Genomic DNA, 265951 nt, shown 5'->3' with positions numbered 1-265951 from the left:
TGATTACGGCCCAATTTGCTCTCAGAAATAAAGATGGCACTGATTGGTGAAATTAGACGTTAAAAGGGGACTAATTAGAGTGTGGAGGAGGCTTTTTCTATCAGTTAGAGTTTAATTAGCGTCAAGGCCAACAAGGACCGGGCCTCTGCTGATCCGTCTCGTCTCTGCGCCGCTCTGACCCTCTCCTGGCTCGACTGGAACACTTGGAACACACGCTCGATGGCGCGAATGCACCCATCAAGGCACAAGCTATCCGAGTAACGCGATAAACAAACGCTCATAATAAGATTTCTCTTGATATAGTCCTTTTCAAAACGGCGTCGCAAAGCAGAAATGGACCCGAGCTGGGTAAACAATGGAAGGAAAAAGCACAGCAGCCGTCTGCTGATCATCCTGTGATGACTAAATGTCTCGCTAACGCGTTGAGTTAATCAAGCCCAGTGTGTTCTCACACTCGTGAAGCGTCCTCGTACATCGGCAGTCACATGTGCTGTTGCCTAACCGTTACCAAAGGCTTTGCCGCGGCGTGATAATGGCAATGAGCGACGGTAAACATGGAACGTTTCGAAAAAAAGCTCCCTTTGGTGGGCCGTTCAAAGACGTTCCAGGGTCTAAAGTTTTGAGTGTCAGCTGATGAAAACATTATGGGCTGTTTTGTTGGGCAATAAAAGCCAGAAGACGAACAATGACATGGCCTTCTAACACACCAACAGAGAGATTTCTTTGAAACCAGCTCACAGCAACATACATTTGATCCCAGCAAATGTGTTTAATGATATGCCCCCTTTAGATTCCACCACTGTGGAAGTGTTTACGTGTCTGATCTCATTCTCGCTGAGGGCAAAACAACTCGCAGCACTTAAGTTGGCCTCGCTGGCTATTCACTGTGCTTTAAAGAATAGCCACGCAGTAAACGGCCTCCTTCAAGTGCTTGTGGTCAGTTCGCTGCCAAAGACGATAAACAACAGCAACGGAAAACATCCCAGCATTAACTGCATTTAACGGCCATTAAACAAAAGGGAGTGCTCGCCTGTAACACACATCTTCTGTAATCAGTTACCCTGTGCGTGTGTCTTGTGAGCGTCTAGAAGAGATGCGAAGAAATTCGCTTTCTTTTCCTTTTGACGTGAATTGATTTGACACCTCATAAGCCCGCATTCCTGCCACAGTTCCTAAAAAAAGTAAAAAAATGCAGAAGCACGGGCTGTTCCCCGGCCGATTGTCATGAACCAGGGGTTGTGGGAGAATTCCCCGGTTATGTTCTCTTAGCATTACCTATTCTGCCTGCGCCCCTTGTCGAACACCTTAGCTTGTTAGCATGTGTCAATCACAGGCCGCGCTCTGGGGAGGGCCAAGCGGAGGAGCCGAAACGGTTATCGCTCTCGCACACATGCTCCCAAAAAGAGGAGAGCCGGGAGATAGATGGAGGGGGGGGGGGGGGGGGGGATATGGTGGAAGGACGTCACCCTCGTAGGGAGTAAAAGGAGCGGGTGAGTGCCCGCGGTGACCTCGGGCCTGCTCTCTCTCCCCCCCCCGCCCTCACACCACTCTCCCGCTTTCGTCCTCTTCATTAAAGGCACATTCCACCGCATTAGCCCGCTGTCCTTCTGTCCTTCACCCGCTGCCATTCATTTCAATTCAGCCCTCGTTAAGGCATCGTGGTCTCGGAATCGAGAGCAGTCGGAGCGGGCCGAGCAGAGATTCTCATTTAATTATACAGTTCATTAGAAAGCCGGCACTCCTCCCCCCCCCCCCCCCTCCTCCCAGGTCTGACAGGCCATGGGAATAGCTGGTGGCTAATGTGCAGTTTAAACGGCCTGAATATGGAGATTGGTGGAGTTATGGATTACCGTTACCCGTTAGCCTGCCCTTCACCCACCTCATTCGCTCTTATGTCTGCCGTGTAGCCTTTTGATACAGTATCACTCAGGTTGGAGTGTGCTCTTTCAGCCGGCGTGTTTGTTTGATATTGTTCATGAGCTGTGAAATTGAATTTCCACAGTTGGGCTGATATTGGAAATAATTTCATATCCTGTGCAATATTCTTGCTTGGTTTCCCCTTGTGCTGTGTTTAAGACATCCATTTTTACTTAATGTGTTTTTCCTCCTTTAGTCGACACAGCAACGCTGTTCATTTCGACCGTATTTGCCCCTAAAAGCAGCGCCGGCTCGCCGGCATGCCTCTCGTTTGGCCACACGCCGCAGCCGCGCCACCCGGCCACCATCTATCTACGCACGACTGTCGCCACGGCAACGGGGCCTCCGCTCCCGGCACAGCAGCCCACAGAGCTGATGACATCGTCGTGGCAACAATGAAAGGTTCATATATATCCCTTGATGGAGAAGGATTTTTTTATGTTTTTTTTGGGGGGCCGGATCACTGAGCCCTTGGAACCTCATGTACTGTCAAACCCTCCATCAAACGAAGGCCCTTTGTTCTTTGGGGGGGGGGGGTCATCTGCATTACATTCAGCTCAGTGTGGTAAGCGCTTGTGGGTTCAGCCAGTCAGCTGAGCCCCGTGGGCTCCCACCTGAATTGAACAGGCTGCATTGTGTATTTACTTCCTGGTCAGATTCCGGCATCCAAACACCCTCCGAAATCCCTCTCTTCGCACGTCTCCCCAGAGGAAAAAGTGCCGTGCACTCTGGCGCGAACCCCGAGGCTAGAGCAGCACGGTTCAGTGGGTTGCGATGTGGCCGGCAACAGCTGAAGTCCGTGACCCCTGGACCCCATCCATCAGGCTTTCAGCACCAGCCCTGGCCTCTGACACACACAAGACTTCAGCCAAGGACTGGAAGCACGCAACGGGGGGACTGCATCAATGTCAGGGAGAAAGTCTACAAAAAAATCAGATGTAGACACTTTGTCCAACACTTGACATGCATACAGTACAAACCGGCAGTACAGCCGTGTGGTTGTGCGTGTGAGTATATATAGTTATAAATGTTCCCAGAGTTCAGAAGCTGCCAAACTGCGGTCTAGTGTCTGTCATGCACACACTCATATCCTTGCATTTGAAGTTCTTACTCCAACACACTTGGACGCTGTCTCTCCTGACACACACACGCACACACACGTTACCAATGTGTGTGCGTGGCAGAGGCTCAGCTGACCGGCTGGCAGCCACTGTGAAATTGGCGCCCTTCTCATGCAGATGCCAGGTGTTTTGCTTGGCAGTGCAGGGGCTGCTGGGGGGGGGGGGGGGGAGCTTGTGTCAGGGGTGTTGGGTTGCCGTGAACGGCAGGGGAAAGGATGGGGGTAATATGTCGCGTGTCCCTGATAGCCCGGACGCTTGGCCGAGGGCGAGCCCCGCCGGGTCCGAGAGGAATTAAGAGGCCGCTTAGTTTTTCCGTACGAGCTTGAAAAAAAAAAAAAAAAAAAACGCCGCGCGATAGATTGTCTTCTCGTAACTCACAGAAAAACTTTGTTTGGTTTACAGTCTGGCTTTGACTGCTGCGAGATTTTGAGTCCTGAGCGGTCAGAAGGTCAAAGGTGAAGATATCTCGTGGTGTTTTTGTTTGGCGGGCCGACACAATAGCTCGACATTTTTGGAACTGTGCACTTTGTTGCTGAGAGTTAGAAGAGGAAACTGATACCACTTAAATATACACGTGTCTAATACATATGAAGCTACTTCCAGCAGGCCGCTTAGCTTAGCTTAGCTTAGCACAAAGACTGGAAACAGTAGGAAGCAGCTAACTTGGCTCCAAAATCCGTCTACCAGCACCTTTCATGCTCCCTTATCAACACATTATATCTTCTTAGTTTTAATCCATACAAAAATGAAGTTGTGTTTTTTTTAGGGAGCTATGTGGTGGACTACTTCTTGGTCGGGTGCAGTCACTTCCTGTAGTCTAAGCTCAGCTTCCTGGTTCATAACAAACTAAAGTAAATAGACTTTGACAAGGAAAATCTGTATAGTGACCCTGTAATGCTCATGGAGTCTGCTCGTTGCGTCTATATGTTTTGGTGATGTATTTTTATTTAACTCCTTAATTAAATCGCACTTCCGTCCGTCCGTGCAAGGCCGGTCATTTGACTTCCGGGCCTCGTTTTCATCTCGCGGAGGTGGTTCGTTCCAGCGTGGACCAGACGAGGGCGAAGACAAAGTGGAGCCTCATTGGAAAGTCGCTGTCGCAGCCAGCAGTGTAACCCATCCACGCATTCCTTCCAGAGAATGCCAAACAGCTCGCTGAAAATGAGCTGCGGACCCGACTCCATTAGATCTCCGCTCTGTCTCCAGGCTTTCTATCTTTCAAACACACACACACACACCTCACACTGTAGTTGCGAGCGACACACACACACACAAACACTCTGCGGCTGCCACCAGCTTCATTAGTGCTAAGAAATGTCCTGCTCGTTAAGGCGAGGCAATTAGTGGCTAATTGAGAAGCTCTCTGCAGTGAAGACAAACTTGTGCTTCTCTTATTCCAGCTCTCCCCCCCACACACACACACCACAAACGTGAGCATTTTCACCCGTTTTTTTTCCGACCTCGAGCTCATTTGCTCGAGTCGATCGAGGGAGACGAGGAGACAGGGAGAAGTTCGTCCTCTTTCTCTTTTTGTGCTGCAAGACTCTTTTAGTGCATTAGAGGGTTTTCCGGCGGATGAGCCTTAAAGAACCCGCATTATTTCCATTTTGCATAATAGTTTTATTTATTATAAATGTTTCGGCGTTTGCTGAGACAGCTCGGAGCTTCTTCTTTTTTTCTGCAGACACATTTGTGAGACACAAAGAAAAAGGCATAATAGGGAGTTTCTCTTGAGTCACTTCAGTGCGCCTTGCCCCGTCATTATGCCTCCTTTCTAGACATAACAGTCAAACTGCCACAACTACACACACAAGTTACCAACTGCCTGCCCTTCTCACTCGGCGGCTTGACTTTCCATCCCTCCGTCTGTGTGCTTCTCTCCGCCACACTCCTCTGTCTCCTCTTTCCATTCTGTCGCTCCTCTCTCCCCCCCATAATTCTTTGCAGTCCACAGATAAGCTCCATGATAGGGAGGAAATGAGATTGACACACACACACAGCCTGATTAATCTCCTTCACAAGTTGCTTTTGGGGGGAAAAAAACTGCAGATAAGACTAATAAAACATTCAAAGGAAGGGTTTAATTAAAGCTTTTATTTTGGTTATTCATGCAGCGATGCTGATCCTGACTTTGTCCTACAGGGGGCAGAGTCCTCGTCGCCCCCGCTGCACTTGTGTGACCTCTTCCCTGATTTATAAGCACATTCCCTGGCAACGGCCTCGCACTCACAGTGTACCGTCGCCTTGAGTGATCAACAATCTTTCCCTCACAAAAAAAACAAGTTCAGCAAATAAACCACACACACACACACACACACACACGCACGCTTCATGGATTTCCCCTGTAAACATCAGAGATATGTGACCTGCTCGCTCTGACCACCCTCTGAGGGAGAGTGTTTTTATAACACGCCTTATCTCAGCCCACCCCACTTCAGAGGGAGAAGGGCGGGAGGCGAGGGGGGGGGGGGGGGTCTGAGCCGGGGATTCCCTGTGTGGTTTGCTTAATTCTCCAAGCTAGCACACACACACACATTCACAAACCATTTATCATGCGCTATAGCAGAATAAAGTTGCTGTGCGCGGGGCATTTGCACGGACTACCATTAGAGGTGAGGGTCTGGCCTCGTGACAGACAAAGGGGCTGCCTTGACTTGATAAGTGACTTACTTACACACACACACACACACACACACACACACACACACACACACACGTATGGAGATGCCCTGTAGGGGTGAAGGCCTATGGATGTCCGTGAGGGCGAGTCACATCCTATTCCTCCTCTCGAGTGGAGAGCAAAATGAGCAACAGCCCTATAGAAGTCTTCTCCTTGTGTGTGCGTGTGTGTGTGTGTGTGTGCGTGTGTGTGTTCATAGGAGAGTGGCAGGAGATATGCGAGTCAGTTAAGCAGGATTGACAGTGGGGAGTGTGTGGACCGGCTGCGTTTCCTCGGACACGTGACAGATCTTATCTGGCGCCGGATTCCCGTATTTCTATATGAATAACTTCATACTGTTGGGTTCGTTTTAAAAAAAAAAAAAGCTTAATATGGAACGAGGTGACTTGTTGGCCCAGTTCAAATGTCCACCATTATGGACTCACTGACACGCGCTCAAGGGCTCAGGGCTGTCCCGTTGTGAATTGGCAAGTGTTTGAGCCCTTTATGCCGCGGACTAGTTCTTAAGATAGCAACTCTACAGACAGGAGCTCAGGGGGAGCAACCCCACAGCGCACGAGAGTAAAAGAGCGGAATTTAGTTTTGCTTAAGGAGTCGGCGAGAAGAAATATCACACAGGCGCGTTTAAGGATTCATCACATCACTAGAACAGTGAACGGTTTCCCAAGCGGCCTGCTCTCTAACACGACACATACTTTAAAGCAGCTGTTTGAGGGGGGGGGGGGGGCTGTGATAACGCTTTTAGCTCACACTTCCTCTCTGCTTGCTGCTGCTGGACTCCTAATATTCCAGACGAGCCTCTCGCCAAACAAAACATTGATATTTGGACGATTGCGCTGAAGCCCGGATTAAGGGCCGGTGTCAATGTCGTTGAAGGCGGGGTCAGCGTTGACGGGGCCATTTTCGGGAAACAGCGGAACAAAAGGATTTAATTGCATCGCTTAGAAGAAAAAAAGCATCCACATTATTTTTCTCAGCGCAGTTAATTGTATTGATGTGAATATTACTGATAACCAAAAAGGTTACAATGACCCGGACCGAACAACCTGTTCGACCTGTCAATCACAAGGTGGCCCCGCCCTAAAGCGTACCCTGCTTTATTGTCTATTTGACTCTAAATGGGACCATCGTTTACTAAATGGACATCATGCTGTATGGAAGAAGACTTGAAACTAGGCGAGCTAATACATTTAAGAGGCTCATGTTCTCATAGAACTGCTCTCTGCAACCACAGGAGCAGCTTTCTGGCTTTCCCCTCTTCAGACCCGGATGTTGGCGCCCGGTCAGGTTCCATTGCAGTGTGACTATTACGGGGGAAAGTTTTAATTGCTTCCTGGCAATGACACAGTGTGTGTGCGTGTGCGTGCGTGCGTGCGTGTGTGTGTGTGTGTGCGTGCGTTCCCAGGCTTCGTGCAGCAACTACGTCAACTTCGTCAGTGAGGTAAGTGATGAAATTTTGACACCAAACAGAAAGCGATTTCTTGGCAAACACTCGGGGAATGAAGTCCAGTTTGAAATGAAATCAGATGAACTTCAACTTTCCTCTATTGTGTGGTCTAGAACCATAAGGACACATACGCATATTTGACTGATGAGAATGCCGCGACATGCACATGCTCCCAGTCTCCAGCAGCATCCAGGCCCCCCTCCTCCTCCTCCTCCTCCTCCTCCTCCTCCTCCTCTCTCCGGTGAGGCATATTGATGCAGTGTGAGGAGGTTAAGCCGCCGGTTTAGTGTCCGGGCGGCCGTGACATTCTGCCTCGCCGGCCTGTAATTGACTCGTCGGCGTGTGTATCAGTTAAACCTCGGCTCACCTGCTCCGTGCGTGTCGAGGGGGGGGGGGGGGGGGGGGGGATCCGTGATTGACAAGCTACTCTAATGCCCTGCAATTTGGAGTACACCGGGGTTTCTTCCACTCTGTTTTCTCTGGCAGCTACTATTCCCCCCCCCCCCACATTTGATTTGTTTTGTTTCTCTCTTCTCGAGTCTTGCTCTTGGCATTTCTCACACTTGTTTTGTTTTCATCTGTCTTGCCGCTGTGTTCCTTCTCAGTCTGTTCGGCTGTCAGCCCGTCCGTCCCGCTCCCGCTCTCCATCACTATCTGTGTTTTCATCTTCCGCTGGGGGGGGGGGGGGGGGGGGTGCTACCCGGGCCTTCCCTCCTCTTGGATCCGGAGTGTCAGCTCATGTTAGCGGAGCGGAGCGGCGTTAAAGTTACACCGCTCCGTGGAGACCGGCTGGGGGTCTCAGTTACTCTGGAAAGTTCTGCTGCTCATGCTACAGGCATGCCGTTCTGCCTTTGGCTTGGTTTCAGCTGTCTACTCCTGTATGTGTACACACACACACACACATGCACCCACACACTCTCACACACACACACACGTACTGTATGTCCAGCCTCCCCAGTGAGACTGGACCCCAGTACAGAAGCATTATCTATTTAAGGCCACTAACTCTGCGGATTAGATCTAGATTCAGCCCCATAATGGCGAGTCTGGCACAGCACCCTGCTTCAATTAAGGCCCGACATGTCACACACACACACACACACACACGCGCTCCCTGCGGAATAATGTGATCTCACTCACACCCGGATGTGATCACGCGTACAGTACAAATGGAGCACACTTCTTTTTTTTTTTTTAAATCTCGCATTGAATTTAATTATATTTTTACAGGTTTTTCCTTCCACAGCGACATTTACATCATTTGGAAAAATCGACGCCTACTCGTATAAGATGACTGCTTGCAGGAAAGTAAAGCAGATTATAGGTCATTATTAGCATTATGAGACATATTAACACCTTCCAAAGAACTAATGGTACAGAGAATGGTGGCGTCTTAATACCTGTCCAAGTCATAAAGCCGGTTAACACATCTATTCCTCTCTGTTTTGGCCTTTTATTCCAGTTTTTTTTCCCCCACTAAGCTTCTTGGAAAGCGTCGCCATTGCATTTCGATGTCGATGACGATAACGGAGCTTTAGGAAAACGATGACGTGAGCCCGCTCGGTCGCATTCAGGGGCTATGACACACAGTGGGAATCTATAAAACCAGCTTAACAATTCAGGTCAACCCGGAACATTAAAACCAACTGTCTTCACATTCTGTTGCACTTTCCCACTTTCTCTCACAAAATTATTCAAACCCCACTTCCACTTCCCAAACACGCACAACCAGGAAGTTGGGCCATTTGCTATTCTGTGCTCCTGTTTGTATTTGCTTCCGTCGTGGAAGCAGCTCTGCGGAGTACTTAGAGTTGCGAACGTTAGAATAATGAGGCGAGCCTGTAAATAATGGAACAAAAGGATGTCGTGCATCAATTAAGAGCCATTTACCGCCTCGCATCCATCTCCTCTCCAATGCGCGTGTGATTTCAGATGTGTGTTTTTTTTCTTCCGTGCGCGCGTTCGCCCGCGCACTGCGCGCGTCCTTCTGAAAACACATTAATCAACTTGTGAAACATCGCAGGCCTCCTCTGATATGAAAATGAGCCGTCCGGAACCACATTGAGGACATTGTCACCGTAATTGCTCTTTGACAGCTACACACACACACACATACACACGTACGCTTTAATTGCCTTCAAAATGTTTATGTCAAGATGGCGTTGCTAAGATAATGGCTGGGGACTGCCTGGCCCACACTAATGGCATCTCCGTATTTAGCGCTGCACATCAGCAGAGAAATCGGCAGAGCCCATCAGATATTTAGTGGCATGCAAAGGCTTCTATTGTCGGGGTAATATTGTGCTGCTGGATGCTGGCCAATTCATTAAAAACCTTATCGCACCAGAAGGAAATCTAGAGCACAGCGAGGCATAGCGGGAAGATTTTTAATAAATACAGCTAATGTGACATTTTCAATACCCTGCTTCTCTGTTTACATGCTGGAATTCGAGTCTTCATGTTGCTTAAGCTCCAAAACGGTTTGGTCCTGTGCAGCCATTTCCCCATCAAGCACGCCTATAGTTGTTGCTCACGCTCCAGACTTCATTAAATCCAGACTTCTTCTTTTACGCTCGTCCACAAAGATGATGAAAAATCTTTAAAAAAAAAGGATAACGTCCAAGATGTGTCAACGCATGAGACGGACAGAAACACCACAGCCAACGATCACACATTAGGCACCATAGAGCGTCATATAGTTTGAAGCATAGGGCCACTGACCAACCAATTTGAAGAGTTGGGAGTGAGAATGTGTTGGGACTGCTGCATCACTGCAGCAAGGTGAGAAGTCAAGCCAGTGGAGGTGGTGTTAGTTGCTTATCACACACCTATGTTCCCCCCCCCACACAGGTGTTTTTCCTATTTTTGTAGGATTAGACCTATTTCTAGTGTTGGTTACCACTCATGATTATTAGGACTGAACGTACGCCTCGTGTCTTTCTTTCTAGTACATGAGATTTGCAGACGTCACCCTGAGCAGAGGTCTAATCAGCCCCGATAAATGAAAACACCTGTGCTTGCGTGCGAGGCCTTTCGATTGGCAGCGTATCTCTACTGTGACAGCCAACGTGATGACGGCTCAGTTTTGCTTGCGTTTCGTCTGATTTCGGAGTTGACTTGCGTGGAGGAGGGGGGGGGGGGGCGGGTCAGAGTCCATCACTGAGGAAGGAAACACCCGAATAACAGCAGCTTCACTATCTGCTCACAGGTACAGCCTGTTCCTCTGTTTGTGCACACGTCTCTCTTCTGCACATCATGAAGTGTCACGTTAGAAAAATCGGACGCAGTAAAAAAATATTTGATGCTCACTCAGAGCCTGGGCTTTTTTTTTATTTTTTTTTTATCACTGAGGAGTTTATGCTTTCAATGGACAACGAAACAGACATGAAACATGACTGATGAGCTGTTTTGGCTGTGATCCCGGACAGTCTCCAGACAACATGAATATGGCAACATGAAAAGCAATTCAACATCTCTGCTTTGATCCGTTTCTCTCTGTGTGGCTTTGTGTTATCCGACTCCTCCGATTAGACAGTTAAATGTGAAACTATGCATCAACCCAGGACACCTGTCATACATTCTGCTTAAGATATTTGATACGCTCTAATAAAGTAGATGGAAATGCACTTCATTTGCATTTCATTCGGAAACTTATGAAAGTCCTCTTAACAACCTTTTACAAAGGGATGGAAATATAGCTGCACTCTATCACACACACTTGCCAACTTTCTCCTCTCTCTCCCAGACTCTCCATCACACACACTCTCACACACACAGTCCTGATCGAGCGGCTGCAGTAGTGATGACCTTGCTATCGTTTACAGCAGCTGCCAGTCCATTGTGTACCGTGGATCAGCTCAGTTACCGTCCCCGCCGCCACCAACGCGTGCACTCACACACACACGCACGCGCGCGCAAACGCTGCAAATGGCGTCCCAGTTTTAGCCTGCCTCTCCAACCTCTGCCTAATTATCATGGCACTGAAGCTGTCAAAGCCCATTGTGTCCGCATTGGAAGCAAGTCTCCTCACAAGCCTCCGAGAGATTGACATTCGCTAAGTCGGGAAAACTTGCGCCGGGATTTTCTATCACAGTCGCAGAGAGCAGAAAAGAGGGATATAATGTGGAATCGGAGGCTGGCGGACTGCGATGCATTCGTCTCCTCCATATCTGGGTTGCAGAATAACAAGTGAATGATTTATGAACTGGAGCCCTTTTTCCCCCCACAGCGGCGGAGGATTTGAAGTGGAAGTGAAATGACAACAGGCTCAGGCAGATTGTTGTATTTGCTCAGCGGGAAGTGCAAACTGAAACTGGCCCGCTGTAATGACAGGTCGGCTGCTGTCATTTATTCCTTCATAGCAGGGGTATTAATAATTATGTAATCACAATCAGTCGCAAGAATTATGCAGGGATTTGTCTCGGCGAGGCAGCAGCAGAAAGCTTTGGCAGCTTACTTAGAATAACAACACTGATAGTTGAGATGCATCTGTGATTGCAGAGTACAGCCCAATAAGAAAGATCATCGGAAAAGTTCCAGCAGGCTCCATCCCTGGTCCTCCATCCCTGGTCCTCCATCCCTGGTCCTCCATCCCTGGTCCTCCATCCCTGGTCCTCCGTCCCTGGTCCTCCATCCCTGGTCCTTTGGCCAAATAAATCCATCGGCTAATATGCAGATGACATCCAATTTTACCGGAGTGCATTGAACAAATCACTCTAATGCATTCCTGCACTCTGCTGACTGTTTTCCGGGTCCAAACTGAGACCACGGAGAAGCTGCAGTTTGTGATCACGCTCGAAATCTAGAACAAACCTCTATACGACATAGCAGACTTGCTCTAGTACGGCCACCATTGAATACATGATGGAACTGCGTATGTTCTCCATTCCATTTGACTGAATCACTCAAAATGATCTTCTTGCGTCTTAACATCTCATGCTGAGTATTTTAATGAATGCTGCCTTATAAAAAAGCACTTTTAATTGCCTTTGTGTATGACATGAAGCTTTATAAATAAAACCTCGCCTATAAATACATGTTCATTATGCACCTGTCTATCACAGATTAGTGGCTCAGCCTATAGCCTTGTTAATACCCAGCGTCTGGTGGCTATTTCCACGGGAAAACCTTTTTTGGCGCACAGCAAGAGACGCATTTTATATGAACTAGAAGAACTGGGTTGTTAGCATGAGCAGCAATAGCTGGAAAAATACTAGAAAAAGTTGAAAAATTCAAAGTTTGTCAACAGAAAATCCAACAAAACTGCTGCCCACACAGCAGAAACACATCCATGAATCCCCCCCCAAAAAAAACTGAATGTCAAAGATTAATCCTATTAGAGGCACTGCAGAAGACACAGCCTGGTTACCGTGTGGGCTTCAGCAGCATGGCATCCAGCCTGCTTCGCTTACCATCTCCAGTTTTGAAGTTGGTCTTGCCTCGGATTGAAAGCATATTGACCCGGAGCGGGGCGTGAGACGCCCACAGCACTGTGGCCCATTATTAATAATGAGCGTGAGACGCGAGGTGCTGGCTTTAGACGATTCGACAAACAGGTTTGTGACCCCTCCGAAAAACAATTAGAGGCTATTGTCCTGACCTTTTCGGCGGTAACCACCCTGAAACCTGGGATTGAAAATAATGAGTCTGGCTGTAGTCATTACCTGTAGGCGAGGAGTGTGGGCTGTGTATTGCTGTCAGAGAGCAATTGGATTACAAATGCACTCAATATGGTTCATTTTTTAGTATTTGTGTGTGTGTGTTGCTGTCAAAAAGTTGCGCCGACAGCCCACACAGTGTTGTTCAGAAGATGTTCTACGTTTACCGTTCTGTTCTTTGTGTTGCGATGCCGGAGAGTCATTTCCTGTGCAGTTTATACGCCTTCACATGCAAATTTGAGTCGGGACTGTGTGTGTGTTTCCACGATTCTCTGCATGTTAAGTTCCTCTCTGACTTGGCGAATGTCAGCTAGACGTTTTGGCAGGAAGAAGCTCGCACTCAAGCAGGCAACTGTGTCGCTGTCTAAAGATTTGGACAAACATTTGTTCTCACATGTCGACATCCAAGCCTTCTTTGTCTCTGGCGCTCGTCTTCCTCTGCCTCTTTCTATCCGACCAAAGATTCAATCACTTCGACGTGCGGAGCTGCGTGAAAGTGGAGGACAGTGTTACCGTTAGTGTAAAAGATCGACGTCTCTCTCTCTCTCTCTCACACACACACACACACACACACACACACACACACACTCTCTCATCTATCTGCCTCCTGGTTGTGTGTTTACAGTGTGTTTGCCATCCACAGAGCCGGCTAGTAGCGCTTTGTTGTGCCTCTCTGGTCCCCTGCCTCATTTGCCTTTGACAACACTGATAATCCCCCAACAAGATCCCCCATTCAAACCCCCACCTCCACACACACACACACACACACACACACACACACTAACAAACATTTCCAGATACTCACAAGCACATTCATATACACAAAACCAGGCACACACAAATACAATCATGCACAGACACACACACACACACACACACACACACACACAAGGTGCCAACCATTGCCATGGCAACTCCAATCAGCAAAGGCTCCTTTTCCCCTATTACAGCAGAGATATGACAGTTTCTCTCTCCTTCTTCCTGCCCTCCTTGCATTATGATCATTTCTTTCCTCTCTCTCTTCCCTCCTCCTTCCTTCCCCGTGTCTTTTTCTTTACTTCTTATCACCTCTCCTTTTTTTTTGGTATTTTTCTATTATTCCAGCTCCCTTCTCGTTCACACCCGGCGGTACAAAAATCCTCACCATAAGTCCGGAGAACAATAAGGCTACTCATCCATCCGGTATCCACATACCTGCCGGTGCTGTGGAGGGGCTCAGAGCCAACGCAGGAAGTAGCCCCAACATGTGGCAAAGGCCCAACCTCTCCAGTCAGATAGCTCATGAGATCCCACTCAGTGATAATATAAATCCCCGTATACTGGATTGCACTTCTGTCTGCCATGTTTGATGGGCTATGCAGCCAACATGATTGACAACTTACTCGGTTTCTATTGAGAGCTCTTTGCTTGTTGGCGGGTGACTTGGGGGCAAGCTTGACATGGTTTGATAAGATACAGGAGATGGATCTGCACCGGGGAAATGATACTTAATGGGGAGACAAGGGGGGAGGGGGGAGTGAAGTTAGGGTATTTATATCAATCAAAAGGATTGTAAAATTACGGCATAGAGCAGATGATTCCTTTCGACTTCTGCGAACCCCTGGTTTGACTTTTTCATTAATGATATACATTATTAAATCGATTTAACATATACTGCATTGAAGCAAGGTTACCCTTACAGCTACTTGACCCCCCCTCCCCCTGACTGGCTAGTGAAAGGGCCATTTAGGGTCCATTCACATCAAAGACCCCCGCGGACACTTAATGGAGCCATTGTTGTTTCCTCTTCAGAAGAAACAGCAGCGAGAGGCGGAGGAAGAGAATGAAAGGGAAAGGAAGATAATCACTGTCTCCTTCGCACACATACACACATAGATACACACGGACACACTGCGAGAGAGAGAAAGTTCATTTAGTCCACTGTTGACTCTTACAGTCCTGGTTTTTAAAGCAGTTGGAATATTCAGCTAATTAGTTGATACGTCCTCTTTTTTCCAAATCAACTTTCTTCACACGACTGACATTATCTCCTTCAAAGATGGCCGCTGGGTTAGCAGCTACTGAACCACATCTGACTTTCAACTGTCACTGTGAAACCACACACTTACAGATGGTGCGCACGCACGCACGCACACACACACACACACACACGCACGCACACACACACACACAAATTGAAACCCAGCCAAACCCACACAGCGACGCTTCCGACTCATAACTCTGCAACAGAATGAATCTCATGAGTATCCAAAGTGAACACTGACACAAATCAGACTCCTCGCGGGGTTTATATTTAGCAGCTTTTTTTTTGCAAATGAGAAAGTTATGTTTCAGGCAACTGTGGCGATGGAGCATCACAGGAAGTGTTGAGGAAAATACGGATGATTTACAGCTCTTTTTTTTAAATAAATGATCGAGATTAAACACCCGTTTTGAACAAGCGTCTTGAATTGAGCTGCATGTTTCAAAAAGTCTGCTTTAAAGATCAGCAAACAGGATACTAGGTCAGCCTATCAGTGCAAGCCGCCTGAGGAGACGCAATCATTTACTAATTAATTGGTAATTCATTAAGTAATAAATACTATTACTGCGCTAGACTTTTGACCTCAGGGTAGATTCCCATTGTGTCAATTTCGGCACCACAGGAGCTTCGTTTCAATGTCTCCCTCGTCGAATTCAGCTCAAAGTTCATTAAGCTCAACTGGCACGAGACACACGTGTGTATAACAAGCCGAAGCAGAACGCTCATAATGTGACATTCAACACAGATATGCACCGATGACAGCAAAGAATTGGTTGTTTTACAGTCTGTTTTTTTTTTTTGCAGCTGTGGTGATGAAAGAATGTCCATCATTAGGTGGACGGCAATAATGATCTGATATCAGATTGAGCTATCCCTGACGTGTGCAACAATAAAAACATCTCTCGTTCTTCTTCTCGTGTCCTTCTATTAAGTGGGATTCATACATCGTTTAAAGAAAGAATAACAAGTCAGAAAGTTGAGCTCTCATAATTATATTCTATAATTAAAGGCTGTGGAGACACAGAGGATTCTGCTAATCTGGTTACAAAAGAAGTTCTTTTCACTTAACAAAGCCCCACTTAAGAAAGTCGTTTGACACTTTCCGCCAATTCAAGCAAATAAAAAAGGAATAATGCTATTAAATCTGGAGTTTAAAAGAGTTTTTAAAAACACATTCCCAATCCCCCCGTACTCGGGATTTCAATGTCGGGTCACCGAGCCTCTGTTTCCTCTCAGGAAGGTAAAAGGCAAAAGCTCCTCATTGTAAAAAACAAACTCTGGGCCATATATTAATGTCAAACGCTTCAGACAGAAATTCAAAACACACAACACCGAGCTTATCTAGGTCAAACATGAGTCAATTCTGCTTTGGCAGTGACAGCAGCTCCATGTTTCAGTCATCATCATGGCGGTAAACCCTCGACAGTTTCGCCCTCGCGCTAATTAATGCGGTACAACACCTGGTCCGGTTTGTCTTCTTCCATCCGTGTCATGTATCAAGAGATCTGACGACTTATACTCCGGTGTAATGGCATTAAACCTGAAGTGGGCGGTGAGTTCGGAAAAGATAATGTTTGCAGTAAAGCCGTCTTCGCGAGGCCATGAAGGGCGACAAATAGTGCGGGTGGGCCGCAGACACAGGTGTGTTTAATTAAGCAGCTGATTAGATAGGATATTTGCTGTCTGTCAATACTTTTAGTCTGGAATTCGGCAGCGAGTGCAGCCCCGAGGACGACACCTGGCTCTTATCTGGGACTTTGGTTCGGTTTTGCGGCTGAGTTTTGGGGCTTCGGATCCAGAAACGTCTTCTTATGCTCTCTCCAACCACGGTAAGGCGATTAATCAATCTGACCGGCTTGTTTTTTGGCAAATATTCTGTTTGCTAATTCGTGACAATGCAATTTAAATGCAGAAATGCCCACAGTGTCTTTTAGCGCCTGGCTGCCGATAGCATCGGAGGGCATGCGAGCTAACAGAGCTTTGCTGACGACCCGAAATGTGACTTTAGCAATGGAAATCTGCCATAACTAAATTGTTAAAGCCACTAAGTACAGCTTCCTGCTTTCTATTTATCCTGATCCTGGCTTTAGGTAATTCCAAGTGAAGATCATTCCGCAGAACCAGTTCTCAACCACTTCAGACATGTGGGAAGTCAGCGCCGAGCGAGGTCTGTGTTTGCATGTTCTGTGATGTGTAGCGGCGTGAGCCTCATTGATTGAACATGATATTTGCATGCACTGTCCTGGGACCATGCAGGAAGCATTGGAGGGTATATATCTCGTGTGCTATGAAGGTGCGAGATGACCTATTCCCCCTCCCCCTGATAAACGTGTTTGTTGTGTTTGCCCTGTCAGTCATACATCATCATCCATCTTTACTTTGGTCGAGCTTGGCTTCACCTGAGGTCAGGGCCCGTTTGATAACGCCTCGCAATCTCCATCTTATCGCGATCTAAATTACAAGCAGCTGCATACCAAACATACCCGTGTTCGCCCCCCCGCTGCCGCGGCGAGAAGCCCGAGACTCCGGGCTTGATAAACACTGACGGTTGAGCCGAGGTATTTCCGTGACTGACGGTTATTGACTCGGCGATATGGTGATTTGTTTCTGCGCGGCGGCACAATTGATTAGCCATAAGGAAACTCAGGAGACGTTATTGGATTACTACTCAGAAAGATTGAGTGTCAGCCTCCATCGGATTCCAAATCTCATCCATCTCTCTTTCTCTCTTCAGAATATATTAGTCATTTTCAATAATAGCGGGCTGAGATGGAGGCGTCTCCTGTCCTCCATTTGATATTCTATACCCATGGCTAAATAATGATGGATCCTCGGGCTCGTCTTGTTCACCTGTCGCCTTATTCCTGCTTTCTAAATCTGTCTGTCTGCCGGTTTGAGTCTCTCCATCCTCGATGCACTGAAATGAAGGGAGCTGCTCACTCCTGAGGAGTACTGCCCCGCTTGTGAAGATGGTCGCATCGTGTCCTGTGTGGTTTCTTCAACATTCTTGCTCAAATGTGTCTCCTGCAAGTCCCCCAACATTGTGGAACTGCAATGCTAAAATGCCGAATTACCCTCAGTTGCACATATAATAAACGATAGAATAAATGTGACGCATTTTAAAGACAAATAGACAACAAAATGTAATGATGTCAGTCTTTGATTGGGAGCATTTTGATTGTGCTGACAGAGCTAACAGTATTAACCTTAAAGGGGAACCGGCGAGTGGGTGCTATAGGCATCACACTGGTATCATAACTTCATCAAATATATCATGGAATACCATTAAATTGATCAGATTTCTAAACAGGAAGTGCATATTCAATGGCAATATTTAGCTTTTTTTAGAATTCATTATTGGTCTGCTTGGTAGAGCATGATTTAAAAATATATATCACAAAGTCATTCTGTTCAGTAAGCCCTCTAACACTAAGCTACATCCAAAAATACATACGATCATCCAAAACCCACCACAAACAGCCCACATGCCAAGATTGATTCATCTGCTGCTAACTTCCTGGAGGGCCGCCATCCAAAAAGGATACAGAAAACTGCAGTGCACCCTGGGTATTTTTCAAATTTTACAACATGATATACTACAGCTCCAAATGTGCTCTCTCCTTAAGATCCTAAAGATTCAAAAGGACCACATGTGTCAGATAAGTAAAGATTAGAGCGTGCAATTATGCAAACGGAGAATTTAGCTTCTCCTAAATGGATTTGACTATTTCACTAAGAAGATGGTTTCAACCTGAAGGCTACTAGAGTTAAAAAAAGGGGAAACTCTCTGTTCAAAGGGGTTAAATGGCAGATTTGTGTCTCCGCGTCTCTCTTTTGGCTCCATTTCCCACTCCATCTCGTCTCAAGGAGACAAAGATACGGTCCATTTTGCATCCGCTGGTGCGTGTCAAGGTCAATCAGTGGCAAAGGGATGCACGATGAAGCAAATGTCATTTAAACCTGTGTGTGTGTGTGTGTGTGTGTGTGTGTGTGTGTGTGTGTGTGTGTGTGTGTGTGTGTGTGTGTGTGTGTGTGTGTGTGTGTGTGTGTGTGTGTGTGTGTGTGTGTGTGTGTGTGTGTGTGTGTGTGTGTGTGTGTGTGAGGTGACACGGGGCACTCACTTACATGACTGACACAGATGTTACCTTTGTGGTCCGAAGGCTGTAAGTCAATTAGGTTTTGCTAATGGGGCCGAGTGCTTAGCCGTCTCCAACGCAAACAAACACACACACACACATGTGCGATATTGATAAGATTACCATGGTAATGCGAATGCACCAGGGTTAAACCACATTAAGGGAGCCGCCTTTCTCAAAGATCCTTGCTTCTTTTAAATTGTCGGCCATCTTATCCTGAGTGCCCTCCTCTGCCGCTCCGTCTGCCTCTTTGTGTTGATGTGACTTTTCCTCTTTTGTGCGCTCCCCTCTTCCCTCACCCTCTCTAGCAGACGCACAGCAAATCTCCTCTTCACATCTCGAACTTCCTCCGCCCATCTGTCTCCCCGTTTCTGTCGCTGGCATCTGACTCAGTGGCACGGTTCTTCTTCAGAAACGCATACACATGTTGCTTTCCTCCTCTTCCCATCCCGCCGTTTCATCATGTTTGACACATGTCATGACAAAAAAAAACGAAATCAACAATAAATCAGCTCTGCTAATATTTCCTGTGTAGGCGTGATGCATCTCTCCTTCCTCGTTGCCATAGAGCTCCATCGTTGTCTAAAAACTCTTTAAAAAACACTGTTGCACTGTGACATGTTCCTTTATTAAAATGAACACAGACAGTTTGTTATGAGTCTGTCTAACATACACCACCCTGCCCCAAATGTGTATTAATCCGCAGCTGAAAATAGTCCCCAACAAACGCACTCTATTGTCCCGTTTGAGTAACGTTTGCTATGAAAAATATATTTAAAAAATGAAAAGATGTATGTGTGACACGTTTGTAAAGCTCCATAATGTATGTATGTGGCAAACAAAACACAAATCTATAACGAAACGATGCACACGGCATGGCTGAAGTTACTCAAGCAAAAGAAGGATATTCTTCTATTTGATTGTAATAACAAAATTAATTTCAATATAGGCCATTTTAATTGATACCGTCGCAAACTTTCTGTATAATTTATTCTATTTACATTCCTCATCACAAAGGTTCCTGATCCTAACCCTTCATATCCTCCAATGGCCTCATAACTCTGCTGTTGTTAACTCTAACGTTAGAAATGGGCTGCCTGCACTTTGGCTTTTCATACAACAGGTACTTTTCCAATTGAAGCTCTTGTTTAAATTCTACATAAGTATACATGTTCAGTACAAACCTTTGGGTTTAAATACACATACGGGGTATGATCATTTTTGTTTGTTCACAATAAGGAACATAGAATCAAAAGGTTTAGCCTGTGCAGAGTATAAATGGGTATATTTATACAAGAGCAACCCATGGATGATGTAACATTACAATATGTCTCTAGTCACAGTTAAAGTGCCTGACTTCATACGAGAGACATGAGTCGTCTTCTTCTGGTAGCAGCAGAGCAAACTGTAGCTCAACAACGTGCAACACTTTAACCCCCACTCCCCAAATGTTTTCTCTCTCTCTCTCGCTCTCGCTCTCGCTCTCGCTCTCGCTCTCTCGCTCTCGCTCTCGCTCTCTCACACACACATATGAATATATATTAGCATGCACTTGTCCTCCAGTGTTTTCTCTCCCCGGTTTGTCAAGCGCTGATCTTTCCTTCGGAGGCCGAGTGATAAAGGCCCTGCAGAGTAAACAAGCCGTGGAGAATGGCCTCTTGTCTTTTTATTATTGCCTCCTAATGCAGCACTCATTCCTGCCGTGATGGACTGCGGTTGGAACCGACAAAGGCCGGGGGGGGGGGGGGGGCTCTGTCACAGAAATGAGTGCACAAAAAGAAACACACTCAAATGTACAAATATATATATTTATGTGCACAAATACCCACTGGAGTGGATTCTCTCACTTTTTTCTCTCACAAACAGCGTTTTAATGTCAGGCAGAAGAGAGACTGCGTGAACGGATTAGCTGTAACATCTGCAGTGTTTTTATGCAATTGTATTTCCATTGTTCACTGAAAATTGCTCATCATGTCAGGTATTGTATTGCTGTCTGGATAAGCCCCCTCCCCTCTCTCTCTGGTCTCCAGACTAAAAGGAGGAGTGTGTGTGTGTGTGTGTGTGTGGGGGGGGTTTTGGAGGGAAAAGGGTGGTGAAGGTCACTTTGATGTGACTATAAAGACACACAGCAGGCCGGTGGAAGGAGATGAAAGAGACGGAGCAGGAGTAAAATAGATCCTGGTGGAACGGCCGAGGAGAAGCATTCTCTCCTCTCCCCTGCAACACACAGAGGATAATGATGCTGTATCATAAACAAGAGGCGGCCGGGGAATAGAGCCGGCGTCTTGCAATTAAAGTGAGCAAACAACATTTTTTTTTAACCGAGCTGACAGCAGCTGTATACGCCGTGGAATGTGAAGCGAGCACAGCTCACATATCTGGATCAGAAACGGCGAAACTTACGAAGCAGGTTAATGCATTCATCAAAATAGGGCATTTGGCACACGCTGATCATCCTCTGTGACTTATTTACTGAATGATTAACGCATTACGCCTGATTTTTAAGTGCACTCCGTATTATGCCAGGAAGCAAATTAGATGTGTAGATGGCTGTCAAGTGCACGTTGACGTTAATAATCTTAATCGTTTTAATGTATGCATAATCTAACTTCACGTTTGATCATATTTACACCATGTTCCGAAAGATTGCCTGGAGTCTGGTCTTCTTAAACGCTTGGCTTGATGCAGTTGCCTGCCCCCATTAGGCTCAGCCGTGTACTGCAAATGAATCATCCTGGACTGAAACAAGCTCTGTGCACAGGCCGCCATCTCCATCGCCTGAATGGGCGAAAAAAAAAATGATTAAGTGCGATATGTTCGAGCTTACGACAACAGCGACGGACGGAAACCTGCGGAGCAAGAAAAGCACGACATCTTCAATCCGAGCACTTTCATTTCAAACGGAGCTCGGCTTTTGAGGTTTCCTCTCTGCGTCTGCCGTGCTGTTTCTAACTGCAGCTGAAAGTGTTTCCATGATTGAGCTGTTTTTGGTATTGAAGGTAGCACATACAGAAGGGAGGAAGAGGAGGAGGAGGAGGAGTGAGGGTGAGACAGCAGCCAGACGTTTCCATACAATCCAGCCAGCACAGCAGAAGCAAGATTAGTATATGGTGGGTTGAAGTGTGTGTGTGTGTGTGTGTGTGTGTGTGTGTGTAATTATTACCCTGGCCAGGGCATGCCCATAGCCTGGGTGGCCCATCAGGAATTTGACGGTGGCAGTAAGTCTAGAAATAGCACAAGATGTGAGAGCTCCGGGCCCTCCTGGTGAGAGCAGAGACATTCTTCCTCGCTGGAGGAATCGGCGTATTTGTAAGGATACCACAGGGCGGACGAGGGTGCGCGCACGTCGTCGTGCCTACGAGATAAAGATCAGATGCAACTTTTAATGATCCCATGGGGAAATTAGGTCACCGCGGCAGCAAAGGAAAGTGTGAAGATAAAAAAAAAAAAATACAACAAACGGAACAGTTTGGAGATTAAAGATGCAGCATTTTGACACGGGGCTCCTGTAGGCTTTGAAAGAGATCTGCCTCTAACCTGTGCACTAGTGTGTGTGTGTGTGTGTGTGTGTGTGTGTGTAACATGTCCTTACAAATGCATGGAAAGCTCTGTATTTGCTAGCTGAGGTGTCACAGTGAATACCAAAGGGGATCACAAAACTCCTTCCTTGACCCTTGATGTGCTCTCATGCCCTCCCACACACACACACACACACACACACTCGAGATGTTGAAAGGGTCAAGTCGAGGCTATCTCTAGCTTATCTCCCCCACCGTTAGATCTGAAACCACGTCCGTCGGTGATGAAGAGAGGAAAGCCGAAGGCCTCGACTGGGGATCACTCGGCCTCTCCAAGAGACGACGAGACTGTCGCACAGTTTCCTCCTTGAACCTGCAGCCGGCTGACCGGCGAAGCGGGGGAGGAGAGGTGCTGAGAGAGTGAAAGAGGTAGAGAGATGTGTGAGAGACTGGGGGAGAGAAAGAGAGGGAGAGTTATCAGTCATGCTGTCAGTCTCCGGGGCAGGTTGTGATAAGAGAGGCAGTATGGCAGCGGTTGCTATCTATCGCTCCCTCTCTGTCTCTCTCTCTGTCTCTCTCTCTCACACACACGCACAAAACAGGGGAGAAAGACCCTGTTGTGTTCCCCTCCACCGCCCACGAGTGAACGCAGCCCAGGTGTGCTGGACTGTATGGCAGCCATTTGTCGACTGTATTTCCAGGGCAGGGGGAGACGACAGAGGGAATACAGATGATAAGACCTGAGACACGACGAGAGGAAGAGGCTGCGAGGGTTTGATTCCACTGCCGTGGCGCTCGCACAGCCTCCGACTCTGAGGCACGCCGTGTCCGAGCTGGGGCTCGTACCATATGGTATGGCGTGTGCTCGAAAGGATATGAGTGAATGTGTTCCACTGCATGTAAGTAAAGCAAAAATGTTATCGCCCAATTGGGGATATGAAGGCGACAGTGTTCCCTCGTGGGATCAATACAACATTTCCTCTCTATCTCTCTCTCTTTCCCTGGTTCTCCAGTGGACTGTTGCCCTCCATTAGCCATGCGTTGACCCAATATTATGGGGGGAGTTGAGGGCCGACGGTGGGGGCAGAGATGTTGTCAAATGGGGGAGAGGAGTATCAAATGACCCCTGGGGACATGGGAGGGAGGGGCCGAGCAGAGTAAGAAGTGGCCCAGTGTTGCTTGAAGGTCTCATAGTGGCTGTATTCTCTCTCTCTCTCTTTCTCTCTATCTCTCTCTTTTTATCTCTCTTTATCTCGCTCTGTCTCATGTGAAAGGGTCATCGCGGGGGGGGGGTTAGTGAAGATCATCAAAAAGAGTTTAATCAATGCCCACTCGTCGATACACACATACAGTAAAAACAACACAAAGTATCACATGGCAAACTGGTATACACCAGTGCCGAACCCCCCCACCCCCCACACCCCCCCGCTTCCCCAGAGGCTCAGATTAGCCAATCACAGTGACGCCTGACAGCCGCCGCCGCCGCACCCTCGGGCGAGAGGTGGGCTTGAAGAAAAGACTGACAGGCCGCAAGAAAGCTGCAAGTTGATGGCATCTAGTCAACCTGTGGGGGGTGCAGAGCAGCAGGGGATGACAGTTGACGGAGGTGACAGGCAGACGGTGACACCCGGGCTTGTCACACAACCTTCTGTCAAGGGCATTGGGGGTCTTTTGTCGACTTTGTTTACGGCTCACGGCTGTCATGGGAGAACAAGATGACGGAGACTCTGAAAGCGGATTATTTTCTGCTCACCGTTAAGTCAAAAAAGCTGGTATAAGAGGTAAAAAGTTCATGCAGCAAGGTGCGCCGGGGGGGGGTTGCATTACCCCCCTGAAGTTTCCCCGTGTGCCCTGACCTGCAGGAATGCGCCTAGCCGCTCCAAATAAAGACGCCAGCGAGGCTACATACTGTACCTCGCTGCACAGCCAGGCCTCGGCCAGGCCCTTACATTGCACGGTAACACAAGCCAGAGGCAGGGCACATGGGCTGGACGCCGGAGAGGCCCTTCTCAGCAGATTATTTTGGGCTCACTAGCTGTGTCATTATACGGCCTCCCGCTCTGTATTTAGGCCGGCTGATTGCAGGGCAGAGATTGGGGCAGGGCTGAGGTGGTGGTCTCCCTCCGTTGAGTTGAGGGCTCTGACATTGGCTGGGGCGTTTGATGTGTTTAGCGGTGAAAGGCGGCCTTGTGCCATGTTTACTGCGCTGCCACCCCTTACCCCAGTGAGACACTCCTCCCTGCTTCTCTCTCAGTCTTGGGTTTTTCTCCCCCCCCTCTGTGTTCCTTTTGAAGGCAGCCTCAGGAGAAGCTCTGCATCCTGGTTTACCATTACAATGTGTCTTATCTGTGGAAGAGCTCATATCTGTGGGATCTTCTGAAAGAGAGAGGGGGGGGCACGTGCCTCCCCCCCTTCTCCCTCCCTCTCTCTCTCCCCCTCTCTCTCTCTCCCTCCCTATGATCAGCGACCTACGGGAGGGGGCGGAGCCTAGGCGCCGTGACTGTAACGCGATAGCTGCTCGGCTCTCAAGCGCGATCACTCCAGCACACACACACACACACACACACTCACTACGCACGCCTCCCAGACGCGTCCACAGGACACACGCCGGTCCGGTGTCAGGCTATACGGAGCTGCTACCAGAAAGAAGAAAGACACACAGGAGAGACGAGCGGTGCCGCAGGAGGTTGCACGGTCTCTTTTGTTTTTTTTGGAGAGCAAAAGCGCAACACCTTTTCCTTACGTCTTATTCTGTGAGCATTAAGAAAAGCAGCTACTGACACTCGGACTCATGCTTCCTTGAGAGCTGCGACTGTGGACTTGCTACTGCCAAGCCTCTACAGGAGGACCGACCCTCGTGTGCGCAAAATACGCGGGGACGCAGAGAGGGTTGATACGGGGGACTGAGAGGCTCTCAGTCGGAACTTGACGCACCCTGGAGCCGCTGTCTCTGGAGCGCAGATATCGCCCGAAGCCTCCCAGCCGCGGAGCGCACGCCGTATTGATCAAGGAGTTTGTTTGTTTGTTCACTATATTTTTGGATGAGGTTGAGTGGCATCGCTCCACCAAATGGACAGACTTAAAAGGCAAATAGAATTCCATCAATGACATGTAGTTGGCACACAATTTCCTCCATCAATGGTTCGATAAACGCCGTGGGATTATTCCTGAAGTGGTCTCGATTTGAGTGCTGCCAGCGGTTTCTGGTCCTACAGGGGTGTGGATTTTTTTTTTGGAGGAACAGCAGCATTTATATTGTACGAGGTGGAAACGTTCTAAACTTAAAGCTCGCCGCGAGTTTCTGCATCATCCAAGATGGATTTTGAGTCATCGCTGATTGGATTTTTAATTGCAATGTGTCATCTGGCATTGAGAGTCAGAGGCGAAGATGGTGAGTTTTGGTCACTTCTTTGATTTTTGACGCACGCGTGGTCTGTCTTCACCAAAACACGCCAAAAGGAAAACAAATACTATTGATAATCACAGTCTAAACGTGACATTTGGTTTAATCTGCTGGGCAGATACTGTTAGTTTATCTATGTATTTTTCAGGAGGTCCCTATCATGTGTTTCATATTATTTCAATAATAGCCTGCATTGTAAAGGCATTGTGTGATAACCAATAACCCGTAAATATGGGGGTAAGGTTTTTATTTATTTATATATATATAGTGTGTGTGTGTGTGTGTGTGTGTGTGTGTGTGTTTGTGAACCAAAACCAAGATGACTTTTTAAATTAAAGTCTGACTAATTCAGCCCCGTGCCAGGCCAGCTGTTACACGTTTAAAACTAAAGAACATGAAATATTTAGAGGATCGGAAACAGTTATCTGTCCCAGCTCGTCTCGGGGAGCTGCTCGCTGGACTGTGAATGAGCTGATTATATGCATATATCACATTGTTTACCCCGAGTTTTCCCCTTGTTTTTCTGCGATTTAATTATTCATCAAGGGAAATAAACAAACCTGTGCCTGATTAAAGTGCTTTCTCACATCCGGATGAGAACAGGTTTTTTTTAGGCGTAGGCTGCACTATCACCTGCTGCTTTATGAATTCGCCGGTGTCCAAGGAACCGTGCGTAAAAGCTACACTGTCATCGTCGGATTCCACTAATAAGACTGTAATCGTCACCGTTATAATCATTATCTTCATCAGCCACCACAAGTCCCCCTCCTTCATTATCTCGTCCTGCTCCTCGGGGTTGTCTGTGCAGGGTGAAGTCAGGGTTGCGGGGGCTGAGCGCCCCGGCAGCTCCAGGCGGCGGGCGCACTGTCACCTCCTCCGTGCGCTCTCAGCAATCAAATAACAATAAGTAGGGAGATTATAGTGCAGGATGAGCCGCCCTGCAGCTGGTGGGGATTCAGAGCCTTGCTTTAAGGCACTTAAACAGGGCTAATTTTTTCCGTAACGCGCGGAAACGGCACTGAGCGAGAGCGACGCTCAAGTCTGAAACAGCGCCAAATTTATTTAGAAGCCTCATTAAATGTGGATTTAACACCAGGGAGCACAGTAGTCCAACTGGTGTCAGGATCCCATAATCTCAACAATGACATTTTGCTTCATTATGTCACCAGAAATGTGCGGGATGGTGGTGGGTAATGGTCGTACGTCGGGGGGCCACCACACGGAAAAGTGCCGCCACCGGTGCGGATGACACATGGCCTTTAGCTCACGCGCTTAGCTGCTCTAGCGCTCTTGTTGCTTTTTTTACAGCGGTTTTACTATGTGTCACCATTTATATTTATTTAATGTGGATGCGCGTTTTCGCAGCTTGTGGATCCGTGCGCACAAAGGAAAGTAAAAAATAATGCTTCAGCATGTTGTGTGTCAGTGGTACTCCATCATGCTTATTCACTCAGTTTAATTCACAACAGAGTCATCTTTTCCTATAATAATACATTGAACGTTGAGAATAAGATGTGTGGCGTCTGCATGTGGCTGGAGTGTTCCTCTCCACCAGGAGTATAGGCGGGGTGACGAGCTGTTCCTGATCCCTTCAGGACTGCTGAGTCTTTGCAACACCGAGCTCTGTCCCCTTCACATGGGCTCTTCCTCTTGTTTAGGCTACTTGTTGTAAATAGGACAGTCAGCCCAGCCGTCCCTCTCAATGTCGGTGTGTGTTTGTGTTTCATGGCTGCCTGTGCACCCCTTGATCAGAGACAGATGTGGGCCTCTTGGCAGCCATCAGGCAAGCAAGAAGCTAGTCCCCCTTTCTCCCTCCCTCCCGCCCTCAACTCCCTCTCTCTCTCCCGCTCTCTCTCTCTCTCTCTTTCCCCTGCCAAGACACTGCACCACATGTCCCTGCCTCTATGCTCCCCTCAAGAGCCACATTACACACAGATGCCAGAGGGAAGAGAGACTGAAGGGGAACAGAACGGAGACAGAACGCGGAGGTTCAGAGAGGAGGAGGGTGCAGCCGAGGCAGAGAGAGAGAAAGAGAGAGAGGGAGAGATGTGAGGGGACAGAGAGCCAGTGATTGCAGAGAAGAATGGAAGCAAAGCTATAGGCACAGAGAATCCACCGGGTCCTAATGTGAAGAAACAGAAGGGAACAAGGAGGCGGAGGACTTTGGGGGAGGTGGGTTGTGCATCAGAGGAAAAGGGCGACATCAAAGAGTGCAGGGGTCACACAGTTAAAAGGGCACTGGATTTAGAGGGAACACATCGGTTCATGAAGCGACACTTCTGGTGTGACACAGCTTAAGTGTGGTTAGAAGTGAAGTGTATCTGCCATTTAGAAAAAACAGGCTGTTACAAAATGGAATTCAAGCACATTGGCATGACATTAAAGGTTCCTGCTTTTGATGATCAACTCCATCTGGTATTGAGATGGAGTCGCCAGTAGCAAAGACAGCACAATGTTGTGGAACAAAAATGATGCACGCCTGAGGTGTAAACCTTACACAGTCTGAAAGCTTGATGACCCATGAGAGATGTTTTGGTGCTTGGACATTTCCAGCTGTGGCCTGCTGTTCCCTGCTGGTGGCGTCCTCACGTGGCATGAAAAAAAGGTCCCTTTTCGCTGCAATCTTTCTCTCCGAAGCAGAAGGACTTCCGATCCACTCGTACTGTAATCACAATAGTTTGCCTCAGTGACATGTGCATCAATTACTCCCTACCACAAGCATTAATATTCAGGCCATTAAGCATCTCATTTGCATGTTTATTGAGTGGGCTGCTGTGCATCCTCTCCACCTATGGTATCGACTTCCTCCAGAGTTGGATTTCTATTCATTTAATCATTTCTTTTCCAAATGTTAGGTCCTGGCTGAATGGACTTTGTCGTTTTTTGATCTTCTCTGTTGGTCTTTCTTTAAACGGTTCTCTATTTGTTTTGCGCCTTCGACCTTTTTCTCCCCCCCCCCCCCTCTCCTCTGCAACCACGCCGTTCAATTCTTTGCATTTCTCCCGTGTTTTAATCTGCCCCAGTCTCAGAGGTATCAGCTGCGAAAACAAGGTCACCTATTAGCATTCAAGACCGACCGAGCGGGCCCGTTCAATACCAGTCAGGTATGAGAGTCACAGGCTCGCGCTAAGCTCTGGAGCAGCCCGCCGCACTTGGGGTGAAATTAAAAACAAGACCCCCATAAATAAAACAGAGCCGGGTCTTTCACTATGGCGCGTTAGCCGCAGAGGCAGGGGGGTCTTAACGGGTGCTCAGGGACGGGTTTAGATGGGAGCTGGAGGGGGGGGGGGGTTAGCATTGTCAAGAGGCAAAGCGTTTTAAATTCACTGTAATTCACATGCGGGGGTTAAAGAGGAAAGGGCACGAGGAAAGAGTTGAGAGTGTGAATTAAAAGGAACCGCTTTTGTGAGAACTGCAATTCTCCCCAGAAAGGCTTTCTCTTAGCAGTCAGTTCCACTGAGAGGTAACATTCTGTTAGGTGCTGGTGGTGGTGGGGGGGGGGGGGGGGGCAACAAATCACCAAGACTCTTGCAGCAGAGCTCAATTCTTCACAGCTCCCCCCCTCGCGGATGTAGGCTCAGCCGTTTTCCACTCTTTAGGCAGGGAAAGCTTTTGTGAGACGCGCTTTCGGCTGTGCAGGTTCGAGACAAAAGAGCGGCTCGCCGAGGGAGAAGAGAGACATGATACTGTCGTCAGTCAGTCAGGTAGCGTTTAGGATTAGGCCCACACCACTACACCCCCCCCCCACCCCCCCGCCCCGACCTGCACCAGCAACCATCTGTTTACGCGATTGATCCATTGGACCATTGATCACCATGGCCAGCGCTGTGCATTTAGCTGATTAGCACGGGGCACTTATCCTGTTAGGGAGGGAGGAGGAGAAAGGGAGAAAGGAAAAGGAGACAGAGAGGGGGGGGGGAAGAGGATTTGGGGATATTTACCAGCCTTTCATGTAGCTTCAAACACATTTAACACTGTTAAACAAAAAGCTTTTGTCTGGGCTGACTGTTGTTTGGGCAATTTTCATGTATTCTGGTAGATAACTATCTGCGGAAAATATTGAATCCATCAAAAAAGCTCAATACACAACGTTGTTATGTCTTTGAATTAAGTCTTTTTAAATTGGACATTTTGTGCAAGGGGTAAATCTTGTACACATAATGCACGAACGAATGCCACAAGTACGTAAATTTAAAAAGAAAAGGCTCCCAGAAAAGGGCATCTTGATGATATTTAATCAGGGAGGATTTTTCATTGCTATCGATGCAGCTCCTATACCACAGCCTCTATTCCCCAGAGCACCGTCATCCTACCGCCGCATAAAGGTGTCGGAGCTCAGGGCGACAAAAGTGAATCTCTCTTCTTCCTCGCCCTCCCTCCTCATCCTCCTCTCCCTCTGCTTGGGTCCAGTCTAGTGTGGAATGGGTGAGATTAAAAGCAGTCAGAGAGACAACCCCTGCTCTTGACTGAATGGATGAGTGCGGCCCACTCTCCCCTCTCATTCCCTCACTCTGGGCGATAGCACTTTTTAATTAAGGTGGGTGGGGGGGGGGGGGGGGGGGGGGGGGGGGGGGGCACTAGGAATGATGGAGGGATTTATCAGCGCCTCTCTCCTCACACTCGCAGCTTATCCCAGAGCATGACGCCATACTTCTCCCGATAAGGCGGATAATAGAAATGAGAGCGCGGGGCGTGCACACGCACACACACACACACACACGAGCTAAGACATGCAGACATATGCACATTTTCCAAGATAATGAAGATAAAGACACTCGCTGCTCGTACAAAGACGTCTTCTGGGTTTGACTTGATCAGGAGTGACTAGAAAATGTGCATGCACAGATCTCACTTAACATTCACTTCATTGACAGAATCTGTGCTGCAAACAAACGATGTGGCTGCATGTAGAGACACACACACACACACACACACACACACACATTCGGAATATTATTTTGCATTTCAATTTCATCCAGAATAATAATGAAAAACACACGTTTGCAAATGCACGCTCGCTCTTACATACAGTGTGCACACACATAGTGCTGACATTGTTCTCATGTACCCTAATAGAAGTTTGGTCCCCGCATGGTAGAAACATATGAGGGGCTTGTGTGTGTGTGTGTGTGTGTGTGTGTGTGTGTGTGTGTGTGTATGTAGACAGATTGGCTCCTCTAGTAGAAGAGACAGTGTAATTCATGAAGCCCGCTGGCAGCTCCTGAGTGCTTCCTCTGTGTTACTCATCCAACACCACAAGTTCTGTTCTCACCAAGACATTCTGCTTAGCAATGAAACACACACACACACACACACACACACATACACACACACACACACACACGTCGTGTATATATATCCAACTAATTACCGCGGACATCCAAGCAATTAGGGAAAAATACACACATCTGTCATCAGAAAATCTTCTCATTCATTTAGATCAGACATATTGCTGCTGCATCCCCATCATATATTATTTTTATTTCTTAGCAGAAGCAGCAAACAAACACCCTCAACCCACGCACACACACACATGTTGCCAGTGCTAATGTGTGTGTGTGTGAGAGCTGACTGACAGAGGTTTCCCAGTGGGGTCAGTGTCTACAGGGAGCTGCTGGATAGCAGGCATGTCTTAATGAGGCTCGTCAGGCTCTCTGCACACACACACACGCGCACACACATGCACACACACACACACTCGCTCCCTCTCTTCACTCACTCACTGCATCCTTCTATCTCTTCCTCACCCTCTGTATTTCTCCTTCCTCGTCACCTTTTGTCGCCTCCCTCCCTCCCTCCCTTGCTCACTCTCCGCCTGTCACCCGTCCTCCCTCCTCCTCACTCTTCCCACCTAGGTCCTCGCACCCGCCCGTCGTACATCAACCCCACCCACCGCCTTCACCCTCGTCCCCGTCCGATCAATCTTCCCCCTTCTTCCTCAATCCGTCTTTTATCCATCGCCTCACTGTCTCTCCTCCTCGTTCCAATCCCCCTCTCCCTCTCTCCCTTTCATCCTCTCCTTCGCCTCTTCCATTTTCCTTCCCGCTGTAATCCCCCACCCCCCCCCTCCCCCTTCCCCCACACACTTCAACCCTCTCGCCTCCACCTCCTCCACTTCATCCTTCCCGGAGGCCATTGAATGGGCAGCTCAGAGAAAAAAAAAAAGTGTTGAGGCTGCAGGATTCCCCCCAAACGGCTTAATCTGCCGCGGCTCTGCGTTCTGATAGCCTCCTGCACACCGTTCCCTCCATAGGCTTCCCAACAATGGCTGTTTGTCAGCACAGCCGCAGCAGATGAAGAGGTGTGTGTGTGTGTGTGTGTGTGTGTGTGTGTGTGTGTGTGTGTGTGTGTGTGTGTGTGTGTGTGTGTGTGTGTGTGTGTGTGTGTGTGTGTGTCTATCTCTGTCATTCTTTGCCATCCCAGCTATCTTTTTGAAATGTTTCAGTTTGCTGTTTTCCCCACCTCTGTCGGCCCCTGTGATTGACAGGCCCTCTGTATGTATTTAGATGTGTGTGTGTGTGTGCGTGGGAGGCCGTTTGAACACGGAGCTGTGTGTGTGTGTGTGTGTGTGTGTGTAAAAGCGTGGGTGTGTGTTTAAGCACACATGCGTGTGTATCTGCGTGCATGCTCGTGGGCGGCTGGAGTCGCGCTCTCGCACGAAAATCACCGGCAGCTGTGTGCGCCCGGTGTGTGTGTGTGTGTGTGTGTGTGTGTGTGTGTGTGTGTGTGTGTGTGTGAGCGTGGGCATCGCTCCTCTCCAGCAACAAAGTGAGGAAGCCATCGCCGCTCTATCAAATGTCAGAGAATCTTAAGTGTGCCTTTTAAGCACAATAGGCGGTGGAAATGTCAACACTTGAAGGGTCTATTACACTTCAAGCCTTTGGTGCTGTTTTTTTTTCCTCCTTTCTTTCTTTTCCGCTTCCTTTATTGATGCTTTCACAGAAATTTGAAAGAAACAGGCAGGAATATCAACCCATTTCTGTCAAGAATAGATGCATCTCAGCGGCTGAGTGGTTAAGCCCACCATTTGGCGGCACATTGTTAATGACAGCATACCATAAGCTTTAGTTTGTTGCCTGATATAGCCGCTATCCTTCCTCTGGATGTTGTTTTCCTTACTCGGCCGACGCACGCCAGCCACAATATTAAGAAAACATTTCTCGCTTTGAGTTCAATATCACAAAGTTCATTACATTTAGAGATCCCCCCCCGGCGCATCAGCAACCACACACACACACAGAGGTAGAACCACCCCCCTGCTGTTGTCATGGAGAACACGTTGCTCCTTTGCCTCCGTAGAGAATAATAATGCCTGCAAATCTATTGCAATGCAAGAGTAATAAAAGAGCCATTGTGCACTGTGTGTGTGTGTGTGTGTGTGCGCACATGCAGAATACATGTTTCTTTTGTATGTGCATGTGAGTTTATGTGTTTAGCGTGTTTATGGGAGATAACGCGGAGCGCGAGAGCTGCCTTAGCTGTCGGGGCGCGAGCAGAGAATAGGGCCCTTTGTTGCCGCGCGAGCTTCTCATTACAGAGTCGGGGTGACCCCCCAGAACCCCGCTAGACAGGCCGTCTGCGTGTCACTTCCTGCCGAAGCCTGCCCGAGCGATGCCATTGGCAGGCTATTGTTCCTGGGAGAGCGTGATAGGATCGGGGAATGTGTCCTAATGTTTGCAGATTGGCTTGCCGGAGCAACAATTACACTTGGTGAACGCTCCCGACGGGGGAACGAGAGAGAGAGATAAGAGCCTGGGTGTGGAAGAGGGTGAAAAAAGGCTCTGTGTGTTGCTCTCCGTGTGTGTGTGTGTGTGTGTGTGTGTGTGTGTGTGAGTGCACTGCCCAACAAATGCAGCATTGATGATCTTTTATTGTTTTAATAGCTTGCCCATGTGGTCCCACTCACATTGACAACGCACAATGGAGAACTTTTTCCAATTTCCTCCAAACTGACGGCCTAAATTGCTTTCTTTGTTTTACTGCTCATTTGTTGCTCATCACATCTTCATGCAGAGAAACGAGATAAGTCACGGCGCGTCCTCTGAGCCGCTGTCGTTTACCGGGGGGATTTATTTGGCGTGACGCCGGGCCTGCCATGCAAATGCCAGATGTAGGAATGTATGTTTAGAATGGAAATGTACTCCGTTCGCTGAATTTAACAATCATTAACTGTACCCCACCCTTGCGTCTCTCTCCCACAGCGCCAGAGTGCGGAGGCGTCTTCGATGCCAGCGAGGCCGGTTACATCACCTCCCCCGGTTATCCTCTGGAGTACCCGCCTCACCAGAACTGTCACTGGATCATCACGGCGCCGGAGCCGTCGCAGCGCATCGTCCTCAACTTCAACCCACACTTTGAGATAGAGAGGCTGGACTGCAAGTAAGAACGGGGGGAGGTGGAGGGGGGGGGTGGAAATGGGAGAATGGTGGCAGAGATGGAGTCATATCTGAAACAAATAAGTCCTCATGGTGTATAATTATTCTGGATGAATGATGATTTGTGTTGACATTTTGATTGGTATGCTGCAAAGGCATTTGCATCTCAAATAAGCAATTTCCTGTTAAAGCACTTTTTTTTATTATTATTCACTGCTGGCGGTTTGGCTTGAACCCAAGTCGTTGAAACATTTTCCACATTTTGACCACAACAGGTCAGTTGCAAAGGAAATTTTAATTGTCGGTACAAGCTTTCTGCAAAACGCAGACCATTAAGTGGACTGTGGTTTTTCTTTTTTTTTTTGGGGGGCGGGGGGTAAATTGTTATTTATGGAGAGAATGGCGAGCACACAAGCTCTTTTCACATTCACACCATCACACACATCGAGTCCTGGATGCTGCCCAGTGCAGCCGCAGACCTTCGTTATCGGCCCTTTTGAAGGCTTCTTTGGAGCAACTTCTGGCTTTAAATTCCTTGCTCAAGGGCACATCAGCTGCACGTTACCTCAACAGTTCAGAGGGCAGAACATTTTCTCCGGTCTTTCCACATCTCATTCGCACGATGGTGAATGCAGACGAGCAGAGCGGCTCACAATAAAGGCTGCCTGGAAAGAATGATTCAAAATGTCTCGATAATTCGTCCATGTGTTTCTTCCACTGGTTAAACTGATGATGTCATACGTTTTTTGCCAGAAGATATTTAGTTTTGATTCTTCTCATGCTGAAGGAGAATTATTTTTGTTTAACAACCTATTAGATTTGATCAGGGTTATCTTGTCTGAGCGTGGGGGCAGATGGAGACAGACCAGATCGGATGAAAGGATTGTGAATAAACAGGGAAGAAGAAGAAGAGAATGAAGCCCAGCTGTTTGTCTGGATATGACTGCGTTGGTCAGTTTCCTTTCTCAGAGAGATGAATAATCCAAATCACATGGTCTTCTATTGTCTTTGACCTCAGAGGAACCTCACGATCTCCGCTGTTTAATCCACTTTTATACAACAGAGTAAGGGAGAATGTTGCACAATTCACCCACTTCCAGACTTCCTCATTGTCTGCTTAAAGTGAACACAGACGGATGTATCAGTGCAGTCTCTGCCGTTATTCCTCCAGCCCTCCTTTCCCTCTGCAAATTGAAGAATTATTAACCCTACAAGGGTGTTTTTTTTATTTATCTATTTTGTATTGTTCGCTGACAAAGCAATTTGTCTGGCCAGGAGACCCCCTCCCCCCCGCCGTGTCACTTCGCGCGGCGTTATTTTGATGTCTCGGGCTTTGTGTCTCCGGGTTTCTGTCGCCTTTGTCGAAAGGCAAAATGTTGCATAATTGTCTCCCCGGCAGTATGTTTCTCAGTAATACCGCTTTTACACCAGCGTCAACACAGTCGCACACTGGACTCCGGCTCAGCTGTTGATAAGCAGCGTGTCAAGCAGTTTCTCACAGCCCAAGGCGAGCAGGGCAGCAGGAGGCCGAGGGAGGAGGAAAGAAAACTGAAATTGCCTCCTCGTTTCTCCTCTCCGCAGAAGGTTTTATTGGGATGAGTTTTTTTACTTCTTATTTTTTTTTTTTTACACTCGCCTGAAGGGACTGAGGCCTTTGCCTGCCCTCTGACACACACTCCCACTCAACCTCCCTTCATCCTGTATGAGTGTGAGCATGTGTGTGTGAGAGCACAGTCAGCGAGCGTGGGTGGGAAAGAAAGGCGTCTCCGAGTGAGTAACTCTGCAAGCATGTAAGCGAGTATTAGTTTGTCGGACTCGCCGCTCCGCTTCCCTCTTCCCTCCATTCAACCATCCAGCCTCCTTGTGATAGCCCCGTTTTAAAAGGAGGATCACGCCTTTCAACATTTATTTATGCATAACCTCTAACACTAATGTGTTTGCCCTTCTGTGCTCAAGGAGGATGCGTTTTCCCTTTGGGGCGCACAAATAGCAGCAGAAATAAGTGGAAAAAGCCAAAGCACGGCTCGATATCCGCGCTCTCTCGGCTCCGTGCTATGCCTTTTACCCGGGATGATCCGAGCCCTGTAGCGCTTTTACAGGCAAGCTTCCCTTTTTTCTTTTTTTTTTGCCCTGTATGATTCGGCACGGCAGTGTGAGGGAGCAGAGAGTAGATGTCTGCATGCTTTCACGGTCCTCCGCAGAGGTTTCGGGGCGAGGGGAGCCGGAAGGGGCTGCAGAGGTGGCGGGCCCGCCATCTTGGTCAAGGCTGTAACATCGGCGTGACAGCTGGGATTACAGAGGCGGCGGCGGGGAAAAACCAGAGCTGTGTGCTACCTGAAAGACGCAGAGCGACGTGGTCCAGACTGCTGATCGCGGGAATCACTCAAAGGACCAAAACAAATATATATATATACAAGATAACATGGTCATAGAGATGGTAAATGGACGCATGTTTTCAGTGGATACGCTTAGAAACACATGCACGTACGCACTTAAGCATGCAATCTGTCAGCGTAAGAGCGCTCATGAGCCATCATACACCCCCCTTTGGGCACTTTAAGCCCTTATAAAACTGAGAAAAGTGCCTGGTCAGCACAGGCAAGGGGTCTGAACTCTGGCTAATATCCCCGGCCAACTGGTGATTTTCCCTCAGTGGGTTCAAACAGTCAGTACTCTGACGATGCAACGTGGCCAAACCGCGGCTCCACTGCAGCAATCAAATCCGCAGCCCTATGCAGGCGCTCCGTGTCTGAGGTGGCACTTTAATTCAGGATTTCATTTCAGGGGGAGCCCGGCCGCGTGCCAAATAGCTCTTACCTCCAGGTTGCCAGCCGATTGATGTGAACTAAATGTAATAAAGGCGAGATGAAATATCAGGCCCATATCTCTAATGCAATCTGCCATCGCCGAGCCCCAGGATGCTGCCTAGTGATATACCAGCTGAACGATTCGCCCTCCCTCTCTCCAGCCCTCTTTCTTTCGCTTCGTCTTCCTCCCATTCTTGATCTCTTTTCCTCCCTTTTTGTTCCTCCATTCTCCCCCGTCACCTCCAGCCTGAGGAGGAGGTGTTTTATTTTTACACACTCGAATTAAATATTGAAACAGAATCCCATATCATACACGCACGCGCCATAAAACTGTAGTCATTCCAGAAGATCCATTTCTTCCCCCTTTGTGGTTTTTATTTCCTCACTTATTTATTTGGTTATTTGGTATTGACTGCAGCCCGAGGTGGGAAGATTTGATGATATAACTTTACAACTTTACACACACACACCGCTGTAAATCCCTTTGGACCGTGACATGCCTGTTCGCAGTGAGATGTAGCAACAACTCTCCTGTGTGCATGATATCACCCTTATTACTAATACCCAAAGGGGAGGCAGAGAGGTGTGGGATCAATGTCGGTATTCCGCTTGTAATGGGAAATCCATAGATGATCACCAATGGCCCCGGGGGCACCGAGAGAGACGTGGAGGAAGACGACCAGGAGGGTGATGGTTGAGGATGAAAGGAGAGACAGATGAGCTGCCAGAGGTCGCGACTGAAGGGAGTTGTTCAGGTTCTGATCCGTCAATATCTGGCACTTGGCCGGCGTTTAGGACAAGATCATGGTCATCAGCGTCCAGCGGTCACGACTGTTGCAGTTGTCAGCAATGATGATGATATGATAAGTAATGATTAAACGTACAGTCATTTCAAATGCGTTCTTCAATCACATGCGTTTGATGCGCTTAGTCAAGGCACGGTCCAAATAATGAGTCAGCCAAGTGGACTGGCAGATCTGCATTCGGTCGGGATGAATTGCAACGATGTCAATCGCTGCAACGCGTTGATGGAGGATTTAAAATGCATCCAGCAGGGGCGGCAGGGTCACGACTTCAGCCCAGACAGCAGTTATAGTCTGATGTTTCAGATCGATGGCGCTCTAGAAGGTCCGGGGCCGAGCCCAGACGGCCTGTGGTCAGCGGTTTGGCCTCAGCCTTGTGTAAGTATGACTCTGTGATGGACAGGAGAAGGTGGGGGGGTGGGGGGAGGGAGGGGGGGGGGGGGGGGCATGAGGAGACGAGGAAGAAAGGAGTGCCATTTGTTTTGGGGGCTAGATTGAAGATGGCAGGCCCCGTGGACCTGCAGGGATTTCGCTCGCAGCATCTAGTTAATATTTCAGAGGCACTTATGGTTTATTAGAGTCCCGATTGAGGGCGGGAGGAGTGGGTGGTAGTGTGTGTGTGTGTGTGTGTGTGTGTGTATGTGAAAGCTTGTGTGTCTACTGTACACCCTCCGCCTTACTTACTTTCTGCTTCTGTATCCATCACCGAGAGGGAGACGAAAGAAGCGACAGACGTTCCTTCATTGTTTACCGGTTCGGGATCTTGTGCTCCTAGAGTGGAAAACACACAGGGAGGGGGAAAACACACACACACACACACACACACACACACACACACACACACACACACACACACACACACACACACATGATGGAGCAGAGAGGGACATCATTTCTACTGAAGGCCTCAAGTGTGTGAGCACAGCCAAGTTTGGTTTGCTGATGTTCGCGAGCAGCTGTTGCTCTTTTATGGGCACAAACAAAATAAATCAGACGACCGTGACGCCCCCCGCAGCAAAATTACGAGTTAATCTTTTGTGTAATTTCGACGCTCCTGCTGAACGCTTTGTGCACGTGTGTGTCGGCGTTTCGACGCCACTAAATAAAACACAAGCTCGTTCTTTTTGCAGACAGACGTCCTGTGCTGATTTCACAAAGATAAAGAGTTATAAACTAGTGCTTAGCAGAGAGAGTGACCGCTAGTCTAGACCCGTAAATAAACAAACATACAGGAGTATACATACTGCAGGTGTGTTTCTCTGTGGCGAGGTGCCAATGCCTGCGGGGGACGTCCCTAGTCTCTGACAAACAGCAAAGGTGCGAAAGGCAATTAGTTGTTTTGGCGGAGGGGCGGAGTGATATATGAGAGCAGAGGAAGAGAAGACATGTCTGGACTGGTGCAGAATTACTGGCCCTTAAGGGTTTTTAGTTTCCTCAACCCCTCTCCCTCTGCTCCAGCTATTCTCTACGGGCAGCATGAGGGAGGTGGGGGCCCGGCCATGCAGACCCAGACAGACCGCCAGACAGAAAGCAGGGAACGGAGGGTGTCAGACATAGGTGGGGTGTGGATCACGAGGTCTACGTGTGTGCAAATAATTTATGTGTGTGTGTGTCATGGAATGCGTCGAAGTGTGTGTTTTCGAGAGAGGCAGACAGCGGGGCTCTCACACGTCAGGCCCTCATGCATGTATTCATCAGAGCCCGGGGAGAGGCTGAGCGAACAGGTCAATAATCACATCTGAGGAACACTCACTCACTGACGCTAATCCACGACAGGAGAGAGCGAGGCAGAGAGAGGGAGACGGAGAGGGATAGAGACCCACTCCAAAATCAATTAAAACCTAATTAGGCTCTCAGCTCTTTTATCCTCGGCGTTGGCGATACGACGCTGGAGTGTGTACGCCGGCGTCTGTCCGTGCCCACACGTCTGTCTATCTGCACGCGTGGGTTTGTTGGCACATGTTTGAGTGTGTGTTTTCCCCCCCAAAGCATGTGTCAGTTACAGCCCTAAGCAGGCGTACTTAGGGAGAGCGGCGGTGGCTCTTACAGTCTCACCGTGGGAGCTCGCAGCTAAAGCCTTTACGATCGCCCCTGTAATGCAGGATTACAACCAAGACACGTATAAGAGAATTGGACAACGGCTTCTGTGCTCACTAGCACAAAGTGCTCTGCAGGCCCACTTTCGTGCAGATTTGCTTCAGCCCCCATCCATCGCGGACTTTAACTGCTGGTGGGACACGGGACACTTGTCTCCGTTGGCGGCGCAAACACACACGCGGCTCGCTTTAGAGGGAGGAATGACAGCTGTCTTTGAATAATTCACATTTGTTCTTCCGTGCCGGCGCACAGATATAATGTGAATTGGTGAAAGAGCACTCCAGCAATTTAGTGTTGCACTTCCCGTTCAGTTGGCGGCCTCCAGAGAGAGAGAGAGAAAGAACAGCCATCATCACTACAGCAGAGGCAGATGGATCCGGACTTTAAGTCAAAAATGATGGATCCTCCAATTCCCAAAATCCAATCTAATACCACCGTTCATTGAACCCTCCATCTCTGATAACACTCGTGACTACTAAACTAATCTTGAGGGGGAAAATCTTTTTCCTAAATATCTTTCTGATGCCAAATCAGAACTGTTTCCAAACTGCCTTTATTCCAATTGCACTTGGCTGTTTTGATCATTCTATACTTTTGCACTTTTATGAAAAAGACCACTTTCATGGGGGTGGCAATGTTGTGGTGACATTACAGGCTCATTGCTGCATTTTCGCACTTTGATCCTCACCTGTACATGTGCCACTTTGACCCAGATTAATGTGGCTGGGATTATCCCTCCATCAGCAGTCTTAGTTTGAATGCTCTGTGTAGGAATCTAAACACTGCAGGAATGAGATAACCCAAAATAAAGAGGCTTAGTGACTTTACTTAATCCAGTTTTTATTCTGAGACGCAACACAAAAGCAGTCTTAGTGCTTAGATGCCATAAAGGAACACAGCCTCGTGCTGATTGGTAGCCCTCAGCTTCACTGACTACGTCTCAGTTTGATGAAGTAGTGAGAGGAAAACAAAACAGTTTCCTGTTTAGAATATCAGCGAGATGCTGCGTTTAAGAAGTGGATGAATACCCGGAGACGTCGGTGAAGCTTTTCTCCCACATCAAAGAAGCCATCGCAGTAATTAGTGAGACGACGGCGGCCCTGTTGTCTTTTTGGAGGCGTCGTCATGTGATCTAATTGAGACGAGTGTGTTTGCATTCGAGTATGATGGGAGGGCGTCCTCCGTGGAGCTGCAGGGCTCCTGTGGCGATGCAGTTAGTTGCGCAGGGAATCACAATATGGGGGGGGGGACTATTATGAAGACTAAAATTACAAGGGAATTTGTCACCGCTGCGCAACTTGAAATACAACATGCAGATGTAGCCGAAAATGCGGATCCACACACACACACACACACACACACACTCAAACACATGCTTACAAAAAGAGGAAGAAAAGTGAAGGTTGCTTTTGGTATGATTGCCCGTTTAGGAAGAACATTACTGAAGTAAAATGCTGTGTAACTCACTTAAAACAGTACTTAGGCACTGAGATGATAGTTTTTTTTCCGCACCTTCCAATATTGTCACAACCCTAAATGATTACCATTCAAACCTGGGCCGGTCATATCAACAAAGCTATGCTATCGCATTCTTGGAGGTAATGCACACTGTGTTTTACAGTAAATGATGTTTTCATTGCGCAGCACTCGCCCGTCTGAGGCCTAAATACGTTGTCGAGGAGGTCGAGGAGGTCGAGGAATGGGAGCTTTCTCTGGAAGCGGCGCAGGGAGAGTGTGACGGAGAGCGCGAGCACCATTTAAACTCGCTGATAGTGACGCAAGGGGTACTTTGACTTCAGAATAAGATTGTCATTCATTTGGCCTTCATTATAAATGCCTATATCTGACCTGGCAGCAGTGTCATGTTATGCATATTCTGTCTGTGACTGTGCTGCTGGATGTTTCTAATAATGTTGTGGAATGACACACAGGGCTACGAGCTAATTCTGGATCAGCCAGGTGGACTCTCTCTCTCTCTCTCTCTCTCTCTCTCTCTCTCTCTCTCTCTCTCTCTCTGTCTCTGTCTCTGTCTCTGTCTCTGTCTCTGTCTCTCTCTGTGTCTCTGTCTGTCTCTGTGTGTGTGTTTTCATCTCATAAAAACACACACACTGACCTGACAGTTAAGAATTTGCTTTTATCGTTCAGGGTCAGTTGGCTAGTCAGAGGTTACAATGAGCTGAGAGCGCAAGCATGTGGAAGCTAAGAAGCGAGGCCTCTTGACATTTATTTATCCTAATTCCTCTCTCCCAACCCCCATCTCACGCAGCGTGCGGCTAGTGTCCTCACCTTTCCTCTCTCCGAGCCCTCGCCTCTTTATTTTTTCATAAGCTCCTCCGTCTATTTTTACGCCTCTTATTAATGAATCCGTCCAGCTCAGCTGTCCCATTTGCCTGCATCTTCGCCCTCAGATTGTGCGCTCGGTTTTCTGTTATTTGGGGGTCGCTTGCCCCGAGCTGACGTTAAAGGGATCTGAGTTTGTCGTCCCGAGCAGCAACGGGCTGTAAGAGCTGAATGTGTTGAATGCAGCTGAGAGGAAAGAGCACAAGAACGGTGGAGAAGCTTTGACTGAGAGCCAAGCCTGTGGCAGATATATTTACTTGTGTCTTAATGTTGTGTTCAAATGCTTTTCTTGGACACTGTGTCTTCTGTCCTGAGGCTGAACTCTAATTTTTTATTAGCTTAGCTTGTTGCATAACCCCATAACTATCCATCTATGTTTATCTACCCTCCATGCTCCCCTTTTATCTCGTCAGTCCTTCCTGCTGCGTTAAGCTCAATGTATAATTCTTTTAAAGCAACAGGAAATAATCTCTTTTCTTTTGTTATCCCATCAGGTATGACTTCATCGAGATCCGCGATGGGACTTCGGAAAATGCTGATGTTCTGGGTCGGCACTGCAGCAACATCGCCCCGGCGCCAATCATCTCGTCGGGATCCTCCCTCCAGATCCGGTTTGTGTCGGACTACGCCCACCAGGGAGCGGGCTTCTCTCTGCGCTACGAGATCTTCAAAACGGGTGAGGGACCCGACACGTGATCTGGAGTTTAGAAGAAGACACGCGTGCGATCGGTCCAGAAACAATCGTACAAATAAATACTAAGCTAGCTAGAAATGAAAATTCTTGACTGATCTTCTTACGCTTTGATTTATTATAACCTTATTTCAATTCTACATTATTCTGATGTGCACTTTGGAATACAAAGGGATAGCTAATTCATTTTGCTTATTTTCAAGATGAAATCAGCTGCTCTGTCTGTTTCCAGTGTTGGGTCCACTGCTCACTGCATGTGTTTATCTCAGCGATTATTCAAAGGCCTTTGTGGGAAACGCGAGTTTCGACTTTTCCACGGACCAAACATTAGGCTCCGCTGTGCATTAATACTTAAGTTAATGATTTTGTCGCATGTTAATGGCCCGAAACCTGTGATCATTCACCCCAACACTCTTACAATAATTAACATCAGCAGAGGCAGCCCTGCATATAAACAAAAGTTAAGAGAGAGGAGGGGGGGAAAAAGTACTTTCAAGCCGCCTGAAAGCATGCGAGGAATGCTTGCTTAATTGGAGTAGGATCCGCTTCTTCGGGGGATGAGGGGGGGTGGGGGGGGGGGATGACGGAGAGAGCTCCAAGGCAACTTGGAGTTGGACTTAAGGTTAAAGGTTTATGGGAAGAGGCGGTGGCGAGGAGATTGATGGGGATGAGTGTGTGCCGAAATGGAATTTTCTCGAGGTCGTCGAAGTGCACGAGGTGAAGCGCACAATGAAGGTGAGATTGTAGCGGCAAGTGTGTTTGTATTTGCCGGTGGTGGTGATAAGGTGTGTGTGTGTGTGTGTGTGTGTAGTAGGAGAGGCGAAATAGCCTTGAGGCAGCTGAAAGATTTATGTTCAAGCGACTTAACAGCTAATTGGCGAGCCGCCATTTAATTTAATTCAGATATTTAGGACTCAAAATGCAACTTGATTGATAAACAAGTAACTAAACGAGTGTTTCATTGAATAGCCATTGAAGAAAAGTAACAGTCGGGGTTCATGGAGCACAAAAAAAAACGAGCGTTCATCCTGCAGAGAGCGCTCTGAGTCGTCACCTCCTACCTTTGAGAAATATCTCCGTCAAATGATTGTGACCCAGATTTGACTGTTCAGATCCGTTACCAAGGCCACCAGCAAGAACCCAGATGATTGCATCTATATCACACACACACACATATACATATACAGGGATGGATTGAAGAATGGTGGATGGGGGATGCGGTTGCCATGGCTTTAACAAGATCCTGGTGTAAATTCAGGGGGCATGAGAGATTGTGTCACTGTGTGAGCACATGTAGGTGTCTGCTCGATGCGTGTGTGGGTGGTTCCACTCTGCTCGTCGGGTGAGATTCTGTCCGTCTGTATGTATGTGGAGGCAGAATTATAGATGCACATGTGTGTGTGTGTGAGAGAGAGAGACAAACATAGATAGAGAGGGGGGCGGGGGGGGGTGAGCAGGAGTGAGTCAGAGAGTGAAAATGTATTCAGGATGCGTGATTGAGGCCATGTGTTAATTACGGCGTTTCCAGCGCCTGCACGCTCTCTCATCATAGCTGTTTGTGTTGCCGCGGCGGGCCTGGGCCACGAGGCTCCACTAAACGCGGCCTACAACTTGTGACGGGGACGCAGATCCCGTCTGAGTTGTGCTTATTCCACCAGAGTGGAAGTAATTGCGCCGCCGCTACTTTTACCCTCGTTAATGGGTTTTAGCTGCGTTGCCGTGTACCTGTAATTGCCGAGCAGCTTTTCGGAAAGACTTTTACTGGCGTGCGAGTTGATGGAACTGCATTTTGGCTCGTGTCGAAGCAGCAAAAGTGTGAGACAAATCCTAGATTGCACATGTTTTTGGTACAGTGTGCAGAGGGTTCTGTGTTTATGTGTTTTTAAAGGGTGCGACCGAGCAGAGATAGAAATCTCAGCACGCAGCTAGGGGACGTGTTCAGCTTCCTTCCTGTATTTAACAGACAGTAGGCTGACCCCACCACACTGTGTCTAGAAGTCAGACAGTGTGTGTCTGGTTTTGGCTGTGTGTGTGTGTGTGTGTGTGTGTGTGTGTGTGTGTGTGTGTGTGTGTGTGTGTGTGTGTGTGTGTGTGTGTGTGTGTGTGTGTGTGTGTGTGTGTGTGTGTCTGAGAGAAAGAGAGCGAGCGGCATATCTTGGCCTGTTTTCCGTACTATGAACTAATGATACTGCGGCTTGTTTTTGTTCTGTTCATTCAACCCTATTACATAAACGGTGACTGTAACACCTCCAGGGGGTTTTGAATTGGACAAGCAATCTGTATGTGTCAACATGTGTGTATGTGCGTCAGTGTGTGTGTGTGTGTGTGTGTGTGTGTGTGTAATGGGGTACAGTACAGAGAAATCTAATTATTTCCAGCGAGGAGGAGCAAGAGTCGACCTTTGACTCGACTTCCATGCTGAGACCCCTCCACCCTTCAGTGCACCTCCTGAGGGGGAACCGGGGTGAGCGTCTGCCCCAAAACAACATCCACCCAGGCACACACACACACACACACACACGCACACACACACATACAGTACACGTATGCCTTAATCCTGCCATAGCTACAGTGCAAGGCCACGCCTCCCCTCCTCCCTATTATTGTTGTGGCCTACTTTGCTCCTACCCATGCATGCTTAACCCTTTATTCAGCCCCGACTACCGCCCCATCCATCCCTCATACACACAGTCATGTGCCGCTGACGCTGTTACCACGGCTACAGGGGGAAGACTTGCCAGGAAAGCCCCCTTTTCCCCAGTTCCACAAAACCCACCACTAGCGCGGCGGGGGGCAGATAACGTCGCAGCCAATCCAGAGTTAAGGCGGGGGGGGGGGGGGGGGGGGGGGCCGAGATCACCCCAGGGCGTTGGGTCTCCTCCGTGACCGCTGTCGAGGCATCTGCGGGGTCACGGCGGGAGCGCAGCCATAGGCGGGACCCCCAACCAAGTGCCAGTCACAACATTGGCCCCGTGTGTATTTCTGATGCTGTGGCGTTGATTGGATGCCAACCCCTTGCGCCAGTGACGGCTGTTGCTACATGGCTAACTGCCACGCGGTGTTTATTCCTGAAACACGAGCAATTAACGAGCACAGGTGAATTAAATTCACGAGTGAACAACATGGATGAGCGCGACGAGTGTTTAAAACTGAGATGAAGGGAATTAAATAATAAGGCACGAATAAGGAAATCAAAATGCTTTTTGCCGTTTTCACGCACGGTTTAAAATAACGTGTGCATTCCACTACACATAACAGAGTCATCAGTGTGACTTAGGAGGAGCATTCCTATCTATATAAAGCCTCAGACTGATGTCTCTCTGGGTCCATAAAAGTGTCGAGCCGTGGCACGCCAACAACATTGTTTCTCTTCTTCTTGTTCGCGATGTTGTTTGTGTTGTTGTTGTTGTTGTTATTGAGGGTTTTCCACCCCAACCCCACTGTGTAGCACGCCCCCTACCACTACACATTAACGCACACATGCACACACACACACACACACACACACACACACACTCCCCACATCCCCTCAGGGAAGAGTTTCTTCAGTGAAATCCGGAACTGCGCTCCAGCAGGGCTACGCGAGAGATCTGCGTGTGTCGGAGGAGCGGATGCATGTCAGACGGAGAGAGACAGGCAGGTAGAGAGTGGAGGGGCGAGGCGAGGTCTTTGATGTGCGGCAGACGCCGGTGCTCTCGCAGAGGTGAGCCCAAGAGTCGGCAGGAGCTGCGCGCCGAAGAACGGGTCGAGCGAGACGACGCCGGGGCGAGACATGAGAGTTAAAAGAGTGAATGAACAGAGACTCGGCGTGTCACTGCTGAGAAGACAGGGAACGGAGGAGAGGAGGAGGAGGAGGAGGAAGGAAGGAAGGGGGTTGCCCTGACACAACATGTGGAGCTGCTACTACATCAAGCACTCATGTGTAAGAGTCGAGTGGTTTTTCTACCCAGCAACTCGTCCTCTCGCCCCCCCTGCGTCACGCTCACATACACGCTCACACCATGACCTCCCCCTCTTTGCCAGCAGACAGCTCTCGCCAAATGGCAGCTCATGGTGCGACGCAAGCACCAACCGGGGCCCTGCACACGGCAGGCATGTGCGAGTGTGTGTGTGTGTGTGTGTGTGTAAGACACGGGCCTAGGGTTGACGGAGGGAGGCAGTGACGGGCACTTGTTTTTGTCGTGTTCACGTACTGTGAACTAATGAACGAAAAGAGAAGGTACCCATGCATGCGCAAAACCGCAAATATGTGAACGCACTCACGCACACAAGTGATGGCACGTGGCGGCGCCGAGTGTGTGTGTGTGAAGCGACTGCTTTTGTGTGTGCGTGTGTCTAAAACTCATAAGAGCGGTGTGTTTGCAGGCGATGGAGTCAAGCTGTGCTCAGACCGCTGCACCGTGACCCAGTAAGAAACAAGGCCAGTGTGTTACTGGGTCTGACGCTCGCTGTGAAGCCACCACACACGCTGTCAGACACACACACACACGCTGACACTCATACGGAGGGACAAACATGCCAGCAGCAAAAGATGAAAGACATGCGAGGAGCTTAATAAAAGGCATAGACAAAAAAAGACACACATTCACTAACGCATGCACGGTAAGTTTCATTATGAGCACATTATATACACATCTTGCTCATGATTACTCCAGTTTATTTTGTTCACTCATACACAGCTTTAGATACAAAAACACAGAGAGCCGAGATCAGTGGTTGAGAGTATGGGGAGATATCGCTGGTAGCTTTCTGGAAATTACCGTCATATGTCAACATGCCTAGTTCTACGTGTGTGTGTGTGTGTGTGTGTGTAGGCAGCCAGGCTACGAGCATGAAGGCAGATGATCCACGGTTGTGTTTTTGATGTTGCAGGGTGTGTGGGAGTCGACACACAAGAGGTTGAGTGCCGCTTTTAACAGGCGTGGGCAGATCTCGTGCGTTTGTGAACAACATCTTCAGCCTGACATGTGCTCATGCGTGCAAAAACAGATCGATCGGCAGACAGGTACACGGGCGGTGTGGATGCAATCCATGCGCGCAGGAGTCAAGGAAGACATGTGAGGCAATTGGCATGAATGTAGAATTTAGGAAAACAAAGCGAGAGAGATATTTTACAGGCAGTCTCCTGAGTTTTTCCCCCGTCTCTCTTCGGCCTGATTGGGGTCAGCTCTCTGCCGTTAACCAAGTGCAGACAGGGAGGGCCAGTCGACCCCTCAGCTTTTATAAGGCTGCCTGATAATAAGGGCTGGTGCCTTGGAGGAATGCAGAGGAAGGAATGCGCTGTTGACATGTCTGCACTCCTTTAAACGCTGCGTTTATGAATATTTATCTGCTTATCAAACGCAGCCTGGCACTTCTCTGAGACAATGCAGCGCTGCCGGATGCAACCCCACTTTCCCAGTTTTGAAATCCACCAGAAGCGTCTCCCCCGAGTCTCTTCAACCTGGCCTCCCTCTCTGCTTTTCTAACGCACTCAACGATGGGAAAGTACAAGAGCAGACTCTTCTCCTTCTGCTAGTTGTACGCTTGCCAGTTGTGAGCGTCTTGGCAAAGTAATGAGTTGTTGCCCTCTATCAGTTGTAATTTGAACTGGGGAGAAGTTTGGAAAACCATGCAAGTGTGCTTATAATTAGCCACAAGAAGAGCAGCGATTTCAGTGGCATCAGTTGGTTTGGAAAGGACACAACCGCAGGCATTTCTGACACGCAGCTAAACAAAGACCTAATGAGAGTCCTGCAGTCTCTATAGCACCATTATCACACGATGTTTGCCCTCGTGCCAAGTATGAAAATAGATGGAGACACTGAAAGAGATACAACTAAACAGACCTCGGTGTTTATAGCCTACGTATAAAGATGGAAACATTCGAGGTGAGAGCGAATGGGCAGAAAATAGCCGGTGTTTGTGAATGAGACTGTGTGTGCCGGACCGTCGGCTCTCTGCCACCCTCATTGATGTGCCGGTCCATAAACACTCGGCCGTGACTCAGGCTCCCCAGTGGGCCCGCGGAGCAGTGGCTGATGGGTAGATGATCTGAGCCACACAGCTGCCGCAGCTCAAGGTGAGCCGCCCTGGGCGCATAAATCTGCATGGATAATGAGGAGCCGCCGCAAAGGGCCCACTTAGAGCCATTACACAGCGTTTGTGGTGTGTGTGATAGAGAGACTGTGCAAAAAAGAATGGTTGTGAGGTGAAGAGAGAGTGTTGGAGAATATTTGTTTTGACGATATAAAGTGCCGGGGTCATTCTACTCTCGTCTTTAGCCTCGCATAAGAGTGCATCATTGAGTCCTATTGTGTAACGTATGAGGAAGGGCTCTTTTGAGGGAGCAATAAAGCTGTCAAACATAATATTACTACTTTTTTTGAAAGTATAATAGATTTTAGTTCACCGTCTCAGACACGGTGGCGGAGCTGATTGGTGGCATCGCACAGACAGAAAGAGCTGCTCGTAGCGTTGGCTACACCCACTTGAGCATTTACTCACTTTGTGTTTTTTCTCCCCCATCGGTGATCGTAAGCGGCGTGTGTTTGTGCGTCCCAACCACCACAGCTACTGTATATTCCAACACGCTGTCAGTGATGAACGACTCTCCGAAACACCCTCTGCAAGTCAGATTGGCTATCCGAGTGTGATCGATTGCTCACTCTTGCGTCCCCTCCTAATATGACCGATTGCTTATTCCGTTCTAAATACCCTCTCATCCTTTTATCCGCTCAGGATCGGAATTCTGCTTCCGCAACTTCACCAGCTCCTCCGGCATGATCGAGTCCCCGGGCTTCCCGGATAAATACCCCCATAATCTGGAGTGCTCCTACATGATCATCGCCCCGCCCCTCATGGACATCACCCTCACGTTCCTGACCTTCGACCTCGAGAACGACCCCCTGCTGGTGGGAGAGGGCGACTGCAAGTACGACTGGCTGGACGTGTGGGACGGCCTGCCGCAAGGTAAGGGCGCGCACACACTGGCTCATGTTCCTGGGGATAACACACACACACATTAAACTCACATTCAGGACCCACACAGACTATCCCCCTGACATTCCCACGCAGACATTTGCAAACCAGTCTTCAATTTCCTGAGCAGCCGTCGCTCCCTTTGATGTAAGCAGCCTGGCCTCACATTCCTCCACATTACATAGAGGAAACATTATTTCACACGGGGAGCTGAAAGTGCCTCGACACCCCTAAGGAGCAGACCTTTCCCATGCCCCTCTTCCCGCTCCATAATAACACCCTTCATCACCCCCTTGCTATCCTCCCTGTCCTCCCTCCGTATCACCTAGCGCTTCCTTCCTCCCCCGGGCGAGTGAGAGTGATGGCCACGATGAATATCTGCTTGTGTCCAATAGGAGGTGCCGAGCGTTTGCGAAAGTGGCCTATCGGCCGAGATCAGGAAGTGGCGAGGAAAAAACATTTGAAGTGCTTTGATAGTGACCGCCACAGGGTAATGTTAGTTTCTGTAGCGCTGATACAAATCTCATTAGCAGTGGTGAGTGGTTCACTTCCCACCTCTCTCTTGCTGACTTTCTTTTCCCCCTTTTTCTTTTTTTTGGAATCATGGAGCCGAGTACTGAGGATTTGTTCTAATTATCCTATTTCCAGTTGCTAAAAAGGGATCCAAGTGGATTTAAAATTCCAATTATAGCCTTGAATTTGGGAGCTTTGATAGCTGAAAACAATTTGTGGCATTCAAAGTTGAGAATTAGGAGGAAATTAAAGTGTAACCCAGTTCCAGTGAGCCGAGTCCTCTGGCACGAAAGAGGGACAGGAGACAAGACGGAAGGGGGAAGAATTTGGTGTCTGGTGAGGGAGCTACTCTTGAGACTATTGTAATCCTCACGAGTGTGTGTTTTTGTGTGTGACCATGTGTGTGTCTGCAGCTGATCCCAGTGCAGCTTGCATTAAGGCAGGGATTCCAATCCCCCTGCTGGGCCCTGGCTGAGACATACATGGCAGATGGAGGGATGGACAGGAGAGAGAAGGGAGAGAGAGGAACGATGGGAGGGAGAAATGGGGGGGGAAGCGTGCTGCGACTCATTAGACAGCGCTTACTGAAGCAGCCTTTGCAGGGCTGGATCGCTTTTACTATTTTACATGGAAAGGACACACTGTAGCGTCACAAAGCAAAATCAGATACGACTCACTTTTTCAAAATAAAAGCACAATCTGTTCTTGTCTTGGTGTTTTAAGAACTTTTAATGCAATATCACCCTGAAAATGACTGAAAATGTGTGCGTGTGTGTCTGCAGTGTCTCCTCTGATCGGCCGGTACTGCGGGACAAAGATCCCTCCGGAGATCCAGTCGTCCTCCGGCCTGCTGTCCCTCTCCTTCCACACCGACATGGCCGTGGCCAAAGACGGCTTCTCCGCCCGCTACAACATGACCCACAAAGAAGTCAGCGACTGTGAGTGCGAGATAACTTATAAAGCGCGCGTGTGTTGGCACGTGCGAATGCTCTCTTGTGTCGGTTTGTTTACCTGTTTTCATCGCCACCTCTATTTCCTCCCTTTCAACAGTGTCTTCTCCGTCATCTCTGCTGACACTCATCTTTCCCTCTTCATCTTCCACTCCTCTTACCCTCTCGATCTTTTCAGCTTTGCCAACTTTAATGCTATTTAAATCTCGGCGCTCTCTCTCACCCCCCTCTCAGTCTATTTCGCTCCCTCCTAAGAGAGCGCCGTTTCTCAGAAGCAGACTCCGACTATTTTCTTTCAGAATATAAATTAACTTCACCTCAATTTACCTCTGCTCACCTGTTGGGCTGCTTTCCGTCTCCCTTTGCCCTTTCTCTGTCTGGATTTACCTCTTCCTCTCTGTCTTCAAGCTCTATAATATGTTGCTTAGATCGTCCCTGTCAGTCTCTTTAAAACTGTTCTCGCACCTGTCATCCATTTGATTCAGCTTCCCTTCCTTCCTCTTTTTATTTTTTAAAGCTGCTTTTTCATCTCCACTGTAAAGCCGCGTCAACAAATATACAGTTAACGCTCTGCTTTCTCCACCCCCCCCCCCCCCCCCCTCTCTTTGTCCCACCAGCGTTCCACTGCAGCATGGCGCTCGGCATGGAGTCGGGGAAGATCAGCGACGATCAGATCACCGCCTCGACGACCTTCTACGACAACCGCTGGCTGCCGCGGCAGGCCCGCCTCAACAACGACGACAACGCCTGGACGCCTTCAGAGGACAGCAACAAGGAGTACATACAGGTCAGGCACAAGTTCCAGCTGTGGTGTGACCATAAAGACCACACAAAGAGAAATCGGAATCAGCATTGCTTTCACTTCCTGCGAACAAAGATGTCTCAGTGATGCTGGAGGAGAGGAGAGGATGCACCTCTCGTATGCGGTGAAGACATACAGCAGGACCGCTGAGAGGAAATAGAGGAACTGCGAACTGATGATAAGGAAGTGCTTCTGCGCTCTCAATCTTTCCTGTCTCGAACACACACTGGCCCCAACGCGCATGCATGCATACGTAGACACACACACACACACACACACACACACACAGGAGAATGCACCGTGATTGATGAAGGCGCTCTCCAGGAATACATCCGAACACTACGCCATTGATCTTTGCCTGCAGCCTTCCTCCCCTTGCACACGACAATCCGAAGATTTGCACACACACACACACCACCTAAGCTCCCTCAGCAGTAGGCCACAGTCGGTGTCCATCCCCTGCTGTCTGTGTGACAGATAGACACAGCAGCTGGTCTCTCTCTGTTATCTACATCAGCCCTGAGCCCCACGAATCCCTTCAGCAATCTACACAGTCGCCCTATTACTGCGTTCTATTCTCCTGTTCGAGTTTGAAATGATTTCTCCCCTTTTTCCAGGTTGACCTCCACTTCCTGAAGGTTTTGACGGGAATCGCAACACAGGGGGCCGTTTCAAAAGAGACGCAGAAGTCCTACTACGTCACTACCTTCAAACTGGAGGTCAGCACCAACGGGGAGGACTGGATGGTCTACCGGCACGGCAAGAACCACAAGGTAGGAACTACCACTAGAGATAAAAGCAGACCTCCTTATCCAGGACATGGACCTGTGGTTTCAGGAGCCTGTTTCTCTAACCTTTGCTCCACCATCGTGATATGTTCTCCAACAACAGAGGCTGTAGTGTTCGTCCCAGAGCCGTATCAATAGATGGACTGTTTATGAACCTGAGTCATGGCCCCAGTCATGAGGCAGAGAAAGAGGGAATGGGAGGGAGGAAGAGATAGAGATAGAGAGAGGAGGGGAAGCTGACAAACAAGAACAATGGAGTCCTCTATGTGCCCTTATCTAGGCTTGCTATATATCATCTCTCGCTCACATCAACGTGCAAATAAATACACGCCGGGGGGTTGTGGACTCACACCAGGTGTGGACTGAGCAGGTTTGGGTGTTTCATAGCAACATTATTTTACGTTTAGTGCTTTGTGTGTAAGGTGTGGGGGTGGGGGGGCTTGTGTATGAACGTATATACAGTGTAGGTTGTTGTTGCTGTGTCCTACAGTAAGCCTGTCTCCAGGGGATTTGAACTCCGTCCCCTCATATCTGGGCTAAGGTCACTGTGGATTGCAAGCAGCCAAATACAGAGTGGCAGCGGTGGGTGTGTGTGTGTGTGTGTGTGTGTGTGTGTGTGTGTGTGTGTGTGTGTGTGTGTGTGTGGAGGGTTAATCCACACTCACTTACCCACACAGACCAGGGGCCCCCTTCTGTGTGTGCCAGTGATTGGTTTGGGTGGGTCCAGTGGGGGGTATTTGATGTGGAGATTATTGCGCGGAACGTGGATTTGACTTTAAAAGTCAACATCTGTGCGAGATATTAGAACCCCCCCCGCCCCCCCCTACTCCTTGCACATACACACACACACAAAATCAACAGACCCCCCCTTTGAATAACCTCTGGCTGATCTCTCTCTGTCTGGAGATCTGTGCGTGTATGCGCATATGTATGCGTGTAATCTGAGTCCACTAATCTGTCCGAGGCAAAAAAATGAAAACTGCTCAGACGCTTTCAGACTGATGCATCAACATGCAATTTGGGAGCGCTACTGCTTGTACGATCGCTTTTGAAAATTTGAAAATTGGTTTTGCTTTCAGCTTTCAGAATGTCCAGCAGGAGAATGAAAGATCAATAAAAGATAGCAGACACGTTCGACTCAGTATCAGCTAACCAGAGAGAATATTCTTCACTGTATATATATATATATATATATATATATATATATTCTATATGAAATGTAGATGTGATTAAATATACCATCTGTTTGTGATGATCATAAAGAACAGATGACGTTTACTCCATGCGAGATGGGGGCTATCGCATTATGCGTAAAGGATTTATTGTTCATTCTCTGATGTGTCACACAGATCTCAGATTACAACTTTCTCTTTGTATCTTTGCAGACAGTGACGGATGGATTTGGATTCAGGGTCGACACTTTTGATTTATCGCGGACAGTTTTCAGTCACGATTGAGCCCGACTTTTTAATTAAACAGTTCACTGTGCGGACAGGTTCTCCTCCGGTCCCCGCAGGTTTTGCGGTTGAATCTTCCGTGACTGCTAATCCACCAGTCCTGTCGTACAAACTCCCAGTTAGCTCGTCCTAAGCCCCCCAAAGAGCCCTTAAGTGGGTGAAACTCAAATCTCGTCAGGGGGTCTGTAATGACTGGGATTTGGCTCTTCTAATTGTCATTTAACAGTGAGCTCGAAAGCTAATGTGGCTTTGGAAGAGTGCGTGCGTCGGTGCTGTTTGTGGAAGGTTGAGCCGTGAGTGTGTCTGTGCATCAGATATGAATCACCCGTGAATAAAAAAAGGATCGGCCCTGGCCGTTCTTGCCCCGCTGTGTCGTGTTATTTGGGGCCCATTTATTGTCGAGATTCATGATCTTATTTGCCGTGTTAACAAAGAGCGAAGGATTTAATGCCAATAAAGATTATTTGACAGAAAGAGAGGCAGAGGCTGAGAGGCTGAAAAAGGAAAGGCATTGTGGGAAATGGGCTTTTTTCTTTTTTTTTGTAAAGAAATGAAAGTGCTGTCGGAAGAGAAAAACACCAGCGCTGCAGATTGCTATCACCTCAGTCACACCAGCACACAGGCGTTGTGCACGTCCGTGTGTGTGTGCATGTGTGATATATATATATATATATATATATATATTTTTTTTTACTCATTTTTTGCACGCCAACACGTTTTCAGTTTGACACCCATGTGATTTGTTAATTCCAAATCACACTACTCACATGTGCACCTCATTACTTGATGAGACGTGTGCACACTAAGGAATTGCATATCTCTCTCACACACGCACACACACACACATATATTTTTTTAGCGATTCACACACACACACACACACACGCAAACAGATTTACATTAAAGGCACACACTGTCATCCGTCTGTGAGGAAAATCCCATCAGCCCCAGCGCTAACCAAGCATTGTGTTACTAAAAAGCATTGTGAGGCTGTGCTAAATCTGTCCAACACACACACCTGGGAGAAAAAAACCCGCCTACACAGCATTTCAGCCCGCTCCTCTATCACACTGTGTCACACACCCTTATACAGATATGTTTTAAGGTAATACATTAAACAAACTTTGACAGACTTGGACATAAGGTGGTGCAAGACAATTTCTAAGGATCACTGCGTCAACCACACACAAACACACACACACACACACACATACATACACACCGTTAGCAAGTCTTAGGGCCAGTAGTGGAGAGCGGCCAGCTGGAACCAGTTCCTACTGTCAACATCTTCATACCGAGAGTGAGGGAAAGAGAAAATGTCTGGAGCAAGAAGGAGGGGGGGGGGGGTAGAAAGAGAAAGACAGAGGGAATAACTAGAGCAAGAAGACAGGGATGAAGAGTGTAATGGACAGAGAAGGAGTCTGGGAATCGAGGGAACAACGCGGCCGGGAGACGAATAATGTCTTGTGCAGAGCTCGCCGCGTCTCCCCGCGGTGCCATCAGCTTGAAGGAAAACACTAGCAGAGGATGGAGACATGTGCCAAAAACACAGTGTTGAGAGAGAGAGAGAGAAAAGAGAGAGATGGAAAATGAATCAAGCTCTGATGTATACATCTATCCACACCTCGTTTAACACATTTTCTTCCCACCAACAGTGACATTCAGTCTGTTTTTGACTCGTCCACAGCTGTGGATATGTCGAGGGTGTGTGCTACGCACCTTTCACGGTGACCTCCTTCTCCGGAGAGGTTATCAATAGTTAAATACCCAGGGTGCCTGTGTCCCGCCAATGTCCACACAAATGAGTCTGTCCGCGGCATGCTGCTGTGTGTGTGTGTGTGTGTGTGTGTGTGCGGGGCTTCGTTATATTTTCATGACTCTCCACACCAGGAGACACAACATGACAACGTTAATTATTCAGCCCAGCTCGCCGGCCTGTCACGTGACGGCTCACGCAGACGCACATGTACAAAACAACATGCCAGTCGTCAGGCAGATTGTAGAGAGGGGGGCCCAGGCAACAGGCTGGGAGCTTTGCCCGCCTACAATACCGGCATTCATTTCAAGTCACGTCCGACTGCGAGCTCGGCAAAGAGTAACCACGTTATCCGCAAGTTGGTCAATGAGCAACCATCTGCATCCTCAGGCCATTGACCTTTAACCTTTGAAGGAATGAGTCAGGGGTCAAATGAGCGACCTCTCAGGTGCCCTGATAATAGACGGGAGGAAGTGGAGGAGACAGAAGAAGCTGAGAGCCGACTGACAACAGCTCATTGGCTTCTCACATGCAAAAGAAAAATGGAAAGAGCCTCCTGTGAGTCGATTCTCATTGAACAAACTGTTCTTTTTGTGTCAGTAATGTTGGCCAGATTCTCTGCTTTTATCCAAAGATGAAAATAAAGCGAAGCAGCAATATTGTAATGCACCAGCTAATGGCCTTTTAGTGATGACAGGCATCTTTACGACTGGAACATTGGACATTTCTGGGAAATAGTGGACCGATTTTTTTTACAGACTTTTTCCGAACTTTATACTTTTGAAACTGGCCCTGATCGTGCCACGTTTACAACGTTTATTTACTTGATAGTTTTTATTGTTCATTGGAGGTTGAATAATGATGTTTGTCAGATTCTAAACTTTGAATTATGACCACAATTGAGTTAAGAATGGGGGAAATTCCCTTGAATTTAGCCCTATTAAGAGATAAATACTTGGATGGAGTATTTCCTGTTTCGGTGATGAATCTGTTCGTTGTTCTTTCCTCCTTACTCGCCACCACTCCCTGCCTCCTCTTCCACATTCCTCCGCTCATATTCAGTTATATCTGCTGCCCTCTGTTCAACCTCATCTTTGTTTCCGCCTCTCTCTCTCTCACCCGCCTCACCCCTCTCTTCATCTGTTTTCAACTATTCTTCTGAGGACTCTTCCTCCCCGCAGTCGTTTTCTTGTTTTTCCCGTCCTCTCCGTCTGTCCTCCGTGCCGCTCTTTGTTCCACGGACCGAAAATATCTGGGAGCAGTAGAGATGGGCTCGGTTGTATGCGAGGCAAAACCCTCCATCATACGCTCGCCTTTGTGTGTGCATGCGTGGGTGTTTACATAACCCCCATAAGAGCCCGCATCCACTGTTTGGCCTCTTAGGTAAACACAACGGCTGTCTATCCTCAAATCCAGCAGCAGATCCAGCCGAGATAGACCCGCTTATCTGTTCAAACACTCTCGCTGCTTTGTATTACCAGTGTCAGCTCCACTTGATTAAATCAGGCCATGCCCAAAATCAAATAAAACCCCTCGAGTAGGATTTTGAAGCTCTATCACTCATATTCCCACTGGTTATGGAATTTCTGGAATATAATATCTTTTTTTTTTTTTTTTTTTTTTTGGGTGGCATGTGCCAGACAGGGAATTTCATAAATGGGTCACTTTACACCGATATAATATCTTTAAACGCGAACGGAAAATCTCACTGTTTATCACTTAAACTGACAAACAACAGCATCAAAATAAGAGGGAATTGTTTTCGGCTAAGGGAACGTGCTTTGGTTTGATCATCCTGTGCTTGGATGAGAGTAAAAGAAAAGTCATGTAGGGATCTTTTTTAAGAAGTGATGCCTTTAATCTTTAATTCCGCTGCTTGTAGCAGTTGTCTCTCCGTCTCTCCGTTGTGCGTAGTGGCTCTGACGTTAGCCACTGTGGTTTTTTTGCGAATAACTGTTGGTCTCCTATCAGCCGACCCGGTCGACCACAGACAGATAATGTGAATGACACTTAACAGTCAGTCAGTGAAAACACACTTCCCCTGCTGGGTGTGTAGGATGTGTGTGTGTGTGTGTGTGTGTTTGTGTGGGTTCCTGTGGTTTCCTGTGCCTTTGTGTGTGTGGTTTCAGTTTGTAGCCACCAACAAGAGGAAGAAAGGTAATATGGGTCAGAGAGGATGTGTGCAGAGATATCAGGCAATTTAAGAGAAAAAAATGGATGGAGGTGTTGAGATGCAGAGGGAGGAGCTGGTAGGAAGAGGAAGTTATTCACAAACTTGTGTGACACAAAAAGGAAAGATAGGAAGACTCGTGTCCGTCATTGAATGTCCCCATCCAACGCCCTCAAGCATCATGGGAAGCTTTTTCTGCCCAAAGCAGGAAGTAACCTGACCACCCTGGTTACATTTGCCCTCCGACCCCCCGCTGCCCCGCCCCGCCGCTTAAGAGCAAATGGAAGGAAGGGAGTGTTCGCGGAGAAGAAGTGAATGTTGATGCTTTGGGAAGTTAATTTCACTCACATCCTGCCCACCTGGTGAGACTTCCTGCGTCTGACGGCCAATCATGTTTGGTCGTGTCAGGTCATGTCTCCCGCAGCCTCCTATTCGGCAACCAGCACGGAGGTGTGTGGAGGTTGGTGTATGAGTGAGCAGTGTGTGTGTGTGTGTGTGTGAGAGAAACCCTCCATCCATCGCCGGGCTTTCCCAGCCTTCCAGCGCCGAACCTTTGACCCCAAAACACATCGACAGCTGGGCTGGTGACATTGGATCCGTGTTTGGGTTGTCTCTGCTTTGTCCGGCCTGCCACTGTGTGTGTGTATGTGTGTAGCCAAGCGAAACCGTGCACTGTGGGTGGGTGTAGAGCGAGAGTGTGTGTGTGTGTGTGTGTGTGTGTGTGTGTGTGTGAGAAAGGGAGAGATAAGACTCATGCCGGCATGAGCAGTACACCTCCTTCTGACAGTAACCTTTGTTTGCCTTCTGTTTGTCTCTGTGTTCCCAGATTTTCCACGCCAACACAGACCCAGCCGAGGTGGTTCTGAACCGCGTCCCACAGCCAGTTCTGGCCCGGTTTGTCCGTATCCGACCACAGACCTGGAGGAACGGCATCGCCCTGCGATTCGAGCTCTACGGATGCCAGATCACAGGTGTGTGTGTGTGTGTGTGGGCGTGTGCGAGCCTTTATTTTGCCTGAAGAAAGTTGACTTTGCCAGAATCCCCCGGCTTTGCGCTCCTACAGCTCGACTGAACAGAAACAACAGTTTTCTGCTGCACATTTGGTTCTTGTTCAAAGAGCCTTTTCAGATCATTGAACATCTGCAAAAAATAACCTCCTAAACTGGAAAAAAACAGGAACGTACACACACACACGTGTATTTCCACTCTTTCCCACACTCCCACTGCTATCTTTTAAACATAGAAAGCCTCCGGCTAATTAAAGGAAACTCTATTCTTCCTTCCAAAGGCACCACCAGTGTCATTTCTTCTTCACCGCGCTCGCTTTCTGTCTCCGTCTCCCCCAGCGACGCCTCTTTTCCCTCTCATGGCTTCAGATACTTTTGTTGCAGTGTCCTCTTTGCTCTGTGAGCTCCTCTATATTGAGAAATGAGTTCCGATCAATCATTCATGGCTCCCTGTTCACTCTTACATCAGAAACTGTGATTCGCCTCAGCCTCAACAGCTGCTATTGAAATAACTATTAGCTCTTACGGTACAGGTACACACACACACACACACACACGCACACACACACACAGGCGGGCTTCTAAATATAGCAGATGACCTCAAAAGCATGCACACCCTTTGAAATGTACACAGACACCACCCACCGGCACGCACGCACACACACATAAACACTTCCTGTGCCTTTTATTCATTATTTACATCTCCTGCCTTCGCAGTGACATAACAGCATGAAACTTTGATCTGTGTTCTCTTAAACCGTCAGCACAACTAACATCTCCCTTCCTCCTGTCCTTTCTCTCTTCCTCAAGCTCTCGCTACCTCTCCACGCTCACCCGCCACCCTCAGTTTCCTGCTCCTCCTCCCTCGATCCTTCCCTCTCCCACTGTTTGTCTCCGTAGGAGTCTCATCTTGCTCTCCTCCCAGCTTCCCCCGAGCCGTCATCCTCGGCTCTGACTCTTTTTCTCCCCCCGCGCGCTTTCCGCACTCTACTTCTCTGCCACCCTACTCCTCGTATTATACCCCTCTTATCCCCTTAATCCTCATTTCTCCCTCTCACCAACTCCCTCTGCAAGTTACTGTCAATGCTACCCGCTCATCCATATCCGAATGAGCTTCATTTCCAAGAGCTTTTGCATGTACGTGGAACCTTCCCTCCGTCAGTGAGTGTTCAGAAAATGTGCGTAGCGCAGTGGACAGAAAAGCTATTGTAGAGGAGAGACAATAACATATTTAGGATGTTTGTGTGAGATTGTGAAGGGCATGAACGCAAAGCAGGGGGGTTAAAGTATGCTTTTATCTCACTAATGGCCGTCTAATTGCGTATATTGAACATGAAGCAATAGTGCTGTGCTACACATCTCTTTTCCTCCAGTCCCTCACCTCAGCCTCTCCTGTTCGCTCCAGTCTACACTCCTAATGCTCAGTGGCCAGTAGTGCAATCCTGTGGTGAAGCTTAACTGCTCCCAGGCGGGAATATGTGTAACAGAGTGTATGTTAGGTCATCGCTGAAACTTCTCCATCAACCTTGCGCCCCCCCCCCCCCCCCACGAGGTGAAGGTTAAAGTTATCTCTGCCCTCTCCGCTTTCCACTCCAGATGCTCCGTGCTCAGACCTGCAGGGCCTGCTGTCCGGCCTGCTCCCCGACGCCCAGATCTCCGCCTCCTCCAGCCGGGACATGGTGTGGAACCCTGGGACCGCCCGCCTGGTGGCCAGTCGCTCCGGCTGGTTCCCGGCCCCAGCACAGCCCCTGGCTGGAGAGGAGTGGCTTCAGGTACGAAGGGGTTTTAAATGCACTTCTTCAACATTTTGGCCGCGTGTTTCCGGGGCCATTGGGTCACATTTAGTGCTAAATATGCAAGACTAAAGTCTGGTTGTGGTGTCGTTTCGTCAGGGTAATTGTTACTTTCACGGTTCAAATGTCATGTTGTTTCAATAAGAAGTACTTTTAAATTCTGGCTTCCACCTAGAGTCATTCGAGGCAGAAGCACACGGCTGCAATAAAACTTAACCATGTGTTGTTTTGTGTAAAGCACCGTGCGTTAATCTAAATCTGATCTCTGCAGGTGGACCTCGGCGTGCCTAAGACGGTGCGCGGTGTGATCACGCAGGGCGCAAGGGGAGGGGACGCAGGAAGTGGGGCGACCACGGATAACCGGGCGTTTGTCAGGAAGTACAAAGTGGCACACAGCCTGAATGGGAAAGAGTGGAATTTCATCATGGACAGCAAGACCAGCCTGCCAAAGGTGGGTTAAGGAAGGAAGATAGTGACGTGTTTGCGTCTGCAAAAAAACCCTCCCCGACAAACAGACAAAACCAACAAGATGACATTTGTTTTTGTGTGTTTCTTGGACAGATTTTTGAGGGGAACACGCACTACGACACCCCGGAGCTGCGCCATTTTGAGGAGATAGTGTCCCAGTACATCAGGCTTTATCCAGAGAGGTGGTCTCCAGCAGGAATCGGGATGAGAGTGGAGATACTTGGCTGTGACCTTCCAGGTAGGACATTCTGCAGTTGCTTATGTGACAGGGGATCATTTTATATATGATCATTTCTACACTATTCCAGGCTGAATTATTTGCCCCCGAGCCCTAATAAACTGATCCAAACAGAACTCAATGGACCTTGAGGAAGGTGGAAAAGTGAGGTTTGCATTAGATATGCATGAGAGTCATTAGAGTCTGTCAGAAGTGAAGAGACTGAAGAAGGGGGAAAGTGATAGCACAATGAAAGCTTGACCCTCAAAGGTTAAGATTTTGAGAGATTGTTTCACCTGGAAAATACGAGTTGGTTACAACCAAGTGCTAGCGTCGGCTGGGAGTGGACAGGGTTCGGTTTGAAGGAATGCGTCCCTAGAGAGAGAGAGAGAGAGAGAGAGAGAGAGAGGGATCATTTGGTTTGTTCACTTTCCAGCGTGGTCTGTTATCCAGATGTGAGGTAGCGCTGGAGAAACACACACACGTTCAGCCGATCTCGCACACATCTGGACTCCTTACAACTCCCTCTGTGCCTGAACAGGATGACTATCTGTCTATACAGCACAACATGTTCAGCACTTACATACACAGACACACGTTCACTCTCCTGACATTCACACACACACACACACACACACACCGCGGTACTGTAATCACACCACTATAAATGCAATTTAGCCGTCGTTGAGGTGATTTGTGTGTGTGTGTGTGTGTTTGTGTGCTTGTAGAAGTGCTGATGAAGTGCTCTGCTCTCTAATCGAAGAGAGACGACTTATAAACGCAACTACAAGGAACTTTAACTTTGCTTAGACGTTGGCGGTCCCTGTGGACAAAAGGGGTAGTGTCTCCCAGCGCCAGGTCCACGGCCACCGATGACAAGCATTAAGAATAACCACATAGAAATAGCCAATCTTCTCACTGATGGTCTCGCTTTCTTATGTAGGTCGTATAGACACATCAGTGTTGGAGTCAGTCAAAAATAAGGTGATGATAGAGCACAATTGTGCTTCAATTCACGTGCTCATGAAAGTATTCACTGCCTAACACTGTGGGAAGGGCAAAAACAGGAACAGAAATCGCCAAATATGGAAACAGAACAACAGAAACAAAAAAAACCCCATGGTGAAGGATTACCACTTTTTGCACAGGAGGGGGGGGGGTGATTTTTATCAGATGGTGTGGGGGGTTAGAGGAAAACGCGTCAAAGAGAAGAACTGCTGCTGAGGGTCACACATTGTTCACAGGCCTCCAGAACTCAGCAGGAATAGTGAATTACTGCTGACATCCTGCAAATCATTCACTTCCTGTAACACTAAAACTATTCGCTTCTTTCTGTTCTGCCCTCTGTTGAATTGCTTCTCCTTTATATGAATTGAGAAGCATTTATTCTTGCTTAGTGTGAAATAGCAACAGTGAGGCTGGTGTCTCTCTCCTCGTTCCTACACATGGTTGCAGTTCTTTCTTTTCCCACCCTGAGGCCCAGTGCGTGGGTCTGTAAATGTTTCTTTTCTCTTTTTTTTTCGATACCATGCCTCCTCTCCTTTCCTCCTCCGTTACTCATCTGCTGGTCTTGACTCCTTCTGTTTCCCCATATAGACGCACAACTATCTCTCTCACTCACACACACACATTCACAGCCTCGACAGTGACTATTTTTTCTAGTGTACGTGCTCCAAAAATGCAAAATGTATGAGCTCAGGAAGGATATTTTAGAGACTGATCTGTAAAAAAGAAATTTAAAAAAACGTAAAGAAAAATATCATTCCTCCCTTTTTCCAGGACGGATCATTTCAGTCTTAGGAGCGCTGAGTTGTAGCTCACACATGCACATACACACCTGTGGTGTAAATCTCAGGTGTCTCAGCTTCACCGCAGCTTCCTAGTTCCTTCAAAACATAAGTAAATATGGTGGAGCTCACTATAAAATGATGACAGACTTTTCTCAGTTTAGTCCTATACTTATTTTGGCTTGTCGAATAAGTTCTTTATATAATGTCGTAATATCCCGTCCGTTGTGTGTGTGTGTGTGTGTGTGTGTGTATGAACGTTGATCTGAGCACTTAACCCCACCCACCAGAGTATAAAACAATGGCTACTTATCTTTCCCATCATGTTCTTTTGGGTTTTATGTGTGTGAGTGTGCGTGCATGTGCATCCATTTCTTGGTGTGTGTGTGTGTGTGTGTGTGTGTGTGTGTGTGTGTGTGTGTGTGTGTGTGTGTGTGTGTGTGTGTGTGTGTGTGTCTAGGACTGCCAAGCAGAGATTTACTGAAAAGCTTTCTACATAATTGAAGATTTTTTTCTCTCTCTTCTCTGACATATCGCTGAGTCAGATTCTTTTGGAGGGAGCAATATCTTTTAGCAGAGAGCTCTTTCCACCCCATGTGTACGTGTGTGTGTTTTGGGTGTGCCTGCGTGTCGAAAAAAATAAGCAGGCCTGTGTGTGTGTGTGTGTGTGTGTTTCTGCGAGCATGTGTGCATGCACGTGCCGCTGCAGTGTGTGTTTGTACGTGGGAGTGTGCGCCTCCATTATCTATGCCAGCAGCTCCCCTGGGTCCAGTTTTCAAGTGTCGGTGTCTCATCCCGTGCATGATGATGACTTGCATCATCACCTGCAGCAGTAGACACATTATGTAAGGCAACACTCCGCTGCAGAGGGACTTCTCCTGCACTGCAAGGCCTCCTCTGCTGCGCATGTACAGCAGGCCTGCTTGTGCACACACCGGGCCTCTTCACGCAGCTCCGTGCCGTCGCACACGTCAAGGGCAGCGCTTGGGGCAGGGTAGGCAGGTCGCATACGCTCGTTCTCACTTCGTCTCGCACAAACATACGCACACGTACGAGTCGGTCCCATTCCCATTGCCCCCCGACACCCCTGTCACACCCTGGAAAGGTCAGTGCATTTAAACTGTGACAAGGCCTGACCTTTGAAAAGCATAGAGTGCGCAGGAGCTGGGTAGAATCTTAATGGACTCGACCGTGTGTTTTGGGTTCATGTGTGTTTCGTGGTACGCCTACGTGGGCGCCCAGGTAATGTATAGGCACTCTGTTTATTTTCACGCCCGGTCCCAAGGCTTGGGCGAAAAGGTTAGGCGGAAAAGCAAAAACAAAAGGGAAGAGATATAATTATAAGAGAGGGCGAACAAGAGATGGAGCCCTAGATTTGAGGAAGAGGATCGCATTCGTTGCCTTTGGTTCCCGGTGGGCCGGCAGCGATAAGAGTCTCATTAGGCAGTTAATGACAGGAATAAAGGACATGACATTAACGCTGGGTTAATGTCAGAAGCCCTCGCCAGCTGTGGCCGGCCCTTTCATGTCTGCCATTTCTCCAGCTAGGGCGCCGTAGCGCTCATTTCCACAGGAAGTTCCTTTAAGCGGATCAATTGTATATCACGCGGCGTTTGTGTCCCGTAGTGCCTTTAATGATAATGGTTGTCATGTAGAAAGACCAGTGGGAGGCTCTAGTATCGCCACTAACAGTCGTCCAGCAGAGGAAAGCATCGTGATGAATCTGTGTGGCTTTTTATTTTTTATGTTTGCATGCTTGTTTTTCCTTTTCCAACTGATCAGCTCTGTCTCGCAGGACATTTCCAGCCGTTTAAGCCCTGGACAGACTTAAATGGGACATATCAGGGCCAGCTAACAAAGCAATGTGAAATACAATATGCTTAAGAAGCCATTTCAGTGGTCCCTAATGTTGGTTAAATCAGAAAGCAAGGGCCATGTGTCTGTAGCTGCTCATACAGATGTTTATACAGACAGAAACATCTTACACAGTTAATTCACGTGATAAATTTGGATCTTTAGTTCAGTCGTGACCCAAAACCTCAGCGTAAACTTCCATAAAACACCAGCATTAACTCATCTGCTCCTAATAACACAGCACTTTCTCCCACTTCACATTCCAACTGCTCAACACGTGTCGGTTTCTGCACATGCGCCGCCTTTTAATGAGCAAATTGTTGTGCCTTGGTGTGTTCTATGTCTTCCCTTCTGATTTACGGTTGCTTAAATAGATGTTAAGGGCAGAGAGCGAAATCAGTCGTTTAACTTTGCGTTTGCGCTCCCTTCTTCTGAGCGAGACACTCTGTAACACACACGATAGTTCACACACGCACACATGAAAAACAGAAAAACAGAGCGGGAAACGGCCGTGTGTGTGTGTGTGTGTGTGTGTGTGTGTGTGTGTGTGTGTGTGTGTGTGCGCGCGCTCCGTATCCTCCCTGACAGCCAGTGAGTAGTCCCAGAGTGTGGTCATGATGTCCAAGGTCGAGGGGAGTTTGTTAGACGCGTCCATCCGTCAGCCTTAACCCCACTTCTGTATGGATGCGTCTGTGTGTATTAGCATGTGGACATGTGTGTGTGTCTGCATATCTGAGTCACACACTGACGCCTGAGCACCCAGACACAACATGACGGGAGGCCCCCCCCTTGGGTGCTCTTGGGCTGTCTGTTCCGGCCTCCCTCTGTCTCTGGCACTCTGGGTGGGATGGAGACAGGAGACGGGAGATGGAGTTAGTTTCGGACGATGACCTCACACTCTCAGTTGTGACACGCGCTTTAATTCAGCCTTAACATACAGCAGAGTCAGACGTACTGTTTATGTGCTGAATCATGGGGGGAAATGTCTCTTAAGCGTTTGGCACACGGCAAAAGTTTCAGTTCGTTGCAGTCTGCAAATTCACCGCTTGATGCCACCAAATCCTAAACACTGGTCCTTTAATCAATCGAGATATGAAGTTTAAACTAGTGAGTTAGTTGGATTTCTTTCTTACCTTTCCACACATTAAGGCTAGCTGTTTCCTCATTCTTTTTATGTATGCTAAGCTAACTGACTATTAGCTTCTTCTAACTTACTTTGCTATCTAAATATAGGCAGAATGGAGGGTTATTAAAGGTGCATAAATACACTGTACCTCATTACTTCCCGGTCCCTTCTGCCTTTGTTGCTTATCACTTCCTCTCCCTTCTGTTTTTCCCGGCCCTCCGGGAAGGAGAAACTCCACATAAATAATCCCTCAAACAAACATCGGGTGATTAATGTGTCCTCTTTACAGCAATCTAATATCTGGGGATTGTTTCGCACACCCACCCCTGACCTGAGCTGTGTTACGTCTGTTTCCGCAGAGACCACCACGCCGGCCGAAACCGCCACGCCAACTCTGCCCGCTGACATTGACACCACCACCGTCCCCCTGGCGACTACAGGTGATTGGTTTAATAGTCGTATTAGAAAACCAGTAACAAGAAGCGATGAAAGCTGTTATGTAAAGCAGCCGTGGATGCTCCTTTATCTGAAATGATGTCTCATACCTTTTTTTTGGCCTTTGGCTCTTCCTCCACAGTAGCCACTTCTTCTTCATCCGACAGCGTGTGTGACTTCGACCACGGCCTGTGTGGGTGGACGCACGACCCCAACGCCCCTCTGCTCTGGTCCCTGCACAGCCACGGTGAGTCTCCTCATCGTTCGCGGGAAGACTCTGCTTGACTCACCGCCGCTGTCTGGTTAGCAGAGCGACTCAGAGCCGCTTCGAGGTTTCTCTCACTGTAGCGAGCGCTTGATGGACAGCGACCTGCAGGGGCCGTCTGGACGGTTTTACAAACAATGCTGTGAGCAGCTCATGTTGACGACCGACATCTTACATTTTATTTTGGTGTCGGCTGCTTTGCTGCAGAGCTTTTTTATGGATGCAGCTGCAAGGAGGATTCCATTTGGGCACAGAAAATTGCACACGCACAAATGCATTAAGTTCATTTTATCAACTTCACTGAGTCTAGACAAGACACTAATTAAATGGAGTCATTCTCCTTGTGCATCTCCATTGAGTTCTTTCTTTCAATTTGATTAAAATAATTCCTTAAATTGACACCAGTCTAATCTAGCGGCGCCGTCGTCTGCCAGCCTCGCCGCTCTTTCCGAGCGGATGAGAGTGAAAGTGAATCGGAGGAGCGAGAGGTGCCTGACATGCGACATGTGACCTGCACCAGCGCTCTGTGTCAAACCGCGCGACGTCTCGGCAAGAAGGGGTTAAGACCCGGTAGCGCCAATTAAGTTCAGAGCGGAAGATTCCAAAGGCGAGCAGATATTCCCAGCCGTCCGTCACTGCCCCTCCATCACCGCAGGCACATCCCAGATGATGCTGTGTCGGCTTCCATCTACTTAGACACCTTGAAGAAATAATTATTCATTTTCCCTTCATACATACAGCTTTGGGCGTGTTATTAAAAACTATAGAAGATGTATGCTGCTGCGTTTAGGGAGTTTTATAGCTCTATATATAATTGTTCACAGGCTGGGTTCGGGATTCTTATCCCCACCTGGTTTTAAAATTCATTGGTTTCGAGCAAGTCTCCATGAAAGATTCAGCGTTCCTCCAGCTGGAGAGAATTAAACAAGAGGCTCAGCATGCCCCCCCCCTTGTTTTGTCAAATTTGTGATGTCACCGGGGTCGCGTTCGGCAGGGCAACGGAATCTCGCAGCAAAGGCGAAAAATGTTCCTGAAGCGTGACGAGTTTAGGTCACAGCCATCTTTGACAGGGAGCTTCAAAGCGGCGTCTTTCATCGCGGCCGGATTGGAAAAGGGCTGCTTAGATTAGTCAGGTTGTGGCTTTCATGTATGGAGTATCAATTCCAGCCGTTTTGACGCGCCGTGCCAGCCTTTGATTCCCCCTGCCGATGTCAAAGGTCAGGAATCCCAGCCAACACAGGATCATTATTTCACTGCTATCAAATCACTGTTTAATCCTCAATAGGGTTCCTTTTTGTCATGTGACCCAGAAACCATGATCTCCTCACCTCTTGACCTCCGTCATGAAGCCAATTATCTGGGCACAGAGGTGGAATTAGCCTCCATGTACTGTGATACTTGGCCTAATATACCCCCGCTAGTAAAAACATGCTAAATAGGCTTCATAGATTGAATGTTTGCTTCTCGCTGCAGGAGGCCGCTGTGAAATGGATTAATAATGCTCTGTTGTGCTGCGCTCTCGATTATGAGCTGTCTGGCGAACAACTTGCGCGACAACGGGGGGTTCGCTGCGAGTCGCCCGCCCTTCAACGCGACGAGACGACGGAAGAAACACCTCGCAGAGTCACACATTTGTGTCACTTGCACATCCTCTATAGGCCTATCCACACATGCAGTTCATACGCCAGAAAACAGTGTCATGTGGAGCAAAGGGGGGAAACACACACACTCACTCATTCCAGGGCTGCGAAGGGCCAAGGGACACACTGTCACACACTGTCTGAAGTGTCACACACAGGCGAGTCTGGGCGTATGGCGGGCAGAAGGGAGCTGTCAAGTCGGAGGAAGATTTGTCCCTCCAGATACCGCTTGTCGGATCTGCTGGAAAGACCACACACACACACACACATACACGCACACAGTGAAAGGTTATCGACCCCAGTCACTCAATAACTCGAGCACGGCTGGATGCGACTGTACGGTGGACAAAAAGCACATGCTGTGTTAAAGATAAACCTCGTGGTGTTCCCCGGGAAACAAAAAGGCAGACACACTAAAATAACTACCTGTATGCGCCAGGATTTACTTCACACTGCTTTTTCCTCGCTTGACAGAAAGGCACGTAGTTGCTCCGACACACACACACACACACACACACACACACAGTTGGACATGATAAAGCAGATGATTTAATCTGCAGATTGCTGATGCTGGACATTTTCCCACCGGACCCACTTAAGAAATTCCTCACCAGACGCCTCCTTGAGTCACTCTCTCACACACACTCAGAACATACTGTAGGCCCACCGATCTCTCACAATGGAATTTGTGTCGGCGTCCAATTTGCAAGCTAAACATCCTCTGGTGTAAACAAACGGAGCGGCGTGTTGGACTTTCCCGTTGTTTAAGTCATTTACCTGGAAGGGAATGAAGAGAAATGGCCCCCGAGGGCCTTGGCTGGAGTTCTGGTAGCATGACGCTCTCACTGGACCTATTCTTCTGTGTGTTTATATTTGTCATTTCCCTATTGTTTGGCGTGACTATTGTGTGCTAGTGATCCCGGTCCTGTTAGCAACTGGTGATTAATTTCTGTTTTTGTTTGAGATATCTGTAATTGTGTGAAAGCATACTGTACATGTGTGCATAAGGGTGTATATGTGTGTGTCTAGGTCTGCCTGTATGTGATGATTTATGATTATAACCATGTATGGGCTCGTTCCGGCAGCATCCATTTACAAAAGTCTATGCATCCTTTCACATTTCCTAGTTTTTATTGCCTCGAGGGCTGAAATGAAAACCCATTCAATCTTTTTATCTCTTTTTATTTGGCTGTAGCAAACTCAAGGTTAAAACAAACCTTTGCTCATTTATTGCACAGTGTCACAGCTACTAAAGCAGCTTTTTTTCTCACTTGATCTAATGTATTTTTGCTGACTTGTGACGTTGACGTCACAGTTCAAACACATGTGTTAAAGAGTATCTCCTTCTTACCATCTGCCCTGCAGAGCTCAACAGCTATCTGTACATGGACGCCAGCTTGAAGACGGAGCAGCAGCGAGCCCGGTTCGTGAGCCCCGTGGTGGCGGCCGACACCGGGCCCCTCTGCCTCCTCTTCTCCTACCAGCTGTGGGGGGAGGCCGAGGGCCACCTGAAGGTCCTGCTGCGGGACGCCCACAGCGAGGAGACCGTCCTGTGGACGCTGAAAGACGATCAGGGCCTCGTCTGGAGGGAGGGTCGTACCATCCTGCCTCGCTCCCCTAAAGACTTCCAGGTAGTTATAAAACCATCATTTTTTTAGGCTAAATAACGAACTTTATTGTGATGAAAAAGTGCAAATACTGAAAGAGCGTGGTCACTAGAAAAGTCCTAACAGCAATGCTATGAAAGCATGAGACTTCTGGCCAATATCAGGTGTAATAAAGTATGTCTGCTTGATAATAAGTATCTGGGTCAGACCCTTTATTACATGTCTTCTCAGAAAGAGAAACACGTCTTTTTTCAGGGTTGGTTAGAGGGAGACACATTTATCTCGGAGCATATGAAGGCATCAGTTTCAATCTCTGTCACCTTAGGCCAGGTTTGACTTCAAAAGGAGCGAAAGTAAGCCATATCGTCTCTATTGGCTGTGTGATTGTTCGGGGATCGCTGTGCATTTGTCAGAGACATCACAAGCAGTTAATGTTCTCATAAAAAAGTAAGTTGAAGAAGCTTGCAGAGAACGGGGGGGGGGGGATGATTGCAAGTGTTGAGTGCAACTTTGAAATCACAGGCACCGTATTAACTTTTCATCCTGTTCTCCTCCTCTTCCTCTTCCTCCTCCTCCCCCCCTATGTGTCCCCATTCTCAATTTGCCTCCACCCCCCCTCTCTGCTCCCTGTTGCCTTCATCCGTCTTCCTCTTCCTCCTTCTCTTTTTCAACTTTTACCTCCTCCTCTTCCTCTTCCTCCCCGGTTTTGCGGTAGGTTGTGATGGAGGGTTTCTTTGTGCACGGCACCAGAGGACACATCTGGATAGACAACATCCACATGAGCTCCAACACCCCTCTGAAAGAGTGTACACGTAAGTACACACACACACACACACACACACACACACACACACACACTTTGGGAGACAGACAGACTTTTTTTTTCTGCTTCAGTGTGCCAAACCTTTTCCATGCAGAAAAATATAGAGAAAATAAACAAATCCACATTTGACCCACCCGCTCCCTCTCATTCTCCATCAACTCCGCCATCGCCTCGTCGACTCGACGCCATCAATCTGCCGTTTCCCTTCCACCTCCTCCACTTTTAGCCTGAAGGTCCTTGAACAGAGGCACACATGAAGTGATAAACACCCACAATCCTCCCTCCACTCCCATCCCAGTTTCGGAGACATCCTCTCCTCCAAAGAGCCCACTGAATACAGAGATGAAAGGAGGAAGGAGAGGGAGGGACAGCATTTATTCCTCCACAAAAAAAAAAAGGAAGAAGAAAAGAAGAATAGTAAAAGTAGGCCATAAACGCCCCGTGGGCCCCGGCGATGCTAATCTATGTTTTATTAGATTTCTCTTCTTCTCTTTCTCTCCTCTCCCTCCATCTCTCATGCGCTCACTCCTCGGTCGTATTTGTAAACAGAGCTTTTTCCCCGAGCCGTCAAAGGGAATTACTAGACAGGCTGTTTCCCGAGCAACTTTCTGGGTGCCTGGTGCAAGCCGAGCGCCAGCGCAGCCTCCCTAATCTGGCCCGAGCAGCGGCTTTGGAGAGGGTCTTAAACAGATCAGAGACCGAGCCGGGGCTTCAGAGCCAAAAAAAACCCCTGCCGTCATCACTTCTGACTGACGTCCAGTGTGCTTTGGAGCTGGACCCCGATGGGGAGCAGGCAGAGTGTCGTTAAGAGTTCCAAGCTATAGCGGCAAACACTGCTGTGTGTTTTTAGTGTTGTATCTGTCGTTTTTGTGCATATGTGTGTTTCATGAGTCTTGAGAGAGTCTCAGCAGCACAGCAGCTCCGAAGGCAAAGATGACAGCACAGGTCCCCCCCCCCCCCCTCCCTCCTGCCTCCATGCTGCTGTGTTTCCTCCTTCCTCCCTTCCCTCCCCTCCTTCGCCACTCCCAAAGCATTCTGGGATGTTGCTTATCACCCAACGCAGTTGAGTTTTTCACAGTACGTTGGGGTTCGCGCCAAAAGGCGCCAGTTCCCAAGTCAGTTTCCCCCTCTTTTTTTTTTCTCTCCCACCCGCCCCTGACACACACACACACACATAACACACACTAAGACACACACACACCAGTTTTTTTGCGTTTGCATTCCAGGCAATCAAAGTGAAGGTTCTGCTCTGTGCATTTGCAGCAGGCCCCAAAAAAAATAAAACCTTCCCGTTCCAGTTTAACTGGACACGGCAGATAAACAACTTGAAATGCGTGAACGCAGACACACACACACACACACACACACACACACACACACACACACATGTAATTCTCAGCACAGACCATCTCAGATTCCCCACTCACACAGTGTTTGAAATTGCATTCTGGCGAAGGAGCCGAGTAAATGCCACAACTCATGTGAGTTATCTGAGGAATTAACTTAAATTTCCCCGGGAGGACTTTGATAGTCTTGTGACATTTGTGTGACATTTGGCTGACTTTACCCTCATATTTAAAATTATCTTACAGTCTCTCTCTCTTTCTGTTCCTGTCTCTCTCTCTCTCTGTCCTCGCAGAACCCTTTGCAGCTTTTTCTCCAGAAAACCCAGGTGAGTTTGACTTTGTTATGATGTCACTTCCTCTCTGGTCTTGCTTCCTGCCCGTTGGTATGCACTAGCCTTGGGGTTTTTTTGCTTGGGGGCACTGAGTTGTCTTAACGGCTAAACAGACAGCCCAAACCAGTCCTTCGCCGACAACACAGAAGCTGAGTCTGCTGTGTGATTCCAGATGAATAAATCTGCATTCATTATTAAAGCCAGTGCCTCGTGGCGTCAGCAGCAGCATGTAGACATCACCAAACAAACACTAAACCCCTCGCTAAAATCTTAATTATCAAATTTGCAAATACCAAATTCATTTTCTCCAAGTTGGAAAATAGATTATTTCACTAATGTGCTGTTGTGCGCCAGTTTTACCTCGTCAGTCTCAGTGGAAACAAAGGACTAGTCTCAAAAGAGCAAACTCTGCGTGCAAGGCAAGCTAAATCAAGCACACCTCATGGAGTCGGATATTTGAAAAGAACCACATATTCTCAGTTCTGTGCTGCCTGACACAGCCTGAAGGGTTTTAAATAACTGTCTGCCTCATGAAAAATATTTAGAGCATCCTGGGGGACTCTATGAGATTGATGTTAGTGTTTTGGCATCTCATAATGTCTTCCAATAAGATAAGAGCTTGGCGGTTTCAGTGCGAATGTGATGTGTGTGCACTTCTTGGGCTTTTCTACCTCCTCTGCCTTCACACACACACACACACACACAGAGAGTCTCTAACCCTTGACTAACATGCACCAACACACACATTAATATCACCTCACACATACACATCAGTGTCCCCAGCGAAATGCAATCAGATAGAGTGACTGAGCAGCGGCAAGCACGGGTGTCTCTCTCTCCTCTCCCGAACTCAGCTCTGTCTAATGAGTGTGTGCAGTGTGAAGTAGCAGCAGCACGCACCATTTCCCTCTGTAATTATGTGACACGGTCCAAAAATCAGGATGTATTCAGCTCTGCTTCACTTTCCCTAGTTCAATTTGACATTCTCCCCGTCTTACAACTCACCCCGCAAGTTTGGATGGTGCATTTGTGCTTTATTTATTTTTTTTTTACATTTTCAATGTCTTCAGGGGTTTGTTTTAGCAGTCTTGGACAGTCGAATAGAGGCTTCTTGGAAGGTGGTTAGTCGGTTGTTACCAAGAATTTGAGGAGGGGTTGAAGCCAGGGGCAGCAGTGTAGAGGATCTGTGGAGATATAGTCTCCAAGGAGACGGAGCTTGGCTTGAGGAGGAGAGGACCGGCCAGGAGGCTGATGCATGAGAAACAGGAAAAGGAAAAAAAACCAAGAACAGGATAAATTATGTGCTCAAAACAAATCTGCCGTCTCGAGCCAGCTAAATAACAAATTCCCATCCAATGTCGGCTGCGAGAGCTCTGGAACATTGGATTTCCATGTGGTGTCCGTCCGACTGATCCTTGCATGGTTCTGAGACTTTATCAGGGGGCTGTTTGGGACTTCCTGTGCCAGTGCGAAAACAGGAAGAGAAAGCTCCTTAATTCAATGTGTGTGGGTGCTTTCATAACTAATCATTTTGGCTTTTGTTTCACACCAAGTCATTCCATCGGAGCTTTGGAAAAAAATCAATTGCATTGAATTTGACTGGATCCACCATTGGACTGATTTCAAACCAAATCTCTTGATGATCTTGGTGTGAAAACTTGTCCTCCAACTGCAGCCCAAGCTACATGAGAGAAATGGATGCATTTTAAGTTTTCCTTTTTTTTTGGGGGGCCTTGGAGAATTTATGTAATTTTTTTTTTGCAACTGGCATGCTTGTGCATGCTCATATGAGGTGCACGCCTGCTGTTCGTATGATGAAAATCAATAGGGATAGAAAAAAGACAGTTAAATGTAGAAAATAAACAAGTGCCACTCCTTTCTTTTCCCGCTGGCCAATTATTCTGTATCTCTCCACCAGGGGGAGGCGTTCCTGTGCCTCCCTTGCCCATCCACTGGTATTACATTATGGCCGTCGGGGGCGCCCTCCTTCTCCTGGCAGTGGCCATCTTGGTCAGGGCCCTCTGTTGCTGCCGACAACACCTGGCCACCAAGAAGAGCCAGCTGTCAGTGGCCTATCACAGCTCCTCACAGTGCTTCCAGTATTCTAACTGGTCCTCCAGTATGGCCGCCCCAGGGGTGGAGCCAGTCCTGACAGTGAGGTTGGACAGCCGGGACCGACACCGTACCCTCTGCTGAAAAGAAGGCACTTAGCCGCGTTGTGTTTGGCAGAGCGGGACGCCAACTCATGACGTCAGTGGCAGCGTGCGCCGCAACGCCACAACACTGACGGAACATCCACCCGACGAACCCCTCCTTCATTTAGTTTACAGTTGCAAGGGTGATGATGACACTGTCCCTAAACTGCCACGTGGACATTTGCAAAGAAACACTGTGCTCTCTCTCTCTGTCTCTAATGGATGTAGCTTCGGTTGCTGTTTCCTTCTTTGTTCCATTAAGGAGTTTGCTGTTGGCATTTCATACTGTGCTACTCCTGATGAGAGGACTGAAGTCTGAGTAAGTTATTTATCTGAACGGCTTGTCTCGGACCATTGAGTGCCGTCTGGCTCCTCATAACCCCAGCAGTCCTCCTGGAATGACCCCAGCACGGACAAACACACAGACATGTGTGGGCTAGGAAGAGATCGGGGGTCGAGCTGGTTCCGCTGCGAGGGCCAGCCAGAGCTGCCAAACCACAGGCTAAAAACAAGACCCCAGAGACACGAGGAGCTCTGCAGTGCTGAGAGAGAGAGAGAGAGAGAGAGAGAGAGAGAGGGGAGAAAACTGTTAGGCTGAGAGGCATTCAACGTGCTGGCTGTGGAAATGATCTGGCAAGCCCCAGAAAATAAAGCTCTTGGTATCTCTGTAATAAAAGCATGAGATAGCTGTGATATGAGTTGTACCAATAGAGAGGGGGTTTGCATTGGAGCAGGAAAAGAAATCCGTCCATTGTGCTTTTCAACAGAGCATGTGCACATTTAAAAACAAAAGGAATGCAAATCCATCATACTTTAAGTCCTGCATCACAAATGGTGATAACCAGCTCCTTTGATTGAACGTCTTGTCTTCTCTTGATAAAGGCATCAGTCAGTGATGGATGCAGCCGTCTTTAGTGTTTAGTGTTTCCTCTCGATCCTCTGGCGTAATAAAGCACGTTGTTCCCACTCCCATTCGCGCTTCATACCTCCCACTCTCGTTGTTCCCCATGTCTTTGAGCTGCCCAGATGAAACCCATGCTGCGCCGTGCCTTGTTGTGATTTCATTGGGAATATGTGCTCGTTGTTTTAAGGGTTGTAAATACACACAGCTGTCTGCCATCACCATCGCTGTCTTGATTTATACTCCTACAAATCCCACAATGCCGCTTTACCAGCTGGAAGGCATAAGTGGAGGGTCTCGCTCTATATGTGCACCCTTGAGAGCGATCCAAGACATTATGAAAACCAGAGCAGAGCTCCAGCTATTGATGGCGCTTCCTCCAGCGCCATAAGACGCCATGACTGGATATTAACATAAAACAAGACGTAGCTAATGCACTTCTTACTTCATGTTTAACGTACATGGGATCCAAAAGCCTATTTCATTGTGAAATGTCTCAAAACTCCGACTGAGCTCAGACAAATTGGCACCAGTCTCTCGCTCATCAGTCGGTGCAGGGGTGGTGAGATTGGACACGAGCTCGGTTCAACGCCCCAGATTGAATGAAATTGAGGTCTTCACTCTGTGGCTTAACGGGGCCGTGCTTTTTTTCGTGATCTGTCACACCGGCAAAAAAATCCATCACCCGCTAGCCCACAGCTCAGCAGAATGCACCTCGATTTGTTGCCACATTTTAGAGGCTGCATTTCAGAGTGAAGAAGAAGTGTTTTTTGGCACGCTCTCACGGTGTGCTTTTAAATCAACCCGGGGGAGAGAGGAGGGATTGGACACCCTACTTGAGCCATCTCGACACCGTGACGCTCCAAGCCTCTAATAGTTGTAATTAGTTAATGGACAGATAACATTTATTAAGGCTGCGGTAAGCACTTTCCCCCCCCCCCGCCCCACTCCCATCTACCGCACCTCCGCCCGCCCAATCAGCTGCCAACCTCAGTTGCCCCCGGAAACAGTATTAATAACGCCATTGGTCGTCAAAGACCTCCAGATCTAGACGTGTCCCTTGCCAAGCAGTTACTCCCACTCCTGCATGCTTGCCAAGAGACGCAAGCGCAAGCGCGCACTCGCACGGCGTAGACACCGATGCACACGCACACAAAGTGGAATGAAAACTCATCTAAAGTAGAAGTACACTTGAGCTATTTGGCTCAACTAAAGTGCTGCAGTCATTGCCGGTTTTACCACACTTATAATCCTCCAACTCAGACCCTCACACGCATATCAATGTTCAGCTCGCGCCACATGGCTGCGAGTCGCACAGAACGGAAAGACAAGCACTACTTAAATGTTGTTACCGTTAGTTGTTGGGTTTTTTTTTGTTTTCTTTCGTCATCTTATGCACCACTCTTAAACTTGACAGCGACAGTGTCGATGATTTTAATGGTGATAATGATGGGTAATGTTACGTATTTGATGATGTTTGCATCTCTATTCACACGGTCTTATACCACCAGTATGCTATGTGATGACTGTGTGTTTGACAGGAATGTATCATAATGATCTTTCTCTATTAATAAAGTCATATTTTTCTATTATTCCAAGACTCGTGTGTGTGTGTGTACGAATGCAGAATGTAAGTGTGAATTTACAAAAGGTTTAGTTGTCAGTAAATGTGTGCGTGGTCCTGATTGTTCGGATTACAAAATGTATTAAATCTGAACCAGAAACAAACCAATGCTGTGCTATGTCACCATTCTTCTGTGTGGAATTTGCTTCATGCTTAAAGGTTATGTTTCCTGTGCTTCTCTCTCTCACAGTGAAGAGACCAAATGAATTTGGAGATGGACGTCTTTTCAGCGGCAGAGACTCACTAGGCGGAGGTGAGGCCCAAGGAGCTGACCACGACACCCTTTGATCCATAGAGGCTCAATTTCAGTCACTGTCGTGAAATTAACTTTTCTGCTTTTCCTCCCCTCACAGTTTTACAGTTCCCCGAGTGGAACACGGCATCCCCGTCATCTGAGCCTCCGGTGACCCGCGTGTCAGAGAAGGACAACTCCTGGCTGTACACCCTGGACCCCATCCTGGTCACCATCATCGTCATGAGCTCCCTGGGCGTCCTGCTCGGGGCGGTGTGCGCCGGCCTCCTCCTCTACTGCACCTGCTCCTACAGCGGCCTGTCGTCCCGCTCCTCCACCACCCTGGAGAACTACAACTTCGAACTGTACGACGGCCTCAAGCACAAGGTCAAGCTGAACCAACAGCGCTGCTGCACCGAGGCGTGAGGAGGTTTCCGAGAGAGGGAACGGCCAGAGGGGGAACCGAGCGAGAGCGAGAGACGCACTATTTTCTTCATTTCCTCCAGTTCACTCTCAGTATACTTCCTCGGTGGTGCAGAACCCTGGACACATGGACAACGAGAAAGCCACTTTGTTTTGTTTTAGCTCGAATGAGAACTTATTTCCTGCTCGGAAGACGTGGCACAGTCGGTTGTTGCTAGTGTTTTTTTTTTGGCGAAAGAACCAATGACAGAAAGACTGGGGTGACTCAGATGGATCGTTCCATTGCGGGGACGTTAGGCCTCAAAAAAAAAAAATATCTACACATATCAATTACAGATTCCTGCTCCACCGAAAGAGAACTGTTTATAAATGCATTGTAGACTTGAAGCTGGATACTGTAAGCTACACATACTGCGTCAGAACACACCGTGTTGGAAAGGTGGTAGGTTAGGAACGTGCTTAGAAAGCGTCTGTTTTGATCACATGTGAACACAGTGGCCTAGAATTTAGCTCCTTTGTGTGGCCCGTTGGCTTTTTCTTTTCTTTTTTGTTTTCCGTCGTAGACTCTGCTACCTATCAGCCTCAGTTATCCTCTTAGTTCCTGACAGTCTGCGGTATTTTTAGTCACAGACGTCCATCGAGTTTGTTCGGTCACTCTCTTTCTGTTTAATGTTTTCCCGTCTGGCCTATCGCCAGTCTGTGATGGCAGATAAGTAGAGAAAAAAAAAAAAGAGGCGAAGAACGTGTATGTGTGTTTAGAGGAGGGGAGGGTGGGGGGGGGGGGGGGGGATTTTAACACATTCTTTTAATGACAGAGAGAGTTATTGTTATATTTCGTTGTTACTGGTTCCTGTCAAAGAGAAGGTCATGTTTACATTGTGGTTAATGGTAAAAGGTCAAGGAACTTTGGTCGGTGCAACCTATGGATTGCTGTTAAGGGCAGAGACTGAAAACCACTGAAGAAACAAAGAGAGTGAGAGAGACTATGACTGACAGAGCACTAAAATCCCCCTTCTCACAGGGGCGGCGTTCTCCCCGTGGAGGACGGAAGAGAAAAAAAAACCGGGATGAAAAACAAACGTCTCTTCTCGATCCACTGACTGCGCGCGCGGACGCACAACAAGCCTTAAAAGCAAACTGTTAGCGGAAATGTTGAAAAAAGGAACGTTGAGGCGACACCAAGACAAGAGAGGAGGTATCCATCCCTCTCTCTTTTTACATGTGGACCTCAAAAAGCCATGATTTAAAGGACCTAGTCCCCCCCAACACGTACACACAGACACCCCCCCCCCCCCCCCCCCCCTCCTCCTCCTCCTCCTCAAACTACTGGCTGATTGTGGCCTGTTTTTTTAATGTCGTCTCTCGCACAGCAAGGCAGGCATTCTTCTGGATCGTTTTGAATCAATCAGAAAGGGGTTTGTTTTGCACGCTCTGAATGGACTCATAAGCCATGAGAAGGAGAGGGTGAGAGAAGAAGAAGAAGTCTCCCTCCCACGCACACACACACACACACACACACATTACTCCAGTTGTATATACAGATGTATATACAGAACATGAATACACAACCTCTCTTGCTCAGACCTAAAAATGAAGGGAACACTGGTTGCTATATTTGAGACCATGCAGAACGTAAATGCCATTTCATCCCATCTACCCTCACCATGTAAACACACACACACACACACATGCCATCCCTCTCCTCTGAGGCCCGCTTCTCCGGACCCCACTGACTCTCTTCAAAGTGCCTTGGAGCCTCGGGGATCCAGCTTGCCTTTGGAGCCGGTTTCAGATACAGTAACTTGACACTTGACAGTGACAGTCACAGCGCCCCCTTCTGCCTGGGAGGACCAAACATAAAAAGGACAGGACCCCAACCCTCACCCCCACCCACCCCCCACCCTTTCGCACTGTTCGGACTGCTGTTGTTGTTGTTTTAAAGGGGTCTTTGTACAGAAATGCTCTTTTTATGATTGTTATTATAATTATTGTTATGATTATTTAATAAAGGATTTATACCATACGGAGGAAAAAGCTGGCCAGGATTTTCTTACTGTGAAGTCTGACTGTCGCAGCATTTTGGGATCGTACTTGGCATTCCTGCCACACTAACTCCATCTGAGACGATGAGCCAAACTCTCACTTTTAATTGCAAAAAGAACACACACACACAAGCGCTCGATCTCTTTCTCCGTCACATACACAGTCATACATAATGCCATGTTGTCAGCTTGCAACACTCGGCCTCTAATCTCCACATGATGTCCCATTAGTCTGGACCTCTGGTGGCCCTCATTTAGGAGCTCCAACATCAAAGCTTTGAAGTGCCCGGCGTCTCAGCCACACACACACACACACACACACACTTGTACAGTACACATGCAATTACTCTGCTTCTCTTTTATACAGCTTGCTGAGTCTCCCACACACTGTTCCATTTATACACCTAAATATACACCTAAACGCTGTTAGCAAATACAGCACAGTTTCAGATGCAGAACGTGATACCTTTCACTCCTTGGGGTCTCCTGGACGCCTGTAGAAAGGCAGCAGGAACTGGTCCGCATTTTGTGCTGGGGTTTGGAAGATTAATGAGCGAGCCAAAGTCAATGTTGGGTTTCTTCGCTTGCGTGCGCTTCTGAAATGTGTTTTTCCCCCTTTCTGAAATAGACATCACTTTTTAATCACAGCAACGGTTAAACACAACTTTGGGTCGATGTGAAATGGAGCCTGTAGCTCAGGTGCCACGTTATGAGCCGTACAAAAGCAGGACGACACGTGTTGTCGCCGCACACCGGCGACGGTGGCGGCTGTTAGCACGCTCCGGTCCGTAACATAGCGGGCCAATTACCGCCTCTGAAAAAAAAACACAGACTATCCCCAGTACACTGGAGGAGCGCGATGCCATCTGCTCGCAGGTTTGATTGATCCCGGCAGAACAGCCTCGACCACATCACACGAATGAACGCCGACAGGAAATTACCAAAGGAGCCAGATTGTCATTGTTCCATACCACCTCTTGTTTTCACAACCAAATTATTCTTAATTTCTTTCTCTCCCTGTGAGTGTGTGTGTTACGCAAATGTTGTTTTTCTAGGTTTTTATCACTCTGCGGGGGCCCTTTTCCTTCAGCCGTCAGATCAGAGAGCTCTTTTGCCTCTGAAGCCGAGGCGGCCTTCAAAGAAAAAGCTCTGGCACCCTGTAAGTCGATAGGGCAGATTGAGGAGGGAGCCCATATGAGGGTCGCGCCACAGGAAGTGTCTGCAACACACAGCTAATTAATCTGGGGGTTAGGTAATCAAGATGGAAGAGAGTGCAAACAGGCAGTTAGTCATCACAGTTAGGGAGGAAACTTTGTTTGGTTTCCTAACTTAATCCCTTAGTATTTCCTTTATGTCCCTGCATAGACGCTTCTCCCGAGAAGTGAAGCTTGGGTATGTGGAGGTACATTGGCTTTAACTGTTATAGAAATAAAAAGAATATCTTGAAGAATATTTATAAAGCAGAACTTCTCAGGGGAAATTCAGAAATCTAAAAATCCCCCATATCCTCCTCCTGCCTGCACCTTCAGTGACAGTCTGAGGAAGAGAACCACCTGGAGACGAAACCTTACATCTCTTTCAACAGCATCCAAAACCCACGACGCAAAACTGCCGCAGCGTGGCATAAACACATGCAGAGACTCGCGTGTTTCATGCACACGCGCACACACACACACGCACCCACATCCCAATGGTCTTCCTGGGAAGGGGGCCCAGATAATCTTGTCTGGCCTGCCAGCGGTTCAAAGCACCTATATGGGTCAGAGTGGTGTGTGTGCGTGTGTGTGAGTGTGTGTGGAGGATGGAAAGGGGCTTTGTGGCAACTCGCCCGCCAATGACGACAGACCCAATGACAACAAAGGCCAAAGTCTTGTGTAAACACCAGACGGACCATCACTCTCCTTCCTCCGTGACATTATCATCTCCCCACCACCAGAGGATACTGCCCCCGAAAACAAATACATGGAGGAAATGATCGGGACGGAGGACATTAACTTGATAAAAAGATACTGAGCGTGATTCGAGGCAATTTTGGGACCACGGCAACACTGTTGGTGCATTTTTTTTTTGGTTAGAATGCTAGACTGAAGCTAACGCCTCGTGCTGGGATTGCTCAGCAGAAGGGTTGATTTCCCAAAAGCATCCAGATTTGATTTCCTCATGACTGAACCTTTGTTGTGGACGCGCAACGTGACCAGTGCGACCTATGCGGTGGGCCACCTGTTCGCTCCACTTGAGGCGGGTGTGTTTACAGTCACGCTTTCCCTATTTAGCCCGAGAAACTTGTTATCGGGCATCGCGGGAGGCCTCTCGCAGTGGGTCCCAACCATCTGTCCGGGGCGTTGTGTGGTTGAGTTTGATTGAAGGCGTTGCCGTGTTTGACGTCTGAGACGAGTGCAATTGTTTCTCCAAACACAGCTTGAGGAATTCTTGTATTGCTTTAGTAATCGCTTGATCAAATCGATGTTGCAGAAAACAGAGATGTGGTCTTTGTTTTTTTGTTCCATTCTCTTTCTTTGTCAATACCGCTCGTCTAAGCAGAGATGAGGAGCGGGCTACAGAGCTCTGGTAACAACCCAGACACCAGAATAAATATTGGCATTGTAAGTTTCTGCAAACCAGGGGGATGAGTGTCTAAAACACACATGTTCCACCCTTCAGCAAATGAGTCTTTCAAATTGTATTTAGAGAGTGTGATCATTGTGTCGGTGCTCTGCAGAGGAAAAGTTCGAACACAACCTAATTCTAAAAACAGATCAGATAACTTCCGTGGGACCTTAATCAATTTGAACTCTTGAACCTGAGAGGGGAAAAAACCAGCTAAAAATATATCTGCCAATCACAAGTTAAGTGAAGAAAGGCTGTTAGTGGAGCAATCACACTTGTCAGGTTGTCAGGATTCTTGAACAAAACATCTTAAAGCGTCTGTAAGAATCTGCTCGGTGCCGGCACCGTAGACAATTCTTTACACCGAATCTGTCAAATGATTTTCTACAGAGTTGAGTGGCCGGGCCTGTTGTTATTTGAACAAGCGTGTCGATAATAGAATGAAAAGCAAAGTTGTATTTCATGAAAAGCGGCAATCAATCAACAATGAGAAAAAAAAAAAAAGCAGCGCGCTTTCGAGAACGCAGCCGGGGCCGATTTCAGAAACAAGCAAATAAACAGCTGTGCTCATCACGATTCACTCTCGCCAGTCATTAAAGGGGGAGAACGCAAGAAAGAAAAGAGGAGATTAAGAAGTAGAAAAGTATCTGAATGTCTGAGTGTGCTGTGTGAGGCTGGCACCACAAGTTTAGTTCGTGGAGTAATTGAAATAGCCTTCTCATAACTTTCTGCCCAAATCAGGGCCTTTACCATTATGTATTCCATCGAGGCGATAATCAGATTCAATTGCACTTCGAGACCCATCTGTTACGAAATAATTGACGATTCTACACTAAATAAAAACAACAACAACGACCTCGCGAGTCTCCTCGGCTCTGCACATAAATCTCCTCATCTGAGTCAAATTAGCTCCGCGGGTGACGCGTGTTTACGAAGCAGCTTTGTAAGAACACTCGCCACATTTCCCCTTTGAAGAAGTTGCACATGTGTGAAACACAGCAGTGAATAAAAAGGTGCCGTGTACAAGCACCTCCAATTCCCTTTAGAGAAGTTGTAATCATACATTTCGACATGTGTTTCTTAAAGCAGACCTGAGAAAAACTAGTCCCATCCTTCATCTATTTATACACTACGCCTATTTCTAATATGGCATGAAATTGTAGCTGTCCGTCTTGTCTTGTTGTTTTCCTTTTGCCTTTGTGTCGTAAATTTGATCCCAAGCAGTGCATGTTGTGTGGGAAAGTGTTGTGGCAGAAGGAGATTATGAGCCAGCGAGTGGATGTGAAGCCTCAAGAGGAGAGATCTCTGTGTTTGGTTAATGTGGGATGGAGCTCTGTGCTCTATATATCCTAAATCCTCTGAGTGGGTTGCTGTTGATGGTGAGGGTTACATTTTATGCCTTGTAGGAGGCAGAAATAGTGTGTGTGTGTGTGTGTGTGTGTGTGTGTTTGTGCGACAGTAATACGGTGACATCCTTCTCTCTGTGATAGTTCTGTACCGTGTCGCTCTGAGTAACTGCACCCAGGAGAAAGCGGATTTACAGCCACATTCAGCTGTGCTGAGCTCCAGTTAAACATCATTCAAACCGCCAACTTAGCAATCCCTCTCTCTTTTTCTCTATCTCAACACACACACAAACACCCATCCTCATAACGACACACACACACACACTCCCGCTGAATGATGTCACGGCGGTGGATTCGTGGGACATTTGCAGCAAGTGTTTTTGGAGATTTATCTCTGCGCGCTCCTCTCAGTTTTTCCTGCGCCGTGTTGTTTTTCGCATGGATGGTTTCATTGCAGAGGTGAATTTTTTGCAGTTGCGTGGGCCTTGGGCTTGAGAGAGCAGGAGAAATATTACACTGCACGCAAATGAAACAATCGTTGTTCAATGTAGCCAATTTGCTTATCAGTCCCTCTCAAGCTACAGTCCGGGCCCTTGGAGACATAACAGCATCAGGCCACTGGGGCACACGAGCCGGGGAGTCGAGTAAACACGTCGTAGTAGAGTAAGCAAGTTGCACAAAAGGGCCTTCCTCCCATGACCAAGGCCACACACAAAGACGCAGCGCTGCAGTTTCCATATATACACTGGGAAGAACAACAAACAAAGCGAATCCGCTGACAATCCAGTGCTGCAAACATCAAATCCGTATCCCATCTTTATTTTTTGAAACTGTTTGGACTTGGCGTCATCGTGGGATTATTTGTGACAGTAATAACCCCTCAGAGGATGGAGCCAGGGGAGCGCGCAGCACCTGCCCCCTCCTCTGAACACACACACACACACACACACACACAGGGAGGGGAAAAACAACAAGAGCGGGTTGTGTGGAAGCGCGACTGCAACTGTATACATGCGCGTGGACCTGCTCGCCTTACATTAACCGTGCGTGTGCATGCGTAGGTTGAGTCCCCCATGTGTGTGTCCCCCCCCCCCCCCCCCCACACACACACACACACACACACACACACACACGCACACACACAGGCTGCTCCACGTTTTTCTTTTGGTTAGGGGCCTGTCTCCTTCACCTGAAGTTGTTATGGAAACAAGAGCGACTGCAGGAGCAGCATTAGCATAGAATGTTGTACGTTAGCCCCACAGAGCATAACAGGTCAAACTGTAGCGTCTCTCTCTCTCTCTCTCTCTCTCTCTCTCTCTCTCTCTCTCTCTCTCGGCACCTTGCCAAAAACTGAGAAGTGCTTCTGCACTTAGGCGCCACTGTATTGAGTGGATTGCCTCCCAGATTTATGTAGAAAACACAAAAGATTTTTGGAAAATTATGCGCATATAAATCCACTTCGGCACTGCTTTCCACTTGTGTTTTTCAGCCATTCGTGTCCAAAATGTGGTTCTTTTTCTAACCTGGTATTTTCCCCTGCAAACGAGCCGGAGAGAACTCCGAGTCTTTCCCGCCGCACTCGGCGTGTCCCCTGCCGAGTGTCGACTGGTGACACCGTCAAAAATGTTGCCATTCAAAAACAGCTCCTGTAATTCATGAATATAAAATGATGCATTCGACTTGTGCGTAGGCATTGTATATACATGTGTGTGCGTGTGCATTGCTGTGTCTCCTTCCCTCCCACCAATCAGCCTGACAACATCTGGTGTTGAAATGGTAGCCTTTGACACGAAGCACACACACACACACACACACCTCCGCTGGCATTGCAATGTGTCTGAGAGAGTCGGCTCTTCATCAGCGAGAAGATGCTTCCAGTATTCCCACGACCCCCAACCAAATAAATAACCCGCCCCCGCTTGACACCAGTGTAGAGTCGTCGTCTCCAGATGCTCTGCCTGCCTTGCATCTACCCGGAAGGCCTCCTCCTCCACCTCCCCGCCCTCCTCCCCTTCCATAACCACACCACAGCCTGGAGGAGAGCAACGCTACCTGCATACAATCAGCACATGCACATACTCTAACACACACACACACACACGTAGCCATGATGGATGGCCTTCCCCTCTCGGTAATGCACAAAAGCATTATCCGTCACTCTGCAGCCCAGAGGAAAAGAGATGCTCTTTTAAAAATTGACACTCCGCTCCGTGACAGCGTCGCCGGCAAGTCAGCCCGGCTGCAGAGCCACTCATGCAGGAAGGTGCCTTCTCCTCCTCCTCCTCCTAATCGTTCTTAGGTGGGTGGGGGTGGGGGGGGATCATAGAAGCACTTCCAGTTCATTTAATGCTCACTTCATTCTCCATTATTCAAAGTTGTTCAGGATAAATCACGCTAAAGTGTGCATTTGTGTCTCATGGCAAGGTGCATGATGGGAATACGGTAAGTGTTGATGGTGTTGAACCCTGGACAAGACTGTATAGATATACCTATTTGCTGTTGCTGTCATTAATATTTGTACTCGCTGTTTTTTGTCTGCTGTATTGCGGTAATGTGTGCGCATGCTACACATTCTGCTCATGTGAATATGATGTGCAATGTCCTGTGTAGTGTGCCCCTGTGCTCTTGTTTCAAAAAAGCTACAATCTAATTAACTGCTCCTGTCCACTCAGTGGCGCCTGGCAAAGCAATACGATGCTCCTCCTCCCTCTCCATCTTAGTCGGCACACTGCGGAAGCACCGCCTTTTATTATTTCCTGACCCAGGTTTGTCACATATGAGGCTTGAAGGATGCACAACTGAAGATGTTCTTCTGCCTCTGGTGTTTGTAGTGACTCTGTTTTTAATTCCCCTTTCGCCATTAACATGATTTAATATGAGACAACGTTTTTATTTGTTCACTTAATAAGTATTGATATTGGCTTTATAAGTTAATTCATTATGACAAGGAAAAGCAACAGTAGATAAATTGAGATATTTCTTCTCGAGGTGTGGACACAGACGACTCCAACCCAGCCAACTGGGGGGCATGAAATCAGGCCCCTCGTAACCCACACAAGGAAAGACGATATTTTTTAAATTTGGGTACTTCTTCTTAAGAGTCTCCCATGTCCAAAACAGTTTCAAGAGCGGGAGGACTTGGAGGCAGTGGAACCTCGTGAGGCAACAGGTTAAAAGGCTTGAACATTAAGCACGCCACTTCGGCATCCAGAGAAGGAAACCCTATGGAATCTGGGTCCTTCTTCTGATGGGTGTCCCCCAAGTCCAACACACCGTCAGCGGGTGGAGACTTGGAGGCAGTGGAACCTCACAAGCCATTACACTGAGAGGCTGAGACATCAGACGGGCAACTTCGTCATCCAGAGATGGAAACCCAGCATCTTTCGAATCTTGGTACTTCTTCCCGGGAGAGTCTCTCGTGCCCAACTCAGCGTGAGCATATGGAGAAATTGGAGGAAGTGGACTTTCATGAGGCAGCAGGTTGAGACGTAAGTTATGATGATAGTTACTATTGTTTTCATGGTATATATTTATATATGCTGTGATAGAAACATGCTTAATAATGTCAAAATATGACATGCTGCACCCGATTAAAAGCTTTTACTATTACCAAACGCTCCACATCTGATCTTTTCTGATGTTATATGTGAAGTTTTTTGAAGTCTAATGCAAGACTTACCCATCAGTTTCATCATTTGTCAGAGAATAACTAAGTAGCATCATTCATCTGTACACCTCAGGGTTTTCAGGCTAGACTTCAAGTAACTATCAAGCAAAGAAAGGGGGAATATGTATAATTTTATTAATGCAGCATGGTGATATGCAGAAGCAGCCATGTTGTCGTGGTCGTGCTAAAGCCACTGCAGCTCACTCCGGGGGTTGAGGATTTTGGCAGAAGTTGCATTAAAGTACCTGAAGGTGAAACGCGTCCACCTCACGACATTTGCAGCGGGATGGACTCATCAAAGACTCCATCACCGGTGGTGGTGTCAAACCCCCCCCCCCCCCACGTCCACAAATCTGTGACTGTAAGGAGGGGAGGGCAACAGCAGACTGTTTAACCTCAAATGGCTCCATTTCTTCTTAGCTCAGTGTTTCTTCTTCAGTGGCTTCAATGATGGCTGGTGTTTATTTCCTTGGCTTTTGATGAGATAATCCTGCATTTCCGTGCATTATTTTTGAACTGCCTTGAAGATGTGTGGCATTCTTTTCCTAAGAGGGGCTTCATAAATTGAATAATAAATGATTCAGAGGATTAAATAAAGAAATTTGCATCAAATCCATGAGTTTTCAGAAACCATTCCAGACGTCGCCTCCATTCATCGTGACACTTCCTTTCCTCCACTTTTAATCTGTGCAGGAGAACGGTGCCTTCCAGTCCATAAAGCACACACTTTATTCCACATTGCCATACTAAAGTCAGTGATGCAGCGTAGCAGTGGCCCGGAAATTGATTTTCAAGTTCATATTCCATTGTAATTATAAGACACACACTTTTAAACGCTTTTAGTATATTAATGTTTTGTTCATTTGCATTTCACTTGTCTCAAGGAGCCACAGGTGTCGCTACGATGTGAGACCGCCCCGAGTGGTCACAGCAAAATACTTGTTGGATGATTTCAGAGGGGCGCCACTCAGGATGTACAAAGGAACAAAAGGGCAAATCCACACATACAGTATATATGTCAACTGTGCATAGTGTGTGTGTGTGTGTGTGTGTGTGTGTCGTACAGGAGAAAGGTGCTGCTCGTTTTCCAGTCTGTTGTGCCTGATGTGTGTAGATAGGTTGGTTTTGTGGCCCTGCGTCTTCTCTAACAATGCCTCTCTGCCTCAGCCTGTCTGCTTCTGTATCTGTGGCAGATTCGCCCACACACTGAGGCACCGGGGCGTCAATCTGGTTTCTCTAGCCTGTGTTACACACACACACACTCCCACTCTCTCCCTTCTCTGTCTTCTTCTACCACTTCTCGCTCACCTTCTGCCTTTCCACCCCCCCCCCCAGCCTCTCTGCGTAGACGACCACTGTGGCGAGGGCGCATATAGTTCAGCGGCAGTGGTGGCAGCCCCTTTTGTGTTTATCAAGAGCAGTTGGATGGGGAGATCTTATCCCCTGCATGCCCTGTTCTCGTCACAGTGGGAGACGGTGGCTGGACTACGCTCTCCGTGGGCCGCCAGGGTTGGACGGTTCAAGCTCAAAGTCAGAGGTACAATGTCAAGCTCGGCAGGCCAAGTGGAAAGTCTCTCCCGGTGGAAAGCTCTTTCAAACAGCTTCTTAAGCCGGAGGTCATCGACCCCATGTGCTGAGGAGCCATCACCCGTTTAAAGGCTCTGAGCTACATTCATAAAGTATCAAAAAATAAATAAGAGCATCCCATTCTTTATTACCCCCCTCGCAGGAGATCTGTCAGTCGAGAGTGCCTCGACTCAAAAACTGGAGGTGGTCCTTTCACTCAAGTACCACAATGATGAAACCAGCTGAAAATGGATGGAGAATTCCCCTGCAGACGGCCGTCAGCATGTGGGTCAAAGGAAGAGTCTAGACCGCGTGTCTGAACCAAGAACTCTGAGCACATTTTGTTTTGTGTTTTCCAGGAAAGTCTCTAACTCTAACTGCGATTCTAACTGCGGGGCTGGTTCTGGCAGATAAGCTTGAAAACACACGGGAGTGGTGAGGGTGAAGCGGTGGCGCGAACACATACGACTGAATGCGATGGAGCACCGTGCGTTGAAATTTTCTAAATAACACGAGAGCTACCGTTGTTAATCCTCATTGGAAAATCTGATCATTATGATGCTGAAGCAAAGCAATAGCGTATGTGAACACCACACAATAGCTGGTGGCTGATTCGTGAGTATTAAAGGTAGCAAAGGTCATCTGCCATTGAGCTACTGGTAAGAACTGCAATCACAAAGCCCAATCCTTCAGTGAATACTACATTCAGCGGAACCCAAAGCTGTATTGATCGCCCTCAGTACTAATGAGATTGGACGTAGCATTCCTAACACCACCAGTATTCTCTTCTCACTAAATCAAGGGATTAGATTGGCACACACATGCGTCTTATCCCCCGCCTGTTACCGTCCGTCGAGTGTCAGGCGGCTTCGAGCGGACAAAGAAGCATAAATGAGAACGAGGGGAAACGGTGGGATTGAAGACAAGAAAAGACACACCTAACGGACTTATGGGGCTCCAGCGGAGCCTGTATGCTGAGGTGGAGAGAGATGAGGGGTTTGTGATGGGCAGGCCATCACATCCACTGGGAGACAAAAGAGCGGGGTTTCAAGCAGCCGACGGACAGAAGGTCCATTTCCACTCACACAAAAGAGCCGGGGAGATGAAGCAGATTAGCAGCTCTTTATGCCCATTGTGAAGGCTCTAAATGATAAGATTTACCCCTTTTTCCATCCCAGCCTGTATCCTATGTGTGTGTGTGTGAGTGTGCGTGTGCAAGTGTAAGCTCCTTCCTCCTCCACATTAGGATACGCTTCCCATTTTTTTATTCCCTCACATGCAGGTACACACAGACACACACATACACTTTTTTTTTTTCCTGCCGAGTCTTTTATTCATCCTCACAGGAAGGACAGACGCGACAGATGGCTTTTGAGTCACTTCCCGTCTTTGTACTAAACCCTGACTTTACCGTTTGATGGGAAAAGCTCTCAACTTAAACCCTCTCATCACTGAAAGACTTCTTCACGTGTTGCCTTGAAAATGGCTCTTTTTTCGGTGGAAGAGGCACACTTGTTTCTATAATCATTGTTCACTCATTCACTTCATATGGCAGTGAAAATGACACAGCGTTAGCATTGATATCATGCCATTATGTTATTATTTTCCATCTTTCACAGCTTTTTCTCACCACCTGTGTGTCATGAGGGACATGGAGGTTTTATTAGCTATTGTTCATATATGACTCTGTCGCATACAGCTGTTTCCTCTGATTATACCCTGGTATTTAGTGCCATCTACTGATCATTTTTGTAACACTGCAAGCTCTCTCTTTTTTCACACAATCCATTGTAAAAGATACATCGCATCATTTTGTATGTATGAAATTTAGAGTTTTGTATATCAGTATGGGTTTAGCATTGCTCTTTTTCATTGAAAGTTAATGAACTGTGATTAATTCCCAGAGGTGAAATGTAATTAAATATATTTGATCGAGGTAATTTACTTACTTTACACTCATTTCAGAGGGACATACTGCACCTTTTACTCCACTACATTTACTGTTTACAACTACTCCAAAACATATGAAGCATAAATTATTTGTATTGATCGAACTATCCAACAGCATAAGAAGTAGTTTTAAAAACGCACAAGTTAATGAGTCAGTAAATGATGTCTGTACTTTTACCTAAAATATCTTTATAGTTCTTATATCATGTTATTTTGTCCTCTTTGTGGGTCCGGTCTCCATGAATCAGGTCTGTTTTCAACCTCCAGGGGGCGCTGAGCGTCTGTTTTTATGGTTTTATGTCCACGTTCAGGCTGCTTACAGGCCAGGCAGTCGAACACTGTTGCGTAAAGTGTCGATTGCCGAGTCATCGATCGGAGTTGTTTAATAACCAACATGCGCGCAACAAGGACAACACCCGTAACAGCATGATAACACACAGTTGAAGGTAGCGATGACAGACGACTGGCTGTGTATCACTTTTAAGCTACTCTCATCGGTTCGTCACGTTTTTATTAAAGCTGGGTAAAGCCGACTAAGATAGCTAACAGCTAACAGTTGTTAGCGGATTTGCTAGCTTCTCTGGAGTAACCTCTGTTAATGACAAGGTGTCTGCGTCGTTGAGGTGACAGAAGTTGACAGAACATACGGTAAGTTTACAACTAACTAACTTAATGTGTAGAGCCTCTGAAATGTATGCTAATAGTGTTAATTCCCTGCTTGCTGTCTCAATACGAACGATGTTGGAGTTGGTATAACAGCAACAGTTCACACGTTTGTGTGAAAGTGTCTCTGTAAACTGCTCTGCCCTCCACAAATGTGTTACATTTTGGTAATGTGTGGTGGTACGTTCATTCACAACCGGGGCTACCGTAAACCATGACTCAGCGAATAATGTCTCTAAACTCCACAGCCTAATATGGCAGAGATGTGTGCAGGGGTGAAAAATGTCCTTTTCTTGCAAGTTATTTAATTTGAATGTTGCTTTCTGTCTCTCCCCAGCTGCAGCCATGGTGTTCATGCAGGGCTACTGTGAAGTAAATTCCTCCATCTCTCGGACCTGGGTGGATGAAGGCATCTCCCCCTGCTTCTACTTCACGCTGGTCCCCTCCATCCTGCTCACCATCGCCTTCTTCCTCGGCACCGTCCACTGCATATTCTACCAGAAGTATGGCACGGCGATGGAGCCCAAGTTCATCCCGCGCTCCCGCCTCTACGGTTTCCAGCTGGCCGTCTCCGTCCTCCTGCTCGTCCAGTCCCTGGGTGGGACGGTGTGGCGGGCTGCCAGCGGAGGAGAGCTCCCGGGATATGTGGTGCTGTACGGCTGCTTCTCTGCGCTGGGCTGGGCGTGGACCGTCGCCCTGCTCAGGGTGGAGAGACGCAGGGCCCTGCTGATGGACCGGACGAGGGGCCACAGCGTGGCCCTGCTGCTGTTCTGGGCCGTGGCGTTCTCGGCGGAGAACTTGGCCTTCGTCTCCTGGTACAGTCCGCACTGGTGGTGGGGCCTGGAGAACTCTCAACAACAGGTGAGGAGAGATCAAATGTCACATTAGACACAGTTCTATAAATAACCCCCCAATAAAGACTATTTATCTACTTTATATCCATTCCTATCTATTCAGGTAAAGGTTTCTCTAATCTTGATCCACCATCCATGTCCTTATTCTGCTCAATGATACAACTCGTTATCATTTCTGTTAATGATGTTTTATAATGTGGGCAGTAAAGAATAAATGCAGGTTTGAGACACCCCTACCACTCAAAGCAGCCTGTCTTGTTTACAAGACAACAAAGACAGGCAGGCATGCAGCCCGTCTTTAACACCAACGTTAGTGAGGGCGAGGCTGGAGCCTTTTTTTTTTTTTTTTGCTGAGTCATTGCACAGTCTGACTATCAGTTCCCAGGTCCACGTTTAACCAATCAAATCGTAAAACACAGCCTTGCCCCTCCCACACTGAGTCAGGACCTTAACTTCCTGTTTTATAATTGTAAGCATGACTTGACGTTTGTATTATTTTATCTGTCCTGAATTTTTAAACGTTTTTCCTCATTGAAACCTCATTAAAACTTCAAAAATTCACTCTAGAATAAATATTGTATCATTTATAATAATAACTTCTTATATATTGATGTACATTTCCTAGAGGCTTTGTCATTGTATTTTAAATGACATTAATTCAGTCATCAGTTTCGTCATTTTCTCGTACAAAGCTGCATTATGAGCATAAATGCTGATCAACTGGTAGCCGTATTGATCTGTCTTTGATCCCAATGATCCCCTCAGGTGCAGTTCGGCCTGTGGCTGACGCGCTACGTCGGCACCGGGCTGCTCTTCTTCATCGGTCTCAAAGCTCCAGGGTTGCCACGAAGGCCATACATGCTGCTGATAAACGAAGACGAGCGGGACGTCGAGAACAGCGGGCAGGTGAGCGACTTGCAAGCTCCCCTGGGACGCTCCAATTTAGTCATTTGCTGTGTTAAGTACTCAATATCTTTCTCTTATCTCAGAGCCTTTTGGGCGGAACAGAAGAGAACCAGTCTACCTGGCAGGGTTTCAGGAAGAAGGTCCGCGTGCTCGTTCCTTACATGTGGCCCCGGGGCAACGTCTACCTCCAGCTTCTGGTCATCTTCTGTTTGACCCTGCTGGGAATCGAGAGAGCAATCAACGTCTTTGTACCCATTTACTACAAGAATATTGGTGAGGGGGCGTGTCTTTGTTTATGTCCGAGCTGCTTCTCAAGTTAAATGGGGCCGCTTCGGCAAGCTTGAGCTTCCAGAGCCACATGAGAACATGACGAAATGATGTTCGATATTCACCCAGCAGACATCCTCAGGATGTGATCGAATGGAGACATCCATCTCCTGATAGCTTAGTGCCTCCAGAGGGCCAGAGAGAGGAATATAAGATACCCCGCTGTCAGAGGACGCCGTTGTCCCATTTATCGTCTTGTTAATCCACCTTATCTTCAAGCCAAATACCTGACCGCCTGCCTTTTTTCTCTTCTCCTCTCCCCTTAATGTCTTTGTCCCTCTCTCAGTGAATGAGCTGACTGATGGCAGCAGCTGGCGCACTCTGGCTACTACAGTGTGTATTTATGTCCTGCTCAAGTTCATGCAGGGCGGCGGTGCAGGTAGGACCAACGCAGACCGACGCTCTACGAGTGATACTGCTACCCCCTGATTTTTGTTTTTGATGTCCCTGATCCCCCCGTTGCACGTGACATTTCTTCCCAGGCGCGTCGGGTTTCGTCAGCAACGTGCGCTCTTTCCTGTGGATCCGGGTGCAGCAGTACACCAACCGCGTGGTCCAAGTGCGCCTGTACAGCCACTTGCACTCGCTCTCCCTGCGCTGGCACCTGGGCCGCAAAACCGGCGACGTGCTGAGAAGCATCGACCGCGGCACCTCGTCCATTAACAGCCTGCTCAGGTGAGGCGGCTTTGGGCGGACGGATGTTTCCTGAAATTGTATCGTTGTATTTGAGGTGAAAACGAGCTCACCTGTCCCTTTTTGCTTCCCCACAGCTACATAGTGTTCAGCATCATCCCAACCATGGCTGACATTGTCATCTCCATCATCTACTTCATCACCTACTTCAACGCCTGGTTCGGCCTTATCGTCTTCGTCTGCATGGCGCTGTACCTCAGTGAGTCGTGCATGTTGAAACGTGGCAATCCCAAGATTCTATATATCGGTTAATAAAAGAGTTTAGTTGAACAGATTTCTGATCTCCTGATCTCCCCCCCCCCCCCCCCCAGCTCTGACCATCATCATCACCGAATGGAGGACCAAGTACAGGCGAGACATGAATCTGCAGGACAACAACGCCAAGACCAAGGCTGTGGACTCCTTGTTGAACTTTGAGACGGTGAAATACTACAATGCAGAGAACTACGAGGTCGGGCGCTTCGAGGACGCCATCTTGAAATACCAGGCGAGTCGGACGAGTGTCAGTTAATCAGCGCCGCGTCTAGCTAGCGCTGCTTTTGAGATTTTTAACCAGCCCATACATGCATCTGATGGATGTTTTTTTTAGGTGTCTGAGTGGAAGACCCAGGCGTCCCTGGCCTTCCTCAACCAAACCCAGAACCTCGTCATCGGCGCGGGCCTGCTGGCCGGCTCCCTGCTCTGTGCCTACTTTGTGACCGAAGGAAAGTTTCAGGTACGGACCACGACGACACGATGCTCGATGACGCGGAAACGTGACGTGTTTTGACTGATCGGACTGTGAACTCCTCTTATCTCAGGTTGGAGATTTTGTTCTTTTTGGAACCTACATCATCCAATTGTACACCCCGCTCAACTGGTTTGGTACCTACTACAGGTAAGAAGGAGCTGCATTGAGATCGGTTGATAATATAGTAATAATAATCAGATAATCATGTCGGCTCTGTTTTCTTTACTGCAGAATGATCCAGAATTCTTTCATTGACATGGAGAGCATGTTCAAACTTTTCGAAGAGGACGAAGAGGTACTTTTTGAAGCCGATTGTTTCCGCGTTTTCGCCTCAAAGTCCGTATTGCGATCCGCTTTTTAATATGTTCCGCATTTGTTCTCTCGTGCAGGTGAAAGACGAAGTAAATGCCGGGAGTCTTCAGTACAAGAAGGGAACAGTGGAGTTTGAGAACGTTTACTTCAGCTACGTCAATGGGTTGGTTCACAAGTCCTGAAATTGCTGTTAAAAATTGTTTCTGCTTTTATTTTACACAAGACTCAGTTCTCGCATTTCCTCGCCGTTTTCCAGCAAGGAGATTCTCAACGATGTGTCCTTCACTGTACTTCCAGGACAGACGTGTGCGCTGGTGAGGAACAGCGTCGATTCAAATCACCGACACAGCCCAAGTGCCCCGTGTTCTGTTGGGACTGTGCGATCTCTAATGTCCTCTTAAATCTCCCCAGGTGGGACCGTCCGGCTCCGGGAAGAGCACCATCATGCGACTCCTCTTCCGTTTCTATGACGTCCAGGGAGGCTGCATCAGCATCGACGGGCAGGACATATCAAAAGTAGATGTTTGGCACCCGAACGACGGCATCATTCAACGCAGCTTTGCGGGTGTCTTCACGTCGCCTTCGTTGTCTTTCCTCAGGTGAAGCAGAGATCTCTGCGCGCGCACATCGGCGTGGTCCCCCAGGACACGGTGCTCTTCAACGACACCATCCGGGACAACATCCGCTACGGCCGCATCTCTGCCAGCGACCAGGAGGTGGAGGAGGCCGCCGCGGCTGCCGATATACACGATAAAATCATGACCTTCCCCGAAGGTGAGCGAGGGAGTAGCCCTCCTGCGGTCAAAGCGCTGTGAGGGATGTGAATCCCCCAGTAGTTTGGGTTTTTTTTAACCACCTGCCTGTGTTTTTTCCGGTAGGTTATGATACGCAGGTGGGGGAAAGAGGTCTGAAGCTGAGCGGAGGGGAAAAGCAGAGGGTGGCTATCGCCAGAACGATCCTCAAAGCCCCGCAGATCATCCTGCTGGATGAGGTGAGGTCACAAAAAGGAGCCGTGATACCTGAGCGGACAACAATTTTGGGATTAAAGCCTTTGCCACCGCTCGTTTCTCCGACGTATTCCACTGTCACTCCACTTTGAGTGGCTACGTTACTGCGGTTATTTACGGTTGTGACGTGTAATGTCTCTCTGCAGGCCACATCTGCACTAGACACGCAGACGGAGCGCAACATCCAGACCTCGCTGGCTAAAGTGTGTATCAACCGTACAACCGTTGTTGTAGCTCACAGGTGAGAGATGTGCTGTGTGTGTGTGTGTTTTATTCTGAAAGGTTCTCATTTATTCTGTTTCAGTTGTGGTGTGAATCTCTTTTTTTCTCTCTCTGTATAAAAAAAAAAGGTTGTCCACCATAATCGGAGCGGACCAGATTCTGGTGATCAACGATGGCCGCATCGCTGAGCGAGGACGGTGAGTGTGTGTGTGAGACCTGTTGGTTTGAAAGTCATACTGCCAATTCCCCCTTTTTTTCCCCCCACTGAGCTCCAAGTGACTCGCTTTTTCTCTCTCTCTCCGTCCAAGACACGAGGAGCTGCTCGTCAAGGGAGGCTTGTATGCGGACATGTGGATGAGGCAGCAGCAGGCCCAGGACTCCGATTCCTCGTCGGACACGGAAGCCAAAGACCTCAAGTCTGAGAAACTGCAGCCGCCATCAACCTCCTCGGGCCACCACGGCCACTGAATGTATTTAATAGTTTGGTGCTGGGGTTAGAGAACTCTGACTGTGCGACAGCAGGTCATGGAGAGAAAAAGGGAAGGTGCCTTAGCCAAAACGGAGGAGGCACAAACAACGTGGTCGAGTCCAAATGTACCAAAAGAAATATGTTTTTATTGGTATTTGTTGTAATTATGGCCAAGGTTTATATGTAGGGACGGGGCAAAAAGATCAAATCATTACCACGTCATTAAAAATGACATTGGTACTTCTTTCTTTTTTTTTTAGTTCAAACCTTTATTACGAAGCTAAATAATGTAAATGACTTCATGCCTTTAGTGTTTACATTTTATTTTATTTTTTGAGGAGATTGTTTTTGAAATCACTCCTGCCACCTTTTTAAGGTTGTCTTTTTATTTTTCACATTCAATGTTGACATTAGTTTACTTTATGCTGTCCACAAAAAGCTAAACAAGCATCAACTTTATAATCTATGACCTGACATAAATGATTCAAAGGTACAGAAGGGAGGGAATAAAAAAACACTCAGGGGTCAATGACTCTGTTGTCCACTAGTTATTTCATATGAGAGACAGGAATGCAAAATGTCAGGGATTTTATTTAGCTGTGTTTTATTTTTTTAAGTGTTTGGTAGTAGGTTTTCTGAGTTCTACTGTTATTTAAATGAGATTAAGTTATGAAATTCTTTTTTTATATAGTGTAAGTGTCTTTATAACTTTGATCACTAAGGTAAAGCTGGGTGTGTGTGTTCCTCGTCCGATCGTTGCGTCTTCTAAATTGTTGACGAGGTTTAAAGAATACACAAAAAGTAAAGGTTAGAATTGACATATTTACATATAATGTGGTACATGGATGTTCTGGAGCCAAGTTATCAGTTTGATCTCCTTTTGCTGCATTAAAGGTTGAAATATCTGCCTTGAAAAAGATGTACAATCAAGCTAATAATGCCACCATTATTTGTGACAAATGTAATATATATACAGTCATATACGCTATTTCTGAATAACAATTTGCAATCATTTTGATGTTTTGTTTCTGCTTCACAAAATGTATTTTTCATTGTTTCATTTTTGTAAATCATGAGTTTTCATCAAGTATTTTCCAGTGATATTTTATTTCTGTGACGCCAGAAATAAAATGGGTTTAAAAGGTTAAAAAATGTTTTTTTCTATCTTTGTCTCTCAAAGTTTTTCCTCTAAGGCTGCAAATGAAAGTGCTGGATAAAGAGGACATTTATCAAAATAAAAGCTGAATTACAGACTATTTAGACTTCCTTAATAATCAGGTTTTAACTGCAACATTGTGATTATTATCATCAGGCCAAACCATAACTGAACTGAACCATTTGCTTGTATCAACCAGTCAGTTCACATTTTAGCCATTTTAACAAAAACAAAAAGAGGAAACAGACAAAATATGGCAAACAAATCATCATAACATTAAGTAAGTTATTTATATTCCGGTACGCTAGGTGGCGGTATAGAGCTAGGTATCGCAAGCCGCCAAAAACGCAGAAGAAGACACTTTAGGTGTGACGTATCTCCAGCAGATGGCGCTAATGTGTCAATAATGCGAGCTATAGGAAGAACTGTCTCAGGTCAGGGCGTGTTGCTGTCGGAGCTCTACTTTTTCCGGGGGGGGGCAAACAGTCGTCTTTTTCAACATTTTGACGGACTGATGTTCAATCTACAGTAGATATGGATTTCGACGCTTTGTTTAACGAAAAGACGTTTCAGTTTTCGGACTTCCAGGAGTTCACGGTACGTTATTGCGTTACGACCACGATAGGTCAACAAACTACGGAAGCTAACGCTAGTAGCATTAGCTCAGCTAGCTGATGTTTATGTCCGCTGTTGGATCTCTTGTCCGGCGGACCGGGGACCTAGCTACTAACTTAGCTAATGCTAAGTGACTTCGAATAGTGTTTATAATCCAAGCAAAATAATGTGACATTTAAAAAGCCTTAATAAAAAACAAATACGTAAAGCAACGCTAGCTCCTTAGCTTAGCTTAGCTAACGTTACAGTGTCGTAAATGAGTACCAGTTGCTGTAAACTACGAGGTTAACTCATAAGCTACAGTGTTAATGGAAGTGTTTACACAACTAGCTCTACAGTTCAAGTAAGCTAACCTAGCTAACGCATGCTAACGCCAGTGTTGTTGTTTTACAGTTTCTTCCTGGACACCAGAAGTTGAGTGAACGGGTGAGAAAGCGACTGTATTATGGCCTGGACAAAGACGTTTCTTTAGATGCCCTCTCTTGCCCTGTTACAGGTGAGTTAAATATTAGCTTTAGCTCCTCCCCTCAGAAGAAGAACTGGACGTACAAGTTATTTTTGTGACTTACAGTCAATGTATAGAACATGTTTGGGACAACTTAGAAGTTGTACATATATATGAAACATTTCTAATCTTAGATTGTGATTGTACGCTAGTTTACGTTTTGTCTCTCTTGCTTTCTGTGATTCCAGATATCGCCGTTGAAATATTCCAGAAGTCTGCCCCAAGCCCAATACGCAAGCTCCAGAAGAAGTATGCAGCACATGTTTCCAGGTGTGTACTCTGTGTGATGCATGCATGTATAGATTCTTACAGGAACTAAATGTAGCACTGCCTTTCACACATCTAAATCTATTTATTTGTTTTTGCTTCAGGGAGGCATGCATCTCCCCGTGTGCCATGATGCTGGCTCTAGTTTACATCGAAAGACTCCGACATAGAAACCCTGAGTACCTCCAAAAGATCTCCTCCTCTGACCTCTTCCTGATCTCCATGGTATGTGTTGGGTTCAAAGGTCAACCCAAATGTGTCACTGGTATTTCTGGCTTGTTCGCTGCTCATGTCAGAATGGAGTCTGATGCGTATCTTCCCACCCTTTTGGGTCCTTTTACTGCAGTTAAGAAAGTGAGTTTATTTGTATTGCGATGACGAATGCTCTGATCTCTCTGAACTAGATGGTTGCCAGCAAGTACCTGTATGACGAAGGAGAGGAAGAAGAGGTTTTCAACGATGAGTGGGGAGCAGCTGGGAAGTTGGACGTCAAAACCGTCAATAACCTGGAGATGAACTTCTTGAATGCCATTGTAAGTGTGTGTGTGTGTGTGTGTGCATTTAAATTTGATGTGTGTTTGGATAAAGTTCTTCGTCCCAACTTTTGTGTCCTATATCTTCTAGGAGTGGAGCCTCTTCACGGAGCCAAATGACTTATTTGATATACTGAGTCAACTGGAAACCAGGTTGGTAGCTGGAAAACTTACACTAAACTTTGTGTGTGTGAAAAACAACAACGTATTTGTGACGGTGGCCTCTGTATCACCAGCATTGCAGAGCGGCAGGGGATGAAACGCGGCTGGTTCACTTATACGGACCTCTGTGTGCTCCTGGAGCAGACGGCGTGGAGTCAAGCCCTCACAGCCATCTACCAGCACTTTACCAAGGTGAGGAGGGGATGTTAGCTGAATGGAGAGGAGATTTATAGCCAAACAGTGTAATTAATCTAATGTTATTGTATTTTCAGGTTTCCTGTATGCTGGGCCTGGTGTACCTGACCAGTGTGGCTGGCCTCATTGCCACCAGCGCTGTGCTGCACCAGCTCAGTCTCTCCAGGAGCGGCCCGTCCCTGCTCCCACCTCCAGCTGAGATTAGCCCGGACCTTCAGACCGCCAACCCGAATGAAGAAGCTCCCTCTGCAGCCACGCGCCTCCCCTGTTGCGTTCTGGCCAACAAGAGTCTGAACCGCCAGCCCGGTGCACTTGGAATCGACCAGGACCACATACAAAGTCCCCCATCGGCTTCCTCGCAGACCTCGGTGCTGTGTCTCTGGGGCTCTCTCCTTGCCTCAATGGGTCACATACACCCCGAAACTGATTCTGATGTAGAAACCCCCCAAACCTGGTCTCCTGTCTCCTTCTTCTGTCCTGGCTGCCTCGCGTCCCTCCCTCCTCTTCAGTGCAGGCTTAGAAACACCTCAACACTCTTCGCTCACGGCCCCGTTGATAACCATCGACGTCATGCGCCGTGGCTGGCCCCCAGCCTCCTCGGAGGGGCGGAGCCCAGTCTGAACTCTCGCCTGGGGGTGTTCCCCCCTATACAGCTGGGACCCTGCCACCCAAAGTCCATGTTACCTGTCGATAAAGCCCAAGCGCTGCTCATGCCCGGCTAGCCACCGGCAAAACTCCACTGCTGTCAGCCTGTACGAATGGACCCTGGAAATGGAAACCAGCGTTGTTTCCATGACTCATCCACTGCTTCAAGTCGTGTTTTTGTTCACTTTTCCAGATCTGAGTATTGTGCGCAGACAGAGTGGCGAATTTGACAACGCGGTAGAGGTGTCGCTCAGCACCGCAGAATAGATTTGCCATAAACACAACGCCACAGTCGCTGCTCTGCATCTTGTTTTTAAATGCAGAGCGTATCACAAGGAGTTTAAAGATAGTTTGGATATGTTTTGTCGCCCACGTTGAATCATTGAAAAGTTCAGTGTTTTGAGTTGTTATATTACAGCTGTAATATTGGCTTGCTGCGTGGCAAGTTGATGGAAGTGTGTGGAGGTTTCACAGTACGTTTATTTGTTCATGAAGGGGCTCTGTGAGAAGAAGGGACTAAACCAGTTTACTCTGTCTACTTCATTTAGGCTGATCCACGTGTGCTTAGCGTAAGCAGTTATATTTCATTCATGCATGTCGAGCTTTACATCAGACGATGGTCTGCAGCAAGCACTGATATTGTACACCAGGTTACTGTTAGTGAAACAACGCGTATTCAGGTGAAAGCATCAAGGAAGGGAAGTAGACTTCATACCTCAGTGTCACGGTCGTTGGCCGCACCGAAAAATAACCACCAACTCCTCCTCTTCTGCTCATGTATAGAGTAAACTGTCTTTTATGTGGGAACAGGATGTCATAATCTTAAAGGCACTAATATGGTAATGTGTGGACATTTAAGAGGTCACGCTAGAAGTTTCCCATGCTGCAATGGGAATAGGTCTTTATAGGGAGGATGTGCTATTTCTATTGGGTTTCTGGTGGGTGTTTTTTTGAAGTGAACTTCCTGAATAGAACATGCTACAGAGGCCAACAGCGGTGGTTCTTTGTTGGGACATTTCACTCCACCGTTACAGCGTTGGCAAGTGTGTCTTTTTAAATAGACTTCTGTTTGTGCACAGAGCTTGTTGAAGACGTTGACTTTGTAATGGGGGGGGGGGGGTTCAAAAACGTTCGCACAACGGCTCGGAGCGTTTGAATTTGATACAGCACGAAGTCCTTTCATTTTGTACATGGTGTAAAATGCAAATATTGTACAAATCTGTAAAAAGAAAACGGGAGCTAATAAAGGAAGCATTTCTTTGTGACATGTGTTGTGTGTGAATCATTCAAAACTACTCTCACAAGTCGAGAGGCGACAATCCACTTCTGAACTTATGGCTCTTGGAAAGACTTCAACTGGGTGAGGCCTTGACATTTACTCCATATAGAGCAGGACTTCATGCCATCTTAATGGCTCGCATAGCAGGCCTCCACAAATCATTTGCCAAACATCTTCATGGATGACTTCAACGCCACCGAAGCCAGTAAATGGTGGCGACTTTATGTGATCTGAGATGGCAATAAATGCATGAAGGGGGAGCAGATGTCTGGTTCTGGCAGAACCTTGAGTGTCCCTCCCCCCCCTCCTGATCCTGTTCCAGCTTCTCTCTCTCTCTCTCACCCCTCCCCTGCGCCTCTGGCCTGACACATGCCACTTGAGCGCTCCTTATATAGGCCCGACGGCTTTTTGGAGGAAAGGGTAAACAAACCCAGCGCAGCCACCAGCACTTGAAATCCCACTTTTTCATGGACTCTCAACAGAAATCATGGAGCCTCCCTCACAGGTGAAATGTTGCTTTGGGTTGAGCATAACTAGAAGAAAGGGGTTTTTCAAAAATATCATTGGAACCCGAGGAAACGAACCGCCTTGTGGATTTCAAACCATTCAGACAATGTCATGTGGAGAATGTTGTTTCGCTTGCTCTGTTGTAGGTGTCGCTCCCAGAGAAGAGGCAGGAAATGAAGAAACAAGGTACGATTGCACGCGCTAGCGCACATGTGAGCGAGTAAAAGGATCTGTGCCGTCCATGCCTGCTTGTAGGTGTGTGTGAATGCTTGTGTCCATATATAAAACGTGCTACAATGTGATCCCTCACAGAGGCTGATGCCACAGTCTACATGAATTTCATGAAAAGTCACAGCTGCTATGACGCCATTCCAACCAGCTGTAAACTGGTCATATTTGATACCAAACTACAAGTAAGAAATGCAACTTGTGTGTTTTTTTTTTGCTTGTAACTCCTCACTGACATTATCACTTCTAAAGGTGAAAACGGCCTTTTTTGCACTGGTGGCAAATGGCTTGAGGGCGGCGCCGTTATGGGACAGCAAGTTGCAGAGATTTGTGGGTAAGACGAGGGATTGATGGAATAGTCATAGTGAAGTATTAGTCACTGTGAATTTATAATCATGGCAACGTAAATCATTTTCTTTCACAGGTATGCTGACTATTACAGATTTCATCAACATCCTCCATTACTATTACAGGTCCCCTATGGTGAGAATGACCACACTATGTACGGACATCACAGATCAGACTATTATCATCGTTTTATTATAACTCATACAGCAACACAGTGTGAAACTCTTTACAGAAGGGTTTAATTAAAGGGTTGCAGTGTTTCATGACTTGACATTTTGGGTTTCCCTCTGAAAAGGTTCAAATGTACGAGCTGGAGAGACACAAGATCGAGACATGGAGAGGTGATTCATTTCAAAGTAAATAACCAGCACGGATGAGCGTTAACATCTCAGCGCGCGCACCTCTGTGAGTTAGCGTGAGAGCTCTCTGTCTTCTTCTGTCTCTAGATGTCTACCTGCAGTGTTCCAATCACATCCTCATTAGTGTTCCTCCAGAGGCCAGGTAACACTCTCAAGATGTAATCTATGAAAACTCAATTTTACTTGTCAGTCTACCAGCAGTAAACGGTCTCCTCTCCTCTTTCCTCTTAGCCTCTTTGATGCCATCTATTCCTTGCTTAAGTATAAGATCCACAGGCTGCCGGTCGTGGATCCGCAGTCTGGAAACGTCTTGCACATTCTCACCCACAAAAGAATCCTCAAGTTCCTCCACATATTTGTGAGCAAGCAAGATGTGTTAGCATTGGGAGCCACCTACCTTTTTATCTTATGTCTGCATGCATTAACAGTCTTCTGCTGCGGTGTGGTTCAGGACAAAAAAGTTCCCAAGCCTGCGTTCATGGGAAGGCAGATCCAGGAGCTCGGGATCGGAACGTTCAGGAACATCGCCACTGTTCAGCAAACGGCAACGCTTTATGATGCCCTCGCCATTTTTGTGGAAAGGCGGGTGTCTGCACTACCCGTGGTGGACGAACAAGGTGTGCTCTTAAGAATGTGTTTTACATTATAGAGCCGTATTCATCAGTGTTAATGGGTATCCTACTGCATCCAATCGTTTGTTTTCTCAGGCAAAGTGGTGTCCCTCTACTCAAGATTTGATGTGATTGTAAGTACTGCGTCTTGCCCAGTTTTTGTGGAGCTCAGGCTCTATTTGTAATCTCTAAGTACACCGTACGACACCCGAAGGTTTCTCCTCCTTGCTGAGGTTTTCCGTGTTTGCTCCAGAATCTAGCGGCCCAGAAGAGTTACAACAATCTGGACATGCCGATGCAGGAGGCCGTTCGCAGGCGCTCATGTTTTGTTGAGGGAGTGATCAAGTGCTACCCTGATGAGACCTTGGGAACCATCATAGACCGGCTGGTCAACGCTGAGGCAGGAAAAGAGTTTGGTCTCTATTTGTCATGTCATAAAGGTATTTAGAAATCATTATCTTTTTCCTCCTTACCCCAGGTCCATCGGCTGGTCCTGGTGGACAGGGCTGACGTGGTGAAGGGCATCATCTCTCTGTCTGACCTGCTGCAGGCCATGGTCTTAACCCCTGCAGGCATTGATGCCCTTATGTCTTAGCACCAGAGGACAGAAAGTCCCCCTTCCCTCCTTTACCACCTGTGTACGCTTGAGTCCTGCACACCGCCAAGTAGGCCTCTCAAGTCCTTTTCTTTTTAGGATACTCATAGTAGTTGCTGAGCAGAATGATCGTAGCCTTTGCTTCTGTCTTTCAGAAATCAACTTGAGACTGAAATGAGAGATCACAACAGGAAGAAAAATCCCCTTAGTGTGCTACTTTACATTAAGATGTCTTTTGTGATCTATGTGCTGTGTTCAGGAAACAATAATACCAGTGAGCTGACCTTGATGCTATGTCTATATGTCTATATCGGCTGCATTTGATCAAATTGATCAACACTGTATATTTCTGTATTAAACATTTGTATCAAAACCTGCAGGCGTGTGGTATTTCCTGGATAAATGCAGTATGTGGACTATGGCTGAAGTGCACTAACAACAAACATTAAATACACAAACTATAGTCCTAAAATAAATATGTTATAAATGATCAATAATAGCAGTTGCAGTAGTTGAAGTGGTCGTGACACGTGTTGGGGAGAGCTTTTGCAGGTCTCAAGTGTTTTACCTTTACGCAACATGACATGCATTGCTGCCATATTTCTGACCACGCGGTGGTGCCCTTGAGGATTAACAACAAGGAAACACGTGACTATATATATATATTTTTCTCATCCGTGACGGGCCATGTGATCCGTCCGCCCATCTGTGCGTTAAGGACATCAAGTTGCCGGAAGTAATCAACAATAAGGCCGGAAATTAATATTGCCTTCAAAGTAAAAAATAAACGTCCCTGATCAAATATATGTAATGTAATGAAATCATTGCAAATCATTATATTAAATATTTTTTAAGACACCTTTAAATTGATCAAAATCTTATATGTTCATTGACTAAATATGACTATTTATCATCTTTGCTTATCATCATTATCATCATTGTTAACCTGTTTCCAAAGGCGATTGGTTTTATTCTGAAAGTCCCAACCGGATGCTTAGTATTTGTAAGTTTGTCCCACTTGATGGTGCGTCTTTACCATATACCCCGTGATATCCAAAACAACATAACAAAGTAGGGGGAAACATGGCGAGCGAAGAGGAGGCCAGAAGATGCCCCTCGGTTACCTCCTCTTCGGTTGGCCTGGAGTCTCTGTTCCCTGCGGGGTCTCCGGGGCAGGTCTGCGGGGACGTGAACCCGGAGCTCGTCCTTCTGCGGGAGCGTCTTCAGGGTTTTCTCTCGCAGTACGAGTCCATGCTGCTGTGGCTGCAGAGGCTGCTGGTCTGGGAGAGGCCGTTCTACAGCATCACTGTCGCCTTGACACTCAACACATTATTCTGGTAACCGAAACCGTTTTTAACACCTTTCTGACAGCTCCATAAAGTTGCATTGAACATCATTAGCTAGCTGGCTAACCTCCGCGAGGACAAGTTAGCTAATCCCACGTCTTTAGCATGATGCTAACGTAGCTTGCAAGACAGTTTAGTGGCCCAGGCCTCGTTCACCAACTGTCAGTTACAGAAAACCGAGGTGCCATGCAGATGTATGTATCAAGTTTAATATAGAAGTGAGTTTTATGACATTAGTTTATTATATTAATATGCTCGTGTGCTGTTGTTTTCTGCATCTCCACACAGGCTCCTGTCATCCACCTCCCTGCGGCCTCTGTTCCTGTTGAGTGTGTCCCTGCTGGGACTGATGCTGCTGGAGAGATGGAAGCACAAGTTGCCCATCATTACCAGTAAGCCCCTAATGGGATTTTAATATGGCCCTGAGGCTTTGTCAGTCTTTACCCAAGCAATTGTTCCCTGTTGCTGAGCCAGTTTAAGTCTATATTTGTGGGCACAGTACCGTCACTGGATGGAGAAACCTGCTAGGATTATTGTCAGTGTGGATGAAGTAGTTTTCCTGATGTGGTTTTTTTGGATTATTTCCCCCGATTTGTTCACTATCATTTCCTTATGTTAAAACATCACATCAAACGGCAACAAATGTCCTAATTGTTGCTAACTGTGTGTTTTGCTCCTGCTGCAGTTCAACATGCAGAGGCTCCCCCTGAACAACGGTATGTAGTGTGTACATGATGAACAGACGCCTCTGTGTTTCCATTTCCTGAACGAATTCAAAATAAGAGCATACGTTAAATTCCAACAGTATGAAGTCTGTCTTTATGTTTAAGACATTTCTGTCACATGTCACGCCATATCATCAGAACTAATTGTAAGCTACCAGTATTGGTGTATTGACATTCTCGAGGCATCTCACTTCACCTCTTTGCACGCATTTCAGTACAGCCCGGAGCGCTTAATGTACATATTTGTGTCCTTTTTACAAGTGTTGTCTGTTCCTGTTTGCACACAGTGACGCGATGAGTGTGGAGCAGCATCTGCTCAGTATTCCTGAGCTCAGCCACCACCTGGCTGAAAGCTACCTGACCTACCGCCTGTACCTGCAGGAGACGCTGCAGTACAAACGACAGAACCAGGGCAAGGTACAGCACTTTGACACACAAGGAAAGAAACGTACAAGTAGGTATGCCCCCTGTGCAGCTTGCAGGTGTCTTATTTGTCTTACTTGCTCTTGTTTCCCAGTTCTGTGTGATGACGTGCAGCGGCTGCTTTGTACTTGCCGGGGTTGGGCATTATGTACCAGGAATCATGATCTCCTATATTATTGGTGAGTCACCTCTTTCCTGATTTGCATAAAGAAACAGTTGTACTAAGCCATGAATTTACATGGGAATGTGTGCTTTTCCTGACAAACAGGGTGTGTGTGATAATAAGTAATGGTAGCAGGTAATGGAGGGATATCATTTTCTTGTGGTGTTGCATTCCCTGATGCCTATTTTTTTCTTCTTCCCGTTCAGTCCTGAGCGTGCTGTTGTGGCCGCTGGTGGTGTACCACGAACTGATCCAGAGGATGTACACGGGCTTTGAGCCGATCCTGATGAAACTGGACTACAGCATGAAGGGAGAAACCGAGCACCGCAAGCACGACAAGAGAAGTGAGTGCTCCTGGGACACCTTCGGGCTATAGATTCTAAACCCGACTCGTGTGCGTCACATCAAATCAACAAAGCTACGGATACACGCGCTAGTATTAATACGGGACTTAACCCATGGGAGGAGGAAGCGTAACATAAGGAGCCTGCATCGGTGTAGATCATCTTTCTTGTCTCTCTGACTGATATCCAACCTCGTTGTAGTTCTGTCTTTGAATCTGTTGTGGTGGTCACTTATTCACGTGCATTTTAAATGTGTGCACGCGTGTTTTAACAGAGGTGAAGAAGGAGGTAGAGGAGGGGGACGAGCCGAGAGCCGAAACCGAGAGTGAGAGTGAGGAGGAGCTGTCCCTTTTCGCCCCGACGGTATGGAGATAATAATCAATACACTGCCCCCTAGAGACCAACAGAGAATACAAAGTAGTGTTATGAGCAGGTTATGTTCATATTTTTGTTTACCTTTTTAGTTTTTGACCCCAAGGCTCCAATAAGTGCGATTATGGAAAAAGAGGAGAAGGATGATGCTACATTGGTGACATAACGCTGTGGTTTCGTTGGTCAGGTGGATGTGAAGACCACCACTCTGGCGATGGCCATCACAGACTCGGAGTTGTCGGATGAAGAGGCATCTATCTTAGAGAGTGGAGGGTTCTCAGTGTCCAGAGCCACCACTCCCCAACTCACCGACTTCTCTGAAGGTAAACGATAGCTCATACCCGATCAAGTGAGGGTCACTTTATTGTGTCATAGCCATGTCATTTTCCTGTCTCATCTCTACTGCAGACCCGGACCAGCAGAGTTTACACAGCGACCCGGAGGAGTCCTACTTGCGGGATCTCCCCGAGTTCCCCTCGGTTGAGGAGTTCCCATCCATCGAGCGCAACCTGCTCCACTTCCCCCAATCAGAGAGGGAACCGCTGAGCCCCGCCAGCCTCCTTATCCAGCACCTATCGTCTCCGCTCCACTTTGTGAACACGCACTTCAATGGACACGGACGACCACCCGGGGGGGTGGAGGGCGTGTTGCCCGTGGCGGGGGCAGCGCGGGAGAAGGAAGCTGCAGGAACCCAGGGACCACAGCAGTCCTTGGAGGCCTTGAGCGAGAAGATAGTGAGCACAGCCATCTCCGCTGTGGTGCAGGACACTCTGTCGGCCCTGCTGCGCTCCAGTGAGGCCAGCGAGGACCCCTCCCTGGCTGAGTTCCTTCCTACTGAAACCCCACCGGGCGCTCTGGAGACCTCCACTGACACCACTGCTAACACTACACAAGGAGCCGACGAGGACGCGGACGAGGCGATCGCGACAGAAAGCGGCACCGGCGAGGAGATGCCCGACGACGCGCTAGTTTTCACCGAGGAAGAGGACTTTGAGCTTCTGGACCAAAGCGAACTGGAGCAGTTTGACGAGGGGCTGGACCTGGTCTCTGACAGACAGGCGGTGGGAGGAGCCTCAGAAGCTCCAGAGACGCCACCGTCCCCTCAGCATCAACCCCAGTCATAGCTTCCCCGTTATCTCCTCCCGGCCCCAACTGTTGTGTTTTTATTTGTCCGTTAGACCTGCATTATATCCACACATACTGCTATATACAAAACATTTATCAACGAGTTTGGCGTTTAATGCAGTTGGTCGGTGAGTGTTGTGTTCTGCTTTCATAGAGTTTTTTTTTTTTTTGTGGTCTGCCTCATCGTATCATCTTCAATGAGAGCTGGTTCAGAGCTGGCATCTAACATTGATATTTGCTTGATAAATTATTCTGCAAATTTCTTAAGCCGTAGTTAAAAAAAAGAAAAAAAAAACGGTCCATGTTCCGTCTCACGTGAGAATAAAGATGCCTTTATTTTCGCTTCCGCTTCAGATGTTTATCTCGATGGTGTTATGAAGAGTTGAAATGTTGGGTTATATAACTATTAATATATGCTATAAATTATTTAATTTAACGGTCAGTCGATGAAACTTTATTGTTATATTGGGGGGGGGGGGTTAAAAGCAAATTGAATCCCCTCAGTTGCCCATAATGATTGTATGATAACTGTTTATGACACCATGAACGTCCAGGTTTCAAATGTAGTTGCGTATTCCCAGAGTCCGACGTCGTCAAACAATGGTACCATCCTTCACTTCATCCTTCCCTCCAAAAGTCTCCACGGTTCCAGTTTGGACAGAAACATTCAGTCTTTCACTTGTTGCCTGGAAATGGACACGTACTCTTTGACATTGTGGGATGTTGACAGGTAGTAGATCTTCACCCATACACACAAGTGACTTTGATGTAACAAGATAATGTTCCTGAAGCTCCTCTATGTGATTGATGCCTCATTTATATTTGCGGATTTAATTTGACGTCATGCGCCCTTATGTAGTGGAATTTATTCTTTATCTACAGCTCTGTTGAAAGACGCGCACTTGTTGTTTGATGGGCCCCGCTCTACCTATTTGTTACTTGTATAGTCATCACTGGGATATGTATATTTACCAAATAACCTTCTTTGTGCCACGACAAGTCCATGCATGGATCACGCACGTATTTACCGTAATCGATACTCGAGGTGTTACTGGTGCAGATTTTGGAAGGACATAATAGTTTTAAAGACATATTATGCATCTGCCGGGAATTTGTGGGAAACTTTGGACACGACAAAAAGAAACCTAGCACTATGCTCGCCTGCTTTTGTGAACCACTCAGCATCCAAATCTCAGGGGTGGGTTGTACAAATTGAATATAACATTGCAGAACATGTGTCCATTTCCCGACTTGTCGTAGTGCACTGTATTTGTACTAACCTTTCCTTTTTTCTTTTTTTTTTTCAGTCAACGCCTCCTTGTGTATAGTGTAGAAACGCTAAACAAAAAAAATAATGAACGTGTATATTCTGCATGTAAAATCAGCACTCTGTTCAAGTTCTCCTTGTCAGCTGACAAAGTACTGCACAATTTATGAGAAGAAAAGTCAATTTGAATGTTTCAGGTTAAAAGAGCCCATTGAATTCAGTTTGTTTATTAATATTTCATTACCAACGAGGGGAAGACAAGTTTTCATGTCTTTTATTTTCAGGACTGTAAATGGAAATAGGTGGCAAGTGATAACATCAGATGTCGAGGGTATTAACAGACTAGTTTGTGTATGGTAGTAGTGTGTTTTATGCTTTAAGTATCGCTTATGGAACTATAACAAATACACTTACTGAACTGTACAACTTTAAAAAAAAAAAAAAGGAATATATTTTCTAATTTCTCCTTTTTCCATAAAGTACTCAGTTTGATCTTTTACATCTAAAAACATAAGTTTCACGAAGCGGAGAAGATTTATTGTCATTAAACTGGTCAAATCAAAGTGCGACACCACATGTGAAAGTAAGAGAATAAAAGAACAAACTGAAACAAACTTGAGATGTGGCACTGAGATGTATCTGGATCATTTTAATCATTCTGTGTTGTCAATATGCAAATGATTTTAGTCTTTATTACAATCCTGCAAAATGTCTGATCCCAGTTCTTTTTCCTGGGAAAGAAAAACACCTGTTAGTACCTTCTTTAAATGGTAACTGCAGCTATGAAAACGTATGTTTTTTTTTAACTTACCTGCTTTAATTCACTCGCAGAGAGCCGAAGTCTCTCCTTCAACTCGTCTCCAGCAGTCACGTCAACCAGCACGGACCATTTACCGTCCGTGAACGTCACTGGGAGTGAGAGGACGACGCCATCCGGGAGATTGTAGTCGCCTACGAGTAGCCAAAGACAATCACAGTTCATCACCTGCTACATCAGCCCGAGGTCAATGTCTGGGGTCGTGTTGTGTCTTCACCTGGGCAGAGCACACCCATAGAGAAGACCTCATCTGGACTACAAATGCCACTCCAGGCCTTGAGGACAGCGAGGATCCCGTTGGCGGCTGACATGGCAGCTCCTCGGCAGGACTTTGAAGCCACAGCGGCACGCCGACAACGCACCAAGTCTTGAAAGTCTGTTTCCAGCCATTTCCTGGAAGAGGGAAGGAAGTTGTTGGCTTGTTGGCATATCACAGGACGTTCTTTGCACAGACTGAAGTTGGGTACGGAGAGCTTTTGTGTGTTTGTTTAGCAGTAGAGTTAACCAATAAAGTGTAGGCAATAAAATGAGATAAGCCATCAATCTACTGTTGTAACTAACCTGTCGTGGAGAATCTTTACAGCTGGTTGGGAGAAGAAAGCTGGTCCTCTGATTGCCCCCTTATGGTTGAAAACCTTTGCCCGATGCAGGTCGACGTAGAAACGACCACTGATGTTTCCCCACACGATGACATTTGTAATATCTAGAGCAGAAGAAGAGATCTTTCATGGAAAGTGGCTGAAATGCAATGTGAATATACAGTAGTGCTATGGAGAGAGACCTACCTGAAGTCCTCACTTTCAGCTTATTCGCAATGATGGCCTTGGCTTCATTCTCCAGCTGAGTTGACACGGTGACAAATTGGCTGCTGTCAATGGAGCGTGCATTGTCCAGAAGAAGGGAGCACCTCAGGTTGGCGAAGGAGTCGGCACACACAATGACCTTCACCTCCTTGTTGGCCCTTGTGTCCATCAGTCGTCCGTACTCTCTGTACCTGTCTGAGAGTGCCTTCCTCTTTTCCTCCTCATCGCTGTCATCAGACCACCCCTCATCCAGCAGTAGAATGACATCCGCGTCCTGGAAGGCCTGATCCAGATCTGTGTGAATAGTCACCTGTGGATGTATAAAGTTAGTTTATTTTCCTTCTGATATGGTGACAACAAAAAGTATCCTTAAAAAAAAAAAGAAATAGCCTAATACTTGATGGAGCAGGCTGAGTGCCAGGTCCTCCGTCTCCATCCTCAGCCCCTGCAATCCCTCCTCGGCCCCCTCCAGGTCCAGTAGGTGGAGGCTGATTGTGGGAACATGGGGGAACAGCTCAGCAGAGAGCAGATTGGGGATCAGGAAGTGATTGGTTGGGTTGAGAGCACTGGAAATGGGATAATAAAACATTTATATACGTACATACTTCTTTGGTTTGGTTTTTCAGTCTAACCCACCTACTGATCCATATGTGAAGGGGTTTGATGAGACTGACACAATGCTGCTCCTCTAAAACAAGATTCATCTTGGTTTCCAGATTCTCTGCCGCAACAGTCGACATTACATCCGTCGGCATGTCTGATGTGACGCTGTAGTAGTCCTGCACAACCAATGGTTACAGAAACTGGCAGGTATGGACGTTTAGAAGTGATTTTAATTAAGAAAACCTAATATGCCTACCTGGCAATGCTCTAGGAAGTCACTGAAGCCCCCTAAGAGCATCCCTTTCCCCCCTTGGTCCACCAGTTCCCTCCAGACCAGAGGAGACTTCTCGTGTTTCCAGCCATTTTTTTTGCAGGTGGCCTCCAGCCATTCCTATCAGAGAGTGAAAGATGACAAATAAGAAACACTAAAAACATGCTAATGATTTGTACAAATAAATAAGATAATTACCTGCCACTCATGTGGGAGAATGGAGATCTTATGGATCCTGAAGTTTGGAAGAGATCTCTGCAGACTCTCTGCCAATAGTTCCGCTTTGGCGTAATGCGGACAGTCACTTTTACCTGTACGGGTTCAAATTTAAATCAGAAATGTGATATTTGTACATACAGTTACATGATATCACGTAACGAGTAAAATCAGACTTTACCAGCCAGCACAAATTTCGCCATATCTATCAGGGTGGCGTCGGTTGCTAGGAAACCGCGGGTGCTGTACGTATTTGGGTCCGTGTAGGAACAAATCAGATCAGAACGTGTTATAACAGTGACACCTACGATTTAAAATGGTCAAAAGTTGCATAAACCGTAATAAATATTGTTTTTTAAATATATTAGCTTAAATTCCGAATAAATATTTTTTATTTTATTTTGACGAGCAGGCGGTGTACTCTACCAAGTTGACAGGGGGACTAAATATGGCGTCGCACACAGCACGAAGCAGCAGCACATGAGAATGCTAGCTAACATGGAGTGGACTATGCATCTTTGTAGTGTAAGGCAGCTCTGTGTCTCTTTGTTAAACAACTTTTAAAGTCAAAGCAAAGCGCCATGTGTTATTTTGGGAGCGTTATTTGTATGTTTTTCACGGTTACAGCAATAAGTAATGGCGCGTCACGTAGCTAGCTAAATGCTAACAGTGTTTTGATAACTTGAGGGAGGCAGTCTGTTGACCTTGTCGGCAGTTTATTCATAGGTTGTAATAGCATTTAATTATTTGTGCATAATTAACGGCCTATGTGCCCGAGAGTGTAAAATAGCTTAACCCCCATTGACTTAGCGTTATAGTGCTGAATTAAGGACGTCCGAGTGTCGTGTTTCACCCTTTATATCGTCTATAATAATAATAATAATAATGTCTGTCCGGGTGACAGAGGAGGTCGTGAGATGGAGTCTGCGCTATTGCAGCCGCAGGTCTCCAGTGCAACTGCGCAGTTTCTTGTGGACAGCATCCATCAAAGACAGATCTTTCCCTAGTCAGCAGTTTGCACACATTTGGGGCACAAGGCAAAGCCAGACGTGCCTGGATAGGAGTCCTGTCAGTTCAGTGAGGTTTTACTCCCGGGGTGGGATTCACAGTCAGGACTTGGAAGAGAAGGAGCATCTCTCTTCTCCCGAGGGAGAGTCTTCGCTGCCTGCTAAGATCCAATCTGAGACACAGAGGCCTTTCTCGGACCACCTGCGGCACTGTGGCTCCCCGTCAGACGTGCTGGACCTCACCTCCCAATACTCGCCCACAGTTCGACAGATCAGCAACTGCCTGACCCACATGTGGTCCACCACCAAGAAGATGTCCGACGAGCAGCGGCGCTATGAGCTGCAGCTGATGTTCGAGCATCCTGCATTCGACAACCTTCTGCAGAAGGTCATGAAGAAAGTGGGGCACATGCGCCGTGACGACTTGGCTTATTCTCTCCTGGGCATGGTCAAACTGGGTGTTCCCCAAGGTAGCCGTGTGGTCCAGACTTTCCTCCGAACCTGTCAGGTAGGCAGAGAAAGCTTGTTGAACATTGTCTTCATATTGGAATTACTTTTTGTTTTGTGTTCATCCTAATACATTTCATCGTCCACTAACAGGAGAATCTGAATGACTTTGATGAGAAGGGCCTGTCCATCTTGGCCTCCTGTCTGGAACACTTGGAGGGCGACGCCAACGTCAGTGCACTTAAAGAGGGCATGAGGTCAGGATTATCAAAAGATGCGTTTGGCTTAGCCGACAACCTAACCGTCCAAGTGACGATATAGATTTTGGCCACTTTTTTTTTCAGATCCGTTTACATTGACGTTTACTATGGCTTTGTCCTAGGTTGATAGTTGAGGCCCGTCTTCCCAAGATCAAGAATGTTATGGCTCTCCAGACCATGATGCGTCTGTTGGGGAAAGATGCCCCACTGGACCTCAAACGGAAACTCGAGGTTGGTTTATGAGTCTTGGTTTTGTATATGCGATTCTAAAATGACTATTTTACCTGTAACTGAATCCATTCTGTGCACGGCCTCCTCCAGGGAAAGGCTCTATCAATGACGGACCAGTTCAGCCTTCCCAACACGCAGTACATGATCTCCACTATGGCCACGATGGGCTTCTACTCCAAGCCACTGCTGGACGTCTGCAGTAAGACGATTAAAGGTAGAAACCTTTTCCACAAGATCAGATTGTTGAATTATAGTCGTAATTTCAATGCAGAGTTGTAAGCACATGTTCAATTGAATATAAAGACTTCCTGTTTTATCGTTTTCATAACCTGCTGTGTGTCCTCTCTGGTAGAAAACCTCAATGGAATCCCCTTCAACAGATTGTATACAGTCCTGCAGTCCTGCAGGCAGCTGCACTACAGAGACTTAGATCTGCTCACTGGCATTTCAGAATACATCGCCTCTATAATAGACATATGGACCAAAAAACAGGTGCTGCAATGGACTGATAGTCTTAATGCTATCGATAAATATGTTTGTTAAGATAACATCTAATGTCTTTTACAATCTATTTTTTGAAACAAAAGGGACTCATAAGTGTTTTCCTCGTCTGTGTTCAGGTGGTCCTCTTCCTGTCTGTGTTTGAGAACCTCGCCTTCTGTCCCGCCGCCTTAATGGAGGCATTCGCGAAGAAGGTGATCGCCAATCCAGACGCCCTGACACTTAAAGACCTCCTCTGTGTCCTCAAGGTGTACTCCTCTTTTAACTATGACCTGCAGCACCAAAGACAACAGTAGGTCACTCGCACGTCTTCGTCCGTCAGACTTTACTCATACGCCAGCCAGTCATAACTTACATGACTTGTTTGTTTCCTGTGGTGGGTTTCATGTTGCTGTTCCAGGTTCCTGGAGAGTCTGAGTCGAGTTCTGGACTCCTATCTGCCCAAGATGTCCGGGTTTGAGTTGTTAAAGGCTGTGTACCATCTTTGTCTGCTGGGCCACTTCCCCTCTGCACCACTGGAGCAACTCCTGCAGAGCAGTACACTGGAGAAGTTTAGCACTACAGGTGAGACAATGGACTCCCTCACATTGGACAGTCTAGTCTGTCTTCTTCTGCCTCGTGACGTCCTATACTCATCCATCTTCTTCTTATTTCTCCTCAGCACCCAGGTTTCTCCCCAACCAGGAGCGGATGTTTCAGACGGTGAACTTGTGCCTCGGCCTCGAGCGTCCTCCGCTCCCTCGGCCCGTGACGGTCCCCCCGTCGGTCCTGGGGGACCCCGTCCCCAGCAGTCCGCCGGTCAACCCGTGGCTCTCGCAGGAACTGCGGAGTGTGTTGGGGGACCAGGCGGACTCGATGCTGCAGGAGATGGTGGTGGTGGAGAACTTCTACCTCATCGGTAAAGACAGAATATCGGAAGGAAAGAAGTGAAGTTTTCACAAACTTTCCACAGAAATGCTTTAATAATGTTGATTCATCATATAAGAACCCAAATATCTCTTCATTGTGTCTGCATTTAGCTTTTTAACTCTAAGAAAATGGCTGCAGAACATCATTCCAGCTACTTTGGACACTGTGTTCTAACAGTACGTAACTGTGCGTCGACTCTCAGATGCTGTGATAACCAAACCTCCGCCGAACCAAACCTCTGTGACTGAAGCCGGTAGTCGTGCAGGAGAAGAGTGTCCTCCAGCAGAGAGCAGTCAAAGGTAAGACGCCAGCGCGCACTCGATGACATCGCCTGACTCCGTCTCGAACAAATCTGCTGCTGTGGCCTTTTTGTTTTTTGTACGATCGAATGTGCTTGTGTCACGTTTGGTGGAGTTTTGATGGTGTGAGAGCAGGTGGAGAGGATGTTTGGGGCGTTCTGCTCTGACATTGACGCATGATTGCGTACATCCAATGTCTGATTCCACCGCTTTGCACGCAACAAAGAGAACACGTTTCAACCCAAGACAGTAAAACGTCATAAAACAAGTGCTCTAAAAGCAGGACTACTTCTTATTGAGCCCGCTGATGCAGTTTGCACAACTGAACTACTCATTTTTAAAGATGGATAAACATCATTCTAAATAAACTAATTCAAAATGCAGAACTGCATTACCCTTACGGGGTGAAGATATGTAGATAAGTATGTCAAAGGAAGTCAGAAGTGCTCGGTTAAAGGAAAGCCACAATCTGCTCTGTCTATTTTTCACGTCTATCAGATTTTTTTAGTTTTCTAAGCAAACCGCCACGTTCACCCTGTCGTGCCTGTACCGAAATTCAAATTTTGACCTTTTTAAAGCTGAGAAACTCCTCGTCTTGATCTCCTAGGATTGCAGTAATTGGCACACCGCACTCTGGTTTCTGCTACGGCACGTCCAATCCCCGCGGCCCTCTGGCTGTCAAGATTCGCCATCTGAAGATCCTGGGATACCACCCTGTCTTGGTGAGAATAATATTTCCACCTTTATTTATGAATTTGTTGCAGCCACTTCAATATAACCTGCCTTTCAGCCACATGTTCTCTTTCAAACATGAGTGTTTCATTTCCTCCTTTCTGAACATTGTGGTCCTCCTTGACAACAGCTCGCTGACATTAAATACAGTGCTTCTAGTACAGACAACAAGTTATTAACAGTGTTGAGTGCCTCAGCGATGGCCAGCTTTACATGATCCTAATCCTGTTTCTCCAGGTAACGGAGCAGGACCTGCAGTCCGAGGAGAAGAGGACGGACTTCCTCAGGGGACGGATTTTCCCAGAACACCTCAGCTCAGACCCGCAACCCGAAGGGGACCACCGGGGGTCTTGAGGACGGACGGCGAGGGCCATATCTGGTAGTCCCAACCTGTGCAATCATCATGAACACACAGATTTCGTTGTGCTATTTAAAGCCTTGTAAACAATTGAGAAGGAATTAAAGTATTTCAATGAATTGAGAACCTGAACTTTTCTTTGCTTTGCTTGCGGAGGTTGATGAGTAAGACCGTGCTGCCGAATGAAACCGATAAAAGCGGTGCGTGCGCTTGCAATAACTGCACATAAAGGTGCAAGGTGAGCAAGGTAACGCTTTACTCTTTGAAGCATCTGCAGAAAGAACGACGACGGATTAAAGAAAACAGTCGAGGGAGGAAGACAGGAAACGCTGCGGGTTGTTAATGTGTGAAGTGTTTGCCTCTCCGAGTTGTAAATCTGGTTCTCATCACCTTTCACAACGCTGTGATGTTTCTGCCTTCTCAGACAGAAAAGCATTTTCTTTGAGACCTGTAACGACTTTTTACATATTGATATTGTGGTCGATCGTGACTCACATGTCACCACGCAGGTTTAAAAGTGGAGTAAAGCCTTTGAATGTGGTTGAATCCCCTCATTCAGACACCCCCCTTGTGTTTCGACCACAAAGAGGGATTCCAGCTGAAGATCTGTGTGTTGAACAGTGAGCGACACAGGAAGTTGGGTTCTTTTTTTTTTTATTGTTTCATAAAACCACAACTGCCAAAGGAAGAACTGCTACTTTCGCTACGTCGACACATAAGTAGAACTGAAAAACAAAAAACGAACTGAAGAAAACTTCACTCCTAATATTACACCATTCACGGCGAGCTGCTGCAAGGAAACCCGCCCGCGTTTGCGTCTGAACTAACGGGGATGAGATGCGCGGGTGGTCAGAAGTGTCGTGGTATCGGGATTTGAACCCCTCTCTTCTTCTTGCGGTCCTTGTGTGCTTTGGGTTTGGTGTTCATGTAGTCACTCTGGGAGTCCGACCTCCTCCACTTGACCTGTAGGAAGGATGAAGGACAGAGTTACATACAGCCTGTGAAGGGTCAGAGTGATGCTGCAGAGATCACGTCTTTAGGATTATTCTTTTTCCCTGGGACTTGTAGCTTACATGTCATAATAAAGGCTCAAAGCTGGGGTTGTTAAAGGCTGAGACCAACCATTTTTAAGACTAAGATTTCTAGGCCAAGAAATAAAGTGCTTCTATGTGTAAGTACTTATTTTTCCTCACCTGGTGTTAGTTTGTATGTGAGGAATATCTTACCCAGATGACGCTGGCAATGATGGTGATGATCCCGCTGTAGATGCAAACAAGTACAAGCCCCAGAATCCAGATCCAGATCTGGGAATCTGGACATCCAGAATCTCTACGCGGGTCAGGCGTTGTGTCGTCATTGATGAAGTTGCATTGGTGTCCTGGAAGAAACAACCAGGGAGGAGTCAGTGCACTGGGCTATGAGGTGTGCTCCTTTTTTTAAAACCTCTTAGGAATACGTACCTTCCACAAGCATTAGGATCCACAGAGTGTTTCTGATGAAGGGAGGAGGGAACATGGCTGCGCCCTCGCACCCGTAGATGCCATAGTGGCTGGCATCCACCCCGGTGAGCGTGAAACTGATCGATTCATTGTCCACGTTTTCACGCACTTCCACGCCAGCCCTGGTGTGTCTCGGTTTACAGTCGGGTGCCTGCTTGTTGCGGTTGCACGTGTGGCTGTGGATCACTTCGTCGCCTTTTTTAAGGTCGAATATCACCTGTTCGCCGGTCAACTTCGGGCAGGGCACGGACACGTCGTCTCCGGCAGCCACACAGACAATTTGTATCTGTTCTGGAGAGAGAGAGAGAGAGAGAGAGAGAGAGAGAGCGAGAAAGGTGTGATCAGGATTTCTGATCACGAAAACCACACACTCTCTTACAGCAACAACTCCTGCAGAGATTCATTTATTTGCTTTTAATTCCCCCAACTGAAATGCAGCTTTTGATACTCGTCATTTCACAGCCACTCCACCCCCGTATGGAATTTGTTCAATAGCAGCACATCTCTACATTTACCTCTTTTAACCCTCACATTTCACAAAAAGCAGAAACGGATATTTACCATGTGAGCGGCACACTTGAGTCAGCCCGCTGCCTGACTCAAGTGTGCCGCTCCCGAGGCGGCGTTAATTTTGTTTTTTAGTGCCGTTTATTGCAGGGAATAGTGTCGAGCTGAATGTGCTCTGTGTGTGAACAGCAACGGCCCTAAAGTTGAGGCAACACAAGACTCAACGTCCCACATTTCATGTGCATAAACTTAACCAAAGTGTCCCTGCACTACTACCGAGGGGGCAAACCTCAGATGAACCCAAACAGTCCCACTGTAAACCACATATACACGGTTAAGTCTCTTGCAATTACTTGTAATAGTTGTTTCTTGCTAAACTTTTGCATTCCACAACCAATCTGAATGCTAATAATGTGTGTGTTGCAATACAAAAAGTCCACGCTTTACCTTTGCAGATGTCCTGGGACTTGGTGGCGTGAGATAACCTGCAGCTCAGGAGCATCATGAGCACCGAACAAGCTCTCATCTTGGTCTTTTCTCGTCCCCCCCGAGGCTTTCTCTCATCAGCGCAAACTCCAAGCTCCTTCGGCGGGCTGCATTGACTGTATACACTGCGAGAGAAATGTGATCTGGTGCTCCGATATCGTCAAACCTGGTAATGCCTCATATCCTCAGTGTGCAAGTTGTGCAGTTCAATTGTGACATCGACGCACTCCCACGGTGCTGCAGAGAGTGAGCCTCACACATCCTCTCATGCGGGAAAACATCCTGTGGCAGAGAACGCCTCCTCTTCTGAAGTTTCCGCTCTCTCCCAGTGGTTTGTGACCTTTGACGACTTCAGCGTTTAACTCGTGTAAAACTATGGTTATGTGGTTATTTAGACCCAAAAGTCAGTGCGAGACACTTCTGTTCCTATCAAGTGATTTATTGAGAATGAGGGAGATGAAAAACACACAAACAACCTTTTATTACCTATTTTAAACATTTAAAAGCTTTTGCCTTAAAGTGTGGACATAGTTGCAATACTGGCATGAATGAAAATAGGCACTTTAAAACAGAATATGAGAAAATATTGTGTAAATATGTGTATTTTCTGCTGTTTACTGTTGTGCTGCAGCCACCGTTGGAGGTGGTGTAAGTGACTGAAATTGCAATGACCCATTGCATCATGGGCAAAGGTTTACTGAACACAAGGAGAAGCACAGAACAGGTATCGAGCAGGTTTGAACTGACACTTGTGTGACTTCCAAAAGTGTCGTTACTTCACAAAAGGACAGATGAGGCCCACAGACAGAAACTGTCTCTATACTGTATGAGTCACTGGCACAGTTAACACGTCAGTGAGAAAAAGTAGTGCAATATCAGCTCTATGAGAAGGTAATTCCATTCCACACGTTTTCATTATTTGCTTAATAAAAAAAAAAACATGACTGTGTCCACAAAATGGGGTTGAGTAGAAAGTGCAGTGGCTTTATATGTCCACTAGATGGCGACACAGCGTTTTATTTTGATCGTTAATAACAGTTATATGCTGCTACAAACCAGCAAAATTGCTTTTCAGAGACAATTTTATTTTAATTTCAACAATGTTTCACTTTGTTTCAATGCATGTTCCTGTTTTATACAGGTTTGCCTGCCCAGAGCAGGGATTAGAGACCATTAAAGGGTGGACAAATACCGACTTTGTGTGGCAACACATGGTGTCGGATTCATGGGATTGTGAAATGGGGATTATAGCATTTCTAAAATGTTGTCTGTAATTCTGACTCAGAAAATGGATGGTGGGGGATTGACGGGTTAGTAATGCCATGTGTCCATTTGGATAACATGCAATAATCTCCTAATCTGGAAGTCCCTTTCGTCTGGTGGTGGTGGCTTTAGGAGAGCATCAGCAAGAACTCCTGTTATTATAGTATTATTATAATAATTATAATTATTATATTGTAATAATAATAGTAAATATATATGATAATTACCCTAATTATTAATATTATTATTACATCATCATTCTTATTATTTCTATTTCTATTTCTATTTCTATTAATATTATTATTATTATTATTATTATTATCTGCTGCCACTCACTGGGAATAGCTACTGGAAACTGATGCTGCCTTCATGGTTCCTCCAAGATTCCTACTTTCGTGGGTATATGTCTATATTTTATACCAAATAATCGTCAGAAAACTGAGCTAAAATGTGTGTTTTGTTCAACTCGAGTAACACCGCAATGTGTCTTTTTTTTCATGTTCATATCTACCGTCCAGCTCCGTAATTCCTCTTCTCTGCGATCATCTGTATAGCATGAGAGATATTTCCGACAGGCCGTGAAGGCAGCGCTGGGTTCTGGGCTGGACAGGAAACGACGAGGACGCTCAGCGTGTCTCCTCGGCAGCTCCGGGAGAGAAGAATGGGAAAGGGAACGAGACTGTGTATGTAGACGAGGCAACGTGTGAAAACATGAGGATAACGGGCAGTTTTTGCTTTAGCTAGATTCATCTTTTAAACAGATAATCACACAGAGCAGGAGGGTTTCTTCTCCCCCCCCCCCCTGAGGGCAGTGATATTTGCTCTCCCATTGGAGAACACAGGAGAAGAGAGGAGCCTCTTTGTGAATCCCATTTGACTGTAAGTGGATTTCTCTTTTCTATTCTATGTTTTATTGTCTAACACCTTTATTTCCTCCCTCTCCTTGAATAAACATCCTTAGAGACTCATGCCAATCCTAGAGAAAATGACAGTTTGCCATGCCAGCCCATCCTAGATTGTGTCCTCGGGAAAAACGAGACGGAGGGAGTCGCTACACTGTATGTTCACCTCACTTCTTACAGACGAGCACTACCAGCTATTTAGAATGTGTTGGTACCCTGGTAGAGTGTGTGTTGTGGGGCAGGCTGTCTAAATGAAGGAGAGGGGGGGTCGTGCGTGCCCCCCCTGTGCGGCCATTGAACGACCCCCTTTCTTGGGGGAGAAAGGGCGTGCAAGCGTTCGGGCCGACTGGGAAAAGAGCCGCAGCTTTTTCCACGGGGAGAGGCATTTGAACGCGACACCCCATTGCTATGTTGTGGTTTAGGTGGTTGTGTTGCAAGAGCCGAGCCCTTTCACTCCGTATTAGCCGACAAAGTGTCCTCTATATGTGTGTTTGTCCTCCCCGAGCAGAGGAGGAGATGTGCAGTCTCCACCCAGTTTAACGGGAGGAGAGGCTACCAGCTGCTGGTAATGGCCGATGGTTTTTTTCTTGTCACGCTTAATGTTTCATATCTTGCTGGTGCATTTGTGTAACGCGCTGTATGTCGTTTAGAAACCTGCAAAATGTCTGTTGGTGTGACCGGGGTTGGGCTCGTTACTCATCTACCTCCCTTCACTGCAGCTCGCGAGCGCTGTTTTAATTCCCTTTGTTGGGTGACGCCGCCGGGGCAGCGGATTGGATAACATGTCGCCACTATGACCAGCTTGGGGCTGTTATCATGTTTAAAATGCTGGCGTCCGCTTCAGCCGGCAGAATAAGCAGCTTTATTTGTTCCATTAAAAAAAACCAGTCTCAGTGGAGCCCGGTGGGGGAAAGTTAAAGCTCTGACATGTGTATACTTTGCTGCTTTACCAAGCTGTGTTTTACCTGTCTGTCACAGAGTTTGCTTGCAGTCAGACACTAACATTGGAAAGATAATGCCCCCCCCATCACCTCATTGACAGCAGGGTTCAAAGGTAATTTGCAGAAAGGCTGCATGCCATGCCACAGCCTGGCTGGCTACCATATGAGCCCAGGGTTTTCATTCAGTCAACATTCCCTGTGAGTTTTATTTACACTACCAAGGCCAGACGACGGCGCTTTTTTTCTTTTCACTGTATATCTTCTGTTCAGGGCTGAATACACAAAACAAACAAACACAAAAAAGCCACTTGGCCCGGCCTTTTATTCCCCCCAAAGAGGCATTATAATGGGCCGTCTGTGTCCTTAAGGCACGCTTGATTTGCATCCACAAAGCGCCAGACTAGAAGCACATTATTCAGGGAATGGAGACAATGCAGCCCATTCGCTTACAGTGCAAGTTAATGGGATGAAAATAACTACTGGCCTTCTGGTCGCTTCCCCCTCAGGCAGAGATGCCTTTAAGCTTGTCGTGTTTTTGGGGGTTTAGTAGAGTCAGATGTCACTTGCTATCCAGTCGTGGACTCAGAAGAGGACAGAAAGTGAGTGATGCCACAGGGACGTCTGGAAGACCCGGTGATATGTTGTTTTGGGGTTTTGTTATTGTGTCTCATTATGAATGAAATAACTTTTTTTACGCAGCATAGAGGGTTAAATGTTCGAGGCAACCTTTCTGGAGCATATTTTCCAACCAGGATTGTTGTTGTTGTAGTTGCAGCAGTGCCACATCATTCAGCGTCACGATTTTATTTATGCCAAGAACAGAATCCGATGGCGCATTGGTGCAAAACACCACCGACGACGTAAGAAAGTTAACGGCGGACGTGCACGTCAATGTGGTAGGCTCGTACAAGACATTCAGTCAGTAGACTTAATAGTCAGGCAGTATGGCATACAGCTCGGTCATGGATTAAATGTCCAGCCGCAGAGGTAAAACACATGTTAGAGGAGAGCGTGTCATTCCACGGCTCCTGTTTTTAAAGAGCATGTAAGGATTTTTTTTTCTCCGTCAGCTTTCTGTCTGGAGGCTGTTGGAAAGAGAACCGAGGGAGAGAGCGTGTATATATATATATATATTTTGGAAGAGTTTAAAATACATAACCAGAAACATGGTTTTCTCATTCATCCAAGGGAGAGAAAAAAAACAACCTCTGCTTTTCCTCTCTCCATCTCTCTGCTGCCTTTCATCCTTTTTTGCGCGCACGCTTGATTTCCTTGGGATGTAGTTGATTAGATGAGAAAAACAGTTGTCAAATAGATTCTGGGCTTGAGGAATGATCCCGTGACACTGTTAGAGAAGAGAGATTTGTGTGTGTGTGTGTGTGTGTGTTAGCAGCTCCTGCGTGCTGTGCTGGTCTGTCCGTCTGTCAGCGCTTTACTGGCTCTGTCGTGCGAGTTGCAAGGGCCACGTCTGACCTCCACCCACCCACCCACCCATCCACCCACCCACCCAATGTCATTGGGCAGAAGACTGCTCTGCACAAAAGCTCCAGAGACGGCGGTTAGAAGGTGGCGATGGGGGTCGGTGTAAGTTTACCCCGTTTGGGTTACAGCCGCAGGTGTAGGTGGGTAAAGGAGGGCAGGGGGAGGATGGCACTTCAAACGCAGCCTTCAACACACACGCTGGTGGAGACCCGGAGGGTGTTGGGGGGGGGGGGGTAACGTGATATTTACATGGGAGGTACCTTGGCTGTGGCCGGGGAGGCAGCAAATAAACTTCCACCAGCTGCATCAGCGCGCAGCTCCTTGATGCCAAACAAGGTGCCACACATTACAACGCGTATGACGGAGAAAGTGCGTGTGTGTCGCTCCACCTGGGTGTGTCCCCCCCCCCCCCCCCTTCCCCTCTCCACCCCTTCTCCTCTTGTCACAGACACGTGGTCCCCAGCCTCTATAGGGCCTTGTTCTGGTAACATTTTGCTGACCTTTGGTGGCAGCTGCCCCTGCCATTTGGAAACAAAGACAAATGGCTAACCCGCCCGCCTGTAGCCTGCATAGTCTCCTGCGTTCCCCGATAGAGACCTGCGCTTCCTGTTGGCCTTTTCGTACACGCGTCCAGACTTTTATCCATGCCCCCTATGACAGGAAATGAATTGTTTTAAATCCACATGGAGCCTTTTCTTTCGCGATGATTGATTTCTGTTCTTTCGACAAGGTCAAGACTGAGGATAAGGTTGTGCAGCCTGAAAAAGAACGTGCACTTTTACTCGCGTACGTGGAAGAGGTCAAGGTGTGTCATACCGATGTCTGGACCGTGCAGCCGCTACTCTCCGGCTCCACGGCTGATCGGAGCCGGCAGAAGGAGGGCACGCTCCGCTCCTCTCAGGGCAATGCACGATCTTGGTCTTGGCTCAGCAGGTGCACTCAAGCGCACAGACACACACTGCTGTATAAAGACGGTTAGAAATGCAAACGGCGGAACTTGTTCTACAACTGGATGTCATGTTAGTTTTAGTATCTGTGCCACTGGGTGAGCGTTTTTTCTCCCGAAGCACTTTCCAGAGTTTTTACATTTTTAGTTTGGGTCAGTCCTGTTGGGATTTACACTCTGAAAGGAAAAGTCCCCTTTTAGGCACTTCTTCTACATTCGCTGGATGTTATTCATTCACGGTTGCCAGTGTGGTCCAGGAGTTATTTTATCAACAACATTGTCTAAATTCCTACATTTCCCATGTTACTGTTCAACAACCATCAGAGAAAACGGGCCTGCACTTGTTGCATCTTCCTGTGGGTTATAATTTGTAGATGGAGAGAGAGCGAGTGTGAGCTTTGGAGTGGATAAAAAAAACAACCTTACTCACATCGCATGTCTTGCTTGCATTGCATTCTGGTCTACTGAGGCTACTGTAATTGGAGAAACTGATACCTCTGCTTCTGCTTGTATTGGATTCTTCCTTTGCACATCTGTACAAAATTGTGGGTTTGGAAATAAGCACTTTCCTTTTAATTCAGAGGGACAGACACCCTAAATCAGTTCTTGTTTTTAAAAAGCATATTTTTATGGAGATATTTTTTTCCTATCAGAAGTAATTTACCGTAATGTAATATGATGCCGCTATTAAACTTCAAAACTGTCAGTTTTCACCTCCACACCCCTTCTTGCGTGACCTATTTTCCAATATTGTATCTGATCCGCTATGATACATTATTGTTCAGTCGTTAATTGTCCCTTTTGTGTGCTACCTCGCTCACTGTGCAGTGTGTTTAAGCAGCTTAGGCAGCTATTAATCAGTGTGACTTTGACAATGGCAGGTGGCTGGTTCTCACCCCCCCCCACCTCCTCTACTGTATTACAGATGGTCGGCTCCATTCGTTGCAGGGGGTCAGCCTTTGTTGTGCACGGGACAGGAAACGGGGGGGCTCTTAACTGTTACTGTCTATCACATGCAGTCGGCATGATCAAGACCTGTGACCGCCACGAAGCCCCGAGGCCCTTTGCGGTGTTATTTTGCACACCTGTCTCTTAAGTTAAGTTGCACACAGTTGGGCAATCCCCCTTGAAACTGATCTTAGCATCTAAGGTTGGAAAAGGGAATCTCATCCCAGTGGGAATTCTCAGCTGGAGTTGCAGCAGCCGCGTCGGGTATCAGCGAGTGGAACGCCGAGCGAGGCGCTGATTTATGGTATCGGGTTTTTCTCTCCCCGCCCCCACCTGCCTGTGTAATCCACCACCACGTCCAGTTAAAGCTCCGCCGCAGTCACGGGGTGCATTGATGGATGTGGCGTCCCGTCTGAGCCGAGGCCATGGATAATGGGTCTTTGACATGGAGAGAACACAACATGCTGAAGGCAAGCAGGAGTTCTTCGGAGAGAGCAAGAGCACACAAAGTGCTAACTCGGGGGAAAAACAAAACATGTGCTGCCTGGCTGCTGTATTCAAATATATGCGCTATCGACTGGGTGATGCATGATCTGTCTGGTGCGAGACGTAAATGTGGAAAGTGGAATTTATTTCCTACTCTCTGTATTGCTATTTTGCATCCCTAATTGAATGAAATGGAATGGCCAGTTCTTCGCAGCGGGTCGTGCGATGTGTTACAGCCTGGGATAAACATCGTGCACGGCCAGTTCCTGCGTCGTCTCCTCTCTCCGGGCGAAGTTCTCATGAAACCATGGCAGCGGTTCCGCGTGTCGGTGCGTTCGCGGGGCCGGGCTGCTGGTGTTTGTTTGCCTTTTTGCAGTCTCTGGAAACCCTTCCAGTCCATCATACAAACACAGATGTGAGAAAAGTGGACTGCACTGTTTTTCCTCACCCCGCTGTGAAATGCCTGCCGCTTGGCCCAAAAGTGTTTATGCTTGTACAGTTTCTTTCTAATCATTGACCTCCGGGTTACATTCCAGTCAAATCCACTGAGGACTCAGTGTTATATACCACTGAGGATACACTAACAACTGCGGCATTATAAGACTATCGGAGAAACTCAAGGATCCAGTGACAGTGATTATAGTGTCCTCAGCATCACATTGTGTCTTGTTTGTGTCTGGTTACAAAAGCAGCAGCGTATGCCTGAGTCACTGGAACAAACAAATATCTTGCCACACATACAGCAAATAGATTCCAGACCCGAGGGTGCACCGGATTTAACTTGTCATCCTCTTGAACTGTAGCAGTTGTAGGGATTCAGCTCCACCACATGCATGCGTTGAACTGAAGGCGAAAAAACAGGCTCACTCTTAAATTATTTAAACGTTCCAACTGTTTCAAGTGTTTTCTGTGCTCGGCTCAAGCCACGAACTAGCGGTACACCCAAAACTGGGGCTGAAATGGCTTGTTTTTGCCATTAAATATGCACTGTAGCCTACTCCCCCCCCCCCCCCCCCCTCCATCCGACTTTAACTACTCTCTCTCCCATAATCATGAAAGCTACCCCGCTGCTCATGTCTGTTAGAAGTAGCTACACTACGCAGGCGGTACTTCGACGTGCGGTGGAACCTCGGGAAAGGGGAACAAGAGGGGGGGGGGGGGGGGGGGGCTGGAAAGCAGCCCGTCCTTGTTCATAACGTCCCAAGAGCCACAGGGGTCCCCCCCCGCACATCGCCATGTCACCAGTGAACCCACAAACCGAGATGTCTGCCGAAAAAGACCTGCGAGGAAAGACGAAGAGATGGAGCACGCGGTGAAGGAGAGCGAAGGTTTATGAGAATCAATAAAATGTTCTTCGGTGCTGCTGATGTCATGTGAAATACGACTGCTTGGAAACAGTGATGTCATTCTTCGGTTCCCTCTGCCAAAGTCTGGAAGTCGCACGTTTTTCGCTTCAACCCAGTGCTCCGCATTTACTGTACCGGCATGGTGTTGGCAGGCTACTCCTATTTTTCTTTTACACCAGGGTTCACGAAGGACGCTGAAGAAGGAATCCGGCGTTTTGAGTCGGTGACCTACAACGCAGAGAGAACCCAAGTGAACACACTAGAAGGATTGACACAATTCTTTCGCAAGAGAATCCCTTGACAGTCACTCAAACCTGCAGGCTTAATCTCACAAAATAGCGCCGTGTGTGTGCACGCTTGTGTGGTTGCCTTTTGCTAAGATCTCATTGACTAAATACCCTGGCAGCTCTGCGAGTAAGCCCGAGCCTCTACTGAATGAGTCTCTGGGTTAAGTTAGTGGCAGAGTAGTTTGCTAATCTCTATCTGCTCCGCTGATCTTCACTCTCCAGCGATTCCTGATTATTTCGGGCACCCGGGCAACTCTACTCGGTGACCGGATTCGAGATTGGTTCGCTGCGTTTGGCACAGTGATTGGCATCAAGGGCTTTGAGGGCCGTCAGCTCGACCTTTACCCTTCCATTGCTGTTGGTGATCACCCTCGGGGAGATTATTGGAATGAAACGGTGTGAATGAATGAGAAGCGAGATTTCTGTCTTTAACCCGATCAGCTGTGAGCAAGCTGCGCTAACGATGAGGCTCGAGATGTTGCAGTCAAATGAAGCCAGTGCACACAAAGGACTATTTTGATCCAGCATAGGCGGAACGGGTCCAAGTGTCGACTTAACACAAGAGGCATTTGAGCATGTAACTCTGTATGTGTGTGTTACATTACCCGTAAACCCCGCTGGCAGCCAGCCAGCCAGTGGGACCTCCATCAGATCCCACTGGTCATCGTGGGAACATTCCTGACGCAGCGTTATTCCGTAATTCCCACCATGTGTGGTTTCTCCCGAGCAGAGCGCCTCGCCCGCACGGACCGTGGAGAATCCCACTGAGGAGAGGAGAGCAGCTCCTCGTAATCGCAGCCAGGCCTCGCCGTGTGCCGGCGGGAACGGCACAAGTGGTCTGTGATGATAGCGGAAGGTCACGTTCAACAACACCTTTCGGCGGGAGGTAGAGCCGGTTGTTTGTTTGGACTGGCTTATCATGTGACCAAGAGGCACTCTGGCTCCTGTAGACGTTGAGTCCACCTAATAAAACGCGAGTCAACATGAGTCACTTGAGCTGAATAATCTGTTCACCAGATGACAGATGTCTTTGAAGGAAACGACGGTCGCGTCTCTATCCGATATACAAAAATTCGAACTTGACATTGACGGCTATCGAGGTGATTTTTGTATCAAACTGCTCGAGAGGTCAGGCACCGTGCGGCGCTTTACGACTTGATTTGATCGATGCTAATGCGCCTTCCCAGCGAGGATCGGCTTTGCGGCGAGCCATCAATCAGCTGACTGATGGTTTACCTCAGTGCTCTTACAGGGAAAACACTCAGGGTCACTGCGGAGGCCTTATCTTGTTCTGAGACCAGAGTAAGATGCTGTTTGGTGTTTCTGATGAATAAATCTCTCCGGCTCCAGCCATCATTACACAGATCATTCATGTATTAAGAGAGTATATCTATTTAGTGTCGTGAATCAGAGGTCACCGTCGGATTGTAGCGTTGAATGCTCTTTTACAGTGTCGTAATACATCACGTTTGCAGATGCTATCGTGTAACGCAACACAAGAATGAGTGGAATGCATCTTCAATCATTAATGTGGAGTCTGTGTTGTTTCACTCTGACGTGGTGTTTCTGCTTTTTTTCTTTGTGCAGGAAAGCTGAAGATCAGACTTCCCTCTCTGCTTATGAGATGGTTGTTGTAGTTTTTATTATCTCACAACTAGGGCCTTACTGTTTTGGGGGATCTCGTTCCCATCATGTTAAATGTATTGTTGAATGACTCCTGGTCACATATGGCTGATATCCAATCCTATTATTATTATTATGTTATGTGGTCGTGTAGAACCCTTATTATAGACTAGTCTATCACGCTACATTCACATCACAGACAGTAGCTCCTTCTCACAGTGTTATTAGTAGAGGTCACATATTTGGGATTTGGCTAACATACACCAACATACACCAACATGCACTGTGCGGTGGGTTGAGCTCTGCCCGCTTACTCATTTGCTGTACTTCCCCCGACAACAGTCCCGTCTTTCTTTTCCTGCTCTGACATCATCGTCACCCCTGCTCGTACAGTGCCCTGCCCTCCTTCCCACTTCCTGCCCTGACAGGAAATGAGCTGCCCCGAAGGATTACTGTTAATGGGAGGGAGTGTGGGCGGACAAGGACACACCTGTGTCCACCACATTGGACCCTGTGTTTCCCCTTGGTCTGTTGTTGAAGTGGGGCACTGATCTAGGCCACTTAAAGTCTATTGAAACTAAGCGTAGGTAGGGCAGCGACACACAGGGCACCCTTTTGGGGGCAGTTGTGTGTTTTCAAAGAGTCCAACGAGTCGCCTCAGTATCCAGTGATGAGGGACGATATTGTTTCCAGGGCATCTTATAGCTTAATGCACAGGCTTCATAAATACAAATGTATAAGCATCAGGTGATCAAACGAACAAATACATCAAGTGGTTTGACGGTGCATACTTTTGCTATTTTTATGACAGAATTTAGAGGGGAAACTTAAGAGGAAAAGTTATGTCATGTCTGCAATTTGTTGCTCTTTTTTAAAAATGATTGTCTTCCCCTCTTTGATGCGTGTGCCGCGGGCCGTGCCTTTGTCCTCAGCATCGGAGCAGCTGCCCCACCAGCCCCCCGTGCTGTTGTGACTGGAGCGACTGTGTCCCCCCCCCATCCCCTCCCCTCCCCTGCCCCCGCAGCTGCACGGATCCGCGTGTCACCGCCACACCTGCTCAATGGCCTCGCGTTGACTGAGTGATATCACACGTTAACCATGTGCCAAATTACACCACAGAGATGGTGGTGGAGGTGGGGTGGAGTGACCCGTAATCCGAGAAGGCAATTGTGTGTGTGTTTTTCTGACACGCATGTATGGATGACGGGCGCGAGAAGTCGGGACGGGGGAGGTCTGTTTGCTGTGAAAACACACGCGCGCGCACTCTTTGACCAAGAGTAGGAGGGCCACATGCTGTGGATGAACAACAGTTGGTGTATAGAGAAAAAAAAAAGAATGAAGGAACAGCTGAAGCCAGCGGGAAGAGCGTCCCAGTAGGCAGCCACAACATCAGCTGCCTACCTCTGTCACACTCTCTCTCTCTCACACACACACACACACACACACACACTGCACAATGCTAATCATAGCATTGCAATTTCCCGGCCAGCTCGGCATGTTATAACCTACAACCAAGAGGCTGTGTGACATTAGTCTCCACGACCAGACTGTGATTCAGCATCCATTGTTTTGGATAAAACAAGGTCCGGCTGTCATGAGTCAGCGTTGCTGAGTCGAAATGTTTTAATGCGGAGACTGATGAGTCACGGTGAATAGTACGTTTTGACACGGTTTGGATTTCTGCCCCGACTCACGCTGTGAAATGATTAGCCCGCGGCGGTCCGCGTGCTCATTTACGTTGGCTGCGCGTGTGGGTCTGAGAGGCTTCGTCGTAGAATGAAGAAGGCCTCAAATGTCACGTCCCTAATCCCTCCGCAGTAACGACGGCGGAGGGTTTCTAGCGAGGGGAGAGGCGCGCTTGATTGCTTTTCGGAGCTCTGCGATAAGTGTCTCTCTGGCTGTGCGTGTCGTTTTCGTCTGCGCCCAGTTAAGTCTCCCGCTCAAGCACACTCCAGAGTTAATCCTCTGCATTCTTGCGACGGTGAAATCGGTCTGCCTCCCACTAGCTCTGCCAGGTCTGTGAAATTCTCCCGCACTGCAGTGAGAACAAATCTATAAGTTTGGAATTTCACCGGCTAATGGCCCTGGATGAAGGGATTGTGTTTTGCTACTTTAGTCACAAAAATAGACACTTAATGACATCTGATAGATTTTATTCTTCCCTCTTTTTCTCATTTCCAGAGGATAAAAGGCCCCCGACACAGAGTGGAGTGGAGTGGTGGTTTCGTCTGACCTTTAACCTCAGTGGGAAGGAGAGAAAGCCACTTCAGAGGTAAGAGTTCCTGTAAACTGGAGTGAGTAAATGGTGCCACTGCTGCTTTCTGTGGGTAATAACCTCAGAGCAGAGGAAAAACAGTATTGACGTTGCTGCCAGTAAGCTTTGCTCGAATGCCACAGAGACTCTTATTTCTGACAAGCCGCCGCTGTAGCGAGCTGCCAGGGAAGTTATATTTAAGGTGGTCTCAAATGCTGCTTTTATCGCAGCGCCTCAGACATGCATTTTTCAGAGCGGTGTCCCCAGTTAACAGTATGGCAAAGAGGTAAATCCAGAGCTGGTGGAGAAAGAGAGAGAGAGAGAGGCCCCCCCCCCCCCCCCCCCCCCAAGCCTTCATCGGAGAGCCCTGTAAATCAAAGCCAAATGAAAGAGGAGTCGAGCCTCTGAGGATCTTGTCAGGGGAGAGTCTTCCTCGCCGAAGGAGATAATTCCTGACTAAAGTGGAACCATGTGAGGTCGACTCGGCTGTGGTCGGTGGCAAAGAGCTGCTCCCTTACAGTGAGCCTTTATTCTCTCGCTATCACAGATCTGCGTTGAATTTGCAACCCAGAGGCTCAGTGTTTCCACTTGTATTTACACAAGGGATGGCAACCGAGTCATTTTCTAGAGTGCAGTCTTGGCTGTGTGACTCTGGCATTATGAAATGCACACATGACCACACATATCAGCACCTAGGGGGGGTTTTCTTTTACTGTTAATATGTCTTGATGCCAAGAATGTTATCCTCCACTCACAAATCAGAAATTGGAGGAAAGAAAAGTGCAGAGTTATATCTTATATATCGAGGACAGAAGACTCGGAGCAAAAGCAGCCGAATGAACAGAAGGAAACCATCGCAACAAATGAAATGGCTTCCTGGGTGGCCTTTTAGCCAATTCAAATGTTCTGGAGGCGGTCTGGTTGCAGGGGTGGTGTATATTTTATTGACGTGTATCCAAGCAGTAAAAGATGAATCTACTTCCCTGATTAATACCCAGACATGACTTCCATTTGTGATGGGGAATGAATAGAGTGTTCTTCTTCATGTAAGTTCATTACCTTGGATTGTCAGTTGGAAAATGCACATCTGGAATAAGTATTTAAATGTGTCGAGAAAACACCAATCAGGTGGAATGTGAACAAAGTCACAGGCACACGCTGTATTATTTTCCTCTCGGAGAAACAAACCCGTGATGTGTATAATAAAAAGAAGGCCCGGCGGTGCGGATGTGGAAGGAAGCCGGGTTTTAAACCTGGGACCCCGGCAGCGGTGATGCGGCCCGAGGCTGAGAGGAGGAAGCCTGCTCCTCTCCACTTAAACTGTTCCAGGAAGTCGGGATGCTTATGTGTCAGAGAGGTTTATGGCCGTATGTTGCCGTGTGTGTGTGTGTGTGTGTGTGTGTGTCATGCGGAGCTGCTCGCTGACTTTGACGCTCAGCTGTCGATATTATTCAACATGTACACATGCATGCAGGGCCACGGTTAATACGTCATTGTCCTTGGGTCTGTTTTGGTGAGAAACATAAAACCACCACTTGGGACAGTTGCTGTGAATTCAGATAACAAGAAGCTTTTCATCATTAGCCAATCAGTGGCCAGCTGCAGGGGGGTTATGGGCTGAGCTAAAGGGGGAGATAGGAACCGCCGTACGCTAACGGAAGAAGACATTCCCAGCTGCTAGCGGCATGTGTGCAGGCGTCTGTGCATTTCTCTCTGCTTTTAGGTGCAGCATGCTGGCGTTTTGCAGTATGAATGTGTTGTTCAGACGGGATATCCCTCTGCGTGTGTGTGTGTGCGCGAGTGTGTGTGTGTTTGCGAGCATGTGTTGCTTGTGCAGTGTGCTACTACTGTGCTTTGTATTCCCTAACAGGTGGCAGATGTAAACCTCCTGTTTTGCTTCGACCAAGAAACTAAGGGATCTATCTGTTGGCACCGTAGTGATTTTATTCATCTACAGGAGATGAGAGGGCTGTGAAAAATCATTAGGAGTTATATATATATATATACTGCTGGGAAGTACAGAACAAAGTAATGTAATGATACTAAATAATTCAAGGTCCCTACTGGCTTCCATCATACTTTGGACGGTATGATTGTGAAACAGGTATTAAACTGCATTGCATGTGGTATTTAAAAGGTCTTAAAGTGAACTATGTGAACCCTGCAGGAACCCTGCTCTCAAGTCTTTGCCTACCGCCAGCTTTATGCTGACCAGTGTCCGAGATACAACAACCCACAACCTATTTATCTAAATCAGCTACAGCAGGTTCTTAATGCTCTACACATTTACTAAGCAACAACGCAAGAAAAACACCCAGCTGAAGATTAACTTCGCAGCATTGCAGCTCTTTTTACTCGTGTGAGCGGAGCAGTGGGTCTCGTCGTCTTGTGTAAGGAGTGCCTGTTTTTAATAATGTCTGGCTGTCGTCTGCTGCTGCAGTGCTGCATCATGTTTAAAACTGTGTGAGCCCACCGCAGCAGACCACCTGAGCCCCCTGCATGCATGTGTGTGCACATAGGTGTGTATGTGTGTGGATGTAACCCAATCTCCCGTGGGCAGGGACAAGACTATTGATTTCACGTTTGGACTGCTGCCCTGGAGGGAAGCAGGGAGGCTGACACATCCTCGGTCGGTGCGTTTGTGTGCAATGGAGAGGGAGTGTGGGGAGGGGGGGGTGGCTGTCAGAGACAGGGACACAGAGACACAAATGAAACAAGAAGAGACACATGTACGCTAGTGCGCTGCTTGAATTGGAGCCGGCTTTTACATTGAAGTCACCCGTTTTGCGCAGACCACCTCAGATTTTGAATTTCAATCAATGAGGAGATTACAGAAATCCATGCAAAACGGAAAATCACGTGGAGCTGCACGTCTTGTCTGACGGAGCCCGTCGACGTGGAGCTGTGCATGTGTGTGTTGCCATGGCGATGGCTGCTCGAATGGAAGCGGGGCAGCTGAAGTTTGGCTCCGATGCCGCCGCCCACCACTGTGACCGTGCATTTTCACACTCCCTCTCTTCCCCCGTCTCAGTTTTGCCTCCTCTCTCCCCCTCCTCTCTCCTCCCCCCCCTGACTCACTCTCCATCTGTCCACCTCTGACATCCTCCTCATCTTTCTCCTCTCTCCCCCTGTCCCTTTTCTCTGCCCCTCCTTCCTAATTGGCTGTATCAGCCAGAGTGTCGCGTGTGTTTTGTGTGTGTGTGTTTGCATGCGAGTTCCCCCTGTTGTCCGTGCTTGACTAATGACACTGAAGCAGTTGTTTTGGCCGTCAGGGCCCCCCCTTTATTCAACGATCTAATAGCCGGCTCCCTCCCTCCATTATTGTACCTATTCATCATCCTCTCCATCACTTCCCCCGCCTCCTCGCTGGCCTCTTACTCATCCCCATCACTCCTTCCCCTTAATGCTCTCTCCCCGCTTTTATGCTTGTTTTTCTGATTCTATAGGACTGAATTGTCTCGACATTACTGCACATTTCCATTAAAGATACTCTGCTGTCGGAATAAAGTGGCAGGCGAAATCGTCCTAATATAATATAATGACACTGATGCGTACTTCTTGATATACCAGAGTCAAGTGCAGTCATATAAGTGTTGTATTTACGTTCTTTAAAGTGTACTTCTTTCTTGTTGCAGGCAGATTAACACGGCATATTCCTCTCCCTAATTAAAACCTACAATCTCCTTGATCCTTTAACCTTTTAAGGCTGCATCCACCCAACATATGTCATCCCTCGAGGATGCACGCGCGGAGTTGTGACGTCGTTTTTAGCGTCAGACAATCAGTGGTCATTACAGGTCAGTGGACAGGCCGACCACACCCGGTTTGACTCTGGACAGCCGCTCCCTCTTTCAAAAAGAGCCACATTTCCACTTTTAACTTGTGTTTGACACGGTGACGTTTGTCTCTGGTCTCCTTTGCTGTGTTAACATCTGTGCATGAGAGCGGACCAAGGGAGGAAACGGGAGCAATTAACCACAGACTGAAAACACGGGCCTGGAAATAACCATGACTACATCTTACAATGAGATCGCTTCATGTCTCATCGGCACTGAAACACTTTGAGAGCAGCGGTGAAGGCTTCGTCGCTCCTGACGGATGCTTTTCTTCTGTGCTGTCTCGCCAAACGCACACAAGACGGGATCGGTTTCACTGTGTGACACAGGATGTCATTACGATATCTTGACACTTCGTTGTGTGTGTGTTTTATGGCTACGATGACAATCGGACACATGTATGTGTAAGATGTGATTCACAGTCTGTCGGGCTGGAGGCACCGCTCACGCCAGATGATGGGTTAACATGAGAAAGAGAGACGGGAAGCGGTTTAATGTACACGGTTTTTGTTTTGTTTTATGTCATGCCAAGGGAAATATTACCATATATTAGAATGTTAAATATTTGAAGAGTCACCAGGGAATTTACATGAAAATATTTGTGCTTGAATTTACATATCTTTTATTCACAACCGCACTGGGACGCACGGCAGCTTTGCTATAATAAGATATCGCGTGTAGCTCGGGTCGTGCCGGTTAGTTTCTCATTAAACGCGTCCCTTCAAACACTTGTCCTCGCACCACTTCTCCTCAAATCATCTCCTCCCCAAGCAGCATTTAGAGCACATTGTAGTCAGGATGGACGACTGGAGCTATTCCGAGCCACGGGTATGCGAAATGTTTCACTCGTGCCCTCTGTTTGAGCTTTTGTCTGCATCTCGGCCCCCGTGGACTCTTCTCGGTGTGAGCGCTTGTGTCCCACTAAACTCTCAAGGATTCCCACTCTGCATTTGCAGCCGAGCTCCCTGGGCACTGCGCTCAGAAGCCTAATAGGAGTTCACTGAGTTTCTATAAATGCCAACGCTGTTTCATGCCCGTTCCCTTTCCCGGTCCCTTTCTTCTCAAGTTTTAGAACAGAGGTGTCAGACATTTGCCGAAAGTTATTTTCTGTGCAGATGGTTTGAGAGGGAAAAAGCTGTGAGGACGCGGCGGCTTTGGAAGTTTTTATTTGATGAGAGCCAAAGGGCTGATGCTCGGTTTCATTAACCGCCACCGACCTCATTGCAACATTACACTAACGCACGGTATTGAGTGTTTAGTCCAAAAATAGTCTATTTAGGAGTGCTCGGTGGAAACAGCCACTCGGCCGTCATCGCAGCGGGAGTATCTGGCCACAATAGTGTTTACACAGCTACGGTCATGTTCCCCATCCCAGCCCCTCCCATTTCCTGTGTGATTGGAATATGAAAGGCTTTTATTTGTGACTTCAATGTTGGAGGCAATTCATCGTTTCAATGACAGCTGGGAACCCGAACAGGTGGTGCTGAAACAGGCAGGGAATGGCTTTGGCATTGTAGTAGGGACCTGTTTGTATTTCTTTTTAGATTGTGTGGATTTAATTAGTGCTTTCACAATGTGGAGATGCACAGAATGTTGATTTCCAAGCGTCACCAATGTCCTAAAGCCCTTGACTGGGATAAACACCCAAGATACTTTTAATAAACAGAGGAAACTGTACTAAACAATACTTGAACTACCCAAAAACATCAGTACTACTCCTCTAGCTAGTATGGTGACTGGTTAAAGTTGGTGTACCTAATGTGAACCAAATGAACAACAGTTCCCGTCTCTCTGTTCCCATCATGCAAACGGGATTACGAAGGAGCGAGCCATGGAGACCTAAGCTGACCTATGATGTCATGTTGCACTCTGCCTGGCACACCCAAATAACTTGTGTTTCTTTCTCGTTGGACCTCTCTCTGTCGACCTTCTTTCTGGATCTTGGCTCAGTTTGGCTGAAGTTCGTATAATCTTTGGGCGCTCCACACCTGCCAGTTTGAAACCTAAAGCCTAATTTCTATTAATATTCAGAAGGATCCCAGTTGTCTCCGAGTTGGTCGTTATAGGAGTAGGAACTATTGAAAACTCTCTTTTTGTTCAGAGACTTAACATCTAGTCTTCATACCGCTCCCTATTCCAATCCTCTTGACACTGATATGAGCGACTTAGTCTAAAGATAGACATGTCCTCCTCCTCCTCCTCCTCCAGCTCTTCATCCTCCTCAGCACCGGATGCTTTGCTGCTCTTTTCTCTGAGATGTAGAGCGATCCGATTTCCCAGAACACACTTTTCATCTTCCCGTCATTCCTCATCTGTTGGTGCTGCAGCATCAGCGGGAACTGCAAATGTTTAACACAGAGAGAGAGGGAGAGAGAGAGAGAGAAAAGTCTCCAGAGGGAGACTCTGCTGGGCAGACCTTTTGACCTTTGACCCTTTCACCCTGGACCTCTGAGCCACCCAACCCTCACAGGAGACAGATGAGTGCTGGTCATGCTCAGACCATGCAGTGTCAGGGAGGGGAAAAAGGCCAAGGCTGCTGTTTGCTTTGCGATGATGCCTATAGGAGTGCATCTGCACACACACACACACACACTTCCTCCCATCTCTGCGTCCCTCTCAGGTCATGCTCCATAAGCTTAAAAGCAGGGCCTCAGGTGGTAATTCACTTAAACCTGCAGCATCGTCTGCAACTGAGGCGATGATTCCATTAGAATGACAGCTGCAGAGCTATTTTCAAAGTGCTCTTTGTTTTTGTGTGTGTGCATCATTTTTTATATTTTTTTTGGAAGCACATTGAATATGTACCTTCAAGCGAGTGTATACTTCTGTGTGTGCAAATATGTGTGTTTTGAGCCACCGTGAAGGCCCGCAGGCTTATTGCTGTTTAAACACAGCTGTTTTTAGAGTGTCCTGCAGTTCGACTTATTTCTTGCTTGCGTATTTACATATGAAAGCACCTCAGAGGGTATTGGCAAATGCAGTGCGAGCTCATTTGATTTTAGCCATTTCCTCTTCGTGTCGGCCTCCAGCCAGCCATGATGTCACGCCTTAACGCGACGATGCTCGTCTCTTTTCCTACCGAGGGATCCCAGAATAGACGCACGCGTCTGTGACCAAATTGCGACACATTTGAGGGTAGCCACATCGCCAAATGATTCTTTGGCGGTGGTATGGCTCCGTGTAATTTAACTGATGGCAAACTGTTGTGCACTTCCGTCATTTTCTGGTAAACCACTCGGTCGTCCTGAAGGACGCCGTCCCTCCCGTCCCCAAGAAGTGGCACAGATGAACCCAAAGACAGCTGGTGCTTCCTGCCAAGAAACAGGCCATGAGGGAAATTAGGAATTCTGCACATCCTGGCCATTTCCTGTATCGACTCCCACACACGTTCATGGATATCATTACACACACACACACACACACACACACACACACTTGGTGGACTTGTTTTTGTTGACATATTCCATCTTTCACGACAAGTCCATGTGTGTTTGATATGCGAGCCAAAACAGGAAACTATCCATCATCAAAACTGTAATGCTCTCGCACACACACACACACACACACACACACACACACACACACACACACACACACACAGCAGAGGCAGCTCTGGCTTGTAAAACCAGCTGTAGCGACACTAATGCCGGGACGGGAGACTGGGGGAGTATATTTTGTTCCAGCACTGCATACAGTGACTTAAAGGAGCAGAACACGTGTGCAGTGTGGAATGTGGCCGCTTCTGAAACAAGCACCCCTCGAGTCCTGTGCGTGTGTGTGTGTGTGTTTGTGTTGAGCTGACTGATTTTTCAATGCCGTCGCTATCATATTCCTGTTTGCTTTGTCAAACGCAGCCTGTTTTATTGCCTCTCACCTACTGCCTGTTTTTATTACCTGCTTCTATCGCCTCCTAACAACAACGCATGACTTTCTGATCGCTCTCAAGCTCTCTGTGTAACCACAAAGGGTTAGACACACACGCAGAAACACACACATACATTAAGCCGCACACACACACACACACACATTTTGCTGGATCAAACGAGGGGTCATCTGAGGGGTTAATCCCGGTTTGGTACGGTCCCCACTGGTGACTGACACCATACAGTGTGGTTAACAGGAGGGAATGACATCAATGGGGTTACCCGGGAATATTCCATCTGATTGCACAGTATTAGGGGGAACTGAACTGTAGCGAGACAGGGGCTCTCTTAAGGGGGACGAGTACCTCGTCATGTTGTACTGTCTGATTCAGATTATTGACCATCCAGGCGTGACTCCTCCTCCTCTTCCTGCTCTGCTCGACAATGCTTTCCTTCCACTTGTAGTCAAAATCCTTCCTCATGAATGCACGCTGGCATTCACGTGTCTTTATTCATCCCGCAGGTTGGGTAATATCAGAGTCTTTCAACAGTTTGACAGCCCAGCTGACCTAGAAATTATATAAAGGAAAGGGGGGAGGGACATCAGCAGTTATTGATGCTACATATTGTTAAATACGGTAGGATGGACTCATTTTTGTTTCTCAGGTCTTATCTGCTATGCTGCGTCTCCTTGATTTTCATGTTTTGATTCAGTGCTTTGTCTCCTGAAAAGTGTCCTTGTATACACTGAAAAAAGGGTTGGGCAATATGCTGTTATCTCTTGTGCTCAGTTTATTTCAGCGCAGTACGAGAAGGTTAGACGGTGTCGTCTTGTCGTGTTCTCATGTCGTCTAAATAGCAATATCAAGATGCCTTCGTCCTGTTGCATTGCTGCATATGAGCAACCAGCCGCATGTTGCAGTTACACCACTTCCCTTTGTGTCCAGCAGAGGGAGCTCTGTCATCAGCTTTGACACAACACAGCTGGTCTCTGGACAACCAGTACGCTGCGCCTTCCTTCACTCACACTGTCCCATGAGCGCCATTTAAAAAAAAAACCTGCCAGCGTTGTTAAGTGTGCTTTGATTGATATCTTCTCCACAGGTGCACCACTGGTGTAGTGGTTTCATTGCAGGTTTATAGATCCCGAAAGAGCTGAGTGCGTCAATTTAGGCGATATTGGACGGCGCTCTGCTCCATCAGCATCCCTCTCGTTCGGCTCCTTAGATGGAAGTTGATGTGTCGGGTGTGTCCGCGGAGAAAAAGGCACACGGGTGCACTCCACCGATTAGACTGCACAGGGCGCCCGCTAGGGGTCCATGAGCGGTTGTCATGGTAACAGGCAGTGAGGTTGGCATGAGCTGAGATGAAGGTTTTTTTAATTTATTTATTTTCCTCCTTTAGATCCTTCCTGCTATGTGGGTGCAATCTGTATACATCTTGCATACATGTGTGTAATCATCGACCTCTGTTTCTCTATGTGTGTGTGTGTGTGTGTGTGTGTGTGTGTGTGTGTGTAGATGGAGCAGGTATCAGACGATGAGCTGGACCACGGAGCGGAGGAGGACAGCGATAAGGAGGACCAGGACCTGGACAAGATGTTTGGAGCTTGGCTTGGAGAGCTGGACAAGCTGACACAGGTTAACACACACACAGAAACACACACACACACACACAAACAATGAAAGGGTGGTTGGTTGCATAGACACACACTCACACAGGTAGAGGAGCAGGGAGAAAAGGGCTGTATCCATAGCAACCTTAACACTGCTAATCCTGTCTCCCTTTACTGTATCCTAGCAACTCCCCTCCCACCACCACTTTGTATTGTGTAATCGTGCAGGTTTGTGTCAGTGTCTGTGTGTGTGAGCACACACGAGCAGGCAGCGATGGTTACTTAGATCCTGTGCTTTGACTGTGATGTCAGAATGTGTGTGGTTTTTGCATGTGCGTACCTCATGCTTTGCCTGTGTATGTTTGTGTGTGTGTGTGTGTGTGTGTGTGTGTGTGTGTGTGTGTGTGTGTGTGTGTGTGTGTGTGTGTGTGTGTGTGTGTGTGTGTGTGTGTGTGTGTGTGTGTGTGTGTGTGTGTGTGTGTGTGTGTGTTCTATAGAGTCTGGATGATGGCAAGCCTCAGAAACCGCTGCAGAAGCCTCCTCTCAGGCAGGAGACGAACATGGCCAACTTCTCCTACCGCTTCTCCATGTATAACATAAACGGTGAGTCTTCACTCATCTGATCCCGACCTGTTTACCAACAGCACAGATGAAAGGAATCATTAACCCCCCCCCCCCCCCCTTCTCTGTGCTTCCTCTATCCTTTTTGTCTTTGCTCCCTGCAGAGGCGTTGAACCAGGGCGACACAGTGGACCTGGATGCCCTGATGGCTGACCTGTGCACCATTGAACAGGAGCTCGATACCATTTCCAAACCAAACTCGGCCTCTCGCGGCCAGAACAAAGGCCAGCAGCGGGCCCCTGGGGGGCGCAGTGCCAGCACCAAGCACACAGGCACCAGCGGAGGGGGAAGCAGCGGAGGTAGTCCCGCTCAACCATTTGCATTTACAGTGGTGCTTCATGTATTATTTGAGCAACAATAGAAATCAATACTCCACTCCTGAAACTGTATACAATCATTGTAAGCAAATAATGTCGCTGCCAAACTCTTTTACATAGCGCCCCACATTGCTGGGCTTGGATCAGGTTTAACACAATAGAGGGATGCTTCATGGAGTAAAACAGGAAGATGTCACTCTTCTTCTGGTGCTGAAGAATGTGAAAAGAAATCTCTTCAAACATGTTTTTCCTTTTTACCGAAGCCATCGAGAAAACAACCAAATGCAGAGTAATGATGGAGTGGAGGAAAGGGGGACGATTAGCAGCATCCTGTTTGCAGCAGGGAAATGTAGTCTTTAACACAAGCTACGACTTTACCACACTGGTATAATATAAATGCAGCCACTCGTTTTTACTGTTGTCTCATTTGGTTAATAATAATAATGTTTCCTAACAACATCACCTAATATATGTTGTTATTACATATCGATGTTTAAAGATTCTACATGTTGCACCTGAGATCCAACTGGAATGTGTCACAAATCCAGTGTAACAAATGTATTCCGTCAATGGACCACATGTCATTTTCAAAGGCAGTCCCTCTGAGCTGTGCTTGAAATCCCCAACAGGAAGCACCAGCAGCAGTACCCGGGCGTCTCCGGCCAACACGGTGCGCGGCGGCAGCCTCAACGCCCGCCCCGCGGCCGCCAACATCTCCCTGGATGACATCACCTCTCAGCTGGAGAAGGCCTCTCTCAGCATGGACGAAGCGGCGCGTCAGACCTCCTCCTCCTCTTCTTCCTCCTCCTCCTCTTTCTCCTCCGCCACGCTCCGGCGGCCCTCGTCGGGGTCGTCCGGCGGCGGCGGCGGCGGCAGCGGCCAGCACAGGAGGACGGGCTCAGTGGGCGCGGTCAGCGAGCAGGAAGCTCCGTCCCAGCGGTCCAGTGTAAATTCAGCGTGTGCCTCAGCATCCAGCATGGACTCCCTGGACATTGACAAAGTGATGGCGGGCGGAGAGGTGGAGGGCCAGAGCAGCCCGAGCACACCGGGACAGAACCAGACCAGCACAGAGGTACGGCTCACACTGAAATACACACACACACACACACACACACCAATGATATCCAAAGTATTATCAGCTAACGACAAAGTATGCATGAGCCAAAGACTGCGTGCACATTTCCACATGTAATAGCAAGGTAAGCTCTCATCCCGCATGTTTAACCACGCAGCATGACGTTTGGAAGAAACTGCATGTTGAGAGTCAATCCACAATACGGACGTGTATTGTGCATTGGATGGTGTGTTCACGAGCACGTCGTAGTCTCCTATAAGGCTCGCTTAAGTGTGGATTTAAAATGTGAACATACTGAATTCTTTCGCTCACTCACCAAGCATCTTGGCTCTGTAACAAAAGCATAACATCCTAAAGTCTTAGAGGAGTTCAACCTGTTTCAGAAGATCTGAGCTAATACACTAGAACAGTATGTTTAGGGGCAAAAGCTAGAGAAAGGAGGAGAGGGAGAGAGGTAGTATTTCAGTTCAGAAGGAAAAAGTTAGCATGCATGTCCCCCCCCCTGCATGTCATCATGTTATCTGTGTTTGCATCTTTTCCTATATCTGTGGTCTCTACCCACACACACACCTTGCCTGCACCTCCCGATATTCCCAGCATGTCACACTGCGACGGGCCAGACGGCAGCTTGACTTCACCTCACGGGAGGGTGAAGTGGATCGGGCCACTGTAAGTGCGCGTGTGTGTGTGTGTGTGTGTGTGTGTGTGTGCGAGCATGCATGTGTGCTTGAATGCGTTTTAGGCATTTGCCCATGTAAAGCTGCAGACAATCGCATATTATTTTTAATAATCACATGCAGTGTGCAGCCGTTTGTGTATGTGTAATGCATGCACATGCAAGTAAAGTGTGTATGGTGTGAAATTAGCTGTGGACTGCAGGTTTTGTAGCGAGCCAGAATGCACAGTATACTACGGATTCACACACTCCAATCTACTGCGGTCATGTTTGCTCTGTGCATATCTACAGTACTTCTCACAGTCATTGCTTCCTCACCCACAGCTGCAGCTAATGACAACCACCCCTGCTGAGCGCTCCGTTTATGGGACCTTCTCTCGCTTCCACGCTTCTGTCATACATAAAGATCAAAACACCTGCGATTAATCAGCCTCCGAGAATCACCTGGCACTGACACCTCTATATTTTGTTCCTCTGCTCTCCTCTTTATCCTCTCTTCACCCAAGCACTCCTATCTGGACCGAGAAACCTCGCTCATTCTGAAAAGCATAGCAGGAAAGCCTTCTCACCTCCTGACCAAGGTGACTTCCTCATACACTCCTTTCTTTAGGGTTTTTTTTTTTTGTGTGTGTGTGTGTGTGAGTGTGCACTGCTCCTCTCTTCTGCTTTGCATGGAAAAATCCAACTGCACTCTCACGGGATCTGTGAGGGCTGCCAAATAATAATGTAGGAATGCACAAATAGAAAAATACATGAGCCAAGTGAAGAGAAATGACAAGACCACATCCCAAGTAATCAGCATTTACCCCGCACACACTGTACCATGCTTATAGATTGAATACACTTGATAGGTTTGTCCTACTTGCTTCCACATTCATTTCTCACTGGCATGTGATCTTGTGTCTCGGTTTTCCTTCATTTTGCCTCTTTCGCCGTGTGGCTGGCTTTTGATTTGCACCGTTTATGAAATATTAATAATAGAGCTCCAGCGATACATCGAGTCGGTCCAGGATTTGCCACTTTTCTCTTGTTTTGATATCAGAAATGGAGCGTCTCTGGATTTTTGACTCGTTGGTCAGACCAAAACGAGACATTCCAACATTACATAACCTAAACAACCCTTTGTTAGTTGCAGCCCTGTATTTTATCTCAAAGCCGTGCGTCTGTCTGCATCATACTTGAATTTCCGTTGTGCTCCACTGTTTAATATACAGTATCTCTCACATCTGGTGATCCATCACGTGTCGGTCCTCCGAAGTTCTCTCTCAACTCGTACTGTAAACATCTTGGCAGCAGTCGCTTCTCGCCGAGATTGCGTTCGCTGCAGCCCTCGGCTCCCGTGCAAAGCTTATGCCGATCAGATGTGTGATGACTTGTGGTTCAGAGTTGGCCGCCGTTGATTGTGATTTATTCTGCCGTCGCTACACGACGCATAGCCAAGTGCAAAGATTTAATAGACCAAGAGCGTTCACTGAATCCGAGACAAGCCACAAATCACGCTGATCTGAGACAGTATAAGGGTCTTCTATGAGTCTGGAAAACTCTGGAGGATTCTTTTTGATTATTTTCAGCTCTTTTAACAACTTGAAAACAGAAGACGGCCTTGTACTATTCATGTATGGGTAAACTGAAATTGCTCCATTGGCGGTCATTGGCGTTGCTTTGCAGATTTCTCTCCAAAACCCTTTCAGTCATTTCCATTCATTTGAATATAAAGGATGCCAAGAGTGAAGCTGGCTGACTCCCTCAGTAATATCCACCCAATTCATCCTCCCTGAAAAAAAAGCCGAAATTTTGGAAGGTCGATTGCAAAACGATGGAATCTAGTTCTGTAGGTTGGTGGAACATCGTCTCTCAGGCTCTGGATGCAGGAAGCATTTGAATGGAGAGGATTTATTGGCCGCGGCGTTCAGGGCTGTGAGGGAGTTTATGTGTCAGTGTTACACTTTTCCACCAGAGAAAGGGGAGAGATCGCCCCGACTCACAAATTCACTCCCGCTCCTCGCCCGCAAATCTGAATACTGAATGAGCGTGGGCTTTTTGGGAACAAGCGGGGAGCGAGCGGAGAGACATCAAAGGGAGACGGTGCCAAGATTTATTTTTTTTCCCCCCATGCTCGGCAGAAGAGCCTTTCAAAAATTGGCTCTGGTGTGGCTGAGTGTGAAAGTGGCTGGGAAAACCCCTGTGGAATAGGAATCAGATTAATGTCTAATAAAAAGCAGGGTGTAGGTGTCATGTGGAGAGGAAATAATGGAGGGGAGACGGAGTTACGCTGACAATTACGGAGCTGAACCTCCGGTGTGACGCAGATCGACTCTGGACTGTAATCTTCACAGCCCCCGTGACCTCTCCTCCCTCGCCGTTCCTCCCGCTCACACTTGGCTGACTAAAAGCCTGCCACTGTGTGTTGGCCAAACATAGTGTTGGCTTCATTGCATTAATGTGCATGTGCCCTGGAGCCGGTCATGTGGAAAGGTAGTCTGGGTCAAGGGGGGTGGGGGGGGGGGGGGGGGGTTCTTAAGATAAGAGGCTTGGGGGAGAGGTTGTTAAGACCCCTCAAGCCTTCTCTTGAGTGTGTACACACACAAGACTTGAAATATTCAGCACCTTCAGCAACTCAGTCACCCAAATTCCGCTCTCCGTCGTTGTCACTGTCGTTTAGCTCCGGAGGACCAGCATCGGTCACGGTCTCCCCGCTCGTCCCGATTGGCTGAAGGGTAGAGGGTCCTGCGGTAGAGGGGGCTCGCTGGTTGGCCGCCCCTCTCGCTCTACTATTTTTGTGGGGATTATGCTCCATTGATTGGGCACGCTCCCAAACCCCTGCATCTGTTATGAAGAGAGAGAGTGTAAGAGGGTGATTGAGAAGGGGAAAGAGAGAGAGAGAGAGAGGAGGGGAGGAAGCAGGAAGAGAGAGAGTTGGAAGGGGGGGAGGGGGGGAGGGGCGTCCTCCTCCCGACTGTCTCATTTGGGGTTTTAGTCAAGTTGTCATCTCGAGGACGCACATGTCTGCGTGTCAGTGAACCTGCGCCATCGCTCGGTCTCGCTTTGAATGATGGGAGACGTGGATGCACGGCTGAGTTTCCCCCACTGAGGATCATTGTGGAGTAAGTTTTTACACGCCAGTAGCCGACTGAAAGGTGGCAAGCGGACAAAGAAATATATATATGCTTGTTTTTTTCTTGCAATTTAAAGACAACTGAGAAAGAAATTGTCTTTTTTTTAAATCAATAATTATGGACGAATCTGGATATATTTTTTGTTTCTTTTGCCCTCGAATTCCAAATATGATCTTTGCAGGAGATCATTGTGTCTTTGAGTGGAGGGCATAGAGGCTCTCTGAACTGATCCCACACTCATCCGCAGCCTCGCGCCCTTCGGGGATCTTCTACTATTGTTTCCCGTCTGCTGTATAGCGAGATCAAAGGAAACCCTCTGCAGCTCCATACGAATCCAATATGGAGCCATAGACTGCAAATGGAGCGCCATGTTTGAAGGGAACACCGGACCAATGTCACGATAGCAGCGATTTAGCAACGCGGCGTTTTTTAGTTGATCAAATATTCACACACGAGTAATCAAAAGAAAACACACACACACACGTGGAAGCATACGCAACCTGCGGAATGGAGGTGATGGCATCTTGTTGGAGGGGGCAGGTAAGCAACCCAAGGCATGGGGAGAAAAGAAATTGGATTTCGATTTTTTGCCAACGACACCAAGCGCCATCATGCCAGAGGCTTGTGCGTTTAAATGGTTTAGAAGGCTGCTTACTATTTAATGAAGTTGTTTGTCTGTGCGCGTGATGTCTTGTTCTTGCCAGAGGAATAATGAAAGACACGGGCGAAGAAGATGAGGCAAGGCTTTGAAATCAGAAACCCTGTTTTTTTTTTTTTTGTTCAGGGTGTTGTTGTGTTATTGCTTTAATAATTACCGTGTTAACAATGCTCTCCCGTGTCCATCTAGGAGGAACAAGCTGCCAAATTAAAGGCAGAGAAGATCCGAGTCGCCCTGGAAAAGATCAAGGAGGCACAGGTCAAAAAGGTAGGGCCACCTCTCGCTCACTAACTCAGTTTCATTTCTTTTAAAAGACCATTCTGACTCGTGTCATGAATGTGCTGTCTGGTCGCATTCACTGCACGCTGCATTTCTTTGTGAGCTTCATTCACAGGCGAAGCAGCAGAGGGGGAAAAAAAAAAAAATAGGTCATTGCAGTGTTTGATTATGTGTGTGTATCTGCCGGGGAGGGAGCGAGACATCAGAAGCGGGCTTCAGGAAAAACCAGTCCTGCAAGACAATGCGGACACAAAGCGTCTCATTTACCACGTCCACCCGAACAAGTGCTGGTTTTTCGGTGAACATTGAGGCGCCCCGAATGCTGTGGCGCGTGCATGTCTCCATTGAGAAGTCTGTATTTCTTTTTTTTAACCTAGTGTCTCCGCCAGTGAATGAATTGTCTCTGTGAATGACAGCGACATAATGGTGTCTTTTTACACGCAATGAATAGTTGAGAGCCAACAGTGTTTCAGCGAGCAGGGCTGGACTTCACTCTGCCAAGTGGACACAATAAGACAAGATAAAGAGCGCTGGTACAGCCGGCACAGAGAGAAAAACCCTCGGCCGGCGTAGAACGCTGCGATAAGCTAAATTATTAGTCATGTGCTTGTCAGCGGTCTCCACGGCCAGCTATGACTCACAATTTACTATGTTTTGGTTTGGATAGAAGGTTCTGAATTCTACGTTGTTGAAGCAGTGGGACTGTTTTTGGTTTTGATTTAACTTTAAAATGTTTGTGCCCGACTAGGTTTTAGGTTTTAGGGGTCCCTCCTGTGAGAAATGTAGGTCAGACTCCCCGCGTCTTTGTCTCGCAGCACTCGCAGCGTTCTCATTGGTCCAAGTATCCCTTCAATCAACTGCACCCACCCTCTGGTTGGATGTCAGGGTCCCCCGGCGGGAGGGGACGAACATGAGGTCAAAAGGAATTGAGGGCGCTTTATTCCACTTTCACACCAGGACAAATCTTGTGTCGGCTGCGATTATGTTGGGCTGGATTTGGCACGTGTTTGTCTCGGTCAGATTAGTTTAAGCTTGCTTGTTACGGAGGGCTTTTTATTGCCTATGGATGCAAAACTTTCAGATTATTGGATTTTAGTCTTTAGTGGTCGTATATGCGACATTGTGACTGTAGTGATCCCCAAGTATTTAATACAAGCTCTACAAGCACATGACGGCGTTCCATCTTTTTAAAGCTGTCAATCCCCAACCAGATCCTGTGGCTTAATTCATGGTGGACTGTTGCTGCAAAAAGACATTGTGCCTTCAAAATGGATTTATTGCAAAAAAAGAGGCCTTTTTAAGGAATTATATGAACATTGGGGGTTATTGTGCCTTTTGTCAAGCTTTCTGCTGAGTGATTATAGACAATAATCGATTCTTTCCATAGGATTTGGATGCATAGGGATTATATTGGTGTGTCTGTTGTCCCAACCTTTAGCATTACGTTGCACAACAAGTCGAGCTTCCGAGATCACTCTTCCCTTCTCCTCCTCTTCCTCAGCTGGTGATCAGGGTCCACATGTCGGACGAGAGCTCCAAGACCATGATGGTGGATGAGCGGCAGACGGTCAGGCAGGTGCTGGACAGCCTGCTGGACAAGTCGCACTGTGGCTACAGCCCCGACTGGTCTCTTGTGGAAACCATCAATGAGCTACAGATGGGTAAGAGAGGAGTCGCCACACACGAGTCAAATAAACATTGCTTATGGTTGGCATACGGAACAGAGGCACTAACGGTAACATGTATGTCATTATTATTATCTGTGATCTAAAAATAGTCTCTGTCCGCGACCTCGGGCTAATTTTCCGGCTCACAGTTAAAAGTTCTAACCCCACCCAAAAAAACAGAAATCCACCGGAGGGAGGAAATTAAGAGCACATTTGCGTGTCAGCAAATAAACGCTGCATATCTTGCAGTCTTATCTTCATTGCTCCCTCTTCTCTCCCCTCCCTCTCTCAGAGCGTATTTTCGAGGATCATGAGAACTTGGTGGAGAATCTATTAAACTGGACCCGGGACAGCCACAACAAGCTCATGTTCATCGAACGCATCGAGAAATATGCTCTCTTCAAGAACCCTCAGGTGACTGACCATTACACACACACACACACACACACACACACACACACACACGCAGAGGAGAGAGAGAGAGAAGACAGATCATCTTATCGATATCCACTCCCTGCGTATAAATGCTGACAACATGTGCTATACACACAAACACATTGTTTATGCATGCTGAGTGCCGGCAGAGCCCAGAGAGCCAGAGAGTGAACAGGGGAGTGTGTTTGTGTAGGAGAGCTGGAAGTAGGTCAAAGCTCTAAAGCGAGTAAAGGTGAATAATTTATTTAACATAAGACGAGGTGAGCCGCCGACTTTACACTTCCCCCTTCCTTCCCTAACTGTTCCTCTCGATCATCTCCAGAACTACTTGCTGGGGCGGAAGGAGACATCCGAAATGGCAGACAGGAATAAAGAGGCTTTATTAGAGGTGAGGTTGTGTACAAGCACGAACTTCCCCGTCGTTTCCCCCCCGACACATCAGAATGGACCTCTGACTTTGACGTCGATTTTTCTGTGCGTCCGTCAGGAGTGCTTCTGTGGCGGCTCGGTGTCGGTGCCGGAGATCGAGGGCATCCTGTGGCTGAAGGAGGACGGGAAGAAGTCGTGGAAGAAGCGTTACTTCCTCCTCAGAGCTTCGGGGATCTACTACGTCCCCAAAGGCAAAGCCAAGGTCCGTGAGGCATGGGATGGGAGTAGTTCAGGCACAATAAAGATGGAGTTCAGAGACTGTTTTGTTGCCTTATTCAAATCCTGCAACCTTGTGTGCGCTACAAAGTAGGTTGAGTCCTACAATACATTCGAGTTTCAGCTCCGGCATTGAATAGAGCACTGTATACTGATTTTAGATCTGTGTAATCACCCTCAAAAACATGAGCACTTTGACTAAAGTGGGACTTAGATCCTCTTAGCATAATTATTTAAAGCCCATTTAGAGCAACTTCACCCAAGCATAGAAACCGCATGTGCTCCAAAAATACTTTAAGGCTATTAATATGTAATTAAGACTTTTGTATTGGACGTTTTTATACATTTAGTCGGTCCAAACTGTCACCAAAAATGTTAGATGTACCTGTAGGCGGCATGCGTCAGAGCAGCAGCTTCGCTCAACCTCCGCCCCTTTTCGAAGTCGATCCATCCTCCTCCGTCTCCCCCTCCGCAGGCATCCAGAGATCTCGTGTGCTTCCTGCAGCTGGATCATGTCAACGTGTATTACGGCCAGGACTACCGCAGCAAATACAAGGCTCCTACCGACTACTGCCTGGCCCTGAAGGTGAAGCCCTGTCCCTCCGTCTTCCTTCTGAGTGGAGACTATCGCGTTGTGTGAAAATAATGCAGTCAAATATATATAAACTTTTTCTTTTTGCAGCACCCCCAAATCCAGAAGAAGTCCCAGTACATCAAGTATCTCTGCTGTGATGACGTCAGGACCCTGCACCAATGGGTGAATGGAATTCGCATCGCCAAGGTGAGTTTCTGCTCTGCTTTGTTTTAGTCTGCGTAAAAAAGGCAAAAAAACAGTTCTCTCGCACTTCTAAGAGAATTGCTGTTCACTAATTGTATCTCATTGTGTGTTTGTGTGTAGTATGGCAAGCAACTATATGTGAACTACCAGGAGGCCATGAAGAGGACAGAGGCGGCCTACGATTGGTCCTCTCTCTCTACCTCCAGCATCCGATCAGGCTCCAGCTCTGCCAGCATTCCTGGTAGGTTTACTTCATCAGGACAAAAGGTTTCAAGGCTAATATTCCTCTCTCAAAAAGTCTTACTGTCATTTGCGTGTTTGCTTCCAGAGTCCCAGTCTAATCACTCAGGCCAGTCAGACAGTGGAGTGGACACAGGCTCTTCTCACGGCCGGTCCCAGAGTGTGGTGAGCTCCATATTTTCTGAGGCCTGGAAGAGAGGTACCCAGATCGAGGAAAGCTCCAAGGTACGGCTTTCTTTCAAAGACAGCAGGGATTAAAGAAAATCTGTTATAGCTGCTAACCTGGTACAGAATATGTCATCCACTTCACCGAGCTAACACACTGTCTCCTTTTAGCATATGAGAATGGAGGCAACCAGAGGGGCCACCCTGCCGCACGCTTCCCACAGTCACCGGCATCACAGCCAGCACTCAGCGGATCACCCGGCCCTGACGCCCCCTCCCCAACTTCAGGTGCAGCCTCAGCCCCTCCAACAGCACCCGCCGCAGCATCAGCACCCGTCAGCGCACCCCCAGACACCGACCCAGGCGACGACGCAGCACCTGCCCCCCCAGCACCTGCCCCCCCAGCATCAGTCTCCTCAGCACCTGCCCCCCCAGCATCAGTCTCCTCAACACCAGCACCTGGCCCCCCAGCATCAGTCTCCTCAACACCAGCACCTGCCCCCCCAGCATCAGTCTCCTCAACAGGCCCTGCAGCCGCCTCCCCAGTATCCCCAGTATCCCCAGCGCCCTCAGCAATCGCCGCAGTCTCCGCAGCCGCAGCAGCAGCAGCAGCCGCAGCAGCAGCCGCATCAGCAGCCGCATCAGCAGCCGCATCAGCAGCCGTATCAGCAGCCGCATCAGCAGCCGCATCAGCAGCCGCAGCAGCAGACCGTCGGCGGCTACAACCACGCGCCCCCGCAGCAGCAGACCGTCGGCGGCTACAACCACGCGCTCCCGCAGCAGCAGACCGTCGGCGGCTACAACCACGCGCCCCCGCAGCAGCAACAGCTGGCTACACCACCCCCACCTCCGCCCCCGCAGCAGCAACAGCTGGCTCCACCGCCCCCACCTCCGCCGCCGCCTCCCCCTCCTCCCCCGCCCCCGGTTCAAACGGTGTCGCACCACTCGCCGGCTCCCACCATGTACAAGTACAGCACCATCACCAGGCTGCAGAACCAGATGGCCTCCCAGGCTGCCAATCACCACAGGCTGCCCAGTCACCTCCATGCAATAGGGCAGCAAGTTCTGCCCTCAGCTATGAGACCACCTGCAGCACAGGTGCCCGTCAAACCCAACGTGAATCACATTGCAGCAAGGACTAATGTCCCACCTCCACCTCCTCCTCCCCCTCCGCCGTCCATGCCGGCCCCTGGGTCGGCCATGGCGATGTTGAAGCGGGGCCCTCCCAGCCCGGCCACCCCGCCTGCCTTCATTCCCCCACCACCGGCTCCTCCTGCTCCACAGACAAACGGAGCAGCATTTCCTCCCCCTCCTTCTCCTCCACCACCACCTCCTGCGTCGGCTCCCATGAGCCATTCTGTTTACCCCAACGGGCTGAAGCAGGCAATGAAGGAAAGGTTTCCCAGCCCGCCGCGGGACCTCCTCTCTCCAAATGGAGTCCTTGAGGAGTCCCCGCCGCCTGCCCCTGCTCCACCGCCTCCACCTCCTCCGCCCCCACCTCCGCCGCCACCTCCTCCTCCTCCACAGCAGTTTCCAGTGCCAGCCCAGTTCCCGCCCCCCCCCTGCGCCGCCACCAGCGCCACCCAAAACCTTCACCCCGGGCTTTGTCCCTCACACTGCCCTCAAACCTGTGTCTCCTGTCTCTCCGTTTCCCCCCGCCCCACCTCCTGCTGCCCTGGTTGGCCCGACCCCACCGCCACCTCCACCCCCACCTCCACCTGCGCCCCTCAAGAAGCAGTTCAGCCTCCAGGCAGGCCACAACTTCAGCCATCCCCCTCCGACTCTCCCCAAGCAGCACAGCATTTCTAAACAAACACCTCCTACCATGTCTTTGGTGAAACAACTAGCAAGTCAGTTTCCAGGAGCTTCATCCCAAGTAGCCAATCACGCAGAGAGCCCCAAAGCCCCCCTTTCCCCACCGGCAGTCAAGACCAAACCAAGATGGCAGCCCGGGGGCGGCCAGCAGCTGCAATCTCCAGAGTTCCCTCCTCCTCCTCCCGACAGCAGCGTTGGCTTCCCTGCCGCTGCCGCCGCCCCTCCTCCTCCACCTCCTCCTCCTCCCCCGCCACCTCCCCTAGCCCCTGTCACGGGCCCGACTCCACCTCCTCCTCCCCTCCCTCCTGGAAACATGGGCTCCCCCTTGCGGAGGTCACCCACTGGGTCCTCCAATTTCGGAACCAAGAAACCCCCTCCCGCCCCACAGAGGAACTCCAGCACCAAGTTTGACTCCTCGGCTTCTTATGAGGAATCCAGGAGAAATTTGCTCAGCAAGTTTGCTCCCCAGAATAACGCCCCCTCTCCCCCACCGGGTCCCACCTCCTCCTCCAGTGGATCCCCTTCCAAGGACCCTTCAACTGGACCCCCTGCTCCCCCGAAACCAGGCAAGCTGAACCTGGCCAACCTGCCCTTGGCGCTCCAGGCTAAAGTGAGCCAGGTAAAGCAAACCAGTGGTGACTTCCCTTCCCCGCCGCCTGACTGCGCCTACTTCCCACCTCCTCCCCCGGCCTCTGAGCTCTTCCCCCCTCCTCCACCTCCCGGTAGTGACGCCCATAGCGGAGGACCTCCAAGGGTAGCCGTGGTCAACCCCCAGCCCCAGGCTCCCCCTCCTCCTCCACCTGTGCCCCTGGTCAGCAACTCTACATGGGGGAAGAGCTCACTGAAGAAGACTCCTCCACCCACGCTCGTGCGGCGTAACAACGCCACCCCGGAGCCCCCTCCACTCTCACCACCTCCACCCACCTCCCCAAAGGGCAGCTCAGGCCAGCCCAATTTCCTGGATGATCTCCACCGGACGCTGAAGCGAAAGTCAGTGGGTCGCCAAGGCTCCCTCAACTCGGCCGGCCTCACGGGCAAGTTGGACCCTGTGGGAACTATGGACGACATGGCGCTGCCTCCGCCGCCCCCTGAGCTGCTCCTGGACCAAGGGAAGCAAAGCAATGGAGGAAACGGCGGCTACATGTCCGGAAACATCTCAGGCTATGCAACAATACGACGAGGACCGCCGCCCGCACCGCCCAAACGGGGGGACACAACCAAACTTACTGGCGAGTGTTGAAACTTGGAGATCAGGACATTATGAAGATGGATGAATAGACAATGAAAGAATATATGGAACTGAACACTCATAAGTGAAATGGGAGCGAACTCCTGAGTACCTTCTGTCCTCTTGGGGATCCCAATGATAAATAGATGACTGTGTATATACTAAAACCCAAACCAGACCACGGTCAGTTAGTGTTTGCTAATTATTGCAGTTTTTTAACATGCTTGGCATTCTGGATCGGTGGGGTTTATAATATTGGGACAATTTAGACTGGAGCGGGTAAGTTTGAGGTCACAGAAAAGTAAAAAGGTCTTTTAATTTTCTGCGATTGTCTAAACTCTCTGGAAGACATTGTGTTGTGTTAAACCCCGCCCATCTGGTACACCAAGCAGATTTAAATATACACAAATAAGAATTGTGCAAATATGACCGGATCCAGGTCTGAGTCAAACCATGTTATCCGCTTCTTTGCCATACGTTTGTGCCCACGTACTGGAGACAAAAAAAAAAACGACGACAAAAACAGACACATGGGGATCTTTCTGCTTTGGTACTGCATGGACTTCATGTAACAACAAGCCGTAAAACATGCAGCTGTTCTGGTGTGTGTGCATGAGTGAGAGAGCGCGAGAGAGCGAGAGAGAGAGAAACTGAGACTGGCGATGCATTCATGCATGCATGTGTGTGTGGTTATATGGTGGCGTAGTAGATAACCGTTTAAGGAAGGCCTTCGTGGAGCGGGGACGGTTAGGTTTGGTTTTATATAAAATTATTTAATGAGCGATAAACGGAAGGATTTTTCTTTTTTTTTATAAGTCTGTCTTTTAATAGCTGTTCAACAAAGTCTAGAGAGGAAGAAAACATTAGGGCACAATGGAATGTATATGGGACGGTGTAGTTTCAAACATGAATTACACACATGAAGGCAATGATTCAGTGACACAAACACTCAAAAAAACTAAACGTTAAACTTTTAAATCTGTCGACTCGGAACATTTCTAGACTGTTTCACCACTTAGCAAATGCAAATCAGAAGGAAGCCTTATCCCCAAAGTCTTGCACAGAGGGCAAAGGCAGAAAGGAGATTTTCTTCCAAAGGTTCAGCAGCGTCTGGACTGCCCAACATTTTTTATTTAATAGACTGTAAATGGAGGAGGAGGCCTGTGACCGTGTCTTCGTGGACTGTGCGTGGGCTTGATTTTGGACCTTATCCTTCAGTTCGGCCCCCCCGCCGCCTTCTAAAGTCACATGGTCTCACAATTCGGGGAAGTGGATTGTACAGGTTGGAGTCAGCCCTGTGACGTATACTCATCCACACAAGGTGACCCGGTTGAAAAAGGATACATTTGTCTGGTTCATGTACAAAGCGTTAAATCATGTAGTCAATAACAGACAACATCTGACTGAATGTTGCTGATCCGTCGTTTTCTCTTGATTTTGTACCTGCTGATTGGATCATGAAGGGGTTTTAATTTCTAGCAGCAATGCCTTTTTATTTTTAGGGTGCTAACGCTGTCCTTTTCAAGGAACTCATCATCAACGCGTCCTTGTTTGCGAGGATGACATATCATTAATATTTCATACCGTTTAAACTGGTTTTAAATTGGCTTTAGTGGGGAAATGTGTGCTTGAAGTGTCATGAAGATGGTTGTTTCCACACGAGCGCTGATCGACATGCTGTCCTTATGTCCCGACTCGGGCCGTCGTGGTCGGATCACCGCTGGAAGGCAGCGTACCATTTCTTCTAACTGATTGCCATTGTCTTAACAGGATGTTTGCTACAGTGCAGTATGTAAGTTATTGATGTGCTGATGTGAACATGTGGGGCCAAGTGAAATGAAGAAAAATGGTTGCAGATGTGTCCTCCTGCATATAAACTGAAAATCACAATATAAATGTTCAAACCAGACCTCAAACCGTCTCAGAGTCCTCATTTGTTCAAATGGTTTCGATAAAGTTTAGCTGGGAAGAGCTTCCATCACTTCACTATCCATGTACACATGATTAAAATGGGAAATGTGTTAGTTGGTCAGTGGAGCTTAGACTCCCTCTAGTGGTCTTTTGTTGTCCTACACTAAGAAAGGAAACAGTAACAAAGCAGTTAATGTGCAAATTCTGTTTACTTATTCAAGCTTGTCTTCTCATCAGCGCCTAAATGTTTCCAGAGTGAGCTGAACTTTCACACCAGGTAGTTGGTGAAAGTGTCGCCTCTGGGCCAAGCTTCTGCTCTCTGGCCTTGGAGGAAGCGACCGGGCTGAGGAGATGGCCGAGGAGATGGAGGAGGTGCAGGAGGTGCCGGGACTGCTGAAAGATATTGGGGCTGTGGTTAGTTTCGTGCACCACACTGGAGATACTTCAGCACCTGATTGTAGTTTACCGTCACTACTTAAAACGAGTTTACCTCTATTTACAAATGGGATGTTGAACTGGTGTCTCCCTCTTGAGATCATCTGTGGAACCAAAGCCTTGATATTACTCCCATTCACTATATAGTTCAGGACGCTCGTCCTATTGTGACTACAACCCCTCCCTCTCCTGTGTCCTCACCTCCTCACTAGACGAGGAGCTGGAGCTGGAGCTGGAGGAGTCGCGGCCGCATCTGAGAGACACCACCTGGGCCGAGGTGGCCGACATTCGGACCCGACTGGAGCAGGACAAGGACGGCTGCAGTGAAGGAGAGGATGGTATTTGTAATATCCTGCATAATGCACATATCTCGTCGCTGCGTCCCACTGCATCATGGCAGAGCAGATCAACACACTCTGTCCCAGTAGATTCGTGCCAACGCAAACAGTGGGCTGCATCAGTCAGTCAACATGGGTCCTACCCAGAATTGAGATATGAAGCCTTCAGTGTCCAAGAGTTGTGTACAGATACAGTTAGACATTTAACCTTTGGCACTGATCCTGTTTATTATTTAACCTGTAAGCAGCAGTTTGCAGAAAACTAACACAAACCATAATACATGTCAATGTCATTGAATGTCTCACCACGAAGAAGCCAGGCCTGAAGGCGCATGTCTGGGGGTCGTTTCTGGAAGCCTTCACACACTCTGTCTCTTTGATGCCGAACACCATCAGCAGGTCAGTGTTCAGGCCCACGGGAATAATCTGGCAGACATCATAGAACATATACTGCAGTTATACTGTAAAAAGCATCCACGGCAAATATTACAACCTGCAATAAAAGTTGTAAAAAAATGGGTATATAGACGCTGCAAATTGATATATTCTAAAGACTCACCTTTGTGACAGAGCCCCGGGTGACCCGGTAAAGATGGTTGGCCGCATACACAGAGTTGACCTGTGCCAGAGCTGCTCCGAGACCCCGCTCTGCCAGAGCCTCCAGCTCGGAGTTGTACAGCGGGATTCCTGCAAGCACAGCGGTGTGGAGGTCAGTCGCTGCATCTGCTCATGAAGTACTCAACAGAGAGCCACTCACCTGAGCATCCCAGAGACTGCAGCAGGGCCAAGAGAAGCGCGTGTGACTTCATCTTAACGAGCACCAGACCGAAATTCCTCACTTCTCCCTTTACCTCCCTCTAAACGTTTGTCCCAGCGCCGCCCTTTACCCTCCATAGGCCCTAAAAACTCCCCTCCCCTTTTGTCTCTCTAGCTTCCTTCACGTAACAGCTGTTAACCTTTGTTCTGTACTATTGATCCCGGGGTGCTGCCCCAAATTAAATAAGCACTATGATAAGAATTCAGATCAGACAGCTTTCATTCAAACCCTCTATTGTATACTGCTCAAATCGGAGTTAAATCCAATTCATTCAGCAGCTTCTTAGGAAACTTTAGGCGTTTAAAGTATTTTAATTAGTTGAAATCAATAGATAGAATGTGCCTAGAAAATGAGAGTTCATTGCAGATGAGGTCTTATCTCTGTAGATGCTGAAACGCAAATATTTGCTTTACTTCTAGGATAGTCATTTGGACATCTTTGGCTTTTGGACTGCTGGTGGAAGACGTTTTATAGACGTGAACAATGAATCCATCCATTGAGAGACCACATCAATGCGACAATTCCTTACTCTCATCATATCTTTATTACATTCATCATCATCAATATCAAAAATACTTCCCATTTTGAGCATGTAGAGAATTCTAGTTCTTGTAAACAATAAATATATTCTCTGTTACATTTCACAGCTGTCTAAAAGACGTCTTTGTTCCCCTTCAGCCACTTTCACTAAATATAATACATCTCTTTTTATTTAGACTGACACTACTGACAAAGGAATGCATACTGAAGAAATGTCATTGCTCAGGATATTGGTAATTACAAGAGAATTACACAATGCTCTGCGGCAGGATTTTCACTACACACATGAGGCAAAGATCTGCTGCCGAGACCGATTTCCTCTAAACTGTACTAAGAGTTATAACAAACGCAAAAGAAGCGCAGTGTTTGATTTCAACAACCTTCCGTGTGAGGGATCACTGCATCCGTTTTAAATCAGATTTTGTCAACCGTTCTACGGTGAAATGCAGCCCTAAGTGCATCAAAGTAAAAGGTGCTCAAGGTGTCAAATAGCCACTGTCACGTTAACTGTACATGCACACACAGAAGAATGAGTCCTCTTCTCATCGTTCAAGTGTTCCCATCAGAGGCTCCATAGCAGCAAGGAAGCAGGCCTCAAACTCCTGGTCTGAGAAGCGAGCCACGGACTGACGCGCGTTGCGCCTGACGTGCAGCCGGCTGGCGGGCGGCAGCGCCAGGATCCTCTCTATGGCCTCCGCGTAACTGTCCTCGTCATCAGCCAGGAAGCCCGTCTGGCCTCCCTCGAAAGGTACCACAATGTCCAGCTTGGGTCCGCCGGAATTGTGTGCCAGAATGACCTTCCCTGCTGCCATACACTCCACGATGCCTACAGCGGGGCGGGGGGGGAAGAGCCAAGATGTTTAAAAATCAAAGAAATCAAATTAGACAATCTAAACAAGAGCTCACTCAGATGAATTACCTATTCCAAAGTGTTCGTTCCACATGGTATGCAGTCCGATGGTGGCGTCTGCTATCTCTCTCTTCAGCTCCTCGAAGGGCACGTTCAGTTTGAACGCCACTCTGTCGGCCACACCCAGCTCCTGGCACAGCCCCCTCAACATGAGCACCCTGTCCTCGTCTTCCTGGTTCCTACATCCACCAATCAGAACCAGCTTCAGGGCCTCCCTGCCCCCCGCCCCCTCGCCCCTCCTGTCTAACGCCTTCTTGAAAGCTCTGATCTGCAGCCGGTGGTCCTTCTCCGGCCTGAACTGCCCGATGGAGACGATCGAGTGGCACTTCCTGTCCCCGTCCTCCTCCAGCGGGACGTCCAAGAACGCGCCGACGTCGCAGGGCGGGTAGACCACGCTGGTGCGGTTGGGAGCGCGCCACAGAGACAGGATGTGATCGAGGGTCCAGGAGGAGTTCACCATGATGAGGTCGCTGCAGGAGCCGGCCAAGCCGTAGAGCAAGGCGAGCAGGCAGTAGTAGACCACCTTGAAGGCACTCAGGAAGAGACTGTTGGAGACGTAGTCTGGGTTGTTGAACCTAGGACATTAACAGTTTGTGTTATTTGAGGGGTTAGCAAGGAGGACCTTTTCTGTATGTATGTGTATAAAATTGTTTATTATTCAGTGTAGTATTTTGAGGAATGCTTATGATATAAGATTTTTTTTAAAGGCCCTGAATGTTCTCAACACAGCCATTTGGTAAAGACACACAGTTATTACCTGGGGTTCCTCTCTCTCACCACAGACAGCATGTCAGTGCTGATGGTGGGGTAGTGAACGTAACTCCCCACGCTGCAGCCCCCCAAGTAGCGGAACAGGGGCAGGGTGAAGGCGTAGCCCATGGAGTCGATGTAAATGTCTGGGACAAACTCCGTCAGCGCCTCCCATCCCAGGAAGATGGAGCCCACACTCTGTCCCAGCAGGGTGAAGTGAGGGAAAAGGCCCGGCTCCACAAGCAGCCGGTGCCTCAGGAACACAAACTGAACCGGGCGGGGGAGCGCGATGTTGAAGCGCCGTCGCGCCCCATCCAGAATCTGCTGTCCCGTCACACCCAGGTCCCCCGTGTACACCACGAAGTTGATGTCCACGTACCTGAGCAGAAGATGACATTTAAGATTCAGTTTGAATTGAATGTGACTCCATCTTGGAAAATCAGCTTTACCTGCTCTGCAGCGCCCTGATAGCACACCAGAGCACCCTCTCTCCCCCACCACCAGCGTTGCAGTAGGGGTGGAAGAAGGCCACCGTGGGACGGCCGTCCCTCGCCCTCCGAGCGTTCCTGCTGCTTTGAAGCCAGAAGCGCACCGCCAGCACCAGCAGGACCAGGACAGCGATCAGCAGCACACACAGAAACAACAGGGGCAGCAGCAACTTCCACAGCAACCTGAAACACAGAGATGCAACACAGTGAAACAAACGATGAGAAAGGGGGAGAGGGAGAACGTATACAAGCTACAAGGATTAAGTAATAAGGAGAGGAAACAAATTGATGCTTTGTAAAGAGGAGTTGGCTTCTGAGACTGGCTTGAATGCTTGTTCCAGAGTCAGATTTAAAGACTATACTGTGACCCTAAAATACTAAAATCCAACATAAAATCAAAATGTGCAAACAAGCTGAGGGAGAACGACAGGAACATTGGTGTGACATAGCACGTTGCAACTTATAAAAATGTCCAACTTAAATAGCGTTATACACGTACATAACTCAGGTTTAAATGAGCATTAATTATTGCCACATATTGTCACAATAACGTTACAATATATAACTATACAACAGACTTTACGAGGAAGGAAGTGAGTGCTGCCTACGAACGTTACATATGAGCTTGTTCTTCGTGGCTAGTAGCATTAGCTTAGCGTTTAACAAACACATTAGCGTCTTTTCGTTAACTCTTTTAAAAAAAAATACTCGGTTAGAAACCTAGTATAATATCTTACCTTGTTAATTCACACAAACAGAGGACCAACTGATCGTGGCCCGACATCTTGCCTAGAGAAATCTAACAACACATCACCTTCTTCTAGGTTGTCGCGCTCCTCCTGTTTGTCCAACTGTCATTTATCTGGCGCCACCTACCGGCGGGGAGGGATTACTGCACTGACGTTTCCAGCTTGTGCTGAAAAATTATACAAAGTCAATTATATTATTTTAGTCTTATGTAAACGATACAAATATGTCACCTGCTGGTTGTACAGAAACAGCAGTATGCTAACCTGCTCCCTCTTGGTCACGATGGCTGATCTATGCCCGAAGTAATGTTTAACTTTAAATAAACACAGTTTTAATCAATATTGTGTTCCTACCTCCACAGTTTGAATAAACCTTGATCATTTCCAGACTGGATCCTGACAACATGAGGACTCTTTTGCTTTTGTTTGTTTTAATGAATTTGGACAAACTCCTGAAGACAGGACGCTGTACAGAAACGCAGTAAGTTGATTTTCTAGAACATGTGTTTGTCACCTGTGAGGTTATATGGTTTTCCACAAAGAAAATAGGTTGTGACACAGTTATGCAAACACAGACCCTCCTACCTTGTATGTTGTGGTGCCAGTACACAGATACAGGTCATTGACACAACATTAAGTTCTGCATCATTCCCTGGAGACATTGTATTTCACTAATGTCTTGTTTTTCTTTTCATCCAGAGACCAAATTCTATCAATCACCCCGAAAACACAGGAACAAGTGGACATCTTGAAGAATATTTCCACTCAATATGAGGTAGAAACAGGATTTTGTTCTATCAGTGATTGCATCCCTCTATTTATTGTCCATCTGTTAATCATTGCGTCGCATATTTTCTCCCAGACAGCCTTATGGCAGCCTGTGTCATCTCACTACATCAAAGAAGAAACTGAGGTCCACCTGTTTGTTCCTGCAAACAGCTCAGAGACTGTCAAGGATCTGCTTCAGAAAGGCGCCATAACACACGAGTATGTCGCTTGGCTGACGACAGAGTTGTGCAATTTAGTTTGGAGCTTTTGTTCATTACTTGTGTGTTTATTTCAGGGTGTTACTGGCCAACGCCAACGAGCTGATTGAAATGCAAACGAGGAACGACTCCACTGACCCACGAAGCAGCTCAACTTTCTACGAGAGATATCACAGTCTTGAGGATGTAAGCTTTTCGTCTCTTAACCGTCGGATTCAAGCTTCGTTACATTCTTTTTCATTAATGCAACACATTTAACATGTTCAGCTTCACAAATAGGCTTTATTACAGGACTATTGGTGTATTGATGTACTGCACTTCGTGTAAATATCACAGTTCACATCCAAACACACTTGTCTCCATTGTAGATCTATTATTGGATCAACAGGACCCAAAGCGACAACCCGAGCATAGTTAAAGTCATTCTCATTGGCTCCTCGTATGAGAAGCGACCGCTCTACGTTCTGAAGGTACACCCATCCATCACCTGATCGGCTGCAATGATGAAGATGTTTGTGGCACGCATTCATCACAAGCTAATCTTCGCCCCTTAGAATTAGATTCATTTGAAAAGTGTTCAGAGACTTTTGTTTTCCAGCTGACTTGTGAGAGAACTTCAATGTTTTTTTTGGCACTCCCTTTCTCAGTTGTCTCTAAATAACAGGCCGAATAAAAAAGCAATGTGGATTGACTGTGGGATCCATGCCAGAGAGTGGATCTCTCCTGCTTTCTGCTTATGGTTTGTACAATATGTGAGTACATTTAAGGTAGTATCAATAGTGTGGGGATGTCCTGTACTACATGGGTTTGTTTGTTTTCTATCAGGTCAGTTTCAGACTGGTCTTGCACTAAAATCACTGTCCCTTCTTGTCCAGGCGTTGTCATTTTACAAGATAAACCAAGAGATTACTGACATCCTGGACAACATGGACGTCTACATCCTGCCTGTTATGAACCCTGATGGATACCAGTACACATGGACAACAGTAAGAACACATATTTTGTGTATCGCTGAGTGCTCCAGCAGTTGTAAAGACAACATTTATTTGCTTTATTTGTTTAACATTAAGGTTTATTTGTCTCAGAACAGGATGTGGAGGAAAAACCGCTCCGTCAGCAAGAGCAGCTACTGCATCGGGGTCGACCTCAACCGAAACTTTGATGCCAACTGGTGCAGTAAGTCTTCCCCTGGCGTCACAGTCCCCTTTCTTTTTGAGGAACACATTGACTCGGTAGCATCTGTAAGGTGAGGGGATTCTGTGTCTTCCAGCGGAGGGGGCCTCTAATGAACCCTGCACTGAGATCTACTGCGGTGCGTTTCCTGAGTCGGAACCAGAGTCGGGGGCCGTGGCCAGCTTCCTGCGCAGTCACAAGGACTCGGTTCAGATCTACCTCAGCATCCACTCCTACTCTCAGATGCTGCTCTTCCCGTACTCCTGCACCCTGGATGAGGCGGAGAACCACAAAGACCTGGTGAGTGGACAGTCATAGATGTTTCCACAGAAAAAGGATCAGATCCTGTCACTTCGGATAACACATAGAAACTCTGAAATGTGTTTGTGTCTTTTTGTAAAAGCTTGAGATGGTTCAAGAAGCTGCCCAGTTAATCAGGAGACATTACAGGAACACCTACAGATATGGTTCCGGGGCAAAGACTATATGTAAGAAGGGCTTCTTCTTTTTTTTATGGCAAAAATCAGCTTGGCTCGATTCAGTCACTCACAAAGAACTCATGCACGTCTCTGTCCGTTCTCCAGACTTGGCTCCTGGCGGTTCTGATGATTGGGCGTACAACCTTGGCATCAAATACTCCTTCACTTTTGAGCTCCAGGACCGCGGGCGCTACGGCTTCCTCCTGCCACCATCGCTCATCTCCAGGGCCTGCAACGAAGCTCTGCTTGCTGTGAAGACCATTGCGCTCAAGGTTATTGAGAAAACACAGACTTCAACAAGTCCAGTTCAGACCGACGGAGCAGTTACAAATTAAGGCGGAGAGTTTAACGTTTAAAGTCATTTTTGTGAACATGAGGACATAAACACTGTGACAGATGAAGTGTCAATGTCTTTCTTCTGTTTATTTTTACGAGCACATTTAGTACTCGTGTTGTATTTGTTAGAAAGCAGCTCCAATGAAAGCTAAGGCCATCATTTATACATCACACATATAAAATGATTGTTATTGCTCTGTCAATATTAAGGTCATAGTCATATTAATAATGTGTGTGGTCTTAATATACATTCAGTTATCCAAACAATGTCAACCCATGTACGATGTAATGCAATCCAAGCAGCTCTGCATTGAAAATAAAGAAGAAAAAATTGAAACAACTTGCTATGTGAATATGAAGTCCACGCCCGACATACAAACATAAACTAGACAGAATATTGGAAACATCTGTCTACATGTGGATTTTTTTGTTTTACGAGTTTGATGGAGGAAGCACACTATCTGCCTTGTAGAGTCACTATAACCAGCCTTTTCCAGTCAATATTAATTCCTATAAATACAATGATCAACTTTAATATTGGTAATAATTGATTTAGTAACTGTTGCATTTCCCGTCATCAATGTTACTACTATCTACTGGCCACAATGAGCAACTACAAGCATACAAATACTTAAGTACGAGATCTCCTAATCCACACTCCACACCAATTGGTGGCGGTAATGCGACAATTTGTTGTTTGCTAACCGCCAATAAACCCCAAAGAAGAAGAAGACGACCAGTATTCGGTGAATGGCGGCAATGCAACAACACCCTGGAGTGCAAACGGCCTCATAAACCACCGAAGAAGAAAAAGGCAAACGCTCACCCTCGGCCACCATGAAGGGACCAATGGCAGTTTCTGCCCCTGACTTTAAATAATAAGCCTTGTTATTTCTACAAGTGCTGAATCCACTTCTTGGACTCAAGTCGATGCGACGCCGAATCAATATCTTGGGTGAGGCTTTATTTTTAGCTACAATATCCATAAAGCACGCGACTGAAGCTAACTTGAAGGCCCCGCGCTGAGAGAAAACATGAAGTCATTAGCTCTTTGGTTCACCAACTTTAGCATTAGCCTCCCTTCAGTTGTGTGGTTTTTTTTAGCAGGAGGCAGTCAGTCATTCACGGGCTAAACAATCTCCAATCTCACATACACGTGTATGAATTTAAAACATGTAAACAAAAGCATATACAATAGTGCAGTTAGCTAGGAACTTGGAGCTAACATTAAGCTAGCATGCGAGACTGCTCGAGGAGCACCTGCACAGACACCAAGAGGCCGTTTGCGGTGTTTATGTTTTGATTGTGTTGCCATCTATAGTAGAACTGCAGGTAGCCACATTTATATTACAATAGTTAAAGAAGATTGCTTGGTTGAAATTATTGTGAGTCGCAATTTATGGTGCTGAAATATGTAGTCCCTGATCCAGAATGAATGAAATCAGTCCTCTATCTGTAGTGTAGTCACTCTGCAAAGATATTTTAGTGCAATGTGAAGTAATTATTTTACATTCATGCTTATGTCGTATTCGGTGTTGTTTTGATGCAGCTGATTAATCGTTGACATTTCATTAAGCATCGTTTGTCCTTTTTTTTTTTCCAGTCCTGCAGAATGTCCAAGATCAGGCGGAAGGTAACAGTGGAGAATTCAAAAACCATATCTGATAGCAGCAGCAGCAGCAGCACCACGACCAGCAGCACCAGCAACCCCGCCGCCCCGTCCCGCCGGCCCAGTGTGTTTGAAAGACTTGGCCCCAGCACTGGGAGTAATGCTGCTGATGTAAGTACAACCTGATAATGCACAATACTTCCGTTTTAGCAGCCTGCTGTGTTGTGTTCTACTGAACTTTGTGTCCTTGTTGCACCCCTGCTGTGATGTTTGTCTCATTTTAGTGGATGTCCCTGTATCTCATCAGGCTCATTTGTATGCGTCTTTCAGAGTCACTGCAGAAATTGGCTGAAGACCGGTAATTGCAGTTACGGCAACACTTGTCGCTACACACATGGAACTCAGCCACGAGGCAAAGGATTTAGCTTCAGCCGGTAAGGTGGCTTATTTTAATTTATTTTGGTGCATGATTTTAGTTTTTTTGCTGTTCTTTGTGGTCTGGCTCACATTAAAAAACAAATGTCTTATTAGCCATAGCGTTGTTGACTCATAGGTTGTGTGCATTCATGTATGTGAGCAGGTCAGCCGAGAGACCCACAGGTGATCTGCGGGAGAGGATGAAGAATAAAAGACAGGATGTTGACCCAGAAAACTTGAAGCGAGAGCTAGACGAGCCCACATCCCCCACAGCGAGAGTGAGTTCTCTGCTCCCTCTGTCTCTAATTTCAATATATTGTCAAAATGTGTAAATTGAGTTGGAATTTGAATTGTTTTGAACCTGGAACTGCGACACTGCGCCGAAATAGAATAAGCACAGGAAGTGACGCAACATGTCTGTGTCGTTCTAACATCCGTGTGCGTATCCATCTGCAGCAGAGAGACTCCTCCAGAGGCCGACACAGAGAGAAGGAGGATATAAAGATCACAAAGGAGCGCACCCCAGCCAGTGAAGAAGAGCCCACAGAGTGGGAAACCAATCGCGAAGGTTAGCTTGTTTTGTTCAAGTTTTATGGACACGTGACCTTATGATTTGGTGATTTTCAGATTTGAACTAAATATCATCAATGTGGGCATTGACATGACGGGTGCTAAGATTCAGATTTTTCTATTGAAGCCTCTGTTTTTTTTGTTTAAGACTCGGATATCGGTGACTACGACTACGAGTTATCCCTCGAGATGAAGCGACAGAAGATTCAGCGTGAGCTGATGAAGTTGGAGCAGGAGAACCTGGACAAGAGGGAGGACATTGTCATCAAGAAAGAGGAGACCCCCACCAAAACAAGAGCCACCGCCATGCCGAAGGTACGTTTCTGCCTTTGTTTGGATTCCAAAGAAGAGAAGAGAGAGCAGCTGACTGTAGGAGGGACTCTTGATTTTAATTTCATCTTGATCTGTCGTCTCTGTCCTTCAGGCCTCCCCAGAGCCGTTAAGCAAGCAAGACTCGCCCTCATCCAGGAAGTCAAATGGATCCCCAAAACACAAAAGTGGAACCAAAGGCCTGGGCTCTGGAAAGAAAGAGAAGAAGGCATTAGTGCCCTCGCCGGTTTCAGATTCTACCAGGTAAGAGTCTGGGTTTGCACTTGACTTTTAGATTCCAGGATGAGGAGTCTCATAAACTACTCAAGAGTTTTCACTGACATTTGGTGGAAAGTTAGGCCATTTGGGAAGCAAGAACTGATTGAGACTTATTCTCTCCTCTTCTGTCCAGGCCTTCAAAAGGGAGCCACAGTAAGAAGAAAGGGCCCCGGACCCCGAGTCCTCCTCCCCCAGTCCCTCTCGATATTCCTGTAATTGGGAAGAAACACAAAGGCAAGCACAAGAACAAGGAGAAGTCTGTGGAGAAGCAGAAGGAGGCGAAAGATCGGGGGCGAGATACAGAAAAACACAAGGAGAAGAAGGAGAAACGCAGGTAAAGTGTGGATCGGAGTAATGGTGTAATCAACATTAAGCCTTCTTATTAGTGTTCTGTGTGGTCGTTTATCTAAGGATTCTTTTTGAACATAGGGACCGATCAGAGAGTTCCCACAAGGCCAAGCGGTCAATGACATCAGAGGAGCGTTCCGGTAGTGTGTCATCTCCCTCCAGGTGCACTTCGCCCCCAGCCAGGAAGAAATCCACCTCTCCGAAAGCTTCGTCCCATAAGACCCCCACACTGGTCTCCCCTCCTCGCAGGTAAGCACACCTGGGCCACGGAGCAAAGGCTTTAATCACTATAGAACTAGTCTGTCTGTTGGTATTATTTGTTAAAATGATCATAACAGTATGGTTTAATCATTATTTGTCACTGCAGGTCACCCTCTCCTCCACGCAACCAGCGCACCCCCACTCCTCCACGCCACCACTCGCCCTCCTCCCACTCGGGTTCCTCTGCCCAGCGGCACTCTTCGTCTCCTCGCCGCCGGCGCTCGTCCTCTCCCACCTACCATCGGAGCACGGCGGCCCCGACGTCTGCCTCCTCCCCTCCGAGCTCCCGGCGCTCCCGGTCGCCTCCCGCCTCCCACGGCGCCTCGTCTCCACACCGCCGATCTGACAGATCGAGCCCCAGCCAGCGCCACTCCAGGGGCCGCGAGAGGAGCCGCGGTGAAAGAGAGAGGAGTCCGCCTGCTCAGGAGCGCAGGCATGAGCGCAGAGATGGTGACTTTCTGTTCTAGTGCTGTTTTCTTTCTTTTACCATATTTAACACATTCAATTTAACACATTGACCACACTTTTATGATGAACAGCAAATTAAACTGCCACACTTCTGATCAATTACGCAGTTGCATTTCAAATGATTTCTTTCTGTTGGTGAACTTTGTGTCTTTCTTATAAACAGAAAGCCGCAGCAAGCGAGAAAAAGACCGCGACGATCGGGACTATGACTCTGAACAGGTCTCATCACGGGACGCTCGCGATGACCGCGAGACCAGAGAGGCTCGTGAGCGACGGGACGGTCGCGACCGAGGAAGGGAAACGACCCGAGACTCTCGTGACAATCGAGACAACAGGGACGTGAAGGACTCCAGAGAGAGCAGAGCCGAGACCCGCTCCAGTCGAGAGTCGCTGGAGCGCCGGGACCGCGAACGGGAACGAGAGAGGGACCGGGAGAAGGAGAAGGAGAAGGAAAGGGAGAAGGAGAGAGAGCGAGAAAAGGAGAGAGAGAGGGAGAGGACTGACACCCACAGGAAGGAGGAACCGGCTCAGGAGGACAGGAGTTATGGGAGAGGTCATGGACGGGAAGATGGAGGAAGAGCTGAAGGAAGGACGGAGAACAGGACAGACAGGCCGGAGAGAAATGGACGAGGGAGAGGGCGTGCTAATGAAACTTCTGATAAAGGCAAGAATCACATTGTGCTTCCAGTTCCATAGTGGGTTTTATTTGTGGTCATAAGGACATGTTTAGTAACGAGGAGGTTTTTAGGTAATGCTCACAGCACATTAAAGTTCCTCTGTTATTTCCTTTCAGGCTCAAACAGGAACTCCCGGGGTTCCCAGCTGGAGAGCAGCCATGACAACTGGGAGTCACGGAGCAGCGCGGTGCGTGAGCGGAGTGTAGAGAGGAGCACCGATCGCACCGCTACCGAAAGGAGCTCTGAGAGGGGCTCGGACAGAGATCGCTATGAGGGTGACAGGAGAGGAGAGCAGGCCAGAGACTCCTCCTACGACAGGAGAGGAGGGCACGCAGAGCGGGATCGCAGAGAAAACCGAGAGAGAGGTGGAGGTGAGGATTTGCTTTATTTTAAGCCTGCAAAAACATTGTCTGTCGCCTATCCAAAATTAGTTTGGCTAAGCTTTTTGATTTTCTTTGTTTCCCAGATCAAAGAGCAGCTTCTCCAAATAGACACCAGGGGAGATCAGATGAGCCTGAGAGGGAGGAGAGGAGGGAGGACCGCAGGACAGATAGGACGGAGGAGAGAAGAGACGACAGGACTCGTGACCGGGAGAGAGAGAGGGAGCGGGAGAGAGAGAGGGAGAAAGAGAAGGAGAGGGAAAAGGAGCGAGAGAAGGAGGCGGAGAGGGAGCGGGCCAGGGAGAGAGAGCGGGAGCGGGAACGAGAGCGGGAGAGAGAGCGAGAGAGGGAAAGGGAGCGGGAGGAGCGGGAACAGCGGGAGCGAGAGAGGGAGGAACGGGAGCGGGAGAGGGAGAGGAAGGAGCGAGAGAGGGAGAGGGAGCGGGAGAGAGAGAGGGAGCAGCGGGAGAGAGAGAGGCAGCGGGAATGGGAGGAGCGAGAGAGAGGACGAGAGGAAAGGCGGGAGAGGAGAGATGACACCAGGGACGACCGGCCCGTCAGAGACACCCGGGATGACCGCAAGACGAGGCATGTATCATCCTACACAATTAATCCTCAAGTTTACAAATGTAAACTACTCCTCAAATACCAGTGTGTTTTTTTTGTAATAATTCTCCTCCTCTCTCCTTTTAGTCGCAAGAGGCCCAGGGTGGAGAGCAGCCCGAGCCCCAGGGCCTCGCCGAAGCGAGCTACTCGGGACGTCAGTCCTGCAGACAGCGACGGCTACAACAGTGCAGAAGAGAAAAGTGAGCGCCCGATCGGCCGAGGGCAGGCCAAGCTCCACCCTCCGCCCCTCCTCCCCAGCCCAGTGTGTCTGCATCCACCTGACAGTAGGGGAAATATTTTTGCAAGGACACACTCGTGTTCGTTGGGGGAATTCACTGCTCGTGTACTGCAATTACAAAAAAAGGGAAATAAGCTGTTTTATGGCCAATGAAGACCATCAACTAGTTTCCTGGAAATGGCACAGATACGCAGTCTGTTGTCAAAGCTGATATGAGAATGATTGCTTTTATGCTAAGTACTGAGTGTGGCATGTGACTCTTCATGTGCAGGTGCTGACAAAAATCGCATGCTGAGCCAGGTGGTGCGGCCCCAGGAGCCCTTGTTGCGTTCTCCCCCGAGGGCTGCCCCGTCTGACGAGAAGCCCGCTCACTGGAAGGATGAGGAGCGCAGAGGAGCCGCGGACAAAAGGGAAGCGCGCAGCCGCCATGAGGACCTGGAGCCTCGCGGGGAACGCAGCAGAGGAGGCGACAAGCGAGGAGAGCCCCTTGCGGAAACCCCGTCCGACTCTCGTAGCAGAGGCAGAGACCAGCGAGAGTCCACGCCGCCGCCTCCCCCGCCCCCGCCCCCCCCCGCCTTTGGCCCTCGCCGCTTCCAGCGACGACAGAGACACTGCTGGCTCCCAGTCCCACGAGGAGGGTAAAAAGAAGACAAAGTCTCAGAGGAAGGGACTGAAGAAGGGTCGTAAGGAAGATGAGGTTGGCGGTGGCAACATTCTGGCAGGTGCGGGAGAACGTTTCAAGTCCGAGCCCCCAACCAGCGCCGCTGTAGACGTACCTCCACCCGTACACTCGCCCAAGAAAGGAGCCAAGAAGAAGGCGGCGCTTGAACGAAAGAGGAAACGGTCACGAGAGGGAGAATCTGATGTGTCGGATGAAGATGTGTCTGCCCCTCAGCCACATAATAAGAAGAAGCGAGGTCCCAGGACGCCACCACCGTCGATGAGGCCGGATCTCCGTGGTACTGGAGGCATCATAGAGCCATCTCCTCTGTCCAAAGTGGACAACTTCAGTGACTGGTCAGATGAGGAGGTCACAGACCGAGGAGCACCACTGGAACCACAAGCTCCACCGGCTCTGGTTGAGTCTCTTAAGAGAGGTGTTGGCCCCAGAGTGGGCAGGGACAGGGATCGGTGCCACCCTCCTCCCATCGCGCCTCTGCTCCCCCAAGATACTCCAATACTGCTGCTGCCGACTCTGACTCCGCAGCCCCTCATGTCCCAGCCGCTGCTCCGCAAACTGCCCCCGGAGCAGACGCGCAGCAGCAGCATGGGGAGCAACCAGAGCCGCACGTCATCCAGACGCCTGCGATCACCCTCCAACGAGTCCGCGCACCGGGAAGACCCCCAAGGACCACGACCCCGCCGGGGCAGGCTGCAGGGCGCCAACTCTCGGGACCGAGGAGAGCGGGAAAGGGAGAGGCCGGTCGTGACTGACCCTCCAGTGGCCGAGAGGAAGTCTCGAATCGACCAGTTGAGGAGAGGAGAGCCCAGTCGCAGCACCTCCTCAGGTAGATGAACACTCGCATCTTGACACTACATTTATCTTTTTGTAAACGCTACTGACAGGATCATGCTTTAACACTGAACTGTGATCCCAGCTTAACTCATATCTGTCTCCGCTGTCTTACAGACCGCCAGGATTCACGCAGCCACAGCTCCAGGCGCAGCTCCCCTGACTCTGAGAGGCAGGCCAGGTCAGAGTCCCGCGCCGGCTCCTATGACAGTCGGGAACGGGAGAGAGACAGGGAGCCGTTTGAGCGGGAACGAGACCGAAAGGACCTCCGGCCTCCGCAGCAGCAGCAACCGCAGCAGCAGCACCAGCAGCCCCTGCTCCTCCAGCAGCCCCTACAACAGCCGAGAGACTGGGAGCCTGAACCCAGGGACTGGCCTAGCAGGGGACGCGATCCCCTACTGATGCGGCCTGGCCGGGAACCTCTCCTGAGGGAGCGGGACATCAGGGACAGGGATCGCTTAATCCCCGAAGGACTCATGCAGCAGCACGAGCGGGAAAGAGATCGAGAGCGGGAGAGAGACAGTAGAGGTGACCGAGGCGGCGATCGAGAGAGGGAGAGGATAATGATGATGGACCTGCCGCCCCACGGGGACCCCAGGGCCCCAGGACGAGGTGACTTGAGGGGTGACTTGAGGGGTGACTTGAGGAGTGACTTGAGGGGGGACCTGAGGGGGGACCTGAGGGGGGACCTGAGGGGAGACCTGCGAGGGGAAATGAGACCAGAGAGGAGCGAATATGAGCCTCTGCTGCCAAAAGAGGCCTTCAGTCCTCCAGAGCCGGAGAAACCAATCAACAGTCACCATCTCATGGGAGAGCAACGGGAGCTGGAGAAGACGGACAGCATCGATGGTAAGAAGATCAAAAATCTTTATTTTGTCACTTTCTTTCCGAATTTCCAACATGGATTTAAAGGAGTCTTTGTGTTCTCAGGAGACGATGACGGGAAAGAAGACGATGGCCAGTCAGTCGCATCTGTGGGAGAGGAGTATGAACCGATCAGTGATGATGAGCTGGATGAAATTCTGGCCGACAGCCAGAAAAAAGAGGATCAGCAAGACGATGAAAAAATTACAGGTACCAGGAAATACTTAGAAAAATGATATATATATTATATATAAGTACTCTACTCAGACGCTCCTTTGAAAATCAACATCACTGCCGTGTGTCGACAGGTCCTCTGGATGTCATTGATGTGGACTGGTCCAGCCTGATGCCCAAAACGAAGCCAGAGCCCCGGGCAGCGGGGGCAGCGTTGCTCCGGTTCACCCCAGGGGCCGTGCTTCTGAGGGCGGGAATCTCCAAGCGCCTCGCTGGGCCTGAGCTCCTGGAGCAAGTCAGAGAGGTGTGCAAGTCTGAGCTGGACGACCCCAAAGGTGAGAGTTTGGACATCTTCAGCATTTAACACCAATGCTTATTGGCAACAGGTTAGTGTCTGTTTTGTGTGATCCATTCGTGTAAAACGGTGTCCACTCTATCCTGCCAGATGCTGACAAGCTGTTTGAGCATGACCTGGGGGCTCTGAATATGGCCGCCCTGAACAGGCGGGTGGAGAGGGCAGGTTTGCTGAGAAACCTCGGGCCCTGCTGCAAGGCCCTGTGCGCCCGCAGGGACTTCGCCATCCGCCGGCAGCTGTTAAAAAACGACAAGGTAGAATGAATCTAATACTGCAGTTACTCTGCGTCAATCTTGGCTGTATTCTCAACTGCGTTGTTTAGAGAGATGTGTTTTTAAATCTGCTTCTCCTTCTTCAGGGCCTCACCAAGCAGTACCCCGCTACGCCCGTGGTGGACAACGAGCTGCTGCAGATGAGCATGCGTCTCTTCAGAAGGACCATGGCGGGCCCCGCCGCGGGCCCAGAGCGGGCCGACGCCAGTGTGTCGGCACCAGCAGCCGAGGTCGCTCCAGCTGGTAGCAGTAAGCTCAGCACAGCGCAGCCCGAGGTGTGTGTGTCCTAAGAGAAATGGGTTTTAATTAGTCAAACACATGAAAGTGAACACGTCTGACTCTGTCCCGTTTCATTTCATACATAGCATTTTTAGTCATGAGAGGAAATAAAAAGAAAGCGGCAAACTTGTGAGCTTTACATGTTTTGGATGAAGTGCTGTGCCATAGACTACTGGACATTCAAGCCTATGGAGTGTTATGAACCATGTATGAGAGGCGTAAAACCCTAAAATTCCTGTTTTTTTTGTGTGCATTGCAATGTTTTAGAGCAGCTTTTTCACTGTCCGTTTCACCTGCCTAACCAAGTTCAAATGACTATTTTGTTTTTGTTTATTGTGCATTGGTTTCTACGACTGTGCATTAAAATGGTTAGATGTTCATTTTTGTAACGGGTCTTTTGCTTTGTATGAAGTGACTGTTGGGCCTTCAAATCATGTGACGCTTGATGTTATTACTATTTTTGTTTTCGGTCATATTACAAAACATCTGCAGAGCAAATCTACAGCGTTTGCTGCAGCGTGTTACTGACCAACAACACTGAAGCATCCTGCAGGGACTTGAATGAACGTTTCTCACAAATAAGCACTGCCAAACTATTCCGTCATTGAATGTAATTTGTTACACGTGTTGGTCTTTGCAGACGTTATTGCTTATTCCTTGATGTGTTTGTGTTGAATGGTTTGGCAATGTCTACCTGAACTGAACTGAACTGAAGTGAGTGCAGAGCACCTTGTAGACTGCAGCGTACCAGACCTCCAGCACTCCACATGTGGACTTCCTCTCCTTAACGTTCACCAGCCCACACCATCAAAAAGAGGAGCCAAAATGTCCTGATAGGAAAAGACACTAGACTGCTTAGTTTGTTTTTTAAAGTGATAGTTTGAGCTGCTGTGTTCCAGTGGTTGACCATCCAGAGTCACAATAAAAAAAAAGACTTGTACAGGTGGATAAACTGAACCTCTGGGAAGTGATTGTATCATCACTCTTAGTTCAACAATTGACACTTGAAAAGTGCAGGTCATGCATGCTTTGAGTGCTTGGATGCAAATCAATGGACAAACCAGCTTCAGTGTTGCACTGAACAGCATAAAGAGCATAATTGGAATGGGAAAAGGCTGTTCTCTTAGAGACCTGGATTCAACATGACACCTCCTCCCCGGCCATGCAACTGTGACTTGAAATCAAAGCGACATTACAGACGTGGAGAGAGTGGGCTCTGAAGTAGCCCCCTATCTTTAAGTCTGACTCTTTTCCTACTTAATATTTATTTTGTCTAAGGTAGAAGGTCAATTTTGAGATGTGCAAGTGATATCTGATTTAATGTTGTATTTTTTTTTTCTTTTTTTTTACTGAAAAATAAATGAATGAGATTTTTCACATTGTAATGACATTTTGCCAAATAACGGCAGATTTGGACCTGGAGGACTTGCATGTAAAGCTAGTTTATCAGGATTGCCACATTCAATTCCCACAGTGAGCTACGAGATGCCATCTTTTGCATTTTGAGGTAAGTGTTGAATTTGACATATAACCGCAACCTCTTCTGAGGAAACGCACAATTTTATAACTTTTTACAATTGTGTTAAAATGACAGCTTTAGGGCATTATCTTTACGGTTTGATGAAGACTTGAGACAAGAGTAGAGCAGGTGTCTCATAGCTGGTTGTAGACCTCATAAGCCTAACACTAAAAATAAAGCATCTATTTTACTGTGAATGGTTGAAATGCCTCTTCTTATTGTCTGTCTTCTAAACTGGTTCAAAGTCTTATTTAATGCTTCTACGTTGGTACGCAAAGGCCCATCACGTGATTACGTTATTCACTATTATACCACAAGTTATAAGTGACTTAAGCTGAATATTTACGTTGCACATAAATACTTTTCAAAGACTTTTATATTCTGTGTCCATGCTTTCTTTATAAAGTCTGATAAGTCAAACGTTTACATCCCCTTGTCTTCATTATCTCAAATATCTTCATAAACTCATACTGCTAACGTCTGTTCTTGGAACCTTTACTCCTACGTTTGTTGTTGACGAACATCATATAAAACGGACCGGTTTCCTTTACCCACAATTCTCTGCGTTTGGTCCGTCCTTCCGACTTCCGCCTCAACTACGAGCCGAAGTGAGTATTTCTTCGGAAATTTTATTTCTGCAATCTATCACCATCCTGCAATATTAAAGACAGCAGTGACCGCGTATTTTTTACATATGTACACATTAGTGTTGTATTGTCCTTCGTGTGTGTTTTTTGATGTGGTATAACGTATTGCAATACATTTAAAGTCGAAGAACGTTACGGCATTGATTCGACCGTAACTGCTTCAATTAGCCTGCCTGTCCAGTGCCCACTTAGAGCTAGAAACAGTTATATTATTTCTAGCTTAAACCACTGGTAGTTTAAGTTGCTTTTATAGCATAAGTGATGTATATCTTACCCTTTAGCCTGCAGGCTAGCTGACGTAGAGCAACGTTAGTGAGAGTAAGCTAGCTTTATGCTAACGTTAGATGTGTGTTATATGACACTTAACGTGGCGTTCATATGCTCATGTAGTGATCCATGCATGTTGTTTCTAGATGGCCCCGACTAAGAAAGGAGAGAAAAAGAAGGGGCGTTCAGCCATCAACGAGGTCGTGACCAGAGAGTACACCATCAACGTCCACAAGCGCATCCATGGAATGTGAGTACTATAAATTGTCTATCCAGATGCAATTAACAGTAAATCTTTGATTTGCTCACAGGTGACAACATGAGTATGTTTTGGATTTGTTCGGGGAGATTAATGGTGTCTTCTCTTTGCAGTGGTTTCAAGAGGAGGGCTCCTCGCGCCATCAAGGAGATCCGCAAGTTCGCCATGAAGGAGATGGGAACTCCTGATGTCCGCATCGACACTCGCCTCAACAAGGCAGTGTGGAGCAAGGGTGTCAGGTGAGATGGTACTCCTTTAAGTCTAAGTTTGCTGTTAGTATAAACCTCCTCTCACTTTGCATTCTTGTGCTCTTATTAGTTTGTGGTGCAGGGAAAAAGCATAGTTTGTATTGTTTCTGTGAGACTGCATGATGTAGAGAAATGGCGTGTTTTTGTCTGATATTTATCACTTAAACTTTTCATTTAGTGACTGCCACCTGCTTGAATTTAAGAAGAGTGACTGGTGTTATAAGAGGAAATGTTTATGTGAAATTGTTGATTTCTCCACCCGTCTGTCAGCTCAGACAAAAAGTGCCTTCTGTACCAAGGACTGAGACGTCCCAGTGGTTTATGATTTTTAATGTGTAGCCAGTGAACATACTCTGAACGCTGTGCATCATGAATATACAAGATGACTGGAGGAGTTGTCGTCGCTCGGATTCAATACTGTCAACAAGGCCGTGACGCATCTGCTGACCAATTGGGAAATATCTTGACTAGTTTGCATTTAGTTATGATTGTAACTTTGTGTTTGTGCTGTGCAGGAACGTGCCATACAGGATGCGCGTACGACTGTCCAGGAAGCGTAATGAGGACGAGGACTCCCCCAACAAACTGTACACCCTGGTCACATACGTTCCTGTCACCACATGCAAAGGTAAATACGCCGCTAACTGACACGTCATTATTCGCCTGCTGAAGCAGTAAAGACATTTAATTAATCTGTTACCTCTCTTTTTCCAACAGGTCTGCAGACAGTCAATGTTGATGAGAACTAAACTCTGCGAGTCGAATAAATAAAATAAAAGAACCTCTTGTCTTCTGTCTTTATTTGTGTTTCTGCACTGAATGTTATATTTGGAGTGTTTTGTATTCATGAGTAAAATCATTTCAGAGGAATATTCATGTATTAACCCTCCTGTTATGTTGCGGGTCAAATTGACCCGTTTCAAAGTTTGAAAATCTAGAAAAAATATTTTAAAGTACTTTTTCTGTATGAAACTTCTTCTGCTTGCCTTAATTAGGGTAATCAACGTGAAAAAAATTAAATAAAAAATATCATGTATGTGCAACCCCCCCCCTGCAGGTTTATATAACAGAGATGATGTTCGGGTTAATTTGACCCGGCAGTGAAAGTGGAGGCTATAAGGGGTCAGAAGGGTCAAGTTTAGACCATTTCTTTCTTTGAAAATGTGAGACAAAGTATCTCTTACTCCTCCCAACATGTTTCACCCCATTTCACACACACATACACACATACACACACACACACACACACACACGTGCGGTCTCACTACTGCACCTGTGCGAGAAAGATACTATTTTGGCGAGAACCTTTTTTTTTCTCTCGGGAAAACTCCGCCCACACTTAGCAGGAGAGGGGAGAAACATATGAAAGGGTTGCTTGGGAGTCCGACCAACATTACACTCTGCAGATACATTACATGCAACACAGTAGCTTACTGGAGGACAACATGAGCAACAGAAACAAAAGGATAACAGGCCTGGAGGCTCTGGAGCACATCCTTGATCACGACAGTGAAATAGAGGAGGATGTGTCCGAACATGAAGACCATCTTGAGGTCAATTCAGATTACAATGTTACTGATTATGAACCATCAGATGAGGAAACTGATATACCTGATCCTCCAAGCGAGACATTTGTGTCAAAAAATTGTGAAATACAGTGTTCATCCTCACCCAACACACGTATACCGAAAATATTATAAAGACAGTGGCAACATGTATCAGCACAAAGCACACCGTGATGACATGTCACTCGTGTGCTGTGTAGACACACACACACACACACACACACACACACACACACACACACACACAGACACACACATACACACACACACACCTCGTTCATTGTGTTCATATCTTGTTAATTTTTGTAAATGTCTGTTCCTTAACACTACAAGTAAACATGAGTACAGTTTAATTTCAATACAAATCCTCATGACTCATTTGGCTTGATTTTGAGTGAGCGGGTCAATATGACCCTGAACAGCAGAGGTGTCTCATCTCCATTTATCTACATCACCCCATGAAAAAAATAATGTTTCAAAATGTAAAAATAATTTAGAGAAAAATACATGTTATGGTAGACTAATGCAATTTACATCTAGGCTTTTCAAATGTACCTAAAAAATTGTTTTAACATGTATTTTTCATTAAAACGAGTGAGTTACCCTCATTGAACTATGATCTATGGAGGGGTGAATAACTTCATTCCACTAAATATTGATTGAATTGTTAGTAAGGGTGTTGGTGATGAGGTACAAACTATATTTATTAGGATTTTTTGGTTTCTGACAACTTTTGGATGATTAAACATGCACCGGGTCATATTGACCCACGAACATCATGGCTGTACCTAAGAAACGAACATAACAGAAGGGTTAAGCTATATTCTTACTACTCAATCCGTATACAAATGGTTTGTTGTGCCTTGTTGGTAAGAAAGCTAACTGGATTGCAACTACCTTTTCCCAATAAAGAGCATAGTATCAAATATGCAGACAGACCACGTCTCTTTCTACAACAAAGGGATATTGTTTCAGTCTTGTTGAACAGTTATGATCCTATTCTGGCTTTAATGTATTTAAAATACAAATGAGTTGGTAGCAGAAGGTTCCTCGTCAGGTCATTGACATGTTGTGGATAGTAAACAATTCACTCAGTACTCTTGACTGCAGAATAATTAAATGTTCAAATTATAGGTATCATCATTTAGAGCTATTCCAATGATGATAAAGACAACACACACAGCTGCTTCATGCATAGCAAATAACAGGCATGAAACTTAAGACTGCGTACATTTTTTGTTTTTATATAACCATTCCAAATATATTAAACTGGATCAAACTCTGAGGAGACAGATGGAGACAGATGGCAGCAGTAAATGAGCGTTACCACCATGCTGCCACTAGAGGGAGCTACTTGTTTGTTAGCAGTCGGATGTTGTGAAGAACAGACGATGATGGCAGCGTACTACATTTCCTCCAGAGTTTGTGCAGCTGTGAAGTAGCTGTAACTCCAGAAGGTAGGACGCAAGGCTGCTCCGGAGTCAGTTGTAGACACTGAATGAACCTCACCGACCACACACGTCGCGTGGATCAAGTCGTCCGCTTCATATCTGGGAGGGACAGGTGTGGCTAGCCGGTCGGCTAACTAACTGACACGCTAGCTGAGCTAAGCTAACAGCTAAGTTAGCTTGTCCAGGTGGGAGCGTCAGTGTTTCCATGGCCGTCGGCTGATGGGCGAAGCGATGCGGCACCACTGGCTGCTCCTCGGGGCGTGCGGCTGGGTGCTGCTCATCCTGATGTTCGTCAGCAAGTTCGTCAGCTTCAGAGCTGTAGACGGTAAGCTGTCATGTCTGTTATTCACTACTACAGGCAGCTATTGGGGGGTACATGTGGTCACCCATCTCTGATGTGCGTTTTCAGACTACGGAGAGAGGGTCGCTGGTCAGAGTTGGACGGTACCAGGCACCAAGGTGGTTAGACCCATCCCTGTTTCCAGCCCGGTGAAACTAGCCCCAAAACCATCTTATCAGGTGACTAATGCAGCTGATTAGGCTCCCATTAATCTTTGCAACAACACATTCATTCACATTAGTAATGTGTCTGTGTGTGTCAGCCCTCAGCGGTGCCTTCAGGGACAGATTGGCAGCCGGTCGTTGAGAGGCGAGTGGAGTTGCTCTCATCTGTGTGCAAGAACAGCAGCCTCGGGAATCTGACTCACGCCGCCATCAGCAAGTTCGTCCTGGACCGCATCTTTGTCTGCGACAAACACAAGATCTTGTTCTGCCAGACGCCGAAAGTGGGCAACACACAGTGGAAGAAGGTCCTCATTGTGCTCAATGGTAAGTGAGTAAAACATGGGCACAGAATTATAGAAAATTAAACATTTTTTCTGGGGGGGGAGAATGGTGCTGTTTGTGACACGAGGTGTATTTGTTAATTCAGTGGATGACTTGTGTCATTAACTTTGGCAGGAGCGTTCCCGTCTGTGGAGGAGATCCCAGAAAACCTCGTTCATGACCACGAGAAGAACGGCCTGCCCCGTCTGTCGTCACTCACACCACAGGAGATTACTCACAGGTTGGTTTAAGACTCTAGAGGGATTCGACCCCTCGCAACCATTTTTTTCTTCATAAAAACCCTCGTTTGTCTCCACAGATTAAGCACTTACTTTAAATTTTTCATCGTGAGAGACCCCTTCGAGCGCCTGATTTCGGCCTTCAAGGACAAGTTCGTGAAGAACCCGCGCTTCGAGCCGTGGTACAAGCACGACATCGCCCCAGCCATCATCCGCAAGTACCGCAAGATCCACCGCGACAGCGACCTCGCCGCCTCCGGCCTGCACTTTGAGGACTTTGTCCGGTACTTGGGCGACGCGGAGGGCCGCCAGCGCATGGACCGGCAGTTCGGCGAGCACATCATCCACTGGGTGACTTACGCGGAGCTGTGCGCGCCGTGCGAAATCCACTACAGCGTGGTGGGCCACCATGAGACACTGGAGCAAGACGCGCCCCACATCCTCAAAGCAGCGGGCATCGACGGCATGGTGTCCTACCCGGACATTCCTCCAGGCATCACCCGCTACAACAGGACCAAGGTGGAGCAATACTTCTCAGGCATCAGCAAGCGGGACATCAGGCGTCTCTACGCACGATACCAGGGTGACTTTCAGCTGTTTGGCTACCCAAGCCCAGAGTTTCTACTGAACTAAAACAATAATTAACACTGACTAAAATATATGAAATCATCCCAACATCTGTGGTTTACTGAGACAAGATGTGTGTTGTAGTTGACTTAACTGGCAGACCTGAAAGCCCGGCTGTAATGTTCTTATTTTAGAAGTACAGTAGTATCACGTAATGACATTCAGCGGCGATAATAGCTGCAGGATTTATCATTTTGTGTGTGTGTGGGGGGGGGGGGGGGGGGCGGGGGGAGTGTCAATATGAAGATAAAATCCAGGTACAGAACTCATTTGCTGTCTTATATTTAATGTTGAATGACGCATCCTCATAGAGAGAGGTGCTCTCTGTAATACCAGGCCTGGTACCCTGTGACGTAGCTTCTATGCTGGACCGCGTGGGTCACCGGTTCAAAAGGAAAGCCGCGGACAATGCTGTGTCTTTTCCGTACCCCTCGCTCTCATGCTAGACGTAGGCGAAGCTAGTCTGTATCAGGGATTCTAACTTTTTCGGACAAGGAGAGACAAACTTATGGGACGTCAGTGTTTTTCGCGGTTAACTTTTTATATATTTTTACCAGTTTTTTTTTTTTTTTTTGCTCCATTCAAAGGCATGTTAAAGGGATAGTTTGGGTTGTATGAGGTACCTATCCATGGTCAGCTTATTTCCTACAACAGATGACAGTTTGGGGAAACAGACAGTAGTTTCTGAGGGGGCAAGCTGTCCCTTTTAATGTCTTGGATGAAAGTAAAATACTCTTCAAATACCATGAAAATACTTCCACACTGAAACAAAGGCCTTGGTCCCGCCCCTCGGTGTATCCATTGTTGTGGTGGTTCTGCCTTTACTGAAGTCCGACTGTTCAACCGCACTGGGACGTTGAAGGAAAATTGGCACTGGATTTTAGAGGATCGTTTTTTTCTATCAGAAATGTACTGTGTAAATGTTCTTTAACTTTGTCTTGCAACTCAACATTTGTACTACATGTTGCTATTTATAATACATCATTATTAACCGGACACCGACCGTGTCTCAATTGTAAGACTCTCTGTGACCCTTTTTGGACAGGCGGTTATAATACGAGGACGACACGAGTTAATAATAAAGTTCCATGTGAAATATTGTGCTGGTCTTTCTTCTTACGGATACAAATTGTGTGCGTGTGTAAAAAACCAACTGGTGTGAGCTCTGACAAAAGTCACACATCTGGATGTGGTCCACATGTTCTGTTTGTTGCTGCAATAACAGCAAATATCCACAAGGTGGCAGTAAAACACCTCAAATGTGACTGCTGAGTTCAGGCACCACAAATCACATTGAACCCTTTCCACTAAACGTCACCACACAGGGTTGTTGTTGATGTTGACATTTGAACCATGGGCATCAGGGCCAAACAATGACTTCATTGTCATAAGTCAGCAACAAACCCTTCCAGACAGAGTGGGGTGGAGCAGCATTTACAGTATCAGTGTCGTCTGTGCAAGCTCACCTTTTGCCAGATGGATCTTAAGTTGCTTTATGGAGCTGAAGCGTTAGTTAAGTGTGTGAGTGTCTGAGTTGAGGCTTTGTGCATGCATGCTCATGTGTGTGTGTGTGGGTGTGTGTGTGTGTCTCCCCACTGCCAGGTCGCCTCTCTCACCCTGCCAGACTGGTTCGCCCTGCCCCGTCGTTTAAACGTTGAGTCGAAGTCTGTTTAACCAAAAGCTTATCTTTTGTGTTTGTGAAGATTCGTTGTGGGTTTGTGATGAATAACTGGAAGGCTGCAGCTGTTTCCTCTCTCAACACAAACCCGTTAATAGTAAAGATCCATGCCGGGTAGTATCAGTATATATATTTAAAAATATCCTCCGTTTATGTAACATATACTATATTATGTAGCTGCTTTATATTCAACCTAAGCCTGCCTTGAGAGTACAGAAAGGTGACAGCGGTTGTAGCACCTGTGGGTGCACAGCTGACAGGCCTTTAAGAATTCAGTATGTGCATACCTATATATTGATCTGCTGTGTTTGGAAGCTGAGGCTGCAACTCAGGCAGAATACAGACCGCCTGCGTTGACTGAGCTCTAACAAATGTATTATTAATAAGGAGGTAATTACCAAAAATCATCCTGCAGTACATCACTGACCAAACACTCAATTGAGAAGCATGATGTAATGCAATACTGTTATTTAGCTATACAGTACATCGATACTTGAAGAAGGTAGTAAAAACCAGTGTTACACATTATAATGCTATTGAATAATGCTATTTACCCCTCATGTCCCATGCTGCATTAACATACCCAGCATCACTCCTGAGATTGCTCACTTGCCACACCCATGATTACCAATATTGACACTCGATCATGCGCATGTCCACAAGGATGCTGTGTGTGTGTGCGTGTGTGTGGGGGGGGGGGGGGGTGCTTCTGCCCCACCTGCCTCACGGCTCGAGTGAGTTGTTTCTATGCAAACATGCAGGTTTGGTGTAAAAGGTGGTAACTTGAGTGTGTGTATGTGGATAGTGCGTTAAAAGGCTAAAAGGCATCCATGCTCGATGCATGGAGGCCCAGCCCTTTTCTTTCTGTGTGAAGCCGACCGGCTTCCTGTGTTTGTGCGGTTCTCGAGCAAAGCTGCGTCAAGTCAGACAGACGCAGGCAGGGTGAAAGCGGAAATGGGGCAGTTTTGCTTTCAACATAAAAGATTAAAAATATGAAGTTGTAGCAAACACAACTTGGTAACTAAATTCCGTAATTTTATTTGACCAGGAAAGCAGGTTATTATACATTTTACGAGTCTTCATGACTTATTCCAAAAATGTTTGATTTTTTTTAAAGCATTGCTATTGTTGTTAATGGTCAGCAGTGGAGAGTAGCTATTCACTCATTCAAACAAGGTACTCATGCATTTCAATACTGTACTTAAGTACAATTCTAAGGTAGCCTTCGTGTACTTTATTTCCATTTTGTGACCTCTCTAACTACTCTGCTACATATCAGAGGGAAATATATCTACTTTTTAATGACACTGAGCTTTAATCTACAGAATCAGATGTGTCATATTAAACATAATCAACAAATTAATTAGGAGGCTTTGTTATAAATGTAACTATATATAAAGCAGTTAAAACATTTAAGTGCTTACACGCTTATTAATCATTAATTGTAAGAAAATAACATTATATATTATACATTTACAGGATTACAGCAGCATAGTGGATAGTGCAAACAAGAGATATAGTAAAAAACAAGATCAAAACAAGTATTATAAATAAGTAAAGAATATTAAATAAGTCAAAAAGTCAAAAATCCACAATAACTAAAATATGATATGCAGTAATTACAACGTTAATAACTTGTCAATCATAAAATAAATTGAATCTGAGTACAAACTTGGATTATAACAATTATCATAATGTTTAAAATCCGATTAAAAAAAAGTATTAATCTTGTGTCTGGTTGAAAACACCGAAACAAGGAGAGCAGTATCAACGAGGCTTTTATGTTGAAACTCTTTGGCGGAAGTGTGGATTTTGAGCGACGCTTGACGTCAGTGGCACGAGCAGAGAGAGCGAGCGGACTGCCCGCTGCTGCCACCTCAACATGGAGTAGCGAGACCCCCAGCATTCACTGCTAAAAAGCGGATCCCACAGAGAGGAATACGCGACGGCCTCTGTCCAATTCTCCCGCAGAAGGTCCTCCCGCAAATGAGACACAGCGGCAATATTTTTATTTTCGTGCACGCGGAGGAAAAGCTCGGCTTTTATTTGAAAGATGGCGAACGACTCTCCGGCTAAAAGTCTAGTAGACATAGACTTGGCTTCATTGCGGGTGAGCGCTGCAGAACAGAACCTATGTTGTTTTTTTCCTATAATGTTGCTTTTGCTCGCTTTTATTTCCACGTTGCTCGACAAAAACACACGTGCTCCGGTCCGACTGAACGAGTTTAAACTGTGTATTGAGTATAAGTATTGAAGAAAATGACCGCTGAGCCATAGCGAGGTGTTGCCAGTGTCTGGTTTTCCTTTGTTCGAGATGCATTTTGTGCATGTAGGGGATATAGACCAGGGGCGCAACAGCTGGCTCACAGTGCACAACGTTGTGTATCAAGAAGGAGAAGAAGAAAAACAATAACATTGCTATTTATTCACACTGAATCGCCCTTTTTCTGTTCTTGTTCTTTTCAGGATCCAGCTGGGATATTTGAATTGGTGGAGGTAGTGGGAAATGGCACCTATGGACAAGTATACAAGGTTGGTGCATGGCCTGTTTTCACTGTGAACGCTCAGGATACATCATGTTATTTGTATTATTTATTTTACTAATCATACCTGGGAACAAAGGAAGTGACATTAACAAAAAAACATCCTTTTCAGAGGTTTGCTGTCAGGCCACATCGTGGATGACTAAGCTGAAAGATGCAATGCTGGTCTAGTAATAGTTTGCTTTATGCATCAGTCTGATCACAGTTGTGTGTGTGTGTGTGTGTGAATCAGACAGTCTACAGTCTGATGCATCACCTGCATTACATCACCTGCCTTCCTGAAAAGTAGGTGAGGAGGCGAGGATGGAGGAACAACATCTGTCACGAGACTAGTCCTGCTGACCCTGTCTCGGTCTGCTGCAGCTTTTTTTTTGTGTGTAACAAAACCAAATCCTGTTTTTAAAATCAGGACCCCGGTTGAATGGGAATCAGCACCACCTCTCTCCGGGGCCATCTGCTCTCGGTGTCACATTTCCCCCGTTGCAAATGAACATTGCTGCTGTTGAGAGACACGGCCGAGGAGAGAGCGAGAGACGTGGAAGTCAAAGATGTGCTCGCTGTGTTTGATTGGAGCGACGGCCTTGGATCGGAGGCACATCTGTCCTGTAGCTGTGTTGCAGCGGGGCCTCCTTGTGTTGTTATTGCTGCAGCTAGCTAGGCTCCATTTTGTTCCCCGCTGCTCCGCTGCGAGATGACATTCAGCCACATGCCTGTGTGTTAAGCAGACCTCTAGTTTGCTGAGCACGGCTGTTAGCAGGCCGGTGGAAACGGGGAGAAAAAAAAAAAAAGCCCCATCAATTTGCTCGTGCACTAAGCAGCAAGCTTAGCTGAGTATTTAATTCTGACAGCCCACAGTGCTCCAGTGACCTGCATTCAATCCCCTCGTGCAGTGAACTTCCAAGACCCCTCTCTCCCTCCCCTCCCTCAACTCACAGAGCGAACCCCCCCCCCCATCTGTGTGCATGTGCCCGTCCCGCTGCCACACCTGGAATGGGCCCTGTGCGGTGTGCAGGGGAGGATGCCGGCATGCTATCTTGCCACCAGATGTTTTTGTCTCGTACGGGACAGAGAATTACTCCCTTTTTCTTTTTTTTTTTAATCTCTCGCTCCATTCACTGTCCGGCGCTAATTCTATTTGCGAGTGCTGCTGTGTGGGAATGGAGCTCGTACGAGAGAGAGAGAGAGAGAGAGAGAGAGAGAGAGAGAGGCTGTCAGATTAGCCTGCAGTCAACACAAAGACACGGTCCTAACAGCCTGCATGTGATGAGACAAACCCCTCTGTAGGGAAGTCATAGCCCCCGTTTTTCGATCAGCTGTCGGTCACTGCATTGACTGTCATGTTAACCAGTTGAATGAGCATGTGGCCTGATGGGAGGGGAGGGAGGGGAGGGAGGGGGGGGGGGTGCAACTGGTAGAAGAGCAGCTGCCCAGCTCCAGACAGAAGCTGCCCACCACTCTCACAAAGCTGAGTTTGTCTCCTCGGTCCGTCAGTCGGGTCTCACAGAAAGGAGGAGTTTGTCTGCAGGGTTTCCAAAAAAATAAACGCCAACCGAGACTGAATAATCCCAACAGGCCCCCCAACTGAAAGCAGGGTGGAGTTCTCCCTCCGAGGCCCTTTTTTCTTTCCTGCTTTGTCAAGCACTTGGTCACAGATCGCAAGGCCCCCTCCTCTAGATCACACAATGTGACCGAGCTGCTCTGTCCTTTGATTCGCGGTGACTTTTGATTCCCTCTGAGGCGTATTCAAGGTGGACTACGGGAGTAGAACTCCTCGTACCGGCTGAATAACATTTTCACAACAAAAGTCAAGTCAAACTGCTGCTCTTTGCGTTTTATTTCTCGCCGTGAGACCATTTGTTTTCGCAAGCTTTCTTTCCGCTGGCTTGTGCTCTTGAGTAGTTTTTGGTGCATTGCCGTCTGTTTGAAGACGATTTAAAAACACAGAGGTAGTGTGATGATACTTTGACACCAGACGTTGTCCAGATAACAGTCAACTACTGGAAACGCAGCACAATTTGACTGACGGCCATAATGAAAATGTCGCTGTGGCTATTTTAAAATCACTTCATTTGGCTTATCGGAACATTATTTTGTGTTCTAAACCAGCAGACGATCTCTGTGGATCCCTCCACGTTTAACTATTCAGTGGAAGATGACGTCATATATATGTTTGCCACACGCACTCGGCCTGAAGGTATTTTATAATAATGCGTTTATACCCGCGCTCTTTGAAAAGCACAGCTCTCGCACAAGAGACTCTCTCTTTATCAGTTGGCACTGATCCAGCTGGCTCTGGAGACTATCTCAGGTGCCTCACTCTGGGTGTAGGAATTAAAAAAAAAAGGGAGAGAGAGAGCGAGAGAGAGAGAGTAAGTAATGATAACATAGGAGAAGACATAATTCCTCACATTGTGCGTGGAATGTGGGGAAGATTCCCTTTGCTCTACACTCTAGAGTGGCCATATATAGTCAGGCTGACCCGGGCCTCCCCGCCTGCTGTGCATCCATCGGGGGTGCCACGGATGCACCAAATTAAAAGAATATAATATATAAGGGAGCTCGCACAAGCTGTCAAATGCCCACCGGCGCCGTATGGCGCCGGGCGAGACTGTTGCTCACCTCGAGAGCAGCGTTTGTCGGCGGTCAAAGAGGCGAGGTGCTCTGATATGTTTCTCTCTGACGGACAGTGTGCATCTCTTTTGGCTCCCCCTCCCCATCTCACCCGCAGTGACCCTCTCCCTGATGGGTGTCACAAGACCCACAACGTCCCCTGACTGGCCACGCTGCCTGAACAAACCTCTCTGTGTCCGTGTGTGTGTGTGTGTGTGAAGCTCATTGAGAGACCTCATTACCAGAGTGGTGTTGAGATGAGACACAAAGGCGCCGGCTGACGAGACAGTCTCTTGCCTGTGTTTCTGCCTCCGAGGCCACATTTCCTGAAGACATTTCTCGTTTTAATGCGCCCGGGGCGAGTCGAGCTTCTCATCTCTCGGTCCAAATAAAGGGATGCCACATGCAGCCAAAACCCATTTCCGACACAACAGCTCATCCTCTTGTTTTTTTATGTTATTTTAATGACATCATCCCGTGTTTTCTCACATCTGGACTCCCACGAGCATCTTTCCCTGCTTTTTAAAAAAAAAAAAAACCTGCAAACTAGCAAGTGAAGCAGACACACCTATGAATTACAGCTATCATTTCTGTCGGTTCGTCTCTTGCGAGATTTCCCACTTTTCCACCCTTCAATTGTAATATTTTAATTCCTGTTAAGACCTGTGCAAAGTCTCCGCTAAGCAGCTTTGATCCCTTACAGCAGCCGGCTACTGCACTGCGATCAATAGACGTACAGTCCCATCAGCTGAGACTCTTCTTCGGCTTCTCTCCTCCTTCACTTCCTGTCTTTCAAGTCTCCATCTCGGTCTTTGCCATTCAATCGAGAGTGGAGGCAGCGAGGCCGATGCTGTATGTGTGAGCGAGAGTGAGAATTGGGTCAGTGTGTAAAGTGGAAGAGCCACAGCCCCGGATGTCATTGTGCTGCTTCTTACAGCTGATCGATCATTTCTTCCCCCTGCATTCATCTGATGCGTGCCGAGGAAGACTAAATGCGGAAGTGTGCATCTATGTGTGTGTTCGCAGGAGGCTGCGACCTGTCGGGTTTATCGCCCCCCTCTGTCGACCCACCTACTCGCTCTGCCGGTTCAAACGTCGCCTTTAGACGTTCACGTCGCCCTCATTACCACCGCTCCACCAGTGACCTTTTGAAGAACCAAACCGCGGCACCCAGCGGCTCTCCCCCTCCCTGTGTGAACTAATAATACGAGTTCGAAAGCGTCAATTTCAGCACTCTGTTGTTGTTGGTGACCTGGTTAGAAAGCCAGGCGTCATTTTGCAATGGCGACTAAGTGTGATTGATCTTACATTAACGGCGTAGGGAGGGAGCGGCTGGATATCGGGTGAGGGTACGAGCCCGGTGTGATGTGTATGGGAAGCTGCACTCCCGACTCAGCGGTCCGACCGCTAACGGTACTGCTGGGCATCACTGCTCACTTCTGTTAAGTGAAAATCCACCCGAAAACACAAATGGCTGGTTTCCAAACGCTGATCTTGAGCCGACGTGCTCGAGCACCTGATGAAACGTCTCATTTTCAAACCCCGTATATCAGCAGAGCGGCCGGTTACAGCCTCCTCTGGCGCTGGGTGAGATGTCCGGCTCCGCTGTGGCGTTAACAGAACGCCGCGTCTTGTTTCGGGGTAGATTCTGACTTAATGTCTCTGGCTCTAAAGGCAGTAAGTCAAGTCCGCGGTTCAGTGCTGAGCTGGAGAGAGGCCAGCAGCACATCTGGCCGTGGTTAAGAGGAGCTGCGATGGAGGCCAGGCAGGGCTGAGTGATAGCTCGGTGCCTCAGATAACCCCTCCACAGCCACGCCTAGCGGGCCGCTTCAAGGGGCCCTTTGGGGCCGCGGCCCTCCTGTGATCAACCCGACCACAGGGCCAGAGCTGAAACCATCGGTCCATTATCAACTAGTCCATCGGCAGAACATGTAAACGTCAACAGTTTTATAATTCATGATTGTTTGAGTTGCTTATCAAGGAAAATCAGATTGTGATATTTTACTTTTAATATAATTGTAAATAGAATATGATTGTTGACTAAACAAGACTCATTTTGAATGATATATTCGTGGAATCAGCCTCTAAAATCCACTATTCTTGATGCGAGCATCGCAGATAACTAACACACACTATTGGATTTGTTCAACTCTAATATTGGTATTTGGTTTCGGCCTGAAAAATGCAGTGTTTGGGCACAATTGGCAACAAAAGGATGCATAATAATCAGCAAGAAAAGACTTTGTCAAGCATACAAAACTACATTTACAGCCAAAGCTTGTATCGTTATTGTGACGGTTCATGCTAAAATGCTAAACATCACTTAGTTACAGCTGCTGAATATCCGGCAAATTAATAGATAATGAAAATAATCGTCACAGCTGTAGCTTTAAAAAAAGCTTCATTTACAGTCGTACGGATGAGAAATATGCTGAATCTCTTGACTTTTAGCGCCCTGCATCATTTTGCTTGCCAGTTCCTCTTAGAATAACCTAGGTAATAGCACATTTATAACATCTATTGAGCAGATTTGGCAGCATCCATTCTCCAAATACCTTTTTAAATTTGTAGTGATGCAGTTAAGTGTCATCCCCAAAGTACTTGCTCAGTTTCCTTGTCCCAAGGACAAAGGATGGATGACATGAGGAGATTAAGCACGTCAAGGAACTCATCTCAGTGCTCGCATGCTAATGTTGTGCAACCAACCCAGTTGTTTTGTGGTGTCATAATGCAATTACCTTGTGGCCTACATAACACTATCTCCACCCACAAGCTGAGAGATGTTTGGGTTTATATGACCATAAATTCTTCAGGCTCACAGGGAAGGAATCACAGCACACTCGGATCCTAAACCTCCCGGTGTCACTTCCAAACCACACGTCTTTAAATCATCAATAACGCCAACGTAAACAGACATTTCTCTGAGGCTGTCGGGAGTTTTACGCACATTTATCTCGGCTCTGTCAGCTGTGAGACTGTGAGAATTAACAGCTTTAGTTTGTCAACAGCCAAAAAGAGGCATTGTTGTTGAATTTTCTGTGTCCCACGACTATCCGGATGGCCTCTGTGTGACTGTATCCTTGGATCAAAGCGAGCTTTGTCTCGGAAAAGTATTAGATTCAGAGTGAGCCGTCATGCTAATAGAGGAGGGTTGCTGGGACATGATTAACGTCTTGACTCTTTAACTCCCGAAGACGGCGAAAGACAAAGCAGTCGTCTGATATTGAAGCCATTTAACCTCTGCTGGGGCCGTGTTCACACCCGGTTAGAGGGCTTTAAACCAACAATGACTCCCTTCATAAGAGAGTCACTGATGACTCTGTTTACGGGGTTGTAGGTGCAAACAAAACGGGGATTAATACAGTTACAGTTTTGCAATCCTTCCTCCAAATTCAACACTGATTCTTTTGTCGTAAACGTTCGGTGAGTGCGTATAAATTTACACGGGTGTGTTTTATTGCCTTTGGACTCCGTTCACCTGTAAGAGGAAGAATGGGACATTTCTTCCTTCAAAAGTGACACCGCACGGAACAACACAAGTGCTTTTTAAGGCGCTGAGATGAAGTCGACTACTGAGTCACACCTGTGACCACAGTGGACCCAGTAAAGCAGGACTCATCAGCGCTAGCAGCTAGAACACGGGGAGCTGGCAGCCATACTGTGTTTTGGGGATCAAAGTGGAGAGGATTAAAGGCATTGTAAAGTGTCCCTCTCACCCCCCCCCCCCCCCCCCCCCCCTCCATCCTGCCCAGTGAAAAGAGAGGGCCCCTAAGCCTGCATGGCTTTTATTGCCATAATCCATACAGTTTCAATTGACTACGGAATGCACTGGCTAAGATGATGATGGTGTCTGAACGTGCATTTACTGAACCTGTATCCGCGCATGAGGTCCGTGGATGTAAGCCTCCCTCCCATACTGCAGTGACACGGCAGAGGCTCAGCAGCACTGTCGCTGCAGCGAGCTCCTAAAGAGCCAGAAGGGGAATACCCGACTGGGCCAGCTCCCAAAAATGTCCCGTGTTTTATCTCCTCTCTGGGTTGGGGGGGGGGCGGGAGGGAGGGGTCGCACAGAGGCCTCTATTTCGGGCCTTTGTTTATGTAAGGAGTGGCAGTAGGGTGTTAGGAGAGCAGAGGAGTCTGGGAATGTTGGGACTATATAGCTTGGGAATAAAATGCTCATCTGTGGTTTGTACTGTATATAGTATGTTTATTTATACCGTGGGATGTATCGGTCTTGAGATTTGTAATCTCTGATGGGAACAAGTTGTTTTCAGTTGATTGATTGCAGCCCAAAACCCAAAGATATTCAAATTACAGGGGCATAAAACAGATCACATTTTAGAAGCTGAATAAATGTCTGGCATTGTTACTGGAAAAAAGGGATTAATCAATTATTAGGACTTGACATCCAGATGACACTGTGACGAGTTTTATGAGACCTGGCGGCAAAATGTAAGTAATTTGTTCCACGTCTCTTCAAATGTGTCAATTCGCGTTGTGTTGTGAGTCGATATTCTGTCAGTCGCACACACTTCTGTGGTTCACTGATCATCGCCCGCTTGATAATAAGAGTACAACGAGTGGACGCTCACCCCGTTTCTGTCTCTTCACAGGGACGACACGTCAAGACTGGACAGCTGGCTGCCATCAAAGTCATGGACGTCACAGAGGTAAGGCTCAACGTCACACTGTTTCATCTTCGACATTTATAGTTATAGCAATGACGTGCTGGCTGGAAAAATGAGCTAAAGTATGACGAAGAACTTTGGATGTATTTGAGCGTTATCGTCCGGTTAATATTTAAATCGGTAGACATTCCATCGCATCTGACGTCGACATGTTTTTGAGCTCTGTAATGAGTCCTCTCCCCCCCCATAATAAGCAGCAGGGGCGGGGTAGAGGCAACAGGATGCTTATTGAGTGAAGTGCGTCATTTGGCGGCCAGCAGGCTGCCCTCAGCCGTGGGAGGTCCCGTCAGCAGATGAGAGAACGCACACAACCGCACATATGCAGAGACACAAAGCAGACGGTTTCAGTGGAGTAGCAGTGAAGGCCAGCAAGGCCAACCACCCACACGGACATAATGATGGAGGAAGTGTAATGATACCGTACACACACACACACACATTGCACCGATAACAGGCTTTGCAGGAGAATTCTGCTGAATGAGTTTCACTTGCGGCGTCCATCGCCCTCCCCCCCCCCCGGGGGAGCAACGTCTAAAGTCACCCGCTAGGTTTCACCCACGCAATCACGACCCTTATAAGGACACATTTAGCACTATTGAGTGCCACATGCACTGGCACTGTGATCCACATAAACCCCCCGATAGAGGCTGTGTGCCCCGACTTGCCTGCTGCCGCTCCTCACACAAGCCGACGTCACGATGAGTCACGAGTGACACACTTGCCCGTTATCGTGTGTTATCGTGTGAGCAATATTCTCCTCTGCGGAGAATATTGCTCAACCGCTTCCCGCTCTGTGTGACAGGTCGCTGCTGAAGGTGTGCCTCCTCGACGTGTAGTGACTTATAGGCAGCGGTGTTTTCTCATGCAGCAGGTGCACGCCGAGGCGTAACCTGTTTCACCTACCTGCGTCCTCGACGGCTTGATCTTAAGCCACATTCTCATAACCCGCACTCAGCTGGATGATTCATGGTGTCTCCAGCATTAGCCTGATAAAGCCTACTTTAAGGTAGTCCTCTGGGACTGTTAAGTCATTGTGACTGTGAAACAATTGTTGGTCCCAGCCCTAAACCTCAAGGGCACTCCTTACAAGGAAGCACCAGGTTTTGTTGATCTTAATCCTCATCTTCTAACGGTTACCTGATCATCTTCCCCGTGGTTTAGTGAGGCCGGGTTGTGCTCTCTCCTCCGTCCCGGCTGTAGAGCTCATCCACAGGCACGCTGGCCTGCCCAGTGTCACTCTGACCCACATTCTCAAATCCAAACACTGCTCAACTGCTCTTCCTGTGCTGCCGTATAGCCCCGAAGCTAAAAATGGACGCCTATCTACCTCGGCTTTATATGATCTAAAAGCATTTTCCAATCATCCCGGTATAGACTGTCTGGACGATTTGGGCAGATCGGGGCTTTGTTCGTGTGTTGCGACATCACGTTGTCTTCGTCTTTCTGGATTGTATTAAACTGATTTGTTTAAACTTGTAATGTTGGGAAAGACATGAAAACAAACAGATTTTCTTCCATATGCCCGACCATGAAAATCCCAAACAGTCCCCTACTTAAAGGAAACTGTTTTTCATAATATGCATGTATCTTCAAGCACAATGTGCGACCACTACACTCTCTCGTTTGTGGATTGTAATGAAAACATCGTTTCCTCAAATCCTCCGCGCTGTCATTTGACAAACCTCTGATTGTGTCAGTCTTTCCCCTCACCCTGTGACTTGTGGCGGCGAGGCCTTCGCAGTCGGCAGCGTGATAATCCAACAGCTGCACGGCAGAGAGGAGGAGGGCGGGGGGTAGACGGGGGAGAGAGAGAGAGAGAGGGAGGGCTGGAGGGGGGTGGTGGGGGGGTTGCGCACAACAGAAAGGCTTACGTCAACTCAAACGAGTCATGCAGCAGCAGTATGGCCGCCTGCACAGGCTGCCAACTGCCATTTTGCTGTAGGTGATGCATGCACAGTGTAGCAATACGCACACGTAGCATCACATTTCTCTTATTCTAGCTGTGCAGCCTGGTGGTGATTTAATACAATCACTATTAGTACAAAGAGGCACAGTCTGCAGTGATAAGGCTGTGGTTTCTCCCCCTCCTCCCCCCTTCCTCCCACTGTACTTTCTATAGGAGAGGCCATGTAACCTTAAAGCAAAGCACTCGCGGGCCGACCCCTGCATGTGTTCAATTAGTGTGTCGCTGTTGATCATTGTCAAGTTGCTACTGGGTGCTAGCAGGGAGTTAGCGCTGCAGCTAGTTGACCTTTTTTTTATCGCACTGGACAGGCTGGCGTGTGTCTTCCACTAAAGGCCACCTCCAACAGAGGCTATAAACGCTGCATTAAAGTGGCATGAATGAGCTTTTTCCCTTTGCTGTTCTGTATGTACATGGTCTTTGTGTCATGAGGACCCATTTCCTGCTGATTTAATGCTCTAACATTAAGCGATCCGACACAAATGATGCATGATATTCACAGTGTTTTCCTGAGCTTTCGTCACAGCTCTCAGCAACTTTATTCAGGAGAATGTCTGCCTGATACTAATGGATTATCCGGGATTTGCCAACGATCTAATGTACATTTAGGTTGTTTTGTTTTACATGGGATTACCAATAATGGCTACTGTACTCATCAGCTCGCTGTTAGACACACTCATGCATCATTAATCCCTAAACAAAGGAATCATTTAGCAGTAGACGGACGACTGCTTCTGCATTGTTGCGTAGCCGAGTCCCAGCCGAAAGGTGAATGAGGCCAGGCTGAAATAAAACCAGGGCGTCGTCACACAGCGCGACACTAGCCGTGACCCGAAGTATGGAAGTGAATTCATCTGAAATTCATCAGTAATCATTGTTTCATTAAAGAGTGTCCAGTGGAAGGACAAAACACACTCTTGTCTGTTTATACCTCTGTAACGTGTGTGTGTGTGTGTGTCTAGGATGAAGAGGAGGAAATTAAACTGGAGATCAATATGCTGAAGAAGTATTCCCACCACAGAAACATAGCCACCTACTACGGCGCTTTCATTAAGAAGAGCCCCCCGGGACACGATGACCAGCTCTGGGTAAGTCCTCAAATCCATTCACGATATTACGGTTGACTAAGAAGTATGAGAAGCATGTAGCTGCCTTGATTTATTTAGTTACCCGAAGCTCTATGATTCCCAAGGGTCACGTAATAAACTTATTATTGTTCCTCAAATACCACAAGCTTATCCTCTGGTGATTCGTGCCTGTTTCTAGTTGGTGATGGAGTTCTGTGGAGCTGGTTCCATCACAGACCTGGTGAAGAACACCAAGGGGAACCAGCTGAAGGAGGACTGGATCGGCTACATCTCCAGAGAGATCCTTAGGGTGAGCTCCTCTCCTCTCCTCTCTCCTTGTCCCCTCGCCTCTCTCGCAGTCACTCATGTCCTGTGTTTCTCCTCCTCCTCCTCCTCCTCCTCCTCAGGGTCTGGCCCACCTACATGCCCACCACGTCATCCACCGCGACATCAAGGGCCAGAACGTCCTGTTGACAGAGAACGCCGAAGTTAAACTAGGTGAGTTTTTTGTGTTTGCTAACTTTTTCCTCCTCGGATCAGTGTCTGAGGTTTCACAGCGCCTCGTTGACTGTGGTCGCTCTTCTCTCTCTCTAGTCGACTTTGGCGTGAGTGCTCAGCTCGATCGGACCGTGGGGAGGAGAAACACCTTCATCGGGACCCCTTATTGGATGGCCCCCGAGGTCATCGCCTGTGACGAGAACCCAGACGCTACATATGATTACAGAGTAAGAGCCACCGCTCAAAAGTTGACATGTAATTGTGTTAAAAGGTGTGTCGCACCTTGATTTATCTGTGTGCGATTAACGGCCGCCGTCTTGTCCCGCAGAGTGATCTGTGGTCCTGTGGAATCACAGCTATAGAAATGGCTGAAGGAGCACCACGTGAGTGCCAGTTTTTTGTTGATATTAGTGATTCTGCGCCGGTTCGGTCTCCTGAATTCATATTGATGCTCTGTACGTGTGCGTCTTCCTCCAGCACTTTGTGACATGCACCCAATGCGTGCGCTCTTCCTCATTCCAAGAAACCCTCCGCCCAGGCTCAAGTCCAAAAAATGGTGAGTGCCACCCAGAGAGGATGTTCTTTGTGCATTTCTATCCCGTCCAATCCTATTTTAACTCTAATAAATCGCGACACAGGATTATTTTATATATAGATGTCCTACTCTTGAATTGGCCTTTTCCTCTGTGCTTTGCTGCTGAGTCTAACATCTGTGGTACACCTGCCTCTCCTGGCACGCACTGCAGCGCTGCTCCGGACGCACTGCAGAAAAGACTTCTTCTTTTTTTTTTTTTCTGGCACTAGAGCTAAGATGATATTGTTGCTATTTTTAACACAAGTTGTGATATGGCTGGGCCTCTACACTATTATGGATCCTATCTTGCATTAAATATTACAAATAGTATAAAAGCTTGTTTGGCTGTTGCATCGTTTGAATTGTTTAAGCCACCTCTTAATGGCAGCAGGTGCCATGCTGATGATAATGTAATTGTACTGCGCCTCCGTACATCACAGCTTTCATGGTACATGTGTGATGAAAGGTTTGATGCTGCCTGTCCGCATGCATGAACCTCAATTCACACTGAGAAACCACCGGCTGTGGGAGCGTTGCAAGGACTGATGGGTAATTTGTAATCGGAGCTTGTTTGCAGAACAGTCCGCTTTACTCAGGATCCTTGGACGTGCTCTACGCTCTAATAGGCTGAAGTATTTCTCTGGCACCCGCTGTCTCTTTTAAATGTGTCGCCCTCTCCGTCGTGCACCGTTTCTCCCCGTTGACTCTGCTCCCCTGCTCTTTCTCCACAACAACCGCCACAGGTCCAAAAAGTTTTTCAGCTTCATCGAGGGCTGTCTGGTGAAGAACTACACACAGCGCCCGCCGACAGACCAGCTGCTGAAGCACCCCTTCATCCGAGACCAGCCCAACGAGAGGCAAGTCCGCATCCAGCTCAAAGACCACATCGACCGCACCAAGAAGAAGAGGGGAGAGAAAGGTGCGTCTGTCTCTCTTTCGTCTCCACTTGCCAATTCATTCATTAATAGATCACGCATTTCTAAAGCCAGTTTCTGATGTGGTGTATTTTGTCGTGTCCAGATGAGACGGAGTACGAGTACAGTGGCAGTGAGGAGGAGGAAGAGGATCCTCCAGAGCAGGAGGGAGAGCCCAGGTATGCTTAAAAACTAGTGTACCTACGTATTGCAAGGTAACAATCCAAACCCAGCGTCTCTCTAAACTAACCCGCTCTGTCCGGATTCCTCCCGTCGTCCAGCTCCATTGTCAATGTGCCAGGTGAGTCCACGCTGCGCCGCGACTTCATCCGCCTGCAGCAGGAGAACAAGGAGCGATCGGAGGCGCTCCGCCGCCAGCAGCACCTCCAGGAGCAGCAGCTCCGGGAGCAGGAGGAGTACAAGCGCCAACTACTGGCCGAGAGGCAGAAACGCATTGAGCAACAGAAGGAGCAGAGGAGGCGGCTGGAGGAGGTAGGATGAGTCGAGGCTGATATAACGGCTGGAAATCGCGTTTCTGGTGTGAGAAATGTTGACATTTCTTTTTTTTTTCTGCCCCCCCCCCCCCCCACAGCAACAGCGGCGTGAACGGGAGATGAGGAGGCAGCAGGAGCGCGAGCAGCGCCGCCGCGAGCAAGAGGACAAGAGGCGTGTCGAAGAAATGGATCGGAGACGCAAAGAAGAGGACGAACGCCGGCGGGCTGATGACGAGAAGAGGAGGAACGATCGTGAACAGGTCGGCTTTCAAAAGGTTTTTACGCAGAACGCCTTCAATGCATGAGGCCTCGCTGTGGGCTCTGGCACACCAAGTTTAAGGTTAGCTAGTCGTGGTGAAAGAAAGGATGCTTGTCGGTGAGAACAACAACCTCCGTAGATCCTCGTGCAGTCGGGAGCTGATTCAGAGGATTTTCTTTGATTGACAGGACTACATCAGACGTCAGCTGGAGGAGGAGCAGAGACACCTGGAGATGCTGCAGGAGCAGCTGCTCCGTGAACAGGCCATGCTGCTGGTCAGTCACACACACACGCACCACATGCTGTATTCTACAGTAACGGTCCGCACCGTGTATTCTCCTTGTAATACGGATTAAACCGGTAAATGCAGGAACATATGCTGCCAGAGCACTGACCGTATAAAGGCTGGCACTTGTTTTTAGTCTCACCACCTTAAATCAACCCCACGCTCTGCAATAGGAGTTCAAGTGGCGGGAGCTCGAGGAGCAGCGCAAGGCCGAGCGACTCCATAAGCGGCTGCAGCAGGAGCAGGCCTACCTGCTGTCGCTCCAGCACGAACCCAAACAAGACAAGACCGAACTCCCCTCAGACCATAGCACGCCTCCACAGACCTGCACCCTGCCCCCCGGCCTCGCCGCAACCCCTCAGGCTCAGGTCCTTGAAAGTGCCATTTCCTCCAGAGCCCTTCAGACAGTCCCCTCAGACGGCCTTAAGTCCCAGGCAGCAGCGCCAGAGAAGACTGACTCTGATGAAACCTGTCCCAGCCAGCTCTCAAACTCCCCCAACCCCCCTCTGCCTGAAACCCCCACTGACTCTGAACCTCCCCGGGCAGAAAGTGTGGAGCCCGATAGGCCCGCAGAGCCCGTCAGTCCTCCTCCTCAGCCTATCGGAGAGGTGAACGTCCTCGTTGGCTCTGCCCACCCCGCTGCCTGCTCTTTCCAGCTTCTTCTTGCTTATCCTCACACAGCCTCAGCGACCATAATAACAGAGGTGGTGCGAGCAGCAAAGAAATGGTTTTCTTTAGCCCAAATAGTTACATTTAATTGACACTTTTGTGTTTTAGATGCAGTGGCGTTATTCCAAACCTTTTGAATGCAACAAGCGGGGGGGGGGGGGGTTTAGGGTTTTCTCTTGATCTTGGGTGGCCAGCTGTGAAATCCTTCAACAAAAGCTGTTTTGACTCTCGATGTGTGCGGATCGGGGCCGTTGCATGTGGATGGCTGAGGCCCAGACTAACGTGCCGGACACCCACGCTGTGTCTCCCGTCATCAACAGAGCTGTTCCGTCATTAACAAGGATTTTTTTACCCCCCCGCCCCACTATTTATCCTGCAAATGTAATTATAAGGATGTATTTGTTCCAAAGAGTCCTGTCTCCACCTCTGTCTGTGCACACATACCTGTGTCTGTACGGCTGCCTCGAATGGGCTTCAAGCATGTTCGATGTCACCATATGTTGTTTGTCCGTCACGTATGAAGGTTTCTGTGTATGACAAAAGACTCTTAGGAGAAGTAATATTAGAAACAACAAGCAGAGGGGAACCATTTTTCTCAACAAGTGGTTCCCTTCTACTTAATTTCCATTATGTTTTGTCAACCATTGAAATATTTCCCCTGACCCTCATTCCATCTCTGTCCTGTCCGATTCCCTCACCCCAGGCCGACGAGCGGTACCGTAAGAACATTCAGGGCTCCCCTCAGATTGCCCCTCCTCCCAAGCAGCCCCCTCTGCCTCCCCGCTCCTCTGAACCGTTCTCCAACGGCGGCCCCTCCGCCGAGGCCTCCGCCATGCACCGGCCCATGGAGCCTCAGGTAACTTCCCCCGCCCTCGCCTCTTCCTCTCTCCTTCCTTCCTGACGCTCTCTTCCTCCTCTCACTGCCGAGTTTGTGCGCTCGTGCTGGCTTCATATTTACCGACATGATTGCGATCTTCTCCAACTAAATAAACACATTTCACATAATGTTGAACTGTTCATTGAAGCCGTCGCATCAACCCGAAGCTCGGACAGTGACTCATCGTGGCGTGTTGTGCGTTGTCTGCATGTGTAGGCTATATATCTTAGCACATGTATGTTCAAAACCACACACACCTTCCCTCATGTCTCACTGTGTTGTCTGCTTGTTTCACCTCCTCCTCCTCCTCCTCCTCCTCCTCTTGTCCTTCCTCCTCCCTCACCCCCTAAAAGGTCCAGTGGTCCCACCTGGCTGCTCTAAAAAGCAGCAACAGCGCCGCTCCTCCTCCTCCTCCTCCTCCTCCTCCTCCGCCTCCTCCGCCCGAGGTCTCTCGCTCCCAGTCCTTCAGTGAGCCCAGCGGGGTGACCTCTAACTTTGCACAACTCCACCTGCGTTCCCAGGACCCCCACCATCTCCACCTCCACCACCCATCGCCCGCACGCACTGACCCCCAACCTCCCCTCCACCACCCTCAGGCCCCTACTAGGGCCGAACACCAGGCCGGCGGCGAGGAGGTACCTCCCAAGGTAAGGAGCTGATGAGGGCCCCCCCTCCCCTCCCCTCCCCATCCCTTTCCTTCCCTTGACTCCCTCATTCACTTCATGCCAATCACTTCACCCATCATGCTGTCTGTTTGTGTTTGCCGTGAAGCGTTCAGCCCCATTTCTTGCACCTCAACATTGAACACCGTAAAAACGAGGAAACGTCGCATTGCTAACCCTTGACATGACTTTGCACATTCAGTAATGATTTAATATATCGATAAGCAACAGTGAGTAGTGGGGGGGGGGGGGGGTCCTCTGTCCATACATTTATTCAATTTTAGTGGATATGTTGCTCTTCTCTGGTTTTGGTGATTTTAAATTCTCATATAGGATTTTCAATTTAAGTTTTCTTTTTTTCATACCTAAGAAATTGTACACTGTTATCTTGTCTCATGCAAACCTGCCGCTACATGAGGACCTTTTTGAATCTGTTTCCTCCAGGTCCCAGTAAGGACGACATCCAGGTCTCCGGTACTGTCGCGTCGAGAGTCCCCTCTGCCGTCACAGCCCGGCATCCAGGGTGGGCCGAGGATCGCCGGAGGGTAAGTGAAGAGGCCTCGGGACTGGTTTGTGAACTTGAGAGGCAGTTGCACACATTTAAACCGTTTTTTTAAGAGTATCATAGGAGCTTGTGCTTGTTCATGCGGCGTTGTTCTCTGTGACAGTAACGTGGAGCAGCGGCCGCTGTGGGACCGAGTGGAGAAGCTGCAGCCTCGGCCGGGCAGCGGCAGCTCCTCCGGCTCCTCCAACTCCAGCTCCCAGGCCAGTCCTGGTGACCGCTTCCGACCACGCTGTGAGTCCCCTGGTACTGTACTCGGCCACATTTCACTAACTCTACTAATAACACCATTCTGGCTCGTTACTGTGCTATATCTGCTCACGCTCCAGTACGTTTCTATACAGGCAATTAAAGATCGTTTGAGAGCCAGCTCTCTTGTTTCTCCTCGCTGACTCAACCTCCTTTTGTTCCCTCACAGCTTCCTCCAAATCTGAAGGATCGCCTCTCCAGCGGCCTGAAAATGTTCCCAAAAAACAAGATGAAAAGAACCTCGCCAGGCCAACTCGACCAGCTGTAAGTCCACTGTTGCTAAAGTGCTGTTGAACTTCTTTGATGCTGAATAGGTGAAAACTGTTTTGTGTTCTTCTCTATTTTCTACTACTTTAATTATTCAACTGCTCATGAATCCGATGGTTCGTGATTGTTGGGGAACCTCTTAGGGTGATGCGGTAAGCCTATTAAACGAGATTACATAATCACACCTATGCTATGCCTGCACCATTGCCCCCTTTCATTGCATTATGTGACAACGGCCTGTGATAAAAGAGCTGTCTCCCCCTTTGTGAGGATTAATGCAATACGTCTTACCTCACTGTGCTTTGTGCCTGTGATTCCTTCGCCTTCTGCTGGCGTCTTTCCCCGTGCCTGCACAGTTCTTCCTCACTTTTATCGCTTGTAGTCGACACAAGAAGGGTTAACCCAGCCTGGATTTGAATGCGACCCCATTCCTCCTGTTCCCTCGTAACTCCCGGGGTTGCTCCTAATCGCTCCCCTTGCTTTGTTGAGGCACATTTGATTTGTTGAGCATGCCTGAAAGTGTCCCTCCTCCCCCTTCTTGCTTGTCACTGACCTTACAAGACGGCGTAATTAAGAGTCTGCGAGGAACAAGCTGAGGGCAACGTGGTTACAAGACATGCACGTCAGAGGAAACGGCTAAACTATGATCTGATTTACCAAACAGTATGCCACTTAACGCACCACATCCTAGAACTTAGGCTGACTGCGATCTAAAGACACATAGCCAAAGATCTGAGCCTGTAAATATAAGGAAGTCGAACAGAAAAAAAGCGTATAAAGAGAACCCGAGTGTCGCCAAGATATCGGACTTATGCCTTCCTTACTGTCCCTCTTAGGATCTGACAGCGCTGGCCAAGGAGCTTCGCGCGGTAGACGACGTGAGGCCTCCCCACAAGGTCACCGACTATTCCTCCTCGAGCGAGGACTCGGGCACCACCGACGAGGAAGACGACGAGGAGGTGGACCAGGAGGCGGGAGAGGAGTCCACCTCGGGACCTGAGGACTCCAGGGCTGGGTGGGTAGAGCTGCGATAACGTGTTGGCCCCGCTGTCCTTACTGTCTGTTGCTTTTCAGTCACTTCTCAAGTGCCGCATGGCTTTTCTGCATGAGTGTTAACACTGGTCTGGTCACGGACGTCAGATATTCCCATGGCTTCCGCAGGAGGATGAGCAACGGGGAGACGGAGTCGGCTAAGACCATGCTGATGGAAGACTCTGAGAGCGAGGCCGGCACGCCCTCCAAGGATGGCACGCTGGTCATCAGACAGGTAAGAAGGGGAAAATGAGAAGATCTACTTCTTAGCTTAAAGGCACATTCTGCTTGTGTGTAGTTGTTAGAAATGTCATTTTCATCTTTCCTTGTCCAGTGTCAGTGTTTATCCACACATTCTCCACCATTTCTTCTGTGTTACTGTGTATTACCATGCCTTTTTTTAATGTTTTAGTCATTACAGACTTGCTGCTTCTCATTTCACATTCACAGATCTAATACCTCAGATTGTTGTAGATTGCATTTAACGCGACACGCGCACAGCAGCGATGGTCTCCACAGACAAATAGTCAATCATGATACGAAGCGGCAGACTAGCAGCCAAACGTGCGTCTCTCCGGCCTGCCTTGCTCGAGTCCCAAGTGTGCCTGTTCTTGCTTCCAGAGCACCGTTGACATAAAGCAGTTGGTCAATCTCTCCTCCTCTTCCTCGGCTGGCCTCGATCACGTCCACGGCCAGCCGCAAACCCACGGCCTCGCCGAGAAAAACGGCTTTGCCGGCCGCATACACCACCTACCAGACCTTATCCAGCAGAGCCATCACTCCCCGTCCTCTTCCACAACCATCCCTTCCTCCTCCTCCTCCTCCTCCTCCTCTTCCTCCTTCCCCTCGTCATCTAGCTATGCCAGTCCTGCCATGTCCCCACAGCTCCCCCTGGACGAGCTCACTGCCATAGAGGTATGTCACACCTCACATCGGCGAGACAAACGGCTGAGGAATGGACTGTTGCAGGGTGCGTACAGGCTTCGACATGCAGCCAAGCAGATTGACTCAAGCTGCATTTGTTTGTTCCGTCTTGTATCCAAAATGAGGAGATACTGAAATCATGTTTTAAGCGTTTCATTGTTGAATGACCATCCTCTCCCTGGATGTGAAGCTAGCTACAATACATTATGAGCAAATGCTCTTTTTTTTCTAGTTACTTTGTGCAGGATTGGGTGACATTTCCCTCTGCAGCAAACGATTCTCCATCTCAAAGCCTGTACGACGCCTCCTCGCCGTCCAGTCCTTGATTGTTGGTCGGAGCCTCTGTGTCCCTCCTGCCTTCACTCTGGCTCTCCTCTGCCCCCTTCTGGCTTTAGCTGACACCTCCCGATCTTTCAACCTCCTTCCCCTCCTGCAATTCACTGCATCGCACTGCGTCGCTGCTAACACCGGTGCCTCCTGGTGGTGGTAGAGCATGGTCACGGCATTGAGGAAACTAAACTGGAGCGTCTCGGGGTGAACTGTGAACACGCATCTCTGAGCAGTGTTGGGTGATGGCATGCCTGGTGTGATGGTAGGGGTGAAATGGGGCTAAATATTTCGATTTTTAAATATGTATTGGCCTGCAAGTCCTCAAGCACACATGACCTACATACAGAGAAGAAATCGTATTTTATTATCATAGATTACCGCCTCTTTCGTGGTGTGACACATGCGTTGCTGACAACACGGTGGCGGGATTACAGTCGTTGTCTGTGCTTTAACAGCAGCCGCTCTTTCCTCTAACCCTTCACAGCAGCGTGTGGATCTTTTCTTCATGTTGTTTTCCCTCCTTCAAACTGTCCTCGTTGGCTTTAAAACAACTAACATAACTGCACGTCATCTTTTTTTTTTTTCCTCTCCATTTGATTTGTCATCATTTGAATTGCAGTGCCAAACTATGTATTCCCAGTTGTTTGTGTCACAAAAATGTACTTAGATTGAAAGTTAAGCTGTTAATAACCTGATCTCTCTTCTGTATATCCATCAATACATTACTTTAATGATTAAATACAGTTTTCTTGCTTTCTACGCAGGTTAAGTGCAAGTTGAACGTTTTCTAAATGTCTTTACATCTCATTCAGTCCCAGTCAGAGAGCAACTCCATGTCCAAACACAAGTCCTCCTCCTCCTTCACTCCCTTCATCGACCCTCGTCTTCTCCAGATCTCTCCATCCAGCGGCAGCTCCCTCAACAACATGGGTAGGTAGCGAATGTGTTTATGGCAGCTCAGTAATTAAAAACCGTTGAAACGTACTCCGCTTCAGTTCCCCTTGAGGGAGTCTTTTTTTTTTTATGAGCAATAGCTTCTCCCCCATCATTTTTTCCGCACTGATAAGGAAATGATGTTGAAACATCTGCGCTGAAGTGATGAGTCGACACAGTACAGTGTTATGCAAGGGTGGAGATAAACAGACACGGCACTGTGTGTTCCAACCAGGCACCAGGTTGTTCAATAATACTTTAAACACACGACGGCATCCAGCCTGACCTCTATGTGCCCCTCCCCCTACAGCAGCGTTCGGGCCGGACGGACGGCTTGTAGACCCGCTGAAATCCGACCCGTCCCGCAAAGGCTCGGTGGTTAACGTCAACCCGGTCAACACGCGCCCGCCGAGCGACACGCCAGAGATTCGCAAGTACAAGAAGAGGTTCAACTCTGAGATCCTGTGTGCTGCGCTCTGGGGTAAGTGTGGGAACCACGGCGGTCGCTTGTTAAACCTTATTATTCTACTCTGGTATCCATCAAAGCGCTACTAGCTGTGGGTGTTTCATTGTTCCAGGAGTGAACCTGCTGGTGGGAACGGAGAGCGGTCTGATGCTGCTGGACCGGAGCGGTCAGGGGAAGGTCTACCCTCTGATCAACAGGAGACGCATCCAGCAGATGGACGTCCTGGAGGGACTCAACGTCCTGGTCACCATATCGGGTACAGTGCATGTGTCGATTTCGGGTCTACTGAACACAGATATTGGTTTGGACTGTTGAGAGTTACTGTCACTTTTCTCTTCATCCACCTCCACCTGCTGCAGGTAAAAAGAACAAGCTGCGAGTGTACTACCTGTCGTGGCTGAGAAACAAGATTTTGCACAACGACCCTGAGGTGGAGAAGAAGCAGGGTTGGGTTAACGTGGGCGAGTTGGAGGGTTGCGTCCACTACAAAGTCGGTACGTCTCCAAAAGAGTCCTGAACCTCAAATGAATACAACCCAAGATTTGTTGATAAGCCCGACTTTAAGCAATACTTTAACTCACGAATGACTCCCTTTTCATCCCAGTGAAATATGAGAGGATTAAGTTCTTGGTGCTGGCCTTGAAGAACGCTGTGGAGGTGTACGCCTGGGCTCCCAAACCCTACCACAAGTTCATGGCCTTTAAGGTAAGCGTCGTCATTCTGCAAGAGGAGTTACACCCCCACAAAGACGCACGTTTACCCGACTAACTCATCTCTCCATGCTCTGCCGTAGTCTTTTGGTGATCTGGTGCACAGGCCTCTGCTGGTTGACCTGACGGTGGAGGAGGGTCAGAGGTTAAAGGTGATCTATGGCTCCTGTTCAGGCTTCCATGCTGTGGACGTGGACTCCGGCGCCGTCTACGACATCTACCTGCCCACACATGTGAGCGCTTAGCGCAGTCCGATCATACCTTTTTTGTTTTCCTCCCCATGCTCTTCACTCTCCTAACTCTTCCTCATTTATTCCTCCCTTTTTTTTAGATCCAGACCAGCATTCAGTGCCACGCCATCATCATCTTGCCCAACACTGACGGCATCGAGCTGCTGGTGTGTTACGAGGACGAGGGCGTCTACGTCAACACCTACGGGCGCATCACCAAGGACGTGGTGCTGCAGTGGGGAGAAATGCCAACTTCAGTGGGTAAGTGGGGCCATTAAAGAAATCCCGAGACGGTCCAACTCGTCCTACTAAACGGCTCCGTTTGCTGGGGAAGTAGTGTCTCACGACGTGTCGTCCCCTTCTGTTATCTCCCTCTGTGTGTGAGCAGCCTACATTAGGTCAAACCAGATCATGGGCTGGGGTGAGAAGGCCATAGAGATCCGCTCAGTGGAGACGGGCCACCTGGACGGCGTCTTCATGCACAAGAGAGCCCAGAGACTCAAGTTCCTCTGTGAGAGGAATGACAAGGTGAGAACACGACTCTTTCCTTCCTTCCTTCCTGCGTTTTCTGTCTTTATAACTATCCAATGTTCCGGCTTACGCGTTTGCCTTCGTCCATCAGGTCTTCTTCGCCTCCGTGCGCGCCGGAGGTGCCAGCCAGGTGTACTTCATGACCCTGGGACGCACTTCCCTCATGAGCTGGTAGGCGACGTCCTCCCCAACACCACCACCCCCCCTCTCCCTCCTACCGGCCAAACACGACGACCACACCTAAGCAGTGACCAACAGATGACGATTGTGACTACGACCGACGACGACGAAGAAGCCTCGAGCGCCTCGATGGAGGCAGCGGCTTCCTCTCAGCCGCTCGGGCGAAACAAACAACGGATTGGACTGTAATCATGACAAAGAATCTAGGGACGGGTGTGTGTGTTTGGGGGGCGAGGAGGTGCGTTCTGTTAGTGTCCACTGAGTGTACTAGTAAACTATATTACGACAACAGAAACCCCCCCCACCCCCCCTCCAAGCCTCCGGGTTTTCCCCCATCCACCCATCCCTTTGAGCCGAGCCCCTCTTCCTCCTCCTCAGCGGGACCTGTTGCCTGTTGACGGTAAATCTTTATGTGTCATAGTAGAACTTTGCATCGTGTATGTGCGTGAATGGAGGAAACACTGAGCATGTGAATGACTGAAGGGACGATTAGAGGCTAAACGCGGCTGTCACTGTATCAAAGAAGGCGAATACTTTTATGTGCCGCACCTCGGGCGTGGCCGTTTGTAGCTGTAGTGTAGTCCGGGGTCCCGTTCAGGTGAAAATGAACTCCCTATTCCCACCACGGTAGATTTCCACGTCAAGCATGCCATTTAACACGAGTTCACCGCCACATAGAGAAACGCTTGACATGTAAATCTGCCTCTGTATCTTCACTTTTTTTGCCTTCTCTTCCTTAAAGTGAAGATGTTTTTTAAGGGACCTTCTTGATATATCCATTAAATACAGGGTACTGGATATCAGCGTGTACATACTAACTACATCTACCTTGTAGGCTTCAGACTCTCCCAGGTTTTACAGACACTATCTCGACCACATTGCCTCACATATTGTAGGTTATGTCGGACAGAAGTAGCCCTGTTTATGACAGCATGTTGCTTTGGTGTTATCGACAAAATTTAGCTTTTCCCCCCCCCATACACTGTATATTTTGTGTGTGACTTGCTGCACATAAATAAGGCATTTAGGACACACCCCTAGATGAGTTTCAAAGGAAGAATTCACCCTATTTATCATCAAGCTGTCATTTTTTTTTACGGCTTTCCGAATTGCGATTTGCTTCTCTGGTCAACCAGCTTTGTTTGTTGCTGCAACTAGCAACCGAAAAACCGCAAATGGACCCAGAAATGTGAGACGCACCACCAGGTGGATTTTCCCTTTAACGTGGGTCATAAGTAGGGCTAGGATAAACTGTGAATTAGACATGCAGAGTTAGCAGGTGGCCATTAAGGTAGCATTGAGGCCAGTGGGCAGAAGTGACGGTAAGGGAATGAAGGTGCATGGATCCGGAGAAGAAGCTTTGAACATCGCACTCCACTGGTGGGGAGGGAACCGGGATCCGCTGACCGTCCTCCGTCTGCACCACGTTTTTGAATTTCACATCTACGATCATCCGACTGTATTTTGAAGGAGACTTTAGCTTAACGTGTAGCTAAACAGTTGCCTTAAAAGGGTCTCCAGCTGATTGCAACTGCTCAAAATCCTCTGCCGGTTTTGACAAGTTAACAGTGAAGTTTGGAATTGATGTACTGTAGGAACACTTGAGTCTGAATCAGCCATGTGACTCAATATTGGACCTCTTTTCTTTCTTTCTTTTTGCCATTTTTGGGCTTCAGACAGGCGATTAGTTTGTTTTCTCAGTCCAGTCTGGATTGAAGAGGCAAATACTTTTAACTGGATCATTTTTTTTCCATCCCAGAATGGAATTCACTTAACTTCTCTTCCTCTCATCCTCTTTTAACCCGAATGACGAGGAAAGCCTTTGTCACGTGATGTTAGACATCCTCATAACCACTGTTAAAATATAGAGTCCATCCTGCAGCCGCGTGTTTGTGTGAATGAGAAAACTATATTACGGGACTCCCCCCCCCCCCCCCTCAACTAAACTTCAACTCTTTGACCCTGCTCTCGGTGAAAGCGGTGCCTTCACTGTCCAAGGTGGGACCTGCTGAGAGCTGCAGAACAAGGGAATGAGATGCTTTCACTGTCCTGATCATCTGTGAAAAGCAAAGAAAGTCACGTTCTAATAGCAGTGTTACGAAACCACTTCAGACGGCGTGGACTAAGCGGCATATTTTTAAACTCTGACTTAGTTTTTAGTCTTGTTTCTGCAATTTTTATTATGTAATCCTTCAGATAAGTATGCGACTGCAGTGGTTTTTAAATTGTAATGCACACCTTATGTTGAAAATGTTTACAGAAGCAATTGTTTTGTTAAACCAATGTGCATCGATATGAATATTTATGGTTTATTTTGAGGGCAGTTTTTCCCCCGTTTTGTATTTTGTATTATTCCCTTTTTGTACTATCATTTAGACGTTTGTGTACAGGAATAACCAACTTTTGCTCACGTTATGAATTACACAAGTGTCGAGTGTGATTTCACTGACTCCTCTACATCCTGCATAGTGTGCACAGTGTGCCCCTGGCTGTGTGGCAGCGTGGATCAAATGTTTTCTACCACCCAGGTGACATGTCCCCCCCCCTCCCCCCCCACACACACCTCAAGCGTCTCTCTCTGCCATGCCTCTCTAATTTATGTCCTCTCTGTGTGTACTATGGGAATTACTGTATTTTCCTGAAGGTCTTTTTTTTTTCCATTGAATAAAATCAGAAGTAATTTACAGTGTGGTGTCGTTCTTTTTAAGTTAATTAAATCCACATTCACATGTTTCATGAAGAGTTTTAACTGTTTTAAATAGTCAGACTCTCACCTTATGCCTCCGGGGTACTTTCTTTTTCTGCTGCATGCAATTTTGTTGTATATTAAAGTGAGTTAACTACTCCAGGTCTCTCTCGTATAAGAGGTCGTGTACAGTATGTCAGGTTTCTTCTAGGTTAAATATGTATGTAAAATCATATTGTCATATAGATGTAGTGGAGTAAACATGATACAATATATTTGCCATCAGCCATATTAATGAACTGATTCCATAGCCTGACAATAATAACCTAACATAAAACCTCTCAAGCTTCCCCTCATACGTATTTATTATAACACATGCCTCAGTGTGAGTGGAAAGGGAAAGGAAATACTTATAAAACTTCCTATTAAAAAACCTTTTAAGCATCTTAAATGCCAGAATGTCTCTATAATTAAATACATAATTATTCCAATTAGGAAAACCAGTGCTCCACATCCTCCATTAAAATCTTAATTTAAACGTACGTTGTGTTATATATTTCAACCACCAGAGGGCGCCGTTGCGCACCTCACTGCCCATCCCACGTTAGTAAAGCTTGCCTCGATACTTCCCAACATAGTTTCCTCTTTACGCCAAGAAATGGATTCTAAAATGTTTAACTTTATTAGAGACACGTGGTATGTGTCCAAATAGGAAATGTATTGCAAGGGAGGTCAATGTGAACATAACTTCCGGAAACAGGGTAAACTGCTATATTTTTACCCCACGTAGAATTGCACTATCATCATATTACACACCAAGCACATCTTAGACGTATTGGAAAAATAAATAAACATGTTAAGTCCATTTATGTCCACGTAAAACGCTTTTAAAATGTTGCTTTTATTCTGAAAAACGGGCTAGACCGGAAGCCGCCCCGCTACTCTCTCTCCGTGACTTGACGCAGCTTGGCTGTGGGTCACGCTGCAAATCCAGCCGGATGTTTTTTCGCACGCGCCAGTATGTGATGGTGAAGATTTTGGTCATTTCACCACCGAGGTAAACCGTGCGGCTCCAGGTGACCGGGTGAGTACCGTGTGTAGCGTCCAATGAGCGGGACTCCTTAGCGAGGGGAGCCGCAGGTTGCTGTGGGTGAAAGCTGCAGGGAGGTCGTGACGGTTTCTGGGTTTTGCAGTGACCGTGCACGCCGCTGCGCGCGCTCCCCCCAACATCCATAATATAGTTCAACAGGCAGATCACGGGGATGCTGCTGCGTGGGGCTTCTTTTTTTTAAATCATATGTTTTATATGGTTTTCAAACCAGAGGAATTATAATGTTTGTACAAGGAGGCCTGATCAATTTACAAGCTTCCTCTAGTTCTCTGCTGGATTCATAAAGGAGCACTGTAGACCCCTTTCCTCCTCCCTACCCACCTGTCTAGTGTTCATCTGCGTGTCCTCTCTCTCTGACAGCTGTGTCTTTGTTACTCAATGGTTGGCGGTGGCTCCCCGAGGATCATAACAGTAGCAGGAAGGGGGTGATGTGAGCACGAGCCCCAGCAGCTGTCTTTTTATTCCATCCTCTCTTTTCAACTTCTGCGCATCCTCCCTGACTCTAAACTTCAACTAAACCCCTCTCACTTCTGTCTTTCTTAGCACTTTCTTGCAAAGAGCTCTTTTTGCAAATAGTTTTATGAGCCAGAAAAGATAAAAACTCTTAATTTGATTGTGTTTTTTTTAAAGAGCTGGGTGGTTTAAGAGCTGCAGCAGTGGTTGTTTTCGGCTCTTTTTTGTGTGTTTTGGACTTTTGAGTGAGCAGTTATAAGAAGTCTCTGAGTTTTTTATGTTTTAGAGATCAACGATTAATTAAAGGAAGTAATCAATAGTGGAAATAACCATTAGTTGGAGCAATAGAGCTCTCTCATAATTGCTCTTTCTCTGCTATTGAACCCTACAGCTTGTTTTGTGTGCGTTCATCTGTCTCCAGAGAGTAAAACGATCATCCTGCTGCTGCTGTTGGGAGCGGCACATACACCTGTTTGTCAGGACAGATGGTGGACAGAGTGTTCTTCTGTGTGTGTGTGTGTGTGTGTGTGTGTAGATACCGTGCAGCTGGTCAGCTGTTGTGTCTCCCCCTCATCGGCCTTATCTTTCAGTGCAAAGCTGACTCAGACCACATTCTCATTTAATCAGGCCGTTGCTTTCCTGTTGAGCCACTGAGCTGAGAGCGATTGTATTCAGTAAGACGAACAGACGCCTTTCTGTTGGCCTTTCAAGAATTTGCAGGTGAAGCCCGTTATCGTTCAGCGGCTAGTATTTGAGCACAGCTTACTTTTATTGGAACATATACTGCTGGAAAACGACTTTGTGAAGCGGAAGACCGCTCCGCATAGCTCCACATTGTGTGCACGTTCCAGTAGTCTGGTTCGTGTTGCACTGAAGTAGCTCACTCCAAAGCTTTATAGTGAATTATGCAATGTAAAACTATTTGCATCAATGACGCTGGTGCAAATAAACATCTTATTATAGTACTTTTAGCTCATAATAACCGGGACGTGACTTTGTTTTGAAATCATTCCGATTCGGTTGTTTGCACATGAGCTCCGTAATCACATTAAAGACAGAATGGGCCAAGATTTGTGCTTCCGAGTCATCTGCCCTAAGTGTGCTGCAACAATGAGGAACAGCTCCTCTTCCTCATTGGGACATAAAACTTTTTGATGTCTCTCGCCCCCCACACACAAACACACACACACACACACACACACTTGTCCTTTCCCCCCCTTTCAGCCCGGCCACACTCTCCTCTTTCCTCTTGCACTCTCTTAAAGGCCGCGCCAGTCTGTCCGCCAGCCCTGGTCTTTTCTTTCTGTTTGGAGCCCCCCCCCCCCCCCCCCCCCCCCCATGCCCCAGACAAAGAGCGGAGAGTGACTGTGGTGCTCTGTAGCCAGGTGTTCTCCATTGCTGCCCCGGGCCGTAATAGCACCAGCCCTCACACTGCAGCTGCCCTCCACGGCCTCCCATTGTGTAGCTCTATTGTTCAGCCGCCCACCCCTCGTTGATTCATCGGCCACACAGGGGAAGCCCTTTCAGGCCGAGGAGAGTAGTGTGTGTGTGTGTGTGTGTGTGCTGGTGCACGTTGAGTACGCGTGCCTTGGGGAAACTGGGTGTTGCAGGCATTTGCCCACAGCCAATCCCCCTACTCTTCTTCCTCCTCCTCCTCCTCCTCCTCCTCCTCCTCCTCCTCCTCCTCCTCCTCCCCCTTGCCTCTGCGCCTCATTGTGAGGCCGCTCCTCCCTGATTGGTGGAAGAGCGGCCACTCTAAACGAGGGGAATGGCAGACATTGTTGCTCCATCTGTTCTGCCACTCATTGTCCAACTTGCCTGCTACTGTGTAGTAAAAATAAAATAAATAAACACACAGCTCCGGACGACAGCGGGGAGGACAGAGGCGTTGGTCTGGAGTCGGATGCTGACGAGCGTCGGCCTCGGATGGAGCTGCTGTGGGAACTTTAGGGCTTGTTTCTCCTCTTGTGTCACCTGCCGTGTTTCTCCAATCTGGTTTTCAAGGATTTAAATGTGTGGAAGTGAGCTGATCGACTTCCCTTCCTCCATTGTTTGTTGATCTTTTAAAGCCTGGTAAGTGTGTCTGCCCTTTAGGCATCTTTCTTTTTTTTTTTTGCTTCCTTGTGTTTGGCTGATCTCCGTCTTAAGAAAAGAAAGTGAGACGACCTCCGTGAGATGATGCAAAGGGCCGTGGCTGTAACAGTGCTTCATGCAGGACAGGTTGCGGGGCTGCAGCTTCATAAAGCACGTTAATGTTGACCTCCCGAAATACCTAAATTAAAGTTCAGAATAAAGAGGAGACGGTGCTCTCTGTCTGATGATGGCTTCGGGATGTGACGTATTGCAGACGAAAAGAAAAGATGATTTAACCGGTTTAACCAGAACAGCACAAGAAGTCTTCATGTGCAGCCCTGAGCACCGGACTACACCTGCTACTTCAGTCTGCAGCTGTGGCTCTGGTGCAGCAGTTGCTTGAATTTCAAACAGTGTGATCTGTGTTGATATGAAACTTGATGTGGAGGAGGAGGGGGGGGGGTGTAACAAAAAGCAAGCTTCTTCTTCTTCTTCTTATCTGGGTCACATAAGGCTGGAGGAAGCAAAATAGTGCGCTGGCTAAAGATGTTGTCGTCTTCGGTAAGTGTGTGTGTGTGTGTGTGTGTGTGTGTGTGTGTGTGTGTGTGTGTGCAGCTTTCACATTTGACCGTGTTTGTGTGTGTGTGTGTGTGTCAAAGACTGTCTGTCCTTCTGCGTCTTTATTCCCGCTCTACTGTGTGTGTGTGTGTGTGTGTGTGTGTGTGTGTGTGTGTGTGTGTGTGTGTGTGTGTGTGTGTGTGTGTGTGTGTGTGTGTGTGTGTGTGTGTGTGTGTGTGTGTGTGTGTGTGTGTGTGAGTGTGTGAGAAGGGGAGACACCAGTTGCGAGTACCACTCAGCAGACATCTGTTGCCCTGCTGCCAGCGGGGAAAGCCTAGCGCGCCATCTAGATGCACCAACTTATTACCCCCCCCCCCCCCCCCCCCCCCCCCCTTTTTTTTTTTTACAATAACTTTTTCACAGTATCAGCCATGCAGCACCGTACCCGCCAGACAATCCCCTCCGCCTCCCCCCTCTCTCTTTAAACCCAAAACCCTTTACCCTCTCTCTCACCCGCTGCACACACACACACACACTTTTTTACACAAAGCTCCCACATACAAAGCGCTGTAAGGACTGTGTTACATATTCATTACTGCCTCCATCAAAGCCAGCAGAGCTGCTGTGTGTGTGTGTGTGTGTGTATGTGTGTGTGTGTGTGTGTGTGTGTGTGTGTGTGTGTGTGTGTGTGTGTGTGTGTGTGTGTGTGTGTGTGTGTGTGTGTGTGTGTGGGAGCCGGCCCCGCTGATGTTTGAAAGATGCACCCACTCAGCCTTGGAGGTCTGGAGATGGCGCGGTGGGACCGTTAACACTTTTAAGCATGAATTCCCTGGATGCATGATTCTGCGGAGCTCGGACCAGAAGACTTTCAAAATCCCAAGACTGGTGTTCAGTCAGTATCACACATTCATCAGGCTTTAGTAGTGACTGTTCAGATCTCTGCCGTTAAGCAGCTAAAACAACAGGATTATTATAGGATTTCTACAGATTGTAAAAAAAAAGAAAAAGAAAAATCAAAACCTGCCATATGTTTTGCAGATCCGTGTGTTTTATGTGAACATTTGCAGATTTTTTTTGTTTTGTTAGTTTAGTAGTTAATATCTTTGGGCTTTGAATAGTGTGATGGGCATTTTCACACTGTTTTTCTGTATTTTTCCATTTAACAAAGAAGGTAAACTTCTTGAATGTTGAGTGTTAAACACAAGCAGCAAGAACTTGAATAAAGTGTAACTATTTTAAGTTATAGATACCAGATACTTGGTGCTTTTGCCACAGTTTGGTACCTAAAGTGAGGGTTTTATTAAAGGATGCACTGATTCAACTGTTTCCTCTTCCAGCACCTATTCCCATACATTTACTATAGTCCTGTGCTCCACTAGTTTAAAATCCAGTCACCTCAGCGCGTGGAACTCATTTTTATGTCGGGCAACATGAAGCCACAGACTGCTGTCTTATTTAAATAGTTGTGACATCCTTGACTGGAGCCGTTGGTGTAATGTCATGTGGACGCAGGCGCAGCGGCGTTGATGCACTGCTCAGGGAATAGTGTGTGGGTGTGTGTGTGGGGGTGTGGGTGGGTGTCAGACCATCAACAGAGTCGTGTGCATATGAAATGTTCCCAATCGCCCCGCTCTCTCTCGCTCCACAGCAGCATGAGTCACTTTGTGAGGCAGACGTTCATGTGTGCATGGGCACCGTCAACGCCCACGTCCGTTGACGCCAAGGTCCCAGTCCTAATCTCTCCTGCGGGTCCATTGTTGTCCTTGGGGCGGGTTGCCAGTGAGGCACACTTAAGCCCCTCCCTCCCCCACACCAGATCTTTGTGTGTGTGTGTGTGTGTGTGTGTGAGGAAGGCGGGCCGCCGGCTGAGCGCCGCAGCCTCTGTCTTGGCATTTGGAGGGGAGAATGCTTTTCAACAGCTGTAGCTTAGCAACAGTAGCTCTGCCGCGTTGCTAGGCAACCCTTTTTCATAAAATGCCCCCCCCCCCCCCCCCCCCCCCCCCACCCATCTTTAAGTCACTTCCCCTTCCATCATCCGTTTTGTCCAGATAGCATTGGTTTGAGTTGACGTCTGAGCCATGAAGCGCTTTAGGCAAACGTCCATCTGCGCATTTACATTCATTGCTTCTGGAAAAGCAATGTTTTTTTGGGGGGGGGGGGGGGGAATACCACACCACCACACCAGAGAGGCTAAAACTTTTAGCTGCTCATTTCCTGTCCTCTCCAGTCAGAACACAGCAGGCCCGTAACATGTATCAGTTTCCTGATCTCAGGTTCACCTTTGACACCGATCAGATCCAATGTTCTTGGTGCTTGAATGCGCCGCGTCGATTGGCTCGGTGGCCTCAGAGCCCCTCTGCGTTTTAATGAGTGACTCCACCACCCCGGTGGGGAGAAGCATATGGGCCTTAATTACCAGGTAGAATGTGAGGGGGAAGGGTCCGTCTGCCCCATCCCTAACTGTCCTTTTTTAAACAGATCACCCTCTGTTCCCCCTCAGATTAATGTGCCGTGGCATGGCCCTGTAATAACACACTGGGGCCAGACTGAAGGGAGAAAAAAAAAACGCGGGAGTCCATTAATTAGGGTGAGAGGCCCCATCGGCTCTTTGTGTCAGCCAGTCTGGGCCTCAGCGGCGTCCCCAACTGCCCGGGCGAACCAATCAGAGCCAGTGTAAACAACATCAGCTCACAGCCAACGTGTTTCTCCGGGACAACAAAAGGGAGAATAGTTATATTGTTACCCTGATATTCGTTTCAGTATCTCTGCACTCATTTCCCCAGTATTTCCCAGGGCCCACTACAGAGTAGATCAAGTGATACTAAGTCCTCCTCTCCGTCTCTTTCTTTAGGCACCAATGAGTCGAGCTTTGTGAGAGGGCAGCAGTCGGCCCCGTGTGCTGGATGTCTGTGACAGACCCATGGGCCAGAAGGACCATGTGGAGGCAGGAGCAGGCCACATCCTCGACCTCGACCTGGGGCTGGATTTGGAGTATCTCCACGTAGCGGGGTCTGACCGGCAGGCTGGCGCCTCTGACGGGCCCCCTGCTATGGAGGAGCAGGGGGAGCGCTCCGGCAACAGCGACACCGCCGATTCCCCTCCCCCTGCGGTGGCGGAAGAAAACGCCGGGTCTGATGCAGAGTGCGAACCGCCGCCGCCGCCGTCTTCCAGCGCCGCCCCCGCTGCCGGCACCGACCCGGATGGAGGAGAGGGAGGGTTAACTCACAGTAAGAACGCCCACCAGCCGCTTTGTCGGACCCAATGTGTGGACTTAGGCACCGAGGGTCCTCCTGAGCCCCCGTCTGAGCCCTCATCAGAGCTTGAACACGAGCCCTCACCCGGCTCGCCATGCAAGCACCCGCCAGAGCCTCCTTCCAACCCCTCCTCCTCTGAGCCGGCGCCCGAGGCCGGCGGTAAGGAGTACCAGGCCAAGCTGGAGTTTGCCCTGAAGCTGGGCTACTCGGAGGAGACGGTGCGACTGGTGCTGTCCAAGCTGGGCCCCGACACCCTCATCAACGACATCCTGGGAGAGCTGGTCAAACTGGGCACCAAGTCGGACAGCGAGCAGCCGGCCGGGTCGTTGGCCTCTACCTCATCTTCGTCGTCCTCCTCTTCCTCTTGTGGCTGTTCAGATCTGCTGGACAGCCAGCGGTCGGACTCGCCCTGTCCGTCAGACTCGCTGAGCGACCAGGACAACCTGCGGCCGGTTGTGTTGGACGGCAGTAATGTAGCCATGAGGTGAGCAGATAGTGGCAGTTTTAATAATGACACATTACTACTATTATGACAAATTACTGTAAAATGTCCCCTTCATTGATTCCATCATGTGCTGAATAACCTTCACGAAATCCCCAAATGTTAATTTTCCGTGACCGTCTGCCTCCTCTATGTCTCAGCCATGGCAACAAGGAAGTGTTCTCCTGCCAGGGCATCCAGCTGGCTGTGGATTGGTTCCTAGAGCGTGGCCATCATGACATCACAGTGTTTGTGCCTGCTTGGAGGAAAGAGCAGTCTCGCCCTGACGCCCCGATAACAGGTCAGTGCGAGGCTGAGTGACACACACACACACACACACATGGATGCTTTCAGTTTTCTAAACCTTAACCATGACACCCCCCCCCCCCCCCTCCCTCTTCCCACACAGATCAGGAGATCCTGCGTCGCCTAGAGAAGGAGAAGATCCTGGTCTTCACTCCGTCGCGGCGCGTCCAAGGTCGGCGCGTGGTTTGCTACGACGACCGCTTCATCGTGAAGCTGGCCTACGAGTCGGACGGCATCATCGTCTCCAACGATAACTACCGAGACCTGGCTAATGAGAAGCCCGAGTGGAAGAAGTTCATCGACGAGCGGCTGCTCATGTACTCCTTTGTCAATGACAAGTGAGTCGAGGCGGATTAGTGAGGGGGCCGACTCTGTCAATAAGATAGATCTTGGTGACTTAGTGTCAAAACAACTGTGACATTTATGTCTCTAATTTTGGACTCGGGAGGTCGTAGTTACACGACACCTTTCGCTTCTCATTCCCAATTATCACATCTGACATTTAGTTTAACAAATGCCACGTAGGCTGACATTTTCTCCTGGTTTAAAAAGGAGAATTACAGTTGTTTTTATTCTGTCTACTTCCTCCACGTTGCATCAATTTACACCGAAACTGAGAGACCCAACCTAAAGAATGAGCACCTGTCTTTACGATCCCCGTCGTCCTGAACCTAAAAGTCATATAACTTACTTGTCCTTTCTGATCCTCCCTTCCTCTCTCTCAGATTCATGCCCCCAGATGACCCTCTTGGTCGTCATGGCCCCAGCTTAGACAACTTCCTGAGGAGAAGACCCATCATGCCCGAGCAGAAGAAGCAGCCTTGTCCATACGGTGAGAAACGCACAGAAATAACAAGACATGTCACGGTAACATCACGTATGTATTGCAGGTTTTGCATCATCTTTGCTGAAACCGTGGAATGAAACTGACGCTTTTTGCCTCCAGGAAAGAAGTGCACTTACGGCCACAAGTGTAAGTACTACCACCCAGAACGAGGTGCCCAGCCTCAGCGCGCTGTGGCTGACGAGCTGCGTGCCAGTGCCAAGACCTGCGTCACCACAAAGAACCAGGGGGACGCCGGCTTGGTGAAGAGCCACAGCGTGCCAGCTGGCAGCATGGAGGCAAGAAAAGGCGCCCAAAAAAGGCAGTCGGACCCCAGCATCCGAGCTCTGTCGTACAGCGATGCCGAGGAGAAGCTGGCGAAGGGGAGGGCGGAAAGCCAGAAGAACAGCATGTGTGGCAGCAGCAGCAGCGGGGGTATAAGCATGTCCTCAGCCCCAGGAGGCCCCCCATCCAGTTTCAGCCTTCCCCAGGACCAGCAGTCCAGAGCAGTGACCCCCCACAGTCTACCAGCCCCCAGCCATGACCTTTACCCTCACTGTGAGTCTCCAGACTTGAGCTACTACTCGGTGACGCGCGCTTACTCCGGCCTGAGCCTCTCTTCCAGACGGAGCCCGGACTGCCGCTTCCCCAACGACACGGACCTGCGCCTCGGCTCCATGGGCTCGGCGGGCTCAGCGGGCTCCGAGTGCGGCAGCGAGAGCAGCGCGAGTTGCGGCAGCAGCTGCGACTCGTACAGCGAGAGGCCGTGTCCCGGCTGCCCCCCAGAAACCTTGCTGGACGACGGCGTCCATTTCGCTAATCCCCACAGCCGGCTGTATCCCCACCACGCCGCGGCGAACCACGAGCTATGTGGCCTTCATCCTGCCGATTACTCCAGCATGCAGCACAGCCACGCGTCGAACGCAGGAGCGCACGGCTACCACCTGAGTGTGGCGCGCGGACAGAACTGCGCTCACGATCAGCCTCCGCCGGAGGCTCCTCCGAAGCGGCCTCTCTACCCGTTGCCCCATCATCTCCAGCACCAGCCGCTGACCGCTCGCTCCAGCTGCCCGGGCGACTACCACTCTCTGCCCCAGTCCAACCCTCACCCCCCCGGGTCCCCTCTGGGCCGCTGCCTGGCCCCGACGCGAGGCGAGAGCGTGTCAGACTCGCATCTGTATGAACACCTCTCCACGGCGCACCATCACCACCGGACCAAAGCGTTGCCCAGCTGGGACACGTACTACAGGCAGCCTCTGCTGCCTCCGTCCAGGTACGAGCCGTCCGCCTATCAGAGTCTGCCGGACACACGCCAGGCGTCCTGGCACGCCCCTCCCTGGGCACAGGACGGCTACGCCCACCACCACTCCTCCCACCCAGCTCTCCACCCATCGCCGACACACTACTTGAGCCACCCGCCGCCCCCGGCCCACTCTCCCCACCCGCCTCATCCGTCCAGCAGCGCTCCCCTCCCGCCGTACCCGTCTCACAGCGCTCACCTCGGAGTGCCGTCCCACGCAGCTCCCTCCTACATGCCGCAGCACCCAGAATCCCCCGCACACAGCCGCTACGGGGACATGAGGGAGAAAGTGTACGTCAACCTGTGTAACATCTTCCCCTCGGAGCTCGTGAGCCGCGTGATGGCCAGGAGCCCCCATATCACAGACCCCCAGCAGCTGGCCGCCGCTATACTTGCAGAGAAAGCTCAAACGGGCTACTGAGCAACGGAGGAAAGCCGAGTCTCCCGTTAGAAAACAATAGCAGTCATGGTAGTCTTGAGTGGAAATAGGAAAACACAAAGTGTGGGTGGTTTGCTTCAGCAGAGCAATCTTGAATTTGCCTTTGCAACACTTTGAAAGCACGTTGGATTTGCATGGCGGGGTTTTAAATACTGCAATGCTTTTGGATTGTCGATGAGGAGAGCTCTTTTTTTCTTCTTCTCTCTTCTCATGATGTTAAATGAGACAATGCATACGTTTCTCTGGTCGCCGCGCAGCGACAACTCAACCTTTTTAAGAAGTGCGGGGAGATCGTTCCAGACCTGCCCCAGTTATTCTTTCACACGCAGGCATCATCATCGTCATCATCATCACGTGACAGTTTCAAAAGCTGCTATTTGGCCACGGGTCCGTGTATTATATCACTCTCTTTATGTGTGTTGTGAGGCCATTCGTGGGGCTTTTTTCCATGTCGGTCTGAAAGACGGTCGTCTTATTTGAGATGACGTCAGTATTTTGGTCAGAGTTGTAGCTGTAGAGATGGGTGACCCTGTCGTGTGTACCTTAGTTTTAGTAAGGGACATCTCTCTCTCTCTCTCTCTCTCTCTCTCTCTTACTATCTCTTTCTCTCCCTCTCTCTCTCTGGCCCTTTTATTTCGGGTCAACTCTGGTATCTGCTACAGACAGAGAACATCTGAACATCAGTAAATCTGACATGTATGTATTGTAAATATATTTAACAGACCCCCCCCCCCCCCCCCCCGCTGTGCTTTTTGGCTAACGGCGTCTCCGGTTGTCTGTAGCAGATCCCATCTGAATCCATTGCTAGACAGAGAAAAACCTTGTTTGATACAAATTGTATCATGAACTAAGTCGCTGATGTTATATACAGTACATGGACTTGTTGATCCGTATCCATCGAACACTCTTGATGTATTGCTATATGATTCAAATGCATTGACAACAGTTACGTTCCCATCGAGACGCTCCAACTTTTAATCTCGTGGGAATTGCTTTGAGACAATTATTTCAAATATGTTAAGAAACGAGAGGAGTTGTCTGCCTATGTTTAGGTATCGCAACTTCTTTATTTGCTCTTTTGGGTTTGAAGCTGGCTTATTTGCTACAGAAGCTCCATTTAAATCCTGTGAGAAATATGCTTTGGGTTCCTGGTTAAATGCTCATTTAGAAACAGAAGTGAACTCGTCTGTTTTTGAGGTTGGGGTCAGGAAGTGGATGCTTGAAATAATAGAGAATTGACGTATTATCATGAGCTGATCTATTGTTTCTGTTGAATCATGAATTGAGTGGACGGACCCCGACCATGTTTTATATTTGGGTCAGTCCCATAAACCATGGTGGCCATTTTGAATGTCTGTCACACTCTACCGACGCTCTACCTGGAGTATCTGCTGATATATAAAGAAATCTCAAGAATAACAACTACAACTGTTTACATATCTAATCTGCTCGCTTCTTTCCAGACACAAAGGACAATTATTTAAAAAAAAAAATGTGGCCACAGTGCATAAATGTAGCTTGAAAAACAGACAAAAACGAAGAAAAAGTTTCAACTTCTCCACACGCAGGAAGCTACCTCAGCACTTATAGCTCATGCTGACATTTCCTTGTATAATTACACACCTGACATGTTCAGCGTGTAACCTGCCTGTGGCCTATTGCATGCTGGGAAAGTAGAAAGACCCACACTTCTATTCGTAGTACGATATATATATATTCCAAAAAGCTAGTATCTACGAGCTGTTCTTCAGGTAGAGCGCGACCAAAGTGTGACGCGACTCCAAAGTGGCCCGGCCCGAGGAATGAAGCGTCTGCAGAGTGAGCTCGTCGCACAGTTCATCACAAGCCAGCTACATAAAGCCCACCGGGTTTCTCCTCCTGTCCGACGTGTCGCATTGTGCAAATAATGATTAGTTGCACAACAAACGCGTGCCGTTGACGAGGGAGAACCTTTTGTGTGTATTGAAGAAGCGCCTTCTCTCCGGCCTCCTGGCACTGTGTGCCAGTGTGGCCCCTGAGCGTGGGCCCAAAGTAATGCCTCTTCATGGCATTGTGCTTATGACACATCCAATACTCTGAACTATGTTCAGCTAACTGTTATGCATGTTTTATTTTGTTTCCGCACGTTTCCTTGTGTTTTTTAATTAGTGTACATAGCCGTGTTTGTGTCCTGGGAGCTTTGTCTTGATGTCAGTGTGACATGACCGTAGCTGAGACGCCTCTATAGGCGTACATGTACACTTGTTAATGTTTTATTTTACACACCGGTTAGAGTTGATTTCAGGAAAACACACTCCTTTGACACACGGTATAAAGTCAAGAGGTGATAGTATTTGTTTTTTTATAAGGCTTGATATTTACTCCGTAGGGTCAGGAAGCATGTTTTGGAAAGCATCCCACATTTCTCTCTCTGAAGTGCTGAAGATATTAAAGCGCTCGACCGGCCACGACGCTGATACAATGTAAACCCTCTGTTTCACATTACATTTCCATTTTGCCAGTAGAATAATGGTGTAACTAATTAATTATTGTAACATTCTCATCTGTAACTTGTGATTGTTCATTAAAGAGAGTACTGCTACAAAACATGTGATATCCATTTGTATTGTTATAGTTAAGAAAGTCTTGTTTTAAGTGACTGTCGTTTACACTTTAAAAAGACAATTAATAAGCATATTCTATGTAGAAAACCCCTTACTGTATATTTTTCCTGTAACAGTAATAATAATATAATAATATAATTATATTTCTTATGACAGATGATTCACCGAAAAAGGTATTTTATAATCAAGCATGTGGTCTTTTTTAGACCTAAATGATAATTCAATCTAACATTTAATCGATTGATAGAGAATCATTTTGATAACTGCACCACATAAGGATTGAACCCACAACCTCTTGTCTTCTATCATCCTGAGCTATCTCATTTGTCCTTCTCCTGAGAGTTTTGTAACATATTACACTTCGAAATGTAACTCATTACTGAAGGTACAAACTCATAACCTCCAGTCACTCATAACCCAGCCTCACTTACGTCAAGTCGTACATCTTCATAGAATATTTAACTTCCTCATCTTCAGTGTTGGACCTTATAATTCACCGCACCCCGGGATCGAGCCCACAACCTCCAGACTCCTGATCAGTCCTCTATCACCCTGAGCCATCGGATCTGACACGCCGACCTGCTGCAGCGTCACATATTCTTCTGCAAAAATAAACTATCACTCTTCTCTATAAAGCTCCTTCAGTTCTGACGCGCTCTTCCTGTGAGGTCATCACTATTTAGCTCAGGTGGACGAGCTCACCTGATGACGCATCCAAGATGGCTGACAACAACCTGAGCGGTCACTGCTCGCGTGTCGACAGTTTGTGAATGGAGGACCAGAGGAAACGGGAGACCTGCAGCTAACGTTACCTGTGAGTTACGATGTCATTCAGGGGCTTTTGGTTATAGTCGTTCTGCTGTTGTTGTCAGAGGTGACGCTAACCTTAATCAAGGCACCTGTGGACTGTGTGTGGACTATCTTGCTGTGTGATAATGTACGGTATATTTGCATGTTATGCTAATTTCGTCTTGATTATTGGATACAGTTATATTTTTCCGTTTGTTTGCAAGTGAAAAGTTGGACGGTTTAATATTTGTTTTCTTATTTCGGAGTTGGCTTTCTAACCATCCACAGAGATGCACTTCCTTGCGTTGAACACTAGAGGGCGTACTTCATAAATGATATGGAATAATAGAGTGTTGCAGGGATGACGCGTTTTTGTAGGCCAGCTACGGGGAGTTAAGAGGGGATGTCAGTCTATCAGGGGGGTTCAACACATGCACAGTAGAATCTGGTCTCTCTAGCCGGCTGCGAAATATGTGCGATCACACATATTGATCGATCGCTCGTCTACCGTGACAGCCTCCCTGTGGACTGAGGCGGACTTCAGAATACCTCAAGCTGACATTACAGCCCATTTTAGTTGTCTTCTTCTGTTGGTTCTCAGAGAGAAGACTCAAGGTGTGGGGCGAGGAGCAGCAGACTGGATGGAGACGAGGACATCAAGGTGAGGAGAGATGGACCTGAGAAACAAACCACCATCTGTAAACCGCAACAGTCGAAACACATGCTTCTTATATATGAACGGTTGTGTGTCTGTGATGTGTTGTTTGTGTCTCCATCCTCCAGAAAATGCTGGAGTAGCAGCTGGAGAAGCTGCTCAGCCGCCTCCGAGACGAAGTCCAAGACAAGCAGAGGATGCTGGACCAACCTGCAGAGTAAGAAACACCAGTAAAGCAAAATCTTCTCTTCATCTTGATTTTTCAAATGTTTTAATTGCATTTTTGCCTTTTTTAATAATAGTTTGTGTAGAATGAAACCAGGGGAATTACATAGAATGTTATGAAATATTTCTTTCAAAAATGTCTTTCATAAAAAGTCATGAAATACAATGTCAAGAGATTTGATAGTGTGTCACAAAAAAGTAATGGTAAAGTATATATCATTTAAAATCACAAAAAGGCAAAGTATAGTATGTCATAAAGATTTTCATAAAAAGTAAGAGTATAGTATATCATAAATAAATGGCAATGTATTGTATGTTGTAAAGATTTTGGTATAATATCTCATTAAAATATCAAATCCATAGTAAGTGTGTCAAAAAACAATCCCAAAAAGATGATAGTATAGTATGACATAAAAAAGTCAAAATAATACAGTATAGTATGCCGTAAAAAAGCCATATTATAGTTTGCTATTAAGATATCAAAGTATAGTACGTCATAAAACAAGCTAAAATGATCATAGTAATGTATGCCGTAAAAAGTCCTCAAATTAAAATTGTATTGTATGTTATTAAAAAAATCAACATAGTCCGTCATAAAAATGTCATTCTATTCATTGAAAATGTCATGTTTTTAATAGTCATAATATAGTTTGCCATAAAAATGTACTGATATAAAACGTTGATAACCTTTGTTGTAGTAGTCATACTTGTATGTGAATGGTTGTGTGTCTGTAATGTGTTTTCTTTGCATCTCTGTCCTTCAGAAAACGCTAGCGGAGCAGCTGGAGAACCTCAGGGAGGCTCGTGAGAAGCAGCTCAGCTGTCCCAGATCTCAGACAGAGGAAGCTGTAAGTATAGTTTGTCATACAAATGTACGAATAAAGTTTGCACTCATGAAAACGTTGATAACCGTTGTTGTATTTATTGTTGCAGTAGTAGTAATAATAATACATGTATGTGATGCATTTTATAATGTTGTCTTCTCTTCTTTTCTCCTCAGATGAGTGCAGACTTTCCAGACCAGACCTGAGGACGACGGGGTTTCTGCTCTTCATCCCCGTCGTCTTCTGCTGCTGTGCGGTTACTCTGAGATCTAAAATGAGAAAGTGGGGGGTGGTTCAACAGTTGAAAATTTGCTGTGCCGCTGACTTTTTAATAAACAAAACTTCCATAACCCTCTCCGTTCACTTCTCTGAAAACCCGGGAGGAGACGGACGTCTCGACTCAACCGGGGTACTGGACATTGACGTCCTCACACAGGTGAGGAGCGAACCCGGGAACCCGGGATCCAAACCGGGAACTGTGTCACAACACCATCAAGTCACTCCCGCTTTGAACTGTTCTCTTGGTATATTTGACTTCTTCCTTTGGCTGTTACACCTCAAAAGCCACTGCACCACATAAGGATTGAACCCACAAACTCCTGTCTTCTAAGCAGTCGTCCATCACCTCACGCTATCTGATCTGACACTCATGTGTGTTTCATTGCATATTTGTCTCCTCTGTTTTGACTGGTTGACCTAAACATGTAACGCACTACTGAAGGTACAAACTCATAACCTCCAGTCACTCATAACCCAGCCTCACTTATGTCAAGTCGTACATCTTCATAGAATATTTGACTTCCTCATCTTGGCTGTTGGACCTTAAAATTCACCGCACCCCGGGATCGAGCCCACAACCTCCAGACTCCTGATCAGTCCTCTATCACCCTGAGCCATCGGATCTGACACGCTGACCTGCTGCAGCGTCACACTTTCATCTGCAAAAATAAACTATCACTCTTCTCTATAAAGCTGCTTCACTTTTGTTGTTCGTGTTTCACATGTGTGGAGGAAACAGACTGGACCTTCCTGAAACACAGTTAGGGTTTCATCCTTTCACCTCATGTTGTCATGCATCACTCGTGTCGGAACTTTCACTCAAAAATCTCTGCACCTCACGAGGAGCGAGCTCATGAACTCAGGTCTTCTGAGCAGTCTGCTAACTGACTGAGCTGTTTGGTCACACCGCCTTCACTCAGCTCTGAAACACAGAAAACCTCTGCAAAAAACTAACATTTAAGCTACTTTCCAACAATGAGAGATTGTTCTGCACATTTACAAATAAAACACCAGATCACATTATGAGTCATCTTCAGTTGTGGTGTCTCTAATCGGTGGTGGAAACAGACCGGACCTTCCTGAACCTGAGTCTGGATTTGATCCCTTCTCCTCAGGGTGCCACGCGTCACTCACTGTCAGCTGCTTATCTCGGTGAGCTATCCCTGAAGCTCAAGGCCCGTTTGTTCTGGGCTTTGTTCTCCACACTGCTGCTATATGATCTTCTTAAAATCAAACTTCCAGACCGCGAGTCGAGAACCTGGACGCATGAGAAAACCAGGAATCCTTACCGCTTGACCATCTATGACGTTTTTAGGGTTAGGGTTAGGGTTAGGGTTAGTTAGTAAGAATAAATATTTAAAAATAATAATTTAATAATAATTTAGATGTTAAGATATTAAAGATATTAGATATTAAATAATTAATTTATTATTATTATTAAATAATTAATTATTAATTATAATTATTAAATTATTATTATTATTATTAATAATTATATTAACGTCATAGATGGTGAAGCGGTCACCGCATTCTGGTTTTCTCATGCGTTGACCGTTTGACCATCTATGACGTTTTTAACGCTAATGCTAACCTATACTAAGTAAACGATGTGAAACATGCAAACATTTAAAGAAACACAAGGTTTGATAAAATACAACATTACATACACAGTTAGTAAGAATAATTTAATATCTAATATCTTTAATATCTTAACATCTAAATTATTATGTTTAAATATTTATTCTTACTAACTGTGTATATAATGTTGTATTTCATCAAATCTTGTGTTTCTTTACATTTGTGCATGTTTTGCATCGTTTACTTAGTATAGGTTAGCGTGAGCGTTAAAAACGTCATAGATGGTCAAGCGGTAAGGATTCCTGGTTTTCTCATGCGTCCAGGTTCTCGACTCGCGGTCTGGAAGTTTGATTTTAAGAAGATCATACAGCAGCAGTGTGGAGAACAAAGCCCAGAACAAACGGGCCTCGAGCTTCAGGGATAGCTCACCGAGATAAGCAGCTGACAGTGAGTGACGCGTGGCACCCTGAGGAGAAGGGACCAAATCCAGACTCTGGTTCAGGAAGGTCCGGTCTGTTTCCACCACCGATTAGAGACACCACAACTGAAGATGACTCATAATGTGATCTGGTGTTTTATTTGTAAATGTGCAGAACAATCTCTCATTGTTGGAAAGTCGCTTAAATGTTAGTTTTTTCAGAGGTTTTCTGTGTTTCAGAGCTGAGTGAAGGCGGTGTGACCAAACAGCTCAGTCAGTTAGCAGACTGCTCAGAAGACCTGAGTTCATGAGCTCGCTCCTCGTGAGGTGCAGAGATTTTTGAGTGAAAGTTCCGACACGAGTGATGCGTGACAACATGAGGTGAAAGGATGAAACCCTAACTGTGTTTCAGGAAGGTCCAGTCTGTTTCCTCCACACATGTGAAACACTGACAACAAAACTGAAGCAGCTTTATAGAGAAGAGTGATAGTTTATTTTTGCAGATGAAAGTGTGACGCTGCAGCAGGTCAGCGTGTCAGATCCGATGGCTCAGGGTGATAGAGGACTGATCAGGAGTCTGGAGGTTGTGGGCTCGATCCCGGGGTGCGGTGAATTTTAAGGTCCAACAGCCAAGATGAGGAAGTCAAATATTCTATGAAGATGTACGACTTGACATAAGTGAGGCTGGGTTATGAGTGACTGGAGGTTATGAGTTTGTACCTTCAGTAGTGCGTTACATGTTTAGGTCAACCAGTCAAAACAGAGGAGACAAATATGCAATGAAACACACATGAGTGTCAGATCAGATAGCGTGAGGTGATGGACGACTGCTTAGAAGACAGGAGTTTGTGGGTTCAATCCTTATGTGGTGCAGTGGCTTTTGAGGTGTAACAGCCAAAGGAAGAAGTCAAATATACCAAGAGAACAGTTCAAAGCGGGAGTGACTTGATGGTGTTGTGACACAGTTCCCGGTTTGGATCCCGGGTTCCCGGGTTCGCTCCTCACCTGTGTGAGGACGTCAATGTCCAGTACCCCGGTTGAGTCGAGACGTCCGTCTCCTCCCGGGTTTTCAGAGAAGTGAACGGAGAGGGTTATGGAAGTTTTGTTTTATTAAAAAGTCAGCGACACAGCAAATTTTCAACTGTTGAACCACCCCCCACTCTCTCATTTTAGATCTCAGAGTAACCGCACAGCAGCAGAAGACGACGGGGATGAAGAGCAGAAACCCCGTCGTCCTCAGGTCTGGTCTGGAAAGTCTGCACTCATCTGAGGAGAAAAGAAGAGAAGACAACATTATAAAATGCATCACATACATGTATTATTATTACTACTACTGCAACAATAAATACAATAACGGTTATCAACGTTTTCATGAGTGCAAACTTTATTCGTACATTTGTATGACAAACTATACTTACAGCTTCCTCTGTCTGAGATCTGGGACGGCTAAGCTGCTTCTCAGGAGCCTCCGAGGTTCTCCAGCTGCTCCGCTAGCGTTTTCTGAAGGACAGAGATGCAAAGAAAACACATTACAGACGCACAACCATTCACATACAAGTATCATGTCATTTGCAGTTTCCAGATGTGGAAGAACGGTGGTGTTTTGGGGGCCTGTCTCTCACCTTGAACACTTTGTCTCCATCCTGTCTGCTGCTCCTCCCCCTTGTCTTTTCTCTGAGAACCAACAAAGAAGAAAACGAGCTCCTTAAATGTGCTGTAATATCATCTTCAGGTATTCTGAGGAGACATCAGAGATAATGATATTCACACTGAACGTCCATGTCTATTACAGATCATATCAACAAGTTCATAAAGAATTTAAAATATGTATTATGCTTTCAATATTCAACATTAAACACAATGCAGCTGGTAATGAGAAAATAAATATCCTACCTCAGAGCTGTAACACAGAGACGCTGTTCTCTCAGTTGGTCTTCATCACGTCTCCTTCCCAGATGTCATTGAGGCCAAACATCTAAAAGTGTGAGACAAATAAAAGCACTTAACATGCAACACATTCAAGGTTAAAATGACAGAGAAATGCAGGATTTGGACAAACCTGAAGACTCCTCCAGAGTTCCCACAGACAGAGTCAACACCAGACCTCCTGGAAGCGTCTACGATGAAACAGAATAAATAAAGTTGAACCATGTTACAAACACTTAAACAGACCTTGTTGTATGAAAGAAAGAGTGGATATTTGCACTGATACATTATCTTTCAGTTCATTTTGTCGTTAACTATTTTAAATAATTCTAATCAAATTAAGTCATGAAATATGTCGATCTTATTGGAAAGTGGACGTGACTTTGTTCCAAGAGCTTGATTTTTACTTTTTACTACAAAATCACCAAAGTTGTTTACAACTTCTTCTGTGATCAGTGGGCACATGTCACATGTATCACTCAGTATCAATAAATATGATTGGCAAACAATAAAATGTGTCATTTATATAACAAGCAGCTTCATCACTCAGGAAAAACTGATGATGTGACGTCAGTCTTTTTAAAATTCATTCATAAATTCACTTTCAAAATAAACCCGTAAACCGACTAGAGAGGATCATCATATCCGGATGTAGTTCAAGTTGCGCATCCAAGTTGCGCATCCACAGGTGGCGTTGATTTCCTCTGACAATGACAGTAGGAAAAGTATATAAAATTGATATAAAACGCCATGTTTCTTCTTACAATAATCTCTTGTTTACGCCTCACATGATTCAGGTGCATTTGACCGCTGCGTCAATCGTTTATTCACCCAAAACAGTCAAAGTACCAACTGTACGTACGTTAGCATAAGTTAGCTTCAGGCTAGCTTCAAATGAAGATACCTGTCTGTTTGTTTGTGTCCGTTCAGCCTCAGACTAAATAACCCAATAATGACAGAACAACTCACAATAAACTCCAGTTCTTCATGTTGTTCTCCTTCCTCTCCTGCTTCACTTTATCCTCCATACGTCTCTGTGTAGCAGGTTCAGAAGGACTCGAGAACTTCTCCCGTGTGAGGATCCGCTCAAGTTGTCACTCGTGTGCGCATGCGTCATTGGGTCAGTTCACCGGCGAGAGTTTAATAGAGCCTCAGCGAGATGACGCCCGGGGGGGGGGGGGGTGTGTCTTTCATTGTGGGGGTCATTGTACCAAAAACACAAAAAGAAAAGAAAATACAAGTGATTAATAAAGATTGAGGATAGGCTCAGCTACTCAGTTTCCAACATTGGCTTACAGACCATCAATATTATTTTTACCTCTATATATTTTTAGATACATACTGTACATATACACATACACACACCATAGGTTATGCTTCTAAACCAGTCTGTTGGTAAAATGTTTTGTATTCTTTACACAAGATATTTGTTTTTAAAGGGGACTGTTAGTCGCTCAGGCTTGAAGCCAAATCAGTCAAATGTATGAATTAATCTAGAGATTACGATGGTGATAGATCATCCTTTATATATTAAAAAAGGATAGAACTGAATCCCGATACGTTATCAGGATATAAATCTGTGATACAAATGGGTCAAAACACAAAATCAAAATTTAAAACTTTTATTTCAGAACCAATGAAATGGACTGCAATCCATCTGTGCCTTCCATCTTAAAGAATACCAACATGAGCAAAAACAAACGGCAAAACGTGACAGCTGGTGCCAAAGATCACATCACAGACACAGGCTTCAATGGAGGGGACAGGAGGGCCGATAACAGTCTGGGGGGGGGGGGGGGTTGTGGGTTGTGGACGTGTCAACTAGAGTTTTCCCCTCCAATGAAGCTGCCCAGTAGAGCTGTGTGCTGCTGGTTTAGGGTCTTCGAACACAATACAAAAATATGAGCTGGAAGCACAGGATCACTTTGTAACCTGCTATGGCAAACTAACAATAGACACTGTGACGTTAACACAAGAGGCTTCAGTGCTTTAACTTTAAAACTCTATTTAAAAAAAAATATCAACCTACACCAGCTGTCAAGTATAGCGTAACAAATAATACTGTAACATTGTCATCATTTTGTAAATAAAAAAACCAAAAAAAAACAACTTATTTACTCATTTAAAAAAACAAAAACATATGGAACATATTTCCACCCCACAAAAGATGGAGTCAGTTTGTTTGAGCACAAATGATTCATTCATAATACGATTTTAGGGGAAGAAATTGGCCAAACCTTTTATTTGACTCGGGAGAGATTTGCAGAAATCACAATAGCAAGGTCCCTTCACATTAGAACTACCCATAATGCATCTCTGTATTCACAAGTCTCTCCGTCCCGTGAATCCATTGCAGGTCTGCAAACCGTCTGAATTCATTATCACACAGGAGAGCCTTCTTTTGAATCTTGGGTGAGAACCAGATGCTTCACAGGACCCCCAAAAAATAATGTCCACCCTAGACCCTTAACGGTCTCTTGAGATCCTGAACCCAACCAACGTAGCCTTCCCAGGAGCACCACTCAAGGATGTAACAGCAACCAAGTCAAATAGTGACGTTCCTTTTTGTACTTTTGGAAAGGGAGGGGGTTGACCGTCAGTCACCACCGCTAACATTACTGAGGTAGAGATTCGTCCTGGGACAAGGACCGATGTCTTCATAAGCTCCCCAGAGAGGTGCCAGGCCTCAGCTTACACATCTGTACACATCTGTATGTATGTTTCACTCAAACGGTTGGACAGGCAGACAAACAGCTGGGACATAGTACTCGTCTCTCTGTTCCTCCGTCTGTCCCGTGTGTTACGCTGGCTTCCTTTGTGAGCCGGTAGGCAGAGAAAACCATCGATGGTGACTGGGAACCAAACACTGGGACGCCACACAGCTACCAGTTAGCTTATCTTTAGAACACTTCTAGGCTCACATGCTGTCCAATCACCTCTGCATGTAAAACACACACTTTCCCTTTGTTACCGTTGCTACATTCCTTCAACGAAACCCGTCACGTGACAAGTTGGGTGGCTCTTTTCCCTACGAGGGTCAACTCACTTACTGCTATTCCTCATATCCAGCCTGAAATTAAACTTCTAAAATACTGCAGTGTCATTTTTCACATGAACCTATAAATGTAACATTGAAATGACAGTTTGAATTGATTGATTAGAGTGAAAAAAAAAACCTCACAGATGCCAAGAGAAGTAGCATGACTAGCTTGTGATACGCTTCGACATCGATATAGGTTAGAGGCTGAATCATAGTAGTGACCTCATTTATCCCCAAACTCCAGGCTTTATACACAGCCTGAAGCTCAATGTGTTCGACGGACAACTAAAAAGAAGGGCGGGTCTAACTAAAGCAGAGGGAAGTCACTTAAAAACAAGGAGACGGGCAATCATTCTAAACCTTTGCATTCAAGCTGTCAAGCAAAGCAAAAAAAAACAACAACAAAAGCTTTCTATGGCCATGTTTGCTCAAAATAAAATAAATCCAATCGCTTCCCTTTTGGTTGAACAGTTTCTCTTCTGTGCTTTAAGGATCACAGAGGATCTCTGCAGGACAAGATTTGCTTGTTCAGAGTGGCGTCCATATATGGAGATGAGGGGGCGGGACTTTGGCAAAGTTTGACAAGAGGATTTCTCAATATTGCCTCGGGGTGTCGGGGGGGGACGGGGGGGGGGGACAGTTCTGGAGCAGGTACCCCTGAGGCGCTGCTCTCACATGGATTCAAACTCATCGATGCGCTGCTTCGTGTTGCCGGATCGGATCTGACGCAGCGTCTTGTATTTGTCTCGGCCCGCCTTCACGTTCTCCGCGTGGAGAACGTCGTTCTGCGTCTTCATGGTTTCGTCTCTGGCCTCGGCCAACTCTGAGCTCAACGTCTGGGAGAGAGAAGAGACGGAAGGATGAGAGGGCGATGAGGGAGGAGGAGGAAGGATAAAGACGAAGGAAAGACGCAAAAGGTAAAAAGAAAAGAGGAAAAACAACAGAGGGCAAAGAAAATGTATAAAGGTTGCAGAGAAGAGACAGGACAGAAGAGCAAAAATAAAACAAATCATTTAAAATCAGATCGATGCAAAGCCACTTATATACAGCCTCTATGTGTGTCCAATGTGTTTAATATAAATCAGGGTTCCCACATTTTCAATAAAGATCTTGCTGACATAACAGAAATGAAGTCTGATTTAAAAGACGTGTGAAGTGACTCTACAACATACTCACAAAACACTGAACACTCTGGCCCATGAATACCATTTGAATGTTAATGTGATCTTGAACATAACTTGGCCCTTTCAGGTGGCGATGTCATACTTTTTGGGGAGCTCTGGTTAATACAAATCTCTTTGGTTGCCGTGTAAATTCTTCTTGCCATAGCTTCAGTCCTGGCTTATGCAGTAGCCCAGCATAGATCTACAGTCCCTGGAGTGCATTCAAGGTGAGGAAAGATATTCAGAGATTTGATGTACTTTTATCCGATTGATCGATTTATGACCAGTAGATCTTCTTAAGAGCCAGGCTGCAGTCTAAGCCAGCAGGAGTTTAAAGAATGGACAGAGAAGGATGCATTATCTTACCCTTATTTGCCATTTCTTGGCCGGTGTTTCTTCTTTGCAACAAAACTGCTGTTAGAAAATAATATAATCTTGTTGTTATTTGTGAGACATAAATCTCTTTTGGTTAAATTTAAGAGGTGTGTTTATTCAAAAAGTGTTCTCAATTTCGACCCCAGGTTGTTGTCTACATGAGGGTCATTTATCATATATTCGATGGTACTTTTATTTTGGAGATTTAAGTGAACTGTATATTGCGTGTGAGAGTTCATTCGACATTGGGAAAAGTAGTGAGCAGGGTCATATCATTTTGTTATTAATCAAGTGTTAATAAAGCCTTTCAATGAAACGTTTCAGACTTTACGTGGAAGCATTCTCGCCAACCCTGGACCAATTTTTAAAGTCCCACTTTGGCAACCTTGATAACTCAGATACGAATCACCGCTGTCCGCACAATGAATTACTGCACAAAGTTGCATATATTACAGGATTTCGTGAGACTGAGCATAGTCTCCTGGAGCCCCAACCCTAACCCGCAGCGAGAGAGGACCCGGGAAGCGGCGAGGGGTGCAAACTGTGTACAGGCTGGCAGGTCAAGACAAGCTACATTGGACCCTCAAAGGTTTTGGCCCCTCGTTCTCACCTGCAGCTGTTTCTTCACCCTCTCGTTCTTCTGGGCTTCGGTGACGCGCGCCTCTTCACTGCGGAGGTCCAGCTGGCTGACGCCCTCATTGGAGAGCTCTGAGCTGGCCTCGGTGTGGTTGTCATCCTGCTCATCGTGCTCGTTTTCAGCATTGCCGCCCGGAGGTACTGGCACCACAGTCATTGCAGTCTTCAGCTCCTCCTTGGTCTTCTCCAGGTCCTCCTGGGCTGACAGAGCCTGGAGGGCATGGAGACAGAGTGTGAAATATGTAGACCATCGTGTTAAAAGACATGGCTGAACGTCTGGGGACATCTAAAGAAGCCGGTGTTCTCCTGTAATCCTGTACCTTATACTGCCATTCTGAGGCCTCATCGTCTTTCTTCCTCTTGGCTTCCTCCAGGAGAGCGATCTTGGCTGTGAATTCAGCCAGTTCAGCAGCCTGGAGGAAATATAGACCCCGCACCAGAGAATTGTGTGAACAAAGACTTTTGAATATCCATGTAAGCCAGCCTGTAGTTGCTCACATGATCAGTGAACACACACACACACACACACCAGTTGTTCCTGGGTCTTCTGCTGGTCTGCAGCCTGTCTGGCCAGCTCTGCCTTGGCCTCCTCCGCCGTCTGCCTCTCTCTCTCCAGCCTCTCGGCCTCCTCCCTCGCTCTCCTCCTCTCCTGCTCCAGCTCCAGGGCCCGGCGAGTCTGTTCCTCCAGCTCTGTGGCGGGCAGACACACCAACATGTGACACACGATCTCATCTTTCATTTCATCTTCTACACATTTTAGGAGGGCAGCAGCAAAGGGGAATACAAAAGGTACCTTTCTGAGCTCTCATCGTCTGCTCTTCAATCTGCCTCAGCCTCTCCATGAGCTCGTCCTTCTCGCGCTCTATCCTCTCCTTCTCTTTCTCGGCGTACTCTCGCTTCTTCTTCTCATTCTCCAGCTGAGCCCTGAGAAGTTTTGGAATTATAATAATAACTGTAATAATGTAATAACTTTACTTTAATATAGTAACAAATACAGAGGAACGCAGCAAATGATCCTGACCCGAGTAAAGGGCTGGTAACTCCTGCAGAAGCTTTAACTGAACGCCTCAGATAATGAACGTAAAAGAGGAAAGACTGCCCTCTAGTGGAGAACTAGTCGACTACAGCAGCTACTTTTGATTTCCATTGGACTTAAATACTCAAGTGGAAGTGTTTGGATATATATTTATGTATTGTCAAAAGTCAGTGAAGTGTATATACGTTTTCCAGAAGGCCTTTCTCTGACCGAAGGAACAAACCAAATGAAGTACCTCTCCATCTGTTTGTGGTGCTTCTCCTCTCGGGCCTGAGCCTTCATCTGCTGCACCTCGATGGTGTCGGGCTTCCTCCTCCTCATGTACAGCTCGTGGTTCCCCATACACAACGCCAACACACGCTTGTTGATGCGCAGTCGCGGAGCATAGAACACAAAGTCCTACATGAGAGAAATATATCCTTTAATGTGACGCAGGTCAAGTTTCCTCTATACATTAAGAAGAAAGATATTTGTTGACTTTGATATACTTTTAATAAATGGGACACTCACAGGCGCTTTCTTGTCAATAGGTTTGATGACAAACTTTTTGTCATTGAATGAGATGTTTCGAATCTCACTCCAGGGGAAGCCAATCTTTGGGGTCAACCTGAGGAAATAAGTGGTGAACAGTTTACTTGTGTCCCACTCATGTGGCGATATATAGAATAGTGGGTGTTACACCGTTGGTTGTGGAAGGTTTTTGAACTTTCAGCCAGCAGATGGTGCCTAGTGTGAACAGACCATCTTACAGGAAATCATGAGACTGAACACACTTTCAGTTTTAGTGAAGAGTGACAGAAAAGAGAAGTAGGTGGATGAAACTTATCACTTCCTGCCAAGAGTGGAAAGGATGGTGGGTGTTCTTTACTCAAAAAGAGCAAATGGAAAGAAATAAAATAGAAGGGAATAATAGATATTGAGGATGTAGAAACTATCCCTCTTTCCTTCCTTTGTCCCCTGGATAAGAGAACAAGGGTGGCAGTAGTGATGACTTCAGATAACAGACAGGAAGGGAAAAGCAGTGAAAGGAAATGCTACAGGAGTTGTGATAAAATCTATCCTTTCTTCCACAAAGGGGTGAAAAACAGATCTCTGACCAGAGAGGACAGGAAAGACTCTCCTACACCGGACGGACAGTCTTCCTTTCTCCACCTCCCACCCCACCTTTCGGTTTCACCTCTAAAAATAGCGTTGCTTCCGCTAAACCGGGTTAACATTGTGCATGTCATGTTGGCATCGGGCTCTGAGAGCAGTACATAAATCTTTAATATCTATTGGCAAATGGAGCCATATTCTGGTGCAGAGTATCAGATTTCAGGCCACTGCAGTGCTACAACTAAATACAGTTTAAGAACATAAATAAATCAGTCAGTTACTGCAGACTGGCTTGTGAACACATTTACGTTTCCAAAAGATTGTGACAAACCCCAAAATGTCAAAGCTGAACAGTCAGTTGTTCATGAGCTGACCAATACAGTTGAACTGTTCTGAGTGCTTACAATATGCGCTCTGATCTGCACATAATCCCTGTCCTTTGGACATTAGATAACGTAAATCCTTGAAAAATCTATAAAACATATTAAAAACTACACTAAAAATAATCCAAAACACAAAGACTGAAACTTACAGAATCATACTATTGTGTTTTGCTTTGTATTTTTCATCTATTTTGCCAACAAATAAGACAAAAGGCTCTGATCTTGAGATGAGGTTGAGTAAGAACAGACACCTTCATGACGACATGCGTGTCCACACATCGGTTTGTGGCGCGTTGCCTCATAAGCCTCCACCTACTCACTCGTCCTCATGTCTGCTGCGGTTAAGTAATCAACTGCAAGCCACGGCTCTGATGCCCTTGTAATCATGAGATTGTATAGATACACATCAGTATTTATTATTTATCGGGGTTCCCACACTAAACACAACACATAAAAAATTTGAAAAATAAAAGAGTGTTTGAATCTGAAAGCTGAGGACTGAATTTTCCCCCAGAATGCATCACTTATGTTGTAAATAAACTCAACGAATGTGTCAGTGTGTGTGTGTGTGTGTGTGTGTGTGTGTCTTTTGTGTGTCCCTTACTTGTCTTCGTGTTCGTAGATGTTCAGGCCAAGGGCATCCACGCCCAGCCACAGCTGTGTGCCCTTCTTGTTTTTGATCTCAAAGTAGTTGACGCCGTACATCTCCAAGTCCTGAGCAATTTTAAGATATTCCATCATCGAGTCCTCTCTAAAGAGGAGGACAAGCAGGAGTTAGAAGACTATATTTAACATATGTTTTATTAGAAAACATTAACTGATATATAGTTATATGGTTCTCAAGAGAAGAAGAAGGAACGTCTGACACACACCTGAGCATTCCTCGGTGTTCTTCGTGCCAGGTCTGTATCCTGTCCTCCCACTGCTCCTTGGTCAGCTTGTGCTGCTCCAGGACTCTGTGTACACAAACACAATGACTTCACCTCAAGCAACGGTTTCCTCCAGAGGAAATCATTGAAAATTCCAACAGGGCGCAAAACAACATTCCAGGTTTCGACAGGTCTGTGTGTGATAACTCAACACTCACAGCAGAGCCTTATACATTGTGACATATGCTGTGTGTGTGTACCTCTGAGGCAGCAGCCTGTCGTGGGTGAGGTACCCAGGCTTGTGGACATCTTTGGTGTAGTCTCCATACTTGGCCTGGACTGAATACGACGCCAGCAGCACGGCTGTCTCTGGGGGACAGTAGTTCTCATCGTTCAAGATGGCCTCCTTCACCTGGTGAAACAGGAGGGAGGGAGTTAACAAATGGAACTCATTAAATGCATTTAAACTATAAATATTGGATCATTTGAACTACACCAGTGAGTGGCTTCTTACCTGCAGGAAGAAGAGTCTCTGGGTGATCTCCTGAATGAGTTCCTCTGAGACATCCTCAGGGAAGAACTTGGCCCTGAACTTAAACTGCAGAGGGTTCTCCTTCTTCACATCCTGCTGAGTCACCTGGAAGACAGACACAACATCAGCATCCGATCATCTATTCATCAGCATGAAGGTTTGTAATCTGGTCAGATCTTTTGATATATCTGGGGGACATGTGTTACTGGGCTCTCACAGATCATCCAGAGAGCCCTGCATGTGTCTACAGTGACTGGAGGGCCTCAACAAGCACACACATCTGTGCTCATAACACACACAAAGACACACAGCACTTCAATGTAAGCGGAATTCACTACATTTTTTCTGTACCCCCTGCTGCCTCTCACTCCGTCTCTCTCACACACACACACACACTTGTGGAGTGCGACGGGGGTTTTCTCTCAGGCATACTTTAAAAACACACAGACACACTGTAAAAGCAGGGACGTTAAGGCTGGAGGGTGTGTTGGCCTGAGCGAGAGAGGAAGTCTCCAGACCACAGCAGAGCTTCTAGGCAAATAAAGATCCCCGGCAAAAAACAGACACCGACTAATGAAAGACAGATAACATGAGAAGAAAAGCACTGACAAAGAACTAAAAAGAGAAGGAGGTAGAGACAGTGAACGTAGAGTAAGACGGACCTTCTTATTGAGTTTGAGCCAAGTGCTGTAACCTTTACTGTCCACATACTGGAGGCCAAAGAACCAGACCTCCCGCAGGCCAACTGTCTTCACCACCTGACAACAAAACAAATATCAAGTCTTACAGGTGCTAAAAGCATCAGGTTAAAAATGATGTTAAACTATGGGTTTTTTTAAACCCCCAAGACACCTGCAGAGCGTACACACCGTGAGCTTTTAGGTTGTGGTTATGTCACTCACCTGGTCAAAGAGCTGCTTTCCTGTGGTATTAGGTTGGATGGCAAACTCCAGCTCTGCATCCATGGTGGTCACACGGACGTTGATCTGGAAAACACAACAAGAGGTTTATTTTGTTTGCCATATTACACAAAGAAAGAGGTTTCACACGGACAGATCAGATACTGCTGCCTGAGTGTCATCACAAAAGGTCACAATACCCTCAATTGTTTTCTAGTTTTATTGAACCGCACATTGTTTTGTTGAAAGTGACGATTGGAAGCTTTCGGGGCATTTTCTTTAAACTAGTCAGTGGAAGGGACAATTACTGGCACACTAAAATAATACGATGCCTCACTCAGCCTTGAGCTCATTACTATTAGTGCCTTTTTTCTCTAATCTCGACTTAACATTCACTAATCTCCATCATCAATCGGGAAACATTACTGGTATTAAAGCGTTTTTAGCCCCCGCTTAGAGGTGCAGTAAAGTTTTAGAAACATAATACTCAGTGGGTAAAATGCAAAGCGTATACCGGGAAGGTCAACTGTTTAACTCATGCATATTCTAACTCAGGTTCTTCAAAGGGACTGTGTGAAGTTGCGTCTCTCTCCATCTTCTCATCACACACTGCCAGGGTGAAAGAAAAAAAAAAGCTCCACCTTTCAAGGCAGCCAATACCATTGGACCGCTGTTGGGGTCATTAGCTGCCAAAAGGCCAGCAGCAGCTGATGGCACAGAGCAGAGCGGGGGTGCTGACCTCCAAGGCATCTCACATCCTTCCTACGCACACACACACACACACACTGAGCTGTGTGTCGCCTCAGTAGTGGTTGACATCACGGAAGAAGTGCACGGTACAGACGAAGGCGAGACGGTAAAATGAGAGGCGGAGTGCGAACGCAAAAAGTTTAGCAAGAGTGCAGAAGAAAAACTAAACATGCAGATGAGATAGAGAGCAACAGGAAGCAAGAGAGATGATTAAGTTACAGCGAGGTTACTGTAGATGAGCCAACTATACACAACAGGAGGGAGAAGAGACACGGGAAGAGAACACAGAGGAAAAGATCCACTGGGCAATTAGACACAAAACCTCAGGAAAGCTGACTTTGCATTTCTCTCCCTCTACTCTCATTCCTCTCCGTTTCTCTGGATATCCCTGCGATGAATAATCCATGAAACTTGTGTCTATACAGCACATAGCTGGACTCTGACCACAATGTCTCTGCCTCTGCCTCCCGCTCATTAATTACCCATGAAACACTATAGACATCTCGCATGAACACTCCTGCGTGGCCTAAACTACTACTGTAATGTGCGACAGTCCATTTATATCACATTATTTTAAGGGACTAAACCCACATGTTCCTAAGCTAACCTGCTTAAGGCCAAGCTGTATTTTGGTTGGAAAATAATGTGGGCAGCTTCCCGGGAAAAGATTAAGTCTGAAGTGACTAAGTGATTATATTCTGCCTTCAGTCAGGGTGCAGTTATTGTGTTTTGTGCTCTTTGAGACCAGATCTATGTGCCTGTTGCCGATGTGTCTTCCAATGAAGATTCCACAGAGAGATGTACTTTATTTTTAGGCTTAGTCCATGTCTGGGAAAACAACCCACAATGCAATGTATGCCAGCTATCTGCAGGGGAGGAAAAAAAGAACTGGTTCACGAAAAGGATGGCTTTTCAGGCAATGAATGTGAAATGTGTGTTGGACAAGAGTGGAGTAGGTTTCTAAAATACTGTGCCCGCTCTGCAAAGACTAAATATTCCAATACACAACACAGGAAATACGTCATTACTTTATTGTTCTTAGTTACTCTGAAATGAAAAACTCTACATACTGCTGAGAGTGTGTAGTGAGCTTTATAAATGTGAGATGGAGAATTTGTAGTCTTTGTGAGATGCTTTATGAAGGTGAGTCTAGATCACTGATGTCCAATAACATCAGCTGCTTATTCCGACACAGCGCTGTCAACATCATTTCAGTGAGGATATGGTTACATGATAGAACACGAGCTACTGCTCACTAGAAAAAACACAGATTGACTCTGGTTACCTTTGATAAAATGCAGATTTGCAATATTACAAAACTGTCTGCGGCAACATTCCCAGAAAATTAGTTTTTCCTCTATTGCATACATAAAATACTACTACTAGAACTACTGACAACCTGAAGTTCATGTATCAAAAAAGACCCAGGACTCTAAGCACAATACCATTGTTTTCACGCAAAAATAAATAGTAATAAGGACTGCTATCTTAAGGATTGCCACTTTAAAACACAAACAACAGATGGATTAATATGAATCAACTCTGCTACTCCTCATTTCATAATACTGCAGGCTGCAGCTGGCCTTTGCACAACAGATGACACACCTTTTAACCAAGAGGAACTATCAGAAATAGAAAGCGTTGACACCTCCGCCCCGCTTTTCACACCATATGCACGTCCTGCACAATATGATATAACTTGTAACAAATGGGGCAAAACTTTTTAAATACTAGGGAAACATATCATCCCAAACAAAACGTTGAATTAAGACTGTGTTGGGTTCAAGACGAGCTGCCTCACTGACTTTCTGCGATACGAGTCGCTGTGGAGAATGTTGTGCTGAGCTGGGGTTTCAAAGTGACCGGCCCTGAATGTCCCTTCCCCTGCATGTGTGTGGGGCCCGCCTGCCACCAGCGATCAGCTGTTAAACAGTCAACCTTTGTGCTGCATGTGTGTGTGTATGTGAGGGCCTCTGCCAAAACATGGCCAACCCACAGAGCAGAGAGGTGGAATCCTGTGTAGACCAGACGGCCAGTTAATCCCAGAGACGGGGGAGGAGAAGAGGGACAACGTCATGCCGAGGCACTGATACAGCTAATCACACACTCCGATAGGAGACACTTTTGTAAGCCTGTCCTTATACGACACAGTCTGTCTGGTGGCACTAAACACACTGACTGGACAGCGCCACACATTTCCAATAAAGTTCAGTTTCTCTGCCAACATTTTTCACGTTTGCAAGTAGATTGAATACACGTTTGCAGCTCATATAGATCTGGTAACAGATGCTTCACGGCTGTACTTTACGATGCCTCAGCATCTTGTGTCTGCATTTACTGAAAAGTGTACATCACATCGGTCTCACTAACTTTTTCTCCTGTCTCTCGCCACTTACTTAAAAAGGTACAGTGTGTAGCATTTCAGGGGATGCATTATTATTATTATTATTATTAAGTGAACATCTGAGGCCACCAAAAATGAAAAGCCAAAGAGTCTCAAAACCCGTAGCTGCATCATTCCCATTGTGTTTTGTCTTTCTAGATGACCTTTAAGAATGTTTCTAAACCCCCCCCCCCCCCTCTCCATTTCAATTGGGAAGACGAGTTCCCACTCAGACGGGCCCCTTGTTAAATGTGCAGCTGTTAAGTTACTGTAAGCAGTTTAGAGGAGCTTTGCTGAGAGAGACCTTAAGAGAGACGCACACACACACTACAATCAGTAGAGTTGCTAATCTGGCCTGCAGGGCTCTGAGCAGCTGTCTGTCTCTCTGATAACCCCCCTGCTGGGTGAGGCAGGCTCCGAAGGGGAGGAAAGGAGGGGAGAGAAGTAGCGTAGGAGGAATGGCTGCTACCTACCTACAAACATTCATCCTTTGGGGGAAGGGAAGGTGTGTGTGAAGCATCCCTTACACAGGAAAGCAAAATGATCTGAAAAGCTTCCAGGGATTTTACAAGCTACACTAGAGGGATAATAAATAGGAAAAGTGATTAGGGACCAAACATTTTTAAATGAGGTGAGCAGGCAAACAGAGCGCTGATGTTGCCCGGCGCCAAGAAGGCAACTCCTCCCTTCCAATAACTCTCACTGTTTCCTACCTCTTAAAATCCCTACAGAGTATCCCCTGAGCACTACAACGTATTCCCAGAAGCCTTTTCTCTCTCCCTCCACTTCCTATTATTCTCAAATGTTATGTTCAACCATCCGAGTCGTTCCTGTCCTGACAGTCCCTCAGTGGTCTGGTGATAATCCTCTCTCTTCACCTTGCCTCTGTACTTCCACAGAGACAGGATGTTGACATAGACCGGGGCCCCCGATGTACACAACGGGTCCCTTCTCCAGCAAACGGGGAAACAGCCACGAGGGCCGTCTTCCTGTGGGGTGCTACATAGTACCACCTCCTAATGAACCTGCCCCCGGCACACCGATGTTAACTACTCAGCCTCTTGCACCACCACACGGGTAAAGACAGCGACGTCCTAAAAAAGTACAGCCTGTAGATGAAGCTGTCTTCGGGGCTTGCTCAGAGACAGTTTGCGGAGCTCACAGAGACCTCCTGAAAAATGTGACAACACAATCTATGGTCTGTGACAGAGATGTCGCTCTGAGCCAAGCGGCCGGCCCTCCGCTGTCCTAGGAGCCGTTTTGGGATGGTGCCCCGGTGACTCAGGGGACAAGAGGGGGAGGTGGAGGATGACATCAGTGCCTGGCTGTTCCTCTTCTGTAGCTTACCAAACTACAACCACCCCCCCCACCCACAAACACCCACCAACCAAAGAGCCAGACAGGAGATGCGTTTTAAAATCAATCAAGAAGACCAGAGTTTAGAGCTTAGAGCAAGTGGCTGAGACAATTGCCCATTTGAAAATCTCTCATTGTTAATTGAAAACAAGTTTGGCAACTTGCAATAGTCACAGACTCATGCATGAGCTCTACCCAAGTGTCTTTAGAAAGAAAAAGCAGCAGGACAAGAGTGGGACAGCCATGAAGGGACTGCATCAAATTGGTTTTGGTGTTGTTCACATCCCAGGACTCTGGCATTCACTCCACCCTTTAAGCAACAATGGCAGCAGTGTTGCAGTTGCATGGCCTGTGGGTCTGGCACTTCATTTCACACTCTGGCTGTTGTGTACTTGGAAGAGGAGTATGAGGAGTGGGAGCAGCCACTGGGATGAAATACTTACCATCAGCGCTGCGTTTCTCTATACCTCTGTAGAACACAGTACGATTTAAAAACGGCTGACATTTGGATGCCAACTCTCATGTCGCTCCTTTCGGCCTCTTACCGGTTTCGGCATCTTTGCTTCCTCTACTTCTTACACCGGACAGCTGAGAGGAAAAATCCGCCACAGGATGGCAACAACACCTATATCACAGGACCTGAAAAAGCAAAAGAGACACATTTTAAAATCTATTTCACCCTGCATCTCATCATCCCACGCTATACATGTCACAGCCTGGGTTACGAGCTGAAACACAAGCCTGCAAGTTAGGTAATGACCTGGGTTGAACTGCCATCGGATACTGAAATGATCCAGGGAAAACAAGAGTTTTTTGTTATGCGAGCGTGTCACATCAATCAGATCTGGATGCTACACGATGTGGTCTTATGGTATTGTGCAGTGTCACAACCTCAAAGCTTATACAGTGGTCTAAGCACATGAAAAATCAATAACACACCATAACCTGCTGGAACAGCATTAGAGGAGATGCTTTCTGTCACTGGTTGACAGTTTTAGTTACTTTATCACATGTATATATATATATATATATATATATATATATATATATATATATATATATATATATACATACACATGTTCATGAAACTATATAACTATATGAATCCCACCCAGCTACTTCATTTTTTAAATTAATTAATGAATCCACTGTTACAGCTCAAAAAACAAAATAAGATCATTAAAAGGACCCCTACTCCATGTTGGTAAGTTAACTGAAGAACCACCACACACAGTGAGAGTATAATGCTCTCAACAAAATAATATGGTTATGTTCAATAAAAAACATGCAAGGAAGCAAACTGCTGTATCGTTGTGCTTCAGATGGAGACATGCCCACTTGTAGCTTGAGAGCAATTAGCTCGCGTATTTACCCGCCGACAGTTGGCTTCAGTTACTGTAATTTAACCACGTTTTGTATCACACGGTCGACAACAACCGTTACAGTCTTGGTATAAAACGTTAACGTTAGCAGCAACCGCACACCATAAATGAAACTATTTAAATACAGACTGTCGACAACAACCGTTACATTCTTGGTAAAACGTTAGCTGCAACGGCTGAAACTACTTAAATACATACGTTTGACGTGTCAAAAAGACGTGTTTCACGCGGTAACAAAACTCTTCTTTCCAAAATGCTCCTCATGAAGTGAGAAGGTGGCCGTTGAAAGCCTGACATTTTCACGCTAGTTAGTGGGTGTAGTCCACATAACGGTTCTCCTCGCTCATAACGTGACTTACATGTGGAGTTATACAGCCTAAAAAAACAAAAACGTTTGGTCATCATTAATTCACCACATTTACCAACAAAAAAAGAGAAATTGTTACTACGTACGGCGAGCTACGGTGCTTTTACAGGCAGTTTATTGGGCACAACTTCGTACAAGTCGTCCTATCTAACGTGTCGTATACAACATAAATTGGGTGAACACGAGGATTTCCGCTATTGCACCAAACTTGGAAGAGAAACTCATCTTTTAGGGAGAGGCAACTCACCGTGGGGACGAAGTATTATATCTTTAAATTTGATAGGAAAAACTCGGTGTCTTCACACGTAAGAAAATGTCCACGGTGGGAAATCCGTTCTGTTCGTTGTTCCTTATCTCTTAGTTGTTTTTGACGTAACAATTTCCCGCAGAAAACCCGTTGAAGTCTTAACAACCTTAAGGCGATTTGAGGTGCTAGTATCAAGCTAGCCGGAATGCTACGGCTTCCGGTGTTGACTTTAAAAAATAAAAGCCTCCTAAAAGTTTGAGAAGAAGAAAAAAATGATTTATTGACTTTTAACGTCATATTTAATAACCATAATAACATAGTAGTCTCAAATAACAACAATAATTTAAAAAAGTAATGTTAAATAAAAGCATCTTGAGAGATTATGCAACAACCGTGCATCATTATGTTAAAAAACTGAACACAAATAACAATAATTTCACTTTGTATCTTAACAATCAAAGTTAAGACTGCAAGTGAAGTTGCAAGACTTTTTTTCTGCACACCCAAATAGTTTCTCCCAATCGTTATTCATGTTTTAACTTTACTTTGAAGGAAACATGCCTACTGTCCTGTCTTGTTTTCTGTTTCTGTTGCATACTTGATGCAGCTAATTGTGGAGATGTTCAATATGGCTGTCAGCAGCTGAGGAGTGGATGCATGGTGCATTCATCGTGCTATTAGCTGTATAGGGAGTGATTAATATCAGACGAGGCATTTTTTTATAGGCTACCTTGTCGCTAGCAGACTGCATATGTGTATTGGCTTGCCCTAGAAATAGTTAATTTGGTATGTGCAACACATTTGCTGCAGAAAGAAGGGACTTTTGCATCCCAAACTGCCTGAAACAATTATAAATAGGCTTTATATGAATAGTTAATCATAAATAACCAATAATCCAAGGACCTGATGTTGCCTACAACCACATACATACATCTATATCCAATTTTACAATGTAGGCTAGTGATGGTCACCAACTCTTATCATTCCAACTGCAGTTCAAATGTCTCATCGTGCTTTATTTAGATAGTAACAACATCACCTTTAGGCTTGCACGTAACATTTGACAGTCAGGCCTTTTAGTCATGCTTCTACAGCTGATCAGGATCAATTTAGGCCTATAACCTGGTGAAATAAACATTTCAACTTTCTGGCATAGAGCAGGTTTGTTATTGTATGTAAAAGCTTTATTTTGTGCACTTCTTTAGTTCTACCACCAGATGTCATGGTGTCCCTTCTCTTGCTGTCCCAGATGACTTATTGAAAGTTCCTCCGTTTGAGAGAGATCCAGTGCATGGATTTACATTTGTGACATTACCCTGACTCATCATAACAATCCACTCCACACTAGTGAGGAAACTATTTGAAATGGCCAGGGCCAATTTATCAAAGTATCTTCCCACAGGACGAGGGAGAAAAGGAAGGAGGAGGAGACTGATCTGGCTAAAGCTAATTGAATGGGCGGAGCTGTTTGCTGTGGGGACAACGTGCAGGTAAGGACACACCGTTTATATTAGCTATTAAAATAGTGCACACATCATTCACAATAATAACACAATAGAGCATGACGTCCTCTTTGATGCATTAATGGACTGTCCTCGGTAGGACGCACGGAGGCAGCGCCGCTGTGTCAGTAGGCATACTAATTATTAATCTACGGTTCCTGATGAAGACGTGAGCACGCCAACTTCCTTTTTGCATGTTGACAAAGGAAAGCTATTCAACCCACAGTGGACATTTAAATGAATACAGTCAGGCTGACAATTCGGCGTGTAAATTGCTTACCAATTTGAATGAAATAATGACAAAAATAATATTCGGGTTTTGGAATGAGGTTTGGCCTTTGCAATTCATCTTGTGTACTGGTGTGCCTCTGGCGACCATACGTTTCATTAAATGAGCTGGGATAAGGTCATGTATATTTTTAAACTTTAACTGACGACAAATGAAGCAAAACATGGAGGTTTAATACAGCACAATGAGCCTATCTGCGGCTGTCAGTGTGCACAGGGGTGTTTGGCCCTCCCACTGGGCTCTCTACTTGGTTGAGTTCTTGTCACTAACAGAATTCACTTTAATGTGAGTTATGCATGATTGTCAATGTCCAAACCATTGCATCCAGTGCAATCATTCATTAACCGTGGGCGTCAGATCAAATGAAAACTATTTTTCCTTTTATATCTAATACAAATCATGTAATTTGGCGTTTTGTCTCTTTAATCCTTAACATGCAGATGTGCAGTTCGTACTGAAGACAAACATTTGTATTGGTTGAAATTGAAAGTGAGTGTGTGAGTTTTTCCTTGGAAAACACCGAAGCACTTGAAATCTGTCGACTCTTTGTTTTCCATGTGCTCTTGATGACATCCCCAAGGCCTCGGTCTGTGAACTTGGCCGGTGGAAGTGTCACATTGTATTGCATGTGGGACGAGCCTCGGTCTTTATTTAGCCCGGCATATCACCGCGTCACAAGATCTCTGTCCTTATGACTCAGGGCATGCTGCTCTATTGTCAAAGAAATGAAAGGAGCCACTGTAGGGGAAACTGGTAATTGAATGGATAATTGGATGCATTTTCTTCGATTGATCTACCAGAAGCCATCAGATGTGTGTGTGACACATTAACACTAGAATTACGATTAGTTGAAATATAAATGAAATGCTTACATTAGATATGAATACACCTGCAACAGTTATTTAATTGGGCCTCTAACTTGGATCATTCAGCAGATGTTGGCACAGATCACTGCAGGCATCGATAGAGTCATGCTATGTTGTATATTGAATGCTAAACCTGCAGGAGATGTTGCTCCAGTAAAGTACATCTCTCTAAAAAATATTGTTCTTTTTGTTTTTTAAGGGAAGTTCAATTTTGTTGTACCAGTTACAGTAAGATAAATTGCTGCACAGCGCAATTTAGAGAAGAGATCAAATTAGCGCCAGTAATGTTGTTAACACCCCTGTTTGGTGCACAGAGGCATGCATGTTGTTATGTGTTACGCAATTGCGAAAGTACCCTCAGTGTCCTGTGTGTTTTCCTTCCTCCCTCCCTTTCTGTACACTGCTGACCAAATTAAATGGACAGTGCATCACGTCTCTTTCTGTTCCCATTATTCCCTCCGTGTTCCTTCACCCGAGTCTACTGCTGGTCACGGGTCAGTCTTCCCTCGTCTCGTTGCTGTTCGAGTAATGTTTGGTGTCTTTTAGGAACCTGCGAAGTCCACGTGAAGAAGAAAGTGTGCTGAGCTTTGGTGTCCCGCGGGCAAAGATGGGAGAGAAGCTGTCGGTACCGGACGACTTGGACCAAACGCCGGAGGTGCCGTCGACAATCAGTGGTAGGGATCCCTGCAGTAACTTGTCACTTTATCGCCCTATATGTGCACAGACGGTCGTCTTGGTCGCAGTAGAAGACATGTCGCACACTGAACTTAGACAATTTCAGAAGTTGATGCAGCTTAAGCTTTGCGAATGGTCCAATCTCACAAACGATTGAGTTCTGTAAAGCCTGTCACATGTTCATGCGTTGGTCAATATGTGTTTCTTCTGATTAGTTCAATATGTCAAAATGAGTGAAAGAGGAAAAAAATAACCTCATGGGGCAAGTCACAGCTTGTGTGTTGCAAATCTAGTTTTGAAAATGGGATTTTGATCCGAGGTGTCTTGTCGGAGGTTCCACCATAACAAGGAGTGATTTAACCCAGTGAGAAGATATAAAAAAAGTGACTAAACGTTGGACAAAACATTGCAGTGAACTACAATATCCATAATTCAAACACAGTTGTACCTTGTGCATCATGTTCTTCAGGCAGAGAGCAACAGGTTGCATGCAAGCCCCCTTTATTCCATTGCTGTGTCTCTCTGTGACGTTGTTTAATTAAAAGACAGCTATAAATAGTACCAGTCTAAATAGTATCAATTACTATGACCAGTATCTATTGTACATCATGCCAGAATGTTCTTTACCAAGAACAAGTCCGAATAATTGCGTTTTGTTGTCGGTGTGATTCGTTTGGCAGCCATTCCAGATAAGGAGGGCATAGGTTTTGATTTTTCGGCCTTCTTGATTGATTGATAAATCTAATGAATGCCACTTAATGAAAAGCGCATGACCATCACCGCTTACTACCTTTTGAACTTCAAATTGGGAATGTTTGTGTGATGATGAATTAGGTGGAATAAAGATGACGTGATTCAGCTTTACGGCACCGATCTTCGTTTTCTCCCCGTTTCCTGTGTAAACGCTCCCAAAAAAAGCCCCTGAAGCTCCTGTCGTCAGAGCTGCTGCATTAAATCATAAGCAGGACTGAGTCACGAAGAAGAAATCAAAAGCAGCAAGAAACCGGTTGTAAGACCAGTTTCGTTTCTCCAGCATTCTGGTTCCTTGTTCCCTGCTTTCAGACCTTTTAATAACTGCCCACGTGTTCGATGTCACATTAAATAGTGTATAATATCATCATTCATGGTGTTAAATCGTAGCCTTGTGCAGCTTTTGGTATCATGTGTTGATGAGAAAATCCATCACCGGAGGACAAAGTGAGTTGGTAGGTGTTATTGGGAAGATAATATGGGATAGTTGACACTTTCTTTATCTTAGAGAAGAAAAACACACATTATTGATTTACTCCGACACCAGAGAATGTGTTGTTGCGCTTTTAAGTTGGAAATAAAACCCAAAAAACAAGGTGATTGTATCTGTTTTCAGTGTAGTTTTGTACCCTGGGCAAACAGTCAAAATCACACACACACACACGTATCTGCTAAGTTTGTATAATTAGCTGTAGAGGGGTTGATGTCATCCCTCCGCCCCTCTCTTCCTGCGATAAACAAAGCAGACATGAAGTGAGATAAACAATTGCACGTTCACAAGAGCAAACACAGCGGCTCCATCGAGGAGGAGGAGGAGGAGGAGGAGGAGGAGGAGGAGGAGGAGGAGGAGGAGGAGGAGGAGGAGGAGGAGGAGGAGGAGGAGGAGGAGGAGGAGGAGGAGGAGGAGGAGGAGGAGGAGGAGGAGGCGAGGCGGGCGGCTTGAAGAACAAGCTCTCAGACGTAGTATGAAAGCTACTGTGATGTGACGATGTCTCTACTGGAGTTAGTTCAAGAGGGCCAAGAGGTGCTGAGTGGACTGCTTCACGATCTGTCCGCGTCCATCGGTCTGTTGACCCGCAGGAGCTGTGGACCAACAGGTTGGTGCTAGTCTGCCGGTGCTGCTGGTTAAAAGTTTCGGTTCATATTTTGTGATGCGCGTCACAGAGCGTTCTGGTCAGCGGCGTCTGTTTATTTTAAAATCAAATGTGACAGGATGACGGGACAGGATTTCCTCTCTGCCGTTGCTTCTCCCCCTTATTATTGAAACATAATAGAGGAACTTACTCTTTAGTTTACTGCTGATGCTGCAGTATGTCTGCGGTAGTTTAAGTGGCTTTAAATTTGACCATAGGGAACAATAACATGAAATGCCAGACATGATTTTACATGTACTTCCCACTCTAGATATTATCAATACAACATGTAAATATGACAGCATTGGAGCTGTCGAAAGGCACTTTAAGGGAGCTAAACTAACTGTCTTCCTGCTTCAAGTCTTTGTGCCAAGCTAGGCCTTTAGGACCAGTATCTGTGTTGTATGAAGTCGTCAGTATTCTCATCTAACATCCAGTAAACGCACTGCACTTCCCAACATGTTGTCGTGTTCCTTAATGTTGCGGACTGAGCGGACCAGCGGAGGCACTAGCGTTCACTAAATCCTTGAACGCTGCCCTCTTTGGTGTTTGACCTCTGTAACTGATTACCTGGTATATATACCTTGTGAGTGGCTAATTAATAACTCACCGCATGTCTCAATACACCAGCAGCAGAAACCTTTGCTCACGGACGGATAAACAGAAACTGATTAGAAAGACAAGCGGACTGGTGTTGCTTCATCATGTCTGCCAACCTCTGCTGCGTCCGTCAACCAGCAGAAAGGAAGCGGAATCGTAAATACACGCAGACGAGCAGACGAGGTGAGTGTTCACCGGTCGGCCTCTGGAAAGGGGTCATTTCAAGGGTCGCGTCAGTCACGCGGCACAGCCTAATCACGACAAACAACTTTCTCACAAGGCCGGAAGCCAGACATGGTCAGAGGAGTCCTCTTGGTTTGTAGACATTACGGGAGGATGATTTTGTGTCGCAGCGTTTCTATCCAAACACTGCCATCCGTTTAGGCTCTTTATGTGTCACAAAGACATCTGACTTCCAGCTTATAGCTGATTCATTCACGTGCTGCCACCGATGATACTGAGAGTCAAAGCTGAGAACTTCATCGTTGAGGCTAAAATAACACAGTCTCTGCTGACAAACCATGCAAACCAGCGTAGGCCTTGATATCAATGTTGTTACCAGAATACTAGTTTGTGTAGCTGTGCTGGAGATTAAAGGCTTTCAGTTTAAGGCGGGAAGTTAGAGACACTGACAACCAGTTCCTTGCTGGACTATGAACTCTTTTAGTATATACAACTCTTATCTGCAGTGTCAATGGTCTTGTTTTAAAATAGTCTTATTTTGAAAGGATTTTAAAGGAGTCAGCACTACATGAAATGTGTGGTGTCTTTGGCAACTGACGAGACAAAATGCAGTGCAAGTGATTATTTATCGGCATGTGTTCCGAGCGTCTCGCTCAGATAAAGGTATACAGAATTGCACAGCAGCAGGGAGGGGCGGAGGAAAGAGGAGTGGTGTAATCACTCCACAACTCTCACAGGTGTGTGTGTGTGCAAGAGAGACAGACGGGGAGGGAGTGGAAATACAAATGAGGAGAGCAGGATGAGGCGGGCGATGCTCTTCTGTATCTGTCGCTGAGGGAGGAAGAGGAGAGCAGACGGAGGGACGCGATGAAGGAACGCACAGACAGGAGACCGGAACATGCAGGCGAGAGGTTTGTCCGCATCTCTCTGGAGGAGATGGAGAGCTACTACAGATGCACCCAGTGCTGCCAACGGCTGCATCGTGAGTTTTGCAGAGATATGTGTGTGTGTGTGTGTGTGTGTGTCCGTGGAGAGGGCTCGAGTCGGGATGGAAAACGTGGCTGTTTCTTTACGGAGGGGAAGACAGAACTCTTAAGTCTATATAATGTTGTTTGTAGGTGTTTTGTAGGTAGCATTTGTTTGCCACATGATAATTACATGTATGTTATTCCAATACCCTCGTGAACAGTCCTCCATGAGGACAACAGCAGGAGCTGCAAGCGTCACGTATACACCCTTAAACGTTCAGAAAAGCACCAATTCCATGTTTGTTTCCTTCAACAAGGCCGTCTCCGCTCTTCTGTCGTGAAGAGGAAGCATTGCAAACCTTGCAAAGTCAGCGGGGTGACGACAGCACAGGTGATGCGTTCTGTCTTCAAGGCGTTTCTACGAGGGGTGTTTATTAATTGATTTAATGGCCGTGGAGAAAGTCATGTGCAATTCTCCATTTCATGTTGTTTTCATATTGTGCAAAGTGAAGATTCAAAGCTGGACAAGAAAACATACCGACTTTATTTCTGCCGCCTGATAAATGTCTCCTGTGGCCTATCAAAGGGAACCAAGAGCAATATAGTATCCGACATACATCCTTATTTACTCAAGGATGTTCAATAAAAGGTGGCTTAATTATCTGACAGCCTGTGTGCGTGTGAGACGGACTATTTGTGCACCATCGATCGGGCAGACTCCCAGGTGTCTGAAGACTGTGCAGTGTGTGTGGGTGTGCTTGATGGTTTTTAGATCGCTGACGATTCGGCTCTATTCTGGTCCGTTTCCTGTTGGCTTTGGTCTGTATTTAGAGATGACAGGTGTATTTTTAGCCAGAGCTGTTCTACAAATGCTGTGTCACGGAGACGGGTGCTGCGTTGTTTTTTTTTCTGCTCTTGATCTTATTTTCCTCCTTGCTGTTGCTTCGCCGACTCACATTCCCACGTCTTGCTTGTTTTTGGGGTGTGAGACGCTGAGACGCGAGCTGAGATACTTGCGTAGATTTGTCTTGTAGATCTTTAAAGCCGTGGTTTTGTTTTGGTCAGCTGCTGTAACTTCCCCTGGTGTTTTCCTGAATGATGATCCATCGTGACATAGTCCCCCCCCCCCCCCCCCCCCCCCCCTTTGTGTCAAAACTTCCTTTTTCACGAGTATTCTCATGATTCTCTTTCCCGTGACATCCCTCTTGCAGATACAAACCCCTGCTCATCATCTGAGTGGTTGTTGACTGACCCCGGCCCTTCGACACACACTCTCCTCTCCCTCGTGTTTATCGTCCTCCTCCTGATCGGGGATTTATTGGAGGTTCTGTGAGCCGGATTTGAGCCGTAAACCCACATTTATTAGCTTTGTCACTGCAGGTCAGTTCATCAGAGGATCCCTGTAGCGTTGAATTTGTTTCATTGGGGTTTATTAGAACATTAATGACTCCTCGGAGGACAGTTGCATCTAAAAAAACACTTGTGACAATTCTGTCGCATGTATAAAGCATGAGTTTAAATGTGGTCGGTGTTTTATTTGACAGGTGAGCGTATAGCAATAGGGGGAAGTGGAAGATATCACATGTAACAAAGGCGCCTGGCTGTGGTCTTTGTTTGATTCACTTCCCTTCTCCAAACCAGTCAGCCACAGTTGGTGGTGATTATGATGATGCATGCACAGTTAGATTATCATAACTGTTTGATTTTTGCACAGAGAAAGAGTCAAAAAGACAGTAAATTGCGACGCAAATTGGATAGAAATGGCTCAGAATCGCTTGTAGATTCTCTTTTCTTCCACAACATTTGTTTGAGTCTCACACTTCTCTTTATTGTATCTTTCAGACATTGCAACTGGTTTCCAGCCAGTTAATTGCTGATTCAAAGCGTTCACACCTTTTCTCCTCTGCTGCTTGGTTCGGGGCCTGTGAGTCACTTCTCAATTGGTCTCTTCCTGTTTACACTCCGGCCGGCCAATAGTGTTTGATCTTTGAGTCTCAAATAAATAATCGAGCTGGGAGTTATTCTAGCTGTAGTCTGCACCACATCCCGCACGCACTCGGGTCTCCTTTACATCCCGTACACACACACATACACACACACACACTGAAGTCTGCTCTGCATCCCATGTAAACACACTCGGATGTCCCGTTGATGTTAGAGGCTTCGCATGTGTCATATTAACTCATGCACTAACACACACTGTTTATTGTTGAACAAATCGGATGATGACGACCCTTTCATAAGAGAAGATCACGTCACGATAAAGTTTATTTTGTGGCTGATTTCAACTGTTGAGATCATCAGTCGTGATGATTCCCACATACATAACACAACGCACAAAGTGTCTTAAACCAGCTCATTATTGACACTTGTAGTGTACCAACAGTGTTCAGGGTGTGACTGTAAATCAGCCACCCGCGGGTGAAACTGGCTGCTGTCAGAGCTGCTGGATCATAAGGCAGCGGAGACAGGAAATGAACCATTATAAAGCCTCTGGCTCTTCCTGTCGCACAGCCAACGTGCTCTATCATCTAAATCTGACAGGAGGTAAACACACACGCAGTCGGTGCTGCTTTTTCACACAACCTCCATTGTCACGGCCAGATCTTTTTAAATCCCGCCGGCTCAAACTCTGTTGAATCCCTTCATTTATTGATAATCTTATCTCCGACTAGACGGAGCGATCCATCTTTAATCTAACTCTTAATCTCACACATGCATTGTTTTTCATCTCCCTGTGTTCTAATCTCAGTCCTCCTACAATTTCTGCCACCATGACCCCATATTTTAGTCCATATTTACTTAAACGTTGACCCCTAATGATGAACGCATTTCTGTTTTTGTGCAGAGAGAAAACCGAAAAGGAAGACTAGGGGTTTATGGGAACTGCCCTCAAGCAGTGTTGCACATTCATGAAGTGAAGGGAACCTGCTGACCTTAAATCCATATGGATCAAGCATCAGAAATGCTGGATCCTACCCTTCCCACAATGCAGCTCACTAGCCTGTGCCGTGAGACCGTCTTTCTTTATGCAAACTGGAATTTATTTTGAGCGAAATGCTAATTCCAGAGCACACCGACCGGGCTATCCTGCAGCGGTGAACAGACAAACAGAAGCAACCACACCTTGTGTGTCTTTAAATGTCAAAGTTCGGGAAGATGCAAGCAGAACTGATGGCCTCGTGAGAAAATCAAATGTGAGGAGTTACTGTATTCCTTGTTCATGTGAAGGAGAACGAGCAACAGTTTTAAGTGTGTGTTTTCCTCGGCACAAAAGCATTTTATGAATTGAGTCCCTGAGGGGTCTATTCACGTCTCCACCAGTCCAGCTTCTCACTGCATCTCTGTGTGAGAGAATGTGTTAGTGTGGCACACTGGGTCCCCCTGCTGTCTTCACTGGCATTGTGTGTGTGTGTTTTGTGTCTGTGAGAGAGTGTGAGAAAAGCAGAGAGAAAGAGGCCTCCGTTCCCTCTGGCACCATGATGAGTACACACTTTGTGTTGACTTTACATGAGCTGAAGTTGGAACTTTTAGTTCACTGCTCTGCCAGCTCGGTGCGTTCAAACGCAGCTAATTTAGACCATATTTCATACAGCACAGTGTTCAAAACAAATACATGTATTAATGCAGAAATCTAATTCATCAACGAAATGGCAACACTGCAGAGATTATTCATAAGGAGGATGATAATCGTTATTAGTTATTAGCAGTTGCTGTCTCTGCAAAGGGCAGAGACAGCCTTTCAGTGAAAACACTGTGACATGTGAAGCTGGAGGCGGATCATGTGAAACTCCGCCTCGCTGGCTGGTACAGATGGGATGGGGGGGGAGCTGTGTGTGTGTGTGTGTGGGCTGCGCTGATGCACTGACAGCTCAGTAAGCGGCTGAAGTCCACTGCCACGGTGGAATGGACTGCCTGAACTCCCACCGCGATGGGCTCTGACCGAATATGCGGCGGTGTGAGTGTGTTTTAACTGTGTGTGTGTGCGTGTGTGTGCACGCGTGTCAGGGGGGCATACATGTACCGGCAAAACAATGGCTCTAAACCGAGTGTCTCTACTCTGCCACGATATCACCAGACTGTGGCTGCAACTGAAGATGATGACAGGTAAAGTGTCTGAGGAAGAACTGGACTGTCGATGTTGTTGGAGTGTGTGTTTCTTGTGTGTGAATACGTGTTTTATATATATATATACTGTCTATATAGAGAGAGAGAGAGAGAGAGATAATAATGTGAGAATTCTGCAGGTGCTTTTTTGTGTGTGTGTGTGTGTGCTGCGCAGAAACAGACTTCTTGCAGTTCTTAAAGGTTTTTGTGTGAGTTTCGTTCATTCTTCATCCGTGCCACAAGTCTTAGTTAGCAAACAGTTTAACTGAACACTGCGGCTGTATGATGCAGGAGCTTGTTTGCTTTCCTTTGGTTCTCGGGTCACATTTGACAACCACGAGACACAGCGAGCGCTGACGCGTCTTGTTTCTTCATCTGTAAAACGTCCCTCTATATAGTGGACACAAGTGTTGGACACACTCAAGTCATCGCCACTACCGTTACAAATGTCGTTCCAAGTATTCCGTCATCGGCTGTTAAAAGCAGATCGGTCGTTAAGTATGAACGAGCAGAATGAATGAACATGACCTGACTTTGTTACCCACATTGATTTCGTCTCATTGTCCAAAGATGCTTCCCCTGCCGGAGGCGTTTGCGTCCATCAGACGGTTACGTAACCTAATGTGAAGTGCTCCTCGGGCTCCAACTGTGGGGTCGAGCTGTATGTTAACGTGAGGTCCTACCGTGTACAGTACACACACACACACACACACACCCAGCCACGCACAGCGGAGAGCACGCTGGCCGCATGTTAATCACTTTGGTCCCATTAACACAGTGTGTTTCCTCCTGTCAGTTGGGAGCAGCGTTGGGACAAAACCCTTTTGAGAGTTTGAATGTCAACATCTCCTCCCCTTTCTCTCAGTTGTGTTCGTTGGTCGACTCTTATTTATTCAGTTTGTGTTTGCGCTGATGTGCATTAATGGAAAACCCGTGAACCACAATGTTGATAAGAGAGCTCGTCGTGCTTTTCTTGGCCCTCTGCAGGCTTTTTTCTTTTTAAGGTGTGTCGGTGGTGAGTTATGTTTTGTGTTGCTGTGCAGTGACCGTGTTTGCTCTCCTGGCAGATGGACTGAGGTTATCTCGTGAGCGTATGCAGCCCGCTCTCTCACTCACTCACTCACACACACACACACACGGTTAGTACCAAGGCATAAACCTGTCCCACAGTTGCTTTTTTGCCAATTCAAGATTAGTAGTTGTCAAGTCTCAGCTAAGCTCCCGTAATGCAATCTGGGATGTGGATCCATGCATGTGTGTGTGTGTGTGTTTCATAGAAGAACATGAAGCATCTATGTTGCTTTTGAAATGACCTGTTTGCATTGGACTTAGCAGCAGTTGTTGTCATGTACCAGTCAGTCAATTTATTTTGTCCTCCAGAGTCATTTACAGCAAAAAAGAAGTGCAGCAACACAAAAGCCAGAGTACTTTATCAATAAATGTACTCCAGAGCTAGATTGTATAAAGTGGATGGGATGAATCTTTAATGATCCCTGAGGGGGGATAGGATGACATCAACAGCAAGACACAACAAATCAAACATATTGATTTTGAAGGTAGCAACACATTTATCAGGCTAATACACGGCTCAGAGCAGCTCCAGTGTCTTCTCGCTGTGTAGCTTTGACCTGAAGTCCGTTTGCTTTTAGCGTCCTGCGTGTCTAACGGGAGGGGATTTGCAAGAGACTGATTTTAAAAAGGAGGGAAATCCAATGTGTTAGACGTGTCCGTTTGAATGCTAAACCCCAAGTAAAATGAACTTGAACTATAAAATGAATGCAATGCCTCATTTAACATTGGTCAGAATGAATACATTCAGCATTATGTACATTGACCTCGGCCAAAAAGATGCAAACAGACCTTCTAACTTAGTTGAAATGAGCCAAAGCTGCTTGTGACTCTGGGGCAGATCTCCTTCTCATCGTGCCCGACGTGTAAGCTTTTAAGAGAAGGATCACTTTCTGTTGAGGATTCCTGACCTTTTCATCATGACCTGTTCAACTCCAGCACAGATATGATTTAGTATCAACTTATTAGGATCAAATTTCTGTGCAAGCCGAGCTCAGCGTACTCTCAATTTTTAATTGAGGTGGTTTCCTGCTGTCCTCAAAACCTCCGAAAGTGAATCCAACACACCCTCGGCGACCTTTTAAGCGTATCGTAGAAGATAAGTCTTACTTCCGGTGCATGATGTCATTGTGTAAAAGAGTAGTGTCAGTGTTTTCCTACAGCTGCAGGCTTCTTTGAGGGCAAGTAAAAACACAGACCTGCTGGATTCTTTAGTCATTCGCTGCCTCCCTCTTAGTCTCTCTGTCTTCCTCAGTTTTCATGTTCTTCTTTGTTCTGTGCGTTGTAATGACCGGCATAGCCAGAGGCAGCTAAAAAAAGGCTGCTGGTTTTTGACTAATGGTGGCGAGAGAGGAAGGGAGGAGGACCTGCATTTAAACCCACAAGATTGCGAGTGTGCGCTTTGTAGTTTAGTGCGTTGCGCCACACATGCCTCAACAGCTCACATGTGTTTAGGTGGCCCTATGATTCATAAATTCCCACGAGAATGTCGACTGAAGCAGGTGGAGGTCCACGGCGCTTGGTGCCTATCTCCACGCAGAAAGGGTGGATGCACATTTTTAACTTCACATTAAGTTTACATGATGTGACGACAGCTATTTTTGTATTTACTTAATGCAATTCAAGCCCAAATCTTCTCTGCTAATTGTTAGATTTTGCAACGGATTTGCGTGAGCGTTGGATGGATACGTGTCCTCCGATCTGGTGCGTGTGTGTGTGTGTGTGTGTGTGTGTTGTGACGGCAGCACAGACTGCAGACAGGGGGGACAGTAGTGTGTTGTTTTGCTGAGATGATGATGCCACCATCTATTCAGTAAATCGGGGCTCGCTGCCAGTGACGGAGTCGGGCCTGAACCCATTGTTGTGGATTTCTAACCGTTGCAGGAAGAGCACATGACTTTCAGCTTCTTGGCCTCAAAAAAGACATACATGTGTCGGATGTTTGATGCTGTGCTGCATCAAAACGACTCGACCAAGGAAGCTCTTGCAGAAAAGCAAATACAGATGATGGAATATCCTCAGTGGGGTGTCCCCTGACGGCACAAACGATCAGGATTGAACTCGTGTGAGCATCAGTAATATTTGAATGTTCGTCTGGCTGCTTGTCTTCCTGATCCACACTAATTCAAGCTCCGGGAGTTAGACATGGGGCACTACACACACAAACACAGGTTCAAGGCCACTGTTGGTCGTCTGACCCAGTTGTTGTTTGGCATGGTGTGTGGTTGTGCCCCTGTCCTGTATGTGTGTGTGTCAGATACCCCACAGCAGTGACAGATGGGACTTTGGTAAACCCTGACTATAATGCCAGATAATAGAGCTCAGATTCCCTCACACAAGTGCACGTACACACACACACACACACACACAGCTGCAGAGCGGCTGGCAAATTCTTCCTTCCCTATATGCAAATATACACAACGCAGCTGGCCATCTCTCTGCTGGCATTTGATAGCAACGCAGCAACTTTTAACCCCGCTGCCACACCCTCCCCCCACACACACACACACACACACACACACACACACACACACACACACACACACACACCCACACCACACACAAACCTCGTTTCTCCAACCTAGTGCCTTCAAGTCTACGTTCCAAGTCGGTCCGTTCCGTTTGTTGCATACCAGAGCAGCAGATGGAGGGGCTGAAGGTCTCAGTGACGCCTGAGTGCTGGACGTCCGTCTTATGAATGTCTCGATCCTCTACTTTATTTTAATGGCAGGATCAATAGCTGAGCTCACTCAACATCACAGTTTATTTCCTATGGTGCTCCGTTGCAGCCCGAAATATTAGGATTATTATTTAAGACAGGAATCTATTGAACAAACTGCTTGAATCTAGCTGAGAAGTTACGCCTGCATTGTGTGTGTATAAGCATTTTTCTCTGTGTCTGAGGTTGTTTCTGCGTGTTGATGCACCGCCGTCCAGCCATGTCATGCTTGTTTTTGTTTGCGCAGTCCTCAGCCGGGGGTCCCGTGCGTGCATGAGTGTGTTCGAGCGAACATCAGAAAGCTCTCACAGCTTCCTGTGGCTTTGAACTTTGACCAGCACACCAGCACCGGCGGCCAATAACCAGCACAGAACAGCTGGCTGCCATCTTTGAACTGACAATGTGTTGTCAGCAATGAAAACCTGTAGGAACTCGAGCGTGGAGGAGGAGGAGGAGGAGGAGGAGGAGGAGGAGGAGGAGGAGGAGGCGGTGTGAGTGAGACGGCCACAGACGACGCTTTGTGTGTGTGTAATGGACTGCACCTTCATGAGACTTAATTGGGCCGTTGCCTCTCTTTCACCTCGCAGTGCTGACCTAACCAAGAGTGCGTTTCACAAATTGAGTTTTTACAAATTACATTGGAAAGGAGTGTTTGCTGTAATCAAATCCAAACACGTATACACAGTGTGTGCACTGACTCATTTATTGTTTAAGTGTGTGGGGCGAGATGCTGAGACAGATGAGATAATCAGTCTGCAGGCTGTGCCTCAAACACTTTGTTTTGCTGGTATTTTAGACCATAGTGCCGTTTGAAGGCCGATAGTTGACATTATTTAGTTAGACTAATACTTCCCTCATGATTTCAGCATACTGATTCATTAGTTTAACCCTCATGCATGCAAATGCATGTTTTCATATAATAAGATAATACCTTCACAAAGTTGGTGATTGTGTTGAGGCCTAAAAAAACCCAAAACAATGTTTTCACCTATAACATGGTCATCAAATGATAGCAACTCTTGAAACAGTGGCTCGAAATTGGAAAGAAAGAGACGGCCACCTTGTCGTATACAATGTGTGTATTTTACAGTGAAGTGTTGACCTCCTACCACACAGAAAACACATCCACAGTATCAACTAGCACCAGGCCAACACATTAAATATGTAGGCATGTGTAAAGAAACCCTGTCCTCCATTTCATCCTATTGAGGCCAGAGCACCTCCACACTCTTTTTTTTTTTTTTTTTCCGACTGCCTCACCCCCCCCCCCCCCCCCCCCCCCCCCCTCCCCCTCCCTTTCACCTCTAAATCCTCTCTCGCACACAAACAGGCTTTCAGCTGGAGACACGCTCA

The 265951-nt window shown here is 47.3% G+C and overlaps 19 protein-coding genes and 3 long non-coding RNA genes across 46 annotated transcripts in view; 15 read left to right on the top strand and 7 right to left on the bottom strand.

Moving 5' to 3' along the window:
* The first annotated feature begins 25681 nt into the window (after positions 1-25681).
* nrp2a (neuropilin 2a) lies at positions 25682-79225 on the top strand. Of its 3 annotated transcripts, none has more exons than XM_079185476.1 (18): positions 25682-25890; positions 34104-34281; positions 42819-43000; positions 49736-49966; positions 51271-51426; positions 52056-52225; positions 52858-53013; positions 59238-59382; positions 61015-61190; positions 61483-61662; positions 61773-61917; positions 67023-67103; positions 67244-67345; positions 70369-70634; positions 71326-71422; positions 73073-73105; positions 78022-78084; positions 78185-79225. In XM_079185476.1, the coding sequence occupies exons 1-18, from the start codon at positions 25815-25817 to the stop codon at positions 78487-78489; spliced, it is 2742 nt and encodes a 913-aa protein (XP_079041602.1). In that variant the 5' UTR covers positions 25682-25814; the 3' UTR covers positions 78490-79225. The 3 variants fall into 3 exon arrangements, with proteins under 3 accessions (XP_079041602.1, XP_079041601.1, XP_079041603.1); XM_079185475.1 differs by having other exon boundaries at positions 67241-67345; XM_079185477.1 differs by lacking the exons at positions 78022-78084; positions 78185-79225 and adding an exon at positions 75030-75818 and having other exon boundaries at positions 67241-67345.
* A 12833-nt stretch (positions 79226-92058) lies between these two features.
* On the top strand, positions 92059-99009 carry abcb6a (ATP binding cassette subfamily B member 6 (LAN blood group) a). The gene is made up of 19 exons (XM_079185319.1): positions 92059-92312; positions 92665-93188; positions 93947-94087; positions 94171-94360; positions 94701-94793; positions 94897-95089; positions 95185-95306; positions 95419-95594; positions 95697-95822; positions 95908-95984; positions 96069-96132; positions 96227-96312; positions 96406-96463; positions 96561-96665; positions 96749-96923; positions 97028-97140; positions 97303-97397; positions 97507-97575; positions 97687-99009. The coding sequence occupies exons 2-19, from the start codon at positions 92673-92675 to the stop codon at positions 97844-97846; spliced, it is 2559 nt and encodes an 852-aa protein (XP_079041445.1). The 5' UTR covers positions 92059-92312; positions 92665-92672; the 3' UTR covers positions 97847-99009.
* A 438-nt stretch (positions 99010-99447) lies between these two features.
* On the top strand, positions 99448-103188 carry cnppd1 (cyclin Pas1/PHO80 domain containing 1). Its single transcript, XM_079185765.1, has 8 exons — positions 99448-99600; positions 100012-100114; positions 100312-100393; positions 100495-100615; positions 100795-100923; positions 101015-101076; positions 101160-101277; positions 101358-103188. Exons 1-8 carry the CDS (start codon positions 99538-99540, stop codon positions 102000-102002), a joined length of 1323 nt encoding a protein of 440 aa, XP_079041891.1. The 5' UTR covers positions 99448-99537; the 3' UTR covers positions 102003-103188.
* Positions 103189-103579: 391 nt separating this feature from the next.
* prkag3a (protein kinase, AMP-activated, gamma 3a non-catalytic subunit) lies at positions 103580-105738 on the top strand. 5 transcript variants are annotated; one of them, XM_079185426.1, is made up of 11 exons: positions 103580-103709; positions 103858-103897; positions 104024-104124; positions 104192-104273; positions 104364-104422; positions 104583-104628; positions 104734-104788; positions 104878-105004; positions 105098-105263; positions 105354-105391; positions 105511-105738. In XM_079185426.1, the coding sequence occupies exons 1-11, from the start codon at positions 103692-103694 to the stop codon at positions 105703-105705; spliced, it is 927 nt and encodes a 308-aa protein (XP_079041552.1). In that variant the 5' UTR covers positions 103580-103691; the 3' UTR covers positions 105706-105738. The 5 variants fall into 5 exon arrangements, with proteins under 5 accessions (XP_079041552.1, XP_079041551.1, XP_079041550.1 ...); XM_079185425.1 differs by having other exon boundaries at positions 104583-104643; XM_079185424.1 differs by having other exon boundaries at positions 104878-105263.
* Positions 105739-106910: 1172 nt separating this feature from the next.
* retreg2 (reticulophagy regulator family member 2) lies at positions 106911-112104 on the top strand. Its single transcript, XM_079185538.1, has 9 exons — positions 106911-107189; positions 107487-107590; positions 107884-107914; positions 108211-108340; positions 108441-108525; positions 108716-108853; positions 109128-109216; positions 109413-109548; positions 109634-112104. The coding sequence occupies exons 1-9, from the start codon at positions 106936-106938 to the stop codon at positions 110347-110349; spliced, it is 1683 nt and encodes a 560-aa protein (XP_079041664.1). The 5' UTR covers positions 106911-106935; the 3' UTR covers positions 110350-112104.
* Positions 112105-112221: 117 nt separating this feature from the next.
* On the bottom strand, positions 112222-114530 carry mdh1b (malate dehydrogenase 1B, NAD (soluble); the record flags this gene model as incomplete). The annotated part of the gene is made up of 10 exons (XM_079185539.1): positions 112222-112348; positions 112429-112568; positions 112652-112827; positions 112996-113137; positions 113220-113547; positions 113635-113803; positions 113874-114016; positions 114097-114231; positions 114310-114422; positions 114509-114530. 10 exons carry the CDS (start codon positions 114528-114530, stop codon positions 112301-112303), a joined length of 1416 nt encoding a protein of 471 aa, XP_079041665.1. The 3' UTR covers positions 112222-112300.
* Positions 114531-114792: 262 nt separating this feature from the next.
* fastkd2 (FAST kinase domains 2) lies at positions 114793-119181 on the top strand. Its single transcript, XM_079185995.1, has 11 exons — positions 114793-115842; positions 115935-116038; positions 116164-116272; positions 116363-116486; positions 116625-116764; positions 116893-117065; positions 117174-117337; positions 117435-117671; positions 117885-117981; positions 118589-118703; positions 118951-119181. Exons 1-11 carry the CDS (start codon positions 115213-115215, stop codon positions 119065-119067), a joined length of 2010 nt encoding a protein of 669 aa, XP_079042121.1. The 5' UTR covers positions 114793-115212; the 3' UTR covers positions 119068-119181.
* A 527-nt stretch (positions 119182-119708) lies between these two features.
* LOC306715189 (T-cell-specific surface glycoprotein CD28-like) lies at positions 119709-121792 on the bottom strand. Its single transcript, XM_079185472.1, has 4 exons — positions 121525-121792; positions 120532-120861; positions 120298-120449; positions 119709-120034 (listed from the first exon to the last, which is right to left on the bottom strand). Exons 1-4 carry the CDS (start codon positions 121601-121603, stop codon positions 119921-119923), a joined length of 675 nt encoding a protein of 224 aa, XP_079041598.1. The 5' UTR covers positions 121604-121792; the 3' UTR covers positions 119709-119920.
* A 1705-nt stretch (positions 121793-123497) lies between these two features.
* raph1b (Ras association (RalGDS/AF-6) and pleckstrin homology domains 1b) lies at positions 123498-158973 on the top strand. The gene is given in 17 exon segments (XM_079185417.1): positions 123498-123705; positions 133969-134059; positions 143261-143380; positions 143853-143958; positions 144081-144275; positions 144923-145365; positions 150008-150085; positions 151599-151758; positions 152057-152178; positions 152522-152587; positions 152687-152830; positions 153320-153430; positions 153527-153625; positions 153743-153863; positions 153951-154087; positions 154199-155581; positions 155583-158973. Coding segments are annotated over 15 exon segments (4785 nt in total). The 5' UTR covers positions 123498-123705; positions 133969-134059; the 3' UTR covers positions 157083-158973.
* Positions 158974-159249: 276 nt separating this feature from the next.
* On the bottom strand, positions 159250-160594 carry spp2 (secreted phosphoprotein 2; the record flags this gene model as incomplete). The annotated part of the gene is made up of 6 exons (XM_079185610.1): positions 160512-160594; positions 160314-160441; positions 160061-160180; positions 159618-159734; positions 159472-159520; positions 159250-159374 (listed from the first exon to the last, which is right to left on the bottom strand). Exons 1-6 carry the CDS (start codon positions 160561-160563, stop codon positions 159250-159252), a joined length of 591 nt encoding a protein of 196 aa, XP_079041736.1. The 5' UTR covers positions 160564-160594.
* A 497-nt stretch (positions 160595-161091) lies between these two features.
* alg11 (ALG11 alpha-1,2-mannosyltransferase) lies at positions 161092-164090 on the bottom strand. The gene is made up of 5 exons (XM_079185429.1): positions 163997-164090; positions 163221-163442; positions 162779-163150; positions 162031-162596; positions 161092-161937 (listed from the first exon to the last, which is right to left on the bottom strand). Exons 1-5 carry the CDS (start codon positions 164041-164043, stop codon positions 161654-161656), a joined length of 1491 nt encoding a protein of 496 aa, XP_079041555.1. The 5' UTR covers positions 164044-164090; the 3' UTR covers positions 161092-161653.
* A 322-nt stretch (positions 164091-164412) lies between these two features.
* On the top strand, positions 164413-166981 carry cpb2 (carboxypeptidase B2 (plasma); the record flags this gene model as incomplete). Its single annotated transcript, XM_079185605.1, has 11 exons — positions 164413-164489; positions 164708-164783; positions 164871-164995; positions 165072-165180; positions 165363-165464; positions 165642-165746; positions 165870-165980; positions 166080-166170; positions 166265-166467; positions 166571-166655; positions 166752-166981. 11 exons carry the CDS (start codon positions 164413-164415, stop codon positions 166979-166981), a joined length of 1314 nt encoding a protein of 437 aa, XP_079041731.1.
* A 791-nt stretch (positions 166982-167772) lies between these two features.
* On the top strand, positions 167773-178242 carry zc3h13 (zinc finger CCCH-type containing 13). Its single transcript, XM_079185604.1, is given in 21 exon segments — positions 167773-167937; positions 168586-168762; positions 168922-169025; positions 169172-169286; positions 169465-169576; positions 169727-169893; positions 170003-170151; positions 170300-170500; positions 170596-170763; positions 170882-171225; positions 171407-171907; positions 172037-172291; positions 172387-172888; positions 172994-173190; positions 173416-173708; positions 173710-174652; positions 174775-175506; positions 175588-175731; positions 175830-176030; positions 176141-176304; positions 176409-178242. Coding segments are annotated over 20 exon segments (5664 nt in total). The 5' UTR covers positions 167773-167937; positions 168586-168594; the 3' UTR covers positions 176613-178242.
* A 453-nt stretch (positions 178243-178695) lies between these two features.
* Positions 178696-180322, top strand: rpl31 (ribosomal protein L31). Its single transcript, XM_079185875.1, has 5 exons — positions 178696-178728; positions 179181-179284; positions 179407-179532; positions 180057-180169; positions 180259-180322. Exons 2-5 carry the CDS (start codon positions 179181-179183, stop codon positions 180288-180290), a joined length of 375 nt encoding a protein of 124 aa, XP_079042001.1. The 5' UTR covers positions 178696-178728; the 3' UTR covers positions 180291-180322.
* Positions 180323-182498: 2176 nt separating this feature from the next.
* On the top strand, positions 182499-184396 carry chst10 (carbohydrate sulfotransferase 10). The gene is made up of 5 exons (XM_079185335.1): positions 182499-182882; positions 182967-183076; positions 183160-183385; positions 183518-183623; positions 183702-184396. Exons 1-5 carry the CDS (start codon positions 182777-182779, stop codon positions 184252-184254), a joined length of 1101 nt encoding a protein of 366 aa, XP_079041461.1. The 5' UTR covers positions 182499-182776; the 3' UTR covers positions 184255-184396.
* Positions 184397-187785: 3389 nt separating this feature from the next.
* LOC306715217 (mitogen-activated protein kinase kinase kinase kinase 4-like) lies at positions 187786-213099 on the top strand. 11 transcript variants are annotated; one of them, XM_079185520.1, is made up of 31 exons: positions 187786-188036; positions 188393-188458; positions 195693-195749; positions 198693-198818; positions 198997-199107; positions 199205-199295; positions 199392-199522; positions 199624-199678; positions 199773-199851; positions 200613-200788; positions 200890-200962; positions 201065-201275; positions 201376-201537; positions 201725-201811; positions 203195-203347; positions 203722-204015; positions 204475-204575; positions 204699-204826; positions 205011-205105; positions 205945-206123; positions 206270-206375; positions 206762-207055; positions 208207-208324; positions 208638-208808; positions 208906-209049; positions 209153-209287; positions 209398-209498; positions 209587-209736; positions 209835-209994; positions 210122-210261; positions 210356-213099. In XM_079185520.1, the coding sequence occupies exons 1-31, from the start codon at positions 187980-187982 to the stop codon at positions 210437-210439; spliced, it is 4035 nt and encodes a 1344-aa protein (XP_079041646.1). In that variant the 5' UTR covers positions 187786-187979; the 3' UTR covers positions 210440-213099. The 11 variants fall into 11 exon arrangements, with proteins under 11 accessions (XP_079041646.1, XP_079041645.1, XP_079041639.1 ...); XM_079185519.1 differs by having other exon boundaries at positions 204699-204838; XM_079185513.1 differs by having other exon boundaries at positions 204699-204838; positions 206249-206375.
* Positions 213100-214130: 1031 nt separating this feature from the next.
* On the top strand, positions 214131-223972 carry LOC306715577 (putative ribonuclease ZC3H12C). The gene is made up of 6 exons (XM_079185991.1): positions 214131-214214; positions 220177-221063; positions 221222-221361; positions 221470-221704; positions 222092-222198; positions 222313-223972. The coding sequence occupies exons 2-6, from the start codon at positions 220246-220248 to the stop codon at positions 223908-223910; spliced, it is 2898 nt and encodes a 965-aa protein (XP_079042117.1). The 5' UTR covers positions 214131-214214; positions 220177-220245; the 3' UTR covers positions 223911-223972.
* Positions 223973-227238: 3266 nt separating this feature from the next.
* Positions 227239-229933, top strand: LOC306715193. Its single transcript, XR_013767662.1, has 5 exons — positions 227239-227345; positions 227922-227981; positions 228104-228192; positions 228965-229048; positions 229201-229933. It is a non-coding gene; the product is annotated as an uncharacterized lncRNA (long non-coding RNA).
* Positions 229934-231831: 1898 nt separating this feature from the next.
* LOC306715109 lies at positions 231832-232973 on the bottom strand. Its single transcript, XR_013767656.1, has 3 exons — positions 232922-232973; positions 232718-232799; positions 231832-232565 (listed from the first exon to the last, which is right to left on the bottom strand). It is a non-coding gene; the product is annotated as an uncharacterized lncRNA (long non-coding RNA).
* A 219-nt stretch (positions 232974-233192) lies between these two features.
* Positions 233193-234308, bottom strand: LOC306715108. Its single transcript, XR_013767655.1, has 3 exons — positions 234195-234308; positions 233359-233416; positions 233193-233274 (listed from the first exon to the last, which is right to left on the bottom strand). It is a non-coding gene; the product is annotated as an uncharacterized lncRNA (long non-coding RNA).
* Positions 234309-234831: 523 nt separating this feature from the next.
* On the bottom strand, positions 234832-249899 carry LOC306715470 (radixin-like). 2 transcript variants are annotated; one of them, XM_079185855.1, is made up of 16 exons: positions 249739-249899; positions 248288-248381; positions 243257-243340; positions 243017-243112; positions 242337-242459; positions 242083-242234; positions 241826-241909; positions 241558-241704; positions 239986-240082; positions 239711-239874; positions 239233-239363; positions 238969-239129; positions 238760-238852; positions 238414-238650; positions 237795-237842; positions 234832-237101 (listed from the first exon to the last, which is right to left on the bottom strand). In XM_079185855.1, the coding sequence occupies exons 2-16, from the start codon at positions 248297-248299 to the stop codon at positions 236937-236939; spliced, it is 1794 nt and encodes a 597-aa protein (XP_079041981.1). In that variant the 5' UTR covers positions 248300-248381; positions 249739-249899; the 3' UTR covers positions 234832-236936. The 2 variants fall into 2 exon arrangements, with proteins under 2 accessions (XP_079041981.1, XP_079041982.1); XM_079185856.1 differs by lacking the exon at positions 237795-237842.
* Positions 249900-252987: 3088 nt separating this feature from the next.
* mcf2la (mcf.2 cell line derived transforming sequence-like a) overlaps positions 252988-265951 on the top strand; it is a 34361-nt gene continuing 21397 nt past the window's right edge. For 4 of the 8 annotated variants that reach the window (XR_013767673.1, XM_079185699.1, XM_079185703.1 and 1 more), the window contains exon 1: positions 256593-256718. Coding sequence is in view for 7 of the 8 variants with exons in the window: in XM_079185699.1 (XP_079041825.1) it covers positions 256604-256718 (115 nt within the window). In the remaining variant the exon portion in view is untranslated. Of the gene's footprint in view, positions 253070-254807; positions 254918-256592; positions 256719-260676; positions 260812-265951 lie in introns of those variants that run through there. The other 4 variants (XM_079185702.1, XM_079185700.1, XM_079185701.1 and 1 more) reach the window with 3 other exon arrangements.

The sequence above is a fragment of the Pholis gunnellus genome (genome assembly GCF_910591455.1).
Source record: "Pholis gunnellus genome assembly, chromosome: 24".
NCBI lineage: Eukaryota > Metazoa > Chordata > Actinopteri > Perciformes > Pholidae > Pholis > Pholis gunnellus.
Note: the sequence above shows the minus strand (reverse complement) of the source record. Positions and strands in the feature narration are given on the sequence as shown.

Excerpts from the sequence above, each read along its gene's own strand:
- nrp2a (XM_079185475.1), top strand. The coding sequence starts at position 25,815 with ATGGATTTTGAGTCATCGCTGATTGGATTTTTAATTGCAATGTGTCAT. Across the intron at positions 53,014-59,237 it reads GGCACGGCAAGAACCACAAG|ATTTTCCACGCCAACACAGA; the intron begins GTAGGAACTACC and ends CTGTGTTCCCAG. Across the intron at positions 61,663-61,772 it reads GCAAGACCAGCCTGCCAAAG|ATTTTTGAGGGGAACACGCA; the intron begins GTGGGTTAAGGA and ends TTTCTTGGACAG.
- abcb6a (XM_079185319.1), top strand. The coding sequence starts at position 92,673 with ATGGTGTTCATGCAGGGCTACTGTGAAGTAAATTCCTCCATCTCTCGG. Across the intron at positions 94,088-94,170 it reads ACGTCGAGAACAGCGGGCAG|AGCCTTTTGGGCGGAACAGA; the intron begins GTGAGCGACTTG and ends CTCTTATCTCAG. Across the intron at positions 97,398-97,506 it reads ACCGTTGTTGTAGCTCACAG|GTTGTCCACCATAATCGGAG; the intron begins GTGAGAGATGTG and ends TAAAAAAAAAAG.
- cnppd1 (XM_079185765.1), top strand. The coding sequence starts at position 99,538 with ATGGATTTCGACGCTTTGTTTAACGAAAAGACGTTTCAGTTTTCGGAC. Across the intron at positions 100,394-100,494 it reads TATGCAGCACATGTTTCCAG|GGAGGCATGCATCTCCCCGT; the intron begins GTGTGTACTCTG and ends TTTTTGCTTCAG. Across the intron at positions 100,616-100,794 it reads ACCTCTTCCTGATCTCCATG|ATGGTTGCCAGCAAGTACCT; the intron begins GTATGTGTTGGG and ends TCTCTGAACTAG.
- prkag3a (XM_079185423.1), top strand. Across the intron at positions 104,125-104,191 it reads TATTTGATACCAAACTACAA|GTGAAAACGGCCTTTTTTGC; the intron begins GTAAGAAATGCA and ends TCACTTCTAAAG. Across the intron at positions 105,264-105,353 it reads ACCCGTGGTGGACGAACAAG|GCAAAGTGGTGTCCCTCTAC; the intron begins GTGTGCTCTTAA and ends TTGTTTTCTCAG.
- retreg2 (XM_079185538.1), top strand. The coding sequence starts at position 106,936 with ATGGCGAGCGAAGAGGAGGCCAGAAGATGCCCCTCGGTTACCTCCTCT. Across the intron at positions 107,190-107,486 it reads ACACTCAACACATTATTCTG|GCTCCTGTCATCCACCTCCC; the intron begins GTAACCGAAACC and ends ATCTCCACACAG. Across the intron at positions 109,549-109,633 it reads ACTCACCGACTTCTCTGAAG|ACCCGGACCAGCAGAGTTTA; the intron begins GTAAACGATAGC and ends TCTCTACTGCAG.
- fastkd2 (XM_079185995.1), top strand. The coding sequence starts at position 115,213 with ATGTCTGTCCGGGTGACAGAGGAGGTCGTGAGATGGAGTCTGCGCTAT. Across the intron at positions 116,273-116,362 it reads ACCTCAAACGGAAACTCGAG|GGAAAGGCTCTATCAATGAC; the intron begins GTTGGTTTATGA and ends GGCCTCCTCCAG. Across the intron at positions 117,066-117,173 it reads CTGCAGCACCAAAGACAACA|GTTCCTGGAGAGTCTGAGTC; the intron begins GTAGGTCACTCG and ends TTGCTGTTCCAG.
- LOC306715189 (XM_079185472.1), bottom strand. The coding sequence starts at position 121,603 with ATGAGAGCTTGTTCGGTGCTCATGATGCTCCTGAGCTGCAGGTTATCT. Across the intron at positions 120,862-121,524 it reads GTCCCAGGACATCTGCAAAG|AACAGATACAAATTGTCTGT; the intron begins GTAAAGCGTGGA and ends CTCTCTCTCCAG. Across the intron at positions 120,450-120,531 it reads GATCCTAATGCTTGTGGAAG|GACACCAATGCAACTTCATC; the intron begins GTACGTATTCCT and ends TGTTTCTTCCAG.
- alg11 (XM_079185429.1), bottom strand. The coding sequence starts at position 164,043 with ATGTCGGGCCACGATCAGTTGGTCCTCTGTTTGTGTGAATTAACAAG. Across the intron at positions 163,151-163,220 it reads ATCAGGGCGCTGCAGAGCAG|GTACGTGGACATCAACTTCG; the intron begins GTAAAGCTGATT and ends TCTTCTGCTCAG. Across the intron at positions 161,938-162,030 it reads GAACGAACACTTTGGAATAG|GCATCGTGGAGTGTATGGCA; the intron begins GTAATTCATCTG and ends GCCCCGCTGTAG.
- rpl31 (XM_079185875.1), top strand. The coding sequence starts at position 179,181 with ATGGCCCCGACTAAGAAAGGAGAGAAAAAGAAGGGGCGTTCAGCCATC. Across the intron at positions 179,285-179,406 it reads CACAAGCGCATCCATGGAAT|TGGTTTCAAGAGGAGGGCTC; the intron begins GTGAGTACTATA and ends TTCTCTTTGCAG. Across the intron at positions 180,170-180,258 it reads TCCTGTCACCACATGCAAAG|GTCTGCAGACAGTCAATGTT; the intron begins GTAAATACGCCG and ends TTTTTCCAACAG.
- chst10 (XM_079185335.1), top strand. The coding sequence starts at position 182,777 with ATGGGCGAAGCGATGCGGCACCACTGGCTGCTCCTCGGGGCGTGCGGC. Across the intron at positions 183,386-183,517 it reads GGTCCTCATTGTGCTCAATG|GAGCGTTCCCGTCTGTGGAG; the intron begins GTAAGTGAGTAA and ends TAACTTTGGCAG. Across the intron at positions 183,624-183,701 it reads CCACAGGAGATTACTCACAG|ATTAAGCACTTACTTTAAAT; the intron begins GTTGGTTTAAGA and ends TTGTCTCCACAG.
- LOC306715217 (XM_079185510.1), top strand. The coding sequence starts at position 187,980 with ATGGCGAACGACTCTCCGGCTAAAAGTCTAGTAGACATAGACTTGGCT. Across the intron at positions 201,276-201,375 it reads AGAGGAGGCGGCTGGAGGAG|CAACAGCGGCGTGAACGGGA; the intron begins GTAGGATGAGTC and ends CCCCCCCCACAG. Across the intron at positions 209,050-209,152 it reads CGTCCTGGTCACCATATCGG|GTAAAAAGAACAAGCTGCGA; the intron begins GTACAGTGCATG and ends CACCTGCTGCAG.
- LOC306715577 (XM_079185991.1), top strand. The coding sequence starts at position 220,246 with ATGGGCCAGAAGGACCATGTGGAGGCAGGAGCAGGCCACATCCTCGAC. Across the intron at positions 221,064-221,221 it reads GGCAGTAATGTAGCCATGAG|CCATGGCAACAAGGAAGTGT; the intron begins GTGAGCAGATAG and ends TCTATGTCTCAG. Across the intron at positions 221,705-222,091 it reads TACTCCTTTGTCAATGACAA|ATTCATGCCCCCAGATGACC; the intron begins GTGAGTCGAGGC and ends CCTCTCTCTCAG.
- LOC306715470 (XM_079185855.1), bottom strand. Across the intron at positions 239,130-239,232 it reads GACGATGAGAGCTCAGAAAG|AGCTGGAGGAACAGACTCGC; the intron begins GTACCTTTTGTA and ends TGCCCGCCACAG. Across the intron at positions 237,843-238,413 it reads GGGTGAAGAAACAGCTGCAG|CAGTTTTGTTGCAAAGAAGA; the intron begins GTGAGAACGAGG and ends ATTTTCTAACAG.